At 44.4% G+C, this 288,358-nt stretch overlaps 1 protein-coding gene across 3 annotated transcripts; it reads left to right on the top strand.

The window, feature by feature from the left end:
- The first annotated feature begins 89,268 nt into the window (after window positions 1–89,268).
- ANKRD55 (ankyrin repeat domain 55) lies at window positions 89,269–226,163 on the top strand. Of its 3 annotated transcripts, none has more exons than XM_075589242.1 (11): window positions 89,269–89,600; window positions 128,585–128,707; window positions 141,148–141,278; window positions 146,592–146,701; window positions 165,026–165,086; window positions 165,553–165,681; window positions 169,254–169,438; window positions 172,397–172,564; window positions 185,415–186,073; window positions 201,013–201,114; window positions 225,326–226,163. In XM_075589242.1, the coding sequence occupies exons 1-11, from the start codon at window positions 89,561–89,563 to the stop codon at window positions 225,583–225,585; spliced, it is 1,968 nt and encodes a 655-aa protein (XP_075445357.1). In that variant the 5' UTR covers window positions 89,269–89,560; the 3' UTR covers window positions 225,586–226,163. The 3 variants fall into 3 exon arrangements, with proteins under 3 accessions (XP_075445357.1, XP_075445365.1, XP_075445373.1); XM_075589250.1 differs by having other exon boundaries at window positions 89,270–89,600; window positions 185,418–186,073; window positions 225,326–226,162; XM_075589258.1 differs by lacking the exons at window positions 89,269–89,600; window positions 141,148–141,278 and having other exon boundaries at window positions 128,641–128,707; window positions 225,326–226,162.
- The last annotated feature ends 62,195 nt before the right edge of the window (window positions 226,164–288,358 follow it).

Genomic DNA, 288,358 nt, shown 5'->3' with positions numbered 1-288,358 from the left:
ATCAATGTAGGCAAGAATCGTATAATAAAAATGCTCAAATGAACATAAAGCAAAAGGCAAGGGTAGATAAAAGGTACCACAATAGTAACAAAAACAATAATATTAATCCTACGCGTTTCGAAGCTGAAAAAATGCTTCTTCATCAGGGATAAATTCACTGCTACTACCTCAGAGCTTAATATACATGAGGCTAAATGTTAATTGGTCAGACAATCAGACCAGAGCCAATCAGATAGAAGTGCTCAAATTCGAGGGCGTGACAGTGACTTTAGTTCATACATAGTATAATTTGCACACATTGTTCATGGACTTAAATGACCACAAATAGCAAAAATTAGTTAACCCTTCGCATTCAGATAAATGGCAACTAACAAAAATGACCCTGAAATCTTAATAAAGGGCCCAAATGTCCAAGTCTTCATTTAACCCTTTAGGGGCCATTCAATCCAATTTATGGATCCAAAAGGATTCCTCACTAGAAAGAGCTTTTATTCTATCACCCCCTCTCCTATTGGTTGGTACATGTTTAATGCCTATAAAGGTTAGGGAGGAGGGGTCTCTCTGATGATAAGTCAAAAAATGTCTTGAAACGCTATGTTTTTCATAGCCATTTTTAATGTTACGAACATGTTCCTGTATTCGGACTTTCAAATTGCGTTTAGTCCTCCCCACATAGTGTAACCCACACGCGCACTCAAGTAGGTACACTATGTAGGTTGAATCACAAGTGATAAAATCATCCACCTGAAAAATCTCCTTTGTTTTCTTAGAGATGAAAGTCTTGCGATTGGGGTGTATAAACTTACAGGCAGAGCACCTAGAAAGCAACAACCATGTATGAGCTCCAAGAGCAAAGGTAATTGGTGCCAAGCAGGGCAACAGCAATAATTAATGAATAATAAACGGAGTTGACACCGGGATAACAGATAACTGGTTGAAGGACTGCAATGATGAAACAAAGGCTCGATAACGGGTAAAGCAGGAGAGGGCTAATATGATAGGGAACACGAGGTACTCACTCAGTCCCTAGCCCTGGCCAGATCCTGCCCGGTGTGGAGTCCACGCGACTCACAGGAGATCACTGCTCTGCTCTTCCTCCTTCCAGCTCCAGTCCTGACGCTGTGACCGTAGAAGCATCTCCCTCTGTATCTGCGGCTGCATCCGCATCCGGTGGTGAACGCTGATCCTTGCACGTGACAGCAGAGAAGGGGAAGGATCGGTGGTCCATCCGCTCCAGAATTTTCTGGAGCGGATGGACCACCGATCCTTCCCCTTCTCTGCAGGCAGAGTACCTAGCACAGTTAAAATTACCCGTCGGCTAAGTACCATGCCAGGTTTTACTGTTATTCACATTTGTCGTCAGCCCAATGTCACTGGGTGCTAAAATATTTTTTAAATTAGAAGCCTTCCTGTAAATAAACCTCGGCTTTTTGGTCAGATGTTCACATAGAATTGGATCATGACTTAAGATATCCCAGTGTTTAATGAATAACTTCTCAATGCTCTTGTGGGCTGAGTTGAAGTTAGTTATAAATGCCACATCTGCTTTCTTCATATCCTTTTTGCCTGATTTCTTTCCCTGAATCAACAGTTCATTACGGTCTATAAGTCGGACCCTTTCGAGTTCTCTTTTAAGATATTCAGAATTGTATCCTCTCTCAATAAAGCGACTATACAGTCTCTCTGCTTGTGTGTTAAAAGTGTCATTATTACTGCAGTTTCTTTTTAGTCTTGTAAACTGGCCCCCCGGGATATTCTTAATCCAGGTATCCTTGTGATTGCTTGTTGCCATTAAAAGATTATTTGTGTCGACATCTTTAAAGAATGTTTCAGTCAACACTTTTCCTTCACATTTGGATAACAATTTAAGGTCTAGATAATTAATCACTCAATCAACTCTGTTGTGTAAAGACCAAATTATAGTCATTTTTATTAATGAAAGACATGAATTGGTTGACTGATTCAAGGTCCCCATCCCAAACCACCAGGACATCATCTATGTACAGTAGCGTCGCCACATGATGATATTTTTGATGAAGGGATTTTCTGTCCAAATATATTTGTTTTCCCAATCTCCCACATACAGGTTCGCGAAGCTAGGGGCAAAACGAGTGCCCATAGCTGTACCGCAAACCTGTATGTAGAACTGGGTGAGAAACATAAAATAATTATGCTTCAGTATGAATTCTATCAATTTCAAAATGAACTCCCTATTTAGGGGATGTAATTGGGGGTCCTGTATCAAACAAGATTCAATGGTCTCAAGACCTTAAGTGTGAGGAATGTGGGTATACAAAGCTTTAATATCACAAGTCAGCCATCTATAGCTGTCTTGCCATTCGAAAGACTGGAATAATTTCAAAACTGCAGTAGAGTCTTTAATGTAGGATGGTAATTTAACTACATATGACTGCAGGAAAAAGTCGACGTACTGGGACGCATTCGAAGTCAAAGACTGAATCCCAGAAACGATAGGTCTCCCTGGGGGATTAACAATACACTTATGAATTTTCGGTAGGTGGTAAAAATAGGTAATCTTGGGAAGGCAGGATAAAGAAAGGAATATTCAACATTGGTGATTACTGACTGGACTGTGGCTTGGGTTAAAAGGGTTTTGAACAGAGACTGAAACTCTAGGGTGGGGTCTTTACTTAGTTTGCGGTAGAAGGCGGTATCATTTAATAGTCTAAACGCTTCGCCTTCATAATCTTTACGGTTTTGTAAAACCACCCCACCCCCTTTATCTGCTTGCCTAATAATTAACTCTTTATTATTTTTAAGCATTTTTAAGGCAAGATTTTCTTTTGCATTGAGGTTCTGTCTAATTTTACCCATATCAAACTCCTGTGTTAAATTAAGTAATTGATTATTCACCACTGTGAAAAATGTGTCAATGTGGTGTCCCTTCGATTGTGCTTGGTAAAATTTGGATTGGCTCTTGAAAGGCGTATGCCTAATAACAGGTGCTAAGTTTTGAGTCTGTTGACTTACTTGTGTATTTTGTAATGGTTCCAAAATTAGAGGACCAGACTCCATCTCGCTCTTCAAAAAGTGTCTTTTGAGTGTTAAGTTACGGGTGAACTTATGGAGGTCCTTGAATAACTGGAAAGAATTAGGACCACATGTTCGTGAGAAAGTCAATCTTCTACTTAGTACTCTGATCTGATCTTGTGTCAGAATACTGGTAGAGAGATTGAATATACCATTATTTACTGTAGAGAGCCTTCTAGAGAGCTCTCTTTTCTTTTGTATGTTGGCACCTCCTCTGGTTCCTCGCCTGACAGAGATCTTTTTCTCTTTCTGGCTGGAGGGAGATCTAATACATTTTCTTTTTTCTTTGTTTCTTGCCCTAATGGGGGTGCCAATCTTGTTTTCACCATTTCTAAAAAAGAAGGAGATGATTGACTTGAAGAACGTGAATATATATTGCGTTTGGGTATAACCTTAGGAGAACGTATATACGGCTCAGTTCTTATTGGAGTATACTCCTTATTACTCTTTTGCTAGTGTTGGTAAGGATTCGAACGGAAATTAGGTTTAAAATCTCTAATATAATTCTTACCCCTATAATTAGGGTTACGGACATGATTATCATATTGGTGGTGGTAATGTTCACTTTTAGTATTATGACCCCCACCATTGGCATGAAAATTCCCACATGATTGATCAGGAGGCTTATAATTTTGGTCATGGGGGTCCCTCTGTCTAGAGCGAGAGGAGTTCGACTTATCCCTTACATTGGGGACATAGGTTTGACCCACTACTCTCCATCTTTCCTCTTTTTTGGCCCAGTCCCTTTGTCTGTTATTAATATAATCTCCTTTATCACGTAGGAATTTCTCATGTTTCACTTTTAGGAGCTCCTCTTCCTCGTTTTCAAGTTCACTCTTGAGATCATGCTCTAATTAGGAACAATCGTTATCGATAACTAAAGGTTCAAGTATTGCTATGGTCTCAAGAATATCTTTTTCAAGGTTTTTTATCGTACGGCTCCTCTCAAAGATAATCAGTCTCATTAAGTCCATTGAACAAGCATCTAAAATGCGGTTCCATTCTTGCATAAAATGCGTATTCTCTTTACCAAAAGTTTTTTTTTTTGAGGACTCGCAAGCCTCTTGGAACTCTTTTGCAGTCCATATAACTTTGTATGGTCCTTTTTTCAAGCCATAACTTATTTTCTTCTAATAACAGTTTCTCTAGAGTTTTAAAATGATCCTTAACCGATGTTGACACAATTGACTTAGAGGATACATTAACAACCTCGTCAGTAATCACCAATGTTGAATATTCCTTTCTTTATCCTGCCTTCCCAAGATTACCTATTTTTACCACCTACCGAAAATTCATAAGTATATTGTTAATCCCCCAGGGAGACCTATCGTTTCTGGGATTCAGTCTTTGACTTCGAATGCGTCCCAGTACGTCGACTTTTTCCTGCAGTCATATGTAGTTAAATTACCATCCTACATTAAAGACTCTACTGCAGTTTTGAAATTATTCCAGTCTTTCGAATGGCAAGACAGCTATAGATGGCTGACTTGTGATATTAAAGCTTTGTATACCCACATTCCTCACACTAAAGGTCTTGAGACCATTGAATCTTGTTTGATACAGGACCCCCAATTACATCCCCTAAATAGGGAGTTCATTTTGAAATTGATAGAATTCATACTGAAGCATAATTATTTTATGTTTCTTACCCAGTTCTACATACAGGTTTGCGGTACAGCTATGGGCACTCGTTTTGCCCCTAGCTTCGCGAACCTGTATGTGGGAGATTGGGAAAACAAATGTATTTGGACAGAAAATCCCTTCACCAAAAATATCATCATGTGGCGACGCTACATAGATGATGTCCTGGTGGTTTGGGATTGGACCTTGAATCAGTCAACCAATTCATGTCTTTCATTAATAAAAATGACTATAATTTGGTCTTTACACAACAGACTGATGAAAGAGTGATTAATTATCTAGACCTTAAATTGTTATCCACATGTGAAGGAAAAGTGTTGACTGAAACATTCTTTAAAGATGTCGACACAAATAATCTTTTAATGGCAACAAGCAATCACAAGGATACCTGGATTAAGAATATCCCGGGGGGCCAGCTTACAAGACTAAAAAGAAACTGCAGTAATAATGACACTTTTAACACACAAGCAGAGAGACTGTATAGTCGCTTTATTGAGAGAGGATACAATTCTGAATATCTTAAAAGAGAACTCGAAAGGGTCCGACTTATAGACCGTAATGAACTGTTGATTCAGGGAAAGAAATCAGGCAAAAAGGATATGAAGAAAGCAGATGTGGCATTTATAACTAACTTCAACTCAGCCCACAAGAGCATTGAGAAGGTATTCATTAAACACTGGGATATCTTAAGTCATGATCCAATTCTATGTGAACATCTGACCAAAAAGCCAAGGTTTATTTACAGGAAGGCTTCTAATTTAAAAAATATTTTAGCACCCAGTGACATTGGGCTGACGACAAATGTGAATAACAGTAAAACCTGGCTTGGTACTAAGCCGACGGGTAATTTTAACTGTGCTAGGAGCTCTGCCTGTAAGTTTATACACCCCAATCGCAAGACTTTCATCTCTAAGAAAACAAAGGAGATTTTTCAGGTGGATGATTTTATCACTTGTGATTCAACCTACATAGTGTACCTACTTGAGTGCGCGTGTGGGTTACACTATGTGGGGAGGACTAAACGCAATTTGAAAGTCCGAATACAGGAACATGTTCGTAACATTAAAAATGGCTATGAAAAACATAGCGTTTCAAGACATTTTTTGACTTATCATCAGGGAGACCCCTCCTCCCTAACCTTTATAGGCATTAAACATGTACCAACCAATAGGCTTAAAAATAATAAGGAGAGGGGGTGATAGAATAAAAGCTCTTTCTAGAGAGGAATCCTTTTGGATCTATAAATTGGATCGTATGGCCCCTAAAGTGTTAAATGAAGACTTGGACGTTTGGGCCCTTTATTAAGATTTTAGGGTCATTTTTGTTAGTTGCCATTTATCTGAATGCGAAGTGTTAACTAATTTTTGCTATGTGTGGTCATTTAAGTCCATTGAACAATGCAGTAATTGATGCATATCACTTAGAATTTTCTCCTAAATTATGGGTTATGCTATATGTATTAAACCTATTCAAGCAATATTGATTGAGTAATTTAGTTTTAAACATGCTGTGTTTTTAATTATGTTTTTTCCTTTCTTTCATCATTTCTTTTGCAGAGAATTAATTGTTATATGAATAAACTTGTGTGCAAATTATACTACAGTATGTATGAACTAAAGTCACTGTCACGCCCTCGAATTTGAGCACTTCTGTCTGATTGGCTCTGGTCTGATTGTCTGACCAATTAACATTTAGCCTCATGTATATTAAGCTCTGAGGTAGTAGCAGTGAATTTATCCCTGATGAAGAAGCATTTTTTCAGCTTCGAAATGCGCAGGATTAATATTATTGTTTTTGTTACTATTGTGGTACCTTTTATAAACCCTTGCCGTTTGCCTTACAGTATATTCATTTGAGCATTTTTATTATACGATTCTTGCCTACATTGATCTGTTCTGGCCCGTGTGAAACTGCATGTCGCGTGTGTGACGTCATCACAGTGCGCTCTCACCGACGGGATACCACTGCTGTGTACCAGCTGCTGAGACCGAAGTACGAGTGCAGCACTGTGCATCCACGCTACCGGATATCAGAGACTCTAATTGTCTGGGCTGAGTGCCTGATTGCGGGACTTATGACCTGGTGATCGAGTGGTTTTGCTGGATGCTGCGGATACCATCTCCATGCTGCTGCCATAGTGAGAGATCGTGGGGGACGCAAGCGACATTTCCAGACCACAGGACCAGACTGCCCAGAGCTACATCCTCCAGATCGATTCATCTGATGTTGGCCGTGTGGTAATATCGTGTGGTTAATCACGTAAATGCGATTATTTCATTACATTGATGTACGCTGAATACTCACCCTTTTTTACCATTAATATATATTTTTGATATACTTCACCATTTGCGTTTTGCGCTGTTTTTTGTGTCTTTATCTTCCAGATGAGTGCAGCCTGGTAGGATTAACCGCAACGGGAGTCCCATTCAGAAGCAGGAATCTGTGCTGTGTTAATCCTGATGGGCCATTAGTCTGGCCACGGTGAATCTGCGAGCAGACAGACAGATGCCTCAGAGGTAGGACTGGGAGCAGTGCTGTCTCAGCAATTTGATGGTGTTGAACACCCCATACTGTTCATCAGCCGGAAGCTGTTCCCAAGGGAAGTGAGGTATTCCGTTATTGAGAAGGAGTGCCTCGCGGTAAAATGGGCAATTGAGGCCTTGAGACATTATGTCGCCGGAGTACACTTCACCCTGGTCACTGACCATGCGCCCTTGAAGTGGTTAAACACCATGAAGGACACAAATCCAAGGTTGACCAGGTGGTATATTGCCCTCCAACCCTTCTCTTTTGATATTCAGCATAGACCTGGAAAGGACCACGGAAATGCTGATTTTTTGTCAAGGGAAGGAGTGGAGGGTCGGGCTTCAGCCATGTGGGACACTAGCCACACACAAACAGGGGAGGTATGTGACAGAGTGAAGTCAACTCCTATCAGTTACGCCTGGGAGACATATGTCTGAGTGCTTCATCCAGCACTCATAAGGGTTAACTCAGGTGGAAGTTAGGAAATCAGAACTCTTTAGCTGACACATGAGAGCCAGCAAGGTAGATAAGGATCATGTGACTGGCAGTAGCTGCCAGAGCCAGAGAGAGAGAGAAGCACACTGCTGCGTGAGCCCTTAGCCAGAGGGATTTCACCACAGACTACTTCAACTAAAGTAAGGATTATTCATTTGTTTACTGACTGCTTAAAGTACCCTTATGGTTTGGTTCTGGTTTAGCCAGCCAGCCTGCTAGATTGGTCTGCTGTGTTATTAGTCAGTTTTTCTCCCAAAGTGGAGCAGGATTTATTTTGTTAAAGGGACAGTGTACCCGCATGTTATGTTACTGTGGAGAAATAAAGCCACTGAACGTTTTTATTTATCCTGAAACTATACGTGTGGACTGTTCCCTGACCTCGGCTACAGGCCGTCCTGCCACAGTTACCTATATAGTTTCATTTTTACTCACTATTTGAGCTTTGCATAAAGCAGTTTCATATGTTATTAGCAAATAAAAGCTACATTTTAATTTCACACTATCAACCATTCACTCCATTCAATTTGTTGGTTTTATTTTCACTATGTGTATTTACAGCAACAATAAATATTCCTTTTTTTTCTTTCACTTTCTTAATATATTTGAAGTACTGCTCCATTGTTTTCAAAGGGATTACTTTCTCTGTGTTTTATATTTAATAAATACAAAATAGATCTACACTTTTTTTTTTACTAGGCAGCACATTGAATAGATGCTCGTATATATTCCCATTATAGCATGCTTGGAATGATGCCTTTGCTGCAATGCTATGTAGAATGGTCCCGAGAGATTAGAGAAGCTAAACAAGGTCATGTCTAGTCAGCATTTAAACAGACAAGCAGGATATTACATTGGTGAACAACAGAATATTTTGAACTTTGTTCTAGACAGAATTATTTTTAGGTCTATATTGTGACTAATACAACATACAACTAGTTTGTTAGTCCAACTAACATAAATCTATTTCTTGAAAAATATTCAAAAGTAACGTTCATCTATATACGGTTGTATGTCTTTTGCTACATTTTATAATCAACTAGCTGAGAGACCCGCATTGCCCGGGATGTAATGCGCGCGCGTGTCAGTGGGTGGGTGTGCGCGCGCGTGTCAGTGGGTGGGTGTGCGCGCGCGTCAGTGGGTGGGTGTGCGCGCGCGTCAGTGGGTGGGTGTGCACGCGTGTTAGTGGGTGGGTGTGCGCGCGCGTCAGTGGGTGGGTGTGCGCGCGTCAGTGGGTGGGTGTGCGCGCGCGTCAGTGGGTGGGTGTGCGCGCGCGTCAGTGGGTGGGTGTGCGTGCGCGTCAGTGGGTGGGTGTGTGTGCGCGCGTCAGTCGGTGGGTGTGTGCATCAGTCGGTGGGTGTGCGCGCGCATCAGTCGGTGGGTGTGCGCGCGCGTCAGCCGGTGGGTGCGTGGGTGGGAGACGGTGGGTGACTTACGTTGACCGGGTGGTGGTTCCTGGCGGCAGACGGTTCCCCTTCTGGCACTGATATCCCCGGTGTTGTTAATGCTGTGTTGCGGCCTCCGGAGGAGCTCCGTGCAGTGGGCGTCGGTGAGGTGAGGAGGAGGAGGGGGGGTGAGGTGAGGAGGAGGGGGGGCGAGGTGAGGAGGAGGGGAGGTGAGGAGAAGGGGGGGCGAGGTGAGGAGGAGGGGAGGTGAGGAGAAGGGGGGGCGAGGTGAGGAGGAGGGGAGGTGAGGAGGAGGGGGGGCAAGGTGAGGAGGATGGGGGGCGAGGTGAGGAGGAGGGGGGGAGGGGGGGCGAGGTGAGGAGGAGGGGGGGCGAGGTGAGGAGGAGGGGGGGCGAGGTGAGGAGGAGGGAGGTGAGGAGGAGGGGAGAGGGAGGTGAGGAGGAGGGGAGAGGGAGGTGAGGAGGAGGGGAGAGGGAGGTGAGGAGGAGGGGAGAGGGAGGTGAGGAGGAGGGGGGGGGGGGTTAATGCTGGGTTGCGGCCTGTGTAGGAGCTCCGTGCAGTGGGCGTCGGCGAGGTGAGGAGCAGCGGGGTTAATGCTGGGTTGCGGCCTGTGGAGGAGCTCCGTGCAGTGGGCGTCGGCGAGGTGAGGACCGGGGGAGGGGGGTTAATGCTGGGTTGCGGGCTCTGGAGGAGATGAGCGGGGGGGGGTTTATGCTGGGTTGCGGCCTGTGTAGGAGCTCCGTGCAGTGGGCGTCGGCGAGGTGAGGAGCGGGGGGGTTAATGCTGTGTTGCGGCCTCCGGAGGAGATGAGCGGGGGGTGGGGGTTTATGGTGTTGCAATGTTGTTTGGGTGGTGGGGGGGGAGTTAATGGTGTGTCAGTAGGCCTGGAGCAGACAGCGATGTGGGCTGGGGGGGGTGGGGGTGGTGTTTTGAAGAGGCGGTGTGTGGATGTGATCGTGCGGTGTATGTTTGCAGTGGTGAAATAAATATTTATGGAGGAAAGAGTCTGTACCTGATTGGTAGCAGGTGTTCAGGGTTGTCTCTGTTGAGAGTTGTGAAGCGTGGTCCCAAAAATGTTTCCAATGTCTCAGAGGTGCAAATGTCTCAGAGCAGTGAGGGTTAGGTGCTGCGATTCCCAAAGCTCAGTGAGGGGTGGGAGAGTGTGTCAGTGGTATAGCTCAGTGAGGGTTGTCACAGTGTGGCAGTGGTGTTGGCCGCAGACCAATGAGAGGTGTGCGGGGGCGGGCATAGTGTGGGGGCGGGCATGGACGACCAATGAGAGGTGTGCGGGGGCGGGCATGGTGCGGGGGGCGGGCATGGCCTGAGGCGGAGTGACAGGCCAAAGGTGCAATGCGATTGTCCCTAGGGACACCGGACATCCAGACATCCAGACATCCAGACAGGCATACAGTGCTTTCAATTATATATAGTAAGATGTATTGAATGTTGCACTTATAAGGCACATGGATAATCATGCTTTTAATTTCATATAACAGAATTCACAATACAGTATATCCCTGTCATTACTGAAATTATCTTTTGCCATCTGTGACAGACAGGAAATATTGTTGTTATTATTATTATTATTATTACCATTTATTTATAATGCACCAACATATTCCGTGGCGAAGTACAAAAAGGTTGGAGGACAAAAAACAATAAAATAACAAACATTAACTTATATTGTTACAGTAGTTAAGGAGGGCCTTGCCCCAAGGTGCTTACAATCTATAAGGAAGGGTAAGTGGAAACGCAAGCTAGAGGGCGATAGGAAGGTTGGTGTGTTTCAGATAGCTGCATGTTATTTGAAGTTAGCATTGGGGTAGAAGTAAGTGGGATTATTCAGAGGTCGAGCTGTGAGAGCAGGTAATGTGTGAAGCTGAAAATGCTTCAATATACATCAGTAATACTTTACCCAAGTAAATAACAGAGCAGCTTTAACAGCAGAAAATGGCTGACGCCCTTTGGCAGCCTTTCGGCTGCGACCAAAGGCTACCTTTGGGACGACTAGGGTGTTATGTCCCAGAGATTCGGTGGTAGAATGAAACCAGCTGCAGAGCACACTGACCCGCAGGTAATAATGTTTTGTATCTATTTTCCTGACTTTTACTGTTGCTGTCCTACTTTGTTATGTTTAGAAGGAAATCACTTACAGATTTTTGTTACTGTGTAACAAATTATTTACCACTTTAAATTGTGTTTATTATTATAAGACATGTTTGATAGTTTTCAGATTTAGCCCTGAAAGACCAACAGTATGTAGATGACAATGTGATCTTGCACATTGACATTTAATACTTGGCAGAAACAGTGTTGCAAAGCTTCATGATTTTTGGGAAAAATTGGTAAAAAAAAATAGGAACATTTTGTCTGGTTTGTGAACTTTAGCTAAAATGTCCCTTATATCTAGTTATGAGTTCAAAATAAAATAACATCTGTGAAGATTTACATGAACTACTAGGGATATTTATAAATTATTTATGTAATTCATTAATGAGAATATTTTTTAAACACATTGCATACTCATGCAAGGTGCTAATCCATGTATGTACGTGGTTATTCAAGGGTGATCGGGCCCTACCGAACTCAAACTCCCATTGACATTAATGTGAGATTTGGGGAAATGGTGTCCAATTGCCGCTTTTGTACTGTAAATAATAAAGCTCCTAAGTCGAGCAGCAACAATGGTAGTACAATAATGGATATTGGCAGAACATACATAACCTATAATGCAGCTTTTGGTGGCCAAGGAATCCTGTAGGTTGTGAGAGCCTAGTATTAAGCAACAATTTCCAGGAAAAAAAACAAAAAATAAGTGATATCACACATTTCCAGGATCAAATTGTGAACACTAGCAGAGTCGGCATATTTACGCATGCGCACGCACTACATGTATAGAGTTGACTTGCCACCTCCACTGATGCTTCTCCAGTACCCTCCCCTGCTCCATCCCCTCCCCAAGCCCTTCCCGGCAATCATAGTGCATGTAAGAGGAGCAGCTGCCAGGTGTCGCTGCTCATATGTGTCACGTGCTGCATTTGCCTCTCACTGAGTGCATGACTGCAGTGCTGGTAAATAAGTTTATTTTATTTATATAAGAGAAGAAATATCAATGTGCAAAATGTATGTAATGTTTCTGTCAATGCTTTTTACCTAGGGCAATTTTTTTATTGACCAGGTTTTTCTGGAAAATATAGCTTTTTGGACCAGGAAATCCAACATTTTAAATTGGAAATACTGCTAAAGAGAGTGTCGAGGAAGTGTAAGTCAGCTGTGTTTCCCCCTCTTTGCACACGCCTGCTCTAGGTAATGTTAGTGTGTAGTTAAGCTTAATTCAATTTATTGCTAGAATCATACACATTCTTTATAATACTGAATAAAAAAAGTGCAAGCTGTTTATAAGGCACCTATAAGCACCTCTTCCCATAGACTCTTTCAATGCTAGAAAAGTAAAAGCACCAGACACAATCTCTGTAAATGATGACAGATTTATTCAAATAAAGCACAAAGGCAGTGTACATATGTATTGAGACTTACTTTCTCAGGATCCATGGTTGAAAAGGTTCAATCCAGTGTCTACCGCAGTTGGGCTGCATGGGGGCAAAGATTCCGGATTAGAGTCCCCACAGCCTTTATCCTCTGGTGCCTGACTGCATCTTGCCCCAGTGCCAAACACAGTCTTCTTTGCTAAATCTGTACATTATTGAATGCTTTATTCAAATATGTATTATTTTATATAAGAACATGAATAACAAAGACTTCAAAAACAAAATCCAATCTTCCACCATTATACCCTAGCTGTCGCTTCTGCATTTCCACCTGTAAGATAATGAACAAGTAGATATATTAATTAAAGACTGTGTTGTTCTGTAGGTACACCGCTGCGCATGCGTGCTCTATGATGCCTACTGAATGGAAATGCATATGCGTTCCATTAAATTATTGCGCATGTATGCTCGATCTAGAATACAAAGAAATACAGAAAAGGCACTTGTTACCTTAATGATACAACACTGATGTTCTGTGTCGCTGGTTGATCCATGAAGAAGGTGTTGAAGGGGAGAACCTGCAAAGTAAGGATGAAAACAATGGCATCAGTACAGCATTGCATGAAAGCCACAATATTACTTACTAAATCAGACACCCAAACAACCCTAATTCTTCATTACAGAGTATAACCCATCAAATAATAAGAACAAAGATATTGCTTTACAATTTAATATTCTTTTCCTTTCAGTCACTGATTATTCCAGGTCACAGTCCTCAGATACCTTAATAGTCCATTTATTGTCTTTGACATTCTTTAATTCTGCAACTGTGTATTTATATTGCTTCCTAAGAGAAGATAGCACCATTCAAATTGCTCTATATAGCCTTCTTACCATGCAAGTCATCAAAATTCACTTTTCTTGCCCAGTTGACATTAAGCTCGAAAGGTACATGATGCTGGAATATCACCTGGGTCAATAAATATATAATAGATTTTAATAAACTGAGGACCAATCTACAAGGAATAAATTAAGAGGATGTTTTTGCAGGGGAAAATGTAGAAAATAAATGGGGAGTCTTTAAAACATTGTTAGAAAAGCACACTTATCAGTGTATACCCTTGGGTAATAAGTATAAAAGAAATAAGTCAAAACCAATGTGGCTAAATAAACAGGTAGGGGAGGAATTGGAAAAGAAGAGGCAGGCATTTAGATTCTTGAAGTCAGAATGGACGGAGGCAGCATATCAGAATTATAAGGAATGTAACAAAAATTGCAAAAGGGTAATTCAATTAACAATAATGGACAATGAAAAAAGGATTGCAATAGAAAGTAAGATCAAACCTAAAAAGTTATTTAAGTACCTTAATAACAAACAAAACAAAAAACAGGAAAGAAAATATAGGACCCTTTTAGTGTGAGATGGGCAGGCAGATTATTGGAGATAAGGAAAAAGCAGAGGTAGTAAACAAATGCTTTGCCTCTGTGTTTACCAGAGAAGAATCAATTTCAATTGTAGTGCAGCAGGAGGAAGCCACAACCTCTATATTAATGAACAATTGGTTAGCTATGGAAGAAGTTCATAGACAGCTTGCTAAAATGTAAGTAAATAAGGCACCAGGCAAAGATGGCATACATCCAAGAGTTCTCAAGGAGTTAAGTTCAGAAATAGCCAAACCATTACATTTAATATTCAAGGACTTAATTTCCACAGGCTCAGTACCGCAAGATTGGTGTAAAGCAGAAGTGGTGCCTGTGACGGGAGCTTTGTGACAGGCTATTAATAATACACACCAAATATATATAACTGGGTTGAACTGGTACGAGACTTAGATATGATAAAATATAATTTATTCCTTGATAAAGGTGAACACACAAAATATACAAATAACAGGCAAAATATGGACACTTACTTAAAGTTGGAAATGATGAAACAGTCACATCTGGACTGGCAGTTCATGCAGCAATCTTCATAATCCCAAGACACGAAAAGCCATGAAAGACCTTGCATGAAGACTTTGCATGAGGACATGAAAGACATTTGAGTAAGGGGTGACTCTGACTTAAATACCATGTCAAACTCATCTCTTAACCCTAGATGCCGAAAAGGCTAGCAAAAGTCTTTGAAGCAGATTTTGGACTTGCGAAGTATCACACTTAAAAATTCAGTTCCTTTGGTCCCTGGGCCCAGCATAAACAATTGGGCAATTTAGCCTTTGATCACCAGGCTATGTAAATTCTAGCAGGATGTCCTTCCTGCTCCTTACCATAACAGAGGGAGTCTGCAGTTCCCAGAACAAAACCAAAATTCCATATACACTGTAAATAACTTCATAACTTCAGTTCAGTAGTACTTACTGGCACGTGAGACATATTAATACATTCCGTCACGCATGACGCTCCCAATGAGACTAAATATTACAGTGTAATATTAAAATTAAGAGAGATATTAATATATGGCTCTTAGTATCTGTTAAACCTCAGGTGTCTGTATTCGTTAGTTGGGGCTTGGTCCCACGAATACACATATGTAACTCTTAGCATGTTCAGCCAAGGACATCTCATAATATTCTTATATTTAATAAGGTCACTCATTCTGATCTCCTAAATCAGAGGCGTTTGTAAGTGTGAGTTATAACGCTCACAACCCACTCCAGCTTCCTGCAAACAGGTATTAACATACTGTGCACCAAAACCCTCATCAATAAATCCTTTGAAGCAGGGACCCCTGGGTAGTGAACATTTGTCACCTGGTGCTATATTTCACACCCAATGCCCCCAGCCTAGGTCTTGCTGTCTCTACCAGCAATATACCCTTGGCCTACAAATTAGGTATTAACATACTGTACACTAAAAACCCCTTCTGCTTTTCACACCCAACTTCAATCAAGCCTTTTGAAGCCCAGATTTTCTGAAAAGACACACCACAGTTGTATTTTCTTAAACTGTAGTTTATTAACCCCTTAAGCCCCAGTGTGTGTGGTACAGACACTGGCCCAGAAACAATACATTTTTTTTTACAGGGGAATAAGCATTTGGATATTGAAGCGAGGTAAAAACACATTACTGGACCTCAGTCCAGTTAACCCCTTGCTTCCCAGGTGAGGGTAGAGGGTGGCCAATTGGGGTGTAACCCCTTTAATCCCGGGCCAAATCCTCCCCATCGTCACAGTGCCTATATTTAAAAAGGGAGATAGATCACAACCAAGGAATTACAGACATGTAAGCCTGACTTCAATAGTGGGGAAGCTACTTGAAGATTTAATAGGGGATAATATTCAAGAATACTAATGGAAAACAAAATCATTAGTAATAGTCAGTATGGATTTATCATAATGCCAAACTAACCTTATTTGTTTCTTTGAAGAGGTAAGTAGGAAATTAGACCAGGGCAATGCAGTTGATTTGGTCTACTTGGATTTTGCAAAGGCTTTTGAAATGCTGTACAAAATAAAGCAAATTGGACTGAAGGATAGACATCAGAGGGTTGTCATAAATGGAACTTTTTCAGGTTTGGCTAAAGTCGTGAGTGGAGTACCTCAGGGATTGGTACTGGACCCCTGCTTTTTAACTTGTTTATTAATGACCTTCAGGTTGATGAACAAGGGGGGAGGAGGTAGGGAAGTGTACTCTGGCAACAGTCCATGGAGAACTGAGTGCTGGGGCTAATAAGAACAAAATCCTATAAGACAATAGGAAAAAAAGGGGAAGGCCCCTATTGTAGCACTCCTAGTTCTAATGTAATGATGAATAAATGAAAAGTAAAACTTTAATGGAAATGTTCTAGATTGTTAACCCTTGGCAGTGTGTAGTTCTCTTTGTAAGCATAAGACTATCTCAGTACATAAGCTTACCAGAATTGACGTTCACAAATGGTGGATCTCGTTCTTTTTACCATGTCTCTAATCCAGTAACAGGTTCATACAAACTTTTTACTCAAACAAAAGTAAGAGTTTTAAAGTACCCGCTCATTTTTGATACTCCATCTGCTATAACCAGTTCAATATACTCTATAGGGTGTGACATAGTCCAAAGATGTTAGGCAGCTTTCTGCCCCATTTTAGAGCAGAAAGTGCAGGAATAGTTACAAATGATCCGTTCCACAGCTTCCCATTAACTCAGGCAGCTGGATGGAAAATCCAGACCACAGATTACCATGGCTCTAGTTCTCCCTCACCTGCTCTTCTAATCACATGCACAGGTATTTAGAGCAGAGAGGTTTTGCATTTCTCGCTCTCTCTCCTTGGAGCCTGGAGGCTGGGGGTATCGCTGCTCCCCTGCATCCAGTATCGGGGTTGACGGCCCCTCCACGTATCACAGTACCAGAGGATTTGCCTGGACACGGGACCGAGTTCCCACCACGAACAGATAAGACCAAACAAATGTTTACTGCTGTTGCTAAAAGACTGTGCTGTATCTAAGTGACCCTAAATGAGAGAGCATTGTTTTAAGCTGGGGAACCAGGTTAGTTGGCCAGCAGCTGTTAGAGAGACTGATTCTATGTGTAGTTAGATCCCTGAAAGGGATAGGATTTTGTTTATATAATTTGGTTTCTTTTTACTTGAAATAACAGTGTGGGAAATACTGTAACAATGAAATGAGTGAACTGCTGAATGAAAGTATCTGAGTACCTCTAACCTACACATGTTAAAGCTGCAGTACCTTACTTGGATGAAAATAAAGCAGGCAGAAGCCTGAGTTAAGCAGCTTAATACTTTGCATGATCCTGTTTTTGTATTAAATAACCCTAGAAGACTGTGTCGGGAAGAACCCAGACAGACGTCAGCACTACAAAAGAGGGGCGTTTGTCACAAGGGGCATTTAATGAAATGTTGTATACAGTATTGCCCTAAGAGGATAATTCTCCTCAGATTACTGGCTATTATCTAAATATAGGCTGTACTCTGATCCTTCACGTATTATTATACCAACGGATCAGACAAGCTTCTCATAGCAGCAATCCCTACTGCTATTCATAGTAGCAATATCCACTGCTAACAATTCATCCAAGAGCACATCAGCACTTTCGCAGGAATATCATCTGAGTGCGGGTGTGTGTTTTGTTGTTTATTTGTTAGTCTGTCCAACTTTATTTTAATTATTAATACTATTAAAGTTTTACTTTAAATGTATTCATCATTACTAGGAGTGCTACAATAGGGGCCTCACCCTTTTTTTCCTATTTTCTTATAGGATTTTGTTCTTGACCTTGAGGTTGGCATCGAGAGCAAAGTCTCCATCTTTGCTGATGACACTACAGATGCAGCCACCAGTATCCGATGACTTGCCTTGGAAAATACTGGGGCAATCTCACAGAAAATGCTGTAAAATTTCTGTGAGATACTGCAGCCAGACTAATGGCCTATCGGAATAACACAGCGGGGGTTCCTGCAGTCCCATTCAGTTTGAATGGGACCTTCAGGGAGCCCCACTGTGTTAATCCGATGGACCATTAGTCTGGCTGCAGAAATCTCACCGAAATTTCGCAGTTTACTGGGAGATTGCCCCAGATTTTCCAAGGCAAGTCATCGGATACTGGTGGCTACATCTGTAAATTGTGTAAGGTAGTAGAATCAGAGTAGGATGTAATTTCTCTCCAGAATGACTTGGAGATACTGGAAACTTGGGCAGGTAAATGACAGATGAGGTTTAATACAGATAAATGTAAGGTTATGCATTGGGGAAGCAAGAATAAATAGGCAACTTACAAATGAAATGGGATAAATTAGGGGAATCCTTAATGGATACAACAAAAGACAGAAATGCCCAATGCTACATCCAATATGACAAAAAATATATATTGTACAATACTTCAATGCTGATATTCTCATGAATAAGGGTTATTTAGTTAAACCCTTTGGCCAAAGCGTTATAAGCCCCCAAGCCACGTCAAGGCATACCTAAATTTGCAGGTCCTAATACTACCTTGTTAAAATTCTCATTTACCTCTGTTGGAGGGAGAATAACCACATTGGGTCTGTCCTAACACTGGAACATGAAAAAGACCTGCTAACTAAGGCTGAGTCCATGCTCCCTGCTTACTCGCTGAGGCGCGCTGAGGCTCATGGAAAGCGGGTGCTTTACTGGCCTTGCGGTTGCTTACCGCACGCGCCGTCAGCGGGCCTGCAGGGGGCGGGCCGGGGGCGGGCGCGTCACTGGCCGGGGGCGGGCCAGTGACGTCACGGAGCTGGTTCGCCCTCATTGGGCGAACCGCTCACGTGACCGGCCTGTCTCGCCGGCAAGCGGGGGAATTTTAAATTCCCCTAAGACCTGCGCTTCCGCAAGCACGCGGAAGCGCAGGTGAGCCCCTACTAAAGCTGCTCTAATTGCAGCTGTAGGGGCTCAGTGCTAAGCGGGAGCGCGCCTCAGCGCGCTTCCACCAGCAAGCAACTAACATGGCCGAGGCCTTAGAAAGTGGGGAGGGGCGAGTTTAAACCTTGGGAGGAGGGGCCACTAACCTCCAAACAACTGATACCAGCTGAAAATTACATTAATAAACAGACAATCCCAGCAAGCTCAAGAAACCCCAAAACCCATCACATATATATATATATATATACAGGTAAACCCCGTTATAGCGCGCCCCGTTATACCGCGAAATCAGTTATAACGCGGTTTTCACGTGGCTCCCGTTTAAAAAAAATTACATTTAAAAATGGTTTTTTTTGCACACTGCACACACACTGCACACACACTGCACACACACTGCACACACACTGCACACACACTGCACACACACTGCACACACACTGCACACACACTGCACACACACTGCACACACTCCCAGCACTCCCAGCACTCATTGCACACACTCTACACTGCTCACACTGCACACACTCTACACTGCACACACTCTACACTGCACTCACTGCACACACTCTACACTGCACACACTGCACACACTCTACACTGCACAAAGCTCACATCACACTGCACACACTCCCAGCACTCACTGCACACACTCTACACTGCACACACTCCCAGCACTCACTGCACACACTCTACACTGCTCACACTGCACACACTGCACACACTCTACACTGCACACTGCTCACAGCACACTGCACACACTCCCAGCACTCACTGCAACACTCTACACTGCACACACTCCCAGCACTCACTGCACACACTCTACACTGCACACACTGCACACACTATACACTGCACACACTGCACACACTCTACACTGCACACTGCTCACAGCACACTGCACACACTCCCAGCACTCACTGCACACACTCTACACTGCACACACTGCACACACTCTACACTGCACACACTGCACACACTCTACACTGCACACTGCTCACAGCACACTGCACACACTCCCAGCACTCACTCTCACTGCACCACTGCACACACTCTCACTGAACACTCTCAAAGCACACACTCTCACACAGCACACAGCTCTCACAGCACACAGTTCACACAGCACTCAGCTCTCACACCACACAGCACTCACAGCACACTCTCACAGCACACTACACCACACCTACCACTCCCCCTCCCTACCTTTGGTGTTGGCTGCTGAGATTGGAGTGGAGCTGGCATCAGGAGGAGGGGGGTGTCGGGAGGAGGGAGGGGTGTCGGGAGGAGGGGGGGTGTCGGGAGGAGGGGGTGTGTCGGGACGAGGGGGGGGTGTCGGGAGGAGGGGGGGTGAGTGAGGAGCAGGCTGTGACTCGGTGGGCTGCGTGGGCTATGCCGCGGAGGGCCGGTAGGTGTGGGGGCCTGGGGGGGGAGGAAATGTGAGAGAGAGGGGGATAGGGACACTGGAAGAGGAGAGATTGTGAGAGCGCCCCCTGGAGGATTGAGGGGGCCTGTTTGAGGCCTGTGGAGGGGGCCTGCCGAGCTGACTGCTTATAGGTGGCCATGGAGGTGCCTGTCGGAAACTTCCCTTCTACCAGTCTGCAGCATGCTGCCTGGACAGGCATCTCAATGGACATCTTCCAACAGGCCAGCTCTGCGGATCAGGACAGATTAGTTTTGCTGACAGGGGTCTGGCACCTTTCCCATTACTCATTCGACCCGGGACAAGAGGCACTGCACACAGGACACACACAAGCAGCATACACACATCTCTATCCCCCCATGCTCTCCCCCCAAGTGTGTCTCTCTTCGCCGTGGTGGGAGGTAAGGAGCAGGTTGCCCAGCCATTGCTAGGGGACGTGTAGGGCTTCCAGCCACCTCATCCTTCCTTCCCTCCTCACTCCCTCCCGATCAGGTGCGCGGCGGCCATTTTTTTAAAAAAATTAGCGTGACCCCGTTACTAACGCGGTGGTCTCGGGGTGGACCCCGAGGACCTCGCTATAACAGGGTTTACCTGTATATATATATATATATATATATATATATATATATATATATATATATATATAAAAGGATTGTAACTGAGCATGGCCAAATGTATACAACGAAAGGCAGAAATGCCCAATGCTACATCCAATATGACAAAAAATACATTAGTACAATACTTCAATGCTGATATTCTCATGAATAAGGGTTATTTAGTTAAACCCTTTGGCCAAAGCGTTATAAGCCTGCAAGCCACGCCAAGGCATAACCAAATTTGCAGATCCTAATCATATTGGATGTAGCCTTGGAGAGGCTAGCAAAACTAGATGTATTTACATTAGAAAAGGGGCATCTAAGATGGGATATGATAACTATATAAAAATATATTTGGGGACAGTAGAAGGAGCTTTCAAAATAACTATTCATCCCAAGGGAAGTACAAAGGACTCAGGGTCATCCCTTAAGGTTAGAGAAAAGGAGATTTCACCAGCAACAACGGAAAGGATTCTTTACAGTAAGGGCAGTTAAAATGTGGAATTCATTACCCATGGAGACTGTGATGACAGATACAATAGATTTGTTCAAAATAAGTTGGACATCTTTTTAGAAAGAAAAAGTATACAGGGATATACCAAATAAGTAAACATGAGAAGGATGTTGATCCAGTGAGTAATCTGATTGGCAATTCTTGGAGTCAGGAAGGAATTTATTTTTCCCCTTATGAGATATCATTGGATGATATGTCACTGGGGTTTTTTGTTTGTCTTCCTCTGGATCAATATATTGTAAGTATAGATATACAGTAAGTATAGATATAGGATAAAGCATCTGTTGTCTAAATTTAGCATAGGTTGAACATGATGGACACATGCCTTGGTTCCCCTTCGTTTTCCCCTTGGTTTTCTGGACAGAGGGAAGTCAGGTAGACGATCCACATTGACAGGGATACGTCTCTGCCTCTGTGTTTCAGTTATCGCAGGTGTTCTTTGGAAAATAGTTACAGATAACAGCTTTGGGCTGCCACTTTCCTGTAGGTTAAGTTCAGGAGGATGTGGGGAGTCAAAGACACAATGTCATCACCACTGAAGGAGCATGATGATCTGTATGGTCTTTCCAGCATCTGGAGATTGCTTTGAGGCACATGGGAAGCAGAGGATGCTCCTTCCAGATATGGTGCTTTCTCTGGCAATAGTTTATCCACAAGCAAATAGAGCCCATCCATGCGTCTCGCAATATGGTCCATGCTCTCTAACATAAGGTCCAGTCTCTGATCCTGCTCAGGTACCTGTGTACAATCAGTGGCATGTTTAGCCATAGGTGTGCAAGTCATGCAATAATTGCAATTGGCAAACAGAAAAGCACTTGACAATGTAATGCTATCCTTGAACAAGGCACCAATAAAACATAGGGGAAAACAATGTTTCAGGTCACATATGGACCTTTCATCAGACCTTTTCCTGTTGAAAGGTCCATATGGAACCTGAAACGTTGTTTTTCCACTGTTCTTGGCTGTCACATTAAATGGAGAACTTCATAATTTTTGATGATCAAACTGGGTTTTCTTTGCCGGCTGAATTCTGCTCACAACTGCTTTTCAGGAAAACCGGTCACCTGACATTATATTCAAGGTTTCTCACCTTCTTAGTGTCTAAGTTGCTGTAACAGGTACTGCCTTGAGAAGTTTCTTGGTCCATAGAAGCAAGGTTTATCCATAGTTGAAGCAGTAAATGGGAAAGAGTGATGAAGCAGAAGAGTTCTGATCTAGATCAATCTTTTCTATTTTGTTGTATGCCACTCCGATTTTTGCATACCTTTTATCCAGCTGATATTGTCATACCAGTACTAGCGATTAAGAATAATATTGGGCGTCTATTGGGAAAAAGTGTTAAAAGTTGATCACTTCTTATTGGCGATTGGGGAATTGGGAATTCCTTATTGGGGAAACTATAATACTAAAAAAGTGTAAATGTAAGGTAGGTCTGAACTGTTGATTGGATGTCTATTGTGGCAAGTTGTAAAATGTAGGACTCTTTCTTCACTACTACAGTACACTGATAATTGTTTAAAACGGGCATTATTACAGCTAAAAATTCCATATAAAGAATATTTGGAATTTAAAAATGACTAAAAACTTTAATAGAAAAACTAGTTGGAAAATAATGCACACGAACAAGGGATTCGCAACCAGGAGAATACTATGGTAGCTGCGTCAAGGGGTATCGAGGTGACCCTCTGTTGCATTAGGTATCATGCTCAAGGGAATACAGAGGTCCATAGAATGATCAGCATGGTCAGAACCGAGTAAGCACACGACAGTATAAAGAGCTCTGTTCTTACTCTCACGAGCCTTTAACAGTTCGGCCTTCGTTCTCTTTATAATCTTCCCATGTTTTGGTTTATTCACAGGGAAGGTACTCAGTTGGTGGCTGAGATAATCCTGGAAAATGATGAAGGATCTGCTGCACATGTTGAGAATATTGTTGAGTTTCTGTGATTCCTGTCTTTTAGGAGTCGTGCCGTTTCACTAATTAGTTACGAATATTCTGCAGCAAAAGCATTGTCTTCTCGTGCTCTTCTGCCTGATCTGAGCTGCCTTAGCTTAGCCTGCACTAACCCCATGAGATACTCAAGCCACTCTCTGAGTTCCAACATGTACTGAACCACCAATGTCCTCACAGTCCTCACAGAACAGATGAAGCGTTACACGTATCCGACGTGCATTCAGAAGCTCAAAAGGGAGCAGCCAGTTGACTCCTGCAGCACCTCTCTATAGGCAAACGGGGTGTTGCAGATGAAACTCCCAGTTCCCTCATCGACTTCAACAAATTCCTGGAACATCTGTTTAGGGTGCAATTGAACCACTCACACAGTTCGTTCATCTGGGGATTTTGAGGGGGCATTGCAAAGTTGCTTAACCCCACACTTAGCCCAGAGACTCTGGAGCATTTTGGACATGAACTGCATTCCCTGATCAATGAGGATCGCACTCTGGAAACCTACCCTAACAAAGATATTTATCAGTTCCTTTGCTACTTTCTGGGCCTTGATCAATGAGAGCGCTATTGCCTCGGGGTACGTTGTGACGAAGTCCATGAAACTCAAGATGTACACCTTCCCAGACTGATTCAGGGTCACCAGGAGCATCACAATATCCACCATCTATTTCACAATCCGCTGGTGGATTGTAAGAATCCAATCCACGGATTCCTGAATCCGCAGATTAGATTCTTTAAATCCACCAGCAGATTGCAGAATCCACGGATTGGATTAGTAAAATCCACCAGCGAATTGTATTCAATGAATAATCTGCACGGATTGAAACGGACACAATCCGTCATTGGATTTTACACCGCAGGACAGATTTTGATTGGAAAGCTCAGGAAATTCTGTGAAACAGATTTAGACCGTTTCACCCATCTCTACTAATTACCTTCATATTGTTTACAAATATACAGCAAAATGACATGTCCAATGCCTGCTTCCAAATATAAATTGTGTGTATTTAAGGACCAGATAAATTATATTATCTGTTTGCAATATACTGTAATATTAGCAGGCAAATAAGCTCAAAAGGCATTGATCATTGATTCTTCTGTCCCTATACCAAGACAAGCATAACACACTGGCAAGATACAGCACCAGATCTACCAAAGAAAAGAAATCCCATAACTATTGACAAATCTGGTGCATTTTTATACCCTGATTTTACCCCAGTTATACACCCACAGAATTTCATAAATAGACCCCATTACATTACTTATTCCAGTGCTCGGGGAGCTTTTGATAATGACTTTAGTTTGTTCTTCAGAGGCTTCAGATTTTCTTACATTTCCACTGGAATATGGCTATTGAAAAAAATCACATTTCTGCAACCCTGCATTTTCCATTATCTCTTAGCATACACTGCTTCCACTGCAGCAAGGGATTCTGGGAAATGACATGCCAATGAGCACAACGTGTCACCATGGCAACTTGCAAAAAAAAGCATTACATGTAAAATGGAGTGTAGAAAACCCATAAAGTATACATTTACAAGCTTCATAGATTGTCTTTAAAGATGTTTCTATAGTCATGCACATACCGTACGAAACAAACGTGAATATTTTCTTCACCACATACTGTTTTGTTGCTGAATATACAGTAGCTGGAGAAGGAGAGAATGGGCACTTTGGATTTTGCAGCAAATTATACTTTATTATGCCATAGCCATAGCTATTGAAATTATGCCATAGTTATAGCTATGGAATAATAAAGAATATTTTGCTACAACATCCTAAGTACCCATTCTCTTCTTCTTCAGTTACAGTATCCTTAAGGACCAAGCAGGAGGCCCCCTCGAAATGAGAGCACCAGTCAGATAAGTCATATCCACCCAAGGAGTTCACTAGAATATTATATTTTTTATATACTTTTTGATGAATGTAGCCATCGTAGTGTATTCAATTATACAAGTTAAATTGACATATGATAATGCATGTGATAAACAAATTTCACCATTTATTAATCTTCAAAATGTATGCAATTAACCTTTTATTTTATTTTTGAGCGATAAATGTAAGGGGTTGCCTTGAAAGTCTCAGCTGACTTTTCTAGCAGTACATACAGTAGTCTATAGTGCAGTGATTTCCAACCTTTTTTGTTTGGAGGAACACTTGAAGTATTTCGAAAAATCTCAGGGAACCCCTATCTGGCAGACACATATTAGGTTCGACAGGGGTCAGTCACAACATTTCATACCTCACGAGCCACCTCTATTTCCCACCCTCTACCCATGTATTTCTCTCCCATCCATCTCACTAACTCTCCCCCCTCCCGCCTCGCATGTATTTATCCCTTGCGTCTTACTCTTACTCCCTCTTTTCCTCACTCCCTCCCTCCTGCCCCCCTCTCTTCTCTCACTCTTGCCCCTACCTTCCGTCAATTACCCCACTCTCACTCAATCCACCCTACAAAATACATACCAAAAAAAAACACCCCCAGGGGGAGCGGGTGGTCTGTGGTCTATAAGAGGAACCCTGAGACTGCTTCAAGGAGCCCCAGGGAACCCTGGTTGGGAATCACTGCTATAGTGTATAGCAGCTTTCACAATGTATTTTACAGTAGCCAGAGAAATGCAAAGTGGATGTCTTGTGCATGGTTGCAATGCTTGGCTATACTGTAAATATTTAGTTCAGTAAATAAGTAAGCTTGCCATGACCCAGAAGAATATCACGCATATAAAAGGGATGTATTTTTTTAATTAAGTTTTCTAACAAACTGTTTCCCCTAACATTGTTAGAGTAGTCTAAGAACTTTTGTCATATTTTAGGCTCATTCTAGGCAGTGTTTCATGGATCCACGATCAATGAATATAACAAGAGAGAAATGAGTTGGAGTAAATGAACATTGGTGCCCCCATGTCTGATTATAGAGAACAAAGGAACAATCCTTTCCTGTCCACTGCAGCATGATCACAGATTACATGTGGATTTAATAATGTAAAAAAAAAAAAAAGTACTTCACTTTTTAGGAATGGGCTAGTATTTCATATACAGTATAAAATGAAGAGAATACCCACAGCACTCCACAATAATGACTAACACACCGTAATGTTCTATCAATAGTGCTCTAATTATGTGTTGTGAAAACACACCAGAAAATATCAACAGATACAGGGTAATGAAGGAAGACAGTGCCCCAAAATTCCCACTTGGATGATGCCACCCAAGAGGCTGGGAAAAGACACCGGGAAACTGGGGACACAAAGACATTCACATAAGAAAAACACATAGGAACATGTAGCATTAGTGTAAGGATTATGGAGACACGCCGTTCACGGCGTGTCTCCCACTTACCTGCTGCCTCGCCTGACATCCCCGTGGCTCGCAGGGACGCCGGAGAGAGGCGCGCGAATTCCTGCATAGTGCGCGCGCGCGCACGTTCTTCTGTCTCTTCTGCCCTCGGATCAGGGCGCAGGGCTGCGCACGCAGCCGCAGGCGCTGCTACACGGAGGCGCGGCCACACGGAGGCGCAACCGCCTCTTAAAGGTACAGTGAAGAAAACTGTTGCTGCTATTGAATGCAGCCAGATTGCTGCCCTTTATGCCTCATCTCCTGGGACTCATAAGGGACCTATTCCTGCTGCAGCTGGCTCCTTCTACACACCCCTTTATGGCTGCAATCCTATTGGACCCTCACTCCTTTATATACCTGCCAAAATCACTGGTTCTTTGGCTGAGCATAGTTCCAGTTGTCCTTACCATTCTCTGCCTCCCTAGTTCTATTTTTTCAGACCTCCTCGTGTACCAAACCGGCTTCCGCTACGTCTTCCTGTACCTCTGGCATCCCGAACTCGGCACACGGCTACTCGACTCTCCGCATCTCTGGCATCCCGATCCTGGCTTACGGTAAACGACAACGTCCCTCTCTCTAACCCTGGATTTGGCAAACGGCACTCTCTACCAACCGTACCTCTCCTGCCCCGATCCGGAATCCCCGACCAATCTACTTTCAAGACGTGCCCTCGTGGCTGTGGGTGGTGTTCCTACCTTTCCACCTCAGCACCGTGGTCCCGTCTCGTTTGTGGTGAGCACATCCTAACATTATGCTCAGCCCAACAAACATGGACCAAGCTGAGGTGGAGCGGACTTTAAATGCCCATTCTGCTCTGTTTACCAGATTAGAGACTTATTTGGAGCAATCCGATAGACGGATGGATACCATACAGCAAAGCCTCCACTCTCTTACTCTTCAGGTCCGAACCCTCACTCGGCAATCTCCACTCGTGGCACCCCCTGCACAGCCTAATCCTTTTTCGTTATCTCCGTTCACTCCGGAACCACGTATTCCGCCACCAAGGCATTATGCGGGGGATCCTCAAGGATGTCGGGGATTCATTAACCAATGTCTTGTACAATTTCGTCTCTCTCCCTCTCGCTTTGTGTCTTCTGTCTCCAGGGTTGGCTACATCTACTCCCTTCTCACCGACCAGGCACTGGCATGGGCCTCTCCCATCTGGGAGCAACAAGGGGCGCTCACACAGGACATCGATCTCTTCGTTGAGGAATTCCGAAGAGTTTTTGATACACCAGCACGGAAGTTAACAGCAGCTTCTGCTCTTCACCACATTAACCAGGGAGACCGTTCGGTTGCTGTATATGCGGTGGAGTTTCGCACTCTTGCTGCTGAGACGGGTTGGAACGATGACGCCCTATCTTCCACGTTCTGGCAAGGATTATCGGAGACCCTAAAGGACGAGCTCGCCGCACGAGATCGTCCTACTAACCTAGAGGACTTAATCGCTCTGGCTATTCGGGTGGATCAACGCCTGCTGGAACGTAAATACGAACGTTCTCATTATCGTTTACGGGTTCCAAGAACTCTTGCTCCCTCCTTCGTGGCTCAGTCACCTTATTCCGGGGACATTCCTGAACCCATGCAGTTGGGGGGCAACAGACTATCTCCGGCTGAGAAGTTACGTAGGCGCACGGCCGGTCTTTGCATGTACTGTGGCAATTCCACTCACGCCGTGTCCCAGTGTCCCCATAGACCGGGAAACGCCAGCTCCCACTGAGATCCGGGAGAGTTTCATTGGGAATACTGACCCCTTCTTCCATCATCCAAAACATCCTTCCCACCAGGATAGTCTTACCTATAATGCTGTCTGGAGAGGGGTTCCACACCCGGGCACGGGCGTTCATTGATTCCGGTTCTGCAGGTAATTTCATTGATGAAACTTTTGCTAGACAGAACAATATCCCTTTTGTCAACAAGGAGACGCCTGTAGGTCTGGAGGCCATCGATGGTCGACCTCTAAAGCCAGGATTGGAGGAGTGTCTACCATATCCGAGAAGATCAACTCCTTACCTTCTGTGTACTGGGATTTCCGTGACGTATTTGACAAAGCACGTTCTGAGGTACTACCGCCGCACCGTCCGTTTGATTGTCCCATTGACTTACTTCCTGGCGCACCTCTTCCCAGGGGAAGATCCTATCCTCTCTCTCTCCCAGAGACAAAGGCTATGAACACCTACATTGCCGAGAACTTGGAGAGGGGTTTCATCAGAAAGTCTTCCTCCCCGGTCGGAGCAGGTTTCTTCTTTGTCAAGAAGAAGGACGGATCTCTCCGTCCATGCATAGACTATCAGGGTTTGAATAATATCACCCGCAAAAATCACTACCCCCTGCCTTTGATTCCAGAATTATTCGACCGCCTCCAGGGAGCAACCATCTTTTCTAAATTGGATCTGAGAGGTGCCTACAATTTAGTAAGGATACGAGAGGGGGACGAGTGGAAGACTGCTTTCAACACCCATTACGGCCACTACGAGTATCTTGTTATGCCTTTCGGGTTGTGCAATGCACCAGCAGTTTTCCAGGATTTTGTCAACGAGATCTTTCGGGACATTCTCAACACTTTTCTTATTGTTTATTTAGATGACATCCTCATCTTTTCTAAGACCGCTCAAGATCATATTAAACACGTTCAACAAGTACTATTATGTTTGCGGGAGAACCATCTTTTTGCGAAATTGGAGAACTGTCAGTTCCACCTTAAATCCGTGGCGTTCTTGGGTTACGTTATCTCGGATTCCGGTTTCAAAATGGATCCGGAGAAACTTAAAGCTATCTTGGAGTGGCCTCTTCCGACTACTCTCAAAGCCGTGCAACGCTTTTTAGGTTTTGCGAATTATTATCGACGGTTCATCCGCAATTTTTCTGATACCGTATCCTCCATAACCGCCCTCACTAAGAAAGGGACAGATCCGTCATCATGGTCAGTGACCGCTAAAGAAGCGTTTGAGAGTCTCAAGAAGGCTTTTGTGTCTGCTCCCATCCTCACCCACCCAGATCCTGGACTCCCGTTCACCTTGGAGGTAGATGCTTCGGACATTGGGGCTGGGGCTGTTCTGTCCCAGAGAACTTCTCCATTAGCCAGACTGCATCCCTGTGCTTTTTTTTCTAAGAAATTCTCTTCCGCCGAACAGAATTATGATGTCGGAAATAGGGAGCTTTTGGCGATCAAATTGGCGTTGGAAGAGTGGAGACATTTCTTAGAGGGTACTGAGACACCCATTACCATCCTTACGGACCATAAGAACCTCCTTTACCTGGAGGGGGCACGTCGGTTGAATGCTCGACAAGCCCGCTGGGCTTTGTTTTTTTCACGATTTAATTTTCTTATTTCTTTTATTCCTGGCTCCAAGAACCTAAAGGCGGACGCTCTATCTCGACAATTTCTTGCGGGTGACAGGTCCGAGGAACAGCTTGAGTCTATTATCCCCTCTAGTTGTATCCTGTCTGCCAACTCCTTTGAGGTCATGAGCAAAATTCAATCGGAACAGTCACAGACTCCGAGGGGACTCAAGGTTCCGGAGGGAAGACTCTACACGGCACCTCTACACCGCAAGAAGGTCCTCGAGTGGTGTCATTCGTCTAAATCGGCAGGACACCCAGGGATACGGAAGACCAACGATCTGGTTCAACGTACCTTCTGGTGGCCAGAGAGGGCTAAAGACGTAGAGGAGTTTGTCAAAGCATGTAGCATTTGCGCTCGTAACAAGGTACCTCGTGTCAGACCCGCTGGGCTACTCCTTCCATTACCCATTCCAGATCGTCCCTGGAGTCATATCTCTATGGATTTCATTGTGGAACTTCCAGAGTCCAAAGGGAAGAATACTATTTTAGTGGTCATCGATCGTTTTTCCAAACAGACGCACTTTGTTCCTTTGAGGGGTCTTCCAAATTCCCCCAGGCTGGCAGATGTGTTTATTCAGGAGATTTTTCGCCTTCACGGAGTCCCTTCTACCATTGTCTCTGACCGGGGCTCGCAATTCGTGTCAAGATTTTGGCGTGCCTTTTCCAAAAGGTTGGGGATCGCTCTTCAGTTCTCCTCAGGATACCATCCACAGACCAATGGGCAAACGGAGAGAGTCAATCAAAGCTTAGAACAATATCTCCGATGTTTCATCACGGATACACAGGAGGACTGGGTGGATCTACTTCCTTGGGCCGAGTTTGCCTTGAACTCTCTCCGCAACGACTCTACCCAGGAATCTCCGTTTTTTATAAATTATGGATTCCATCCTTCCCGGTTACCCTTCTCTTCACTACCATCAGGGGTGCCAGCAGTGGACAAACACGTCTCTCACCTGAAGGTTTTGTGGTCTAATATACAGGAGAACTTGAAGGTAGCTACAGGGAGACAGAAACTCCAAGCAGATCGCCTTCGACGACAAGTGCCGGAGTTCGTTCCAGGGGACACGGTGTGGCTTTCATCTAGGAATATCCGGTTGAAGGTTCCTACCATGAAGCTTGCTCCCAAGTTCCTCGGTCCCTTTCCCGTGGTTAGGAGGATTAACCCTGTGGCTTACGAACTACGCCTTCCACCTTCTATGAAGATTTCACCAGTTTTTCATGTATCTTTACTCAAACCAGTGTTTCGCAGCCCTCGCTTTTCCAAGAAAACTTCTTCTCCACCTCCGATTATGATTTCGGGTCAACAGGAGTACGAGGTCCAGTTTGTCCTGGATTCAAGAATTTCCAGAGGAGGAGTACAATACCTGGTTCACTGGAGGGGGTTCGGTCCAGAGGAACGTTCATGGATTCCTCACCGGGTTCTTCACGCACCTCGGCTTCTACGGGCTTTTCATCGCAAAAACCCTTCCAAGCCTTATCATGGTCGCCCGGAGGTCGCCCCTGAAGGGGGGGGGGGGGTACTGTAAGGATTATGGAGACACGCCGTTCACGGCGTGTCTCCCACTTACCTGCTGCCTCGCCTGACATCCCCATGGCTCGCAGGGACGCCGGAGAGAGGCGCGCGAGTTCCTGCATAGTTCGCGCGCGCGCACGTTCTTCTGTCTCTTCTGCCCTCGGATCAGGGCGCGGGGCCGCGCACGCAGCCGCAGGCGCTGCTACACGGAGGCGCGGCCACACGGAGGCGCAACCGCCTCTTAAAGGTACAGTGAAGAAAACTGTTGCTGCTATTGAATGCAGCCAGATTGCTGCCCTTTATGCCTCATCTCCTGGGACTCATAAGGGACCTATTCCTGCTGCAGCTGGCTCCTTCTACACACCCCTTTATGGCTGCAATCCTATTGGACCCTCACTCCTTTATATACCTGCCAAAATCACTGGTTCTTTGGCTGAGCATAGTTCCAGTTGTCCTTACCATTCTCTGCCTCCCTAGTTCTATTTTTTCAGACCTCCTCGTGTACCAAACCGGCTTCCGCTACGTCTTCCTGTACCTCTGGCATCCCGAACTCGGCACACGGCTACTCGACTCTCCGCATCTCTGGCATCCCGATCCTGGCTTACGGTAAACGACAACGTCCCTCTCTCTAACCCTGGATTTGGCAAACGGCACTCTCTACCAACCGTACCTCTCCTGCCCCGATCCGGAATCCCCGACCAATCTACTTTCAAGACGTGCCCTCGTGGCTGTGGGTGGTGTTCCTACCTTTCCACCTCAGCACCGTGGTCCCGTCTCGTTTGTGGTGAGCACATCCTAACAATTAGTGACTATCGGTGCTACACAAAAACAATAAAGCAATCAGGACAGTTATACAGCTCACAGGAAAAAGTGTCCAAGTACAAGGGAAGCTACGTATCGGGCACTTAGCCTTTCTTCAGGCCCGTTCCCACCTGAGTGGTACTTCCCTTCATGTAAATCCTGTAGCTCATCAGTAGGATCAGTAGATCAAAGTTATACTTAATCTCAGGTAAGTGATGCTCACACGCGCTCGGTGCTTAGGTAAACCAAAAAATTATACTTTCCAGCACGCTCAACTACCCGCAATGTCCCCCCCCCCTCCCCTGCATGTGCGTACATGCAGGATACCCACCAGCGGGACTCAGCCTTAGTTTGCGTTTGACATCACTGCGGGAGTCACGTGACCCGCCGTCGCGTCGGCTTTCCGTGGTAATCATAAATCCATAGTCCCTCCTCCAAGATGCTATGTTCATCACCATGAAAACCCACTGTACCAACTCGTTAGTTGTGATGCCCTGAAGTTATGAGAACAAAAACTGCCCCTCTCCATGGGATATCCTGCAAATCCTCATGAAGCCACAATCAATCAGTCGGCACCATGATCCTTGTGTAAATAACACTCATTCCCTTGAGTATATGTAAGGAGTAGAGACAAAGAAAATATTAATGTGGTACCACTATTACCCGAACCCACTGAGAGACATTTAACCCGCACCCAACACCCAATAATCCCCAAAGTTGAGATGCAGGTAACTGTTCTGCATGTCCTTAAATATTCTATTAAGGATATACCTGGGTAAAGGGAGCAATATCCCAACTATTCTCCTGACCTCTCACATAAAACTATACTAAAATAATACATAATTCATAATCATCCGAAACAGGTACAAAATTCCATATGGAATTTTTCCATAGGGGGAATAATCAAAGCATAAAAACAGTGAGGAGAAACATCCCCTCATCCAAATATCACTGATCCCAACCAATACCACAAATACATATCCAGGGCAAACATTCCTGTTGCTAAAATCTACAGTCATGTACCTGGGGTCCAAGGTAAATACGTGAGGGAGATCACCAACCAGCCAAGACAAAGAATCTATATAGCAACATCCTATAGCAACAAAACTGTGCCCCCCTTCCCACAGAGGAAGAGACAGATCAGATCAAGCTACAGCGGCATCTATGCTGCTCAGTCCCATATGAGTGGCTTATCTCCCTGGACACCTCCGGAGCAGATATTGTCACCATCTCCAGAGACCTCGAACCATACCCCATCCTACGACTTGGAATAGTTCACATCTGAGTTTGAGACTGAGGCTACGCCACCACCCCATGCATTCTGGTCAACAGGCCACAGTGTCCACCGGTGTTTAGCAAAAAACAGCTTAAATCTAGATCTTTATTCCTGCCATCTGGGGCATCTGTACATAATCTGTACATCTGTACATATTTCTCGAATCCAATCTGCCTCTCTCTGGAGTCGTTTCCTCTCTGTTACTGCCCCACCGTAGCTTCAGGATGTGATATATAACTTGAAAACAGAGCTGGCTCACATTGTGTCACAAAGTGATGCGCTACTGGAGTCTCCATATTGCCTTTGTGGATGGCCGACTTTTACAGTTCATAAATGTATCCATTTGATACACTTTCTTAGTGATATTGGGCATAAAGGTGTTACAGTTAGAACTGTAGTTGCATCCAATGCATTCGGAACAAGTAAAGTATTCTTTCAAGTTGTTTAGCCACTTAACTGGCTTTGACATTTTACTACTGATAGGGCAACTAGGAGCCAAAGAGAGCTTAAAACGTTGTGACTTTTTGAAAACTATTTGTGGACGCTGTGGTAAAAAAAAATTTAAGACAGTGTCTCCCTGTAATATGCCCCAATGTTTATTAATAATGCGTTTAATTTTTGGAGCCATAGCATTATGATTAGTGATAAACGGGATAAAATCTTCCTGTTTTGTATCTGGTTCTTATTTCTATTGCACTTGGTCAACTCATCTGTGTTGGTATTTCTAGCCCTAGTGGCAGCAGTTTCAATATCCCTTTTGTTATAACTCCTCTCAAGGAATTTATTTGAAAGATTCTTTGCTTGTTCCTCAAAAGTTTCAATTCTAGAACAATTTCTCTCTAAATTGAGAAATTGTTCTTTTTGTAAATTCCTTATCCATCTCTGATCCTTATGGCTAGTAGCTAAAAGGTAAGTGTTGGCATCCACATGTTTATAAAACGTTTTGGTATGAATAGAATTACTTTCGGTAGAAAGCCATAAATCTATGACTGTCTGTCACTTTTAAATGTGAAATGGATGTTCATGGTGTTGGAATTAAGATTACTCTTAAAACTCTCAAGGTCATCAGAGCTTCCCCCCCCCCCCCAGACAAACAGTACATCATCCATATAATGCAGACAGAAATCCTCATGGAAAAAGTATCCAGGATACTCTTTGAGGAAGCGCTATTTTAGCGTGAAACATGTCAGAGGTACATCCCCTGCGCCACCGTGCTGTGCACCCCCAATAAATAATATTTTTAATTTATCCGCTTCGCCTCGGATTGTTTTCTTCTTTGGACCGGCTGTGCTTCACTTTTTCCACGAGAATTCCTGTCTGCATTGTATACCAGCTGGACGCACACCTCTGGGATGGCATACAAACAACACTCATGTGAGTAAGAACTACATCATTATATCACTGGATATTCATACCTTGCTCTAGGGTTGCTGCCAGATAGAGACCTGAAACTGATGTTCATATACACCGGTTAGTTCAGATTAGGTTTTTGTCACACCATTGGCAGCAGGTAACCTATTAATGAGCTCTGCAATCAAGACACTCCTAGTTGTTTGTGGTTACTTACCTATCCCTGGGTCCGCCTAAGATTGCTTATTCACTTATGACCATCAGATCTAACACTTTGATGCACTTGGTTTGGAGGACATTCCTCCAACAGTTTCTACATCATCCATATAATGCTTCTTGAGCACCAGATCACGCCAAAAGGTTTGCCCGACCAAATATGGTCCTGATCTCAAACGCTCATAAATAGATTGGTGTAACTCAGCACGAACCTGGTCCCATTGCAATCCCGCACGACTGGAGGAAGAACTGAACTGCAAAGCAAAAGTAATTGTGGCTCAGGATAAATTGATTCCCATCTATAAGGAAATTCCTTAGATGTTCATTCATAGTACACTCTTTTGATCGCTGATGAACCTAACTGGTGATCAATCACAGAATACAGAGAGGTCACATCACATGTGTGACGCATGTGTAATGTGATTGCCACTTTAAGTTGCTTATTGTTTCTAATACATGAGTTGTAACTCTCAAATGGGAAGTAGAAAAACGGGGAAGATCCCCACGTGGAAGCTACAAATATGGCAAGTGCTGTATGTTCAAGAAATCACATAGACCGGCATAACTAATAGTAAATAAAGCATGGAGTGTCCCGTGATGAACCCGATGTAATGTGTGGGTCTGTGTGACACCCGCCTCACCTGCGAGACATAGCCGATGGTACCAGCCCCCTGGCTAGGATGGAAACAACCTCCTCACTTGGGACTGCGGTAATGGCTCCCCGGTGTAACAGGACTGGCTGTTGGTAGTAGAGACCTGCAAGCAGAGTCTCCCGCCGCCTTACCGGGTGCACGATGGTGATGCCGCGATGTAACATCCAATGGAGTCTGGGGGGTGGTGGTCACTGCAGGAGAAACGGAGAGCGATTCAGGGCTGTAGCCGTTCGTCCCCGTCAGCTGTAGTCCGTCCTGAGGCAGGTGAGGGATAAGGGTGTAGACCGCACACAGGTTCAGAACGCCGGATCCACTCTGCAGCTCCTGGAGGAAATCCTCTGATGACGACAGCTGATCTGCAACGATTAGAGCCGGGGCGTGCTGCAACACCACTGGAGCAAAAATAGAAAAGAAGAAAAAGCGGAGCACTGCCAGAAAATTGAATAAAGACTGGGGCAAAAAATAAATTAATAAAGATTATTTATTGGGCATATTGGCCAAAAAAAGACAGACACACAAGGTTAAAACTCTGACGCGTTTCCCGCCGTGGAGGCGCTTTATTTGATAAAGCGCCTCCACGGCGGGAAACGCGTCAGAGTTTTAACCTTGTGTGTCTGTCTTTTTTTGGCCAATATGCCCAATAAATAATCTTTATTAATTTATTTTTTGCCCCAGTCTTTATTCAATTTTCTGGCAGTGCTCCGCTTTTTCTTCTTTTCTATTTTTGCTCAAATGGGAAGGTAACTGAACCACATACTTTTGAAGAAAGAAATCTAAAAATTGGGACAGATTAGAAGTGAGTGATTTGATCTCCAAAATATTGGGCCATCCTGGCGACCACCTAAGATCCTTATATATATTAGGGTATTTTTCAAATCTGCAATTACTGTACAAGGTCAGTGAAAGTTTCAATAAAGTTGCCTCTCGCTGCACTTGGGTAAAATGAGGAAGGTCTTTGGAACGATGGACTACTTACAATATGTTCACCAATAGTTGTCGAACTATTTTCTTGAAGTACGGTTCGATTTATTGAATCTCTACTAAAATATTTCTTCAATGTAATTTTTCACACAACTTTATGTACAACAATATACAAATTAAACATGTTAGGTCCACACGTGGGTGCAAAGGATAATCGCTTCCTTAAGACATCTTTTTCTGTGTCTGTAAGTACATGTTTACTGATATTGAAGATATTATTAGCAACTAGTGGCGGTTTTGTCCTTGTTCTGTTTTTTATCCTTCTCTCTCCTCCTCTTCTTCTTCTGAATCTTCTGCCCTTTTCCTACTTACTGACGAGGTTGTTCTTACTGACTTATTGAAGTGGTTGTTGGCGCAAAGGAGGACTTTCTACTTTGTCATGTACTGGTCTTAACAGCCTATCCAAGAATACTGCTGGGTGGAATCGCCCGTAAGGATGCCATAATTCTGGCTATCCCCCAGTTGCCGCATGACTCCTCCTTATAATCCAATTGGTTCAGAATCGCTATTACTCTGCCCTTGCTGGTTGGATTAACTATGAGTGGTTTGTCCTGCTCAATCCCCCTCATCACCTCTTTCTCCTATTTACTGTAGTAAAGTTAGGGGATCTGTGTTGGCGAGGTATCTCTTTCTGTACCTGCTCAATGTCCTTTCTGACTAGAGTGATATATCTCTCAATTGTATGTTGGTGGCTAGGTGGATTAAAGAAACTCTTCACACTAAATTTTTTAGTCATTATATGAAAAGGAGAGTAATTATCCATATTATGTGTCTCAACTCTATTCTCTGGAAATAAGTCCCTCAGCTGCTTAGCCCTAAAAAAAGCGTGCTACATCCATGTCTAATTTGAGAAAGTCTACATCACTGGTGAGGACAAAGGACAACACCCTGTTCAGAACCTCTAACTGTGCAGGGGATAGGACTCTATCTGATATATTTACCACCCACTGCAGGTGTTTTGGGTTCTCGTCTGGACTCCTCTCCTGGGGATCCCTCTGTCACCGTTGTTTGCGCACTGCTCAGCCTATAATATTCTGACCGTGTTGTGGTGTGCAGTTCAAGACTGACCCTCTTCTGAGGACTCGCTCCATCTCCCTCGGGACATCAGGTGTGTGTTTCTCTTTCTTTGTTTTTTCACCATTTCTACTTTGTTGCTCTAGTACGGTTACATTAGTGGTGCTAACTGACCTTCCATTTTTTTTATACAGAGTATGTGCCATAAATTAATAACAAAATAGATATGTTATGTATAAGAAACAAAAGTAAATGTTCTATAGAGAAAGGATTCCCTTCATTTAAATATATTTGAAAATAACAGTTCATTCTCACTTACAAGTAACAAGTATTTTAGCATCTGCAATAAATTAGATTTATATAGCACAACTGGTTTAGTCTCATTGTTACTACAAAATAAACAAACTAAATGTAACTTTACTTAATCTTTCTTTCCTGTAACCATGAGACCCACGATCTGTTTGTTCAAAATTTTAAATAGATATCTGGTTTTGGAGAGTGATTATATGGAATAAGTCATACAAAGTTTGTGAGCTGTTTACTTGACAGAGTAAATAAAGTTGCACCACTGTTACCACTATTTTTCTCCTTATTTTGTGCTTTAAAATGATAAACACACTTTTTTTAATGGAGCTTGATTTAAGCAAATGATCATTATGTAACAGTGTGGATGTTTCTATTTTTGAGCAAATATTTAATTATTGCAGAGAAACACTTTATTATTAGCATTTATTTATAATACACCAACATGATCCACAGTGCAGAATAATCGGTGCAGTGGGGTACAATAATTGCTGCAAACTGGGGACGGGGGGAGAGCTAGGACAACTGTCCTGGACTCAACAGCTGCAGTGCACCTGGCCGGCGCTGCAAGTTGGGCCTGACCAGAGGGCGGCATGTTTTCAGCCGGACCTTAGCTCTCCCCAGCTGTGCTCCCTTAGCTGGTCTGTGTCGTACACCAGCACCGGTGGTGTCCCCTCTCCCAAGGTTTTGTATTCAATTACGGATTTGAATTAATCTGTCTGGATTTTTTAGTATCCAATCTGCAGACTGATTTTAGTGGGCGGGATGGATTTTGTCAAAACAACCCAGGGAATTCCGGGAAACGGACTTGGACTGTCCCGCCCACCCCTACTTATGGTGCCGTGCAAGAAAATGGGGTGTAGCAGGGTATATTTTCTTTGCAATGTCCACTAGACCCCTTCTGTACTGGAAGACATGTTGCAGCCCATTCACGTAAAGGGCCATTTACAATTATCCATGTTTCTGTTTCTCACATCAGGCTTTATCTACGAGTCCTAATCAGCCAGGTGGAGTCTGGTTGATTGCCTGTGTGCAATTAACCAGCACACTGCTGGATTTAGAGGCAGTTTCTCTCAAACAGTGATACGTCCCCGTTACAATGGGTCATCCGTGATTGCCCCCCATCCTCCCTTTACTGGTCATTGATTCACACTTTTTCCATACTCGTTGATATCATTGCTTACCCGCACAGAGCTTATATGGATTCCTGCTGACATATTATCCACACCTAGCAGCTGTTTGATCACAGCGACGATCATTGCTGTATAGTTTTTCTGATGCACCGGACTTCAGGACTGGTTTCCAGCCTACCAATTCATATTTGGATGACGTTGTAGATGCCCAAATATGGATATTCCATACAGAAAACAGCATGGAAGGGAGGGAGAGAAACCGCAGGAAGGGAGTAAAACAGCAGGGCGGTAGGCAGAGATGGGGTGAAATGGAGGGAGAGAGGGGTGAGGAATGAGAGGGGAGATAAATGGCATAGAGGGAGAAAGACACCAGGGAGGCACATAGAGAGACACCATGGAGGGAGTCAGAGAGAAACCAGGGATGGAGGGAAACACCAGTGAGAGAGAGTGACACCAACGAGAGTGATACAGAGGGAGACACGAGCTGCGGCTATAGTGCAAGTTAGTTTCAGTCAGAAGTCTAACACTACGGGGGTCCCATTCAGAAGCAGGCACCAGCGTAACATTAATCCTATGATATTTTTAGGGCCGCGGTGGAGACTCGTGTAGTGGACATTTAAGTTTAGGGATCGTGGCTAAAAAAAGGTTGAGCACCACTGACCGAGTTAATGGATATTGGACAAGCTCAAAAAATAATAGAAGAAAAAACTTTGCAAAAAATACAACCGTATCCTACCCTGTAAATATATTTGCCCAAATTATCACTCAGTGTTGCAGAGTTTCTAGTGACTTTTGAGAAATTTGCAGGGAAAGTTCCCTAACGTAAAAAAAAAAAAAAAACTTTTATTCACCGTGCACTTCCGGCAAATCACCATAATCTGATCGCTCCGGAGCGATTAACATAATTGCTATGCCACCACGATGGGAACGGAAGGGTGTGATCCTCTTCTTCTGATTAGATCTCTTCAGTGCAGATCGCGATCTCCCCTATAAAACAAGCAAGAGTCAGGATGTATGCTATACATCAGAAGGGCCTCCAGGGTGCCAGCACTCAGGACATTCAACGTATAGGGCACGTAAGGGGTTAACGTTGCGTTAAATCACTTGTCATTGTTGAAAGATAAAATAAATATTTAGTTCTCAAATTTTTCTTTTGTTGCTCTTGATAATGACCAAACACAAAAAGTAACCACAACAAAATATAGGGACTGCTCCTGCTACCAAAAGTAACATACTTGGCATTTATACTCCTATCTTCACGCTTATCTTTAGAGATAAGGTTTATATAGCAGACCTTTAGCTAAGGAAGCAGCTGTTTCCTATCAGAGTTAGACAATTTCAGGTCTTTTATCTTAGCAGCTGTGGCAACTGGTTCAACATTCAACACTTAAATGACTCATTCTTGACAGAATAAAGTCTTTCTCTGAGAAAACAGGAGGGGTGACATAAATCTATTTTCAAATAAACATAGAGTTGTAACAGCCCTTTAATGTGAAGAGGATAGATCATACGCTGGAAAGGAGCACCTAAGTACCAGCCAAACCTTAATACAGTGTATATAATCATTTATATTCAGACAGATTTGTTATGATCCTCAAGGTTTTTAGAGTAACATGCATTCTTTTTTGTAGTACAGTAAAAATAGATATGCTTTCCTCATTGTGTATTAGATGATAAATGCCCTATTTGCTTTTTCAAAGTAAGGGTGTACCCCTCACACCTGCATAACCATTGTCTAATGAGAAAATTAAGGTATAAAATGTTGGCACATCATAGATGGGAGTATGACATGTAATTTTCCAGTCATTTATAAGTAGATATAAGTAGATATTTCAATATTGTCCCTCCCTAGCCACATCAAGAATCTCTCGCACATAATTTTCTTTATTTGTAGGTTTACAATGAAATCTTTAACAGCCACATAAAATAGTATTGGAAACTCATCCACAAAGACTTTTGAATGTATGTTGCACAAGTTATATTGAATTGCAAGAAAATTAATAATTGGCAACTGTTATGTCTTATGGTGCCACAGAAGAATATTTTTTTTAACAACATATACTATGTCCTATATTTACTATCTTCTGCCATAGGATACCTTCCAGCGTTTACAGACAGCTGGAGACTATTGTCTTGAATGGGCTGTATGGTGTCTTGTGGCAGAAGACTGCTTAGTATAAAGTATGTATATTTTGTATATACAAATTGAAAGAATATTTACAACACAGATGCCTAGTATATAATATCTGTTTATTGCTAGATGTGGTTTATTTTTTCTAATTCAGCTAGATTTCTTGCATTTTCACAGATATGTTATCCTTTACACAATTTTTTTTAAATACAAACTAATGTGTCAAATGTAATGTTTCCCAATGCTTCTCCAACTTAAATATCATTCCCACAGTTTATTAGCAGTTTTCTCCTGAGAATGATGAAGATTTTGTTTTGATTCTGGGTAGCAGTACTTATGTACTTTGATCTCTGTAGTAGTGTTCTTTTGTGGTTAGCTGTCAATTCTGCTTTTTAATACATACCCTCAAGGGAAGTGTTCCAAGACACAACATTCTGAGTACTCGACTAAAGTTAAATACTGTAAGCCATACTTTCTCATGCTAAGGGCCAGATCCACAAAGGTCAATTAAGGGATTTAATGGGATGTTAACCTAAATTATGCCTTAACATGTATTTTCAAAGCCCAATAATATAAAGTTAAGTCCTGTTTTTGGATGAAAAGAGCATTGTGTTAACTTTTATGACCTTTAGTTATAATTATATGCAAAACAGGCATTCTCCTCTCAAACCCATATTTCAGGGTCTGTATGAAAGTTACGACACCTTTAGGTAAGATATAGTCAACGTTATTGAAAGCTAACGCAATGTTGTGACCTGAAGGAACACCATCTCTGTAGAAAAGAAATAACCGGGAACTGTGGGTCAGGTTCCATGCAGGGACCCGCCGGTACTACGGCTATTCACTTTACGCCACATTCAGTAGCGACCAGGAGACACCACGTCCATAGAGTTCCATAAATATCCCGATGTGCAGCATTTGGCTCAGTGTGTAGGATTCAAACACATTTGATAGTCATTAACAGTTCCAAATAGGAGGGTGGGTTAACTTCTGTAGTTCATTGGAACAGCATTAACTCGATCAATTATCTCCTCTTCTATAGCATTCAATGAGACTGTGGTAAATGACAATGCTGTCTCACCATTTACTGTGTTAATAAAAAATAAATAAAAGTGATACTACAAAGATAAGAATCTGAGTGTAGCGACAGGTACAGTATCACAGAAAACAGCCTAATTTAAAGTCCTCGTTGAGATCATTCTGGGATTGGGTGCCAAGTTTATACATCAACTTTGCCTCCAGCTGCAAAAGGTGATTATCCCTGTCGCCAGCTCTGGGTAGATTTGGATGGGCACGCACATCAGTGCTTTCAGGTTACGGCCCCTAGATTAAGAATGTCATGCAACTGGTTGATTTTTAAAATCAACACCACCATTTTTGCCTTAAAGTGCTTATCTTATGGCAGATCTATACAATCCTTGAGCATTCCACTGATTTTTCCAATGTAATAAAGTCCGCAAAAGCATTTAATAAAATACACCACGTATCTTGTCTTGCAGTTCATGAAGTGTTGCATCTTAATGTTGGTCCCCTTTAGAGGATGTGTGTAGTTGAAGCCAGTAATAAGGAACTGGCAGTTGATGTAGCCATGGCATTTGTAGACGGCTTAAAGTGTACTAGACATTGGTTTTAAGCAATTTATCTATCAATTGGGTCAGATTGGGTCGGTAAATCAGGAGGATTTTTTCCACGATTAAACAAAAAATCTCCAAAAGAAAGGGATACAGCAAACCACATAAAGGTGCATACTAAATCATAGTAATAGATGAATAAATAATTGGAATTAAAAATGAGCTTATAATACATATAAGTAAAAAATATGCTCAAATAACCAGACTTTGACTTATAACTGAATGGAGCAATAAAGGTAGTGTATATACTGCAACAAGTAAATATTCTGATCGCACAGCATTCAGATACTCTTACTGGTACAGCTGCTACATTGTCTGGCTTACCTAATAGGCACTCTATCAATATCAGGAACCATAGCCCTTCTATATTCCTTATAAAAAAAATATATGCATATACTGTATATCATGCCTGACATTTATTATGGTTCCTTCCACACTTTATCTACTGCATTTTTAATATACACTGAGGCAGAAATCGTATAGAGATCACGGCACCGTGAAGCTGGACCTCCTGACGAAGCACGTTGTGCGAAACGCGTAGAGGTCACGACAGGTCATCCTGCGCGTGTTTCCTGACAAGCTGAGACGGAGCCTGCGAGAGGCACAAGCGGTGTGTTCCAGCTTCACGGTGCCATGATCCGGATCTCTATACGGACACCGTGAACCCGCATTTCTGCCTCAGTGTAAGTGTCCGTCTCCCCTTGCCAGTTTTTTTATAATCTATGGCGGTTTTACTTTGAATCGTTAGATGGATTTCTATTTTTTGTTTTACTGATTATATTCATTTTTATTGTGTCTTTTATGTTGTACTGTTTAGGATTTATATATCTCAGAGGTCATATCATATGGTCACTGTGTCTGAGCTGTATAACATTTTTAGCTGAGGTGGGGTTGGATCCCCTCAGTGTTTGTGTATTTTAAATAAATTACCATTATCTAATCCCTGGTGCACATTTGTGCATTTTTCTTACTTTGTTTTTCAGGGTGCCCTCCCCCCTTTTATAGGGGGGGACCACCTTTTAGTTGGAGCCTTTGGGGAGACGCTCCATGCACGTGCAGCAAAGGGATTTTCCACATTCAACAGCTACAGCACGAGCGCTGAATATCCTTCTTTTTCTGCATTTTTAATATAATAAATACTGAGCCTGTTCCTTAACTCTGTGCAATCAGAATATTTACTTATTAGGCCTCGGGCATGGTCAGTGCTTAGGCGCTGACCCGTACTGAGGCGTGCTGCTGCTCGGCACTGAGCCCCTGCAGCCGCAATGAGAGCGGCTTTAGCAGGGGCTCGCGCACGATTCCGCACGCCTGCAGAAGCGTGTGTCTTAACAAATCTTTAGTTTTTTCGCTTGCCGGAGCGTAGGGCCTGTCACTCGAGTGGTTCGCCCAATAAGGGCGAACCAGCTCCGTGACGTCACTGGCCCGCCCCCAGACACGCCCACGGACGGCGTGAGATCTAAGGCCAGGGAAAGCACCGCTTTCCCTGAGCATCGGCACGCTTCTGCACGGGCTCAAGTCTCTATGGACTAAGCCTATATACAATACAGTATCTTTATTGCTCCATCCAGTTATAAATTACTAAGGGGGCTATGCACTAAGCAGTGATAAGTCGTTTTAAGAGCGTAAAGTGCTCTTAGAACGTGAAGTTCCGCTGAGAGCTATTCACTAAGCTGCGCAAACAGGCACTTTGCGCTCTAAAATTGACTTTTTCTTGAAATTTTTTCAAAGTCCAACTTTGTTCGAACGATCAGCTGTTTGCGCTAAATCCTGCACTTCTGCGGGATTCACTAAGCAATGCAAACTGATCGTACATGAAAGTTGCGCTGAATAAAGCTCACCAGCTAAAGGCTGGTGATAAAAAAAGCAGGACTTAGAAAAAAATCTTTTGTTTACCTTTTTGCATGCTCAACACAATACAACAGGCCGGCGGTTGTCCCCGGCTCACCAAGTGGGGGTCCCCGCGGGAGTGCGGGGGTACCCGCGGGCCTGCGGTAAAAATGTTGCGCCTCCAAAAATAATAAACAATATTAATAACTAAATACACCCCCCTAACACATACAATACAGTAATGGGCAAAATTACTATTATCCACATATGGATAATAATACATTTGCCCATTGTAAATACATATAACTTTCAATAAATACAGTCAATATATATTACACTTACCTTTTACAGGCACCCACGATGAAGGCCATCTTCATCCTCATCTTCATCCTGCCCATGCCCCCTCCGATGCTGCAAAACATACACAAGAATAAAAACATCCAATGTAATGTCCCCTAACCCCTTAATCACCATAGCGGTTATTAACCGCTATAAGCATTAAGGGGTTAACCCACCCTCACCCACCACTCGGGAGGCCTACATACCCTCCCCCACTAACTCCCCCACCCCGTGAGGCCTAACCACCCTCACCTACTACCCAGCCGGGAGGCCTACCCACATACCCTTGGGGCCAATACCCCCTCCCCCCACCCCCAGTACCCACAATAAAAACAATACGCAGCCCCACAATAAACATCATTCTATTTATTAAATACATAACCCACCCCCTGTGCCCCCCCATAAATACATGATTTATTCTTTTACATACAGGGTTCATAACCCAGGCCCACGTGAGTCCCCGGTGGGCCTGACGGGTCACCTCACAGTCCTACAGGTTACCAGCAACATGTTTCACACAGGATCTGGAGGCCTGTTGGTGGGTCCCGCCAGGCGCCATGGCCCATCAGGTGGTCTCTCAGGTTACCGTGGGTCACAATTGGGTCCCCACGGTAGGCCCGTGGATGTCTGGGAGCCCTGGGTCAGACCCACAGGTGTCTGAGGGGCATCGGGTGGTTCCCACGGGGGTCTGGGGACCCACGGGTGGGCACTACGGGTCCGCGGTGCCCCCACAGATGTGGGGCCACCAGTTCTTCCCCGCACACTACGGGTCCGCGGTGCCCCCACAGATGTGGGGCCACCGGTTATTCCCCGCAGGTGTCCCCCGTGGACCACGCAGCCTGATACTCGTGAAAAGCCCGAGGATACCTCATGTGGTCTCCAGAGGTCTCTCGCAGAACCAAAAGGAACCAACCCTGAATGTAAAATAAATAAACCTGACCTATACATTCAATACATACATCCACCCCCCCCCCCCCAACACAGTACAATAATGTGCCAAATAACTATTATCCAGATATGGATAATACATTATTTGCCCATTATTAAACACATTAACTAGCATAATAACATAAATAACGTTCTACTGACCTCATCAATAAGAAGCCCCCGTCGCCAGCAAAATCCTTGTCCTCCGTTGCCAACAAAATACATAGCCAATACATTGCAATTACATTCAGATATCAATTAACCCTTAAGCCACCCTGGCCCGATACCCACCATTCACCCATTCCTTTGTACAGTGGCTTCATCATGCAACTACATATATACACATATATATATATATATAGAGATATATATATTATATTATATATATATATATATATATATATATATATATATATATATATATATAAAAATTGCTGCGCTAACTAGGAGGACTGGATAATTAGACGTATACACATAAATAAATAATAATAAACCAATACAACAGTGGATTCAATGTGGGATATAAGTATGCCATATAAGTATAAGTATAAATATGGACAAAACAGGACAACAAAAAACACAACAAGGAAGAGAAAAAAAGGGGAAATGGGCAAAAAGGGGGAGGGAAAAAAGGGAAAACCTCAAAAAGAAAAAATATATAAAATAATAAAAATGTCTGTAGTCAGCTGCTGGGTGTCGCTGCTAGTCTTCAGGATCAACCACTCTCCTCTCAATCTACAAAACGAAAAGAAGACAGCGCGGCTCCCATAGCATAATACTGTACATATATTTTAAGCAGTCTTGTCTGGGTTACTCCTAATTTTGACGGGCAAACAAATATCTGAACCTTCGTATCATCAATATTTGTGTCATGTTTAGTATCATTTAATCCACCTCACTTCACATGTCACAAATATAATTTATAAGCATAACGAATATACATCTGATTGAATTTATCTTGTAGTTAGTAAATCTGTAGGGACAAGGGTAATGCTTTCCTGGCCACAACTAGTTATTCTGTCCTGAGCACTTTGAAGTTACATTAACATGTCCTAGTGACTTATTGGCACACCTGGTTCTCAAAATCCACTGTAAACATATTCTGTTAATTCCTTTACATGCTTTATTGACTAACAAAGTTGGTCCACTAATAATGGCTAGATTTGACCCTGATACCTTCTATGAGACAGAGAAAAACCAGAAACTTTTAAAATATCATATAAACTCCACATGAAGTTAACCTGTTGTGTGCTGGATTTGTTGCATAGATACACAGAAAAAAAGGCATTATAATCACAATTATGCTTATTACAAGGGTGATCTTCAACTAAGAAAAAATATGATCGATATCAGCGCTGCAGATACTAGAACATCACAAAAAAGACCTCCTCCCACATGTTTCGGGCGAGTTCGCTCTTTCTCAACTCGAACTCGCCCGAAACATGTGGGAGGAGGTCTTTTTTGTTATGTTCTAGTATCAGTTTTATGTAGATTTAATAAATTGATTTTATTACCTACCTGGTGAGTCTGTCATCCCAAGGAGCAGCGCTGATATCGATCATATTTTTTCTTTGTTACTTCTGGATCGTGGTCGCGCAGGAAGTGCATCATTACCCTTTCAGGTATCACAAGACCAGGAGACACAGAGGGGACGGACTCTCGTGAGCTGTGTGAGCTCCATCCGTGGGCTGCTGCAATTGCGGCCGCTTGCCCCACATGGGAAGCGGGTCTGCAAGTGGCCCTTACCCTGCATCTTCAAAAGGTCTTTTTTCCTGTTCCGCACTTATATCTTATTTGGCTACTAGCTGTGGGGGTCAACCTTGAGTGGACAGACGGTTCCTTTGGATATCTGATCTTCAACTAAGTTCCAAACAAATGGAAGATAGATATTTTTTTAAAGACTATTGTAAAGGATTGTCATTTACCCTCTGTCATGAGAGCAAATCTTTTCAAGGAGGAAAAAGTGGTAGAGACAAACAAACAGAGAGGAGGCAGGTAAAACAGAATGTACAGTAGTAGAGGGAGACAATAAATAAAATGTAAGGGAGCTCAGTTAAACATATGTAACGGTTCGACCCCTACCCAATCTCATATGGGCCCCTAGGTGGGAAAAGTGCCCCAAGTTACATGTCATGTCGTGTGGTGCACCTGCTGGCTCACAGGACTCCTGAGTCTCCCGCTTGATGGTATTGGGGAATTCACCAGGAATGGCTCGTGAGGGTGTTCTGAGTTCGTACTCACAGTTGGTACAGCGCTTCCATCTCTTCCAGGTCCCCATGACAGCAGGGAGGAGTCTCTGGAAGAGAACCCCTGGGTGCAACTTCTCCCTGAATGACTCCAGGCTCAGACGAGAAGGTTCTTTGAATCATAGCAATCTTTATTAACACCCTCCATGACAGACTGCCCATGATAGCGACCGGTACTTAGCCGCACATGTTCAAGGTTGCCCACCTCAAGGAAGTTCCTTCCTGACTCTGTAATAGAGACAGGGATATCTCTGCCACCTCTCCCCTAAGGGAGGGCCACCATCTGTGCCAGAGCCCTGGCACAGTGTGGGGTCAGCTTTCCACTCTGCAACTACTTGACAGACTTGATCTTGAACTCAGTCTCATAGAACTGACACTTGCACTAGACACTTGACTACTAACTTTAGGAAGTGATGCGTATTATATAGCTCCAGGAGGCACCACCCCTATGTCACTGTAAGTGGACACAGAACATGCTACATAGTACACCTCACAGGGGTTGAGGGCAAACCTCCATGATAACTTCTGGCAAACCTGCCCTCTTAACAGGGATTACTGCACAAAAGGAGAGAGGCATGTAACCCTAAAATTACACAGGGCTACAATCTCCCTCTGGTAAATCCAATGGTCCCCACTTGGTCCTAAATTTGCGGAGCCTTCCTTCAAACGGGCAACTGCAAAAATACACAAAAACAACAATATCATTACAGGAATACATTGCACACACTATACATAATCACTGTACCCAGAACTTATACTTTATAGATTACTCCCTAGGAGAATCTAAACCTCAGTAATAATGTCTAGGGTAAGGCTTCTTTACCTCCCGCCCATTAGCATCAATCACCGTTATGCTATAGGATCTAGGCGGTCCATTTTCTGGTCTTTATTCCATCCTATTCATATAAATGTTGCGCCCAAACACTCCAAATCCTCATTAAGTAACAGATTCTAGACTCTGTTCTGTGTTCAGCGTAGCTTATTTATTTATTTATTTATTTATAAAATATTTTACCAGGAAGTAATACATTGAGAGTTACCTCTCGTTTTCAAGTATGTCCTGGGCACAGAGTTAGGACAAATAATACATGGTTACAAATACAGTTACATAAATGAACAGGGTATACATTATATACAAGACATTGCATGCACAGTTAAAGAAAATATATATTATGGGCGAATGAAACAGTTACAGACTGTCAGGACGAGCTCACTACAAACGAGGCGGGACCGCGGTGCTGAGGTGGGATAGGATATAACGCCACTCACAGCCACGAGTGCACGTCTTGAGAGTAGAGTGGTCTGGGAGTCAGAGCCGGGGCAGGAGAGGTACGGAGGGTAGAGGGTGCTGTTCGCCAAATCCAGGGTTAGAGAGAGGGACGTAATCGTTTACCGTTTGCCGGGTTCGGGGTGCCAGAGGTGCGGAGAGTCGTATTGCCGTATGCCAAGTTCGGGATGCCAGAGATGCGGATAGTCGTAGAGGAAGCCGGTTCGGTACAGGAGGAAGACTGCAAAACAAGCTATTTTTTTTTGTTTGTTCTCTCCTAAGAAAATGTGGATTTGCATATGTTCTCATCACTCCTAGGGAGGCAGAGAGTGATGAGAACAACTGGTTCTATGCTCAGCCGACGAGTTAATGAAGCTGCAGGGTATATATAGGCAAGAGGGTCCAATGGCAGAGTAGCAAGGTGGAGGGTGTGAATGGGCCAGGCTACGGCAGGGATAGGTCCAGCATGAGTCCCAGGGGAGGAGCCATAAAGCCCAGTAGTACGGTTGTATTTAGCAGCAGCAATAGTTTGAGGTACTGTGCCTTTAAGGGGCTGGTGTGCCTCCGTGTGGCCGCGCCTCCGTGTAGCAGCGCTTGCAGGCGCATGACCGGGCATACCCGCAGGACCAACCCTTGAAGAGGAGCATTGGCGTGCGCGCGCGCGCCCACGTGGAGCTGCGATCGGCGTCTTGTAGGAAGGCTGCCTGTTTGCCGCGGGAGGACCCGGCGGAGCTGCAGGTAAGTGGGGAGCAGACTCCCGAATCCTTACACAGACCAGATTAAAATGTGAGACAGCCTTAGATTTGAAAGAACTTAAACTGGTGGTGGATGTGAGAGTCTCTGGTAGGTTGTTCCAGTTTTGGGGTGCACGGTAAGAGAAGGAGGAACGGCCGGATACTTTGTTGAGCCTTGAGACCATGAACAGTCTTTTGGAGTCTGATCTCACGTGATAAGTGCTGCATGTGGTAGGGGTGAGGCGCTTGTTCAGATAGCTGGGTAGCTTGCCCATAAAGAATTTAAAGGCAAGACAGGAAAGGTGAACTTTGAGCCTAGACTCTAGTGATGACCAATCTAGTTCTTTGAGCATTTCACAGTGATGTGTGTTGTAGTTGCATTGGAGAAAAAAACGACAAATTGAATTGTAGAGGGTGTAAAGTTTGCCAAGGTGGGTTTGAGGTGCCGTGCCATATACTATGTCTCCATAGTCAATAATTGGCATTAGCATCTGCTGTGTGATACGCTTTCTGACCAGGAGACTTAGGGAGGATTTGTTCCTGTAAAGTACCCCTAGTTTGGCATAGGTCTTGGTTGTCAGGGTATCAATGTGCATCCCGAATGTTAAGTGGGAGTCAAACCATAAGCCCGGGTATTTAAAACTAGTGACAGGGGTTAGGGTGGTGTTAGCGTTGGTTCTAATCTGGAGCTCAGTCGCTGGAAGCTTTAAAAATGTAGTCTTGGTCCCAAATACCATTGTTACAGTCTTGTCAGTGTTTAAAAACAGTTTGTTTTGGGAAATCCAGTTTTCGAGTAGCTAGACTTGGACTTGATGTACTGTAGTCCTCCACTGCCTCCCTTAGCTAGGTATCTCTATTGTCTTCTATTTCTTGCATCAGAGGTTCAGGAACATAGGGATATTCCAGACCATGCGACTGCTTATAGCAGTTCTACTATGGCTCTCTCAGCCCTGCTGATCCTTATCAATTTCTTATTTCCTGCCCTGCATGGCAGTACCCAAGACAGGGGCTCTTCAGGGGCAATGACATCATACAGGATAGATGATCCCTTGGGGTGACTATTCCCTTCTGTATCTCATACCACCGTCTTTCTAATTCTTCCTGGCGTTCCTCAGCTGTGTACTCGCCCACTTCCCACCAGTGTTCAACCACATCTCCCCTCATTAGCACAAATCGGATGCGGTCTAACCATTCCGAATATCCCTCATACATTGGAGCCCACCATTTAGTGCTATGCTCCAAGGACTGCTCCTTCACTGACAATGCAGTCTCACTCTCCTCAGTCTATCCCCCAGAAGAGACACCTGAAGTATTATTTGAACGTGTGGCCGACCCATATTGTTTAGGCTTTCCCCGCACAATATGGTTATAGGTAGTGGGGTTCATTTTTGGGGATGTCTAGCAGGAATCATTTCCCTCCCCGACCCCTCATCAGATGTAAATCATTCACCCCAGTCGATAGCCGACCCAGGCCTTTCTTCAGACGTGTCCCGTGACTCCCCAGACCACCCTTGGCTCGATTGGGACCCCGAGGACAGGGGCAGGGACAGGGGCAGTGGCCTTGGGCAAAGGGAAGGGGGAAGTGTCCTTACGCTGCGGAATCATGATCAGCAGCTTGGCTATGCTGCGGCCCGTGGCAACATTGGGCAGATCAGGCTCACCCGTCTTCTTGCTCCCCCCGACTCTTCACTGCTTGCCGGTATCTGTCCATATCTTCCTTGGACAGACTGGTGCTGATCATCGGTGGTGACGGTTGCTTCCGGTCGGCTCCGCTGTGGCTACCGGAAGTGACGTCATCATTCTCGCGGGATGAGGCGTCATCTTGGGTGGGGTCACCCACCTGAACTTCTTCCTCCATTTCGACATCCAGCGCCGGATACACTAGGTCGCTCCTCAGCTCCGCTTGGGCCTTGGTCAGGCCTTTTTCCTCGGCCGCCTCCATTGGAGCCTGTGGGAGGTAAGAGGGTATCTCACCTTTCTGCTGGCTTGCGATGAGGTCCTCTTCTCCCGACACGCTGGGAGTCGACTCGGCCGTGGGATTCTTCCGCTGCTCCGGCCGCACCAGCGCATGCTGTCGGGGAATCTCGATGATCGGCTCCTCGAGACCACCGGTTAGTCGCTTGTCTTTATTTTCAGCGCCGCTGTAGTGGCCCGCCGGTAGGTGCATCACCACCGACGTAGGACTTCCCTGCTTGTCGTCCGACGAGGCAGACGCCGATAACGGTAAGGGTACCTCCGCAGGGGACCCACAGCGAGGTTCCAGGTTCTCGCTGCGGTTGCAGGCCTCTGCGCCATCCGTTTTAGGCACAATCATCAGTAGCAATCCCCATTCTCCAGGATCGACCTTCTCTCTCTTTATTCTTGGCGAGGCTCCAGCCGTCAGCATGGCTGTATCTCCTCCCACCTCCGCGGCGAGCCCAGGCACAATCGGCTCCACGGCCCACAAATAATGGATACCACATTGGGGGCATCTCGCAGTGATGCTGGCTTCTCCGCCCGGTAACCGGCACTGTATACACAGGCACCACAGTACTTCTCTTCCACCTGTCTTCACCACCAGGAAGCCTCCTGGCAGTTGATAAGGGTGTATAGCAATGTCCATCATGACACAATTAGTAGTGGTGTTTGGCAAGGGAGAAACACAGCACAGCAGTCTCTCTTGCTCACCAGCTCTTCGCAACTGAGGGACAGGAAGCGCACATCCAGCTCCTCCCTCAGTCAGCTCCGTCTTCCATTGGCAGATGCAAGGACCCCTCCCTCTGGTGGAGATTAGAAGAGGGTTCCACAACTTCACGTCATGACCCAGAATCGGCTCTGAGCCTGTCACAGTCCAAGAGGGCGCAGCCACGGCTTTCGCGGCACTGCCCCCATCAGGGTGGGGTTCTCTCTTTCGCGCCTCTCCCGGGCCAAGTTTTTGCAAAAGTCTCTTCTGCACACAGCCCACGCAGGGAAGCGGGAGCCGCTATTTTGGATCACGCTGCAATCCACATTAGCAGCAGCGGTAATTTGGGTAGTGATCACCGTCTGGCAATCAGATACACTCTCTGCATTCTCGCAAGTAATTACAATGTCCTCACAGCTATCTTCCAGGGTGGCACCCTGGGAATTTAGGCAGGACAAGAACGGCGCGGCCACAGCTTTCGCGCTACTTCACAACACACTGGCGAAAGTCATTTCTGTATTTTGTTCCTCCGTGGTAAACATATCACGTGCGCTTTCCCCATCAGGCGTGAGCCGCCATCTTGGACTCTGCACCGCGCGGGACATCCTTGCGGGTCGCCATCTTTACACTTCTGTTGCAATCGCACATGGTGCTCCTCTGCTGGGCAGTCACTATTTTGATGCAATAAAGTATGCCAGTGCACCTCTACATGTATCTCATGTGTGTCTCTCTCAGATGTATGCACTACCTCAGGCTAGGCTAACTCTCTCTTTGTATGCTGTACACGATATCCTCCAGTATGTGCTCTGTGGTTAGTAGTCTGGTGTCACGATGACACCAACTTTTATCAACACATTTATATTTCTGGGTACTTGATTGAACAGAACAAGTTGCAAAATAAATTGTGATTTATTTCCTTAATAGACAAATACACGACATCTGCAGAATACACTGAAAACAACACTCACTGGGATAAGGGAACAAAATAAATTGTCCTTGGAACGAAAGAAATTATCTTTTGCTTGCAAGCGCCAGAAATGCAACCTTGGTTTTAAAAGTCCTGTGGTTATGTTGTTATTAACCCCTTCACTCTTGGACTGGTTGCTGCTGTGCTGGAACAAAGTCTTGCATCTTTACATCATGGATCAAAATTCAGGAATCACACTGGGGATACCTGGGGAGCCACAGTTATAGACTGCCCAAAGCTATCTTTAACATGTGGATCCAATCCCCTCGTGGGAACAAAAAAACCCACGAATAGCCAAGTTACCCACAGTTCATAAGACCGGTCAAAAGGGCTGTCCGGTGGGCAGGGCGCATGGGTCAGGTTGACGCCCATGCCACTTAGCATACCTGGGCTACACCCATAACTTGGTGCCGCTCCGTCTGATTTTTGACCAATAAATGTCACTAGCCTGACATCTGCTGTGCATCAGTATGCCAGTATTGTATACATTATGGGTCTCTGGGTCTTTTCATAACTGACACTCTTTTAGACAGGGGGACTCTAAATCTGTGAGAGCCTTTTGAGGCTCTGTCATAAAAATAACTACAGCCCATTGAGGGCCCTTTGAGGCTTGGTCATAAAAATAGCTCCAGCTCATTCACCCATATCACAGCTGGATGTCCAAGTAATTCCTGCTTGGACTTACAAAAAATACCTCCTGCCTTACATTTAAGATCTGCCATCATGTGTCGGTTAGAGGGTATGGCAAGCAATGCATCTTGTCTTTTACCCTTGCAGGTAGGAAATGGCCTGCAAATGGGGGATAAAAATGGCTGGGACTGGGCAAACACAGTAATGCATAGAAAATAAGTTTAACCCCTTCCTTCCCCGTCACATCTGGTTACTGGCTAAAGTACTCTGGCTTCTCCATGCAGTACTTAGAGTGTCAACTACTGTTGGCTACACCTAGCGCAGACCCTCCCAGGAGTTCCTGACCCGCGTTAACCAGGCTACACCATGAGCATGGCGTCCTATGACTAGCTGCCTCAAGGTGACTAGAACAGCAATAGCCCTGTCTTCAGATCTACCTTACTCCATATCAAGCCCTAGGGTGTGCTTTGCGAGTGACCATGGTACTCTTGACTACCCCTAGGCTTCCTTCCATTCTGCAGCACATTACTGGTAGCATACATATCCTTTTCTTACATTAGCACAAAGCCTGCCCTAATGAATCTCAGTAGCGCCTCCAAAAATGAAACGGTTCGACCCCTACCCAATCTCATATGGGCCCCTAGGTGGGAAAACTGCCCCCAGTTACATGTCATGTCGTGTGGTGCACCTGCTGGCTCACAGGACTCCTGAGTCTCCCACTTGATGGTATTGGGGAATTCACCAGGAATGGTTCGTGAGGTAGTGCTGAGTTCGTACTCACAGTTGGTACAGCGCTTCCATCTCTTCCAGGTCCCCACGACAGCAGGGAGGAGTCTCTGGAAGAGAACCCCTGGGTGCAACTTCTCCCTGAATGACTCCAGGCTCAGACGAGAAGGTTCTTTGAATCATGGGCATCTTTATTAACAACCTCCATGACAGACTGCCCATCATAGCGACTTAGCCGCACATGTTCAAGGTTGCCCACCTCAAGGAAGTTCCTTCCTGACTCTGTAATAGAGACAGGGATATCTCTGCCACCTCTCCCCTAAGGGAGGGCCACCATCTGTGCCAGAGCCCTGGCACAGTGTGGGATCAGCTTGTCACTCTGCAACTACTTGACAGACTTGATCTTGAACTCCAGTCTCACAGAACTGACACTTGCACTAGACACTTGACTACTAACTTTAGGAAGTGATGCGTATTATATAGCTCCAGGAGGCACCACCCCTATGTCACTGTAAGTGGACACAGAGCATGCTGTCACTTCCTTTGCTACATAGTACACCTCACAGGGGTTGAGGGCAAACCTCCATGATAACTTCTGGCAAACCTGCCCTCTTAACAGGGATTACTGCACAGAAGGAGAGAGGCATGTAACCCTAAAATTACACAGGGCTTCACATAATGGAAATCTGTTTAATGCATTGAGACTGGCCGCTCTATATAGGGCACACAGCCTATTTATGTGGCCCCTGTCATTTCTATTAAACGTTCAACACGGTAGACAAAAAACACACCATAGATTAAAATATATATATTTGTTTTTTTACATTTACTTTATAATAAGATATATTTGTCAAATACTGTATATAATGGTAATGTCGCAGTCTTTCAAGCAAAGAAATCCAGTGAAAATCGCAAAGTAAACTGCCTGTAACTTTAGTCAAATTATTGTATCTCTCAGAGTGTATGAGACACATAATATTACATTATAAGCTGTACGTGCCTGAACATGTGTATGCACAGCACTGCTTAAACGGAAACTCTTAAAAGAAAAATATATTATTACATATCAGTATCTGTCTCTACTGATGCACTCTTCACTAGTTGCCCATTTCAGATTTTCTAAATTGTGTTTGCAAGTGTACAAAACATTTAATCAGAGATGCAGTCCTATCCAGGGACATTATGTCGTGTATTTTTATTTGATTAGTTTGTAATGTAACACTACTTGTACCCTGGTTATTATCAGCATCTTTCACTTAGTGCTGGTCCAGAGAAAACGCCATAAATGTCAATTCCTCTATCTAAAATGCCCAGGTTTTTTCTAGAGCCTCAGAATTAATGAGCCAATTTTGTTTTTGAATTATGTCTAAAGCAACAGTCCATGAAAGTCAGTAAATAACTCTTAAGCACTTCAAATCTCAGGTTTCCAATAGTGATAAGGGTGCATTTATTTCCAGAGTCTAACATAAAATTCCACTTTTTAAGTGTAGTTTTAGAGTTTTATCAAATATGTTTGGTTTTTCTTTCTTTAACTGCAATAACAAGGTATATTATGTATGTGGCTCATGTAAGGACAAGGAGCTGTATTCTATAAACTGTGATAGTGCCGATCCAGCGCACTGTCAGTAGCGTAGCTAGACATGTGAGGGCCCCCGGGCAAAAAAAATTTCAGGGCCCCATTATAAATGAACATATTCCGTAGATTTAAGAGTTTACATCCCCCCCCCCCCCTCCCAGTGTGTTTGTGGCCCTGCGAGCCCCCCTCCCCCCCCCCCCGCTCTTTTACACCTCCTCACTCTCCTCTATTCACCCCTCTCTCCTCATGTATTTCTCTCCACCCTCTTACACTCCCTCCCTCACTCTTCCTCACTACCCCTTTATTCCTCTTACTCCCTCCCCCCCTCCCTCTGCTATCACTCAGTAACCCCCCCCCCCCTCCACAATCTAGCTCCCTCAATCCTCCCCTCCTCAAATTTATTTCCCCCTCTGCCCCCTGACCTCACAAACACACACACAAATTCCCCACAAGCACATACAATTACCCCCTACAAACAATACATTACACCCCCCCCACACACACATACACACACACACACACACACAATACACAAATTAGAATACCCACCTACACGCACACTACAATAACCCCACCACCCCTCCCTACACACAAGTGCAGGGAAGCCTGGTTGAAAAATACTTGTGTACAGTATACTGCACAGTATCCGCTTCTTTTAATACAGTTAATTACTGTTAACAACTGTGTAAAGAATGACACAAACTAATTTAAAAATGCCCTATTAAAAAGATTGTTATCATGTGTTACCTCAATTGCGTGTTAAAATTATGAACTTTTGCTACATAAATGTATGCAATATGAACAATGCAGAATCTGCCTTTTTGCATTGTGCTAGTTCTTCATAAATCTTCCTTTCGTTCCAATGAATAGATCTATGATTTTTAGATTTGTAAAGCGATATCAGTCGTTATCATTTAATGCAGTGATTCTTCCCAATCTATTCATTAAACAAATCGGTAGCAGTTTATAGCTGTAGAGTGGCTCATTTCTCAGTATCCTGGCTACAAACCCGGGAGCTGATTAAGAGCTAATGACAGTGGAGTCGTATCGTTACCTTATTGCGTGGGCGCAATTGGAGGTTTCCGACTCGTAAAACTAAGAACTCAATTTTAAATGGACAAAAATGGACGCAAATTACATTTTGCGCCAGGGGTCGGAAAATTACAATCGACAAGCGTAGTGGCTATTTCTAATTTATATAAAATTATCTGAATGTGGGTGTACATACGATAAATAGCACCTGCATTTGCATTACATTTAGAGTAATTTCAACGGCTGTTCTCCACTCAAGAAGGCATCTTAATTGTGTCCTTTTATGGACCACATAGAAATCCTACTACACTATCAGAACACATACATTTCACCATGGATTTACATGTACCAAAGCTGCTTCTGCCGCTCTTTAATGCACAGATGCTACCAGGCACAGGCTTTACTGGACAATAAACCAAGAGGCAGAAGATGGGAATGAATTTCTTAATCTATTATAGTTGCAGACAAAGGTCACAACCATAAGAGTTTCATTTTAAATGACGTCTGATAATGTAAATATGCGTAAACGCGGGGGAGTAACTTGGTGTTTTTGCACCCGGGGCAAGTTTCACCAACTGCGCCCCCCCCCCCCCAGCACACTGCCTGACACTGAGGCACACACAGCACACTGCCTGACACTGAGGCACACTGACAGACGCTGAGGCACACACAGCACACTGACAGACACTGAGGCACACACAGCACACTGACAGACACTGAGGCACACACAGCACACTGACAGACGTTGAGGCACACACAGCACACTGACTGACACTGAGGCACACACAGCACACTGCCTGACACAGAGGCACACTGACAGACGCTGAAGCACACACAGCACACTGACAGACACTGAGGCACACACAGCACACTGACAGACACTGAGGCACACACAGCACAATGACAGACAGTGAGGCACACACAGCACACTGACAGACACTGAGGCACACACAGCACACTGACAGACACTGAGGCACACACAGCACACTGACAGACACTGAGGCACACACAGCACACTGACAGATACTGAGGCACACACAGCACACTGACAGACACTGAGGCACACACAGCACACTGACAGACACTGAGGCACACACAGCACACTGACAGACACCGAGGCACACACAGCACACTGACAGACACTGAGGCACACACAGCACACTGACAGACACTGAGGCACACACAGCACACTGACAGACACTGAGGCACACACAGCACACTGACAGACACTGAGGCACACACAGCACACTGAGGCACACACAGCACACTGACAGACCAAACTGTAACTGACAATTTACACACAAACACACACAGCATATTGACACACTGAAGCACACTGACAGATTGAAACACACATCCAATTGACACACAAACACATGCACAACAGCATATTGACACACTGAAGCACACTGACAGATTGAAACACACATCCAATTGACACACAAACACATGCACAACAAACTGACACACAAACACACTTACTGCAAATTGACACACACAGCAAACTGACACACAAATACACACAGCATACCTTCCCACAGCAGCACATAGTAACTCCTCCCCCTGATGTCATGGAGAGCAGGAAAAGCAGGGTTCTGCAGCTCTCTGCCTCAGTTCTGCTCCCAGCCTCTGCTGCCTGGTTTCTGCTCAAATGTCCCAGTTCTCCCCTCCTGTCATCTGCCCTAAACGGGCCCCCCAAGAGTGCGGGCCCCCGGGATTTTCCACGGCTATAGCTGTGCCCTTGGCTACTGCACAGATAGCCCTGATCAAGTCAATCTGGCTGGTACAGGTTATTGCACACATTCCAGCGTTAACTCCCATTGACTTGACTTGAATGTGAGTTCACGCTGGAATGGGTGCGATAACCTGTACCGGTACTTTTTGCATGTTCCCCATAGATTGATATAAAGCAAATTCCCTTTGACTGTGTAGTATTCTCTGAAATGATACCAATCCTAATATAGGTAAATTCACACTCAGGGCCGCCAACAGAAATCTTGGGGCACAGGATAAAAGATAGGAGCAGGCCTCCCTCTGTAAACACCCCTCCCCCCCAGTACAGTGCACTGGGGATCCTTGATGGGAGGGGTTGTATGGGCCAGAGGAGGGGGATATAGGCCATGGATAGGGAGAAGGAGATATGAGCCATGGTATTTGAGGAGATATGGGCTGGGAGGGGAGAAGGAGATATACAGTAGGTCAGGGGGAGAAGGCGATAAGGACTGGGGAAGGAATAGGGTTCTCTCAGAGTCCCTGAGAAGAGCATTAGATCGGATAGGGAACTGCTGTCAAGGCTGCCTGAAGTTCCCGGGCAGCCGCTACTGGAAGCTACACCAACCAGCATCCCACAGCTGACTCCATCGGTGTCGTGGAAGAGGTGAGATCGCCGCCACACAAAGAAACCTTATTTTATTACTGTTATTCACCTAAAAGAATGGCTTTCTTGTAAGTACGCATTCTATAGGCTTCTGTTTAATATATTTTTATAAAGATTGTTCTATATATTGTATTTTTCTTCTCTCTTCTGAGATACCCCACATCCGTCCACCATCTATCTCCATTTGCCACCAATTGTGATATGCCCATTAATACTCTCTGGAATATGAATATACAGTAAACATTGGAGGTTAATTTTAATTAGAATTCACAGAAGTTCTGACATTACAACTCTATGGGCTATTTTTGTTTCCATATCATAATCGATGTCCCCCTCATCTCCCTGGAATGACTTCATATGAGAAACTGGAGAAATTTTTTACTTTGTCATAGAACTCATCACATTGTATTCACGGTTTGGATATATGCACTGCGTCTACACCGTTTTCCATATGATTTGTATGCACAATAATATTTTAAGTTTAATAATTAAAAATACTGGTTTTAGAGCACCATTCTTGTCATCTGTATCCATATTCCAGGGTGTCTAGTTTGCCAAGGTGACTTTGGGGTACCGTACCATATACTAGGTTTCTATAGTCTATAATTGGCATTAGCATATGCTGCGCGTAGTGCTTTCTGACCAGCTGACTTAGGGAGGATTTGTTCCGATAAACTACACGTAGTTTGGCATAGGTTTTGAATATCAGGGTATTAATATGCAACACAAATGTTAAATGGGAGCTCTAAAATCTGGCATCCGCACTGCTCAGTCCACTGAAACAGCCCTCACTAAAATAACTAATGACCTCCATGCTGCCAAAGACAGAGGTCATTACATGCCACTCATATTACTCGTCCTCTTTGCAGCATTTGATACTGTGGACCACCTCATCTCTTTCACATTCTCCATACTCTGGTATTTGGAACAAAGCTGTATCCTGGATCTACTCTGACCTCTACCACGTACTTTCAGTGTCCCTTTTGCTAACACCTCCTCCTGTTCTATCAATCTCTCTGTCCTGGGGCCTCTTCTCTTTTCTCTTTACACACTCTCTCAAGGTGACCTAATCACATCTCTCAGGTTCAAATATCACCTTTATGCTGATGATAGACAAATTACTTTTCAACCCCTGACCTAACACCTGCAGTATAGACAAAAGTTTCTGATTGTCTCTCTGTGATATCATCCTGAATGGCCCTGCGCCAACTTAAACTTAACATGGCAAAAACAGAGCTCCTCATACTTCCTCCCAAACCTGGCCCTACTACCTTCTTCCATATTACTGTTGGAGGAACTATCATTTACCCAGTAGCCCGAGCATGCTGTGTAAGGGTCACACTCGGCTCCTCTCTCACATTTTCCTCTCACATTCAAAACGTATCTAAAACTTGTTGCTTTATCCTCTGCAATATTACAAGGCTACGCTTTTTCCTCTGTTGCTCGACTGCTAAAACTCTGACACAGACCTTCATTCTCTCCCGTCTCGATTACTGTAACCTCCTGCTGTCTGAACTTCCTGCCTCTCACCTGTCTCCCCTACAATCTATCCTGAATGCTGCTGCCAAAATCACTCTACTCTTTCCGAAATCTGTCTCAGCGTCTCCCCTGCTGAAATTCCTCTCCTGCCTTCCTATCAAATTCCGCATCTCACACTCAATTCTCCTCTTTACTTGCAAAACGTTACACTCTTCTGCTCCTCCGTACATCTTAGCCCTAATTTCTCGCCGTACACCATCCCGACTCTTGCGTTCTGCTCAAGGATGTCTTCCCTCTACCGCTTTTGTATCTAAAGCCCTCTCCCACCTTAAACCTTTCTCACTAACTGCCCTACACCTCTGGAATGCCCTTCCCCTCAATATCCGACCAACACCCTCTCTATCCACTTTTAAGACCCACCTTAAAACACACCTGCTTAAGGAAGCATATGAGTAGCTCGATGGCTGATAATTAACACCTCATACATTAACCTTGGCCTCTTGCAGACGCACTTAAAAGAACGCCCTCCTACTGTCTCTGTACGTTCTTCCTACCAACCAATTTAAGATCTTCGGAGCAGGGACTCCTTTTCCTAAATGTTACTTTTATATCTGAAGCACTTCTTCCCTTTGTGTGTTAGTTGTATTATTTGTTATTTATATGATTGTCACGTGTATTACTGCTGTGAAGCGCTATGTACATTAATGGCGCTATATAAATAAAGACATACATACATAAATACATACAAATGGGAGTCAAGCCATAACCCCTGATATTTAAAAGTAGTGACTGGGGCTTGGATGGTATTGGAGTTGGTTCTGATCTGTAGCTCCATCATTGGTAGCTTTAGAAATGTAGCCTTGATCCAAATACCATTATTACAGTCTTGTCAGTTTCTTTTGGTAAATCCAGTTTTCAAGTCTCGAAAAATCAGATTGAAGTACGTGCCCAAGTTCAGAGAGGGTAGGGCTGTAAGCATATAAGATTGTGTCATTCGCATACATGTGCATTGAAGCTCCCCTACAAGCTGTAGATAGATCATTGATGAAGACTCAAAAGACATGGAGACGCTGACAGCAATCTTAAATAGCTCTATTACAAAAACACTTTTACATTTGTCTTAATAATAATAATAATAATAATAGCATGTTCTTCCATGGATAGAGGCTTTTCTAGAAGACTATCCTTCAATATGGCAATTAGCACACTAGGGATTAGTTGAGAACTGGTTCATCTGGAGTTGGGTTATACTGTAGAATGTCAAAAATATGGTCTTTACGTTTCTGATACAAGTCATGTTATGGAGGGCTGACGCTATTCAAAAAGTTGTTTAGGCCTCTGATTCACTGTATGGCTTTTTTGTTGCTGTTATTATATTGTGTACGTTGAACACTTTTCTTGTCACCCTCATTCCCTGCCGCTTTTTTTAAGTTCTGTATCCTTTCCCGAACTTTATTTTGAATATTTTTTTTATATTATATGTATATACTGTAGAGATATACAGCTATATAGTTATATTGCATATAGAGATATACATATAATATATATATTCATATTTGTTTCAGCCATTGACATCTATACACATTTATCATATATTATTATATATATATATATATATATATATAATTATTTTGCTCGTTATTGTGTGCATATTAAAATACCTTTATTAGAAATGAGTAATAAGTATTTTCCTTGTCAGTATTGTGTTATATACTTTTTATTTTAATGTTAACACTAATTAACACCCAATGTACAAAGTGATTTGTAGGTCTCTTATGTTTCATTTAAATGGATTCACACACAGGGTAATAATTAGGATTGCTTGCGGACACACTACAGTACATTCCTACAATCAATAAAGGTAAGATTGCATTAACAAAGTGCAGGATAAATTATGGACAAGCGCTGTGATTAAGCTATTTAAGTAAAAACCATGTATCAGCATGTTATGTGTGAATGCTGCAAAGTTAAGTAAATAGCCCCATGGTGTCTCCTGGCCTAAAAGCGTTTTGTGGAATAGCATTGCTTTGTAAACATGGAGCCTCATCACCATACTTATTGTAAACTCAACAGAAACTACTTTCCTTTTTAATATTTTATAATGCAGCTCCACTTCATACGATTCGGGTAGTGTCTCAGTACTAAGATGAAATGGTAATTACTTAAATAAGGCGGATAATCATTCTCATAAAATGACAAGGGTCGTTTTGCTTGCAGGAGTTTGACAAGGTCACATTCTGTTCTGTCTTTCACTACATCTCCCTGATAATACTGAAGCTAGTTACATTTAAAACAAAAAGTGATCAAAAAGCACCATCTGGTGGGTAGTTGATACAACTGCCCAATTTGTGAAGAACAAAGTGTAAGGACGTGTTTATTTTTAAAGCATGAGATAAGGTCAGGGACAATATTTGTTTATACCATTTAAAGGTACAAAAATAGAATATCCTGCTCCACTTAACTGTATTGTGTTGTAATGTGCGGGTGGTGCTAGCAAGGACTGATAAATGCAAAAAAAAACGGAACACAAGAAAAAATAAGTCATTTGTGTTGCACTCTTAGAAACCCCAGCTCAGAGTAAAATGGAATAAAATGTAACCTTTAATCGGCATATATTAAAACAATGTATTCTAAGTAGACATAACCTGATATCTAAATGATAAAATCAAGTTGGTTGATATGAGGGTAAAGTGGGCGGCAGGCATTATATGATCTCCTGGTGTCATAAGTATTTGTTACAGTATTGACTCTTTCATTGCTGTTTGTCCATATGATATGTGGGTATAACAGCTGTGGTGTATAGTTGTGTGTTGTTGCTTCATGGGATTACTTCATTTAGACTTTTTGGCTGTGAGTCATAAAAGAGCGATCCGCACTCACTTCCGAATCAGCGATATCTGCTGATATCTAAAGTCAATGGCGGATATCGTGAATTCAGGACCAATAGCGCGGATCGCGGATCGCGGATCGCTGATCGCAGTTTGATGCCTCCCAGCCAAAAAGTCCAAATTATGTAATCCCATGAAGCATATACACACAACTATACACCACAGATACTGTACCCACATATCATATGGGCAATCTTAGTCACTGACTGATTTCAGGGACACTGGCGATCTGTACAAAGTACCCCTTATATAGTGTGGCTTCAGATGATTCAATGATACCCCAATATTTTTTAGTTAATTTTAATCTTTAGCTCTCCCAAGTACAACTTGAACTTTCTTTCTCCACCTGCTCTGTTCAGATTATATATTTATGAATAGTATTTTTGTTTGTATTGACATAATACAGTATATCTGTTCTTGATTAGCTAAGGTGTTGTTTACATTACAATAATATGACACCTGCGCTTCATCCATGTAAGGAGCATGCAGCTAGGCGAAAAAATTGGCCATACAATAGAGAAAAACGGAAAGTGAATCCCTGCGCTTCTGCCTAATGGGTTAACAATATATGTGAAATAAATATATATACATGATGTGCAAAACTATGAGATAAAGGAGACTTTTAGTTACATCCTTTGATCAAATAATGCCCAAGCCTGCCACCAAACGCCAAGGTAAGTCTCATAAGCAGGTCCCTACACTGACTGCAACTAGTGATATGTGACAATGCCCCAAATGGGGTTAAAATGTCCAAGCATGTGCTTATATATCTAGTGCAGTTAAAAACTGGTTAATAAAAGTGAGAACACTTACATGTGAAGTGAATGGTGGTAATCCAGGAACCATACTGAGAGAATACCTAGAAAAGGGAGGGGTTAGTCTCCCACAAATTGCTTATATATTTACATTACGTTGCTGAGCAAAAATGGGAATCTTGCCCGCCCTTCCAAGTGTTACCCTATGTGTTTGAGGTCCATAACCCTGATGAGGGTCCCATATTGGACCGAAACGACTGGAACTACAATATACTTAGCTTTACTCAACATACCTCATTGCACCCTGTCATTCTTCAAAACTGCTGGTTTGAATAGTGTATTTTCCTATATATTTAAGCACATTATTATATTATATACATACCTACAGTATTACATCCCTTGGAATCCAGTCCACTGCCATTTTAATTTCTTACCCCTTGTTATGATGTCAAAGAATTTTATTTGCTTTCAGACCCATTCATTCTTTCTATTGTCTCTTTCAGTAATACCGAGCATACATCTCTCCATAGTTCTTTGAGTTGTCTGAAGCTTCTGAAATGTCTTTGCAGTTAGGGTTCAAGTTTCACATCCATATATTAGCACAGGCAGGATACACTGGTCAAACACTTTTCTTTTCAGGCCCAGTGTAATTTTCCCTTGCAAAATTGCTTCCAAATGCACAACAGTCTATCTTAATGTCTTAACAGTCTATCAAAAGGTTCCAATCCATTGATACATGTTGGCCAAGATAGACATAGTCTTCGACTAGTCCTATTCCATTTTCTGCGATCTTTGTAGAGTTGGCACATTTGTTGAACATCACTTTGCTCTTGCTAAGATTAATATGGATGCCCAACTTCTTACTTGATTTAGCGAGTTCTACAATTGTTTCCTGGAGGTCTTCTGGACGAAAAATAACTATTTTATCTGCAATCCATAGGTGACTCAAGTATTCATTTTTGATTTTGATACCTTTGTTTATGAAAAGTTCTGGTGACAAATGCTTCTTCATAATCTACGACTCCTAAAATTAGTGGTAGATCGTATTCATTATGTTGGGATGTCACTTTATGTACAACTTGGATGTGGTGTACTGTGTTTTATCCACTGCAAAATCCTGCTTATTCTCTAGGCTGGGCAAAGTCCAAAGTAATACAGCAGATTAGTGAGTATCTTTGTAAAAATCTTATCAACTATTGGAAGTAGACTGACTGGTTTATAGTTCTTGGGGTCTTCTTTGCCTCCTTTTTTTGGATGATAACTATGGCATTGGTCCATTTTTTATGGAATTTTCCTGGTTCTTCAAGCAGCATGTAAAGCGTTTTGCAAGGATTTCTCTACTTCTTCCCCAGCTTCTTTCAATATTTCACTAGTTGTAATTCCACGCCGATATCCTCCCATGCTTCATAGATTTTCTACCTTCTTCTGGAAGGACCCATGGTTCATCATTGGTAGTTTCTTTTAGTTTTTCGTCTGCTAGATTATGTCCTGTGTGATCTGTTTTCTTGGATAATTTAATCTAGAAGTCCTAAATTCACTTGATAATAAGTGCAGTCTTGTTTGATTGCAATGATTTGCTTCTCCCTAATCGCAAGTTGCCGTTTTGTCTTTTTTAGGCTTTTGTTATCTTTGATAGTCAGCATTTCACAAATACATTTCTTCCGTTATACGCTTGCATATAGTCTTGCAAAGCTCTGTATATTCAATCCTTGTTCTTGCATCTTGGGGTTGCTTAATTTTTTATAATTTTGTCAGTAACTGCTTTGCACATCTGATATTTTTATATCCTATTCTTTATCATTGTTTGTTAAAGTGTTCACATGCATTTCGAGCATGCTGAAGTGTATTTTGAGTTGTAATTAAAACTCTCTGCCATTATTCTTGAGGTTCTTGAAGTTTTTGTATTCTTTTTAATCAGTTTTCTCCTTTTCATCTTCACATTCAAGTGTACAGTTAATTGCAGCGTACCAATCGATGATCTCTCCTTGTGTCAAAATGGTCAAGGACTGTGTAGTCTTCAATCACGTGTTTCTTGTTAGTTAGGATATAATCAATTTCATTCTTCACTTTATTGGGTCCAACATGCCCATTTTCTATTTTGATTCTTCTTGAAGAATGAATTCATATTGTAGAAGTTTTCACATTCTGAAAATTCTACCAATCTGTCTTCATGTTCATTCCTGTTGCCGTCACAAAACTTACCATCTGATACTTCATCTTTCTGCTTGGTACAAATCTTTATATTGAAATCTCACATAATGATCTTGAGGAGACCATTTATATTGTTAAGTTTGTTTTAATTGTACACTTCTTTCACTTAAAAATCTGGGTTTCTTGATGTTGGGGCCTACACTGGGATTATTTGAAGTCTTTATCTCTGTCACCCGAATGACGATTCTGGCTGCTCTTTGCGATGAGCTGTCATACTCCATTATGTTATGACTCCATCTTTTGTTAACGATGGAGCCTACTCCACTGAATCTTCCATTTTCTGTAATATAATAGGTACCTGCTTTTGAGCTCAATGAGGCCTTCATCTTTTCTTCTTACGTCACTACGGCCCAAAAATATCCCATTTCATATTTTCAAGCTTGTCTTCCAGTTCTTGCAGTGCTGCTTCAGTGAAAAGAGTCCGGCAGTTGTAGGCAGACAGATGGAGGTTTGAATTACCGTTTTTATTACCGCCGCCATTTTTAAATCGTCCACGTCACGTGACCGGGGGTTTTAAATACCAGGGCCCGTAACTCGGGAAGCAGGGGGTTCCTAAGGCTAAAATCAATGTGGTTCATCTCAGGAGACCGCTGTGTCCAAGAAGAGAGCGTGCAGGCTTGTAGAATGAGGCAAAAATATGACGGTGGCTGGATCAGTATAAAAATAACAGCTTTATTGAAGATCAGACATCACAGGACACACATATCACTGTGAGAAGTACTCTGACACGTCTCGGGCTCCCTGCCCTTTGTCAGAGAGTATAATACCTCTCACTAAATGCCGGTATATGTAGGGAGTCCCCCGCCGCAGACCCCACCCCCACTGTGACGTCACAGAGACAACCGCCAATGAGACCCACTGGGAGGCGTATACCAAAACTACCGAGCAGCCCTACGGCAGGGAAGTACCCACATACGAGCAGCACCACAGAAAAATAAACAAGAGACATGATACCAACTGACTGGCAAGACATCTGAAAACGGAAGTCTCTGTGTATATATATATCAGAGCTGTCCCTACCAAAAGCAGTTAATATATAGAGTGTTACAGCTCTTGACACTAGTAATGTGTATACAGTCAGTCACATATGTATATCTTAAATGATACCTATAGCACAAAAATATTAAAAAAACAGCAGCATGTGAATAATAAAAAAACAATGAAACAACAATGAAAAATTGCATCAACATATAAATTCCATATATCCCATCATTATCAGACAAAAATTATGTCACTTGGAGAACTTGGGAAATATCTTCTAATTGGAGGTCTTCCATATATAATATATACTGTAATAGATAATTGTATCTCAATAATAATATCCCTATTAATAATGAACAGACCTTCACTATGAAGAGGAAATAACAAAAAGAAATGGAAAAAAGAAGAAAAAAGAAGAAAAGGAGGAAAAGGGACAGGGGGGAAAGGGGAGGGAGGGGAAGTGGGACGTGGTGGTAGGGGGAGATGGGAGGAGGGGGGTAAAGGGGAGGGAGGGGGAGTGGGATGGGGGAAAGGGGAGGGAGGGGGAGTGGGATGGGGGGAGGGGGAGGAGAGGGTGTGGACCAGAGAAGCCAATCCACACATGAAAACTGAGTCTGGACATATAATAATTGTCACCATATTATATACATTAATGGCACAAAACTAAGAACATATATACTGGATGTAACCAGGTCCCCCTTGCCATACTGACCCCCCATCTTCCGCTGCGCAGGGCCGCCGAGTACGAGGGAGTGAGGGGCACTGGTGCGCGAGCCGCACGTTAACTAGAGCTGCAGTCGGTTGTCAGGGACGCGATCGGGCCGGTTGCCGGGGACGCGATCGGGCCGTTGTTAAGGCCGCGGTCGCGTTGCTGCGGCCCCGGCGGCTCGCGGAGTAGGGCGCCGCCATTGTTAGATGCGTTGCACATGCGCAGGGACTAGGAGCGCCGGGATGACTCCAGGGAGTTCGCGCATGCGCAGGGAAGAGCCAGAAAAGCCTGCGAAGCCCTGGCCAATCAGAGGAGGGCTCTGTAAGGGGACTTCAAGTCCCATGAGCCTCTGTAGCGGCCCCATGATGCCAGGGAGCCAATAGGGCTGCAGGAGTTCTGCTGGCAACAAAGTAATACATTTCGCGGGTTTGGAGCACGCTGGTGAGTTGGTGAGAGGAGCAGCTAGGGGAAGGAGGTAGGGTGCAGGAGTCAGTGACTCCCTGCACTAGGCCAGTACTCCCCTAGGCCCCAGATAACCCTGAGTCATCCTAGCTGAGTGTTGTAGGGACAAGCCCTAGGTTAGGGATTCTGCCCCATTATCTAGTTATTAGTAGTGAACCAAGACTATTGATCGATTACTGAAAGAGAGCTGGACTATCTTCACGGAGGCCAAGCAAGCAGTGGCTGCGGCCTGCGGGTAGCATACAGATCCTCGCCAAGGCACAGACGGTGTGGAGCTGCGGTGATATTATCCACGCCGGAATTCACCCCCCGCGTAGGAGGATATCACGACGATCCAACCCCGGTGGTATAGCAGCACCCTTGGCTGGAGCCCGGGCAGGTAACCCACTACCTCACGTGCACCAACCAGGCCTATCACCAGACATAGTGGCTGCGCAGTCACGCACACACACTTGTATGTGATTTGGGAGTGCGAGACATTGGGTTGGGTTTACTGGACACGGGGTGGGATCACTCTGTGGAGGTGTTAGCGTCCGCCGTGACGCATAAAGGTTAGCGTCCGCCGTGACGCCTAAAGGTTAGCGTCCGCCGTGGCGCCTAAGAGGTTAGCGTCCGCCGTGACGTATAAAGTGTGGGCACCCGCCGTGGTGTAAGTTAGCGTTAGCATCCTGTGAGACGCCGTAGTCAGGTTGTCCTTAGCGAGGGACACTTGTTGCTATGTGTTGATGTTACTGTCTCTATGCACGTTAGTAAAGTCACCAGTTATTATCCAATCTGTTGTACGTGGTTATTGTGTATTGTCCTGCGAGGAACCACTCCCCCTCTGGTGGGAGCCATCGCAGGTGGAGGCGCTGAATTGAGTAAGTGGTTACCCCATATATAGATTGCCCCAGGTTCCCCGTGGCGGAAGCTCAGCCCTCCTGTGAGCCAACAGGTAATGCACCACACCTATGGTAACAGTGTATGTTTCTCCGCTCCCACAGTATAATCTGCGATTGGGGGGGGGGAAACCCGTTACATGCACATATGAACAATCTCAAGGTGAAAAGAAAACAACAAGAGGGGACGGAAAGGAAGGAATTTTTTTTTTATTGTAATGTTAATAATACTGTATTGTAGCAGAGGGTCTCCGGAGCAGAATCTTGTTGATTTCAGGTCAAGGGACCCCCTGCTTCTCGAGATACAAGCTCCGTTATGGGGTGCCGGAATCTCCTATGCATTTAATTCCCACACGAGACATTTAAATGCATAGGAGATACCGGCACCCCATAACGGGCCTGAATCTTGGGAAGCAGGGGGTCCCTGGACCTCAAATCAACGTGGTTCTGCTCCGGAGACCCCTTGCTCATCTACACTAGTATTACATTTTATATTTACACGTAAAGAGAACACCCGCACAGCTGAGTAGTAAACCACAGTGAGGTGCTAACTAGGTAGGGACATGAATGTATACAAGAGAAAAGAAAACCTAGTGTATAAGCACTCTATCACAACTGAATGTATAGTTATATTAGTAAAATACTTTATTGATGAACAATGAATAAAAAAAGGGGGGTTAAAATAAAATATATATCAAACAGCACGTGATCATTTGTAACATAACTATGGGTAGTTAGGTTGATTGTACATAAGGAGATCCCTGATAGATATTCAGGATCTTATGCTATACATATAGCTGCCTATAGATATAGGAAAGGGGCCATAGTGGGACCACTATGTAGATGAAGTCTCGTCCCAATATAAATGTATCAGAGCGTATATTTATAGACGCGCTGTAAATATAGACTTTGTATGGTATGTACAGTATGTTAATACATCCGGGCATACAATGCGGAGATAGAACTTATGTGTGTGACTACCTGTGTTGTGTGGTTAAGTATTAGGCTGGAGGGAAACCTCGGTCATACTGCTAGGCAAGATGTCAATCTGTGAGGGTAACCCCAGAGTGGAACACTGACTAGAATACTGCCCCTTAAGCCGTTTAGCCACAATAGATGACAGAGTATGCACAGTGAAATAAGTGATGTAGACACCTTCAATAGGGTAATCATACCCTACTCAGTTACACAAAAACTGAGCCCGGCTGATTCCCAAGGTAAAAGGCAAGTGTCGTGTGGTGCAGCCAATATATGATATATATGTAGCCCCGAGGTAAAATTTGAATCCCTGGCCCCTCTCCGCGAGTGCCGTGAGGTAGCGGGTGCCGCCGGAGGCTGCGACGGACCCGCCGGCACTTCGCGAGGGTGGGGGCCATTGCAGAGAGCGGTGCAGGCTGGTTGCCGGGGACGCGATCGGGCCGTCGCTAGGGCCGCGATCGCGTTGCCACCGGCTCGGCGGCTAGGAGAGAGTGCGCCGCCATTGCGCGTTAGCTCGCGCATGCGCAGTAGGACAAAAGCGCGCGATGGGTTCCCTAGAGCAGGAAGAGATCGCGCGAGAGTAGGGAAGAGGATAGGAAGGTTGAGGCGGCCATTAGGGGTTCGCGCATGCGCAAGGGAAGCGCGCACGCGGCCCCAATGCTTTAGGCAGCCCCTGGGAACTACAACTCCCAGGAGGCTTAGGGAGGCAGAGGTCAGGTGCTCCCTAGTGGCCAATAGGGCTGAAGGAAGCTCAGCCCGGGAAAAGAGATACATTTCCCGGGCTTTGCAACAGCAGTCAGGAAGAAGCAGAGGAAGGAGTAGGAAGGGTGCAGGGAGCTCGTGGCTCCTGCATCAGGTAAGGGTTCTCCCTAGATCCCCAGGCAGGCCCCAATTCCCGGGTAAGGGTAGGGGGTAACTGAAGAGGGACGCCTTAGACTGAGGAGGGACGCCTTAGCTAGGGAGGTGACCCTTGAGTGTGGGAAGTGCTGGTTGGTAGTGCCACAGCGGAGAGTGCTGTGGGCACTGTCAAAGAGGCACGGTGTGCTAGCAGTGGGATTGCTGCGGGATCCGGGTGGCTGTGTGTGATTGCAGCTGTCTGGGTGTGTGTCGCTGCATGTGCTGTGCGCAGTGCGTGCAGTGTGTGTGCACGGTGTGAATCCCTGCAGGCTGACAGTGTAAGCTGAATGTTGGCTGCAGGTGTGTTAGGCTGCTAGGATTAGCAGATATAGTTGAGACTGGGTAGCTAGGGGAAGGGGGGCGGTTATTGTCCCAGGCCCTAGGAGTTTTCCCCAAGCCATCCCAGGTTGCGGTTCCTCAGGGACAGGCCCTAGGTTAGGGTTGCTGTCACTCTAGCAGAGGTTAGTGATAGGGATAGCGGCGGTTGCTGTTCCCACGCGGTTGGTGTTGCCGTGGTCCGGTTGCAGTTCCCGTTGAGCGGTGGGACCCTCGTTGGGGTCCACCGGCAGAGTACCTGGAATAGGATCAGACGGACGTCTGACCCTTTTAGAAGAAAGTGTGTTGCGGTCCCGAGCATCGGAGTGCTCGGAAGGTATCTTCCATATTCTAAGTGCACCAACTGGGCCCTAGCTTAAATAGTGACTGCGCAGTCACCCATGACCTTTCGTAGGAGGACGAGACATTGGGTGTGGGGTGATCACAGGACACTGGGTGGGGTACACCAGACATTGGGTTGATGTGATGCGGGTAGAGCATCTGGTTATGGTTATGTTATGTAATGTGTTATATGTGTGTTAAGTAAAGAGTTAGTATTGTTTATCTATAAGTGTTATTGTATTTCTTACTCAGGGCTATCTTTCCTCACGGGGGATCCTGGGTAAGTGGAGGCGCTGCACCAAGTAAGGGTAAGGGTTTCCCCAGGCTCCCAGCTAGCGGAGGCTCAGATCTCCTGGAGCCACACAGGTTATGCAGTACCAGTAGTCCTTTAGAGCAGGTGTGTTGCAGGGAAGGGACCGGTTAGACCACGAGGGGCCAATGTGGGATTGGGTGGGTCAGCCGGTTCACAAAAAGGGCTACATATAGATATCCGCCTGAGTGAATAATTGTGTACAGTGGTGCGTCCAGATGGGACCACTATCTACATTTCCAGAAGTGTTTAGTGGGTGTCTGTGGATCACGGATCTATATTGTCCGCACCGCACGACACTTGCTCACGTATTGCCTATTATGCACTACATGCAGCATTCAAGTATTGCGGAGGTTCTCTTTAGTGCTTCGTTTATGCCTATTATTTTCTATTTTTAGCCTCCCAATGTTCACACTGCACCTATCTGCCCTACCATCCCTTTGTGAGAGCTGTGAGGGTTGACACCATATACCTATTACCTCCCAATTGGAGATATAGGATTAATTGCTTATACCATCCCTGAGGATCTGTCACTACCCTCCGCATTTGTCTGACAGCCCAGCCACAGTATACATCAACTAACTTTAGATGTTGGCACTATATGTATGATTACCCTATTGAAGGTGTCTACATCACTTATTACTGAGCATACTCTGTCATCTACAGTGTTCCACTCTGGGGTTACCCTCACAGATTGACATCTTGCCTAGCAGTATGACCGAGGTTTCCCTCCAGCCTAATACTTAACCACACAACACAGGTAGTCACACACATAAGTTCTATCTCCGCATTGTATGCCCGGATGTATTAACATACATACCATACAAAGTCTATATTTACAGCCCGTCTATAAATATACGCTCTGATACATTTATATTAGGACGAGACTTCATCTACATAGTGGTCCCACTATGGCCCCTTTCCTATATCTATAGGCAGCTATATGTATAGCATAAGATCCTGAATATCTATCAGGGATCTCCTTATGTACAATCAACCTAACTACCCATAGTTATGTTACAAATGACACAGTTATGTGCTGTTTGATATATATTTTATTTTAACCCACCTTTTTTTATTCATTGGTCATCAATAAAGTATTTTACTAATATAATTATACATCCAGTTGTGATAGAGTGCTTATACACTAGGTTTTCTTTTCTCTTGTATACTTACATTTTATATTAAAACATTTTGATTGCTGGCAAGATTTGCGGCTCTCTCTGAGCAGCTCTCTCTGCAGCAGAAAGGAATCGCCGGGTAAGGCTAAGGCCCCGCTGCCTCAGACCACACGCCCGTACTGCAGACAGGCGGCGCGTGGAGAGGCACTTGACCGCTATCTGCAGTCTGTAGGGAGCAGGAGCGGGCTGCGTGGCCAAAACGGATCGGGTGGGCACGGCAATAACGTCAGGGGGCGGGGCCATCACACTGTGTGCCAGGGGTTCCCTCCCCCGCTTCCCCTCTCCCCGAAGCCTCCCTGCTCCCCTCCCTGCTCCCCGAAGCCTTCCTGCTCCCCTCCTCCTCTTCTCATTGCCAGGGGTTCCGACCCCCCCGTGCATCTGCTGACACTGCAGACTATGAGGAAAGAGTCTGTGGGGGGGTGCAGGGGGGCTCCCTTTGTGCTGCAGCTGCTTTCCCTCTCCTCCCCATTCCCCGAAGCCTCTCCTCCTCTTCTCCTCATTGGCTCACAGCCACACCACGTGACGCGTCGCCGCTTGGGATTACAATTCTCTTGCATCCCCTGGCGGCTGACGCGTCACAGTGTGTAGTGAGCCGTGCAGGGAGGAGGGACTGGGACCTGCTGGGGAGGACACCATCACATCGCAGCAGGACCAAAGCCTAAGCTCTTTTCAGAGAGGCGATCATCACACCGCTGGCTACTCACCAGTTTTGCACATTTTGCTATCAGGTATTCGGGCTTTCTGAATACTGTGATAGCAACGCTGTAAAAATTGGCGGTGTAAACGGCACAGCGATTTTTTTTTATCGGGGCTTATAGCATAGACCCCACAGTTTGTTATCTGCATCAATTACCTACATTTACTGTATATATTATAATACATTATTAGTTGGAACTTCTAATTTTTACTGACAGAAATTATTCAGCCATTTATCTTATCTACAGTATACATTTTCTTAATAAATGTTTATTCCTATTAGAAAGCTCTTTAGTCAATTCACCAATTTACAATTTAAAATGCCTTCTTAGGAAAATAAAGGCAGACTAAAATAATTTTGCATAATTAGTTTAATCCATGTTGCCCCTATTTCTTGTTAAAACGTACGTAACCCCTCCTTACCCAGCTCATAAATGAGTCACATCAAAGTGTAATTATTTATGTGCAGGGGGTGTGCAGTTTCTCTCTTTACCTTCTCAGGACATCCGTGCAGGCTGGTGTAGTGAGCATTGAGGTACAATGAAGGATGCCAGGAACTTTTGGTAGTGCAAACAGAGAACTTTATCGGTTCAATTAAGTTTGATCTACATGCAAGAACAGCTTCACATAGACATTAACTGGCAGGGTCTGGCTGGCAAATTTTAGCCCGGGGAGCAGGCCCAACCAACTGGCCCAGGAACCAGGCAGTCCACACCCCAACCATAGATTCACGCTACACACACCCTACACACATGTGTACACCGTACAATAATCAATCTCCATATGCATGCAAATGCACAATAACCAAACACACCAGGTATACATACAATATACATGTAGCCAGGGTCCCTCCGGTCCCACTGTCTCCCGGTTACTTTCCCCCTTGCGTGTGTTTTGCTGCGGGAGGTGAGCGCATAGGCGGAGGCTCCCGGCGTCGTCGGTTGCAGGGCGATGCCATTTTGGATGTGCTTGCGCATGCGCAGAGGCGATCCGGCGGCCATGCTGTGGTTGGCACGAGGTTCGCGCAATGCGCAGAGGTTGGCAAGGGTAGCGGTGGCCATTAAAAGTGTGCAGGAGCTTGTGGAAGTTGTGCAGGCGCAGTAAAGCATAGCGGCGGCCATTACAGCTTTGCATATGCACAATAGAGATCGCGCACGCGGCCCCAATGTTAAAGAAGTCCTGAGTTGACTACATCTCCCAGCAGCCTCTGGGGACTGCCCTTTCACCCAGATCACATGCAGCCAGATAGCCACTAAGTTTTACAGATTCTCATGCTGCATGTGGATACATTGTTGTGTGCTGACTGATTAAGCAGACAGTGAAGCACATGAGTCAGTCAGACTAAGGAAACAGTGAGGGAAGGAAGGGGGCAGAGAGCTGCGAGCTTCTGCCCTAGGCCAGAAGTACCCCGGGCTACAGTTGAGGCCCTGACTCCCCACTAGTGAGGGTGGGTGTTCATAGAGACAGGCCCTTAGGTAAGGACCCTGTGCCCCTTCAGCTGTGTGCTAGGCAGGGACTTAGTGATAGGCCCTGCTGCAGTTCCTTAAGGCAGGGACCCAAGTAAAAGTGTTGCTGCATGTTCCTGTATGCTGTGCTGCTGATTCAGAGACTGTCCTTACGGTGGGAAGTCCGGCTGGGTCCCATCCCACGCGGAGGTACAGATCAGCGCTGGACCAAGCGGATCCTGGGCAGGTATTTACACAACTTCCACACGTGCACCAACTTTACCTCGCTCCTCACATGTGACAGGCCTGTTCACACACTTGGGTGGGCTTGGACTCTCTGGACACGGAGTTGGGAAGGGGGTGTAAAGGTACAGCCCAGTTAGGGCAAGGGTATAGCCGCCAGCTTAGTGGCAGAAGGTGGCCTATATATATATTGTTGTGTATGCTGACGTGTATTGTGTTATGTTTGATTCTTCATATAGTAAACTGTTATACTTATACTCTTGTGTATGTGGTTACTATATGTGGGTCCTGTGTGGGGAACAGTCTACACTCCTAGAATCCTGCACAGGTGGAGGCGCTTTAAGTAAGATCGTTCCAGAGGATTCACCCCAGGCTCTCACTGGCGGAGGCTCAGACCTCCTATGAGCCTAACAGGTATATTGCACCACACCTGGTAACATATAGGTTCCCCCTCACATACACTCTATATGTGATTGGGTGGGGGAATAACCCTTACATACAGTACATATGTACACACATCAGAAACACATAACACATGATAACAGGCCAAATACACACATCCGATGTGCGCAGCATGCAGGGCCGCCAACAGGGGGGGACAAAGGGTACTGGCATCCCGGGCCCCGTGGCCGGGCGGCAGTTAATTAAAAAAAAAAACGCTGGACTTGGTGCCGGGTCTCCCTGTTGGCAGCGCCGGAAGTAGGTTGGGTTAAGCTTCCGGCGCGCCGGCGTGAGGGAGGCCCGGCGCGAGCAGCATCAGGAGACAGGTGTCTGCAGCGGGGCCGGCGGCAACTGCTGTGACCAGCCGCCAGGCCCCAGCAGCACCCCCCCCCCCCACCCCCTCATGTATATTGGGGGTGTTGGGGTATTTTTTATATGTATTGGGGTATTTTTTTTATATGTATTGATGGTGTTGGTGTATTTTTTATATGTATTGATGGTGTTGGTGTATTTTTTATATGTATTGGGGGTGTTGGGGTATTTTCCTATATGTATTGGGAGTGTTGGGGTATTTTTTATATGTATTGGGGGTGTTGGGGTATTTTTTATATGTATTGGGGGTATTTTGTATGTATTGAGGGTGTTGGGGTATTTTCTATATGTATTGGGGGTGTTGGGGTATTTTTATATGTATTTGGGGTGTTGGCGTATTTTTGTAATATGTATTTGGGTATTTTTTATATGTATTGGGGTGTTGGGGTATTTTTTATATGTATTGGATATATATATATATATATATATATATATATATATATATATCCAATACATATAAATTTCGTTAGCCACAGAACGGTATCATCTATTTATTTTTTGATTATATATATATATATATAATCAAAAAATAAATAGATGATACCGTTCTGTGGCTAACGAAATGCTTTTATTTGTGCGAGCTTTCGAGATACACTGATCTCTTCTTCCGGCGATGTTACAATGAATGAAGCAAGGATAACTTAAAAACAGTGTCTCTTGGAATGTTATCTGTGCTTGTCCTTCCCCCGGTGTGGATGTGTTTTATGGCTAGAGGTGTCAAAGGGTAACTGAAAGCAAGTGAAGAAAGAGTGTGTATGTGTATGTGTATTTTTAAGTTATCCTTGCTTCATTCATTGTAACATCGCCGGAAGAAGAGATTAGTGTATCTCGAAAGCGCGCACAAATAAAAGCATTTCGTTAGCCACAGAACGGTATCATCTATTTATTTTTTGATTATTGAAGCTCGGCTAACATGGTACTGATACCTCTATATATATATATGTATCAGCATACAGCACTTTCACTGCAGCAAGGGATTCTGGGAAATGACATGCAAATGAGCACACAGTGTCACTTTTTGCCTCAATAACCATTTTTAACATGGTTCCCTATAGGCTTAAGCTTGCTGCATGGTCACAGCTTTGAGCACAGCCAGGGTTAAGGTGCATACCCAGAAAACCACCCACAGACAGCTGTTTCGACCTTGATGGGTCTCATCAGTGTGGGGTTGATTTTACTGGGAATGCAAGAGAGGCTTATGGGATAGGCCAAACCATAATACTGAGTTAAGTTATGGTGAGTAAAAAAAGTGACAAAAACCCTCCACAGGAAAGCAAATATGCAAATATAGCTGTATGCTCATCTGCATGTCTTAGGCAGGTCTGCAACCCCGCCTTTCCCCATTATCACCCAGCATACAGCACTTCCACTGCAGCAAGGGATTCTGGGAAATGACATGCAAATGAGCACACAGTGTCACTTTTTGCCTCAATAACCATTTTTAACATGGTTCCCTATAGGCTTAAGCTTGCTGCATGGTCACTGCTTTGAGCACAGCCAGGGTTAAGGTGCATACCCAGAAAACCACCCACAGACAGCTGTTTCGACCTTGATGGGTCTCATCAGTGTGGGGTTGATTTTACTGAGAATGCAAGAGAGGCTTATGGGATAGGCCAAACCATAATACTGAGTTAAGTTATGGTGAGTAAAAAAAGTGACAAAAACCCTCCACAGGAAAGCAAATATGCAAATATAGCTGTATGCTCATCTGCATGTCTTAGGCAGGTCTGCAACCCCGCCTTTCCCCATTATCACCCAGCATACAGCACTTCCACTGCAGCAAGGGATTCTGGGAAATGACATGCAAATGAGCACACAGTGTCACTTTTTGCCTCAATAACCATTTTTAACATGGTTCCCTATAGGCTTAAGCTTGCTGCATGGTCACAGCTTTGAGCACAGCCAGGGTTAAGGTGCATACCCAGAAAACCACCCACAGACAGGTTTTTTTTTTTTTCCCTCCCGAGAGGGTACACCCTCTCGCTCATCGGATCCCAGTCCACTTCAGTGGATAGGGAGCTTGCCCTTGGACTGTCCAACCGAAGTCAGACCCACCCTCAGTGCACAGTTTCCCTGAAGGTTTCAAGGGACATTGATGCCTTCCTCCGTTAGGATTCAGGACATCCGTCTCTTCCTCCCTCTGGCCCGAGGCCCGCAAGGGAGTTCGCATCGTCTCCCCTCTTTTGAGGGTTGTTCGAATGCCATCCCCCCTTAGCCCGAAGGCTCAGGGGTTCTGTGGTCCGGGGCCTGGACACCACCTCTCAACGAGCTAGAGGGCCAAATGCTTGCCACAGACCTTTCCTACTGAAGCCCCAGATAGGATAGTACTGCATTTGGTCATAGCTGTGCAGGCCGAGAGGAGCACTCATATCGCCTTGATCTAAGCCAAAGGGCCAAGGCACCCACAGACAGCTGTTTTGACCTTGATGGGTCTCATCAGTGTGGGGTTGATTTTACTGGGAATGCAGGAGAGGCTTATGGGATAGGCCAAACCATAATACTGAGTTAAGTTATGGTGAGTAAAAAAAGTGACAAAAACCCTCCACAGGAAAGCAAATATGCAAATATAGCTGTATGCTCATCTGCATGTCTTAGGCAGGTCTGCAACCCCGCCTTTCCCCATTATCACCCAGCATACAGCACATACAGGAAAGGCGGGGTTGCAGACCTGCCTAAGACATGCAGATGAGCATACAGCTATATTTGCATATTTGCTTTCCTGTGGAGGGTTTTAGTCACTTTTTTTACTCACCATAACTTAACTCAGTATTATGGTTTGGCCTATCCCATAAGCCTCTCTTGCATTCCCAGTAAAATCAACCCCACACTGATGAGACCCATCAAGGTCGAAACAGCTGTCTGTGGGTGGTTTTCTGGGTATGCACCTTAACCCTGGCTGTGCTCAAAGCTGTGACCATGCAGCAAGCTTAAGCCTATAGGGAACCATGTTAAAAATGGTTATTGAGGCAAAAAGTGACACTGTGTGCTCATTTGCATGTCATTTCCCAGAATCCCTTGCTGCAGTGGAAGTGCTGGGTGATAATGGGGAAAGGCGGGGTTGCAGACCTGCCTAAGACATGCAGATGAGCATACAGCTATATTTGCATATTTGCTTTCCTGTGGAGGGTTTTTGTCACTTTTTTTACTCACCATAACTTAACTCAGTATTATGGTTTGGCCTATCCCATAAGCCTCTCTTGCATTCCCACTTGATGAGACCCATCAAGGTCGAAACAGCTGTCTGTGGGTGGTTTTCTGGGTATGCACTTTAACCCTGGCTGTGCTCAAAGCTGTGACCATGCAGCAAGCTTATATATATATATATATATATATATATATATATATATATATATATATATATATATATATATATATATATATAGAGTATCACAGAGACAGTCAGCACACTGATGTAGAGCATAAGGCAGATGCTATTCCCATAGGAGAACACACAGCATAATTACTAGTCCAAGAACTGGTCAAGGAGGCAGCATGCAACAGGGAGTAATCCAAAAAGCACTTGTATTAAAAACAAACCGTTACACGAAAGCCAACGTTTCGGTCCCACAGGGAGACCTTCCTTAGGGAATTACCGCCGACACGGGGAGGGGGGCCCTGCTTAAAATGTTTGTCCCGGGCCCCACGATTTCTGTTGGCGGCCCTGGCAGCATGCATTAACAAATACTATATAAATACATGCACACCACATACACACACACACACTGCATTCAATACATATATGCTCGCACAGCGGCGGGGGCGAGTCCCTTTTTTATTGTCGAGTAGCCATTTTTAATAATTTGTCAAGCCCTGCACATACATATACACACAACCACACGCATACAGGTATGAATCATACTGTATATGCACACACCCCATACACATGTATTATATACACAAGCATACCATACACACACACACACACACACACACACACACACACACACACACACACAAACAGGGTCTCCAACAGGTTTCATGGGGCTCAGGACTAGAGTTTAGACCGGGCCCCCCTCCCCACATGTCGGCAGCCTTACGAGAGCCCCCGCCGTTCACACCCTCGTGAGCCACCTCCTCTATTCTCCCCTCTCCACGTGTATTTCTCTCACTCTCAGCTATCACTTAATTACACCCCTTTCATTCAATCCCGCTCCCTCAATCTCCCCCACAATTATTACCCCCACTCCCACACACACAAAATGCCACACACACAAAATGCAACACACACACACAAAATGAAACACACACACAAAATGCAACACACACACACAAAATGCAACACACACACACATAAAATGTAACACACATAAAATGCAACACACACACATCAAATTTAACACACCCCCTTGTACCTGACATCACCTTCCCCCCTTGTACCCAGGGCCGCCAACAGCGGGGGAGAAAAGGCACTGGCGTCCCAGGCCCCACGGGTTAGGGGGGCCGGCCGCCGGCCGCCGGCCCCCTGCGCGGCCGGGCCCCAGTTAATAAAAAAAAAAAAAAAGGCTGCAAAAAAAAAATCGCCGGGTCTCCCTTTTGGCAGCGCCGGAAGTAGGATGGGCTATGCTTCCGGCACGCGGGTGGGAAAGGGAGGCCCGGCGCGCGCGGGAGCAGCATGCAGGAGACATGTGCAGCGGGGCCAGCGGAAACTGCTGTGCCCAGCCGCCGGGCCCCTCGCAGCACCGCCACCAAACATCTCCCCCCCCCCGCTGCACCGCCAACCCCACAGTACAGGTCCAACCCGCGCTGCCCCCGGACACCCCCCCCGCTGCCGCCGGACACCCCCCTGCTGCCGCCGGACAACCCCCTGCGGCCGCCGGACAACCCCCTGCTGCCGCCGGACACCCCCGTATCGCCGCCCCACTGCAACATCGCCAATCCCCGCAGCATCGGTACCCCCAGCACCGCGGGTAAGTCTGATTTTTATATACTGTATATATTCATTATATATATATATATATATTTGGGGTATTTTTATATGTATTGGGGGGAGTTGGGGTATTTTTTATATGGATTGGGGGGTTGGGGTATTTTTTATATAGAGTGGGGGGGTTGGGGTATTTTTTATATGGATTGGGGGGTTGGGGTATTTTTTATATAGAGTGGGGGGGTTGGGGTATTTTTTATATGGATTGGGGTATTTTTTATATGGATTGGGATATTTTTTATATGGATTGGGGGGTTGGGATATTTTTTATATGGATTTGGGTATTTTTTATATGGATTGGGGTATTTTTTATATGGATTGGGGGGTTGGGGTATTTTTTTTATATATTGGTGTATTTTTTATATGGATTGGGGGGTTGGGGTATTTTTTTTATATGGATTGGATATATATATATATATATACACACACATATATACACATATACACATACATACATATATATACACATACACACACACATATATATATATTACACACATTCCCAGTAAGATATACATATCTCTATCTATCTTTGGCTGTGCCTATAGTGCCACCGATGGCGACACGGCGGGTGACATCACCCGTCGCCACCGGCGAAAGTTATGTTTCGCCGGGTGGCGGCGGCGCGGGATTCCGGCCATTTGATTGGTTCAAGGGCCGTCACGTGGTGCGACGGCCCTTGAAAAATCAAATTTTACCGGCTTCAAGTTTTCGCGACGGCTCCGTCGCTTTGTCGCCGTCGCGATAAGCGGCGGCGGCGGCAATGCTTTTGTTTCTGGTCGACGTAACCGGCACTATAAGCATGGCCTTACTGGGAGTATGTGTGTGTATATGTATGTATTGGGTAGGTGGAATTTTTGTATGCATTTGGGGGGGGAGGTTGTATATATTTGGGGGTTGGAAGTTTTTGGGTATATATCTTGTGGGGGGAATTGTGTGTGTGGAAGGGGGCGGAATGAGTGAGCATGGGGTAATTGACGGAGGGAGAGGAGAGAGGGGGTGAGTGAGGAAAAGAGGGAGTAAAAGTGAGAAGCAGGGGAGAGAAATATATGCGAGGCGGGAGAGTGAGATGGGGTGAGACGGAAGGGAGAGAAATACATAGGATGGGGGGGGGAAGAGAGGGGGCTTGTGACGTGTGAAATAGGGGGCTTGGTGGGCAATACCGCCGACACGGGGGTGGGGCTTCTTAAAATGTTTGTCCCGGGCCCCACGATTTCTGTTGGTGGCCCTGCTTGTATTGCATCCCTGCACCCCTGGCTAGTCCATCCCAGTTAACTGCTGAAAAATAATATAGTCGCATTAGATATTCTTCCCCAGACAGCTCTCACCACTATTCTAGGGAGGTTCTTAACTTGGTACCCTTAGTACTTGATCTGCATGGTATTCTCTGTCCCTGCATTTGGATTTGCCTCCGTCCCACCAGGATCTGTGGTAGAGATACTTCCACTGTCCGGGATACATATCCCATCACTCTGAAGAGTACCCACCTTATCCCACGGCCTCAGAAGGGGTTGACATTTAGAACGGATGGTGTAGGCCAATCCTGCGGTGCTCCTAAACCCTCTATTTAAAAGGATTCCCCCCAGAGTGCCATGCATCCTCCTCTTTCAGAGCAGATGAATAACCTTAGACCTTTACTATAGGCTCTGACTAGTAGGGTCACTTTCCCTAAATAAAAAATAATAAAGGTGACTGTAACAGGGAATAAACCCTGTCACAATGAGGCTTCATTAGAAAGCCTCAGTGGTCTGAGGAATTCAGCAGGGAGTTGTTTAATTGCAGCTAAAAACAATTAACCAGTCTCCACCTGGTTAATCAGACCAGTGTAGAAGCCTCCTGCTGTGAACTAACCAGGAGACTCTTGAGCACACAGGATTACTGTGTGCTGATTTCAAAACACCAAAGGAACAGACCCCTCTTCCAGGAAAGTGTATGGAGAATGTGAACGAGAAGAGGGTGGTCCACAGTATCAGAGGCTGGAGAGGTCGAGTAATATAAGCAGGGTGTATTGTATTGTATGTCTTTATTTATATGGCACCATAAATGTACATAGCGCTTCACAGTAGTAATACATATCATATAAATAACAAATAATATAAATAACAGGTCATGGGAATAAGTGCTTCAGACATAAAAGTAACATTAAGGAAGAGGAGTCCCTGCTCCGAGGAGCTTACAATCTAATTGGTAGGTAGGGAGAACGTACAGAGACAGTAGGAGGGAATGCTAGTAAGTGCGTCTGCAGGGGGCCAAGCTTTATGTATCATGTGTCCAGGATTATCCAGTGCTATTCATATGCTTCTTTAAGCAGATGTGTCTTAAGGTGGGTCTTAAAGGTGGATAGAGAGGGTGCTAGTCGGGTATTGAGGGGAAGGGCATTCCAGAGGTGCGGGGCAATAAGTCAGAAAGGTTTAAGGCGGGAGAGAGCTTTAGATACAAAGGGGGTAGAAAGAAGACATTCTTGAGAAGAACACAAGAGTCGGGATGGTGCATAGCGAGAAATTAGGGCTGAGATGTAAGGAGGGGCAGAAGAGTGTAAAGCTTTAAAAGTGAGGAGGAGAATTGAGTGTGAGATGCGGGATTTGATCGGAAGCCAGGAGTGCGATTTCAGGATTGGAGATGCGGAGACAGAGTGATTCTGGCAGCAGCGTTTAGGATAGATTGTAGGGGAGACAGGTGAGAGGCAGGAAGGCCGGTGTTACGCCGGTGCTGCCCGCAGACCAGACTCGTCCCTTATACTGAGGTGGGGACGTATATGTGCACACACCCGCAGCAGAAGAAGCGTGTCCGGAGTGTGGTGTTTTGGCGTTGCCAGACCAGGTGTGAACAGGTGTAGCAATACTTGCCGGTACCGGTACTGAAGAGGCAAAGTGCTGTTTTCTTTTTATCGGTGAGTTTGCTGTACCTCACCATGGTGAGCATATCTGAGCACCCATGGCAGAATACCGATGGAATTGCGAGTGCACCTTTTTCGTCTACATATATATGTGAGAGTGACAGGATTCCCTTCTCTGGCACATGCAGCCAGTGAAGAATTAATATTTTACTTATTCAACTTTGACATTCTGTATTGCATTTTACAAAAGGTTTTGTAAACATTAAATGAAGGTATTGTGTTTACCAATAGAAATATGGGGAACTAAACTCAGTGGCTTCAGAACATTTTCTTAGCAATATGAAAAAAAGCACCAATGTACTGTACAGTAGCAGTGCATGTATTTTTTGAATTATGAAACTACCAACACATCATTTCAAAGAGTAATACAATAACAAACTAGTAAAACAAAGTGGTTGACAAGTTCTTGTTTTTTTTTAATGATTTTATGAAGCATAAGATAACAATTTCTCAGGGCTACAGGCCTACCAAAATACTGTAAATGCAAATACATTTCTCAGCAGGGGATATAGCACATTTCAGAAATATCAGAATCTATTTGCGGCTCACACAGGGACGGCAAATTGTATTTTTTTTTTAACATAGGAGAAATCTTTTAGCCCTTTTCAAGTAACTCCTTATATTTACAATTTATAGTGATATAAGTGACCATTTTTCTATTCTTTTCATGTTGTTGTATTTACTACAACAAGAAGTGTTCAATTGAGGCAACAAGATACAAAACTCCAGTTTCCCCTTTATTCTCCTACATTTCTTTCATCTTTTTTTAATTGAATCTAGAAAAACCTTCCACAGACTTTCACACCAAATTATTATATGATGTATTATTATTACAATCAAACTAAAGTGAATAAGCCCTATGACTGCCTTCTTTATTGCTCTGTGTATGAATTTATATTTGTGTATCCATAACACTAGTACTAATTCTACATATCACATACTTGTATGTTACCCTCTCTAAAGGGTTACTAGAATGGTTAGTGCATACTGGGCCCTGTAATGGGAACATTACATCACAGAGGGGAAAGTTTGAGAAGGTTAGGTTCCAGGAGGACAAGAGGAGATGAGCCTCGGGGAGAGTAGATAAGTAATGTTTATAAAGTAATAGCACAGACCAGGCCCCCATGTTTATCATATTGTAGATAGGGACAGTACCGTTTAAGTAAGGATCCCCCAAAAGAAGGAATGGAGTTCTGAATATTACAGGAAAGGGCATACAGCACGCCATAGAGGGCCTCAGGAAAGAGGACTCCCGAGTGTTGGCGGATCAACTCTAACTGCGGATCAGCACTAATATTCTTCATCAATCTATATGGAAGAGGCATTTCCCAAAGAGGCCAAAGGTATTGGGTCAAGAAAGAAAGTCCCGCCACGACTCCCGTAGGGGCCTAGTGAAATAGGATTAATACCGATGATATCCTGAAGCAACAAGGAAGGCGGGTCCAACATCTACGTAAAGCAACTCCTACGTAGAGCCTCCATTCGAGTGTTAAGAGTGAGCACTAATTGAAGAAACATATTTATATATGTCTGATATAAAATACAGTGCAATGTCGTCAAAATGTGTATGACCGATCCCTGTTCTCGGGGACATGAATAAATGACAATTGTACTACAAAAGTTCCTGGCACCCATTGTTCTACAACCTTACTACCTCATCCCTCAGCTGCCTGAATCCAGCCCCTGCGTCAAGGTAACCCATGCAGAGTAGCCATACATTCCACACCGATGTAATCTCCCTAGAAGCCGGGCAGGGGGGCTTACATGTAACAAATCCAGATTTTAAGAAGGGGTTGGCCAATCTCGGTTTAAGATCCTAGTTATTAGCATTGTGGAATTTGCAGTATTACTTTTCTAAATACAAGGAGCATATCTTCAAATCCCAGAATGCCAAAGGATGTGAGTTCAAAGAACAAAAAATGAAGTTTGTTGACACATAGGGTAACATAGCTTATTTAACACACCGTTCAAAGTTAATCTGTTTATAGTAGAAATCAAACTCCAAAGTCCACTAGTGGACAAATTATGCAAAACAATAGATTGTATGTATAAAACAAGCTCAAACATATGCATTTATGTACAGAGAATATTGCAGGCACAATGAGCCCCTACCCTGAATATCTTACAATCTAATTGTTGCTGCCCGAGGCAAAGGGAGATAAAGGGACTTTCCCAAGGTCAGAAAGAGAGTTAATACTGGGATTTGAACCAGATTCACCTGCTTCAAATACAGTGACCTTATCACGCACTACTACTACTGTTTCAGCCCATAACACAAATTGTAACCTGTCATGATAAGACCACTCAAATATTCATTGTTATAGTAATCTGGCACACAAAAGGTTAATTTGGGTTACAAGTTGTATCTTAAAAATATATGGTATTGTTTTATGGCGAGTCAGGCCAATGACCTGTTTTTCTGTGTTTGTCTAAAAGTGGGGTTATCTAAGCGCGATCTGCTCTAGAATTATAGAGTGATTAAGCCATAACCCAAACAATCATTTATAGTAAATTGTCATAGTATACACAGAAATAGGACAGATATATTCTTGTTACGCAGCTGCAGGTGGGTAGACTCTTAATAGGTGAATAATAGAGTAAGGATAAATGACAAGCTGGAATCTGACCTTGACTTTGTATCCATCACAACCCTTGCAAATGTACATAGATGTGAATGTCAGTTATTTCTTCTTAGCACAGTATTTTAAAACATGACCCGACTTATTTGTAAAACAATATACAGTACAAGGAACCATATCTACTTTAAATCAAAGTTATGTTTAAAAGGATAATCACTTTATCACATATTGTATGACACCATTGCAATCATTTTAATAACAGAAATTGTGGCATTAAACATATAATGCAGCCTAAGTTCTTTTCTGGAGGAGTAATTTAGTGGGTGTTGGCCTAAGAGCAAAAGTCTGCATTGATCATCATTTTTTTGCATATTTTTTATCTGTAAAGGTCCCTTTTTGTCCTTTCCAATGCTGTTTTTATTTTTTAAATCAGATCCTTCGTTCAGGAGATATAAGTGTTTTAAATATTGAGTGTCAGAGGAGGTTAAAAAGCAGCTCTTCCCCAGAGCAGTCTCAAGGTTACTCTGATAACCTTAGAAGCTAGAGACTAAGAACATCAACACTAAAAAAAACTTTTTTTTTTTTTTTTTTAATTGAGCAGGATATGCTCATGGGGCAAGATACTAACATTATACGCAGTAAACTCCCCAATCTCTTGGTTCAAGCTCTGTCCTGCACTTGCACTCTTTGTCTAATCACTATGTCCATACGTCTTCCAAGAAATAAGAGAATAAGATGTATATCTTTATTTTATTTTTTAAATCATTCAGTCACAATGCTGACGTTATGAACGCTAATGTACTTGAAATCTGTAGTGAGCACATTCGTATCAGAACTGCATAGGATGCTTTGCACATGCTCTGTCTGGTGCATTGTGGCTCCCGTAATCATTCATCCATTGAGATCTCTATTTGCCTAAAGCAGCATTCCTGCTGCTGGAGTCTGGAGATCTGCAGTGCCTCGATTCCAGATCTAACGAAACATGATTCACTTACTAGTACGCCTTCAACCTGTATATCTGCAAATAAGCTTTGTGATGACTGTAACAAGCAAGGAGCGAATCATTTTTATTCTCATATGAGAAGACTCCGCTTTCAGCGCATGTATTCTTTACTGTAGAATATCAGACCCTTCTCTTGAAAGCAAGGAGATGATATTTACTTGGTCTTATTGTAAATGACGAGATAGACCACAATGGATTTCAGCAACTCATCTGTGTTTGATCAACATAAAGGTAAGTCCACCATTCATTTCAACGTATATCTACAGTTTCTGTTGAGTGGAGATGTGTTTTCTTCATAATAATCAGGTATGTTTATACATTAACATAGTGTCTGATTTTGAAAAACAACATGTCATTTTTATAGCATGAACATGAGACATGTTAACCTACTACCTAAAAGAAACTGATATAATATGAGGCAAAGTACGTAAAATGCACTTGCAATTGTAGAATGACATTGCATGATAGATATAGTTTCAGTTTTACAGCATAATGCCAGACCAGTGCGTTAAAAGATTCCAAATTATCACTAAAACCGATGATTCTGTGTGATGTCCGTTTACTTCTAAAAACTGCACATATCATATATATACAGTATTGTATCATGTATGTATTTTATGTTGTCACTACTTTTTTACAATTAATGTTTATTTTATTGCCCATCACTTTGTTAATACCCTTTGAGAATAAAATAAAAACACTTAAAGAGGTAGAGTAAAGGGATATTTATGATTTTCAACAATTATAATAATTAACGTTCTGCATTAGGGACTCAGCACTGCCCCGTTTTACTATGATGTTTAACTACAATTATTACATTTGCATAATGTAATGGGTTTCATTAGATTGTTGCAAAACAACAATGTTTGAGTTTATATGAGAAACAATGGACCTCCCATTTCCTTATTGTATGAAATATATTGTGTGTTCATAGTGGCTTCTACCAGAATAAACACTAGGGGAACCAATTTGACATGTACAGGTTGCTATGGAAATCCAGATGGAGCAAAGCTGCCTTTTGCAGTGAAAGGTTTGAAAGCATGTCTTACTATGGTGACAGAATACAGCAATGTGTTGCAGGGCCATTGGGAGAGCGAATGTGCCAAGTTCTGTCATGTTATGGTCTTCCTGAGGAAACTGGTTAACCCCTTAATTGTGTAATGCATTTAGATCAGTCGGTCAGTTTATAAGAGACGCACATATATAATTACAGCTCAACCCCGTTATAGCGCGATCCGTTACAACGCAAATCCGCTTATAACGCGATGCAAGCGTGGCTCCCAATTTTCTTATTTATGAATACTTTACAACACGATTATTCATATCTTAAATACTTTATTGTACAATGCATACAATTGCACATTATTTCTAACGCGGTCCGCTTATAACGCAATGTGATTCTTTGGACCCCAAGCATAGCGCTATAAGGGGGTTGAGCTTGTAGTTAACAATGCGAATAATGTCAACACGTAGGCATAGTAATACCTGTATCCCATCTCATGCTGCTTGTAGGAGGCACGTGCATGTGGGTTGTGATTACAAACGTCACAGTGTGTAACAGTCACAGGCATGTCTGTCCCTTTCACTTAACATTGCTCCTGAGGTTATTGGCTCTTTGTATTATTATACTGTAACTACAGATGTAGTAAGCCTAACTGTCTCCTGTGCTGCTGCCATGCGTGGGTGAGACACCAAAGGATTATCGCTGCGGGTGGTCCCATTCAGAAGCACGGACCCCCCGCAGCTCCATCACGGCAGACACTGTCCCCCGCGCCGCAGACATTTGCTTGTTCGTGCGTGGCGCTGGGGGCAGTGAGACTTGCTACATCTATCGTTAATGTAACTACTGCAAACCTGATTTAAAGGTTGGGATGTGAGTTAGTCATTAAACAGTAGGGATGTGCCAATGTGCTCACATTTTCTGTGCTACAGTTTTTGTGTTTTATTTTCTTACATTTTACATAAATGGCAGTATATAGAGAGCCATGTGACCTGGCATATTGGCTTTAATGCATAGTGACTTTTGTTTGGCAAAGCTTGGCCTGTTTGAAAAAAATTTGCATAGAAAACCCTGGCAAATTTAAACAACAAAAAGTTCATATTTCTACGAAACAATAATAGCCCTTAGAGTTTGTTAGGAGTATTTAACGGACTGCCCGTTAACAAACTGATCTTGAAGTTTCATGAATAACCTCCCAAGCATACACAAAAACATGCTTCCAGTAAATTGACACTATAATAGGTACATGGATGGAATACATTTTAGTATGGGATGCATCAATACATGCATCTCAGTCTGCCATGTTTCTCCTTTTCTCTTACTCCCAAGTATTGATTTGACCTTAACTTATCAGGCTATGTGATCAAGCAGAAGGAACTTGATTAAAGGTGCAGTGACCCAAATGAGATTTGTTTGTTTCTTTTACAAATTGTGATGGGGCGTTCCATAGAGGAGTCTCCTATAACACAATGAAGCCCTAGTTTTTTGTTTTTTTTTTACACCCCCCTGTATCATGACCACCTGACTACTTCAGCTTTTGTGCACCTCGGGGAATATCATAGTATTGGAAATAGAGGTGTTCAGGGAGCCAATGTAAAATGAATGAAGTCGCCAGTTGTCATGGTGTTCTAGCCCATGTAACTTTGGAGACAATTGTTAAAGCTTTGAAGCATTATATGCAAAGCTGTATTTCAGTATTTTAGAGGGGTAGTGGAGTGTCACTGGAGACCAGGACTTTTAACACTTTTATACCGGGATCATTCACTAGGCAAAACACAGTAGTGGAATAAAATGTCGTTTATTTGGGTAAACCCGCGTACACACAATGAATACACAAAATACAGACGAAAAACACACTTACAGGGGCTCTGGGGTGAAAACTAGGCTAAAATAGGTGCAGGGCGCCTGCTTCGGAAAGGCTTACCCTGACCGAGAAATCCACCCAGGCTTCCTGATCCTCTTTTCGGCTAGAAGCTCTAGCCGTGAATGCTACATTCTAAAATGAGAACTTGGACCTCGCGTATGACTTAGCCTCAGCTAGGAAGACTTTCTTAGCTCCAAAAATGAAGCCGGTTGCTCTGCTATTCGTAACAGAGCAACTTTGAAAAGCTCGCCTTCCCATCACCGGCCCAAGTCACAGGATCGTCTGGTTCTCTGACTAGGGTTTCTCCTTACATACCTTCTGCAGTTCTAGGTTCAGCATGGAAGTAGGAGGAGCGACCAATCAGAGCGTGGGAATTCCTCCCCGCCAGCCAATAGGAATAGGGTCTCATCCTTTGGCTGACGTCAGAGGAGGGGGCATGCCAAGCCGGCTAGGGATGCCTTGTGGGCGGAACATATAAATTGACCAATGGGAAACGCGCCGACATTCTGCCACTTCCCCCAGTCAACCCATTGCCATCTACTAGGCAGGCTCCACTGAGTCTGGCAGACCAGAGGGTCCTCCCCGCAGGGGGTCTCTGTTGTCCGGACCCAGTACTCCGCCCTGCCCCAGCCACTTAGCACCCCGACACCTCTCAACATCCCATCTCCACTTTGAACTGCAATGTCTATCCAGACTTTCCGGCACCGATAGGGATGTCCGAGCTAACTGAATAGACATTTATAGTAAATGCACCATTTATTATAAAACATTTTAATACATGTTATAACTTGGGGAGACCCATATCTATGCGGGACATAGGACTGGGATATCTGGGCTCGAAAACCAGGCGTCGGGGGAACACTGGGCAGCCCTGGTGTTATTCAACTCGCATACTGACAAATTATGCCTGCACGCCGGGGATAATTAGGGGACTACCGGTATGTTTGGCCTCTGAATGGCTGCAAACAAAACAACGGCTTTTCGACCCAAATATCCCACCTAAAACTTACACACAGAAAGTTTCATGAGTCTGGGGCAAAGGGAAACGAAAAGTGGAAAAGCAGGGGACAAGTTCATTTTGCATGCTATATTACCTGGCCCCTGGCTTATAGTGCTATGTAGCTGCCAGTGACTCCACGGTTTCAGGGGTAACCAGGTGGTCTACAGAGCTTTCAAACCTCACAAATCAGATCTTCATGGCAACACACAAAAAAGATATCTAATTTCATCTAAGAAATACGCTCATATTGATCCAGTAAAAGGAATCATAAGATAATCCACAAAGTAATGTGCACCTCTCCAAGAATTTTGATCAACATTAACAGTCATAGCCCAATGATACTTTTAGCAGCAAGAGTTGGTTAAAAATGTTAGTTGTGTGTGCTAAAAAGTGTTCTGCTCACACATACAAATTAAGGATGGGCAGATTCACAGGCTCAAAATCCAAAGAGCCCCATACCCAGTAGATCTTATTGAACACAGCTCAGATCTATGGACCCGAATCCGATGCAGAAACAAACCAAAACCTTGTTTTTGCCTTGATTCAGGTTCAGGTCCCCCCTTCTGCTCCTTCAAAAATGACCCCAAAGATGTCCACTCTGTATGTCCCTATCTCCTCTAGTGCAGCTTTAGGGTTCTCAGGTGTTAACCGCAGACAGCAAGCTTCATGTCTCTTGCTGGACCCTAGCACCGCGGTACAATCATATTATCAGAAAAGGTGGGACCCCCAAAAGAGAATTCACTTGCGATTTTTCACAGAAATGTTCATTAAATATTCATGGAAAATTGTGCTAATGGGTTTTCTAAGTAAAACCACAGTGATATCTGGTGAAGTTTCATATCTGCACTAGAAACAGTGTAATAATTTATGATTTAGTTCACTAAATTGTTAAAACTGAAATGTTATTCTATTACATGGCATGTCTACTTCAAATGGATTTACATTTAACTTTATAAGGAAACCTGCAGAATTTTGTTACATCAGAGTTAAATACAATTAAAGAGCTGTGAAATGGATTTCAACTGAAATTTGTAAAAATTCACAACTGCTAAGAATTTAGAAATATAGATTTTCATGTAGGTTGTGATACCTTTTAGGGGAATAACATTACAGTTCTTTATATATGAAATATAGCGTACAGTGCTTTTGAAACTTCCCATGTCTGTTCTCCAAGGATTTTTGGAGTCATTTAAATTAAATCACATTTGTGTTTTTGGTTTTTTTACCAGGCACATGCAGAAACATTGATTTTGCATCCAGAAAGCAATTCCATTACAATTTCTGTAGTCATATAGGTACAACGTTGTGCAAATCCTTACTGTGCCGTGACTTCAATTCCTTTAACTCAATTTCTTGCATTCAATAGATACGCCAAGATAGAATTGCATATGAACCAATAAAATCATTGTAATTATGCAAAAAAAGTTAAGGAATCTGCCTACAGTCTGGTCAATTTCACTGTCAAAGAGGCACTTGTCCAATGTCCATGACCTTGACAGAGATCAAGAACAAGGGCTAGATCAGCAACCAGCACAGTGAACGTATAAAAGTAACAGGATCAAGGCAAGTGTGATTCAATAAGTTAAGACATGTCTGTACTTAGCTGGAATCCCCATTGAACAGTTAGTTTGCTAAAATGTCCTTTTGTGGAACCCAGTTAATAGCCTAATTTGATGCATTTACACCAGGACTGTCTGAGATTTGCAATTTCAAGACTTTCTCACAAAGCCCACATCATCCATATTTACCTGCAATCTAGTGTGACAGGAGAAGTCGCACGGCTACCCTAAAAAATATATAAAATCCAACCTGCTGCTGCCTCACCGTCCCCATAAAGCACTGATATTTTCTTGGTGAAATATAATAAACGTTTTAGTGATTGTAGTCTTTTTTTATAACTTTGATTTTTACTGGTTTTCAATGTAGAACAAGTGCATAACATACATACATTGTTTACAGTTCATTTACATACCAATATTGAACGTGTTTGTTTTAATTCCAAAAAGGAAAAAATATGTGTATCTAGAACAAAAAGTAATAATTGGGAGAGGGGGGGTGTGGGGGGAGGGTAAGGGGGTTGGGGTGGGTCCGCTCCCCAATCAAAGCTCCGTGCTGCCATTGGACTCGCCCAGCCCAGTCTCATGATTGCCACTAGACCTTGCTTAGGCTCCTTTCCTACTACACACCCGTGATTACTGCAACCTCATCTGTAACCTTCACTCCGGCATTACTGTCAAACGAGAGCGCATTTGCATCTATTAAAGCCAGATTGAGGTTTTCTCTACCCCTGGGATGTCTGTCTGAGCCAACCAGGGCGTTTGTGATACCTTAACACTAGAACCGATCACCTCTCTATACATTCGCGATGTAAGTCCCTGGGTATCAGTCTCAATAAGACAGAGCTTTTTGAAATTAGTCAATGGGGGATGAAGGGTAGAATTATTATAGAATGCTCTGATCTGGAGGTATCTAAAGAATTCTGACTGATGGATATTTTTATCTGATCTAATTTGCTCAAAAGTTTTAATCTTATTATTCCCCTCCAGATCTCTGAGTCTAATCAGACCTTTTTGTTTCCAAATTGAGATGTCCATTCCATGCACACCTGGAGCAAACTCTGGGTTGCCCCAGATAGGGGTCATCAAGGAGTTCCTGTTGGTTAGAGCACATTTAAATTTGGAACTCTCCCAGATTAATAGCTAGTTGGTCATAGAGGATAACAGCGGTTTTAAAGCTTTCCGCACTGATTTTGGGATCCAGATTAGGTTTTTCAACTCCAATGGGGAGCAAACCTATTTCTCCAATGCTACCCATCTTTTCAATGCAGGGTCTGTCTGCCATTGGGATATTTGGCATAATTGCGCCGCTTTATAATATGATAACAGGCAAGGTACTGCAAGTCCCCCTTCTGATGTTTGCTTCATAAGGGTCTGTTTCCTAATTCTTGCTTTCTTACCTCCCCAAATGAATTTGTATATCTCAGATTGCAGAGTCTATATTTTTCAGTCTCAGTGGCACTGGTAGAGTCTGAAACACATATAGTATCCGCGGAAGGACATTCATTTTGACACTATAAATTTTTCCAATCCACGAGATGTCCATGTTTTTAGATCCTTTCTTAGGGACTGTATGAGTTTTAGGAAATTTGCCCCGTAAATGGACCCGTAATTTTTGGTGATATGGATATCTAAATACTTTATGGCATTGCGTTGCCAATTAAAATTGAAATTTATCTCGATTAGTTTCTCTATTGGTTTTGGTAAATTTATATTTATTGCCTCTGATTTAGATTGATTAATTTTAAACCCCGATATTTTGGTAAATTTCCATAAAAGGCTGAATACGTTTGGGAGAGAAGTGAGTGGGTTAGACAGCACCATGAGGACATCGTCCACGTATAGGGCGACCTTATGTGTTTGATTTCTCGTGTCGATTCCAGTGATATCTGGGCAATAACAAATCTGAGCCGCAAAAGGCTCCATGCACAGGGCAAATAACAGCGGATAGAGGGGGCATCCCTGTCTCGTGCCGCTTTGATCCTGAAGGGATCAGAGTTAAAGCCCTGGTGAATAACTCTAGTGGCAGGGTTTGAGTACATTGACATGATAGCATTTGTCAGCTTTTTCCCGAAACCAAACACCCCAAGCGTCTCTCTTAGATATGTCCAGTCTATCCTGTCAAACGCCTTTCCTGCATCCATAACCTGTATTTTTTTTGTATTGGCTATTTCTATCAGATCAATAATTCATCGTGTGTTGTCAGCCGCTTGTCTATCTCTAATAAATCCAACTTGATCTGGGTGCCGAAAGAAGAGATCAGTGTATCTCGAAAGCTCGCACAAATAAAAGCATTTCGTTAGCCACAGAGCGGTATCATCTATTGGTTTTACTTAAAAACAGTGTCTCTGTGCTTATCCCTCCCCCGTGTGAAGATGCGATTTATGACTAGGTGTTAAATAGTCCCTGAATGTTAGTGATGTAAGTGTGTGTGTGTGTGTGTGTGTGTGTGTGTGTGTGTGTGTGTGTGTGTGTGTGTGTGTGTGTGTGTGTGTATGTAAATATAAATGAATGAAGAGCCCACAGTGTATACAGTGCTTTACAAAAGGTGTGTGTGTAGTGGGAGTGTATATCAATGGTGTGGGTAGGTGTGGAAATGTGAGAGAGTGTTGCATTACTAAAAGTGTGCGCATATACTATGTGGTCCCCATTGGTATATAGGGATGGAATTATTCAAGCTTGGCTAACACGGTACAGATACCTCTACATCTATATACTGTATACATATATATATATACGTGATAAGAAGCAGCTGGTCGTGACCTGTTGGCATATGAGGCGCAGTGGTCAGTGGTTAGAGTTGAGGCGCTGGCCAACCCCGAGGTGGTTCCGGCCCTTCCGGACTACAGGAATCACCCGCCAACTCTGGTGATGAGTTGGTGAAGGTTCTGACGGGGCAGCCTGCTGTGGGCATGGGCATGCCAGCGGACATCTGACGTGTGCTGGAAGATCTTTGCTGTTGGGCTACTACTGCTGAATGAGTCGCCATGCTCACGCACCCATCCAGTCGAGGTCCCGATCGTCCACTGGAAGTCGGAGGTCCCGGGCCAGTTGGGCAACCCAACTCACGTATGGCAGCTTTGCCATGTTCTGCAGGGACATGGGTGACCGATGGATATCTGCGGTCCTTTGTGAAGTATTGCGAAATACATGACTACCTGAGGAGGACTGGGTCAAATACCTGGTCCCTCAGATGTATGGCAAAGCAGACATGGCACACCGAAAGATGGACCGGAAGGATGCAAAGGACTACCCAGTTGTGAAGGAGGTTCTCCTGGAATGTTATGTCATTACCCCGGAGACCTAGCGGACCTAGTTAAGAGCCCTGAACAAAGAGTCCCAGGATACGCACCTTGAGTTCATGTCCCGGCTAAAGCACCAATGTAAACAATGGATCCCCTGGTGTGAGGTGACCCTTGGGGACTGGAGGACCGCCAGTATGCTGGATTCCAGCGCTGCTGTTACTCTGGTTCAGCCTGATATTTTCAGGCCAGAGCACCATTTACCTGGGGAGGGGATGAGGGTGACCCTGGCAGATTGGGGATGCAAATCCCTCCAAGTAGCACGTGTGTTCCTGGACTGGGGCATGGCCAAGGCATCCGCAATGTTGGCTTTCTTCCCAGCTTAGATGCTGCTGTACAGTTGGGCAATGACTGGGTCAACTCCGATGCAGCTCTGAGGAGGACGATGCCATAGCTGTGGCCGCGTTGACTCGGAGCCAGGATCTCTTACTGGAGATGTTTGGTTTTTGGTCTCAATAAATCTTTCTCTTATGAATATTATGTCCAGCACTTTCTTTTACTGGTTTCCGCAGTGCACCGCTTTATTTTGCTAATTTTTCTGCATCATCTACAACAAGCAGGGGCACGCCAACAACGGGACAGGATTTCGCTGCTATTCCAGACTACATCAGAGACTCTAAGACAGTGAGTTTGTATTATATTTTACTTTTGTGTTGCTCTTTAGGCTGTGTGTGTGATAGCAGGGGGATTTACAATGGGGTGTGGTTTGGTTGTGATCAGTGCTGGTGGACACACTTCAAGGTGGGTTCGTCTGCCGCTTGTGTATCCTCCCTCCCTTCATTCACACCTATACAATTAATTTTGTTTATGAATACCAACACAGCATTTATAACTCCTGTTGACTTTGATGAAAGACTTTATTTCAAATATATGTCCTGGATGCCATTTTTATTTCTCCGTGTTTTGGTAGCACCGGATTTTGGACAGGTTGCCATACTTCGTTGTCTAATGTGTATTCATTTGAATTTGAAACATACTCATGGGTGTGCTATTAGGCCACGCAAATGCATAACGCATCACAAACTCATGCGCGCTAATAAGACTTTTTACCAATGCGCATGAGCAGTGTATTGTTTAATACGTCTCAGGCATATGAGCGTCCACTTTCAGAAAGGTAACGGTTTTGCTAATGGACGTTATTTTTGCATCTCATTAGCTTTGAGGCTAACTATTACTATTAAGAAAAATAATGTCCATTCCCGATTTCGGGAACAATCGTTATTAGCACAAAAGGGACGGCCTTGAATGGATCCACCCCCATGAGTGGAAAGTAGGGTTACGATATCAATAAGTAACCAATCCGACTGAAGCAGGAAGGAAAGACACAGCACATACAGGGTTAATGAAAAAATATATATGAATTCAAAAACATAAATCCATAGACCAATTGGAATGTCCCTTGTTTGCCATTGAGCCTAATACTGTAAATTAGTAAACAAAACAGATACAGATATGCATCACAACTTTATAATATTTTGTAATAAGTAATAGTACTGTAAATCTATATTGTTGTTTACCCGCTGGACTATTTGCTTGCAATGGATGACTAATTAGGGGGCCAATTCAGAAGAGAAATGAATCTTCCTGCTGCTTTTCAATGTAATTAACTAATTATCTTACAAGGATATTGGTATTAGGGAACCGATTCATCTTTTTGCTGCTAGCAAAACAGTGGTATACAGTAATTAGCACTTTCACTTGGTATTGAACGCGACATCTTAGTCAAAGCTTAGTGGAGATACAGTAAAGTCAAAGCATTCAGTCATGTAACACCTTCTGTACTATTTTTTAATGCATTACCAGGGAGAGGGGCGGAACATAGAACACAAAAGGAGTTTGGAGGGGTGCAAATTTTTTTTTAACATCTTTGCAGCAAATTCTATTCTACATATATAGATACTATTCTTTACTATGACAGTAACAACGAGGTGGGTGTTTTAAATTTTTTTTTACAATATGTGTATAGTTCTTGTAATATGTGATATAATAACCACAGCAAATGATAAGGAAATCATTGGTCTCACTGAGTTTTCTGTAATGTGCCTTTAAGAGAATGCGAGGTTCTGTACTACTTTTTCAAATTTGTTTCTTAATATTTATATGTAGAGACGCATGTCAAATTTAAGTAACAAAAATTGTGCACAATAAGTTATAAAAATGAGAATTCAAAAAGCCCACTATTTTTCCGAGGCTAATTAGTGGCCTACACATAACTCATGTTACAGCATTTCCAAAGTTATTGTACAAAGAAAAGAAAATCTGAATCACTCCCGTTGTTAGTACAGTATATGAAAAAATGATTTAAATCCCTCCTGCTCCACATAAAAAATGTTTTTTTAGTATTCACCATGAAAATCAGGAATTGTATGCAATTTGTACTAGTGTACATATATTTTTCATTCAGTAAGTGGAGCCGCGCCTTCTGCTTGAATATTCCTTTATTTACTAGTGGTAACATTCATCTTGTTAACACAGTGGTAGTGTTAAAGCAGTCTTTAGGCATATTTAGCTACAGTATAATAGTAGATAACAATACTAAGCACTAATTAAAATGTTTTGCTTTCCTTTGCTCCTGGTGTTATGGAGTTACTTAGTTACAGCATAACTGCTAGTAGTTGTCTAATTAACCCTGGCCTATGCATAATTGTAATCCTTTTTACCATATCATTGCATCGTTTTGATTTCATCCACCCTTGCATTACTTCTGTGCTAAACTGGCAAATGGTGTTGGAGAAGTGTAAATAAGTAAATTCCCTGTTTCTTCCTATGATAATAATTACAATATAGCAGACACTTGTAAAGTGTAAAGGATTATGTTGAGTTGAGTACATAAAATGCGATGTATGATAGAAGAAGGTCTGTTTAAGTAATCCCAGGCCATCTGTGTCTGTGTGAGTCTGGAGACCCAATTTGAATTGTACAAGGAGGCCCTTGGAATACTCCACATGGAAAAAGATCAGCATTTGCTGCTTGATATCTACGATTGAATACTTCTGAATAAAGTCTTCCTGGGAATCAAAAAATAATGTTATATATTTAGCTTTTTCTTTGCAATGGAGACTGACGGTCTTAATTTAGATATTCTCCAGCTTCAATATTAGGATATACCTAATCCAGACGAAAAGGAAGAACTGTACCAGCACACTCTTCACTAGGATCTAGGATTCTATTCATTAGGATGAACTTTTATTTTCTATCAATTCAATAAATGGTTGGATGAATGCATTTACTGTAGTTAATAGTAGCTGTCTTTGCACACATTTTTTTCAGACATTCAGTCGTCATCATCATGCATCACTGACTGTAAGCGTTAGGATTAATATCTAACATATTTATTTTACATCCATTCTCTCTACTGTTACTGGATATAGGTAATGGACATATTATATATATAATATCTCGCAATACTACCTATGGGTAATGAAGAGACAGCACTCAAGGACAATGAATTGAAACAAAGTATTGATGAAACATATACACATAACCAACATTGCGGTCCCAAAGCGGGACCTTCCTCATGGAAGTGTAGACAAACAATAGTGAAGGGACCCATGACCCTTCATACCCTAGTAGGGATTCTCTACCACTGCACCATAGGATTGGTTTGATGTCATTTACTCTATTATGGTACACATTACTGAAAGGCAGTTCTGTGCAGTACAAGTTATGTTTGATAATAGAGACAACTGACATCATACCAATCCTATGGTGCAGTGGTAGAGAATCCCTACCAGCGTATAAAGGGTCATGGGTTAAATTCCTGCATGGTATGCTATAATTTATATATTAGTAATTTATCATTTATAAAATTAAATAATAATTTTACCATACCATGCAGGAATCAAACCCATGAGCCGATATAAAGGTGACACATTGGGGCCGATTCACTAAGCTCCGTTTGTAGAGGGAGAGGGGGATTGGCCTGGTATTAAAGGGTTGCCCCCCATATGGCCACCCCCAGACCTCACCAGGGAGGCAAAGGGTTAACTGGACTGCGGTCCAGGACACTGGTTTTTACCTTGCTGCAACATCCAAATGTGTATTGTCACCGTTCCAGTGTCTGCATCCACACACACACTGGGATCCGTTCGGGAGGAGAAGGGTTAATAGTTAGGCAGTGATTATAGCCCTTTGTTCAATGTTCCCGCCTTTTCAGGCTCCATTTTGCAGTTTCCCATAGGTCGCCATTGCAGCTCCATTCAATCCTATGGCGAATCCGGCGGTTTGGGCCCGTTTCCATAGAAGACCAGCAGGTGGCGTCCGAGAGGAGGAGCGGCGGTTCCCCATTTTAAGTCAATGGAGCCATTCACTTCCATGGGGATTCCTCGACGCCGACCTCCAGGAACGGGTTGGCAGCCATCCAATCCGCAGACCGCAGAAGCGGATACAATGTCTGAAAAAGCTTTTATCACACTAGTTCAAGGTCAAACAAAATTATTTTTGCCCCTAGCTCCTAGGAACCCCCACACTCGACCACCACCGAGTCTGAGGATTAAGGACCCCCGTAAAGGGTCGTGCTCGCCAAGAGGGTCTCGCCATTGACTCCAAAGGCGGAGGGAAGAGCAGCGCGAGAAAACGGCTAAGTCCGAAAGGGTCAAAAGTGTAAGCCCATATCTCCGGTTTTGGGAGGACCAGAGGGCTGGGATTTGGGTTGCATGTAGTCACTGTTCCGGCATGACTGCATGGCCATTTCCAGCCCTCCCCGACCAACCAGACGGAGTATGGGCAACTGTAAAGAATTGTGGTTTCCCTATAGACTTCAATGGCGGAGTTGCCCCATTGAAAGCCGATAGCGGCGGAGCCTGTTGATTTCAATGGGAGAAGTGAAAAGCAGAGATTTATTTTTAGAGCGGAGAATCCTGCATTAAAGTAATAAGGGTTTTAAACTGTATTTGTGTTTCTCCGGCCCGGAAGGTCGCAGCGAGCTGAAACTTGGCCACCATGGAGAGTCACCTCCGGCATGAGGGACAGGCAAGTTTCAGCCCGCTCGGCCCAACCGAACGGATTATTTTAATATGTCTTGATATTAAAAACTATCTTGTGTTGCGAAGCAGGGATAAAAGCCTGCAAAGGTTTCTGAATCTGGTTAATGTAAATGCTCAGGGGGGCGACCCATTGTTTACAATAGACCCCCTGATCAAAGGCTCAGCCACTCTGGCTGTATACATTAGGGCGGAAAAACGCAGGGCTTGAGTGGTCTGTAAGTGCTATAATCCACACCTACAGACAAAGGGTTTCCTGACCAGATCCAGGTCTGGTAGACATGTAGGCGCCCGGACTTTTGTGTGGGGCTAAAGAAATGAGACCCCCAGGGTGACATGGTATGGTAAGCGCTCTGATTGGCGCTTACGTGCACGCGCACGTTCGAAACAAAGTATTTAAAGTTAATATCGGTTGTCAGGGTAGCAGCTACCCTGTCGCTGAAGTACGGAGTTGAAGCTTGTTGTTGTTTTTTCAAGCTGCAGCAGCGTCACTGGCACTTTGGCAGCCAATCAAATCATTCTTAAGAATGATTTCAACAGTGCAACATCCATCCCTAAGCTGAGGTCTGTCGCCCCGCCTCCTGAAAACTTGAAAAGATCTGCTGGGGATGATGTGCACACATCACCCAGCAGACTGACGCGCGTAGGCGCAGACGTGCGCCCTCCACCTCCTGTCTCTGTCACCCTGAACGAGGCCCAAGTCACAGGAGTTATAGGAGGCTGAAGCTGCAGACTATATTCCTCCACATACAATCTGTTTCATACAAATAAAGAGTACTTTGTGTCAAATCCTAAAATCCCAATGACACAGTATAGAGTTACTCTGTGCCCAAAAACTATACAATCCGTAGCCTATACCCCCTAAGTTACATGCGTTACAGCTGCAACTGCAGGTTGTAGACCACTTGCCTTGAGAATTCTGCACTAAAACCCATCCAATGCTGCGAGATTTCTGCAGCCAGACTAATGGCCATCGGATTAACACAGCGGGGTTCCTGCATTTGAATGGGGCTCATACTGTGTGAATCCTACCGGGCTGCCAGTCCCATTCAAATGCAGGGACCCCGCTGTGTTAATCCAATGGGCCATTACAGCCTTCTGTGGACTATCTCACGGGTTACTGCGAGATGGTCACAGATTTTCCTTAGCAAGTGGTCTAAAACTGGCAGTTGTATCTGTATGTGACTCTTTGGAAAAGCACCCCAGAGGCGGGAAACGCGTCGGAGGACCCATTTTTTCTGTCTGTAAGTCTTTTGGCTACCATGCCGTAATAAATGTTTCATTTATAAACGTTTTGCCTTCAGCCAAGTCCTTAAGATGTGTGCAGCCCTACCTTTTTCTTTTTTTGACTTAATGAGCCTTAATGTGCAGAGTGACATGTAATATAACTATACAAAGACCAAGTTCATTTGTGCAAAGAATACCATTTTCCTTTTCAACTCTTTAATACTCCTGAAGTCCCACTCACTCAGTGCAAAATTGCCGTTATTTTCCCTTTTCTATTCTGATAACATTCTACATTATGCAATCCTGCATTTTGAGATATACTGTATTGATGTGGGGACACTGTTGTGATTTAAAACAACATGCTGCATAACTCAGCATGATTACTGCATTTAAAGTAAACTGTTCGTGTTGTATATTCTATGGTACATGCGACTGTAATTTTTGCAGTTAGGCTTTCAGGATTACAGTTGAAATAAATGTTAAAAATGTACAGATTGGGTTACTGTGCATTCAGTTTAGCTCAGCTCCAGTCTGCGAGGAACAGGTACACTAAAGGTGTAATGTGTGGTAACTGACCAGAAAACAATATTTTGTAAAGAATTTAACACTCTAATTGACTTCCTCACACCATTTGTAATGCAAAGATTTAGCTGCTTCTCTTTGGAAATTAAGCACACATTCATTTTCTTTGGGGCCTCTGGGTGGGGAAGTGTTTGCTAATCACAGAGCCAATAAAGAGGATGGGAGATTTAGAGAGGTTTTTCCAGTGAAAACTCGTTGAACAAAGTGAACACACTGAAAATAAATGTTCCAAGTATGTGAAAATGCAGATTCTTTGTCCCAATAAATTGGTTCGATGCAGGTTTCTTGCCGTTCCAAATGATTTATTCTTCTTGGACTATTTATTTCTGTTATGTTCTGGCACATCTATTCTCAAACAGGATTCATATAGTAATTCCTAACTACTAATTGAACCTATATATACTTGTTAGCATTAAACAATAATACAAATACAGTCCTTGGAAAAGTCTGGGCACAAAGCCTATAGTCTTATCTTTTGCCTTGGACAAACTTCATCTTGTACTAGAAACAATTCACTTGTTCTAACTTTCCTACAAATCAATTGTTTCCCTTATATTACACAATCTTTCTCAGTTCAGTCTGGGGAAACAAAATGGATTCTAACAGACAACATGGATTCCGAATCATTTGAATTCCATTTACAAATCCCCCCCTAAAAAATAGAAGATTTTTCTGGGACACGTGACTTGGTAATTATGATTTTGGTTATGAAAATGTTAGTAATATAAGGCTAAACATATACACAGCATTAATACAAATAGCAATATAATACAATATATAATAAAATGGAACTAGTCCCATCATTTTGTCATTTTGTCTGATAGATAACAGTTCTTTAGTGTTATACTCTAAAACCACCCTGTCCTCTCCTAATTACATATTTCTGTTCTTGTTCACCTCCTTCAGATTTGTGTCGACTAGATTAATACATTTCTTTCCAAAATCCTAAATGTGCAATCCATTCCTTGTGTGTACAATTGTGTGCGCTATTGGAGCCCATACGGTGAGTTTAATTTAGAGTGCACCATAAAACAAGGATTATCAATTTAACTATGGTGCAATTATGGGTATGCATCTCTATTGATCCATACTGTATATTGATATCAACATAATTTCCCTGGTCCTAAATATATTTCACAATAGATTTGTACATATAGAGTTAATTATTTCAGATACTAATTGGTTGTTTTTAATTGTCTGCTCTGTGTCTGATAAAAACAAAACATTCCCATTGACGTTCTCCACTCTGCTAACATCACTATTTCTTATTTAACTTTCCACTCGTACATTTTGTAACAGTGGGCATGATAGAGTGTAGTGTAAGCGCTTCTGCAACTAGAAAAGTAGTTGTACTGTGATTGAAACAAACGTTTTCCCCCCTCTCATGTAACAATAATGATGTTAACCTTAAAATTAGCCTGGTGGCACTTCTTAGTGGAGTCTTAACAGAAGATTTTTCTGGGATACCATTATACCATTGTGATACCAGGTAAATCCTTAATGATATTCTCAGTAGCATAAAAACTTTATATGGTCTCCCTCCATATAGATAATGAACATTGTGGAATTCACTTTCCCAAACTTCCTAGTACCTGAGGACCCAGAAACATTTAATTCGTTTTTACAGACACTGCTACTTGCAAGCATGTTCCATCATCCTTGGTACTTGCTATTAGGTGCAATGTGAGTATGCATAAAGCTGTGAAAAACCATATATCTCTTGTATCCATTAAATCTGTCATAGTCATTAAAGAGGAGGCATTGTCTGTCTGGTATCACAGGTTCAACCTCGCTTCATACCGGTTAGTGTTGCAGTCCAGACTTTTGCTTGAACCACGATGGTTTCTTTGGTAGGCTTTTTGTCTGGTCTTGCATGTTTGCTCACAGAGTGGTCCTTTCATCTTTACAAAAAGTGGTTGCCGTTCCTGTGGCATAGCTTCTCCTGGTTTCTGGACATTTGCTCCAAAGAATCTCTGATACCATGGATCTGTAAAATATATGAGTGAGAGAGTGAGAGAGTGAGAGAGTGAGAGAGTGAGAGAGAGAGTGTGTGTGTGTTCTGGGGGTTCAAATAGGAGTCTCTTCCAGGATCCACCGTCACCTGGGGAGATAAACATCAATGTGCAATATCTGTCCTTAGCAGTGATATCTGTTTGCTCACCCCTCCCTCTACCTCTGTATAATTGACATTATACTGTACTGTGTACTGTAATTGTAATTCATTTCTTTGGCTTTCTTGGCCTAGAATTCTGTGTTACAAGTTTCTGAACTATAATAATGGTATTACTGAATTTCTCTAAAATTTCTAAAGGACCTTCCCAATTTTCCTGCATGGGCCCTCCTTTCTGAATTTACCATTGCTAATCCCTACACAATACATTTGTCTGCGGCATCGTATTCATGTGCCACAGGTTTAGCCAAATTTGTTACAGCAAAATGCAGGGTGTCCTGCACCAGAGTTTGCAGCTGCTGTAACCACTGATCTTTTGTAATTCCAGCTTTCTGGTAAATTTATTAGGAAAATTAAAAGGCATCTTCCTCCCTGTCATGAGTTCATATGGAGTAAATGTTGTGGCTTGTGAGTCTGTAGCCCAAATACTCATCAGAACTGAAGGTATGTTGTAGACCAATCCTGTCCATGTGTAATAAACATCTTCTTCAGTCTGTTTAAGTGTGCGATTCATTCTTTCCACAATGTCATCAGACTGTGGGTGTTAAGGGACGTGAAATTTATGTTGAATCCCTAAAAGTCCACACATTGCTTTCATAACCTGGCCATTGAAGTGAGATTCACTATAACTTTCAATCACTTTTGGAAAACCCCAATGACTAAAGATCTGTGTCCTGGCTGTGGAGAACGCAGTGCCGTTTCTGAGAGGTATTACCTCTGGCCATTTGGAAAACACATCTACCACTACTAATCCATACTCTAGGTATACTCGCTCTTGGCTTTTGGTAGGGGACCTATAAAATCAATCTGTATTGATGTTCAGGGTCCATCAGATATGGCCTTTGGGTCTTGGGTTTATCTGTGCACAGACAAGATACTCATTGACTATCTTGTCACAAGTGGCATTGAGAGTGGGACTATAGTATTTACTGTGTATCACCTTTTTCAGTAAAAACGTACCTATGTGTCCCAAAATCTCATGATTGTACTTAACCAGACTCTGCTCTAGCTTTGTAGGCAGGATATAGAAAAATGTGACTTCTGTCAAGATACCCACGATACCATTCTGTCTAGACACTCCCTCTGGCAGGGTGTCTTTTTCAATGAGTGCCTTCAACTGAGGTTCTCTTAGCTGTTCCTCAGCATATGAAGGGTCTGTGTTAGTTACTTCTGTCGTAGATAAGGTGCTAACCTCTAGTATCTGATCTGCCAGATAAAACTCTTTTCCCTCTGTAGCTGATTTTTTTACCTAATACATCTGCTTCTATGTTCCCTATAGCTATGGAATCAACACTTAGTGGCTGGTGTTCTATTACATTCAGGAGGGCTACCCATCCGGGTGTGCACTCATTTGTAAAGCTGTGTAAGGATCCCACTGTGCAAGCAAGCTTGACCCTACCTGTATTTCCAACTATAGACCTGTCTCCCTCCTGTCTTTGGCCTCTAAACTCCTTGAACATCTTGGATTCTCTCGCTTGCTCCACTTTCTCAATACCCATTCTCTCCTAGACCCTCTACAATCTGGCTTCCACACTGCTCACTCGACTGAAACAGCCCTCACTAAAATAACTAATGACCTCCATGCTGCCAAAGACAGAGGTCGTTACACTCTGCTCATATTACTCGACCTCTCAGCAGCATTTCTCACAGTGGACCACCCTCTTCTCCTCCACATTCTCCATACTCTAGGTATTCGGAACAAAGCTCTATCCTGGATCTCATCCTACCTCTCCCATCGTACTTTTAGTGTCTCTTCTGCTAACACCTCCTCCTCTATCGAATTGTCTGTGGGAGTACCCCAGGGCCCTGTCTTGGGACCTCTTCTCTTTTCTCTGAACACACTTTCTCTAGGTGACCTAATCACATCTCTCGGGTTTAAATATCAGCTCTATGCTGATGACACTCAAATTTACTTTTCAACCCCTGACCTTACACCTGCTGTACAAACCAAAGTTTCTGAATGTCTCTCTGCAATATCATCCTGGATGGCCCTACGCCGACTTAAACTTAACATGGCAAAAACAGAGCTCCTCCAAAACCTGGCAATACTACCTCCTTCCACATTACTGTTGGAAGTACTATCATTCACCCAGTAGCCCAAGCACACTGCCTAGGGGTCACACTCGACTCCTCTCTCACATTCTCCTCTCACATTCAAAACGTTTCTAAAACCTGACGCTTTTTCCTCCGTAATATTACAAAGATACGCCCTTTCCTCTGTTGGTCGCCTGCTAAAACTCTGACTCAGTCCCTCATTCTCTTCCATTTTGATTACTGTAACCTCCCGCTGTCCAGCCTTCCTGTCTCTCACCTGTCTCCCCTACAATCTATCCTAAATACTGCTGCCAGAATCACTCTACACTTTCCTAAATCTGTCTCAGTGTGTCCCCTGCTCAAATCACTCTCCTGGCTTACGATCAAATCCTGTATCTCGCACTCAATTCTCCTCCTCACTTTTAAAGCTTTACACTCTTCTGCCCCTATTTACATATCATCCCTAATTTCTCGCTATGCACCATCCCGACTCTTGCGTTCTGCTCAAGGATGTCTTCTCTCTACCCCCTTTGTATCTAAAGCGCTCTCCCGCCTTAAACTTTTCTCACTGACTGCCCCACACCTCTGGAATGCCCTTCCCCTCAATACCCGACTAGCACCTATCCACATTTAAGACCCACCTTAAGACACACTTGCTTAAAGAAGCATATGAATAGCACCGTGGATAATACTGGACACATGATGCATAAAGCTTGGCCCCCTGCAGACGCACTTACCAGAACGCCCTCCTTCTGTCTCTGTGCGTTCTTCCTACCTACCAACTAGATTTTAAACTCCTCGGAGCAGGAACTCCTCTTCCAAAATGTTACTTATGTCTGAAGCACTTATTCCCATGACCTGTTATTTGTATTATTTGTTATTTATATGATTGTCACGTGTATTACTACTGTGATGCGCTATGTACACTAGTGGCACTACTGTATATAAATAAAGACATACATCCACACTGTGCAGCAGTGGTTTATTGGCAGCATTTACCATACCTCGTTTAGCCATTGGTCAGAGATCTCATTACGTAAGAGGTATCACTGTAAATGTTTACATTTCCTACAACATTTTGTATTACTCATTTCACAGCTTCTAATTCTGCTCTTTGTGCTGAGAAGGAAGCTGGAATTTTGGAACAGCAAAGCCAGTCCAAAAACCACCTTCATTCTAAAATCTTGCTCCGTCTACAAAAACCAGGTTCCTGCCATGGTTCGTACTTTAGGAATGGGGACGCTTTTTCATTGCCACCATTTCAATACAAATATGAGTTTCTCCCTCCATACTGCATTATCTGAGGCATTTGTCTTGTAACCAGTGAGCATATCTTTGATTTGAAACTCCCTTCACCTGTCCTAATATTAACCAAATAATGAAATTTGATCATAAGTTAAAAAACAAAAACGCTTATAATTTACATCTTGGTTGAGAATGTGGGCAAGGATCCCACTACATCTCGCTCTAAAATAAAACAACAAATAATTAATTTAAAAAAAAAATTCATTCTTAGGGGCCTATTCAGGTAGGTTTGATAAAATCACTCCCATATCGAACGGTTTGGCATGATCTACCGCAGCGTTTCCCAAATGGTGGGTCGCGACCCGGCACCGGGCCACGGCACCAACATTGCCGGGTCGCAGCGAGGCTGGCCGCGCGGTGTCTCCCCCGAAACCCCCCACCCCCCGCTCAAGTTAAAAGAAAATGGCGGCGATTCCCCCCGCTGTCCCGCGCGCTTGCGCAGGGTCCGCTCCCTTCCTCCCCCCCCCGCTCCCAACGTGGGACGGAGGAGGAAGTACCAGCTCCTCTGCGGCCCGCACGTTACATGGGGCAGGGAGGAAGTACTAGCTCCTACTGCGGCCCGCATCCCCCCGCGGCCATCTTCCCCCCGCGGCCAGCTTCCCGAGCTCACCTCCCGTGGCACCCCCTCCCGAGCCCACCTCCCGTCCCGGGCAGCAGGGGATATCGGGGGCAGCAGGGGAAAGCGTCCGGTGGCAAGGTAAGTCACCCCACCCAGTCACTGCCTCCCACCCAAGTGTCCCTGGCCCCCTAAGTGTCCCTGGCCCCCTAAAGTGTCCCTGGCCCCCTCCCACCCACCCAAGTGTCCCTGGCCCCCTCCCACCCACCCACCCAAGTGTCCCTGGCCCCCAGTGTCCCTGGCCCCCTATCACCCACCCACCCAAGTGTCCTTGGCCCCCTCCCACCCACCCAAGTGTCCCTGGCCCCCTCCCACCCACCCAAGTGTCCCTGGCCCCCTCCCACCCACCCAAGTGTCCCTGGCCCCCTCCCACCCACCCAAGTGTCCCTGGCCCCCTCCCTCCCACCCACCCAAGTGTCCCTGGCCCCCTAAGTGTCCCTGGCCCCCAAAAGTGTCCCTGGCCCCCTCCCTCCCACCCAAGTGTCCCTGGCCCCCTAAAGTGTCCCTGGCCCCCTCCCACCCACCCAAGTGTCCCTGGCACCCTCCCACCCACCCAAGTGTCCCTGGCCCCCTCCCTCCCACCCACCCAAGTGTCCCTGGCCCCCTCCCACCCACCCACCCAAGTGTCCCTGGCCCCCTCCCTTCCACCCACCCAAGTGTCCCTGGCCCCTTCCACCACCCAAGTGTCCCTGGCCCCCTCCCACCCACCCAAGTGTCCCTGGCCCCCTCCCTCCCACCCACCCAAGTGTCCCTGGCCCCCTAAGTGTCCCTGGCCCCCTCCCCCCCACCCAAGTGTCCCTGGCCCCCTCCCTCCCACCCACCCAAGTGTCCCTGGCCCCCTCCCTCCCACCCACCCAAGTGTCCCTGGCCCCCTCCCTCCCACCCACCCAAGTGTCCCTAGTGTCCCTGCCCACCCACCAAAGTGTCCATGCCCCCCAAAGTGTCCCTGCCCCCCTCCCTCCCACCCAAGTGTCCCTGCCCAAACCCAAGTGTCCCTGGCCCCCGACCTCCCACCCACCCAAGTGTCCCTGGCCCCCATAGTGTCCCTGGCCCCCTCCCGCCCACCCAAGTGTCCCTGGCCCCTTCCTTCCCACCCACCCAAGTGTCCCTGGCCCCCTCCCTCCCACCCACCCAAGTGTCCCTGGCCCCCTACCTCCCACCCACCCAAGTGTCCCTGGCCCCCTCCCTCCCACCCACCCAAGTGTCCCTGGCCCCCTCCCTCCCACCCACCCAAGTGTCCCTGGCCCACTCTTCCAGTCACTCACATCTGTCGTTGCCTGTGATTCACTGTTTGTGTCTGTGTGCGTATAGGGGAGAGCGAGTGTGTGTATGTGTGTATCAGTGTCTCTGTGTGTGTGTGTGTATCAGTGTGTGTGTGTGTCTGTGTGTGAATCAGTGTCTGTGTGTATCAGTATCAGTGTCTGTGTGTGTGTATCAGTGTCTGTGTGTGTGTGTGTATCAGTGTTTGTGTGTGTGTGTGTGTGTGTGTGTGTGTGTGTGTGTGTGTGTGTGTGTGTGTGTGTGTGTGTGTGTGTGTAGTAGTGTCTGTGTGTGTAGCAGTGTCTGTGTGTGTAGCAGTGTCTGTGTGTGTAGCAGTGTCTCTGTGTGTGTATCAGTGTGTGTGTGTATCAGTTTGTGTGTGTGTGTGTGTGTGTGTAGCAGTGTCTGTGTGGCTGCGTGTGTGTCAGTGGCTGCGTGTGTGTGTATCAGTGGCTGCGTGTGTGTGTATCAGTGGCTGTGTGTGTGTGTATCAGTGGCTCTGTGTGTGTATCAGTGTGTGTGTCAGTGGCTGTGTGTGTATCAGCGGGTGTGTGTGTGTGTGTATATCAGTGGCTGTGTGTGTGTCTGTGCAGGCCCTATGGGCCAGTATAGGCGATAAAACTTTTAGTGGGTCACGAAAAAGAAGTTAAAAAATAACCGGGTCACGGAAAAAAAAGTTTGGGAAACCCTGATCTACCGAACAGTCTGACGTTTGTTTTATCACAGTATTCAGAAAGAGTTATCACAAGTCAGATACCGTTCGGTAGGAAAATGCCAATACTGCTCAGGATAGCAGTGTCTTTAGCTTTGTCTTTTTTTAAGTTCTGCCCCTGCGATCTGCCTGCAGTCTGTAAGAGCTGCACAGAGAAAGCTGCATCTCCCTGCACAGCTCTTACAAGCATTTTTTTAAATTATTTTAATAACACAGTATTGAAGCAGGGGGTCTCTGGAGCTGAACCGCATTCAATTAAGCCCCAGGAACCCCCTGATTTCAAAAATACAGGCCCCGGTATGCTAGTCTCCAAATATTAAAAGTGTGCTTTCATATTAGTGCAGCTAAATTCAAATAGAAGTACAGCCTGCAAGTTTACAAGCAGTCTTCATTATATACAAGTCAAAATCGCCCGTGGCGAGTTGATATTACCAGCTGGCAAGTAGCTGTTTCCATTAACATGGTGCAAAAAAGAGGATTAGTGTACAAGTGAGAGAGATTAAAGATAATATATGTAAATGTGGAAAACCCAAATACTGTATTCACAAATAAATAAGTGATGGGCGGCTGCCTGAAAAAAATATATACCTGTATAAGTGGCACACCAATGCTTGTAAGTATAAATATTATAAATGTTTTTCCTCCTTGGTGCTCGCCCTCTGTTGACCCCGGCGTCTCAAGGCTGGATCCACTTACATATAGTAGATATTGGAAATAGAGGTAGCACACAGGAGACTTTAAATGGAGTTCAAACACTTCTGCTGTATTTAGTATGTAAGGGGGTCACTCTCGGTTTCCCTGATTTTCCTTTGCCCCCTGTCTTACCCCTGTAGCAGTGGGGGAAGGGGACGGGGATGGCGACTTCTCCCTTTGGCGCCGCCATCTGGGCCGGCACCGTCGGGGTCCTGATGGTCGCGCATGCGCAGATAGCCGCGGCGGCCATGTTGTGGTTGGCGCGAGGTTCGCGCAATGCGAAGAGGTTGGCATGCGTAGCGGCGGCCATTACAGCTTCGCACATGCGCAGTAGACATCGTGCACGCAGTCCCCATAGGAAAGAGGTCCTGAGTGGACTACATCTCCCAGCAGCCTCTGGGGAATGCCCTATGATCAATGTCACCTGCAGCCAGCCAGCCACTGAGACTTGCAGATTCTCTGCAGCAGGGAATTGGTTACATTGTTGTGTGCAGAGTCAGACTGTGAAGCACATGAGTCAGTCAGGCTAAGGCTACAGAGGGGGAAAGAAGGGGGGCGGAGAGCTGCGAGCTTCTGCCCTAGACCAGAAATCCCCAGGCTAGAGCTGAGGCCCTGACTCCCCACTAGTGAGGGTGGGTGGTCATAGGGACAGGCCCTTAGAGAGAGATCCTGTGCAGTCCTTTAGTGCAGGGAGAGAGAGACGACCGGGAAGGGGAAGAAGAAGGAGCTCTGCGTGTAGAGAGGCAAGTAGCCTCTACACTAGGCCTCATACCCCTGGCCCAGTTATTATCTTGCCCCAGTTGTTGGTTGCTTCAGGGACAGGCCTTAAGGAAGGAGATCTGCCCCTTTAGCTGTTTGGTTAGTTAAGGAAGCACTCAGTGGCGCACAGCCTGATTCCTGGGTCTGGGATCAGACCCTCAGTTATATAGAGACTATCTTTATGGAGGCCACGCCAAGTAGTGACTGCGGCCTGCCGGCTGCAGACGACACCCTGCAAGGTATAGACGGTACAGTGCGAGTAGGTGATATTATCCACGCCGGAATTCACCCCACGCGTAGGAGGACATCACGTCGGATCAGGCGGATCCAATCCAGTTGTATTGCGGCACCCGTGGCTGGAGCCCGGGCAGGTATCTATAAGTAGTGCACCAACACGTCAAGGGATAGCGCTATCTCCAACACACATGGCTGGGTTTGGACATAAGGTACTTTGGGAATATCTATGGTGATGTGTGCATGCTGTGCATTTCCATGTGTGTGTGTATATGCATCCTGCTGTGTGGTACAGGGTACCAAAGTTATGAGTAGTTACAATAGTAAAACAGTTGTTAGCATACACTGTGTGCGGGTCTTATTATTGTGGTTCCTGTAAGAGGACCATCCCACTCAGGTGGGAACCTTTACAGGTGGAGGCGCTGTGTGCGAATGATCAGGTAACCCCAGGCTCCCAGTGGCGGAGGTTCAGGTCTTCTGTGAGCCTATCAGGTAATGCACCACACCCGGTAACACAAGTGTATTTCCCCACATGGTCCATATCTGCGATTGGGGGGGGGAAAGGTGTTACAAGTACATCAGAGCAAATACAAAGTAGTGACGTTTCAGACCAGACACCTTACAAATGATTAGCACAAACAACTATAAATACCCCTAAGGGTTGAACAAAATCACCTTACCCCCAACACCGGTGAACCAAAGCTGAGCAGCCACTGCAGCTTAATTACTTCCTGGTACAGCGTCTGACATCATCGCGCATCGTAGCGTCATATGACGCTGCTGAAGTCACAACGCGCCGTCTATATCAACAAAGCATAGAAAAAACACACAGAACATTTTAAACAGCACAGCATTGCAACTGTGCAGCATACTATCCAAGACTTGGGATCCATAGCACATAAGTGCTACGAATAGGTCAATATCCATAGACCAGGATTTTAATGGAGAACCCTGTAGAACTCTTCTTGACTTTCTGTCTTTTCTGAGGCCCAGTAATAGTGCTGTTAAAGCTGTAGGAAAAATGATTAATAAACCCAATTAGGTCAATAACAGTGAGCAATATTAGCAACCTTAACATAATACTCTAAGTTTTGGATACCAAGGCAAACAGCCCTTTTGAGGAGGTATACTAAGATAAATAACCTCTTACAAGTATGGGTAATCAAAATGGTGGCTAGTGTAGTGACCGTAGTTCTAAGTGATAGATAAGGCACAGCATTACTGATAAGACCAAGGACAATAATTCTAATATGGACACCTGTATATAATTAATTGTGTAAAGATCCTTGCAGTCATCGACCAAAAGGACAGGGAATTAAACCTAGTCCTTAATGTAACCACCCGCATGTTAATAGGTAGTCAGCTTCCAATATAGACCCACGTCAGAGGGTTACTGTGCAAAAGAAAGAAAATATAATCGTCGCCTGATAACAAAGTCCTGGTACAGTATAGTCTTGGCTATACTGTACCGGGACTTTATTATCAGGTGCCGGTTATATTTGTTTTGGTTCCATTAACATACCACGGGAGCGAGAAGGGCAGCAGAGGAGGAATATGGCGGGCGGAGGCAGAAGAGAAGGACTTTGGACGATGGGAGCGGAGCAGGGCAGCAGAGGAGGAAGACAGTGGGCTGCGGGAGAAGAGGACCATGTGAGCAGAGCAGTAGCGGCACAAGAGGACGGCTGGGGAAAGCGTGCCCCAGCGATCCGACTCAGAAGTCTTTACTGACTTCCGGTATCTGCTGCTGCTATAGCACAGCTCCTCCCTGGCCATCCTCCTGTGAAGCTCTGCTCCGCTCACATGGTCCGCAGTCCTCTTCTCCTGCCGCCCTCTGTCTTCCTCCTCTACTCCGCTCCTGTGGTCCTCAGTCGTCTTCCGCCGCCGTCCACTGAGGCTAGATAGGGGATACGGGGTGAAGGAGGGGGTGAGAAAGAGAAGGCAGGGGGGGAGCAGAAGGAGGAGAGTGAGAAGAGGAGGGGTGTGAAACAGGAAGAGGAGAAGGAGGGGGTAGAGAGAGGCAGCGCACGCTCAGTCGCGTTTTCGCCATTATACAATGCCACTAAAAAACACTTTTTTTGCATTTATCAAGCTCTGAGCCCTGTATATATATATATTATATATATATATATATATATATTTATTTAGTGCCTTTTACCCACTAAGGCCCTACTCTAGGTATACCTCATGCGTCACAATGTTCTCCAGCATGTGACAGGGCCTCGGAGAAGTCACAGGTTCAGTTTCTTCAAGTGGCTCTCAGAAATCCTGTTCATTTCAGAACTACATTATGCTTCATCAGGGAAATATCTCAATAGGTGCACTCAGATCGTTTATATGTCAAGAGATGTATACTAGGCAGCAGACATAGCAACTGATAATAAACAATACAACATGTAAAAAAGAGAAATCGCCCTAAAACAAAAAAACACTGTAACAGTGTTTCCCCCACCCTGTGGCAGATTTGGCCATTACTGGTCATGTGGTGCATGATACCTGCTGGTAACAGGAGGGCTGAGTCATCCGCTGGTGGTAGTGGGGACCCAGGACTAGGCTTCTGGGGTTCATACCCAACATATCTCTTTAGCAGTGCAGCGCCTGCATCTGCCATAGGCTCCAGGAGCTGAAGGTGATCTCCCACAGTAGAACTTATTACCTCTCCAACCATTATGGTCACGCACCAGGCAGGAGGTATAACAACAGGAACGGGTTTATTACTCTTCTGTACAGTTACAGGAACAAGGCAGGTTTTGCCAGATGCAGTACTCTTAGCTATTCACTCAAGGATGGTCCCTGGACAGTCACTACAGGCCAAGGGCACCCGCAGCCATCCCAGCTCTTCTCCACTTCTCTAGCAGAGGCATGGTCCAGACTCACTCTCCCCCGAAGGGAAGAGGACTGGAGAAGGCCCAATCTTAGCCTTTCCACTGTGCGACATACCTTCCTCAGTGGGGAACGACAACCTACAAATTTAGGGCGGTCCTGCCTTTAAGTACTGCCAGGAGGAGGACACCAGGTCTGGCTCATGATTGGTCATGCCCAGACCTGATATCACACCTCCCGCTGTCACTCAAATGCAGCTCCAAGGAGGGGGGAAACCCCATATCAACTACTGGCAACCTGATTGTACCAGGGTTTACTTCCAGCCCAAGGGCAGAATAGTAGTCATCAGGTGACCTGGCTACATTTTGTTTTGTTTTTATTAGTCTGATTTAGGTTGCTTTCTCTTCTTTCTTTTGTTTGCAATTAAGTATTATTGCTTATGGGACACATGACTAGAAACAACTATTCATAACTCTTGCACAATTCATTCTTGTACACCGAGGGAAACAAACTGCAACAAAAGACTAATTGAATTCAAACACCAGCTGTCTCAGAAAATCACCATTGACAACGGATGATAAAATGTTCCTGGAAAGAGGTAACAACATCAAATTTGCATTACTAGAAATACAGCACAGCATGCAAACCTAAGATAACCTCGGATGTGGTCATCTGATATCTAATACTATTGGTGAGAAATGTTCATGCTTCCACATATATATATAATATTATATATCTTTCTCATACCACCAGCATGACATGTGAATAGATGAACAGCCAGTAAACAGCACGGACATGACCTAATGTTTGCGGGACACTGGCAAATATAAAATTGTTTTACCGAAATACTAAGAAGATGACAAGTACAGAAATAACAAAAAAGTCCACTGTAGCAGGGAGGTCAAAATAATATTTTAGCTAAAAGTACTGCTCTATTAAAATGGTACTGTATTACTAATAAATTTTAAAAAAGGGTGTGTGACGAACACGCGCATTTTAAGTGAAACGTCTTTGTCTTTTGTCAGTTTCTACGCATGCGCACTTAACGTACGTTTATATGCATGCGCAGACATCTCTGGGCTTATGTGCGCATGTGCAGATGGTTTTTCTATGAGCAGTAGTTGTGCTAATGAATGCTCACAGATAACAGCTCTTCTATATGTAACGGTGTTTCCCCCACCCAATTGCAGATAGGGGCAATTACAGGGTGTATGGTGCATATACCTGCTGGCAACAGGAGGGCTGAGTCATCCGCGATGACTTGGGGACACAGGAACAGGCTTCTGGGGTTCATACCCCACATGATACTTAGCAGTGCAGCGCCTCCATCTGCCATAGGCTCCAGGAAAATGGAGATGATCTCCCACGGTAGAACTGATTCCTCTCCCCCCGATAGATCACACACCAGGCCGGAGATATAATGCAAACAGGAACGGTTTATTACTACTCTTCTGCAGTAACAGTTACTCAGCAGTCTTCTGCCAGATACAGTCCGTCAGCTCAGCTATCACTGAAGATGATCCCAGGACCGCCACTACAGGCCAAGGGCACCCGCAGCCGTCCTAGCTCTTCCCCACCTCCCTAGCGGAGGCAGAGGTATGGTTCACACTCACTCTCCCCCGCAGGGAAGAGCACGTGGGTATGTCCCAATCTCAGGCTCCCAATGTGTGACCTTCCTTCCTCAAGTGGGAAGGAACAACACCACAACATTAGGGTGGTCCTGCCCTTAAGTACAGCCAGAAGGCGGGCACCCCATTGTCCCAGTTACAACAGGATGTACCCTGCTGTCACTCAAGTGCAGTACCAAAAGGGAGGGGGAAAACCCCATACAAACTACTGGTAACTGTGTGCGAGTGGGAGAGAGATGAGAACTGTATGTGGGGAGGAGGTTGAGAACTGTGTGTATGGAGGGGGAGAGATGAGAACTGCGTGTGGGGTGGGGAGAGATGAGAACAACGTGTGGGGAGGGGGAGAGATGATAACTGTATGTGGGGAGGGAGAGATGAGAACTGTTTGTGGGGTCTGCAACCCCGCCTTTCACCATTATCACCCAGCACATATATATATATATGTAGCCAGGTCCCCTCTGTCTCCCTGGTTTCCCCTTTCTCCCTCACTCACCCTCTCCCGGGAAGGGGATGCTGCGGGGGCAAGTGCGTCGCCGGGGGCTTCCGGCGACATCAGTGATAGGGCGTCGCCATCTTGTGCACGTTCACGCATGCGCAGAAGGTGTCCGGCGGCCATGTTGTGGTTGGCGCGAGGTTCCCGCATGCGCGGTGCGTGTTTGCAGTCGCGGCAGCCATTACACATAGTGCAGGAAAGTGTAGAGAAGCAGGAAGGCCCCCTAGATGTTGCGCATGCGCAGGAAAGTGGCGGGGCGGCCACTAGTCTAGCGCAGGCGCATATAGAAAAGGTAGGCAGCCATTAGAGAGGCGCCCATGCGGTCCTCATAAGAAAGAGCCTCACAGGGAACTACAATTGCCAGCAGGCCTAGAGGTTGGCAGGTCAGGTGGCCCTAGTCAGCCAATAGGGCTTGCAGCTTCCCCTGCTAGAGAAGATACATTGTTGCGCACAGACCATGCGAGTCAGTTGGTGCTGGGATAAGGTAGGCGGAAGCAGTGTGTAGGGAGCAGTGCTCCTACACTAGGCCAGGTTACCCCCTAGGCCCCAGCTAGGCCGAACACACCTTCAGTTTGTGCTGCTGTAGGAACGGCCCCTTAGGTAGGGACCCTGCCCGTAGCAGAGTGTAAGTTTAGTCAGGGACACAGCTGCAGTGCTGCATGCTCTGACAAGAAGGGTCAGTGTTGCAGTGAATCATTCTCTGCAGAGACAGAGACAGTCTGAGCGGTGAGCTTGCTCAGAAGGAGACCATTCACCAGGAGGAGGACGCCATCGCTGAGGCTTCGGCGCTGCACACAGATAGGTCCTCTTCTAATGTTCTGCGGTACCCGGGTGCAGGAACACCGGGCTGGTACTATCCAAAAAGTCATCAAGTGCACCACCTATGCACCTCATCTTAGTGGGCAGCGCTGTTCCACACATGGATGGGGTTGTGGGACTCTTGGGACTTTTGGGTACAAGGTGTTTGGGAATTGAGATGTGGGGTACAAAGCCCTGCGAGGTGACCGTGTAGTTGTGCCTATGAGTGTCATAGAAGGACACTGTCAAGGTCATATTGTTGATGTATGTTGTGTTATGTTACTTGCCCATATAGTAAACCTGTTTTATATATACCCCGGTGTATTGGTTATTATATGTGGGTCCTGTGTAAAGGGTCATTGTACACCTACAATCCTACACAGGTGGAGGTGCTGTTATGTAAGATCGTTCCAGAGGATACACCATAGGCTCTTACTGGCGGAGGTTCAGGCCTCCTGTGAACCTGACAGGTAAAAGCAACACACACCTGGTAACATACATATAGGTTCTCCTTCACATGCACTCACTCTATCTGCGATTGGGGGGGGGGGGAGAATATGTGTTACATACATATATACATATAAATATATATACAACAGACGACAGAGAAGCCCAATGCTACATCCAACATGACAGAAATACACAGTAAAATACTTATATATTCTCTTGAAATAGGGTCATTTAGTTTAACCCTTTGGCCAAAGCGTTGTAAGCTTGCGAGCCACGTCAAGGCAGACACCTGTTCGCAAGTCCTAACACTACCAGATAAAATACTAATATACCTCTATTAGGATTACAATTCTCATTTACCTCTATTAGGAGGGAGAAAGACCACAGTGGGTCTATATCCAGCAGAATGAGGCACGTGTATATATATGCACGTACTGCATGTTACATGCTGGCTAGGGTGAGTGACACTCACTGTACTGCATGTTACATGCTGACAAGGGCTAGGCTGAATGTGTACTGCATGTTACATGCTGACAAGGGCTATAAAACCTTAGTACTTTATGTACAGTACTAATGTAAATCTGAAGAAAGAATATAAACAAAACCTATTAATGTACTAAAGGATTTGTTCAAGTTGGATGTAGTAGTGTGGCCCTTTTATCTCTTGTTGTATACAGTAGGTCACAAATCCAATAGCACTCCAAATGTCTCAAATATCTACAAACAATATAGTGGTTTGAGGTTACTAAGACTGTGTATGTTGAATTAAAAGTGTACCTACACTTCCACAATAGGTAGTATTTATTCTCATGATTTGCATCAGAATACATTATTCAAACCACCCCAAAGAGGTGTGATCTTCTTCTATAAACCATGGGCTGCTACAGTATTTACGTTTAAAGTTCACGAGTTCCTAGAATTATCAAATTATTCTGTTTTGCTACCGACACCTGTGAAAACTGGGTAGAGGTTTAGGAAGTGGGTTTAGCTCATTACTTACAAGTAAAGTGTGTGATGTTCTACATATAGTTTATTATATATTTAATATATATTAACTCCTTCACTCTTAAGGTTAACTTCATGCCCAAAGTATACAGCAGATTTTAAAATGAATCCTCAATGTAACAAATACGCATATATTCATCTAAAGATGGCAAACAGCATTTATTATAAACATATACAGTATTTTTATTTTTTCCTTGAATGTCATGAGAAACCTGTCTAGCACACTACCAGCTAAGGCAAACATTCACAAATGAATGGGAGTTAGGACATGATACAGCTTAGCTCCCTTTACTGAATATAGACCGTTGGGGGCTATTCATCGAGCTCAGTTACGAGTTAATGCACCCAAACATTAATTGCATTAATGGCATTAATTCCCATTCAAGTTGGGTGAGTTGACCCGTAGCAGAGCACGATGCGTCTGGGGGTAAGAAGGTGATTATATACAGCAATAAAAGCAATATTTCATGTGTTATATATCATATAATCATCTAAGTAATATGTTTAATCTTGGTCATATCAATTACATAATTGAAGTCCTTTTTTTAATAATAGTCTACATGAAATCCGAAGACATTCTTTCTTAGCACTTTTTATTAATGTTAATAGGTTTCATAATGTATTAGTGCAGTGTTACAAAAGCATGTTACAATATAGAACAGTTCATATACATATCAAAAAACATTCTTAATGTATATCAGTGAATGAACAATGGACTAGATGCATATCTAAATCTACTAAATGTAAGTCTATGAAGGGCAGTGACATCCTATAAAGGATCATAGTTTTATGCATCTAATATAATGCTTGAAACATGTAATGGTTTAAAATCTATAATTATAATAACAACATTATCTTTTTGTAAATGTGAGTGGGAACAGGGAGCTTGTTTTAGTAGACAAGTTGGATTAAAGCCTTCAGCTAGGTTTTTGATTTGTTGTTTTAAAAAATAACATGTAAGACTAAAAACCTTAGTAATAGCAAAAAATAATTCAATGGAATCTATGTCTGATGGTAAACCTGCTGCAATGCAGAAATAACAAGTTTTATGAAACATATAAAAAAAACATCCTATTGTGTTTAATTAGATTTTTTAAATACATCTGGTGACGTATAATGTTTCTAATGTGGCCAATCATGTATAATAGCCAATTTCAGGTGCATCTTGTCCGAGAAGCAACGTGACATTGTCCTGTTTCAAATAGTAGTAAATAACTTTATAAATATGTATATTTTCAAATAGCCTGTGTTAACCCCTTCACTGCCAGAGGGCCTGCTTTGAAATATGTTGCATGCCCTTCTGCCAACAAAGGAGTTATAACCATGTATTTCCTCACAGCAAGAAGCAAAAACGAAAATCTTTCACGCAGCAATTGTCAACCGTATCAAGGAAAATGTTAACATGTTGTTTAATCTTGTGCCTTGAAGAGATAAAAAAGTGCAAACAATATTGTTCACAATTATTCAGACACATATTGTTTGCAAAATGAGAACAATTTCAAAAACATCAGAAGAAACATCATTTATATTTTTACAGAGGCATTTTCAACAATCAACTCTTGGCATCAATATATATATAGGTGTTTTCCACTTGTGTGAAGAGTGATTTTAAATAGTAATGGGAGGCGGTAGGTAGATCATAGAGAGAGTTACATTTCACATATAATGTAATGCAGGGGTGCGCAAACTGGGGGCGTGAGTGTCATGGGAGAGGGGGTTTGGTCTGGCATTAAAGGGGTTACACCCCATTTGGCCACCCCCTGCTCTCACTTGGGAAGCAAGAGGTTAACTGGACTGTTGTTCAGTAATGTGTTTTTAACTTGCTTCAGCATCCAACTGTATATTCCTCTGAAAAAATGTATTGTTCTCATCCCAGTGTTTGCACCAACACATACACTGGGGTTGATGCGGGAGGGAAGGGGTTAATGTTAATTCAGTGATTATAGCCCTTTGTTCCCTTTTCCCGCCTTTTCAGGCTCCATTTTGCAGCCTTGCATAGGTCGCCATTGCAGCTCCATTGATTCCAATGGCAGATCTGGCGGTTTTGGACCTGTTTCCAGCGGAGACCAACAGGGGGCGTCCGAGAGGAGGAGCGGTGGTTTCCCATTGTAAGTCAATGGGGCCATTGACTTCAATGGGGATTCCTTGATGCCAATCTCCAGGAACAGGTTGGCAGCCATCCAAACCGCAGACCGCAAAGCGGATACCTTGTCTTTGAAGAGAGCTTTATCACTGAGTTCAAGTTCACCGACAATTGGCGTGGGAACCTTAGGTTCTAGGGCACCTAGAAATAAAAAAAATTGCCCCTAGCCCCTAGGCCTCCCCACACTCGACCACCACCGGGTCCGAGAATCCAGGACCCCCGTGAAGGGTCGAGCTCAACAAGAGGGTCGCGCCATTGACTTCAATGGCGGAGCGGAGGTCCCATTGAATCCTATGGCGGCGCTCGCCCATGCATTTCCTATGGCGGCGCCGGCCATTGATTCCAATGGGAGAAAACCGCGTGGCGTGAAAACGGCAAAGTCCGAAACAGTAAAAAGTGTAAGTCCATATCTCCGGTTCTGGGAGGACCAGAGTGCTGGGGTTTGGGTCACATGTAGCCAAGGTTCTGGCATGAATGCATGGCCATTCCCAGCCCTCTCCGAACAACCAGACGGAGTGTGGGCAAAGAGAAAGATTGGTGAGTTTCCCCATAGCCGTCAATGGTGGCGTTTCCCCATTGAAAGGCTATGGCGGAGAAGTCCCATATACGTCAATGGCGGAGTTGCCCCATTGAAAGTCTATGGCGGTGGAAACCATTGACTTCAACCGCGGAGTTGCTCCATTGAATGCCTATGAGCCCGTTGATTTCAATGGGGAAAGAGTGAAAAGCAGAGATTCATTTTTAAAAGGAAGAATCCTGTATTAAAAAAGGAAGTAAGCCCCCTGTTTAGAATATTACCCACCCAGTGGGCGGGTGTTAAGGTGCCCCTCAGATGAGGTGGCAAGGAGAGATTGGGTGCAGGTAATTGTTCTCCAATAGCCTGCACTCAATAATAAGGTATAGACTGGAGATTGCATATAAACCAGTATCCAGCCTATCCTCAGTGTTGCTCGTGTTCTTTGTGTATCTTCGTGATGCCTGATGAAATGCTAATCCTGTTTTCTGTTTACTTCATCATCCCCATTCCATTCCTAAGTAAGTGTATATATTTTGCCTGTTATTTGTATATCTTGTGTGTTCACCTTCTTTAAGGAATAAAACTCTAATTGATCATATCTAAGTCGTGTTCAATTCAACCCAGTTATATTTTTGGTGTGTATATTATAACCTTGGATAACTATAGGTAGAAACCTCGCTCGAAAACCCCTTGTTGGTAGGTGCGTGCTGCCTAGGGAATGGATATGGACAGAGAAGAGTATATCTAGAGAGGTACACAGAATAGAGTCCCTTTGTAGGCGCACCGCAGACCGTTATGGAATAAATGTGGTCAGGGGGAAAGATATTTAGCAAAATAATAAATATTTTAATCAAATTTGTGATTGTGCAGTAAAAATAGCAAATAATGAAAAACTAGTATTTACTATATTAAAAGACACTAGTTATGTCACAACGGTAGGTCCAGAGGGACTACTCTGGGCCCATCAGCAGGTGTAGCTTATGTCAATTCACTGCGGTGCCTTGGACGTTCAGCATACCTCAAAAGTATATCAAGGTATATCAAAGTATATCCTGAAATGGATGTTAGCCACTCAGACGTGACATCTGGTGGTGCTGAGATGTATTACACCCTATGCCTTGAGCTTAATTCTTCTATGCCTCTGTGTTTTTCTGTTACCACTAGCAGTGTGTGGTCCTGCGGGTAGATGCACCGTTAGAATCGGCCATGCATATAGATATAGTAGATGGAGGGTCCCTAGCTGTTCAGTGTGGCTGGCTGGGTGAGTATTACTCTGGTGCGGATGTAGATATATCCTGATGGTATGTTGCTACCTCGCTACAATCATATGTATAGTATTTCAGCAGTGGTGGGGTTAATACCCACTATACATATGGAGATGTTGCTCTGCGCGTTTTAGTTGGGCGCGCAGGAGCGCTGTAATTACTTGTTTGTAAGTTTGAAAGTGTCTGCGTTCAATTCAGTTGAAAACTTTCAGTATCGCCCCTTGCGCCCCTTAATTTTTGCCCCGTGGACCCCGTGTATATATACTTGAATGTCGGGGAGTACACAGATGGCGTAATTGTATCCTGCGCTCTTCTGAATGTGCCTACAGTGTATGTATCTAGTTCCACAGAGTATTTCTCTGTTTACTTAGCAGACCTGAAAGTTTATTATCAGTGTTGTCATTCTTGTATTGATATGACAAAACTCTCAGTCTCCGCATTTGTATGCTCTGTATTATTTTATTCAGATCAGTGATTCCTGCAGAGACACGTAGTAGCGGGAGGGAGTCCCACACTGTGATGGCTTATCAGGTCATTTTGTTACACATTCTGAGATCCGAGGTACATTGAGGCTCAAATTTGGGCAGATATTCAGTTAGTGATTTAAGTGAGTGTATATAGGTTAGTAGCACAGCCCTGCTAAACACAGAGCTAAACACCTCTTTAACTGGGTGTATCAAAACAGAGGTCCATAAAGTGAATTGAAGGCTGGTAGTAAAGCGTTGTAATGAGACAGTGAAGACATAGAGCTATGTTCTTTACTGCTGTAGAAATATTTTAATCAATAAATATCGGCAGAGACCCGACATGCTGCATGTTTCGTCGCTTACTTGCGACTTCTTCCGGGGTACATTTATTCCATAACGGTCTGCGGTGCGCCTACAAAGGGACTCTATTCTGTGTACCTCTCTAGATACACTCTTCTCTATATTATAACCTTGTCATAAGTTACCGTGACAGTGAGAATTTCAGGGGGGTGGGTGGGCTCGGTGCATACAGAGGCACCGAGCTCTTCCCCAAAGCATTTAAATGGGACCGTGTGAGGCCTCTGTCAGTTCCCTTACATAGTCTCCGACGGCTTCGGGCAACGCATCACCATGGCAATGCGCCGACAAATGACCGCACTTCGTCATTTGACGCCGGAGACGGTGAAAGGGCGTGCGCGAGCAGGGGGGAGAGCAGGCAGGGGGCACAGGGAGGAAAGAGTTTGCGCACCCCTGATGTAATGGATCAAATGATGTACCATCAGGGCCAGGGACAGTGGGGACTGCCGGACCTGGCCAGTTACCGGCGATTCTAGAGTTTATTGTCTGCACCAGCACAGGCAAGAAGAGCCTTCCCCTTCCCCAGGCTCCACCTGCTGGCTGATGGAAGGGGCTATTCCCCAAGCTCTCATTATGCCGGCCTCCAGGCCCATTCGATGGCCCCATGTAAACAACCTATGCTCTACCCCCAATACCCCATTTTATTCCCCAGACCCAGTAATGCCTTATACTCACCTCCCTTGGCCCAGTACCCCCTTATACCTCCCTCTCCAGGCCCAGTACCCCCTTATACTCCCCTTGCAAGGCTTATAACCACTTACATCCCCCCTCCCTAATCTCAGTACCCACTTACCTTGTGTCCAGGTCCTCCTTATACTCTCCCCGAGGACCTCCTTAGACCCTATCCCCCATATCCATTACATCATTATATCCCCCACCCCAGTCCGTTACCTTCTTATATCCTCTCCCACCGTTCCATTACTTTCTTTTATCCCCCCCCCCAGTCAATTACCTTCCCATATTCCCCCACTGTCATTACCTTCTTATAATATTCCCCTGTCCAAATCCATTACCTTCTTATAATATCCCCCCCGTGGCTCATTACTATCTTATATACCCCACGGGACCACCATTACCTTATTATATCTTCCCCCCCCATTACCTTCTTGTATTCCTCCACTGTCAATTACCTCCTTATAACACCCCCAATCTATTACCTCCATATAATCCCCCCATATTACCTTCTTATATCCCCCCCCCCCGGTCCATTACCTTCTCATATTCCTCCCCCCCCCCCCTGTCCATTACCTCCTTATATCCTCCCCCCCTCCCCCACCAGTCCATTACCTCTTTATATCCCCCCCGGTCCATTATGGCCTTATAACACACCCAGTTCATTACCTCCATATAACCCCACCCCCTATCCATTACCTCCTTATATCCCCCTCAGTCCATTACCTCCTTATATCCCCCAGTACATTACCTCCTTATAACACCCCCAGTTCATTACTTCCACATAACTCCCACCCCTAGGTCCATTACCTCCTTATAATCCCCTCCTCCTTCCCTCAGGTCCATTACCTCTGTATAAACCACCCCCCCCCCCCCACCCCAAGTCCATTACTTCTTTATAATCCCTCCCCCCCAGGTCCATTACCTCTTTATAATCCCTCCCCCCAGGTCCTTTACCTCTTTATAACCCTCTCCCCCCCCCCGTCCATTACCTCCTTAAAATCCTCCCCCCCCTCCCCCCCCAGGTCCAATTTCTGTTGTCAGCCATCTGTATTATGGGAATTGCTCTCCTATCTCTCCATCCAATGTAAAGATAATCTTTACAAGATGTACAGTATGCATGTTTATATTCACTTCCATGTGAGCTTGAACGACAGTGTGGTAAAGCCCTCAGCACAGCCTGTATAACAAAGGAAAGCAGCATTATTTCCCGGATATTTACAGATTCTGTAACAAGCAATAGACAATTGCAAACATCTGTTGTATAGTATGTGTTTTAAACAGGTTTGTCCTTGTTCTTCAAGGTGATTCAGCAGAAGAGATTGACTTGACTGTGGTTTATCAAGCAGCAGCTAATGGCGATGTCAACACACTGACTGCAGTAATCCGTGAAGATCCTTCAATATTAGAATACTGTGACAATGAAGGTAAGATAACAATGTCCCTCTTCATGTTAAAGTTTGTTTTTGATGACGGGGCTGAAATGTCAAAGTGTGGAGTTATTTTATTTTATCAGTTTTAAGTAGAATGTTTCCATATTTTTGGTTAAGTAGAAAACATTATATTATTTTTGTATTCTCTTATGGATACTAATACCTTAGAATGTACCAATGTGATAGGTTTTTGTAGATTTAATTTATTGCAATTTGTTTTGATAAACTTTTCAACGTTTTTGCAAATAAAAATATCACTTGTGAGCACATTCACTTGTCTCAGACAGCTCTGCAACCCTGCTTTTCAGCACTACCTCCCAGCATACAATGCTCCCATTGCAGTGATGGTTTCTGGGTAATGACATGCAAATGAGAAGTCTGTCACCTTTTAGCTTCATGTCCATTTTTAAATTGTTTGCAAAATATTTGTTTGCTCTGGTATTCAAAGAAATGAATACAAAGAGAGCATAGAGCACTCACGTAAACTTAACGAGTCTGTCATGGGCTGTCTAGGACATTTGGTCATGTCCATTTTGCTGTGACCAACTTGCTGTCGGCGTTTAGCAGCCACTCACCCCATTGCCAGGACTTTCTGTTGGCCACTTCTCCCCCTTGGTAAAACATCAACCTTACCGTTTACCCTAAAACCCCCTAATCCTAACCCCTAATACTAACGCTACCACTACCCTAAAAATCTTAACACCATACCCTAAAACACCTTACCCTAAAAACACCTTACCCTAAAAACACCTTACCCTAAAAACATCTTACCCTAAAAACACCTTACCCTAAAACACATTACCCTAAAACACCATACACTAATCTCCTAATCTAAGAACCGTAACCATTTACCCTAATCCCCTACCCTAGAAACCTTAACCCCTCACCCTGAAATCCATATTCCCCTACCCACTAAAACCCCTTAAATTAACTTACCTTATTGTCAAAACGGCTAGATGCCGAGTGTCCAGTAGCGGAGTGGCCGATGCCAATGTAGTTGCGAAAAAACGACTGTGACCAAACGTCCGATTCTGTGCCATGGTGCTGGCTGGGGCTAGGACTGAAAAATCCTATGGTAGCTGTATATGTTATGAAGAAAAGAAAGAAAGCGCTCACATGGAGTTTTGCTGGTGATTTATTAAGGCATGGAGCATGCTTTATTAAATCACCAACAAAAGTGCCTGTGAGTGCTCTCTCTCCCACGGAAAATTACAGTAGACAAAAAAAATTGCTACATTTTTCAATCGAAAGTTTTGCATAGCTCTATTCCTAAAGCTACGACCCAAGTCACTGCGTGCACGCGCGTCGGAGCGCCTGGCGGCACGTGCACCAGTTTCAGCCGTGACCTGTGGTCTGTGGTTGAGTGTCAGGAGAAGAGCAGGATATCGCGACGGGGGGGAGAGGGTGAGGGGGAGTGGCGGGGCACGGCCATGACATCACGCGGCTGATTCGCCCTCAATGGCTGAACCACCGCCATGACGTAGCAAACGCTCGTCCGCCGCGCCAAAAGACAAAAATCTTGTATTTTGGCAAAGGCGGTCGCACTTCGCGCTTTCTGCAGGCGCGCGGCAGCAGTGACTGGGGTCGGCCCCTTAGAGGGCCGTATCTTGTTTGCACCGCGCACGCCATAGCGTGCGCAGCCGTGAGCAGTGGGGACGAGGCCTAAGATGTTTCTATAAGATGATATTGAAGAAAACATGTATACTTATATTTTTTTGGGGGGGGAGGGGGTTAGCTATGATAAGTACTAAAGGAATCAATCAAGAGTAGATTATCATAAATTAGCAGAGATTAGACATTTCAGGAGATTAGTCACAATGATAAGAAGAGCAAGGGTGTTATAAGAGTACACACTGTACGGGTGAAAACTGTCATGTATATAAATAACGTCACCGGATATATTGGCAGGTTAACCACATGCTTAATGTGCTGCTTCAGTTTTGTTGTTTATCATCACAATAATGGTTGTGGTTTCTGCACTTATTTCTGCCAGCCTTGCATTTCCTGTGCTTGGTGTGGCTCCCTCCCCTATGCCCTTCTTCCCTTGTGAAATTACAGTTTGCTCTTGGTAAGAAGATGCATATTAGATACTTCTTAACAAGATAAAATAGATTACTTGTCATCTTAGAAATTGACTTCCGAAGGTGTTGCCCTAAAAAAATAAGCAGCCAGTTCAATGCTTATTTATAACGAGAAAATAATCAAGACCATAGCCATTCACAGGCATGTGCAGCAGCAGCAGCAGCAGCAGCAGCATTGCCCCACTCAAATGCTACCTTTGTTAAGAGAATTTGGGGGGCCTATGTACAGATGTAGCAGACGTTATTGCTCCTACTGGCACATTGTAGCAGGACACACACAACGCTTCAGGGGGAGAAGACACCATAGTGTTTGAATAAGGCTTGTGCAAAAGGGGCAGAGCTAATGCGTTATTGCACCCGCTGGCACATGCCTATGTGTGCAGTAACGCCTGCTACATCTGTACTAAGATTGTATTTAACATTTTTGTGCTACAAAATTTCAGTGCTAAAATGTAATACAATCTTCATAAAATGTGCCTGCTATGTATGATGACATAATAAATATAATAACTTTATTTTTATATTGTTTTGAAATTATTATTATAGGCGTATCGGGTCATGTTGAATACTGTAACTGATTGATACAATTTTAATAAATTAAAATGTATTTTTTTTTTAATTTGAAACTAGCTTTAGTTAATATTAATAATTAGTGTAATATTATTTATTATAGTCCAAATTAGGTGCACTCATGACACCAGGTAACAAATCGCCACGGGTGCACCGCAACAGTGATCCCGCTGGATGCGGATACACGGGTAGATCAGAAATTAAAGAAGAGGCACTCTACTGGTCTTCCAAGGATTATAACATTTACTGCACAAGCATCGACGTTTATTATAGCCATACTTGCTCACCTTGTCCTAAGACCACTGTGACACGTTTCTGCAGGCATAATCTTATGATAGTGAAGAGTGAATGAAATAAGAAGCACAGTAGCTGTAATTTCTTTACTATTCCTTTTTTTCTGCTGTCAGATGCATATTCTACAAAGAAAGGCCTCGACACTTCAGCACGCTTCATTCAGCAACATGATGTACACAGATTCAATTGTAACATTTAAGTAGCAATTACTGTAGTGTAATAAGAGTAGGAGAAAAAAAATCCAAATAAAACCCCAAATTAGCTAATTTAGTTATCTTTTGATGCAGACAGTTATCAGCACACATCTGTTCAGCACCTTTCTGCTGTGAGATTTATTGAGCAGCAATGTTTTAATCACTCATTGTGATATTATATCTGTGATTTCAAGGAGTATATTAACTAAAGTGCAATATATTAACTAAAGTGCAGTATATTAACTAAAAATTATATAGCTGTAACACCTTTTTTTAATATCATGCTCATTATTAACCTTTTCAGTTTCCTCAGTTTAAAACATATATCCTCGAAGAAGCATTTACTGTAATTAGTCTGACAACCAATGTTCTAATTCTGAGTTACACACGGTGCATGCTCTTCTTCTGTCACTCACACTTATGAATTTACATTACACCTTTGTGCCTTTATTTGCCTATATCTATTTACACTGTTAAATCAAAAGTAGAGATGCGTTAACTGGCTGCATTCTGGGTCGATATTTTTTCAACATTTTGCAATTTTGTGAAATGTCCCGTACAGCACACCATTAAGGACTTGTGTATGTGACAAGAGTTAATAATCTTTCTGACCCACTTTTCACCTTCCGCAAAGGTTTCTCAAATGACTTACTGTATATAATGTATACCCTCAATATATACCCTCAATATATACCCTCAATCCATCCCAATATACAATCTGTCACGAATGTCACACTTGTGAGCACGTAACTTATATATGTTGGGTTATTACACACAGCTAACTAGCTGACTTACCTTCACCTGCGCACAGGTCCCTTGAATGAATAATGTCTGCCCTCACTCTGTCACAATACCTATTTTTAATCCAGCGCCGCCACCCCCACAGAAATATAAAAATATTAATTTACAGAGTCTCTGGTCCCTGTTTATTATTAAAACTATGTACTTAACACACAAAAATCTGTTGTAGCAAAATGTGTCTGAAAATGTAAATTGCTCTCTGCAAAAAGTGCAACAGTTCAATCAGAGCCCAAAGTATTACTGATTAGAGTTTAGTTTTAATATACAAAAAGTACAGTGATTAGTTTACAGAATAAGATTATTACAAGAAACATACATATAAAATGCAGACAGTTTCTTAAAATAGAAAAGATAAACAAAGAATTCCTATACGTTACCACAGAACATGTAACAGGTTCTTCCCAGAGAGGTCACTAGAGAATGAAAGATGATAATTCACATGTCTGATCCCAAAACACAGCTGTTGAAGTCTAATTCATAATTCAAATGCATGACTTAAAGTATATACATAAATCCTTTTAATTGAAAAAACATATGCCCCCCCCCCCCTCCCTTTGGGTGTTTTCTCAACCCACCCCTTTTCATCAATCAGTCCCATGATAGTTTTACAACTACATTTTTTTAAATACTTTCCTTTTGACATTTAAACTTTGCATTGATATATAAAAGACTTCATAACTTTGTTTCTATAGTACTTAGACAAAACCATCTTCACTGCTGTATTTGGGTTCTTAATATTCACACATGAATATGAAATATGCATAAACAAATAGAATGAACTAGCACTCTCCCTGTCTAACACAATTCAGCTAGAGGTGCTATGATCCTGCATCCACACCGCAAGATGCATACAACTATACAAAAAACAACTGGATCAGCACTCAAAAATAATAATAAAGTACTTACGTTTTGCTTTTGGTCTCACTATGTTTCTTCTTTAATGTATCAAAAAAGCAGCAATACAGAAAAAATCAGTACACACAGGGAAAGAAAATGTTAGCAGACACACACTGTTATATGTGCATAATGGAGCAACGTTTCAAGGCCTCCTAGCCCCTTCATCAGGCTTAATGATAATGTCCATCCAAGGAGGTTTAAATTGTCATGTGCCCCTGATCAGAGTCTCTCTAAACTGTGCAGCCATTAGAGTGACTCACAAGTGACGTCACATAGAAAGTGCAGGCTGATCCAGCAACAGCTATCAGTACATATAACACACATATAAGAGTGTCTGCTAACATTTCCTTTCCGCGTGTGTGCTGATTTTTTCTGTATTGCTGATTTTTTGATACATTAAAGCAGCAGTCCAATCTGTGGTTTAAAAAAAAATTCCCCTTTTCAATACGATCCACAGAACGATAAGTAATTAGCTAAGTTGCTGATCGATCTGTTCTCCTGTGTAATTGATTGGTGAAGATTCAGCTCAGAGGCTCACTAAATGACTGCAGAGGAGTATTCTGCAGTCAGTGTGACTTTGTAAATAGTTGCTATAGAAACAAAAAAGGCATGTTACATTATAATACATTAAAAATGTAATTCAGAGCTATTTTAAAAAAAACAAATACTGCAAGCATTTTCTCATAGTACAGAACTGATTTATAAAAAAAAAAAAACACATGTAAGATATTGCTTGGTCTGCAGCTTTAAAGAAGAAACTTGGTGAGTCCAAAAGCAAAACGTAAGTCCTTCATTATTATTTTTGAATGCTGATACAGTTTAGTTTTTGAATATGAAATAGGACCACATAACTTCTATTTTTGTATGAGAAACAGATATCAGAAATTATACATAGAAAACCCTGTTTTTTGTATAATTTGATTCGTGTAGTCGCAACAGTTACACATAACTATTTGTTGTTCCTGTGAATTTCTGTCAGGTCCAAGATTTCATATTTAATAACTTTACACACTTTTTGGAATACCTTCTTGGCCCACCCTCTGATGTTTGCAGATCCCCTGCAGGAATCTCTTTCAAAATACAAAAAAGAGGGGTTTTGTTTATTTCTGTCAGAAATAATTTACAACACCAGATTCTTGAAACTCAGGTTTTGACTTGAGAGAACTTCAGTCGTATAAAACACACAAAACTAAGCCTGGTCAGTGGTTTGACCAGCCAGAAAAACAATCCTTGTATTTTTTTAAGACAATTTGCAAGTTGAGGTTAACCTCCCGTGTGCCAGATCAATTAAACTACTTAATACTTTCTAACATATTCATTTCATAACATTTTCACGGTTTTCTTTTCAATAATATTTTTGCAACTTCTATTCAAAACGGATTGAAAATGGCAAAATGCCATAATTTTCACCAAATTTAAAAATAAAACTGAGCTTAAAATAATCAAGGTCACAGAAGGAGCGGCTCAGTGAGTAAAGACACTGACTCTGGCACTGAAGGGCCTTGGGCAAGTCACTTTATCTCCCTGTGCCTCAGGCACCAAAAACATAGATTGTAAGCTCTATGGGGCAGGGACTGTGTCTGCAAAATGTCTCTGTAAAGCGCTATGTAAAAAAAATAGTAGCGCTATACAAGAACATGCTATTATTATTATTATATTATTATTATGACCAAATTTCTTTTAGCATTAGATTGCTATTTGTTTTCCAAAAAAAGCTAGCAGATTTCAACGTGTTTACGAACTATTGCAAACCTCTAATTTAAAGCATTTATTGCTAATGTATTAATGTATCTCTTCCAAGGTCAGTCACTTACAATATTTCTATACTTCCGTCCACACCTCTCTATGTAAACTCTACACCAGGGGTGCGCAAAGTTTCTCTCATGCGCCCCCCTGGTTGCCATAGAGACGTGTTGCTGGAACTCCAGGTAAGTGAAAAGTTACAGAGACCTGAAAGTTTACTGAAGGTGTCTAGGTTCTCAAATAAATTAGGTAGTGAAATTAAGGGCTGAGTGAGGGACAATATTACATCATCTGCAAATAGTGCAAATTTATATTACTGAAAATTGACATGAATTCCTGAAATGTTGGGATTATTTCTGATTAAATCTTATAATGGTTCAATAGATATGTCAAAGAGGAGAGGGGATAGGGGACACCCTTGACAACATCCATTCTTTATAGGAAATAGGGAGGGTTAACTGCATTGGCCTTGACTGTGGCTGAGGGGGAGTTATGGAGAATTTTGATGCTGAATCTTTATGCCCTTTTTAATTAGTTGGAGGGAGAAGGGAGAAGGGGGCGGAAAAAAAACAGGCCACGCACTCCTATGCAAGAAAAGGTGAAAATGTGTTCTCAATGTTTCGGCGCCCAATTAAGCCTATATCAAGAGCGCCAACACAGCAACAAAAATGAACCAATATATACCCTAACCTACACCCAGTGACCCCATAAAATAAAAGTGAACCCCTGGTGACGTCAGATGATTGACAGAAAAGTCAACAGTGGCTCCCAACACAAAGGAATACAGAGAGAGGAGGGTGGGCTGGGGCTGAAATGAATACTGGTACATGAAGATAACTCTGGGGATCGCTAGACCTTAATTCTTAATCACAATGCAATAAAAAATCTATATATATATAGCCGCATCTGTAATAGCTCAGTGGCAACAGTAACAATATAGCAACATCAGTGGCACACATCAGCAACATCTACAGTAAAAGACATTTAAATGTATCAGCAAATTGCAATAGAAAAGCAAGTCCACAGAAAAACCCAATGTCCAAAGCATAACACAAGTAGCAGAGTGTCAGGACAAACCAGAATCTTAAATCATCCTCCCAAGAGAGGAATCAGGGGCAGTACAATCACAGTAAGTGAATCCCTAATGTTGAAGGCAGTAGGTCAAGGAGTCCTACTAAGATATTACATATAGAGATATACAGTAAAAGGTCACAACTCACACATCCAGTACTGGCCACATGATCGTTGACATCCCAATCTATCGCCACGATGTCCTGCAGATGGCATCCTGCTGGTGTAATATATGTTAGTACCAATCAGGCAATCCATTGGTATCCTGATCTTAGCATGTCTTCGTGAACTCCTAAGGAGGAGTAGTCAGCAGCATCTGATTGAACTCGAAGGATCTGGGTGAAAACGGTCAATTAGGCAGTAACCACAATGTTTATTGTCATTCTAGGGGTGTTTTTAGAGTGACGCCCACCCATGGACTGGAGCACATATCCTATATCAAAGGTGTCACAATAAAGCTGTACCATAAAAACACTCAGTAGCCAAGGTACAGGCGGTCCTCGGTTATCCGACGCAATGCGTTACTCAAAATGGCGTCGGATAGCGAAGCGTCGTAAAGCGAAACCCGTTTTCCCATAGGAACACTGTTTAAATCAAACGTTCCGTTCCTGAAGGCATTTTTAATGCTAAAATACACAGAAAATGTTACTCAAGCAATAAGATATGCAGCACACACATAGATTATGATGGAAACATTATATTTATTGATTCCAGAACTGTAAAATAAAACTATAAAAATAAAACTATGCTGTATTCTGTACAGAAATGTACATGAGCAAAAAAAAACACATCAATTATTGGAGGAAGATGATTGGGGGGGGGGTCTTCAACAGACAACGGACATTTTGGAGGTGATGTAGGTGGAGTTGAAGGTTTCGGCCTCTTGAAGAATCTCTTCATTGAAGTCTGGACAGATCCTTTCCTTTTCTGCGTGTAGATCTCTCTATAGCAGCTGATTTGGTTAGACACCCCACGACTGACTGTTGAACTCTGTTCAATGTTAGGGTAATTGTCCTCAAATATGGCCAGTGCGCTATCAATGTGCTTGAATGCCGCAGCCAACATTTTGCTTGACAATGATTTACGTGGCTGTGCAACATCAGCAGATTGGTGGGCCTCCTCTTCAGCAATTTTTTGCTCTTCTAATTGCATGAGGTCTTCATTGCTCAACTCGTTAGAATGTGAGGCGAGCAACTCCTCAATATCCTCGGTTTCCACCTCCAAGTTGAGATCTCTGGTCATTTGCAAAACAGTTTCTGTAACTTCTGCAACAGTCTCTGTAAGGCCTTGGACATCAGACACAAAATCAGGGCACAAATTACGCCAAACTCCATTTAAATTGGATTGTTTCACCTCATTCCATGCCTCTCCGATGTTTCTCACTGCATGGAGAATGTTGTAACCCTTCCAAAATTCTTTTAAGGTTGGACCACCTTCCACATCGGTTGCTCTGATGGCCTGGGCAAATGTTCACCTAAGATAGTAGGCCTTGAAGGAAGCGATAACCCCCTGGTCCATCGGCTGTATCAATGAGGTGGTGTTGGGGGGCAGGAACACCACCATGACGTTTGGATGATGGTCATCCAGGTACACGGGATGGCCAGGAGCATTGTCCAGGAGCAGCAATGCTTTGAAATCGAGGTTCTGGTTCATGCAATATAATTGCACAGCTGGAATAAATTGATGCTGGAACCAGTCCTCAAAAAGGCTCCCTGTTACCCATGCCTTACGGTTGGACTTCCAAATCACTGGAAGTGTGCTCTTTGCATAACCCTTGAATGCCCTAGGGTTTTCTGCATGATAAACAAGCAAAGGTTTTAGCTTGAAATCACCTGCAGCATTTGATCCAAGCAGAAGAGTCAGCCTGTCCTTTGCAACTTTAAACCCGGGCATAGATTTTTCCTCTTTTGCAATGTAGCTTCTACTGGGCATTTTCTTCCAGTAGAGCCCAGTCTCATCAACATTGAACACTTGACGTGCGCAATAGCCACCGTCCTCTATAATTTTGGCCAATGTAACAGGGAAGGTTTTAGCTGCCTCCTCATCCGCACTAGCAGCTTCCCCGGTCACTTTAATGTTATGCAAGTTTGCCCTCTCTTTAAACCGCATAAACCAGCCCTTACTTGCAGTGAACGTTTCCTCAGTGGTCCCTTCTCCATGCTGTTGCTTAATGTCCTCATACAGACTCAAAGCCTTGGCCTGAATTAAGGCTAAACTAATGGGCACATGACGCTGGGATTGATCTTCCAGCCATATGATGAGGAGTTTTTCTACCTCAGCAATATGCCCAACACGTTGCCTTATTGTTGTACCTTGCATAGGTGCTGAGCCCTTGATCTGTTCCAAGATTCTTGCCTTGTCTTTGATTATTGTCACAATAGTTGTGCGAGGTATATCCAAGGCACGTCCAATTTCTGTGTTCGTCTCTCCTTTCTCAGAGCGCTTTATTATGTTTTGCTTGGTCTCCAAAGTTATAGATTTTCTATTCCTTTTTGGAGTAACAGTACTTTGCTTTTTGCTTTGATCAGCCATGGTTTAGGGCCTAAAATACACCACCAAACCTTCACACAGACTGTTCAGAATGATTTCCCTAACCTACAGCCATCTGGTTGTTCATTTGTAGCAATTTTTTAAAGCGTCGTAAGAGCGTCGGATAAGCCGTTCGGGCGTCGCAAAACGGGCCATAGGGATGCATTGACAAGCGTCGGATAAGCCGTTCGTCGTAAAACGAAACGTCGTAAAACGAAGACCGCCTGTATACATATTGGCATCTGTACCCAAATAAAACTACAGAAATATAAAAGTACCAGATTGATACATACATATAATCAAGAATATTAATATGTAATAAATATACATATAAATCAATAAAAATAAGTCCAGGATTGTATATAGTGAAAAGCATTATCAATAAGGCACGTAGCCAATGGTCCCGTGAGTGCATATGAACAGTAGAATATTTTATGACCTGGTTTTAAGAAAACTGGACAGAGGCCGGCTGGTATTCAGTCCTCTTGGAAACACACTATTGAGTTTGTGGATCCAAAATCCTTTCCGTTGGAATAGTAGCTGGTCCAGGTTACCCACCCTCACTGGTCTAATGACTTGGTCAAAGGGCGTGCATCGCAATATAGCCGGTTGGTGACCATGTGTCAGAAAATGTTTGGCTATGGGTTGGTTTGATTTCTCAGTGCATAGGGCTGGCATAATACTAGACCTGTGTATGGCCATACACTCTTTGAATTGTATCTGAGTCTTTCCAACGTAATGTAGTAAAGCCCACAAGGGCATTTGAATAAGTCAACTACATAGATGGAGGTGTATGTAAAGCGATATTTGATTTTGCATGATGCTCCTCCTTAGGAGTTCACGGAGACAGGCAATTATCAAGATACCATGGATTGCCTGATTAGTACTAACAAACATTACACCAGCAGGATGCCATCTGCAGGACATCGCACAGACTAATTAAGGATGCGATACTAGCAATTGTGTGACCTGCTCGAAGGGAGTCAGGTCCCTCCAGACTCGTGATGAAACCCAAAAGCGGTTACAGAGGCCCACGCTCTTCCCCACAGCAATTAAACTGATTGGCCGGGGAGAGCGCGGTGCATCTGTAAAAGCAGCACTCCTCCATCTACATTGCGAAGTCATTACAACGTGCCATCACGTGACGCAGCGATGATGCGGGATGAGGGCCAGCAGGTAAGTGAAATGCAAGGGAGGCCTTACGCTGTAGTTACGTCACTGATCCCAAGGATTATTTTCATGTAATATTATTAATTTCACCATAAGCCAGCATACCCCCCCCCCCTCCAGCCCCGCCCTCTGTATTCCTTTGGTTTTTCGGCCCTGTTGGCCCAACTAAGTACAGTATTTCTGTCAACCATCTGACGTCCCCAGGGGTTCACTTTGCTTGATTTTTTAGCCATTTTGGGGGGTAACTAGGTGTAGGCTAAGGCAGCAGTGCGCAAACTGGGGGATGCGACCCCCAGGGGGGGCATGAGACTGCCGACGGGGGGGCCCGGGTTTTACAGAGGCCCTGCGCGCTTTCCGAAGGCACTTAAATTAAGTGCCGGGGGAGCTGCAGGGCTCTGTAAACCTTTACTTACCTAGGCTCTGGTGGCTTCCTTCCTGCGTCGCCATGGCAATGCGGCGTCAAAATGACGCCGCGAGGTCATGTGACGTCACGTTGCTATGGCAACGTGATGTCATGACGCCAGAGCGCAGGTAAGTGGGGGTTAGGGGGGGCGCGGGAGTGAGGGGACCGCCGGCAGGGGGCGCAGGGGTTTGCGCCCCCCTGGGCTAAGGTATATCTTGGTTCATTTTTGTTACTGTATTGGTGCTCTTGATAAAGGCTTAATTTGGGAGCCGAAACGTTGAGATTACATTTTCACTTGTTTGTGCATTGTGACACATGGACGATATGCACCCGGACTGTAATGTCGGGCCTGTGGGCAATTTGGATGCAATTGAATAATCTTTTGCCCTATGGTTGCATCCATACTGTAGCCTCGCATGCTGAGGCACGCTTACACTGTGAAGAGTTATCACTAGGAAAACATGTGATCGTAGGTACTATTGCTACATCTGCTATGAGGAGAGTCTAATTCTGTTGACGAAAGCTGTTTGGATGTATAAGATCAGAAACCTTTTTCCTGTAAGCCCTTTTTTCTTAAAAAGGAAATGTGAAGATTTGTAAACAATAAGTGATAGTGCTTTGAGCCTCTTCCCGATGTTGCATTCCATGTTTTTTGTTCATTTTATATTGATTTTGTTCAAGGTTGCACACCCTTGATGCACGCGGTTTCGGGACGCCAAGTTGATACAGTGAAGTTGTTACTGAAGATGGGAGCTAATATAAACACTCAAGATGCTTGTGGACGAACTAGTTTATCTCTAGCAACATATCTGGTAGGAGGGTTTTTTATTGGCTACATCAAATAATTTGGTACAGTGAATAGACGGGAGAGGATAATGTAAGAGAGATCTCCATAAAGTGTATGCTTGTATATATGTATATCTTTATGTTTGAATAGCGCCATACATGTACATAGCGCTTCACAGCAGTAATACATGTGACAAAATAATATAAGACATAATGGGAATAAGCGCTATAGACATAAAAGTAAATATTGGGAAAAGGAGGTGGAAGAGGAACCACCCGGGATGAGTTAACGGAGACACATTCAGAGACTTCAGTCTGGACAGCAGGTCAGGGGATGAAAAGTACATTTGTGTGTTGCCAGCATTGAGGGGATATTTGAATCCAGAAGATGTGATAAGGTCGCCTTGAGAAAGTATGTAGAGAGAAAAGACAAGAGTTCCTAGGACAGATGCCTGATTACACCCACAGAGAGATTGACAAAGGAGGAGGTGGTGTAAGTAAACGACACTGAAAGCACAATGGAAGAGGTAAGAGGGAATCCAGGATAGAGTATTACGGATACTGAGAGTATAAAGAATGTGAAGATGGTCCATATGGATAGGAGTGGTAAATAAGCACACATGCCATATTATATCTACAGCTCAACCCCATTATAGCGCGATCCGTTACAACGCTGATCCGCTTATAACGCGATGCAAGCGTGGCTCCCAATTTTCATATTTATGAATACTTTACAACACGATTATTGGTATCTTAAATACTTTATTGTACAATGTTTTACAATTGTACATTATTTCTAACGAGATCCGCTTATAGAGCAATGTGATTCTTTGGACCCCAAGCACAGCGTTATAAGATGGTTGAGCTGTATATATCTCTATATTATTTTTTTTTATTGTGGTGATAATTAGTAGCTCATTATTATTTATTTATAGGTGCAAAAGAGCTGCCACTTTTTTCTAGTTCTGTTTGGCCTCTTTCCTGATTTATGTAATGTACTTCAATGGGATACTAGAATGGGAAAACAGGAAAGATAAGGCTGGATTAGATATGAGAAGCTTGTAACTCAAGGTCAAGATGGGTAATATATTTTGATTAGACCTAAAAATGAGGAGACACAGTAGAATAACAGACCAATTATATTGTAACAGGAAAAAGCCAGCTTGACACAAGATACCAGGAGTGAACTCTAAGAAACCATTACAAATCTTCATAATGATTAGAGGATGTGGCCTACAGTACATGCATAATATGACTCGAATCACATAGTAATGAATAGTGTATAAGTTCTCTTGTTTTTATACATTTCTTTGTAACAGTTTTCATCCTGCTGTAATAAAGTTTTAAACTGAGAAAAAACCTACTTGGATTTTTTTATCGTCGAGCCTTTACCCAGACGCCATTTAATTTCTTCTACTAAACCCCTAGTGGACTGGGTGTGTCAGCATCATGATTAGCAATTGACTGTTGTATTGCTAATAGGCAAGGATTCATCTCCAACAGTCCACGCTAACAAAAGCTGCAGAGAGGTCGAGTAATATTAGATGGGGTGGGAGTCTGAATTATAACAAAAGCATTATGTGTTGTTTATTTTGTGATATGCGCTATTGTACATTTTAAAGTGAGGCTTCTGGTGGCTGGGACTCAAACATATCTTTATCAAACATTGCTGCTTAAAACCATTATCTCTTCTGCTTTTCCTAGTGCTAGTGTAGGGATGGCAACTCCAGTCCTCTAGGGCCACCAACACTTCAGGGTTTAAGGATATCCCTGATTCAGCACAGGTGTCTCACTCAATGACTTAGCTACTGATTTAGCCACCTGTGCTGAAGCAGGGATATCCTTAAAACCTGACCTGTTGGTGGCCCTTAGGGACTGGCTATTTAAACCTCCCACCCATGTGCCCCCGCCACACCCCTGCACTTGGTTTGAGCGAAGGTGTGTCCCAGAAAGACATGTGACAATACTCCCCTGCAGTGCATTCTGCACCAGGAAACCTCCTTTGTACTGTGGCACTACTTACTGTATATGTGCATTATTTTATGCCTACTTATTTTATTTTGCTCTGTAGACATGAGAAGGATTTCAGTCAAAATATTTTGCCACAATTCCAATCCTTTAATCTATTGTATTTCATCCTTTGAAATCACTGTGGGTAGCATTACGATTTGAACAGTTCTACAAACACTTTTACATGACACTCTTGCAAATCTCTGCTCTTTCATCCTAGACAATAAAGCTCAGGTATAAGACTGTACCTTCTCTATAATGTGAAAATGTTGTAGCAGCATTAATTCCTGCCTCACCTTATATGAACTATTCCTAACTGAAAAAAAGCATTTATTACCTTTTCCTCTCCTCTGGGTTATCTGCTACTGTTATTTCCCTGCGTGGGTTCTGGGTTTATTAAAAACAACGGGGGTAATTCATTAAAGGTGCAATCCCACATAGTCGGCCACTTGTATTTCTTAGTGGCCTATGAATGGGGAAGTGTTTGTCAATCAAGTGTTTTCTTTACTCTTATCTCACCCTGTCCTTATCAGAGAACCAATAAAGTTAAGGGGAGGAGGGGATGGGGGACTCTGTACAAGCACTTGCTGAACACTTTTAGGTGTCATATTTGTGCAAATAAATGTATCAATTACCCATTCGAGACCCCTAAACACTAAATAGACGGCATACACAGAAAGAACCTCCTTGAATACAAACAGAAACAGGAAGAAAACCGGGTACCCTTAGCTGTTACCTACAATCTCCAACTGGAACCCCTGCACCAGTAGCTAAAGATCTACAATCAACCCTCCATAAAGATAACAGATTTAAATAAATCTTTCCAGAGCCAGCCCAACTCTCCTACAGACAACCACCAGACCTGAGACAACTTATCGTAAGAAGCTCCTTATCAGAGCCAACGAATCACATCACATTCCCCAGTCAACGCAAACGATGTGAGACCTCCACACACATTCTAACCTCAGACAGGATACCTATACCAAACACACATCAGGAGTATAACATTCTAGAATCCTTCACCTAGTCCACATTCAACGTTGTATACCTGATAAAATGCACACAATGTCCTAATGGTGGATTTCATATGTGTGAAACAGGACAAAACAATCAGAAAAAGAATGCACACCATTAATCATTAAAAAAAAAAAACAGATACACCGGTGGGGGAACACTTTTGCAGCCCCAATCACAATATCAAGAACATGTAAGCTACAATCAAGGGGAGTTTTAGAACTCAGAGAGAGAGAATAACACGTGAATATAAACTCATGCAAACTTTTGATACATTGAATATAGAACTCAATTGGTATAAAGGATTTATGTCTCATTATGGAATATAAATATGTAATTAGGTAATCAGGTATTAATACAGACAGCCTTCTCTCTACAACTCTGCACTTTCACTTCTTTTATGCATGCCTGTGTTACACTAACCATCTGCCTTTGCACCTCACACCCTGACCATTTTACATTTGCTTTTTTTGCACTTCCATGTTACTTTGTGTATCACACTCACTAACATCTGCATATCCAGAATTACTAGGATGCAATTCCTGTATAAATACGACATGCTTCATTTGCTTCTTTTTAACCACAGGTTAGCCATTAAAGGTATCACTTGTACAGTACTTTACTTTTGTTTGCATTCTATGGGCTAACACTGTGCCATCCTCTATTTGTGGCAATACTATACCCTCTTTATACATCTCAGCAGTGTCCGAGCATGCCTCCTGACTATTCCACAGGTCTCTTAATGTCAGAAAGCAATCCCTTGTGCTCCATTTCATCACATAGCCCACAACTCACTACCCCTATGTTCAAAATTAATTAAATATATTGATGGTCAAAGAAGCCTGTCAATAAACTTCCCACAGTGCTACACTAACCTCTCCTAGCACATATTGTGTACTTCATTTTGCTACAGTACACTTATAAATGTAAACTTACACATTTGTAATCATATTACATACTGTATTTGTTTGTCTTCCCCTTCACCCTTTTTCTTTTAGTGTTCCATTGAATTATATTGCACTTAGCTTTATGTTAACATTGTATACTCTTTTCTAACCTGTGTTGTATTTCGGCATTATTATTTATCCTATGTGACACTGTATGCTAATATGTTTGTTTAAGAATATCAAAACAGTTGTTTTCGGTATCAGATTTTGAAATTGAGGTACAGTGGGACACATTAAATGTACAGTAATTGCATGTTATCATATGTTTTTCATGCAGCTCTTGTTTTTTAGTTTTGTAGTTCTAGACCTGAATATAATGATGACATGGAAGTTGTCTGGGCATATTGTAGATTTTATGGTCTACGATACCTACCAATTAAGTGATATTTTCCTTAATACTTCGGTATCTATACTGTATATCAATGCACAGAAAGCGTTGTTTGAACGCACTTAAAAAAGTCTACAAGTTGCATCATATGTAACAATGTTGTTGTCAATATTTTTTTATATCAGCTGCAGATGGCTTTTAAGCAACCTTATATAACTATATGTGCATCATGTAACTGATGCAGATGGGGCAAACAGCAGAGCAATGACCTTAATACAAAAATGACAAATATCCTCTTTGTATCTGTTTTGCTCCAAGACTGCCCTAATACACTCTATATACTCCATTGCCTGGACCCACAGTATTTTATACAAGATTTATAATTCCTACTGCTTGATTCAGTAACCGCTCACTTGAAAGGCATTTGCAGGAGTTCTAATGCCAGTTAGTACATTTATCTCAGTCTGGGCCATGTAGATGTCACACATACAGTACTCATATTCTCTTTAATTTCTCTAGTTTTTAAATGACAAAGTCTTATCCACAATAATTTGTTCTAATAATTACGTCTTATTAAAGGGTAGAATATTCAGAAACAATTTTCCAGATTTGTCTAAATTCTGGGCATTAGCAAACTTGACTTACATGAAAATTAAAACCATTCGAAATGAATTTAGCAATGCTCATTCAGTGATTTTAATAACATTATACTATAAAAAGAATAAAACGGCTCGGTTATGTAGCAAATATATCAGCATTATACTGTATATTAAGGTTCTCCGGCACAAGTCCCTGTACTATAGAACATTTTAGCACCTAAAAGCCAGGAGATAAAGTGACTTGTCCATTGTAACAAGGATCAGAGAACGAGATTCAAATGGAGTTTACCCATTTCCATGGCAGTGACACTGCCACTGTACCATACTGGTAATATCCAGATTATGGGCAAGGACGTGCAAACTAGCAGCTTCAGACAGTACTGAATTTTAAAAAGGCAGAAACACATGTGCAAGCAGTTCATTTGGTTTTTATACTTACAGGGATGGCTAGAAGGCTGTGTAAGTTTGCTCAGGAATGGTGCCAAGCAGAACATACCCGATAAAAATGGGAGGCTTCCTTTGCATGCAGCCACTGCTGAAGCTGATGTGAGGTACATACTATATGTTTTAATGTATATATTTTATAATGCATGCATTGCTCTGCATGAAAACACAATTGACAATGGACAGAAGGATTTCCCAAAACTGTATAGCTTGTGTGTTCTCAGTCTCTTCATTTTATTGTCACATCTTCGGTTGGACAGTAACTCTAAAACCTTCCTACATCCAGAAACACAATGTGTTGTCTTTGTGCAACACAAAACACAACTAACTGCACAAAAGACAGACCAAAAGTGTAGTCACCGGTGCACCAAACAGAACAAGGCATACTATATAAAAAAAACAGTGGCATGCAATAAGTATGGCACAACAAGCGTTCTGAAAAAAATGATGCACTCAATATGCAAATTTATGATATATATATATATATAGAGACAGAAAAAGAGAGAGAGCGCACGCCCCATAGCATAATATTGCATAAAATTTATTAAAAAGGGGGAGGGGGGTAGGGGGTGGGGGGGGGTAGGAATCGCACTCACAGGATGCAAATAGTTAAAAGGCAGTTTGTGAATATATCACCACCATCCGGTTCTGGATACTGGAACACGTCTCCGTGGACTCCCTCAGGGCTGCCAGACACGATCACCAGGAACCAGATGTATAAGGCTCCGTTCGCTGTCTGTGTATAGTCCAAACTCCAGCTCTCACTTCCAATGGCCGCCGATTGTATTCCCGCGCTTGGTGTAGGCTTCTGCGCGTGCGCGGCGTCGTCGTGATGACGTAATCGCGCTCTCAGTACCCTGACGCGTTTCGTCACCTGACCGGTAACTTTCTCAAAGGGCTGATGCTGAATGGAATCAAGTCCTGCCCTTTTATAACCAGTCCGTTGCCAGGCTACAAATCTACAAATCTGTGGAACGGCTATGGGCACGAGGTTCGCTCCTAGCTACGCAAATCTCTTCAAGGGTTTTTGGGAGGAGAGATTTGTGTGGCAAAATCAACAACTTGGAGCGGGCCTCGTGTACTATGGCCGTTTCATAGATGATATGATTTTTATATGGGACGGAGAGGAGACAGAACTACAGGATATTCTTAAATCATTTGATGAAAACCCTTTAGGATTAAAATTCACATTTAATATAGATGCTACTTCTATAGTCTTTTTGGATTTATTACTCACATTTGATGATAATTTAGATATTATTACAGCCACACATTTCAAAGAAGTCTCAGTTAACAACTATGTACATGCGTCCAGCAACCATCACAAACAGTGGCTACACAATATTCCTCTTGGACAGTTTCACCGAATCAGGAGAAACTGTTCAAGAGATATTGATTTTGTTCAGCAGTCAGGAGAACTCAGTTTGAAATTTAAACAGAAGGGTTATGATAACCAACTAATTAATGAGTCCTTTAAGAAAGTCAGCTCCATGGATAGATCCACTATGTTAAAAACATCTAATAATAGACAGGTCACTTCTCGTCTGAGTTATAACTCACCAGTGATTAGAGACAAAACTGCTACATCTAGTGTAAGGTTTATCACCACCTACAATCAGTCTCATAAAGCAATTCAAAAAATTATGAGCAATCACTGGGGAGTTCTCAGATGTGAGCCCCATTTGAAAGGCATTCTTCCGGATCGTGCATCAATTGTCTACAGGAAGGCCAGAAGCATGAAGAGTATTATAGCTCCATCTAAATTAAAAACAGTAAATAACTCTGAAAAAACAACTTTAAAAGGCCCCCTAGGAAATCATAAATGTGGACGAGGCAGGTGTATCACCTGTAGGCACTTGAAAGCCCGGTCCGATTTCAGCTCCTCCAACAGAGATATTATCTATCAGGTTAGGAATCACATCAATTGTCTTAGTTCATTCGTGGTGTACTGCATCCAGTGTGGTTGCGGTCTACGTTATGTGCACCCGTTTCCTAGAGCACAGAAGGAGTGTCATTAAGGGACTAAACACCAATAGTATTTCCCGACATTACAAAATTACACACAACCAGGACCCAAAATGTATGTCAATCATGGGCCTGGAATTTATTTCTCCCTGTGCTCTGGGGGGCGATCGGTATAAGATCTTGTGCAGACAGGAGACTTATTGGATCCACCAGTTGGGGACTCTTACCCCCGGTGGACTCAATAAGTGTCTGGATGCTAGTACACTGGTCTGATCTCCTGGCCTCTTGGACTCTCTTCGCTCTCCTCAAGGGAACTTATGAAATAGTTCTCGTCTGCGGTCCTCTTTTTTCCATACTCCCTCATTTAGTACATCTTCCCTCCCTCCTCTCCCATCCCAAAATTCCCCTTCCTGTAGTTTCCCCTTCTTTCCCACCTCCCCATCCATCCCCCATTCCCCCATTCCCAGATTTTTCCCTCCATTTCATCCCTACCTATCCCATATATACCTCCTACAATATTTGAAGAGGTGTTTATTATTCTTTTTCTATTTTGGTTCTTTTATATAACATTATAAATTCAAATAATTTTTATTTAGAAATTTCTTTTATTGTAGGCCCTACTATGTATAAGTCACGTCCAAAACCATTATGATTCTATACCTTGCCCTTCCTCTCTTCTTTTCTCTCTTAACCCATTGTATTAATACAGGGGTATGAGTGTGACTATTATAGGTCATTCTTTTCTTGTTTCTGTGGTAATAAGTGAATTCAATTCCTATGTCTTATAGTATTTGAGATATAAAGTGTAATAAATTGAACATCGAGGAAAATATATATAATTTGTATGTATTTGCAGTATACAGAGATATTGAGAAGATATACAGATACAATCTATTAACCCAAAAGGGGATTTATTAACTTCTCAATATACATCTTTTTCTCTGTGTACACTCATGCTTTATATTGACTATGGGTCCTAAATCTTTCTCTATGTATATATGGATATGGCATTGGAATTTATGGGTAATATTGTTCTATCTATGATTGAGATCTGTTGTTTTAGATCTGAATTCATTGTTTTAATTAATGTGATCTTGCTTTTATGTGGTGATCATGTAGTGCAATGTATGGTATAGTTATCCACACTTATGGAGAGTGTGAAAATAAAATTTGTATATATCTTGTACGATTAACTTATCTTGCGGATTTTCCTATTGGGAAATCATTAAATACAGTTTGAGAATAGTGTTTGAAATTATACATTGCAGTACAATGATTGATGAATTTATATAGTGTCAAATTGCTTGAATTTTATTGCTAGTGTTAGTATTAATGTTATGATATCCTTCTTGTTCCCATATTATTGTCCATAAGGATTTTCAATTATATATCTACTTTATGTTCATTCCTTAAGTGCACTAGTCCAAATCAGCCCTTAGAAAACTAGTCCTCAATGTGATTAGCATCTGTGACATGTATTAGCCCCATTAGTGCCATTCAGGTTTATTCAATCACCCGATCACGGGTTGCCTGGCAACGGACTGGTTATAAAAGGGCAGGACTTGATTCCATTCAGCATCAGCCCTTTGAGAAAGTTACCGGTCAGGTGATGAAACGCGTCAGGGTACTGAGAGCGCGATTACGTCATCACGACGACGCCGCGCACGCGCAGAAGCCTACACCAAGCGCGGGAATACAATCGGCGGCCATTGGAAGTGAGAGCTGGAGTTTGGACTATACACAGACAGCGAACGGAGCCTTATACATCTGGTTCCTGGTGATCGTGTCTGGCAGCCCTGAGGGAGTCCACGGAGACGTGTTCCAGTATCCAGAACCGGATGGTGGTGATATATTCACAAACTGCCTTTTAACTATTTGCATCCTGTGAGTGCGATTCCTACCCCCCACCCCCTACCCCTTCCCCCTTTTTAATAAATTTTATGCAATATTATGCTATGGGGCGTGCGCTCTCTCTCTTTTTCTGTCTGTAGATATCTGTGGAGTTGGTTTACCCCGTGTGAGAGCAGCCCAAAGACCCCTTTATCAACATCGGAAACCTCATCATTATGGACTAATTATTGAAGGACTGGTTGGATTTTTTATTGATTTTTCTGTTTCTTTTTTTTTTTTAGCACGTTTATGCACTGTTATGATAATTTTTATTGGTTGTGTTATAATAGAATTTAAAAAGGTTACACTAGTTTAAGAGATACACACAATTTCAAACATTATACACTTTACACAATTCTTTATTTATTAATTATAGTTCTATAAATTTATTCATATCACAGTATTATTTTTTGGCGCCACACTTTTTTGTTTTTTTATATATATATATATATATATATATATATATATATATATAGGTAACAGAGCAGATGGCACACAAATACAGATGAAGACAGGTGCTTAGTCCCATATGAATGAATATAATCAAAGGCTCCTTACCAGGCAGACCAGAGAATCCAGGGAATCCAAAGTAGGCACAGCAAGGAAGAGACAGCACACTTATTTGCAAAAAGAATTGTATTAGTAAAGCAGGCACAAAACACCAACGTTTCGGTCCTAAAAGCACTCCCTTGATAAAGGTCCTGTTTTTAGGACCGAAACGTTGGTGTTTTGTGCCTGCTTTACTAATACAATTCTTTTTGCAAATAAGTGTACTGTCTCTTCCTTGCTGTGCCTACTTTGGATTCCCTGGATTCTCTGGTCTGCCTGGTAAGGAGCCTTTGATTTTATATATATATATATATATATATATATATATATATATATATATATATATGAAAAAAATCACACTCAGTTGGCACACTGTAAACAAATGAAAAATGCTGATGCTTGTCCCATATGCACATGTAAAAAATAGATTTTACCAGATTGGAGTCCGGAAAAAACGAGACAGCACACAGTCCAGTAGTGGACTGTGTGCTGTCTCGTTTTTTCCGGACTCCAATCTGGTAAAATCTATTTTTATATATATATATATATATATATATATATATATAAAACACACAGAGAAAGAGACAAAGACAGTCCCCTGAGCTAGCACTCTAAATGAACTACAAAAATTATACTAATGAGAGTTTGCCAAACAAGACCTGAATGCGCCTTCAGTACAAAAAAATGAACAAGATTTTATTAAAGCAGCAAGACACACTGACTTAAAAACATGAACAAACAAATGGCAGCTAGTGAAAATATATAGGCTATGCAATAACAAAAGTGAATGCTGATAATTGAACCAAAAAGCTATGATGCGTCTAACTTATATAAGTAATAATATGATGAGGCAATCAAAAAACAAAATTGGAACAAAAATAATTAAACCAAAAATAGAAATTCTAACTGGTTAAACCCTATAGCTATAATAAACAAAAAATATATTCAAGGCATATGGAAAAGTATGTAATCAATAATACTATGTGCAAAAACATGAACATAGATAAAAAATATACCTTAAAACCAAGGGAAAACACAGGGGAGGGAAAAGAAAAAAATAATTCAAATCAACTCATACCCTGATCAGCAAATACAAAAATGAATGAAACACTCTGCAGCATGAAGGTATAAAGTGACCATGGTCATAGCACATAGAAAGGTGGAAACAAAGTTAAGTACTGTTGTTCAAAAACATGTGCTAGAGAAAGATGCAAAAATGCAGATTGACAGGAACCATAATAGACAGTATCACCAGACAGCAGAGGGGATTATACTCAGCTGTCGCCAAATTGCGCATGAGTACCGTCCACTGTGGTAGAGTTATCTCTGTCTTCAAAAAGATTCAAGAAAAGTCCATGGTTTCTATGCTGCAGGAGTCACGCAAAAAAAATCACATAAAGCTGCCAAACGAATACACTCTACGCGTTTCGCCCGTCGGTGGGCTTCATCCCGGAGTGATAAATTAAAAGTGGAGGCAGGCTAGTCTATATAGAGAATCAGTTAAGTGCACAGAGTTACTCCCATATCTCTAAACCAATAGCTAATGCGGTATTCAATAAATGACATCATCAACCCTATTGCAAACACTCAGTTAATCAAGGACAATCCCCCTGAGGCATTAATCCTAACAGCTGTTAGACTTCGCTGGTTGCGCATGCGCAATACTTATGTGCATACCCAGTAAAGTGCATATACACACACGGCATTATACATGGTTTAAGAATCATGAGTTGCATAATACAGACGTCCTGTTTGCAATAATAGTATTCAAGCCTTATTTGCGCCCTCCTCAGCGCTCAGTAAGGTATCATAATAATTGCTCTCCGAGGCTCAGGCGCAAGGTATGCTGGTCCATGTAGTTTAAAGGCTTCTAACGCCTAGTTACAGCTTCCTCAGATCACATTGAAATATCGCGACACTTGATGTTAAGAGCCGCAGGTGCAAGGTATGCCGGTCCTTGTAGTCTCCACACAATGAGTGGTAGTATCGAGGATTCAATGTGATATATCAAAGGATGGCTTGTGTGCTGCGGAATTTTTTCTTAAAATGTCACAATTTAGTCCTAACCTCACTGATTTTCTTTTACAGCTTTTGTCCTTTATTTTATATCATAATTTTTTTGTTTTTAAAAGCAGATTTTATTTACAGACCAGAGGGACGGCCATGGGGGCAACCTGTGCACCGTCATATGCAAATTTATTTTTGGGATGGTGGGAGAGGGAGGTTGTGTTTTGTGAGGATAGTCTTCATTTGACCTCATGTTTTGTTTTGGTTGAGATACATCGACGACATTCTTATTCTCTGGCAGGGATCTGCCGTGTGTGTATATGCACTTTACTGGGTATGCACATAAGTATTGCGCATGCGCAACCAGCGAAGTCTAACAGCTGTTAGGATTAATGCCTCAGGGGGATTGCCCTTGATTAACTGAGTGTTTGCAATAGGGTTGATGATGTCATTTATTGAATACCGCATTAGCTATTGGTTTAGAGATATGGGAGTAACTCTGTGCACTTAACTGATTCTCTATATAGACTAGCCTGCCTCCACTTTTAATTTATCACTCCGGGATGAAGCCCACCGACGGTCGAAACGCGTAGAGTGTATTCGTTTGGCAGCTTTATGTGATTTTTTTTTGCGTGACTCCTGCAGCATAGAAACCATGGACTTTTCTTGAATCTTTTTGAAGACAGAGATAACTCTACCACAGTGGACGGTACCCATGCGCAATTTGGCGACAGCTGAGTATAATCCCCTCTGCTGTCTGGTGATACTGTCTATTATGGTTCCTGTCAATCTGCATTTTTGCTACTTTCTCTAGCACATGTTTTTGTACAACAGTACTTAACTTTGTTTCCACCTTTCTATGTGCTATGACCATGGTCACTTTATACCTTCATGCTGCAGAGTGTTTCATTCATTTTTATATTTGCTGATCAGGGTATGAGTTGATTTGAATTATTTTTTTCTTTTCCCTCCCCTGTGTTTTCCCTTGGTTTTAAGGTATATTTTTATCTATGTTCATGTTTTTGCACATAGTATTATTGATTACATACTTTTCCATATGCCTTGAATATATTTTTTGTTTATTATAGCTATAGGGTTTAACCAGTTAGAATTTCTATTTTTGGTTTAATTATTTTTGTTCCAATTTTGTTTTTTGATTGCCTCATCATATTATTACTTATATAAGTTAGACGCATCATAGCTTTTTGGTTCAATTATCAGCATTCACTTTTGTTATTGCATAGCCTATATATTTTTACTAGCTGCCATTTGTTTGTTCATGTTTTTAAGTCAGTGTGTCTTGCTGCTTTAATAAAATCTTGTTCATTTTTTTGTACTGAAGGCGCATTCGGGTCTTGTTTGCCAAACTCTCATTAGTATAATTTTTGTAGTTCATTTAGAGTGCTAGCTCAGGGGACTGTCTTTGTCTCTTTCTCTGTGTGTTTTTTATATTTGTTACTTTCCCCTAGCACCATCAGTTTACCCTTTTATATTTATTCATTTTTCTGCCTCCTTGGGTATATATACTTTCTATGTACCCTAGTAGGTAGTATTAATTTGGGGGTCTGACATAACTACCTATATACAGTGTTGAGCAACATACTTTTTTGTGTGTTTGATATATATATATATATATATATATATTGAAATAAAAATCATTATAGCCTAAGACAATCTAAAATACACTGAATAGTGATATATACAACAAGATCATGGAACTCACATGTGTGACCTGCATAAAGATGAGTGGCAGAATATATACAAAAAAAGACCCTAATTTAACACCCAGAGATACAATTTTAAAAGAGAAGAAAAATCCAAACGTGGAGAAAAAAAGTAGAGCACTGTGTTGCAAGAAACTGGGGCTAAGCAAATCCAATCTTAAAAATAGCTTGATTGAAGGGGCGACAACATGGAGGTAAAGCAGGTTTAACACAAAACTATTTGAAATAAACCAGAGAAGAGTAGATGGTATAATGTCAGTATAGCCATTGGCACCAAAAATCACATCTGTGAGGAAATAACACATCAGCTGTGTTCATAGAGTATAATCTGGTCTTGAAAGCCTTGTTTGAGTATCAGATCTAAATTCATCATAAATTCTATAGTGGGATTGATAAACAGGTTTTTTTGTAGCAGCCAGGGAATCATAGTTGACCATTGGCCTCCATATCATCTAAATCCTTAGATTAAATCACAACATTGCCTCCCTTGTCAGAGTTTTTAGTACAACTTCGTCTCATTTTTGTATCTCCCCAAGTGCCACGTTCTAAATGGGTGAGATTATAAATCATAGGTGAACCTTTTTTTTTATTTTTAATGTCCTTCATAACTATTTGCAAAAAGGTGTGAATTTGTGAAAATAAACTTATCAAAGTTGTAAAGGTACACTTGAGGATAAAAGTAAACAGTTTAGACCCAACTATCATATTTTCTTCATTCTCATTAGAGGAGTTCCTCCAAAGTCTGTAGATATTCTCTATCTTTCATGGATAATTAACAGATATTAGCTTCATCTCTATAATGAAAAAAATTATGTAAAAGAAGCTTCCTACAAAAAAAAATCAGGTCTTTGACCCACTCAAAATGATCAAAATACTTTGCTGGAGAGAAGGTAAGCCCCTTTCTTAACACAGAAATGTGTGACTCAGTAAGGATATGTGTAGACAAATTGACAATCTGTAGATCAGTTCCTATTTCAACCGATGTTTGCGGCCTCTGTCCAATCATTTTCTCGATCTCAGTTGATATCCTCAATGTTTTCGATTTCCTGGACCTCTTAGACCTTCCCCATCACGTGTCTGTGTTCCTTGGCGGTCTCTCTTCAATGTTCCGACTCTACTGGCCAAATGTCTTGGTCTCTGCAATGCCCTAAAAAATACTTATCTCTAAGAAAAGACAATGAACCTGAGTTTCCCGCATCAGAATCTGAGATCTCTATTTCGGTAGTACAGTATTGAAAGTGTCCTGGACTAACCGAAAGAGGAACATTTTTAGTAGATCCATTTTTACGTCTGGTAAAATATCCATTTTACGTCTGGTAAGCCTAATGAAGGTGTGGTGAAACACGCGCATCAGGCTGTTTGTACGTGTGACCTCAGGGAAAAACATGACAGCACAGACCTGCTTGGCCCCATGTGGTCCAGCATGGACCCCTTTGCTTGAAACAGAGCCGGCACTGATTTCTAGATGGAAGATGAATCTTTCTTTGCTAAACGTCTATGTCGCCATCTTGGAAAGGAAAGCAAACCTGAAGAGACTCACAAATATCTTTTAATTTTGAATTCTTCCTGCATATCATTGACCTTTGCTTTGAGACTTATCTTTCTGAACCCTAATTGCAACGGAATATACGAGGATGCCTAACAGTTTTCATCACCGGAATCACGCAAATGTTTTCCAAAAGATCTGTCTATGACTTATAGAGTCTGCGTCAACCTGTTTTTTTGCTGTACAGGCCATTGCAGGTTATTATATATATTCCACACTCTTTTTCATGGGAGTGTTGCCCCAGTTTTACAGTTCAGAGACTTTAGTAAATAGAACCAATTGTGTTACTTCACCAGTAACAAAAATATTGCTTAAAAAAATTTTCTTTCATGAATCTGGTTAAATGTTTTTGGGAATGAGGAAAAATATTGAGAAAAGACCCGCAGGGCTCAGATATTTTTTTCTAGTTTTCACTCATTTCTATCTTCACTACCAAAGATGCCAGGTGTATATAGTCACAGTGATCATTAAGGCATGCCATCATATCTGCTATTGTAATTGAAGGATTAAGGCCATTATGACATAAAAGGGGTTAACACTTCCCCCTCCTCCCTATGGGGGCCCGTATCACCCACCTCCACCTCCTCTAGCCCAACCCACCTAAGCCCCCTCTGTCTAACAGTGTTTACGGGCCTATTAGCTAAACATGGCAAATTGGTCTGTATGTTATTGCAATAAATATTAAAAACAAATGTAAAAATAAAAACATATATGCTCATCTTCTTTAGCCTTGTCAATCCACTGCTGGATGTAGCCCTCCCCGGTGGTTTTCCAGGTACTGTCGTGGCAAGCCTCTCTTCCTGTTGGTTCAACATATTTCTAATTTCATTTTGTTTTTTTTGATATCCCTTGTAATCCAGTACAATATAGTACAATATTTGTGAATGGATGGTCGTTTCTTTGTGCAATACCGTATATCTGTCCCACTGCCATTTTAATTTCTTCACCATTTTGTTTGCTTCTGAAGCCATCTATTCTATCCTGTCTTTTGTGTTAATACCCAGCATACATCTCTCCATACTTTTTTGAATTGGCTGAAGCTTCTGAATGGTCCAAGTACCACATCCAAATGTGAGCACAGGCAAAATACACTAGTGAAATAATTTCCTCTTCAAGCACAGTGGAACTTTCTATTGTAAGACTGTCTTGTTTATTGTATCCCAACTTCATTCTCCTATTGATTTAATTCAAAAGGTTCTGATCCATTGATACTTGCTGGCCAAGGTACAATGTACATTTTCTAGTTCCGCCTATCTGAACAAACTCCTCACCCCTACCACGCACAGCACTTATCACCTGAAATCTGACTTCAAAAGACAGTTCACAGTCCCAAGGTTGAAAAAGGAATCCGGTCGCTCCTCCTTCTGTTACCGTGCACCTCACGACTGGAACATCTACCAAAGACTCTCAAAACCGCTTCCAGTTTAAGTAATTTGAAGACTGCAGATGTCTCAAATTTTAATCATGTATGTTACAAATGCCCATAATCATATATTATCTCTAACTGTCCATGAAATGTCTGTAAATTATATGTACTGTAAAACCTCTGTTCATTTAATGTAACCATATATTGTTATCCTAACTGTCCTATTGTTATCCAGGACAGACTTGAAAACGAGAGATAACTCTCAATATATTATTTCCTAGTAAAAGCTTTTATAAATAAAAAATAAAATAAATAATAAGTAAGTGATTTTTGTAGAGTTGACACATTTGTTAAACATCACTTTGGTATTGGTGATATGGAAGCCCACCACATTACTTGCTTTGGTTAGTTCTATGATTTGTTTCTGATGGTTTTTCGGACTTGTGGGGGAAAAAAAACAATGTCTGCAAATTATAGGTGACTAAAGTATTCACTGATTTTGACTTTTTTTTCTTCCCAATTAAATGTCTTGAACAACCCTTAAAGTGTTGCTGTGAAGAGCTTTGGTGAAATGGTGTCTCCCTGTGCACTCCTTTGATATCCTTATCTTGCTTGTGTCTTCATGTAATCTAATGATTGATGTGGCATTCTTGTCATTGTTCCTTACAATGTCAGTGGGTCTATTCACTAAAGTCTCCCGGCAGCAAAATTAGGGCAAAACTAGTTTTAAAAAATTAGAGTAATTTTCTTCAAAGAAAATGAATCCCATTTAAAGCAATGGGAGTTTTTCCTTTGATAAATCTGGTGTAGTTCACCAGTAGCACAGACGTTGCCCCAGTTTTGCAGCCGGGAGATTTTAGTAAATAACCCCCTTTGTCTTCTTAATGTATTTCAAATTGACAACATGTAGACAAAATCAAATGCTTTTTCGGAATCTATGAATCCTAAACTGAATTGTAGATCGTTGGGAAATAACTTCATGGATGTGGTCCATTGTATTTTATCCACTGCAAAATCCCAAATATTCTCTCGGTTGGGCAAAGTCCAGGGTCTGTTGTAAAAAATATTGTAAGTGATTGGAAGTAGACTGGTTTGTAATTCTTGAGGTCTTCTTTGACTCTTTTCTTGTGAATGATGATAACTATTACATTTCTCCATTGTTCTAGTATTTTCTGTTCTTCAAGCAGCATGTAAAGACTTTTGCAAGGATTTTGTCTACTTCTTCCCCAGCTTCCTCCAAGATTTCAGGGCCTTCCCATTCTTCATGGATTTTATTGCCACTTCTTCAGGCAGCATGCATGATACATCATTGATGGTTTCTTCTCGCTTTTCTTCAGCTAGATTATGCCTGTGTTATCTGTGTCCTTGTTTCATTTATTGCAGGAGTCCTCAACACTCTTAATGATAAGTGCACAGTCTTTTATTGTTGATTCATCATTCTGTGTGAGTACAGCGATGTGCTTATTCCCAATCATAAGTGGTTGCCTTATCTTCTTTAAACTTTTGTTATATTCAATATTCTCTTCCACTATATCATAGTTAAAGCTTCCTATATCTTCACCTATACGCTTGCGTATTGTTTTAACAGCTCTATTTATAAAATTTTTGTTCTTGCATCATGGGATTGCTTCATTTGTTGTAATTTCCTCAGTAACTGCTTTGTCTCATATTTGTCTGATATTTTCCGGTTTGTTTGTTAGCGATTCATCCAGTTTTTTCTGTGCTTTTATCTAGTTTTCTTAGGTTTTTCATATTTGTTAAATTATCCCCATGCAAGATGAAGCAATTTTTCAGTTGAAATTCTCTGCTGTTATTTGTGTCTTATTTTTAATCAGTTTTCTTCTTTCCAGTGTTACATACGTACATACTACACAAAAACAGGTGATTAGAACAGAGCCAACTGTACCCTGCTTAGCTAATAACCTTGTAGGATTAGTATATACATATATATACACCCATGAAGAAGGTCCTTCTGGGGACTGAAACATCGGGATACTTGCTGCTCTATGGAATAAATAAACCTACCTAATTATTTTCCAACAAGTTTTGTATATATATATATTTTTTTTTTTTTTTCAATATATATATATATACTGTATATTTAAAATACTAAATAAAGTGGTTGTTAAAAATTTGAGTGTCAGGGAGACTACCTAGGCCACCTCAAGGAGAGTCTAGGTAATCTCATTGGTACTCAAGGCATTAATAAAAAAAATAAAACCACTTACAGTACCCGATCCGCAAAGAGGTCTTTCCCAGATCTTCAAAGTCAATGACCCCCCAGGAACTACTACAATGTGTTAATATAATACAACGGTCCAACCTCCAAGCATAAAAAATCTCCCCCAAAACTCACCGAAATTATTTTTAAAAAAATAATCCACCACGTCTTCACCACCAGTTTTCACCACTTGACACAAATCAAAATGTGGCACAAATAATAAAACCAAAGGCCTTAGATGAGAGCTAATCCAGGGCCCATCTATCCAAATCCATCCATGTCCCATGACGAACTGATTCTTAACCTTAACTGAAGCCCACAAGCCTCTGTTGTTTGAGGGATAATCCTGTTTGGAAATTAGTTGAAAATTAAAAACAATTCTTCTCTATCTTCATAGTGGACATCCACCCACACTCTCTCAGTTGATGGCGTAAAGGTGTTATATGAGGGCCAAGTGTCAATGCCTTAAATCAACCAATGCCCAATCAGACACCGTTGGGAAGTTGTTTCCCACATATTCCTTTTCAATGACAGAGAAAACATATGATTGATCTGGATTCTTTGCATATTATTGTCTACTGTGTGTGTGAATGGAAGCGATTCAGCATGTGTGGATAGTGTGTAGAGGTGACTCAGTGTATGTGTGTGATTCATGGCTCATCAAAGTATTTGGATCTCAGTGAATGTCATTCAGTATGTATTGAATAACAAAGGACTTTTTTGCACTGATATCCCATACAATAAATAAACATATTGTATATAATATAATGTACAGAATATTTCCTAAACAAATGTAAAAAACCCCATTATCATTCAGGTGTGTTGAAGTTAATGTAATTTTATCCTTTTTATTGTATCCGCACAAGTGACAAAAGACCTACAGTATGTGGTCTTCAATGTTCTACATATAAATCGTTTGCTTGTTCAGTGACGTACCGCGCAGTATAGAAAACTCTGCATGTATCTTAAGCACAAACAACTGTATATTTCTATTGCCATTTCCAATTAATGTGATGTTAAATATATTAGAGCAGGCCCGTCAAACTCAGAATAGCTTAGGGGCCAAATCTTAAGTTTGACTTCAAGAATCGGGCCACACCAGAATTTATTTTATAAACAGTCACTATAACCTATGCAAAAAAAGAAAGAAACTGCACACCAATTGAGTTTAAAAGTGACAACAATAATTATTTTCTAAATGTGGAGTTACTCAACATAGAGTATAAATGAGAAAGATCTTGATTGGAAGAGTCTATCTCTAAATAAGTGCACCTGTGTTGAAAACACTGAAAACACAAATGTGTTACTAATGTGATAATAAGATAAATTGTGTCCTACAGTATACTGATACAATTTAAATACATACATTGAACTTCAACATAAATAGGAGTCTGCTGCTTGTCGAAGTGGATGGCTCAGCATCACACAGATGAACATGAAAAAGAAAGAAAGACACAGCGCACGACTTTCAGAGTGTGAGTAAGTAATTATAATGCAACAAAAATTGTGGTAATAGATGCACGTACAGAAATATCAGTTAAATATGCAGGGCATGTTTAGGGTACATGTAACTGCTCGTGAATACAGATGACTTCATCGTGGACAGCCGCTGCGACCATCAACCAACGGTCCGGGTGAAAACGTCCTTACATCCAGAAACTTGAATAAGACAGAGGATCCTTCGCTCGGTCAAAAAGTCCCCGGTTAGGTACCCAGATAGCGGCACACGGCTGGAACAAATACTTCCCTCACTGTCAGCTCTAAGGCTCGCTTTGCCCAAGCTGTATGCCTGTAGCTTTGGTGCCTCAATGCGGAGCCACTGACGTCACTGGGGCGTGCCGCAATTAAGCGATGACCACCACTAGATCAGTGGATATTCAACAGGTGGCCGATTAAAACTTTAGTATAGTGATAATGGGAACAAAATCTCACAGCAGACAATATACACTAATCCTACGAGTTTCGTAGATTCACATCAGTTCCCTGATGAAGTAGATGTGAATCTAAGAAACGCGTAGAATTAGTGTATATTGTCTGCTGTGAGACTTTGTTCCCGTGATCACTATACTAAAACTTTAATCGGCCGCCTGCAGGATATCCACTGATCTAGTGCTGGTCGTCGCTTAATTGCGGCACGCCCCAATGACGTCAGTGGCGCCACATTAAGGCACCAAAGCTACAGGCATACAGCTTGGGCTAAGCGAGCCTTAGAGCCCACAGTGAGGGAAGTATTTGTTCCCGTCGTATACCGCTATCTGGGTATCTTACCGTGGACTTTTTGACCAAGTGAAGGATCCTCTGTCTTATTCAAGTTTCTGGATGTAAGGACGTTTCCATCCGGACCGTTGGTTGATGGTCGCAGCGGCTGTCCACGATGAAGTCATCTGTATTCATGAGCGGTAACATGTACCCTAAACATGCCCTGCATATTTAACTGATATTTCTGTACGTGCATCTATTACCACAATTTTTGTTGCATTATAATTACTTACTCACACTATGAGAGTCGTGCGCTGTCTTTCTTTCTTTTTCACTATAACCTATGTGCACACTTTTTTCTTGCATTTTCCTTATTAAGAATACATATAATCGCCAGTATCGCTCTCCCTCTCCCCATCCCCTAACCCCATCCCCATCCCATCCCACTTCTCCCTCTCTGCACCCATCCCTTCTCTCTATCTGCCCCACCGATCCCTTCACTCTCTCTCATCCATTCTCTCTCCCCCCATCCCTTCTCTTTCCTCCCCCATCCCTTCTCTCTCCCCCCATCCCTTCTCTCTCTCCTACTTCCCTTCTCTCTCTCCCACTTCCCTAATCTCTCTCTCCCCAATCCCTTCTTTCTCTCTTCGCATCCATCACCCCTCTCACTCTTGCTATCTCCCCCACTTCTTGCTCTCCCCCACCACACACAATACCCCCACCCCCACAATGCACACTCTATACCGCCCCCCACAATACACACACAATATCCCCCCAGCCCCACAATACACACAATATCCCCCGCCCCACAATACACACACACACACACAATACCCCCTGCCCCACAATACACACATGCACACAATACCCTCCTGCTGCACAATATACACACACACACATACAATACCCCCATTCCCCACAGACACACACACAATACTCCCCTGTCCCACAATACACACACACACAATAGTCCCACCTCCCAACAATAGCCCCAGAATACCCCCCTGACCCACATGAGCTCCCTTGCCTCACATAAGCCCCAAACATGCCCCTCTCCCCCACAATAGCCCCACACCTTACATCGAGGGAGCTCCCGGTGCTACGCGGCTTTCTTCTGGAGCGCACGAACGGGGGAGGAAGTAGCAGCCCAGCAGCAACTTCCTGAGTTCGCCGGGCCCCCCGTAGTTACCAGGCATCGGCTCACAGGCACACGGCCCACAGGTTTTACAGCATGTACTAGAGCAGCGGTGCGCAAACTGTGGGGCGCGACCCCCAGGGGGGGCGCGACACTGCCGACGGGGGGCGCGGGGTTTACAGAGGCCCCGCGCGCTTCCCGAAGGCACTTAAATTAAGTGCCGGGGGAGCTGCAGGGCCTCTGTAAACCTAACTTACCGTGGCTCCGGCGGCTTCCTCCCCGCGGCGCCATGGCAACGCAGCATCAAAATGACGCTGCGAGGTCATGTGACGTCACGTTGCTATGGCAACGTGACGTCATTACGCCGGAGCGCGGGTAAGTTGGGGTTGGGGGGGGCGCGGGAGCGAGGGGACAGCCGTCAGGGGGGCGCAGGGAAAAAAGTTTGCGCCCCCCTGTACTAGAGCATATTCAAACATGAACCTTGTCTTAGAGGGGGATTATGTTTTACTTATCTTTTGCTTAATGTATATGACAGAAATATTGTGCTTTGTGCCATATTGTGAATAGGTTGTCATGACAATTAGAAGCTACTGAAGCTAACCTTATTTCCTAACAAATACAAAATATGGATTACAAGATGTTCCTATATACTGTACAAGTTCTATGGCATAGTCCTTGCAAGGATAGGTTAGTTAACAGTACCATATTTAATGGGATGTGTTTTTATTTGCAGAAGACACAATAACCCTTTTAGCCATAAAAATGGGACATTATTCTTTTCAGAGATGTTTGGTAGGTTACAGAAAGGGATTCGATGATTCAATATAGTAAGAGGTGGGGTAATGCACAGTTATTAATGTATTAACTTCAATTCCCTGGAGAGAGGGAATGAAGAGGGGAAGCAAGTTTATTTATCATTAACCATGTGACGCTCCTCATTTCTCCATATTGAAAAGGCCTATATTCTTGCATACTTTATAAAATGCTTAGATAACAAACAAAAAATAATAATTGTGTGGGGAAATTATATTTAGCCACAACGCCACCGACGGCTTTCCTGTTGAGCAAGGAGGCTAGGGGTGTGAGTGTTGCTGACAAATTGTGCAGCTGGGGAGGGGGTCCATGCCTTAACTATTGACCGGGATTAGCCAGACCCTTACTGTTGACTGGGGAAAGTCTGTTCCCCCATCAGTGGCTTTGTGAGTAATCTCTCTTATACTCCCCCTCTCTATCACTGCCCCTCTCTCTTCCACACTCTCTTTCTCACTCTCTCCCACTCTTCTTCCTCTCTTACCCCACCCCCTCTTTCTCACCCTTCTCTTACTCCCTCTCGCTTCCTCTTCTTTCTCACACTCCCCTCGTCTCTCTCTTTCTCCCTGTCTCTCATTCCCCCATCTCTCCCTTCTTTTCACCCCCTTCTGCATCTCTTCGTTCTCTATCCCCCTTTCTCACTCCCCCTCTCTCTCATCCCGTTGTATTTCCCCCCCCCCCCCCTCTCTTCCCCTAGGCCCTAACTGTTTAGTGGTGTAGTGGTGGGTCCATTCCCTACCTGGTGGTGAGGTAGAGGCCGACCCAGACGGGGTCTAACTTTCCAGTTCGGGTGCCGGGGTGGGCGCCCTCCACCATAGGGCCCTGTTTTGCCATACACAGAGATGTTTGTAGCACGCCGGTATTATATATATTGTTTGCTCCTGGATCAACATTTACTAATGCTTCGTGTTCTTTTGCTTTCCATATTACTATGAGCTTTTTACAGAACAGTATGATAAATCAACTGTCTACAAAAATGTATTTTTTTATAGTCAAAACGTACCTTTGTTCCCTTTTAGACTTTTAGCTGTACTACTGCAACAGTCAACTCTAAATGAGATTAACCATCAGGACAATGAGGTGAGTGGTTAGAAGTGACTGTTCTGCTGTTTCTTATTATGAATACAGTTCCAGCTGTATTGTATAAGTGAAAGCTCTGTGTATTTGAGAAGGAAAGTCTAAAGAGATTACTTATTTTCTGTTGCTAAAAAGGTACACCTTTTTTTCAGAACCCTAATGGAATGTGGCAGCTAAACAAACCAAAGCCTTTGATTCGCTTCTCACTGTGTGACCGACTAAATAATTATATGACTAAGTAAAGGTGTTATTTTGTATAAATCCCTGACTTAAGGTTTCAATTGATTTATTTCCACAAGATAAACACCATGCAGCAGTTCCAACATTACTGTAGCAACAACAGTATAAATACCAGTTACAAGGAACCAATTTTCTTGTGATAAACTATCAATCTGAGATAATTTTTGTTCTGTTTCCGTGTAAAGTCTTACATTTAGCTTGAACGTTTTTGTTCTGATCTTCGTGGTAGGGAATGACTTCACTTCATTGGGCTGCATTCCATAATCGACCTCAGCATGCGCAAACCTTGTTGCAGAAGGGAGCAGATCCTACTCAGGTGGACAAAGACTTTAAAACGACTCTTCACTGGGCAGTTCAGGTAAGTAAAATGGGCTTGTACAGTATGATTCTCACAATGCAAGGTAACAACAACAATTCAATTTGTGAATAGAATCCACATTTGTTAAACCTCTGCCTACCAGGTGACATTAATCTAAAGTCAAGGTGAAATTAGCTGACACTCATCAGCCATGCCCCCCCCCCCCCAGCACATTGTGATGTACTGTAGTGGCTATAAAATAAAAGGTGTGTTTGGAGACCTACTATACTGTATATAAGTCACTTGTTACTCTGGTAAAATCTCTCTCCATCTCCTGTAATTTATTTTTTATTTATAAAATATTTTACCAGGAAATAATACATTGAGAGTTACCTCTCGTTTTCAAGTATGTCCTGGGCATAGAGTTAAATGACAAATAATACATGGTTACCAATACAGTTACATAAGTGAACAGGGTATACATTATATACAAGACATTGCATGCACAGTTAAGATAATATATATTATGGGCGTATGTAACAGTTGCAGACCAGATTAAAATGTGAGACAGCTTTGGTTTTCAGACAGGCTCTGGTTGGTTGTTCCAGTTTTGAGGTGCACGGTAAGAGAAAGAGGAGAGGCCGGATACTTTGTTGAACCTTGGGACCATGAACAGTCTTTTGGAGTCAGATCTCAGATGATAAGTGCTGCATGTGGTCGGGGTGAGGAGCTTGTTCAGATAGACGGGTAGCTTGCCCAGAAAGTATTTGAAGGCAATGGCCCTCTGTGAGCTTTTCCAGACATGGATTCCATTTTCACATTGTTTCCATTAGTGCTGTAGCACTATTCCTTATACTGGCAGTGTGTTTAACAATATTACGTCCCATAATGTGAAGCACTGTGTATATAGTCAGTCATTTGTAAGAATAAATGCTACTAGACAGATACTAAAGGAATTTTAAAAAGTATTGACTCAGAAAAAATCCTAAAGATTAAATAGGTTAAAATATTTACCTATTTTAATAGAAATGTTATCACTGTGGGTATTATTTTCTAAACAATCTATTGGAAATGTACATTTGTAAATACAATAAAAAGTGCTCTCTCACCTTAACCCCTACATAGATTGTCTCTTCAGTTGACTCGCACCAAATGCCTGAACACTTATTACCAGGTACAATTATAAATCCCCAGAAAAAGGACCACATTTATTTTATTTATAAAATGTGTTACCAGGAGATAATACAGTACATTGAGAGTTACTGTCTCATTTTCAAGTATGTCCTGGGCACAGAGTTATGATGACAATACATGGTTACATTAAATGAACAGATGTTATGCATTCAATTTACAGACATTTCATGGAAGGTTAGAGATAATATTTGTCAAGGGAGTATGTAACTGTTACAGACAATATTAAAATGTGAGACAGAGCTTAAACTAGAGGCGGTTTTGATTACGTACAGAACTTCCTGCTATTTTATTTCATTAGTTACAGGCTGGCAACTATGCAATTACACATTGCTGTTCTGGTGCTCCCTTCAGTTTACCTTTTAGGTGGTGGGCAATTATCAGGCTGTTTCAAGGACCTTTCTAGTACTGTATATACCCATCCTTGATTGATGATACAGTGAATGCCGCAGAATAGCTCTCAGTTTCCTTATTAAGCACAGCAGGGATGGTTGGGATGGATGATTCTCTGATGATATTTGTTTACAATGAGGAACTAAAACTAGTACTAAAGCTTTTGAGATCAGTGTGTGTCTAAATTGAATTGTGTCGATATGCTGGTTAGAAGGCGTAGAAACCTCTGAAACTCTCTTTTGCGCTTATCCCTTAAATCACAAATATTATTATTATTATTATCATTATTATTATTATTTTTAACAACCATTTAATTGTAACGTTATGTTGTAGTCTGTAATTGTAGTTGTAATTGTAAAGTCCTGTTCTCAGCAAGACTACCTTATTTAAATACTTTCTTCACATTTATGTTTCACATATAGTGTCGCAGAATATCCCATGTTATACAATACATAGAATTTTTTCCGTTCCTGCCCTGTAAAGCTTACAATCTAATTCCTGGTGACTGGGTCACAATGATATGAACTTATCTGGAATAAGATCACGGTATCAAGAAAATGAATTTATTGACCTTAAATAAGATGAACAATTTACTGCCAGACTGAACTTTTTGGAATAAGAATGAGCAATTAAGTAACATTTAATATTTTTTTTTAGGAAATTATAAAGTGTTGTGATATTCTGTACCAAGTGTAGTAAAACGTCATCTGGTGGAGTAAATATTACTTTAATTCAAATTATTAGCATATCTCTAAGCAGTGTTCACATTTCAACAGCTTATAAAATGCAAATAACTAATTTTTGCTACTGTTTTGTGAATGTGAACTTACCTGGACCAGGGCACATTCAGTTTTTTTTTTAGGAGGATGACTTTCAGTGGAGGTCCAGCGATGTACCCCTAAAAGCTCCTCATATTTTTAAGCACTGGAAAAGTAAAGAACGGTTTATTATGATAGCAATTTATGTGATTATTGTGTAAAGAGCACAGTGCAGAGAAACCCGATAGTGACCAGTTAAGATGTTGCTCAACTATTGTTCCTCAATCCATGTTTAATCCAAAATGTGAACAAATAAAAACTAATGGATGGTTTTACAATGAAGTCTGTGGACAGGCTGAAAGGGGTAAAATACTGGTAATTTATACAGTACAAAGGATATTTCTCTTAAATACTGCTTCTGAAAAGAGAACGATTCTGTACCATGATAATTATTCATCCATCCAATAATTTGGTTTCAAACACTATGATTTTGATTTCAGACACTACCCACGGGAAACAAAGACCATCAATAGCACCAAAACAGTGATGTGTATAAAAGTTATGTATAAGTGTATTAAACTCTATTGTTTTTTTGGGAGCTGAATCAGTTCAACTGTGTACTTATACGCATATTATAACCCATATAAGCTAAACAGGCTTCTGTCATAAGACAACTTCCAGCATTGGAAGAAACCTTTCAGCATATTGACTGTTTAGTAAGTTTGGCCCTTAATGTTTAGCTTTCACATTAGGACAGCAGTTCATAGCTCTTATAGCTGTATTGGTCCTGGAGAAAAGCAAATTAATTGTACTGTAGGTTATGTTGGCGTTCAGCGACCGACATTAGAGTTCTTAATGGGTGAAATTATAGTGCACAGCGTTTTCGAGACATAGGTATCCTCCATAGTATACTTGAAGAAGAAACCTATGAGGTTTCAAAAAACTCTGAACACTATAATGTCATCTATGAAGAACTCTGATGTTGGTCTGCTAAAAGGTATCATAACCTAATCAAATCTACATTAGGGCAGCTACTGTAAATCCCTTGTATATATCAGCCCTATAGATGACCTGAACAAAAGTTATAGCAGAACTGATTTAGGTTACATCATTAGAGCAATGTTCTGTTAGGGTTTAGCGTACTAATGGATGCTATATATGTCAGCAATCGTTGACAAATTGTGTGTGGGGACCATGGAAAGGGAATGTAAATACCCTAACATGGTACTGCTGTAACGGATCTCACAAATATCACCATCATCCAAGGGTTTATTTCTGCTGTGATTTCAGAGTGGAAACAGAATGTTGTGTTCAATAATTCTGGATCATCACCAGGGTCAGTCCACAATCAACTATGATGACGAGAATGGGAAAACGTGTATGCACATAGCTGCTGCTGCAGGTTACAGTGACATTATCTATGAGCTTGCCAGAGTCCCAGAATGCAATTTGCAGGCTCTTGACGTTGATGACAGGTAACCTTGGATATAAGTTATGATGCATATCACTGCTTAATTAAAAAGATTTTATTTATGACTGTCATTTAGTTTATGTCCCTGTTTCCATGAATATGCTTCCCTGAGCACCAACAGAACACGCTAGCACCAAATTCAGTGAATTATCTTACAGAAAAACCCTATTTGCTCTGACAATAATAACAATGCCAATCATGATAATCATTTATTTTCATGTATTATACCACAGTTTACGGGTCTGCTGTGGTAACAATAGATAGGCAGACTGTTGATAATTTGTTTCTTTGCTGTTGATTTATTAACTGAAAGTATTTGCTATAGAACACAAAAAAATATATACAGAGCGCCACCAAAAAAGGCAGCTTGATGTAAACACAATCAAAATATATCCAGCTGTGCCTTGCTTTACACACTGTCGTTTTATAAGCCTGGTAATATTAGTTCACCGTTAAATGTACAGTAGAGGCAACTCTTATTCGAACAAAAACCAGTGGCAATTCCCCAAAAAACCCAGGAAACACCCAGGTACATTCTGAATACATGCCTTAAACTTTCCTTAAACTAGCCCCAGCATTTCTGCATTGATTAATGGCCTATCAGATTAACAGCGGGGGTCCCTGGCAGTCCCATTCAAACTGAATTGGACTGCCAGGGATCCCTGATGTGTTAATCCTATGGGTCGTTAGTCAATGCAGAAATGCCTTAAACGTGCCTCAAACTAGCCCAGAACATACCCAGCACATACCCAGAATGTAACCCGGCTAGTTTACGGCAAATGTTAGAATAAACGTTGCCTCTACTGTATTCTCATTCACTTCCTCGTTTCTGTTTTGAGCTGCAAACTATACAGTCTAGTAGAGCTAAAAGCAGTTCATGGAAAACAATACATTGATCCATATACAGTATAACTTCTAGAAAATTCATTGGCTTTAAACAACAATGGCTTTATTACTTATGAGAGGTGTATATGTCAAGATATCCCATTGCCAACTCACTGAACATATCTGTCCCCTGTAGTACACAACATTTTCACTACTGCATGTATAAAAGCACTTTTTTTTTTTACACAGGATTGAAGCAAGAGGTCTCCGGAGCTGGAACCCTTTAATTTCAGCTCTGAGGACCCTCTGCTTCAGGAGATACAGACCTCCGTAGGTGGTGCCGGTAGCCGTTCCGCTACCAGGGTTCCTATAATTTATTTAATTATATTTATTTATAAAAATGTTTTACCAGGAAGTAATACATTGAGAGTTACCTCTCGTTTTCAAGTATGTCCTGGGCACAGAGTTATAACAATACACGGTTACATTAAATGAACAAAGTTATACAGTCAATTCACAGACATTTCATGGACAGATAGAGTTGGAAAATTGGGAAAATTGGGTACAGGGGATAAAAGGGCTGGTGAGTTCAGATTTAAATATAGAAGCTTTAACATCACTTTAACATCACCAAACATCAGTGAATGGCAGCAAATGGCTCACACCCTTTGGCTGCCCTTCAGCTGCACCATAGGCTATCCGCCTTTGGGGCGGCGCATATGTACACTGATGGTGTTCAGATTAAATGCAGCTGTGAATACAAAGTTCTTTGTGTCCACTTGGCTCATTAACATTCCAGTGGGTGGGTTTGACGTTCCACAAAGTACAAGCAAATGTTAACCCTTAACACACTGGTCCTGTGCAGAGGGGAACAGCTGTTGGGGAGCCCCATCAGGTGTCCGCCTTTGGGGCGACACAGATGTACACTGAAGGGGTTCAGATTAAATGCAGCTGCTAATACAAAGTTCTTTGTATATAATGGTGGTGTGTCAAAGCTACGGTTGCCAGGTGTCCGGTATTGAACCGGACAGGCCGGTATCTGGTACCCCTGTCCATAAAATATGAGAGATAATACCGGACATGGGATAGAGCAAGGCTGCTGCTGCTGCTGCTGCTGCTGCTGCTAGGGGGCTGGGCAGCTTCTGATTGGTTGCTGCTCTGTAATTCAGCCAATCAGGAGGTGGCAGGAGCCTGGGGAGTGGGGCCAAAGAGCGGAGGAAAGCATGCAGCAGAGAGGTGAGGCTGTGTCTCAGTGTGTCTCAGTGTGTGTCTGTCTATCTGTCTATCTGTGTCCTGTCTGTGTGTGTGTCTCAGTGTGTCTGTCTATCTGTCTATCTGTGTCCTGTCTGTGTGTGTGTCTCAGTGTGTGTGTGTGTGTGTGTGTGTGTCTCAGTGTGTGTCTGTGTGTGTTTCAGTGTCCTGCCTGTGTGTGTGTGTCTCAGTGTCCTGCCTGTGTGTGTGTGTCTCCGTGTCCTGCCTGTGTGTGTGTGTCTGTGTCCTGCCTGTGTGTGTGTCTCAGTGTCCTGCCTGTGTGTGTGTCCTGTGTCCACTCCTGCCTGTATATGTGTGTGAGTGTGAGTGTGTGAATGTCTCAGTGTGTATGTGTATCTCAGTGTGAGTGTGTGTCGCACCTTTCACCATTGTGTCCAGTATTTTTGGACAAGCCACCTGGCAACCCTAGTAAAAGCTCCCGCACCCTGCGGGGCAATAGGAAGCTGTGACATCAACAGATTCGGCTTCCTATTGGCCCGCGTGATGCGGGAGCTCTAAACTTTGCTAAGATATCAGCACCCCCATAGACTCGTGACGCAGTTCACACCTGTACATGAAATAAAATTATGTTTTTAGACATCAGGGAAACTTTGCTTTTATACAGTAGATCTGGTGCAGTACCAATCCCCCCACCCCCACCACCCAGTTTTGCAGCCAGAAGACCTTGACACTGTAAATAGCCACTTTTGACCGGCAGAAGGCTCACAATGCACATATGCCTACTAAAGACCATTCCGACAGCAAAAAGCTGAATTTTCTAATATTTATACATTTGCTTTGCTTACATGTAAATATAAGTGTGTGCCAAAGGGGAGATTAATTTTGTAAGGGATGGATCCACTTAAATGCATTTGTGGTTTTCTAGGACTCCCCTGCACTGGGCTGCAGCCGCAGGAAAAGAAGATTGTGTTCAGACACTCCTCAAGCTAGGTGTAGATATTACCCCAAGGGACATCAATGAGAATACTCCCCTGACATATGCTATGTACTGTGGGCACGCGGAATGCATCAAACTACTTTCCCAGGAGAACAGGTACTGTACAACAAATCAATTAAAGCAGTAACGCTTCCTGCTTTAAACACTATATGGGTTCTATGAACTAAGCGTCGCAAATGGCTTTTTTGGCACAAAATTGGTAGCCACAAATCTCATTTTTAACTGTACTTGTGTGCACCTATGTATAGTACAAACCTGAAATCTCACCAGCTGTGCCATCAGCGTCAAACTTTTTTTTTGTGTGTGTGGGGGACGCAGAATGACTGCACTAGGCGTACAGGTGTTAAAAAGGCAATCCAGGCTGGGTTTTTTTCCCTTCATTTTTTAAATACATAATTGAAGGAGGGGGTCTCCGGAGCTGAACTTCATTAATTTCAGCTCTGGGGACCCGCTACTTCCGGCGATACTTACCCCCATAGTGCATGCTGGTTGCCACTCCAGGCTTCACTACTGTATATGTCTGCAATTCAAAGCTCCCGGGCTCTGTGGGCCAATAGGGAGCCGTTACATCATCAGGTGCGGCTTCCTATTGGCTCATGTGACGAGGAAGCTGAAAACTGCAGAAGATACCGGAACCCCCTTCGGAGGTAAGTATCTCCGGAAACAGGAGGTCCCCGGAGCTGAAATTAATGCGGTTCAGCTCCGAAGATCCCCTGCTTCAAACCTGTATTAAAAAATGAAGAAGAAAAAACAAATACTCCTTTAATAGTACAGTACGTACTAAAAAAGAACATTTCTGTGCACAAAAAAAGGGAGCTAGTGTGTCTAAATCGTCCGCCAAGTGCCACCTGACACGAAACCCTAAAAAGTCTGTTAATAGTGTTAGTGCAGAATTAATTTTGTATAAATAACCCAAAAATTATTTGACACTGAAGAGATTATTAATTATATAGGTTAACAAAATGTATTACTTTCACGATATGGCTATTTTAAATATTACACAAATAATTTATATTTACTACTGTAGTTACAATTAAAAATATACATAATTCTGTTTTACTCAAAATCACATCCATCGTGTATTCAATCATTTAAAACAACAAATTATATGTCCTATGTATGTATTTTTTATACATGGAATGCACAATTTATGAAGGTTTGTATGACATTTTAGCACTGAAATTTTGACACAAAAAAAGGATTACTACTTAAAAGCCGCAGTCCCTGCTCATCATTGTTTGCTTTCTATATTCTCTGTTCTTGCCCTTTCCAACACTGCTTTTTACATTTATTTTATTCTTTAGCTATGGGGCCTCTGTAGTAACGCACAGGAAAACTTATTTTGATGCACTGCACCAATTTTTGCTCCAACTTGTGTCATACAGTACGTACCAAGCTTATTGTTACATCTAGCGCAGATTTCTAACACAAAAAAGTTACGCCACATCGGATCTGGTGGTATTTTTCAATGGAACAAAAAGCGAGACAGAGGTGCACAATGTGATACATTTCATTAAAATCGCTGCGTCATGTAACTTCTCTTTTTGACACTCCCCTAGTCACAAGCTGATGCAAATAGCGCAAAAACTGGAGCAAAGTCCTAGATACATGAACGCTATAAGAATCAACAGATAAATGACACATTGCGTCTATTCAGCAAAGTCTCTTGACTGCAATACAGGGGTAAAGAATTACACGGGTTTAACAAAGGACAAACTAATTGCTTTCAATTGGATTACTTTCTTTGATAAATCTGTTGCATTGTTTTTTACCTTGAGATGTTGCTAAATAATTTGCTATGACCTATATATCAAGACAAAAGTGGTGCATGTATGGGGCAATACAATTATGTCGTATTATTTATTATTATTATTATTATTATTGTATGTATCAATTGAAAAACTCCTATTAAAATGAATAGGATTTTTTCTTTGATATTTAAGGTCCTATGTACTAACATTTGTGTTGCATCAGAAATCTCAGTGGTATAAAGTAATATAATTCTTTAAAAAAGTGTGCATCCTATGTTTGAAGACTTCATACGTATTTTATGATTTGCTGTTGTTTTTTACACATCCCTCATGTTGAATATCTGATTGTGTCATGGAACAGGTATACCCCTGTCTGCACTTCTGTTTCACCTTCCCCCCGCCTCTTTTCTTGCAGCCCTGCTTGCCAGCTTATTAGTGCCAGCTGTATGTGTTTGGTTCTGCACACAAACACAGTGCTTGTGTGATAAATACAGTGTCATTTCCCCTCTCCCAGCAGCTTGCTGTATTAGAGATGCAACATTATTGCTACATGTTGTAGCTCCCCCAGACACTCCTGTGAGTTGCCATAGCAGCCCCAGCCTTTCTCTCAAATGGGCTAGTCTGCTTTCTCCCCCTCTGCTCTGCCCACAGATGGTCTGTCCCCAGACTATCTTACTACCCAGCATACATTGCCTTTTCCTTTCCACCACACCACCGGACTAGTGAGTACCTTGCTGTAACCCCTGTAATGGTGCTGCAGGATTATCTTTTCACCTCCCTTTACTACTAAGCACACACAGAGATATTTAGACCTACACCTCTACACAAGAGACTGCTTTTCCCTGCTTTCTCCAAAATAAAGTAAGAAAAGAAACAGACCTTGTCGTGCTTGGAAAAGAGGGCAGAGTTGACACTATCTGAGCTAAGTCATCACCACGTGACCCTCTGGCTTCCAGAATAGTGAAAAGATATTGTGTGCCTTACAGACACTTACAGGAGCTGCTACTCCAGACTCCATGATAAATAGGGCAGTCTCTGCAGACAAAGGAAGCACCAAGTAGCTCAAACTGCACACAGCCTGCAGCCTTAACAGACAAGCAGCAGCCTACACTGCACAGCAGCTTTGCAACAAACAGTGCTTCTCACACAAAACCTAACTGCCTTTTTCTCTGTCTGAGTTCACCCTCTGCACAGCCCCATAGTAAGGAGCCACCACCTCACCTACCCCTGCGCACGTTCCCACGGCCAGCGCAATCAAGGGCCATGCCACCGGACACCCGCCAGGACACGGGTCAGAGCCACCGGACACCTGTGAGTACAGCTACCCCTACGCTGCACGCTGCAGGACACTGCTCGGCATCATCTGAGACAGACGCCCATCGCTGACAAGGTAAAAGACCGCATGCCACACGCACTGGCAAAAGGCCTACACACACCTACAGCATGGCAGAACTCAGAGCCTCACCAGACATCACGCAGGAAAGCGATCACTCAGACACAGAGACCGCTGCGCAACTGCAACAGGCGCAGGCAGACGCAAGGCCCAAACGGACAGTCACTGACACAAATGGCCCGCGAAAAATATGAGACTGACATTGAAGCACACCGTGAAAAGTTAGAGAAGGCCTGGGAGGACACTGGTCATGAAATATGTAACGTTGCAAGTACTAGTGATCAGGAGAAACAAATTAGGCAAGCTATAGCCCAATTGAGGTCAAGTCACAAACGCTACCAAATGCTGTCACAAACATATCTCGCCTACCTAAAAAGAATTAACACAGAGGAAAGCCTCAGCGAACGTGACCAGCAGGAGGCAACTGACCTGGAGCGTGACGGCTTCGTGCAGACCACTATCACTGAGGCCGAAGACCAGAGAAAGGACCTTTTGCTGGAAACTGCATCACAGCGCTCCAGCGCTTCCAGACACTCATCAAGGTGAGCAAGATCAGCGCAATCTCACGTGTCTAGCGCAAGCACAAACGCCACCAAGGCACGAGCCACCGCAGAGGCCGCACGTGCCAGGGCCGCATACGCTCAGAAAGAGGCAGTCATGAAACTAAAAAGGGCAGAGGTGGACGTCAACCTAGAGGCCCTAAACCAAAGAGAAGGAAGCCGCTGCCGCCATAGCCCAAGCCGAAGTCCTAGAAGCAGCTGCGAGACAGGACGGCGGGGAGCTACCGTACAGACGGATAGCCTCAGAGGATCCAGCCCAACGCACTGAAGACTACGTAAGGAGCCTCTTCAGTGTAAACACCAGCGCACCATCTCAACACGGAGGGAGTGACATCACAGACACCGAAGTCTTGCTAGGTCCACGAGGAGAAGACGCTGCTCCGTCAATGGCACATGCTGCCTGGGATAGCCACAGCCGCAACAGTGATCCGCACGCCAGCGCGCACACGGATGCACTACAACGGGCTCGCCATCCAGGTACACCCACACGGGGAAACACAGCCCCTCACACCGACCAGCAGTCATCATACGTCCACGCCAAGGAAGAGGCTACCGCACGGACCCTCCCAACAACTACCTCAGAACGGGACAAACATGCCGACGCCTCAGGCCTGACAGACATAGCCAAGTATATGATCCGGCGCGACCTGGTGCAAGCAGGGCTCATCTGCTTCGACGACCGCCCTGAGAACTACCGGACGTGGAAGTTCACGTTCAATTACGCAATCAACAGCTTGGACTTCTCAGCAAGGGAAAAGCTCAACCTGCTATTCAAGTTCCTGGGAAACGAATCCAGATAGTACGCGAATAGACTGCGGGCGGCAAACGCGCATCAACCACAAGTAGGTCTTGACCTAGTGTGGGAAAGGCTAGAAGAGTCCTACGGCAGCCCCGAAGCAGTCGAGGATTCGCTCTTCAAAAGAGTCGACAGCTTCCCCAAGATCACAACTAAAGACTACTCGAAGTTACGAGATCTTGGAGACCTGCTGCAAGTACTGGAGTTCGCAAGGAAAGACCATTCCTTAATAGGTCTCAACGTCCTAGACTCAGCTCGTGGAGTGAGACCCATCCTGGAGAAGCTACCCTTCAACCTCCAAGAAAAATGGATCTCACAAGGCTCCAAATACAAAAGGGAGAAGCAAGTTGTCTACCCCCCATTCTCAGTTTTCTTGAGCTTCATTCGCGAAGCAGCAAGGACGAAGAACGACCCCAGCTTCTTCTTAGGTGCGCAAACCACATACAGTGCAAGCAGCCTGAGGAACGAGAGACCAGCGACGAGATATGGTAACCCCCAAACACCCATCTCGACCCACAGGACGGACATGCCTCCCACGACCCAAACTACTCCCGATCAGTCGGTCGCCGGAGACAAGGAACCAAGGGACCCAAACGGGGAATGTCCCATACACAAGAAACCACACCCACTCAACAAGTGCTTTGGGTTCAGGATGAAGTCCCTAGAGGAACGCAAGAGGTTACTTGGAGAATTCGGAGTTTGCTTCAGGTGCTGCGGTTCCACGACTCACCTAGCCAGGGACTGTAAAGAAGAGATAAAATGCACAGTGTGCGAAAGTGACAAGCACGTGACGGCGTTACACCCAGAGGCGCTGACACTCCACCAACTCAAGAACCCATCCTCCGTACCGGAGCACGGCGGGGAGAAAGAAGAAGGAGAGCCAACATCCGTCACATCTCAGCGCACTGAGGTATGCAGAAAAGAAGGTGACAAAATGTCCTGCTCTAAAATATGCCTTGTCGCAGTGCACCCCCAGGGACAACCTGAGAAGGCTATTCGGATGTACGCAATCCTCGACGACCAGAGCAACTGATCGCTGGTCAGGTCAGAGTTCTTCGACATGTTTAACATACAAGACATTGCTTCTCCTTACACTCTCAGAACGTGCGCAGGGCGAATGGAGACCACAGGGAGAAGAGTGAATGGCTACACCATATGCTCAATAGACGGCAAAGTGAACATGCCCCTTCCCACACTCATCGAGTGCAACCACATGGCCACAAATAGGGACGAGATTCCCACACCAGACGTGGCACTCCATTACCCCCACCTCAAAGGAATAGCCAACCACATCCGGCCGGTAGAACAAGGCACCAAGATCCTGCTGCTGCTCGGTAGGGACATCATGAGGGTACATAAAGTCCGTAAACAGCATAACGGACCCCACAACGCGCCATACGCCCAAAGACTTGACCTAGGATGGGTGATAGTGGGCAACGCGTGCACCAACAAAGAGCACGGGCAAGACTACGTTGATGCCCGCAGAACGGTGGTGACAGAATGTGGACACACATCTCTCTCTGAACCATGTCTTGGCCATCTCCAAGTGACCGAAGGGCCAAGTGAAGAGAAAAGACAAGGTCATACCTCTGAGATCAACAAAGACATCCTCACGTCGAGGGGATGCGACAATGGCCTAGGATGCTCAGCAGTCCAGACAGCTAATTATGACGAGTCGATTCCACCGAAGGAAGAAAGTAACCTCCCAAAGGTGACCGACAAAGGGATCGTCCAAACGACAATAAACGATCAAACAGTCCTCTCGCGAGCAATGGCACGACTAAGATGTACAGTTGTTCCTCTCCATAGAGTATCAAGCGACAAAGCAACCAGCTGCCACGGCTGGCATAGCCGTAAAAGATTGCGCCCCACAGGTGAAGCCACAGTGTCAAAAAGACTGTCCTCTCCTACGTCTAAAAACAGACGGCCACAGAGACATTTCACAAAGGGATTTACTAGGACAAAAGAGACTGTTCTTCGTTACGTCCAGGGAGACAATAACCTCCCGATGGCAGTCAACAGAGAGACACAGAAGTGTTTCACCAAACGACGTGGAGATGTTCCCATACAAGAAAAATGCACCGATGTCCTACGGTGCACAGCGTTCCAAACAACAAGGGACGGCAAACGAACACCATCAAGGGAAGATAGAGGATTCCGGAGGCTAATTATCGAGGAGCTCTCTAAAGACGGACTAGGCAGTTGGGTGACTCTGCTACCATCCCATTCACCAAAAGGACGCTTCCCAAACAATGGAGAACATGCCATCTCTAGGTTCACTTCGCACCTCCGCGACCTAAAAAGGGAACCAGAGACCAAAAACAACTTTGTGGCCTTCATCCAGAAGATAGTCTTTACCGGCCACGCAAAGCCAGCACCTCTAATGGAGGAAGGTGAAGAATGTCGGTACCTCTAATCACCTGGGGCCGACCACCCTCAGGAACCCGATCAAATCCGGGTAATGTTCAACCCCAGCACTCAGCTTCAGGGAGCCTCTCTGAGAGACGCCCTCTTTACTGGACTAGATTCGACAACCAGTCTTCCAGAAGTGTTGATCCGCTTCCGCAAGGAACCAAAAGTCATCTCCTTCTGCCAAACGCCAGGTGATAGGGCGATAAGATACCACGACTGGCACACTTACAAGGGGATGTACTCTGTGGATAAAACTACAGAGACAAAAGGACTGTTTTCTCACAAGGCTAAAAGGAAACAGTGCCAGAGACTCTTACAAAAGACATTGTGGTGCATCAAGCTAACCAAGAGCTGTGCACCCACCTGGCTTCCCTTACTGGAAGGTTGGCCAAAGGACTTTGATGCCAGTGGTACCGGCCGGTATCACCTTGCTATGAGAATATGGACCTTTGCATTGTTATATTATGTTTGCATTGCACATATGTTCCACATAGCCTGTTATATAGTGGTATCTACAGATACCAGACGAGGAGTGTAATGGAACAGGTATACCCCTGTCTGCACTTCTGTTTCACCCCCCCTCTTTTCTTGCAGCCCTGCTTGCCAGCTTATTAGTGCCAGCTGTATGTGTTTGGTTCTGCACACAAACACAGTGCTTGTGTGATAAATACAGTGCCATTTCCCCTCTCCCAGCAGCTTGCTGTATTAGAGATGCAACATTATTGCTACATGTTGTAGCTCCCCCAGACACTCCTGTGAGTTGCCATAGCAGCCCCAGCCTTTCTCTCAAATGGGCTAGTCTGCTTTCTCCCCCTCTGCTCTGCCCACAGATGGTCTGTCCCCAGACTATCTTACTACCCAGCATACATTACCTTTTCCTTTCTACCACACCACTGGACTAGTGAGTACCTTGCTGTAACCCCTGTAATGGTGCTGCAGGATTATCTTTTCACCTCCCTTTACTACTAAGCACACACAGAGATATTTAGACCTACACCTCTACACAAGAGACTGCTTTTCCCTGCTTTCTCCAAAATAAAGTAAGAAAAGAAACAGACCTTGTCGTGCTTGGAAAAGAGGGCCGAGTTGACACTATCTGAGCTAAGTCATCACCACGTGACCCTCTGGCTTCCAGAATAGATTGATACAATTAAAACAGAATAGTGTATTTGTTTTTATTTCTAACTAGCATTAGTAAATATCAATTATCAGTGTAATTATATTTATACTAGCCATACTATGATTCTAAAAAATAAAATCTTTTAGTAATGTCTAAGTATAAATGTATATGTATATATATATTTATATATACATATATATGTAAACTATAGGTATACACAGACAACAGTGATTTTAATACACATAGCTTTTACAGTTATTAACAGTAACCCTCCCATTAGTAATAGTTTATAAAGAACAAGCATCACAGCATTAGCATGTGCAACCAGGAACAAGCAGGCACCTCACTTTCAGCTCCGGTTGACACCGCAGCCAACATAGCTCCCTCAAAGTGAGTGTGCAGTGCTATAGGGATATCATGTCTACTACCATGCAGTTCTAACAGACTAGCTTAGCAGTGACCTCTCTTCCCCCTTCCCCCCTTCGCATGATGTTATGACGGCTTATTTTAGACATATGAGAATTTTATGTGGTGCTTACTTAGAGTTGGATTCATTACACCAACCCTGTGGTGTAGCAGCTAGAGAATTGCACTAGCATATGAAAGGTCATGGGTTCGATTCCTGTATGTGTATTATATAAAATGTATTCATGGGTTCAATTCCCACATGGTGTAGGAGGGAGGGATGTGTGTATGTGTGCATCCATTAGCAATAAAGCATTGAATGTTATATTTAAAATAAAAAAACCTTGGAGATGTTTTTAAATCGGGAGCCACGCTGAGACCACATTATAAGCGGATCCATGTTGTAGCAGATCGCGCTATAACTGGGTTGAGCTGTACCTTGTATCTATTTTACTTTGGCATTTATTTTATACTTTATCAATTAAAAGTTAATTTTCATCCTAGTTTCACTACACTAGATGTTGACTGAGTGCAGCAAACAGTGCGTTCTTCTTCAGTTCGTTATATATTACTGTAGCCCCCTTTCCCCCATGTCTAGAAAAACTACCTGCACTGCCGTTACCTGAGTGGCTAACAGGAGAACTGATCCTCCGCTGAAGGGCGTCAGGGGTGATTATGATCTATCTGTGACATCGCCTCCACCTGGGAGGGATCCAAGTGCAGCTGGAAAACCCCTTCCCAGGAACCAACACAGTAAAGAATAAATATACACACACGGTGGTATAACAACTTATCTTTACTGACAACCCATAACTCAATTCCATACGGCCCCACAAAATATATCCACATCACAACGTCACCCTTGTGGTACCCGCATAGTCCCGGCCCACCCAAATAGTGTTCGTGTGGAGTAGCGCTACCCACTGTGTGTATGGCCATTGGTGGACATGTAGCTGCGATACCTCTGTGGTCTTAGTCCGGACCATGCCGCAATGGCTGATGGTTCCGCCGGTCAGGGACGCCTCTGGAGGGATCTCCCGCTGGATTGTATCCCTGTAATATGTCTCTTATAGTGGATATGCCTGGGTTTTATCCCAGACTGCAGGCCGCAGTCACCGCTTGGCGTCTGTCACTTGCGTGCTGTACTCTCACAATACGCAGCTACTGGGGGAAGTGTCCCTAGCTATGGGCCTTCCCTGCAGCAGCCACAACCTGATGGGAGTTGGGGCCTAGCTGGGACCTAGGGGGGGGAGATCTGGCCTAGTTTTAGGGCCACTGGCACCTGAGACACTACCTCTCTTTCTGGTATCCTGCTCCCGACTGACTTGTGGTGCTTTGCGCGCCAAATGTATCCGTCTCTCACTTGCTCCTGCCTCTGCAGCCCTATTGACTGTTCTACAGCAGGTGGTTGCAGCCCGTGGGGCTGCTGGGACATGTAGTCCCTTGCGGAGCCTGCCTAATAGCCACCGCATCTAATGAGGCACTGTGCATGCTCATATGCTCTATTGCACATGCGCGAGTATTGGCAAGATGGCGGCGCCCTGTCCGGACGTCCGCTGCAGAGCTCTGACAACCTGGTCACCCCACTGACCGCCCTCAGCCCCTAGCAGACCCACATGCCGCACCGGCGGCACCCGATCGCTCCCGCAGCCGTCCCCCTCCCGCAGACCAAGAGGTAAGAGGGGGACCTGGCTATATCACTATTCCTGTTTGCCCCGTTACACATCCACTAGTCTTCCTACTGATACATAGCTGAGCCGAGGAGTGTTTCTCGCATGTATCACGAGATGGATCAACAGAAAGAAAGTGCGAATAGAAGTTTGTTTTGGCACATTGCTCCATTTTCTGTTTCCTTTTGCGCCAAATGTAAGAAAGTGTTTACTACATTGTGTGCCAGAAATTGTACGCCCCCTCTGAGCAGGCGGATTGTTCTGACAACAATGTAAGATAAGAAAGTGACACACCAAGACGTAGAGCAGGGGTGCTCGACTCCAGCCCCCAAGACCCCCAACAGGTCAGATTTTGAGGATATCCCAGCTTCAGCGCAGGTGACTCAATCAGAGGCTCATTCGAAGACAAAGACTGAGTCGAAAACTGAGCCGCTGATTGAGCCACCTGCGCTGAAGCAGGGACTGATTGAGCCACCTGTGCTGAAACAGGGACTGATTGAGCCACCTGTGCTGAAGCAGGGACTGATTGAGCCATGTGGGCTGAAGCAGGGACTGATTGAGCCACCTGTGCTGAAGCATGGACTGATTGTGCCACCTGTGATGAACTGGGATATCCTGAAAACCTGACCTGTTGACCTGACGTTTTGGGACTGAAGTTGAGCACCACTGATGTAGAGCTTAATACATCTCATTATAATCTGTGCATCATGTAACCCCTCCTATTGACACTGCCCGAATCACAAACGGACTCTCACAACACGAAATTTGGACAAAGTCCTTGACCATTTTGTTCAGAGGTGTGAGGTTAAAATGACACCATTTGCATAAATTTTGCTCCTGATTTGCCATGATACATTACCCCAAACTGTTCTTTCCCTCAAGTATACATTATATTTCATAATCTTCACATACGTTTTTAGATACTTACCTATATCTGTGTATTTGCAGGTTAGCAACTTCATAAAATAATTCCTCTTTTCTGTAAAGCCTTTACAAGATGCAACTGTGCACTATTCCCTTTTGTGAAAATGAGTAGGATGGGTTTCTGTTTGAATAAGCTTCTGACTGTGACTCATTCAGGCATTTTATATTTTCATTTCAATTAACATGATAGTATTTCCTATTCAGTAACCAAGCTTCCGACTAATGTGTTGTTCACTGGTTCTTCTAATGCCCACATAATTATAAGTATTGTGCTTTTACAGCCAGTAACTCAAAAGAGATCTCCTTAATTAGCATTCACAAATACATGTTTGTGCTAAACAGATGGGCCATTACTGGTGCTGCAGTTCCAGTGCGTGTCATGTCAACAAATACCCATTTGTTTTGACATTTTCAGTTAAATTCATAAGCCAGACTGCTAGCGGTGTACCGAGTACCCGGAATTACCCGGTACCCGGCGTTACCCGGCACATTTCCAGCTACCCGGACATTACCCGGACCCGGCAACTGAGAAGTGGGCTCGGCGCCGGGTAATGTCAGAGCAGCTGGAAATAATCTAATTACTGTACTTACCTTTCCGACGACATCTAGGACCAGCAGCAGCAGTCCCGTGACGTTGGCAGCATCGGAGGTGTCTTCAGCCGGCGGGGAAACTGCAGGAATCACTTCCACAGCACTGGAGCAGGTAAACAGTGTCTGTGTGAGCCGCCGGGGAACCACGTGACCGGAGCAGGAGATGGAGCGTTCCTATTGGATAGACGGCTGTCCAATAGGAATGCTCCGTCTCCTGCTCCGGTCACGTGGTTCCCCGGCGGCTCACACAGACACTGTTTACCTGCTCCGGTGCTGTGGAAGTGATTCCTGCAGCTCCCCCGCCGGCTAAAGACACCTCCGATGCTGCCACCGCCTCAGGGCTGCTGCTGCTGGTCCTAGATGTCGCCACCACCCTGCAGGTAAGTGCCAAACCGGGAAACCGGGTACCCGACTGGGTAGAACCTTTCATTTTGGCCGGGTACCCGATGCCCGTTTTTTTTTTAAAATGAGGACCCGGTCCAATACTACTGACTGCAATATGCACATGACAGAAAGTGGGGGACCGCTGTGTTCAACTTGTCTCTATCACCCAGGTCAGTAAAAGTGCAGACCCATCTTCGCATAAAGTGAACTGTTGGCTTTGAAATGTTGAATGGGTAAAACCCACATCAGTGATGAGTATAAGTGTTTTGATATAATGTTTTCTGCTTTTAATATATAACCAGATTTATTTTTTTTAAATAATCTTTATCTTATCTCTTTCATTTTCACAGTTTCTCTCATCTTGTCTCCAGCCCGCAAAGCGATGCTACTCCCACATCCCTTTGTTATTCTTTTGGAAGTAATTACAAAGCCATTTTCAGCCAAATGGAAAATATTCATTGAACTGTGATAGGGGCTATCGGTTCACTATACCATTGAGATCAATTGGAGTTTCTGTATCATGGTGCCAAATCAGCACTAAGGCAGTTTAATAAATAACCTCCATTCTCCTAGTTATACAGAGTTATTCACTGAACTGCGATAGTGCTGATTGGGACATAATCGCACAGAAACTCACATTGAAGTCACTGTCACAGTTTATTGAATAACCACCTATCAATAAGATAATTAAATGCAGTGTTTCAACTAAAAATATATATATTTAAATCATTCCATTTTAGAGTAAACCTGGAAGCATGATTTTAAATCATTCTATGCAAGCCAATTTTATTGATTAGTTTATATCTGGCTGCTAAGTGGGATCACTTCCCTTTTACTGTCCATGTGCTTTCTGATATGTGCAATCAGATAATGGAAAATGTAAAAGTTGCTAAAAAAATATTTTGCTTTCTTTAACACTTATACACTATATTTTCTTCAGTAGACCTGACCCACTCCAGCCATTTGCATCACCGAGCATTAAAGTCATGAGGAAAGAGGGACGTCTCACTGTGCTAAATCAGATATTTTCTTGCAAGAAGAAAAAAGTGGATCAGAAAGCACATCAGAAGGATAAACTCAGGTACCATGGAGAAGAAACCTCAGAGGTTGATGACATCATCACCACTTTTGACTGCATTCTGGACACAAACTGTAAAGATCCAGCAGATGAGAGAGGGATCTCCGTCAATTGCAAAAAGAGAACTGTGGAATCACAAAAGTACCTATTACCAGAAAACAAGCAGAACTGCAAAGGTCTTCCACCAATAAGAACGCAGAGTCTCCCTCCCATTACTCTTGGACATACTTTCTTAACAGCATCACAGAGTATGACATCAAATGTCCCACAGAGCAATGCTTTTCATTTTGCACACAGATCTCAGAAGAGTAAAAGTGAGCATGATTTATTTGACCACAGAATTAGTTGCCAAACTTTACAAGCCAATCCTTGGAATATAGCTGCTAACCAAATACTGTCTCATAAAGCATGGACTTCCCCTTCTCCAGACAAGCTCATGGAACGTGTTTTGCCTCAAGAAACAAACCATATGGAGCTTTTATGTCCTCCACGCCTTCCTCACATGCAGAATACATTTCCAGGTAAAGTATGAAAGGAATGAATAGTACACAAGAGACTGATACAATAGATTGATGTACAAATAAGCATTTCCATAATAGCTTTCAATCTAAGGGAATGGATGATAAAACTGGTGTTGAAGACTGATATTACAATGAGCATACTGTATAAACAAGTATTTTTTGCCAAATCACTAATTCACATGCTTTTTAATTAGAAGGTTTTAGTGGTATAAGCGCTCAAGCGCCGGATCCTCAGAGTAATATATAAACAAAATAGCACATAAGCCAGGGCACAGGACACCAGGCTAGTGGCATATGAGAGAATATATAGATCTCTAGTGTAATGTTCTGAAAAGGGACAACAAAGCCCTGAAGGAAAAGAGTAATGGCTCAGCCCACTTCTGAAACCCTCATAGGGATAGTTCCAGAACTTCTATAGCAACACATGTAAGCAATCATAATATACTCACAGATATATGAATTCCCCTGTCCTGTGTCCCTGGTAAGGTGTGCTGCTGATGGTGAATGAAGATATACAAAAATAGAGAGTACAGCGCACAGCCAAGAGACTGGGTCCAAAATAGATATAAAAATATTATTTTATTAGGTCCATTAAAAATAGAGATATAACAGACCTCCTACGCGTTTCGTACGTCAGCACGCGAGTGGAGGCTGCCCTGACGCTGCAATGTCACCACGTTTTTGTGGGAAACAGGACATTTCTGTATGTGTATATAAGGTATGTGATTTGGTTTACTTATTGATTCCTTAATAAAGTGCAACGCGCACGAAACGTGTAGGAGGTCTGTTATAACTCTATTATTAATGGACCTAATAAAATAATATTTTTATATCTATTTTGGACCCACTCTCTTGGCTGTGCACTGTACTCTCTATTTTTTCTTTTCAATTAAACCTGGATGACATTAGCAAAAAGGCCTATTTAGTTATCTACATACCATGGTTACAGATAACCAAGTAAGCCCTACCACCGCCTGGATTATGTAAAAAAAAAAAAAGTAAAGCAAACACACGATACTTACTATGTGTAAATGATTATCCTCCTATTGACTACATCGGTCATAAAAGCACTCATAATACATGCCTTGATAACCTCCATCGGACAGCAAACAATAATACTATAGGTTATAACTTGCTACTAATAAAATATATACATATTCAGTGCATGAAAAACAACATGCTTAGAAACAAGAAAACAAACATCTGGTCAACAATAGAGAATTTAGATTTTTCTTTAATATGAAAACAAGGTTTATTTGTTATTTCCCCCTATAAACAGGAACCTTTGTTTCTTGACTTTTTGGTAAAGTGAGTGGAGATCTTTGCTGTTAAAAAAAGCAATTGCGCAAGCAGAAGACAACATGTGTCAAATACATACAGTTTTAACAGCAAAGATCTCCACTCACTTTACCAAAAAGTCAAGAAACAAAGTGAGACAGTTGTCAATAATCACTCCGTGTCACCCTTAACAGGGTTTCTCTATAGAGACCTTTTTAGACACAGCTTTACTCTTAATATAACTCTCCAATGTAACGGAACAATCAGATATGATATATATGAAAGAAAGAACTATCAGACAATTATAATGTATACTTATGACACTCTGCCTTTGATAACTGGATTCACACATTACAATATGATTATTACTAAATTGGATTTCTTACAGCACTCCAGAGGGCTTTTGAAAAAATGGGATGTAACTTTATTCAGAGGATCGACATTTCGATCTTCACAAGGACCTTTGTTAATTAAATCCTAACCATCAGATTTCCATGGCTCTTGTGGTTTTATTGGTACCATGTATCTGTCTGGACTCTGCTGGCTTGGTTACTGTTAGGGATTCCGCTTTTCGGTGTTCATTGTTTCGTGAAATCTGTGTTTATTTTCGTTTTATTGTTTTCATTTTATTTAAAAAAAAAAAATCTGTTTTATCAGTGTTAACGACTGACAAATATTGACACATTTGAATTTGACTTTTGTCGGTGCACTTTGTTTTAGTTTCCATACTTCCTTTGGGTTTCCTTTGTTTCCTATCTGTGGCAGGATTGCTACAAGAGGTCTAATTCAATAAGAAATGATGCTTCATTCCATGTTTTTATCGGTTTTAACTGGAACTGCAAGATTATCAGTCAATGTTGTTTTTTGTGTGTATTTCTGTTAAAACCAACTGACCAGCTAGAGGGTGGTCATGATAATACAGTATCTCAAAATTGTACCACTTATTGCCTGTGGCACATACAGTACACCTTGTATTCAATGAGACGACTTAGGGGATCTATTGCGTTAATATACTGTAGGACACAGAATTTTGGAAACTTGTTAGCCACCTTTTGAGCTTCTAAAGACCCAATTTATGTAAGTAGAAGTCTTATGTATTGTTCTTGCCTTTGTAGATATCTTAAATGAGAATTAAAATGTAACTACAGTTATTAAGCTCTGGGACTGAGTTTAAAACTCTATTACTGTAGAGGAGGGCAATATCAGAGTTGGTTCCTCTGCAATCTATATTACATTGCAAGAGAGTGAATCTAGAACCACATTCTTTTTGCCCGGTCTATGGACGATTTCAAAATCTCAAATTCTTGTTGATGTAAACTTCATTTGGCAGGAGGGCATCCTGAAGGATCGGAGGGGGAGTTCATGAGTCGTTTGGAAATATGGTGTTCAGTCACCACAGTGAAAAGTCCTACTTAATTCTCCTGATAGCGTACTTTCATTCTAACTTGCACAATGTACGACTGGCATAGACCCCAACAACATTACATTTGTGATCATTCTGTTGCATCAGTATTCTCCAATCCCTTCGTCACACAAATCTGTATCTACAGTGAAAGGTCTTTTCACAGTTTGCCAAGATTAGTCCAGGTGCTGATATTCAACTGTTTTTCAGCTGTCGTAGTCATCTGTCCATTGGGAGTTGACATCATGAGGCCAAAACAGTATCTGATTCACATTTTTTCGATTGGGGACATTTGGAAACTACTTCAATTATTTTTTGCATACGGCTTTATACCCGACCACAAAACCCAGGAAAGTGATGTATTTTTTGGCAAAAGTGACACTTGGCAAGTTTTTTGGTAAGATCATCTTCTGAAAGTCTTTGTAAAACTAATTGATGGTCTTCGAGATGTTGCTGAAATGTGGGCGATGCCACCGCAATGTAATGGAAATATACCATACTTGAGTGTTACACTAACCCTGCTAAAACAGTATTAATGGGATGCTGGAATGTTGCAGGGGATAATCCAAATGTTATCACTCTGAACTGGTTTAGGTCACAATGTAGCTTTGACTTCTGTTTTTTTTTGTGTACATTGCCAAATTGATAGTCTTTGCTCTGGCCCCTGCAACTACCACCTGCCAATGACATCAGGCTAGATCTAATGTTGATATGTAGCGAGCATGTGCAAGAAAATCTAAAATGGCAATGAAGATGAGTCGCATTGTTCCACTATTCAAATTCTGTAGTCCACACAGAACCTGGTGTCTGCTCCTGGCTTTAAAATGAATAACGATGTCTTCCAGGTAAGGGGAGCGTGGGGAATTCACAACGTAGATGCGTAAAATAAAAATATAATAGTGTAACCAATTTTACAACAAGTAAGACCTTGAAGACATCGCTACCATATATAGACCTCGGAACGGTCTAAAAATGGTTTGTGAGCTGCTTTACACTATATTATCACACATTATTTACACCTTATGGGTGGTTGTTTAAACTTTGCATGCTTTTTCAGTGATTTCACAGTTGTGTCATAATATATATTCACTTCTAACACTCTTTGTTTTCTTGGAATCACTAGCCCCTGTATTAAGTTTTGCACTAGCACTTTGTCACAAATATTCACACATTCCAATCAGGAGCGCCCAGTTACACATCTCCTAGCATCCTTTAAAATGAATAAATCAGTGGAAGTCTATGGGTCTCCATATGGAGTCAAGCTGTTCCTTTATAATCCGTCGTTTATCAGGTGAAACTCGATTTTGGAATACTGCAGAAGCATTCACCGTGTCAATGCTGTGTAACAAAACATTGATCATACCAACCTTGCTACTTAATAAATGTTCAAAGCTCTGTACTGTTTTATGGAGTTGCTCACATTTCTGCAGGCTAAGGTTAAAAGACAGCACTTTTTTCTTGTATTGACAACTCTGGCTGAACAAATCTGAAAAACTTCTGCTGTGTCTTAAATTGGATAGACCCCCCCCCCCCCCCCACATACAATATCCTGGAACTGTCATCAATAACAACCTTAACTCTTTCTACAAAGTCCATCCCAAATATCACTTTGGCGTACTGTTCTGGTATAATTACGACTGCCTGATTACATTTACGCCCTCCAACAAGCAGCTAAACCAGGGGTGGGGAACGTCCGACACGGCCCGCGAAGTCATTTGGTCCGGCCCCCGGGAAGCCTGCAAGAATCGTTTAAAAAAAAAAAAAAAAAAAAAAATTTTAAACTCCTTCTTTCCTGATTGGCTGCCCGTGCTGTCACTCTGCCAAGATTGGTTTTTTTTGGCCCGCCTCTTCCCTCAGCACTGCCCCCCTTCCTTCTCTCCTCCAGTATTGCCGGGCTCCTTAGGCTCCGCCCCCCTGTCCCTCCCTTTAGGCTCCGCGGCCTGCCAGTCTCTCAGCTGCACTAGCCATGCTGCTCCAGCAGCCCATCCACGGGCCCCAGGTAACCCACATACCCCCTCCCAGACACCTTACCCACCCCAAGGCGGGAGAGGCCTTATTATTGTGTGTGTTTACAGAGGTGGGCTTATTGTGTGTGTGTGTGTGTGTGTGTCACTGTGTGTGTATCTGTCACTGTGTGTGTGTGTGTGTGTGTGTCAATGTCACTGTGTGTGTGTGTGTGTGTGTGTGTGTGTGTGTGTGTGTGTGTGTGTGTGTCAATGTCACTGTGTGTGTGTGTGACTGGCACTGTGTGTCTCTGTGTGTGTGTCACTGTCACTGTGTGTGTCACTGTCACTGTGTGTGTCACTGTCACTGTGTGTGTGTGTGTGTGTGTGTGTGTCACTGTCACTGTGTGTGTGTGTGTCACTCTCACTGTGTGTGTGTGTGTCACTCTCACTGTGTGTGTGCGTGTGTGTCACTCTCACTGTGTGTGTCACTGTCACTGTGTGTGTGTGTCACTCTCACTGTGTGTGTGTGTGTGTGTCACTCTCACTGTGTGTGTGTGTGTGTGTGTGTGTGTGTGTGTGTGTGTGTGTGTGTGTGTGTGTGTCACTCTCACTGTGTGTGTGTGTGTGTGTGTGTGTGTCACTCTCACTGTGTGTGTGTGTGTGTGTGTGTGTGTGTCACTCTCACTGTGTGTGTGTGTGTGTCACTCTCACTGTGTGTGTGTGTGAGTCACTGTCTGTGTCACGGTCACTGTGTTTGTGTGGCAGCAGCCGCCTGAGGTGATTAAGGACCTGAGTATCACCAGGGCGGCGCGGGTACGCAGCGCTCCAGGGGGGAGAGGGTATAAGACGAGTGGGGGATGGGGGGGAAGGGGTATAAGAGGAGTGGGGGATGAGGGGGGAGGGGGTATAAGAGGCTTGGGGGATAGAAGAACGAGTCTGCGGTGAGAGAGACACCTCACTATCGCCTCTCCTCCTCCCCACACCGGGTAGCAGTTGTGGAGGAGGGCACCTGCTCCAAACCCCCCTGCTCAGATTCCCCCCCCCCCCCCCCCCCCCTTGCACACTTACACGGTCCTCCTCCCCACACCGAGAAGCAGTTGCGGAGGGCACCTGCTCCGATCCCCCCCAATCAGATTTCCCTCCCCCTGTGTGTGTCAGAGAGAGTGTGTGTGTGCGTCTGAGAGTGTGTCTGAGCGAGTGTGTGTGTGTGTGTCTGAGCGAGTTTGTGTGTGTGTCTGAGCGAGTGTGTGTGTGTCTGAGCGTGTGTGTGTGTGTCTGAGCGAGTGTGTGTGTCTGAGCGAGTGTGTGTGTGTGTCTGAGCGAGTGTGTGTGTGTGTGTCTGAGCGAGTGTGTGTGTGTGTGTCTGAGCGAGTGTGTGTGTGTCTGAGAGAGAGAGAGGGAGAGTGTGTGTCTGAGAGGGAGAGTGTGTGTCTGAGAGAGAGAGGGAGAGTGTGTGTCAGAGAGAGAGGGAGAGTGTGTGTCTGAGAGAGAGAGGGAGAGTGTGTGTCTGAGAGAGAGGGAGAGTGTGTGTCTGAGAGAGAGAGGGAGAGTGTGTGTCTGAGAGAGAGAGGGAGAGTGTGTGTCTGAGAGAGAGAGGGAGAGTGTGTGTCTGAGAGAGAGAGGGAGAGTGTGTGTCTGAGAGAGAGAGGGAGAGTGTGTCTGAGAGAGAGAGGGAGAGTGTGTGTGAGAGAGAGAGGGAGAGTGTGTGTGAGAGAGAGAGGGAGAGTGTGTGTCTGAGAGAGAGAGGGAGAGTGTGTGTCTGAGAGAGAGAGGGAGAGTGTGTGTCTGAGAGAGAGAGGGAGAGTGTGTGTCTGAGAGAGAGAGGGAGCGTGTGTCTGAGAGGGAGAGGGAGAGTGTGTGTCTGAGAGGAAGAGGGATAGTGTGTGTCTGAGAGAGAGAGAGAGAGAGAGAGTGTATGAGAGAGAGCGTCTGAGAGAGAGTGTCTGAGAGAGAGAGATAGAGAGAGAGAGAGAGAGAGAGAGAGAGAGAGAGAGAGAGAATGTGTCAGAGAGAGAGGGTCTGACAGTCAGAGTGGGTCTGACATAGTGGGTCTGACAGTCTGAGAGTGGGTCTGACAGTCTGAGAGTGGGTCTGACAGTCTGAGTGAAAGTGGGTCTGAGAGTGAGAGTGGGTCTGAGAGTGAGAGTGGGTCTGAGAGTGAGAGTGGGTCTGAGAGTGAGAGTGGGTCTGAGAGTGAGTGAGTGGGTCTGAGAGTGAGTGAGTGGGTCTGAGAGTGTGTGAGTGGGTCTGAGAGTGTGTGAGTGGGTCTGAGAGTGTGTGAGTGGGTCTGAGAGTCTGCGAGTGGGTCTGAGAGTCTGCGAGTGGGTCTGAGAGTCTGCGAGGTGGGTCTGAGAGCCTGAGCGAGAGAGTGGGTCTGAGAGAGAGTGGGTCTTAGAGAGAGTGGGTCTGAGAGTCTGAGCGAGAGAGTGGGTCTGAGAGTCTGAGAGAGAGAGTGGGTCTGAGAGTCTGAGAGAGAGAGTGGGTCTGAGAGTCTGAGAGAGAGAGTGGGTCTGAGAGAGAGAGTGGGTCTGAGAGTCTGATTTCCCTACCCCCTGCCCGATTTCTGTGTGTGTGTGCATGTGTGTGTGCACGTGTGCATTTGCGTGTGCACAGACACCAACCCACAGTCAGTCAGTCACCTAAAGAGAAGCAGTTCCAGCCATCACATTAGTGGTGAGTTCATTAAATGTTTCACCAAATATAGCAGGCTAATTTTTAAGTTGATAATTTTGGATGGCCCTCGAATGATTTTATAAATATCAAAATGGCCCTTGGCAGAAAAAAGGTTCCCCACCCCTGAGCTAAACTATTTCTTCTGTCTGACATACTGTAGTCGGCAAGCTGAGGAGAATGGCCAAGCAGTGGGTTCATTTGTTTTGTTTTTTAACAATTTCACATATACTGTATGCAGAACCTCAGGTGTACTGCTGAGATCGATGCTCCTGTGTTCACGGTGCTTCCAGAGCCTTTGTTTATTATGCTGACCGTGAAAGTCAGGGGTGAACAGAATGCTGCAGGTATATCCAAGTCTCTATAATTTGGCTCATCACTAGTACCTGATGATGATCCCTAGTACCTGATGATGATCCCTAGCTGGAGGTTGTTGTGTGTAGAGATGGGCGAATTTTCCACCTAAATCTGAATCCAACGCATATTGGCCAGTTCCTTTCAACCATGAATATCCACGGATTAGTCTTGAGAAGGCAGATTCCTTTTTGAATCCGAGTTCGGATTCTTAAAAGATCAGAAGTGTGGGATGGGACTCGTTTAAATATACTTTGCATATTCATTAGCATACGTCCCAGGGTACCTCAGGTGTGTTCCTTTTTCAGCACAAGCTTCTCTCCCTAACTTATTTAGAGGGAGGTTTGAGGGGACATACATGCATGCAATTAAATTGATCTCGGCAACCTCCTCCTGGAAAAAGTAAATGATTCTCACAAAGGAATGACGTCCCTGTTGTGACCAGTTTAATATTTATTTTGCTGATGGTAAAATAAATTCAGTGATTATTATTGTAGGAGACATATATAGTGCCACCTTGTACTTGCCATCTGCATGTTGTCTAATGATTTATATCTGTTCAGTTTCTGATGGAGGATTTTGTCATTTTCTGTTGCTTCTCCGTTATGTTTTTAGGAATCTTCCCCTGATTATCTACAATTATAGGCTAAAGCAGTAAAATTCCGGGCATTATTAAAAACACTGCTCTCTGATTGGATAATGCCCGGAATTTTAACCAATCAGTAATGCCCGGAATTTTAGCAGCTTGCAAAGTGTAATTTTCAATCGGTTTATTTCCAGCCACTCAGCTTTCACAACAGCTGAGACAGGGCAGGGGATTGGTCAGAATGAAGTAACAGCTCTGAGACAGGGCAGAGGATGGGTTGACTCCTCCCCCTCTTGAGCTGACTGAAATTTTCTGAGCAGATTCAGTTGAATTGGGGGGGGGGGGGGTTGGGGAGTGGGGAGAGTCTGCAAAGTTTAGTAAGTGGCTGCATTTTTTATTGTGTGTGTGTGTCAGTAGCAGTGTTTATGGGTATAGCAGCAGCAGTGTGTGTGTGTGTGTGTGTGTGTGTGTGTGTGTGTGTGTGTGTGTGTGTGTGTGTGTGTGTGTGTGTGTGTGTGTGTGTGTAGAGCTGCTGTGTGTGTATAGAGGTGCTGTGTTGTATGTGTGTAGAGCTCCAGTGTGTGTGTGTGTGTGTGTGTGTGTGTGTGTGTGTGTGTGTGTGTGTGTGTGTGTGTGTGTGTGTGTGTGTGTGTTGTGTTGTGTGTGTGTGTGGATATAGATATCTGCAGTGTAAGAATATATAGAGGTGGATTCATGTATTTACCATTTTATTTTAATTAAAAAATCTATATAACTATACAAAAGTGTCTATAATTTATGAAACAAGTCTACATTTAGCCTATAATAGTAATAATCCCCTAAGAACAGGGCATTACTGGCCAATAATGCTCTGGCTGGGTTAAAGTCCCTCGGCTTCGCCTCGGGCCTTCAACACTTCCAGTCAGGGCATTATTGGCCAGTAATGCCCTGTTCTTAGGGGATTATTACTTAAATATCTTCAAATACTTCCACAGAATTTACACTGACTAAACCACTTTTTGGGTTCTTTATTTATTTTTATTTTTTTAAACACTCATAGAATATTGCATAGATTGCTCCTTCTTAAATCACATATTTAATGCAGTGTTCAGTATTGCCCTGACTGATGAATTCTAGTCCTGTCCAGAATGTGACTGTCCTTTATTCTCTTTATTCCTCTTTTATCAACTTCTATTTATCCAGTTAGGTCCAGAGTTCAGATTGGTTCGGGCAAAAGATCTGAGGGTTTCTCCTGGAGGGAGGGCAGTATCTATAAGTATAAGGCCCAGATCTACAGAGCTCCATTTACTATGAAGCTCAATGGAGCTCTGTAGATCTGGGCCTTATACTTATAGATACTGCCCTCCCATCCATGTGTAACCCTTATTCGCCCCCCCACCCCCCAGACTCATCGGTGGTGTCTAGGGTGCGTGAGGGCAGATTACATGCGTAGTGGTGGTGCATACCTGCGTGGAACAGGAGGGCCTGAACTTCCCACGTTGTTATTGGGGAGACAGGACCAGGCTTCTGGGGTGGTAGCCTCCATGCTTTCTTAGTGGTGCAGCGCCTCCATCTTCTATAATCCCAGGAATATGGGATAGGACCTGTATAGAAGAACCTCCCTGGTCATGGGGTTGAATGCTCCAAACTCACAACACAGTCTCTGTATAAAAGTATAGTCTCTTTATTGGTCAGATCAGCGACTCCAAATGTAGTGGCGACCAGCAGCCACAACAACAACAGCAACGCTCCGGTATTCCCTCTCCTCTTCTCCTCTCCTCCAAGTCTCTCCTCCGACAGGATGGGCTGGGCTGGGGCATCAATACCCCACAGCCCACCTCAAAGGTTAGCCTCTGGGTGGAGACTGGATTCTCCCCATCACCCCCAGCCGCGGGGTGAGGGGCATTGGTCCACCGGGTCTATTGTGCTATCAGCTCTACTCAAAGTGGCTGAGTCTCTCCGCTCCTCTCTCTGCTCCTGCACGACTCGCAGGTGAGACCGCACTGTCTCCTCCAACTCCTCGGACAGCACCGGACTCGAACTCGCCCAGGACTAACAGAACTGTCACTTACAGGAGCGGCTGCTAAATATAGTGTCAGCCCCACCCCTCATGATGTCAGCAGAGCCTCCCCTCTGTCTCGTGCCTGAAGCAGAGTCAGGGGCCTGCGTCTACCACTCAGGGCAGGGCTAGGAAGGGGGAGAACCCATGATAACTACTGGTGCCTGCCCTTAACAGGACTTACCACAGTAGGAGGAAGATAGGTATAGCCCGTGCTGTTTACAGGGGGCTACACATGCAAGGCGCTAACTTAAGTAACACCTCATTAAACGTTGACGCGTATCTTCAAAGCTCAATAACGCAGTGTTATGGTGTTTTCGCCGTTGCGTTAGCTTTAACAGATGCTAGTGTTAATAATATGCAAAGGGGGTGTTCACCCCATAACGATGCATATCCACAACAGTCCGTTAAAGGTAATGCAGAGATTTAATGTGACGTTAGTTGTCCTACAGTAGCTAAACTTGGCGTTACTCACTTCCAGATGCTTAATGCCATGTTATTTTAAGTTAGAAGGTAGTGCTAACTTAACGTTAAGCTAAGGAATTAAACAAGGGCTGTTGTTTTTGAGTATAATTAGCTTTGTGGATATCAATTAACCTCAGGGAAAATAAGAGCCGTTATTGATTTTGATGATGGTATTTTATTAGCACTGGATAAACAAACCTTTGTGGATTTTGGCCTTTATTGTGTCCCTCGCAAATATACAGGACACCTGGGAACTGGGGTGCTTTTCTTTATTTTCTGCTCAGACATCTGTCCATGCAGTGCAACATGCAGGTCTCTTCCAACCTTCTTGCTATTAACACTGAAAAATACACAATCCTACTTCTATCCTTATCTCCAAGCCACAAGGTTTGCCCAACCACCAACTCCAGGGCACCCACCTTCCAACCTCCACACTATTTCCGTCGAGCTCCAACCGCCACTCCCTATCATTTCCTGCAAGCCATAACTAATAGACCTAAAGGTTTAAAGAAATACCCCATTACAATATACATGCAATAGATCAAGGTAATATTGAAATGTAGCATTAACACCTTTAATGCCATTGACGCTTTCTGGGCCCTTTTATGGAGGGGCTATGAAGTTGTAAGTGTAAATATTTGGAGTGGGCCTTGCCTATGTGGGAAGCACAATCCAAATGGTCCTCTAATCACAGAGATAGCAGTTAAAGTCATTAAATAAAATAAATTGGAGTTAAATACGATTTATGGCAATATTTTCATCATTTCGTGCCTAAAGCAGTGATAACGGACTTGTGACAGGGTGAATTGACTATCCCAACACTATGTCTAGGAGACTTATGTATACGTCTGGAGTCCAGCAGTGACCTGGTTAATCCCACCTGGAGAAAAGGCTTGGTTAATTAACTATGTCCCATCTGCCTCGTTAAGGGGCTATAAGAACCCAGGGCTCCCAGTGGTCCCGGGTTCCTGTCTGAGTCAGGGAAGCTTATTCTGAAACTCTGGAGGGAGACAAGCCTGCAGCAAGGTATCTTACAGGGAGACACTTACCCTTGATCTTTGTGCTTTTCTTGGACTTGAACTGCCCATTCTGGGAAAAGGGTAAAGCCCTGTTATGGACTATTTAGTGAGACTTTTCTAAGATGGGGGGTTTTCTTTGGGGTTCCATGTTTTTGTGGCTGAATAAACAAGCCTACAGAAAAAGATCCAAAGATCCTAAGCAGCACCCATCATTTTCACTCCTAAACCACTGTCCCAGTGAGCAAGACACTTTATAACTGGACACTTCTTTGAATAAACAAACCTATTCAGATAACCACGTGTTGTTGTGTTGTCCCTGCAACAGGGCTTTGTACCGGTTTGATATATAGTGCTATTTTTAACAGTGGTGTATACAAATGAGCATACACATTTAGGATTAACGGTTAGTCACTTCATGTGCTATTATTACCTTGTAATATTGGGCCACCAACAATAAAATCTCCTATTTATTTTTTTCACCAACCACAGCTTGGCATGAGGCCTATCGTGCCTATGTATATAATTGTCTACTATAGACATAAGTAAAATAAGAATAGCCAACCTAAAATAGATCATAGAAATAACTAATATTAACAATGTTGAACTTAATATATTAACCACTTAGAAGCCAGCGTAACACGCTAAACATGGTTAACCCATGATTAGCTTGCCGCATGGTCTACTCTACTAAAGGTTTAATATTTGCACATATTGATTTTCTGCTTTTTTCATTTTATATGTCGGGTGTTTATGTTGTGCAGTATGTTAACCCATTTAGTGTCTGAAGGCAGTCCTTTGCAATACATCAGTACATTTGGGCATCAAAAGGGTAAATCATTGTGACGGTGAGGGAGTAACCAGGCTCAATAATAAAGGTTAAGCCCACATGGTTACCTCTGATTGGTGTGTAACGGCCATAGAGTGTCAGCTCTTGGACCCAACTGTCGTATATGCATCACTGAGACTGTGTGTAAATGATGCAACAATTCAGTATTTTTGCCTTCCCAGGGGTGCTGGCCAGCGGAGCTTGCGAGGCTGGGAGTTTGAGGGTGGATTTTGTGGGGACACTTCTATCAGATTGTGGCTATGTAGCGGGGTTCGCGAGTTATGGGATACCCCAAAGATGTACTCGGGAATCAGGTAAGATTCTCGGGCACATTGAAGCACAGTGCTCCGGCAAAATCCTACCCTGGGAACGTTCTTGCGACTCACCACCAGGGTTCCTTGCTTCAGCACAAACAGGAAACGTAAAAAGGGCAAGGGGGATCAAGGTAACCCCAGAATGGTCCCTGGGTCCCGAGCATAAGGGTGGATGCCCAGTTTATGCCCAAGTCACCCTGAACCTGGTATAAGGGTTCAGTGGGTGCTTCAGCTATGTCCTAAAACTGCAAGGTTTTTATTGTGTGAAAGGTAAAGTCAGGGTTGTGCAGTGTGCCAGGGATAAGGCTGGTAAGAGTAGGGAACATATATTCTTATTCTATCCTTGACACCAGACCAGAAGACTTAGACCCGTTAATACACAAGACACATAAGCAAAGAGAATTTTATTAAAGGTTTTATTTAATAAATGTTATGCTTGTACCAATGTGTATGTGACTGTGGGATTTCTAAGTCTGCGGTTCCGAGAGACCAGATGGCTACCAAGTTTGGCGCCACTGAGTCTGCTCGGGACCCGGAGTTGAAAGCCTCAAGGATGCCAAGGTGTTAGAACAGGAGGAGTACTGTAGTTATACTGGAGTACCTCCGTCCTGGGCTAACAACCATTTGCCCTGCCCCAGACTCTGCGGATCCTGGACAGCGGGTGGGCTCGATATGCTAAGAGGCAGAGATGCCAGGGTGGCGCATGCCCCTTAGCAGAATCCTCCACCTCCCACAGTTACATCACTAGCACTGAGTAATGCAGATTTCTATGAGTTAACTGAAAACGAAGAAAAGCGCTTGCTCTGATAGTGCGATCAAATTATATTGGAATTGATCTCTAAGTTCATAGTGCAACAAGAACACTCAAATGTTAACTGTATCAGGGTTAAAACAAATAATGCATTCAATGACGTACAGTAAATGAATAGTTTTTGCCCTCACTATATGTTGCTAGATCAGCAGCATTATGTAGTGGTGTCGGTGGGGACGAACTTTACGCATTACGCTGTTGACGCAGACACGCCCCCATGACACACGAGGTAAAGGCGGTAGCCCAGGATCACACCGGAGGAACAACTGGGAGATGCCACCGGGGACGGGCTAACAGACACTGCTTCATAAAATGCTGTTGATCTAGCGACATATTGTAAGGGCAAAACCTATTAATTTGCCGTTGAATTTGTTATTTGTTTTAACCCTGATACACGTCTAACATTTGAGTGCTCCTTGCTGCACCATGATCTTGGAGATTAATCCCAACACAACTTGTTCGCACTATGGGAGCATGCGCTTCTCTTCTTCGTGTTCAGATTTTTCTACCATGGATATTGGGAACCATCCTATGAAGCAGCAGCCGACCCCGGCTAACTAGTTTGGCGATCTAGTTGGTCAATATGGACATCTGATCCATCAGGAATAAAGTCACAAATCGCTTTCGTAACTACTGCATATGTGTTTTTGATATTTTTCATTGACTCTGAACTGAGACTCTATTTAGTGTGGCTATAGTATTCACTTTTTTGGTCTATACTGAACCCATGGAGTGATTAATCCACAGCTGAACTGTGTTGTTAACCCAACTTGTATATTGTTTTGGTAACAATTGGACACTTGTATCTGTGTCACATCACATTATTCACCTTTTAATATTTATTTCTTTATACTGCTTTTCACCTATAAAGCTTCACATTTTCTGGACCTATTTCACAAATCACATAACCTAGTTACTTGGGTAGCGCAGATTGTTTTTTCTTGTGTGTAAACGCTTATTTTTATCACTAGCATTATTTAACACTTTGTTAATGCAATTTTCAGATATGTAAATAAGGATTGTTATCACAAACCTATTTATGAATAAATAATTCTTAGTAAATACCAAGTCTAAAAAAATAAAACAGCAATATTGACCTTGAGTGGATCTAGTCCAATGGACCATATTTACTAAGAGGTGTTATGCCGTAGCATAGCATCACCGTGTAAGAATTTGTAAATCATTAGATATTATCAAGTGTCTTACAATAATATTTCTCTGTATTCACAGGTCATCGTTCACAACAGTTCTCCAAGGAAAATCCAAAAATGAAAGCATTTCACCTAGCCCGGAATAACTTGGCTCCGATACCGGATCACTGTGTTAAGACAAGTAAGTAATGCTAATAGTATAAACATTTAGGATTTAGGTGCCAACTGCACAACATGTTTTGAGATGGTTTTTGCACATACCATCTTCTAAACTGATACTGAAGACAGATTGGACATTATATGGCCCCAAAAGTGTTCACAACTAGAGGTAGACGATGAACACGAATTTTTAGTTATGGTTTTTATTTTGGTATCAAACAATTTGTTGGTTTGGTTTTCCCTGAATTAAATGGGTTTTTTATTTTGGCATTATGTGGACTATATGAAAATAGAAATAATTCCTAAAATAAAAACTGGTGTTTTGCTTCCCAATTCAATTAATTATGTAATTGATCATGTATATTCAGCACCAGTTAGCCAATCAGCAGTCGGATGTATTAGGTAGGAGAGTTATATGGAGGAGGCTTCACCTTGGGGGCCTTGGGCAACCATGTTGATTGTAGCAGGAAAGTCAAACTGAAAGATACAGATAGTGACTGACAGAGACGGCGAGTGTGACAGAGACGGCGAGTGTGTGTTTGTATGTGTGCCACAGTGAGTGTGTATGATAGTGTGTGACACAGCGAGTATTTGTGTGTGTGTGTGTGTGTGTGACACAGCGAGTGTGTCTTTGTGTGTGTGTGACACAGTGAGTGTGTGTTTGTGTGTGTGACACAGCGAGTGTGTGTGTGTGTGTGTGTGTGTGTGTGTGTGTGTGTGTGTGTGTGTGTGTGTGTGTGTGTGTGTGTGTGTGTGTGTGTGTGTGTGTGTGTGTGTGTGTGTGTGTGTGTGACAGACACAGAGAGTGTGAATAAACTGTTATCTTTACAGCTGCTTCTAAAATTAGAGAATCACCTTATTTTCGGGGTCGCCCTATAATCTGGCAAATACAATAATTATGCATACAGATGCCTGTATAAATGGGAAACAGTACAAACATATTCACATTACTAGACATCCTTAGTGATGAAGAAAGGGGGGGGGGGTCTCACATGGAAAATTAGAACACATTTGTAACAAGTCATAATAAAATATTGTTGGTATATTTATAGGTTCTGATGTAAAATATACACATAGTAGTAATCAACTAAAATGATCTGCCAAATCAAACAATACCGTACATTATTTACAGTTATCTTAACGATACACACAGTCAAACAATTACCAACAGATTAAAGGAAACCATGAACAGCTACACTAAATTCAAATAACCAACAAAGCAAACAAAGCATACATATGCCCCCTAAAATAGTATCACGATCACAAGGAGATAATGCCCCTATTCCACAATACAGGGTCCCCCACCCTGTGGCGGATTTCCCATCTGGCCTGATAGGCCCAGGCCTATGGTGGCAAATTTCCTCCTTTTTTTTGCCCCATATATAGAGGCCCCGCTCTCTTCTCCACTGATTGCCGGGGGGGAGTGTGGGGCCTCTGTAAAGTTCTTACCTTCTCTTTCATGCCACCCTCCTCCTCCTTCAGCGTCGCAGCTTGAAATGAAGCTGTGACGTCGCATGGCGTGGCGGACCTCACATGGGTCACGTTGCCATGGCAACGTGCCGTCGCGGCATCAATTGGTGCCACTTCATCACATTATCATGACAATGTGACACCATGTGATGTCCCATTGCCATAGAAATGTGACGACGCAGCGTCATTTGACGCCGCAATGCTGAAAGAGTTTGGTGGCATGAAGGAGGAGGCGGCCTGGGCGGCACCAAGGTAAGTGCCTATGGGCGGCAGATTTGTAAACCCGCCACTTCCCTTAGCAAGTGCTAGGAATGGAACTAAAATCTTCTCCAACCTGGGAAGCAGCTGAACAGCATATCGTTTATAAAAAGGATTAGTCTTTTCTGCACACCTCAAGCTGTAAAAAAAAAGAGGGGTGAGCGACTTCATACATTACACAGTGCAGTGCACAGCAGAAGAAAAGAATGGCTTCTAGTAACAGATGCGCAGTAATTTCTTATTAGCCAGAGGAAAACTGAAAGTTTTGTTTTGGTCTGTTATCTTGGGCGCGCGGTATTTAGATGCGGTTCAGATTTCTCTGAGCCACAGAGGTTTGTAAAAACCCAGATGTTGTACTATGCCTATTGTTATGGGAAAGTTTTGTAGTATAAATAGCAAAAATAATGACCTATAAGGAAAAAGAACAGGGGGTTACCACTTTTCTATACTGCAGACCACTTTGTGGGATAGAAAAGTTTAAATTGAGTTGTTCCAATCTTCAAAAGTGGGGACAAAAACACTGTCTCAAACTACAGGCCGATCTCTATAGGGAAGCATGCTTTAAACTGGTTTAATTCCTACCTATCAGGTAGATCCCAACATGTGTCTATCTCAGGCTCTAACTCCAACCCCTTGGATATCACTTGGCGTCCCGCAAGGCTCTGTTCTGGGGCCTTTACTCTTCTCAGTGTTCATCAATGATCTTCCCACAGCTTGTAGGAAGCTTCAATACACATGTATGCAGATGACACAATCCTATATGCACACAGCCATAGCTTCTCCGACTTTGAACACATACTTCAATCTGACTTTTTGAGACTTGAAAATTGGATTTCCCAAAACAAACTGTTTTTAAACACTGACAAGACTGTAACAATAGTATTTGGGACCAAGGTTACATTTTTAAAGCTTCCAGTGACTGAGCTCCAGATCAGAACTAACACTAATACCACCTTAACTCTTGTTACTAGTTTTAAATACTTGGGCATATGGTTTGACTCCCATTTAACATTTGGGATGCACATTGATACCCTGACATCCAAAACCTATGCTAAACTAGGTGTACTATACAAAAACAAATCCTCCCTAAGACATCTGGTCAGAAAGCGTATCGCACAGCAGATGCTAATGCCAATTATCGACTATGGGGACATAGTATATGGCTCGGCACCCCAAACCTACCTTAGCAAACTTGATACCCTCTTCAATTCAATATGCCGTTTTGTTCTCCAATGCAACTACAGTATCTATTACATATCTTATATTTAAGTTTTATGTACAATTATTTTAACAGGACGCACATATACAATAAAGAAAACGTGTGCACCAAATGTAAAAACATAACTAATAACATATAGGCCGGTATTGATTTTAGGTGAATAAATAACTATTTTATGCAATAGACACTTTTCATTTATTTCTAAAACAGAACAGGTACATAGCCCCGATATCTTATCTCTTCTGGGCCTATGTGGGTATACCTGAAGCAACAATTATTGGATGTGGTAATGTCAAAATTGAAATAGGAAATATTAGAAAAAATAAACCAATTGCAACAAGATATTTGCAGTGCACTAAAAAAACACAAAAATTAAACAAAAAGTAAAGAAATACACAACATTGAATACCCCCACTTGTTTTTTCCATTCTCTAGTCTTCCTGTTTATGTACAGACCATTTGATCTTGGTTTTCCTCTAGCTTTTCCCCCAGCAATATTAATTAATTAAGCCTACTGTATTTGACACTGCATGCTCTGCTAGACGCTATTCCTAACATTCATTAGCATTCCAGTATTGTCCTACATTTCTCTTGAGTCTACCCTTTGTTCTTTGCAGCAAGCTAAATGTCTTGTTAACAACAATATAATGATATTCCCTCTTCAGTAACAATGATTATGACAGTTTAATTTTAATAATCACAATTAGCAGTTATTCATTAATAGTATATGTAGCCCTCTTTCCCCTGACCTAAGGGACTACGCATGCTGCTGTGCCTGAGTGGCAAACAGGAGGCCTGATCCTCTGCCACTGGGAGCCTGGGTGATCACGTTCGCTAGCACACAGCACCTCCACCTGAGAGAGATTCTAACGCAGTAGGATAACCTCTCACAGGAACCCACCAGTAACAGATAAGAATACGCACACACAGTATGGCTAACTTATATTTGCTAGCATATAATGTATAACGTAGATAATAACAAGGCCATACAAGGACGCACCCACACAGTACTCCACCCCACAGTAACACCATCCTTGTGGAACCCCCAAAGTATGCAGGTGCCTGGGCAATTAACCCTTTAGTGTCCACAGACAGGCCCACCAAAAGTGTGTGTGTGTGTTTGTAGTAACGCTACCCACAGTGTGTATGGGCGTTGGTGCACGTGGTACAGTACCTCTCCTGGTGTCAGTCCAGACCAGGACAACCACAAGCCGCAAGTCACCGCACAGCGTCTGTCACTGTGTCCCTGACACTATGCAGTACTGGGGAAGCGTCCCTACCTATGGGCCTTCCCTGCAGAACACACAACCTACAGGGAGTCGGGACTAGCTTGGACCTGGGGGGAACTCTGGTCTAATCCAGCGGAGCACTGCACCCTGGACACTACCTTCTTCCTCTACATCCTGTTCCCGACTGGCGTGGTGTGCTGAGCGAGCCAAATGTATCTCTTGGCTCCCCGAGATTCCAGGGGTCCTAACGGCCATTCGCGCCTGTTTGACCTGCAGCCCCTGAGGTTGCTGGGACTTGTACTGAGGCACTGCGCATGCGCAAAGGCTCAAACGCACATGCGCGAACATCTACAAGATGGTGGCGCCCTTTGATCAGTACCGCCGCGGAACTCCAGCGACCCGGTTGCCCCTCTGACTGCCCACAGCTCCCTGTACTCGCCGGGCCCCCACACGCCTCGCCGGTGGCCCCCGCACGCCTCTGCAGCCAGCCGCAGACTCCCCCTTTCCCCGCATCGAGGTATGGGGAACCAACGGGGACCTGGCTACATATAATTAAAATTAACAACATATTTTGTTCCTCAAAAGTCTATGCATTTTGTTTTTAATTCTTGTGATGAACTGTGTTAGATTTATTAACATTTGCTGTATAGATTATGTACTATGGCACTATATGATATGTTGGTTTTAAGGATCAGACCCAATAAAAAAAAAATGCTTAGGAATATTTGTCAAATGCCAGGCTAATAATATCTTTAAATAATTATTATATGAGAAAACTTGCATTTGCAGAGAAGAGCCACTAAATTAATAATGAGGATGAACAATCTAATTTATGAGGAGAGGCTAGCTAAATTAGATTTATTTACATTAGAAAAGAGGCGTCTAAGAGGGGAAAGGATAACTACGGTATATAAATATATGTGGGGGCAGTACAAGGATCTTTCAATAAAACTATTCATCCCACGGGCAGTACAAAGGACTCAGGGTTATCCCTTAAGGTTGGAGGAAAGGAGATTTCACCAGCAGCAAAGAAAAGGGTTCTTTACAGCAAGGGCAGTTAAATATGGAATGCATTACCCATGGAGACTGTGATGGCAGATACAATAGATTTGTTCAAAAAAAGGTTGGCAATAGACAAACAAAATTGGGGGTGGCTGTAAAAGACACAGCAAACCCCCTAGAACCCCTTTTGGTGCACCTTATGAAAAATTGATGAATTGAAGAATATTTACCCCTGACTTTGTGTTTACTGTATGTACAGTGTCTTTGTCATTTATATGCCGGTATACCCCATTTCTTTTATTAATGTCAGTATATAAAATAAAGTGTTTTATTTCATCAAATTTTCACTGCTGTTTATAAGAGGTTCTCACATAAGAACCATTTAGTCCCATTTACCAGTCACATTTTCATTGTGTCAGATTGAGTGACACTTATATAGGAGAGTGCACCAAAAGGGGTTCTAGGGGGTTTGCTGTGTCTTTTGCAGCCAACCCCAATTTTGTTTGTCTATTGTCTACCCTAACCCTTGTGCACGCCTAACATTACAAACGTTTTGGTCTCTTTCTTTCCTGGTACCAGAAAAAGGTTGGACATCTTTTTAGAAAGGAAAGGTATATAGGGATATACCAAATAAGTATACATGTGAAGAATGTTGATCCAGAGAGTAATCCAATTCTTGGAGTCAGGAAGGAATTTATTTTTCCATTTATGAGATATCATTGGATGATATGTCACTGGGGCTTTTTGTTTGCCTTCCTCTGGATCAATATACTGTAAGTACTGATATAGCAGGGGTGGGCAACCTATTTTTCAATGTAGCCACAGGTGTGGCAAATGAGAAGTGAAAATAGCAACACCTTGTAAAAATTGAGGGATTATGTTGCGCATTCGAAAATGTAAAACACACTGTTTGAACAAGTTTATTCAAAACATGAACACTTTGATTACTCAGTTACAACTGAGTCAGACGCAAACAATGAAAATGGTTCAAATTGAAAAAGACCATCATCATCTCCCCATCATCATATCATCTCATTTCCCCCCTCCTCCTCATCATCTCATTTCCCCCCCACCCCAACTCCTCCCCACCCTCATCCTCATCTCATTCCCCCCATCATCTCCTCACTACCCTCATCATCATAATCTCTTTCCCCCATCATCATCATCTCATTCCCCCCCCCCTCATCATCATATCATCTCATTTGACCCCCCTCATCATCATCTCATTCCCCCACTCATCGTCATCATCTTCACACCACCCTCATCATCTCCTTTCCCCCATCATCATCATGGCATCTCACCCCCCCTCGTCATCATCATCATGGCATTTCCCATCATCACCCCCATCCCATCATCACCCCCAATCCCATCATCACCCTCCCAACCCATCACCACCCTCCTCCCCATCATCACCCCCCCATCATCATCATCCATCCCCCCAATATCATGATCATCTCTTGAGCCAGCTTTGTATTGCTTCTTACCTTGCCAGACAACACCGGAACAGGAGTCTGTGGAGCGGTCGCCACTGGGGTGTGTGTTCCACCCCCACCGTGCACTCATTGGTTCTCTCTCCTCCACTCGCCTCCCGGCTACTGTCCGGGTGCATCCCCTCAGCAGTACTGCTGCAATCGGGCGCCGCTGCTGCTGCCGCCGCACTCGTGCATGGCACCACGCTCGTTTCCCATTACTTCCCAAATACAATTCGACAAACTCTGGTTGCCAATTCGCCACAAGTGGCGAATGGCGACAGGGTTTCCCACCTCGGAGATATAAGATAATGTATCTGTCGTCTAAATTTAGCATAGGTTGAACTTGGGAAAAAGAGCCAGTGAGTAAAGACACCGACTGGCACTGAGTTTGATTTGAAGCAAGGGAACCTGCTTGAAACCCCTGGCGTCGGCTCCTTGTTATCTTGGGCAAGTCACTTTATTTCCCTATGCCTCAGGCACCAAAAAACATAGATTGTTAGCTCTATGGGGCAGGGACTATGTCTGAAAAAATGTCTGTAAAGCGCTACGTAAGACTAGCAGCGTTATACAAGAGCAAACTATATTATTATTTATAACTTGATGGACACATGTAACTGTAACTATGCATTTGGAAAATGTGATAATTTAATGGCATGGGAACAAAAATAGATATACTGTAACTAAAAAATCTCTTATAGTTTAAATGGATGTTTAATTGTATGCTATAACTTAATCTAACATGGTCTTCAGAAAATCCCAGAGAGTCTAATGTTTAGCAGATATACAAATGGGAGTCAGATTGTGGCAGAACGGCCTCGCAGCAAGGTCAGTAAAGAATCCACACGCTGTACTTGTGCTGTAACTATCCGTTTCGGGGTTTATTTTCCACACAAGTAACCAGAAATATTAGGCACACCGTCCCTTTAAGGCAAAATAAAACCATGAACCAAAAAGCCTACTCCACTTTAGGGAGACTGACTAAAACATAACAGCTCTTGACTAGCCGAGTGGTTAGCTAAGCTAATTACCAGTTCAAACCGAACATAGCATAATACAGAACATCTATAATTAAAAAATTCTTATCTGAGGTCCGGTAATCCATCCCAGAAATTTCCAGGCAATCCCTCTGGGAACTGTTATGCCTTGCAGATTGGTCTGCCTGCATCCTCAGCAGACTGTGAAACCCTCGTTACTGGCAGACAAGCTCTGCATCCTCACCAGCTTGTTCAGATCAGATATAGTGAAAAAGTACATTTATCCTAAATGCACACAGGCCTGATGTTTCAATCCTTAGGAGGACCTTCTTCAGGGGTCACATACCTGCTAGGGACCACACAATAAATAGGCTAAAAAGCATGGTCAAACGGGAAAGGGGGTGGGGCAGTGTTGTGATCTAATCTGATCTATATTATATACATAGTTTGTTCCTTTGTTGTTAAGTTGGTTGATTTCATGGTAGAAGTCTACCACTTCATTGTCTGCTTGACTTGATGTTGGGGCATACAGTACACTTGGATTTGCATGTTGGCAAGTACCCACTTTAGCCGGGTATATTGTTCAAGCTTTCATAGTACGGTTAATCCTACCAGCACAAGTGTCGCTCCACCTCTTCCTGAACACTGATTGCCACCTTCCCAGCACTTTGTTGCAGTGAGATAAGGATTTGAGGGAAGGAAATATCTATTTATTGACACCATATAAATAGCACTATATACGCAGCACTTTAGCGAAAAGAGATGGCATTACAGGGAGTTGCAATACAACACCTACCTCAAACTTAAAAGCTCACGATAAGAAAATAAATCCCTAGTTTACAATCTCTGAGATATTTGAGTCCATAACATTATGGACATAGTGGAAAAGGGTAAGAGTGCAGTGGACAAGTGCCTAGCCAAGGTGGTTTGTAAGTGCAAATTTGTATGAGGGAAACAGAGAATCAAAAAGCTTTTACTGCACACACTGTTCTCAGGAATACATCAATAACATACATCTACACTGCTGCTCAAACCTTCCTCATCAGAGCTACTGAACATGCAGCGAATCTGTACTGCAGCCAGACAAGTGGGTGGAAGGTAGCACACAACACAACATAGAGCCTGGTGTTTAAGGTTACATTTATTCACAAAGTTTCATATCATGAGATAGGCAGAAAGTTCTATCTTTATCCTGATAAGAGACATTGTGAATAGATATTATTGAGTGGTGCTAAGCTTGGAGCCATAAGCCGCCAGTTCAAGTCAATGGATTTAAGGAGCCTTACATCTTAGCACTGCTTAGTAAATATGGCCGAAGTGTCATTGGTTCATTTATGAGTCACACGCTTCAACCGCTCCTTCACACGCTTCACCGCTCCCCGCAATGTATGTATTATGTCTTTATTTATATAGCGCCATTAATATACATAGCGCTTCACATTCGTAATACACGTGACAATCATATAATAAACAAATAATACAAATAACAAACATAGGAATAAGTGCTTCAGACATAAAAATTAACATTTAAGAAGATGATTCCCTGCTCTGAAGATCTTACAACCTAATTGGTAGGTAGGAATAACGTACAGAGACAGTAGGAGGGAATTCTGGTAAGTGCGTCTGCAGGGGGTTAAGGTTAATGTATCAGGTGTTAATTATCAGCCATGGAGCTACTCGTATGGTTCATTAAGCAGGTGTGTTTAAGGTGGATAGAGAGGGTGCTAGTCGGGTATTGAGGGGAAGGGCATTCCAGACGTGTGGAGCAGTCAGTGAGAAAGGTTTAAGGCGGGAGAAGGCTTTAGATACAAAGGGGTAGAAAGAAGACATCCTTGAGCGGAATGCAAAAGAGTCGGGATGGTGCATAGCGAGAAAGTAGGGTTGAAATGTTAGGCCTGGGACATAGTGCCCCAAACAGTGCTGAGGCACGCTGAGGCTCAGGGAAAGCGGTGCTTTCCCTGTCCTTACACAGCGCGCCGTCAGGGGGCGGGCCAGTGACCTCACGGAGCTGGTTCGCCCTATTGGGCGAACCGCTCACGTGACTGGACTTGCGCTCCGGCAAGCAAGAAAATCTCAAGACTCCGTCAGACACACGCTTCCCCAAGCGTGCTGACTCGTGTGCGAGCCACTGCTAAAGCCGCTCTCATTGCGGCTGCAAGGGCTCAGTGCCGAGCAGCAGCATGGCTCAGTACGGGTGAGCGCATAAGCGCTGATCATGCCCGAGGCCTTAGGAGGGGCAGAAGAGTGTAAAGCTTTAAAAGTGAGAAGGAGAATTGAATGTGAGATGCGGGATTTGATCGGAAGCCAGGAGAGGGATTTCAGCAGGGAAGACGCTGAAGCAGATTTTGGAAAGAGTAGAGTGATTCTGGCAGCAGTTTTTAGGATAGATTGTAGGGGAGACAGGTGAGAGGCAGGAAGGCCGGACAGCAGGAGGTTACAGTAATCAAGACGGGAGAGAATGAGGGCCTGAGTAAGAGTTTTAGCAGTGGAGCAACAGAGGAAAGGGCGTATCTTTGTAATATTGCAGAGGAAACAGCAACAGGTTTTAGATACTTTTGAATGTGAAAGGAGAGTGTGACTCCTAGGCAGCGTGCTTGCACTACTAGGTGTATGACAGAACTTCCAACAGTAATGTGGAAGGAGGTAATGGGGCCAGGTTTGGGAGGAAATATGAGGAGCTGTTTTTGACATGTTGAGTTTAAGTCGGCGGAGGGCCATCCAGGATGATATCGCAGAGAGAGATTCAGAAACTTTGGTCTGTACACCAGGTGTAAGGTCAGGGGTTGAGAAAAAAATGTATGTGTCATCAGCATAGAGGTGATATTTGAACCCCAGAGATGTGGTTAGGTCACCTAGAGAGAGTGTGTACAGAGAATAGATAAGAGATCCCAGGACAGAACCCTGGGATACCCCCACAGAGAGATCAATAGAGGAGGAGGAGGAGGAGGTGTTGCAGAAGAGACACTGAAAGTACAATGGGAGAGGTAAGAGGAGATCCACGATAGAGCTTTGTTACGAATACCAAGAGTTTGGAGAATGTGAAGGAGGAGAGGGTGGTCCACGGTATCAAGTGCTGCAGAGAGATCGAGTAAAATGAGCAGAGTGTAATGACCTTTGTCTTTGGCAGCATGGAGGTCATTAGTTATTTTAGTGAGGGCTGTTTCATTGGAGCGAGCAGTGCGGAAGCCAGATTGTAGAGGGTCTAGGAGAGAATAGGTGGTGAGAAAATGGATCAGCCTAGAGAATACAAGACATTCAAGGAGTTTAGAGGCAAAAGGCAGGAGAGAGACAAGTCAATAGTTAGAAACAGGCAGGGTCACACTTGCTGTTTTTGAGTAATGGTATGACTTTTGCATGTTTGGAGGAGGAGGGAAAGGTACTTGAGTAGAGGGAGGAGTTAAAAAATCTCTATGAGAGTAGGTATTATAGAAGGAGCAAGAGGTCTTAGGAGATGAGAGGGAATTAAGTCAAGAGGGTAGGTGGTAGATGGAGAAGAGGAGATCAAAAGTGACACATCCTCCTCTGTGACAGCGGAAAAAGTGTCAAGGAATGCAGGAGGAGAGTTAGGAAGCTCGTAGGGTGGGAGGAGGAAACAGAGGGGATGTTCTAATGTATGGATTACACATTTCCTTGAAATAGTCAGCAAAGTCCTGAGGTGAGATGGAGGAAGGAGAAGAGGCAGCTTAATAAATCCGTTCTGTACTATGAGAAAATACTTGTAGCATTTAAAAAAAAAAAGAATGTTTTAAAGACATTTTTAATGTTTCTAATGTAGAAAGCATTTCCAAAGTGACAGCCCCTTTCCCTTCTGACAGGCTCTGGCTCTTGAGCCCCGCCCTCTCTCTCTAGCAGGGCACCAATTGTATCTAGTAACTGCCCAGTCAATCATATTTCAGGACTACATTGCCAGAATGCTTTGCAAGAACTGAATTAAATAACCCTGAGCAAGTGATCTATTACAGTCGATTACAGGAGAACGGATCGATGTGCAGTTTAGCTAATCACTTGTCAGTGTGCCGATTGTATTGATGCACATATTGAATGAACATTTTTGAGCCTCTAATAATATTTAAAAAGTATTTTTAATAAATCAATATAAAACAGTCTAATAGACCACACATAAACACATGGTACTACACAAATGACAAAAGATAAAATATATATATACTGCTGTCCTATACTAGGAGCAAGCACTCACACAAATACCATATGAACAGATACCCTGAGGTACCACACAGACCCTTAATGCAATACTGAGCTGCACAATATATACAGACTCAGACTCCGGACAGCCCCAGCCGGGGAGATGATACAAACAGTCCGCACTTCCTGGTGTGCAGCTACCGCCTCAGCCAATCAGCGCAGCGCGTGAGAGTGACCTCTCGTGACCTCCACAGCTGGGGCTGTCCGAACGCCTTTGCTCCTGCTTGTGGTTCAGTTTGCGCTACCCTGGTGAGTGCCTGCCTCCCCCATTGCAGTTTTTTGGCCCAGCGTCTGAGTCTGTATATATTGTGCAGCTCAGTATTGCATTAAGTGTCTGTGTGTTACCTCAGGGTATCTATACATATGGTATTTGTATGAATGCTTGCTCCTAGTATAGGGAAGCAGTATATATATTTTTATCTTTTGTCATTTGTTTAGTAACGTGTTTATGTGTGGTCTATTAGACTGTTTTATATTGATTTATTAAAAGTACTTTTTTAATATTATTAGAGGCTCATTTAAATTTTTGTGTTTATTATTTGTTATGTTTGGTAACTAATCCCCGGTGCGTTGAACCTGGTTCAAATACTGTATTAATGTCTATTCCTTGTGACTTTGGGCCTATGGGGTAGGAACTGTTCATGTAAAATAATATATACAGTACTGAATACTGCAGGCTATATTATACTGTAATTGTGAAGTGCGTTGAGTCTCATTTTTTTTTTTCAATACAAAAACATGAGCAAAAAGATATCCTTCTATGAATAAATGAGAGTGCTCTAGCCCAGGCCGGCCCAACTCCAGTCCTCGAGGGCCCCAAACAGGCCAGGTTTTCAGGATATCCCTACTTCAGCACAGCTGGCTCAATTAGTGGCTCAGTATGACCGAGCCACTAATTGAGTCAGCTGTGCTGAAGTAGGGATATCCTGAAAACCTGGCCTGTTTGCAGCCCTTGAGGACTGGAGTTGTGCAGGCCTGCTCTAGCCTAAGGCTGAGTCCATGGTCACTCAGCCCGTGCGGAGGCGCACTGAGGCTGAGGGAAAGCGAGTGCTTTCCCTGGCCTTAGTCCAAGCGCTATCCGGGGGCGTGTCGGGGGGGGGAGGGAGCCTGTGACGTCACGGAGCTGGTTCGCCCTCATTGGGCGACCCGCTCACGTGACCGGCCCTGCGCGCCGGCGAGCACCAAAACCAACATTTTTTCTAAGACACACGCTTCCGCACGCCTGCGGAAGCGTGCGCGAGCCCCTGCTAAAGCCGCTCTCATTACGGCTGCAGGGGCTCAGTGCCGAGCAGCACCTAATCGCTGACCATGCCCGAGGCCTAATTCTGCTACATTGACTGATCTGCAAAACTGATATACACCATTCTGGCTTTGCTAGTGTGACGGGAGAGGGTAACCAGGCTCTCTAATAAAGGTCAAGCCCGTTTTGGTTGATCCGTGTTCAAGGGTCTCAGAGAGTCAGCTTGTAACATTGTATCACTGTGTTATACTGTATGTATTAAAAGTATTTTTTGTGTTTCTCCCTTTCCGGCATGCAAGCAGGGATTGCTGGGGTATGAGTTTCAAGGGGGGGTTTGTGGAGGACCCGTTGACAGAATGTGCCTAGGAGGTTGGGGTCTGGAGTTGTCAGTTCCCCCGGTTATAAATGTACCCGGCAATCATGCCTTTTTCTTGGATACATGTAGGCACATTATCCCGGCAATACCTCCACTTGAAAACGCAAGCTTGACTCACCACTAAGGTACCCTGCTTCAGCACAGCCCAGAAAGGAGAATGAGGCACAGGGATAAAACATGTATTCCTGTAGCCGAGGGAATTCCTAGGTTAAGGGGGTTTCCCCAGCTAGTGTCAAGGTGACCCATAACCAGTATAAGGTTTGTGGGGTCCTCAACCGTATATAAGGTTGAGGGAGGACTCTGAGAGTCCAAACTGAGTCCAAGGGAAAGTGTGTAGCGCAGTGGTTCCCAAACTTTTTCGGTTCAAGGCTCCCTAAGGTGATCAGGATTTTTCCGCGGCGCCCAAAGTGAAAACAAAGTTGTATATACATACCTAACAGTTGCAGTGCGCAGTTGGTATGTCTCTCACGCAGACTCTGGCTCTCTCAGACACGCTCACGCAGACTCTCTCTCTCACACACGCAGACTCTCACACACGCAGACTCACACACGCTCACTCTCACACACGCTCACTCTCACACACGCTTTCACTCTCACACACGCTCTCACTCTCACATGCTCTCTCTCACTCTCTCTCTCACACACTCTCTCTCTCACACACACTCTCTTTCACACTCTCTCTCTCACACTCTGTCTCTCACACTCACTCTCTCTCACGCACTCTCTCTCACACAATCTCTCTCTCTCACACTCTCTCTCACACGCTCTCTCTCTCACACTCTCTCTCTCTCACCCTCCCGCCTCGCATGTATTTCTCTCCCCTGCTTCTTACTCTTACTCCCTCTTTTCCTCACTCACCCCCTCTCTCCTCTCCCTCCGTCAATTACCCCACGCTTACTCATTCCGTCTCCCCCCCCACAATTCCCCCCACAAGATATATACCTAAAAACTTCCCACCCCCGAATACATACAAAAAAATCCCCACCCCCCAAATATATACAACCTCCCCCCAAATGCATACAAAAAAACCCACCTAATTTGTTATTTATATATATATATATATATATATATATATATACACATATACACACAATCACACACACCCCCAATACATATAAAAATTACCCCAATACCCCCAATACATATACAAATTACCCCAACACACCCAATACATATAAACATTACCCCAAGACCCCCAATACATATACAAATTACCCCAACACATAAAAATTACCCCAACACCCCCAATACATATATTTACCTTGGGGATGATGGTCAGACTGGTGGCTTGCGGGGGGGGGGGGAGGGAGGAGTGGCGTGCCGGTGATGCGTGGAGCCGATGCTGCGCGGGGGGGGGTGGGGAGTGTATGGCTGAACTGCCCGGTCCCTGCACTGGGGAGGTCAGTGCTGCGGGGGCCTGTGCCACGTGGGGGGAAGGCCGGTGTGCTGCGGTGGGAGGGCCGTGTGCTGCTGGGAGACATCTGTGTCCCGGTGCTGCTCCTCCAGCGTGCGCGCCGGGCCTCCCTCTCTCTTACTTCCGGCGCTGCCAGGGAGACCCGGCGCCAGCTTCAGAGGTTTTTTTTCAGAGGTTTTTTTTTTTTTTTTTAATTAACTAGCAGCCCTTGTTCCCCGCTGCTGGCGGCCCTGATCGCGGCGCCCCTCTAGCCAAGCCGCGGCGCACCAGGGCGCCGGGGCGCAGCAGAGAGATCGAGTAAAATGAGCAGAGTGTAATGACCTTTGTCTTTGGCAGCATGGAGGTCATTAGTTATTTTAGTGAGGGCTGTTTCATTGGAGCGAGCAGTGCGGAAGCCAGATTGTAGAGGGTCTAGGAGAGAATAGGTGGTGAGAAAATGGATCAGCCTAGAGAATACAAGACATTCAAGGAGTTTAGAGGCAAAAGGCAGGAGAGAGACAAGTCAATAGTTAGAAACAGGCAGGGTCACACTTGCTGTTTTTGAGTAATGGTATGACTTTTGCATGTTTGGAGGAGGAGGGAAAGGTACTTGAGTAGAGGGAGGAGTTAAAAAATCTCTATGAGAGTAGGTATTATAGAAGGAGCAAGAGGTCTTAGGAGATGAGAGGGAATTAAGTCAAGAGGGTAGGTGGTAGATGGAGAAGAGGAGATCAAAAGTGACACATCCTCCTCTGTGACAGCGGAAAAAGTGTCAAGGAATGCAGGAGGAGAGTTAGGAAGCTCGTAGGGTGGGAGGAGGAAACAGAGGGGATGTTCTAATGTATGGATTACACATTTCCTTGAAATAGTCAGCAAAGTCCTGAGGTGAGATGGAGGAAGGAGAAGAGGCAGCTTAATAAATCCGTTCTGTACTATGAGAAAATACTTGTAGCATTTTAAAAAAAAAAGAATGTTTTAAAGACATTTTTAATGTTTCTAATGTAGAAAGCATTTCCAAAGTGACAGCCCCTTTCCCTTCTGACAGGCTCTGGCTCTTGAGCCCCGCCCTCTCTCTCTAGCAGGGCACCAATTGTATCTAGTAACTGCCCAGTCAATCATATTTCAGGACTACATTGCCAGAATGCTTTGCAAGAACTGAATTAAATAACCCTGAGCAAGTGATCTATTACAGTCGATTACAGGAGAACGGATCGATGTGCAGTTTAGCTAATCACTTGTCAGTGTGCCGATTGTATTGATGCACATATTGAATGAACATTTTTGAGCCTCTAATAATATTTAAAAAGTATTTTTAATAAATCAATATAAAACAGTCTAATAGACCACACATAAACACATGGTACTACACAAATGACAAAAGATAAAATATATATATACTGCTGTCCTATACTAGGAGCAAGCACTCACACAAATACCATATGAACAGATACCCTGAGGTACCACACAGACCCTTAATGCAATACTGAGCTGCACAATATATACAGACTCAGACTCCGGACAGCCCCAGCCGGGGAGATGATACAAACAGTCCGCACTTCCTGGTGTGCAGCTACCGCCTCAGCCAATCAGCGCAGCGCGTGAGAGTGACCTCTCGTGACCTCCACAGCTGGGGCTGTCCGAACGCCTTTGCTCCTGCTTGTGGTTCAGTTTGCGCTACCCTGGTGAGTGCCTGCCTCCCCCATTGCAGTTTTTTGGCCCAGCGTCTGAGTCTGTATATATTGTGCAGCTCAGTATTGCATTAAGTGTCTGTGTGTTACCTCAGGGTATCTATACATATGGTATTTGTATGAATGCTTGCTCCTAGTATAGGGAAGCAGTATATATATTTTTATCTTTTGTCATTTGTTTAGTAACGTGTTTATGTGTGGTCTATTAGACTGTTTTATATTGATTTATTAAAAGTACTTTTTTAATATTATTAGAGGCTCATTTAAATTTTTGTGTTTATTATTTGTTATGTTTGGTAACTAATCCCCGGTGCGTTGAACCTGGTTCAAATACTGTATTAATGTCTATTCCTTGTGACTTTGGGCCTATGGGGTAGGAACTGTTCATGTAAAATAATATATACAGTACTGAATACTGCAGGCTATATTATACTGTAATTGTGAAGTGCGTTGAGTCTCATTTTTTTTTTTCAATACAAAAACATGAGCAAAAAGATATCCTTCTATGAATAAATGAGAGTGCTCTAGCCCAGGCCGGCCCAACTCCAGTCCTCGAGGGCCCCAAACAGGCCAGGTTTTCAGGATATCCCTACTTCAGCACAGCTGGCTCAATTAGTGGCTCAGTATGACCGAGCCACTAATTGAGTCGGCTGTGCTGAAGTAGGGATATCCTGAAAACCTGGCCTGTTTGCAGCCCTTGAGGACTGGAGTTGTGCAGGCCTGCTCTAGCCTAAGGCTGAGTCCATGGTCACTCAGCCCGTGCGGAGGCGCACTGAGGCTGAGGGAAAGCGAGTGCTTTCCCTGGCCTTAGTCCAAGCGCTATCCGGGGGCGTGTCGGGGGGGGGAGGGAGCCTGTGACGTCACGGAGCTGGTTCGCCCTCATTGGGCGACCCGCTCACGTGACCGGCCCTGCGCGCCGGCGAGCACCAAAACCAACATTTTTTCTAAGACACACGCTTCCGCACGCCTGCGGAAGCGTGCGCGAGCCCCTGCTAAAGCCGCTCTCATTACGGCTGCAGGGGCTCAGTGCCGAGCAGCACCTAATCGCTGACCATGCCCGAGGCCTAATTCTGCTACATTGACTGATCTGCAAAACTGATATACACCATTCTGGCTTTGCTAGTGTGACGGGAGAGGGTAACCAGGCTCTCTAATAAAGGTCAAGCCCGTTTTGGTTGATCCGTGTTCAAGGGTCTCAGAGAGTCAGCTTGTAACATTGTATCACTGTGTTATACTGTATGTATTAAAAGTATTTTTTGTGTTTCTCCCTTTCCGGCATGCAAGCAGGGATTGCTGGGGTATGAGTTTCAAGGGGGGGTTTGTGGAGGACCCGTTGACAGAATGTGCCTAGGAGGTTGGGGTCTGGAGTTGTCAGTTCCCCCGGTTATAAATGTACCCGGCAATCATGCCTTTTTCTTGGATACATGTAGGCACATTATCCCGGCAATACCTCCACTTGAAAACGCAAGCTTGACTCACCACTAAGGTACCCTGCTTCAGCACAGCCCAGAAAGGAGAATGAGGCACAGGGATAAAACATGTATTCCTGTAGCCGAGGGAATTCCTAGGTTAAGGGGGTTTCCCCAGCTAGTGTCAAGGTGACCCATAACCAGTATAAGGTTTGTGGGGTCCTCAACCGTATATAAGGTTGAGGGAGGACTCTGAGAGTCCAAACTGAGTCCAAGGGAAAGTGTGTAGCGCAGTGGTTCCCAAACTTTTTCGGTTCAAGGCTCCCTAAGGTGATCAGGATTTTTCCGCGGCGCCCAAAGTGAAAACAAAGTTGTATATACATACCTAACAGTTGCAGTGCGCAGTTGGTATGTCTCTCACGCAGACTCTGGCTCTCTCAGACACGCTCACGCAGACTCTCTCTCTCACACACGCAGACTCTCACACACGCAGACTCACACACGCTCACTCTCACACACGCTCACTCTCACACACGCTTTCACTCTCACACACGCTCTCACTCTCACATGCTCTCTCTCACTCTCTCTCTCACACACTCTCTCTCTCACACACACTCTCTTTCACACTCTCTCTCTCACACTCTGTCTCTCACACTCACTCTCTCTCACGCACTCTCTCTCACACAATCTCTCTCTCACACGCTCTCTCTCTCACACTCTCTCTCTCTCACCCTCCCGCCTCGCATGTATTTCTCTCCCCTGCTTCTTACTCTTACTCCCTCTTTTCCTCACTCACCCCCTCTCTCCTCTCCCTCCGTCAATTACCCCACGCTTACTCATTCCGTCTCCCCCCCCACAATTCCCCCCACAAGATATATACCTAAAAACTTCCCACCCCCGAATACATACAAAAAAATCCCCACCCCCCAAATATATACAACCTCCCCCCAAATGCATACAAAAAAACCCACCTAATTTGTTATTTATATATATATATATATATATATATATATATACACATATACACACAATCACACACACCCCCAATACATATAAAAATTACCCCAATACCCCCAATACATATACAAATTACCCCAACACACCCAATACATATAAACATTACCCCAAGACCCCCAATACATATACAAATTACCCCAACACATAAAAATTACCCCAACACCCCCAATACATATATTTACCTTGGGGATGATGGTCAGACTGGTGGCTTGCGGGGGGGGGGGGAGGGAGGAGTGGCGTGCCGGTGATGCGTGGAGCCGATGCTGCGCGGGGGGGGGTGGGGAGTGTATGGCTGAACTGCCCGGTCCCTGCACTGGGGAGGTCAGTGCTGCGGGGGCCTGTGCCACGTGGGGGGAAGGCCGGTGTGCTGCGGTGGGAGGGCCGTGTGCTGCTGGGAGACATCTGTGTCCCGGTGCTGCTCCTCCAGCGTGCGCGCCGGGCCTCCCTCTCTCTTACTTCCGGCGCTGCCAGGGAGACCCGGCGCCAGCTTCAGAGGTTTTTTTTCAGAGGTTTTTTTTTTTTTTTTTAATTAACTAGCAGCCCTTGTTCCCCGCTGCTGGCGGCCCTGATCGCGGCGCCCCTCTAGCCAAGCCGCGGCGCACCAGGGCGCCGGGGCGCACACTTTGGGAAACACTGGTGTAGAGAATAAGGCAGATATAAATAAAACTACAATATTTTCCCTGTTCTGTCCCCTGTACCCAGGGACTCAGAAGTGTATTAAAATATACTTTAATGTAATGTAATGTGTTTTTTACATTCGGTACCGATGTCCAAACAGGCTGCCGAGCTAACCCATAGGCGCCGGTAAGTCTTCTGGACATCGGAGTTCAAAGCAGCCAGAGGAAGCCCAGATTTGTTAATAGCATTTGGTCAGCGGGGAAAGGTGGAGTACCAGGTCCGGAGATCAATGGCAGTCCTACGGGATGCCACTTGCCCTGCCAGACCTGGTGGAGCCTGCTCAGCGCATGGCATTCAGATAGCCAGGGAGAGAGGTGGCAGGCTTGCGCATGTCTCTTGGCTTTTTCGGATTTCCCGTTGACCCAGCTTTTCTAGCCGACTTGGCTCTGATTGGTTGCCTGGGAAAGTTCCCAAGTGTTGATTTGCTGTTCAGTTTTGTGTGTATAAAATACTATAAAAATCGATGAGCCAATCAGATTCGCAGTCTCCGATAGTAAGAGTGCGGACGGGCTTTTCAAAGTTGCTTCTGTGTAAATAGCAGAGCAACCAGCTTCAATTTTGAGCCTGAAAAGCCTGCCCACCAGAGTCTAAGTCCCGACTTTTACGCCCAAGTTCTCAGAAACGATCGTAGCGGATGCGGCTGGGATTTTATGCCAATTTGAATTCCAGGAGATTTGGACTAACTCGCGGTCAGGAAGAACCAAGTTCTCAGAAGGGAACGTAGCGGTGGCGTATGGAATTTTATGCCATTTGGTTTCCAGAGATTTGGTTTGGAGATCCCGGGCTAAGTCCCCGTCAGGGTAAAACTCTCCCATAGAGTTCCCTGCACCTAGGAAAGTCTCGTTTTCGACACCAGTCCCAACGTAAGTGTGTCTTTTTGTCTGTATTTTGTGTATCATTGTGTGTAAGCGAATTTATGCAGAATAAACTAAAATGTATTTCATTACCTTGTTTTTCTCAATGAATGATCCCGGTAAAAAGGTGTAAATAACCTTGTCTCTTGTGAAAGCTTATTTACTGGTAGCAGCGGTGGGATCATTGAGCTTTAAGCTATAAAGTCCTGCAGGGATTTATAACATAAAGAGGAACTCGTAAGATTGTGAGTTCCCAAAACAAGTAGTGACTTACCAGTACTCACGTTTCACAAAGCAGATAAAGCGCAGGTTCTCTCGTCACTTTAAGCTTAGTGTCACCAGGACGGTACCGGACCTGGGACCATTCCAGAATCATAACTCGGTGTGAGGGATATGGAGGACCGACCGCCCGTCGGGCAAAGACTCAGCTGGAGGAGGATCTCGAGCGCCATGAAGCGGGCATAGCTTCACCTGCTGATGCAGGGGCAACCACCCAGCCAGGGTCCAGGAGGATCTTCCAGCCCTGGAGGTAGTGGAGGTGGAGGAGGAGAACAGGGAAGAAAAGGACCCAGATTGTGAGCGTGAACCAGGGAGTGCAGCCCCAATTGCTTCCGTTCTCCCTACCACAGAACTTACTTCTCTCATCGCCGTTTGGGGAGAAGGGGTCACATTCAAGCAAAGGTTGCAGTTGATTGCAGCTTCTCAAGGTGTGCAGCCCCCAAGACCCCGACGGGACACTGACCAACCTCCACTGCCAAAGGTGTCACGCTACAGCTTCAGCAAGTTTGTAGATGGTATGGACGACATTGACGGATTTCTCAAGGGTTTGAGGATCAGTGTTTCCGGTCCCGTGTGAAAAGTTTTACATTTTTTTACTTTGATTGTAATTATGTATACAGGTGTGAATTTGTGAATCTGTCCGTGATTGGTTGAGCATTACACCCTGAACGGCCAATCATTTGCATTATTAGGGTATAAATATCATCTGTATTTGTGCAGTTAATTATCCCTGTATAAGTAGACTAGCTCTACGAAATGCGTAGGCGGTTATTGTATTGAGCAACAATTGCTTTTTTATCCCAATTCACTGTGTTCTGCTTTTAACAGAGCCTGCGGTAAGCCATTCTGAGTCAGTGCTAGTTGGTCGCATTTATGCGGCAGGATTCTGGTGACGTGAGCAGCTCCGCCTTAGTGCTCCGTAAGCGAACGACTAACATTGTGGGTACTGAGCCTCAGAGCCAACAGTGAGGGATTATAACTGTTCTATTATATTCAACTGAACATTGTGGGTTCCCTGCTGAGCAAGTCATCACCGCGCTTGGAGCGGGTACAGCTGTGGGTGCGAGCCTGGACATCAGAGCGCCCAGATACAAGGACACCATCACCTACCAGGCAGGGACTGGAGCGACAACGGCGGAAGCTTGCAGAACTGAGACCAGTTGTATGCTTCAGTGGTAACATGTGCCCCAAACATGCCCTATTTTAACCTTTGGAATTTCTGTACGTACATATAATACCACCTTTTTATTTATCACATTAAATTTACATTATTACTGTACGCTATGAGAGTTGTGCGCTGTCTTTTTCCTTTTCACACGAATGTAACCCCTCTACTTTTAGCTCTCAGACTTATAACTATTGCTGAGGCTTGAGAGCCTTGTCACTTATTGGGCCCCACGTGTCCTCCGATCAGACGGAAGGAATAATACAAACACAATATGGGTAATTCACTTTGTTTACTATACACTCATAAACTCAGGCACCTTGTGATCCTCAGCAGAGGATCACTACACACTGTACACACATACACACACACACAACACAATCCCCAATTAGCACTGCGCAGATGTGAATCAGTGTCAGTGGTGTAGTAGCCACCCAATCGTGGGCATGTTGGCTTATGGTGGTTCCAGCACACCGTGGGAGCTCGTGTTGAACGGAACCTGTTGCAGGCCTGTTTTTCAAAAAGGTGCTCCGGTACCACTGTGTCTTTATAGCCGTTGAGGATCCCCACCAGTGGCACGTGATCTCTTTTCCACTCTAGAACTGAAGAGCTCAGCTTCCGTCACCACTTGCACTCTCTCTGTAGACCTCAAAAAGCATGCTGTGCTCAGGTCTGCCCCCTCTTAAAAACTCCTCTCCCTCTCGGTTCCTCCTCCTTCACCAGCCTCTCTACTGGCTCATTATAGTCACATGTCCAATAGAGAGGAACCCTCTTGGGGGGCAGTGTGCATGCGTTGCTTGCCATACACTGGGGGCTACACACACCATACATCCACTATATATTGCCACACCTGTTATACATGCACCATATACAGTACTCAGACCATACATGCTATACATTATATATATTACACACACCACCATACATGTACCATATACATGTATACTATACACGCACCATATACTGTAAAGCACAGATGTGTACCATATACAAACTCAACATATATGCATCACATACATACTCACACTTACATGCACTACGTACAAACACTACGTATACACTATGTTCATAGACAGAACCCACACATATATACTGTATTCATACATAAACAGAAATATACAGTAGAAATATACACAGTAGAAAGTTGTTGGGAGGTCTAGGAAGGAGTGTCTAAGGAGGGCTCAGGAGCACCATCTGCTGTCCGGATGCTGCAATGTTGAAGCAGCCTGGCAAGTGTCCCCTATCCTGCAAGCCAGTCAGTTCCCAACTCAAGTATAGTAAGGGTAAAACATTCTTTCTTTTTTAGAAAATATCCGAATCAAAGATTTTACATGTGCATTTTATTTTCACAGGTTTTGTTTTAATATATAAAATATTCTACAAATTATCCATATTTCAGCTGCTAAACAAAAGCACAAGGGGGACTGCAGCTTTAAAGTGTTGTTCTAAGCTCAAACTGCCAAGTCAGAGCAGGTGCACCAGGAGAAGTCTGAAGGGTCTGGTGGTGTGGCTACCACTGCTTCCTAAATATGGATTGAATATAAAACTCTATTTATGAGCTCATAATCCCATAGAAAACCACACTGGGTTACATTTGCAAAGCTACTCCACGAGACCTACACGTATGACTGGGTAAATGTCAAGTGAATGGGCTGTATAGTGCCATTCACCACTGGGAGGTGTCTTCTGGAATAGCACTGCTTAGTAAATATGGCCCTTGAATGGGCTGTAAAGTAACTTGTGGCATATTATAATTCCTCTTAGTAAATATGGCACATTGTGTACATTGGCTACAGTATAAATGTCTTCCGGAGCATGTTTCTTGGACACCTAGCATGTCTCAAAATTGCAATAGAATGTCTTCCAGTTCTTCATTTAATATTTTGGCAGCCATAACATAATACCATAGAGTAAATCGGCCATTTATTTCTTATGTTGATCCAATTAAAGGTATCCCATCTATATATAATATATGCTTCTTCATAACCTTTGTGGCTTGTAGAACTCTATCTGTTGTTCACATTATACCAGATTTCGTGGAATGCTACGATAGTTTATAGTATAGTAATATTGTTCATAATATATATTCATAATATAGTATTATAGTTCATAATTTAGTGCATGAAATACATTATGCAGAAATCCAAGAGATGGTTAAAAAAAAATCTTTCAAACTCTTGGTGAATCCCAAGTTCAATTGCTTGCGTACTAATCACATCAAAAATGCCTCACATATACATTTTAATATTCTGCATTATAACTTTTTCTGAAACAAATCTGAATGTATTTACTTTTTTTTTTTTTCAGTCCAGTTGCCATCTGGTCCAGGCTGTCAGGGTGTCAAGAAGTCAATGTCTCTGCCTGTAAACTCCTTAAGGACTGGACCCTCTCTGTCACCAGTGATTATCTCTAAAACCCAGAGCCACTCATTGTATTCTTTCCTACCTGTTCTAAGAAGAGAACCTCTAAGGACCACTCGTGTACTCCCTGCCATCCCAAGTCAGAAGGGACACAGTACAACAGAAAGCCTTATGAAATCTCCAAACAAATCAGATACAAATGATTAGTCATACATTGCTGGTCAGAGATACAGAGATTTATGCAGTGTGTTTTATGTACTGTATGTTGCTGTGTGAGAAGTATACATGTGAACATTTTGTATTTAAGTTCCTAATACTGATTAAGAGCATAATATAGGTTTTGCTATTTTTTGAAAAGCTATTCATTTTTCTAAGTTATTATTTTGTGATCTTCCATGCCAAAAATATGAGCAACAAATGCAAATAATGCTTTCAAAGATATGGGGTAATTTAATTTCATTTTTTTTAAAAACTCAATCATTTATTTTAATTGTGTACAATAAAAAGGAAAGGAGAACAAAGGTGAATATCATTTCTTCTTCCTACATTTAATTGAAAATATCAGAAATATAAAACTGGTATATTGTAACCAGGATGTCACTCTTCAATACGTATGTTTTAATATTTAGTGGTCATGTTTTTGAAAATAGCTGTGAAAATCCAGGTCATCAGAGCCAAAATGTCTTTCTTAAATAGGTTATGTTCAGAATTTCACCATCTTTCACCATCTATTAGGGAACACACAAGCTCTGAGTAACAGCATCTCATTGTACTGGGACTAATTAAATTGCAGTATCCAAATTGTGAATTGTCATTGAAACAATCTGCTATTCAAAAAAAAACTCACAAACCTACTCTACACAATCCCTTACTTTAAAAAGGCTCCTAAAAATGTGCCTTATTATGCTCAGATCCTCAAGCTACCATAATTTGCAGTTGTACAGAATGCAAAAAATCAGGTAAGTAGGTTATTCTGCTAACAGCCAGTCCAACATATTCTATTCTATATTCAATTTCTTCTGGCATAGAAGGTGCCTTAATACTACAAGGTAATGATTATCTGTATGTGCGAGGGTGAGGGAATGTGAAAGCTTTATGTAATGGTGTTTCCCCCTATCGGAGATTCCCGTTACCAGGTGTATGAAGCATGCTACCTGTTGGCTCGCAATGTTTGTGGGGACTGCAGAACAGGCATCTGGGGTACATACCCGACATTTACTCCATGGTACTCAGCGCCTCCTTCTGCTGTAGGCTCCAGACGTATGAAGGTAATCTCCCACAGTAGAACAGACTCCTCTCCCCCAGGAAAGATTACAAACCAGGCAGGAGGTATATGTAACAGGAACTGTTTTATTCTTCTGCTCAGCACATTCTCAAGGCAATTCTGCCCAATGCAGTCACTACTCCGGTCTCTCAAACTTCAGTTGGAGCCTGGACCTGCACTACGGGTCAAGGGTCCCAGCAGCAGTCCTAGCTCTTCCCTGGTCATCTTGCAGAACCAGGGGAATAGGTAATCACACTCTCCCCTGAAGTGAAGTAACCTGGGCCTCTCACGGTAGAGACCCAACTCACAATTTGGAGATGCAACCCCCTTGAGTACAGTAGGGGGTGAGTACCAAGCCTGAACCCAGGATTGGGTAGAACAGAGACCTGATCCCACCTCTTCCCCTGTCACTCAGGGGTACTGCCTGAGTGGGGAAAATCCATGATTGGTCCTAACACTGCCTGCTGTTACCAGGACTAACATGTCAGGACAGGGCAGAATAGTAGCCAAACATGACATGACTACATTTAAAAAAAAAATAATAATAATAATACTCCAATGGAAAAAATACCCTGTGGTGCTAGGAAGATAAGAAAAGAAAAACAAAACCTAGTGTAATCTGTGTGTGAACAGACACCTCCACTGTTTTAAAAAACATTTCTTTAAAACAGAATTGAAAATGGTGTCAGCATCTGGTGAAGACCTCCTTCTGGAATTGGAGATGGGCGTATATGTATTTCTTTGGGGTCCCTTTCTCCACACACCTCACTGGTCAGGGTAGAGACTGTAGCTGGTATGGTGTGTATCAACAAATGGGGAGCGGAAATACAGCGCACATACTATAGTGTGATAAAATGTAATCACCAAATGGAAAATGGTAAAAATATGCAGTGCCTTTACAAATTTAAAAAGATAAAATCACAATTGAGTACAACAGACTCAGAGTGTAGCTGCTGGTATCTCTCCGCCGTAGCGTTTGATTCAGTCCACTTCCACGTCAAGTGGTCTAATGATCACGTCTTGCGGTACTGGTCTCCGTCTCAACTCGGCATAGCCCTTGGTCTGATTCCTCTATTGCTCACTGTACGCGTTTCGCTCTCGCTTTGCAAACACCACACAAGCTACAGTCTCTACCCTGGCCCGTGAGAGGTGTGGAGAAGGGGATCCCAAATAAAATTATCTCCAATTCCAGAAGGAGGTCCTCACCAGAGGCTGACGCCATATTCAATGCTGTTTTAAAGAACATTTCTTGTAAATTCAATAATTTAGTGAGGAGGTGTCTGCACACACACTATGTTTTGTTTTTCTCTTTTTGTCTTTCCAGCGCTATAAGGTATTTTGTTCGATTGGAATATCTTTGTTCTTTGGGTGAGAGAGTCGTACCCAAGCTGCAGGGACAGATAGTTAAGTAGGATGTATCACATTTTGTCATTATTTGTTTTTATGCAGGACACTAGTCTCTTAATAATTGAATGGCACTTTTCATTATCTTTTCACTGTGATTATAGTGTGTCTTATAGTAATTTTTTGCAAAAAAAAATAATAGAACTGCAATTAAGGATTGGACCTGTAGCGCAAAGCCAATTCTAGGATAAAGTGGAGCAAGGTTGATCCCAGGCTGAATCAGAACAAGAGAGAATCTTAATTGAGGTGCAACAAGGTTCATATCAGGATAAGGATACGAGAAAGGCACTGTTGTGTGAAATAATTAGTGGTTCAATACACTTAGGGCCAGATGGTCCATTCAAGTTAATGGGCTAGTCTATGAGGGGCTTTACGATTTAGTACAACTTCGTAACTGCAGTGGGGTAGAAGAGCAAAAAACACACCACTCTATGGTGCAGATAAATGTATTGATACCGTATAAAAAAATAATAATGAATCTCACTCAAAAGTAAGGTGCTTGCACTCAAGCACAATGATGTGGCATGCAGGTCAATGTAGGAATGCTCCCTCAATAGGCAAATGTCTTTGTGGTTCAGTCTCTACCTTTTCTCCCTCTGGAACGCTAAGAACCGTTGCGTACTGTTCATATCTGGTGATGACGTCACGTAGTCATGGAGATGCCTCTGCATTTCTGAATCTCCAACTAGGTCCTGCCTTCTCCTCAAGACGAGCCCTACACATTTCGCAGAGCAGCTGTCCGCTTCCTCAGAGGCATATGAGTCTTACATTAGATGGACAAAGCTCAGTTATTGACTTAAGGAGGATCTTCAAAGTTCACTAAAATGTCCTTTTCAGCCATAACCAGCCTTTGCGTTACTAGAACAGACATTAGTGCTAATAATATGCAAAAGAGGTGTTCCCTCTAACAATGCCTATCCACAGAACTTCGTTATAGGGAACACAGGGCTTTAACAATGTGTTGGAGAAGTCATTATTTAATAGAGTCCCAAAGTGCTCTATATAAATATATATATATACGTCAGGGACGTCCCTGAGGAAGGTCACTCTTTGATGACCGAAACGTTGGATGTGGTGCCATGCAATAATTGAATACAGTACTTCTGGATTTCCTTGGCTGTGTGCTGTCTTGTTTTTTCCCGGACTCCCATCTGGTAAAATCTATCTGTGTATATGTGCATAAGGGACAAGCATCAGCATATGTTCTGTTTACAGTGTGCCAACTGAGTTTCATTTGTTTCATATATATATATATATATAAAATAAAAAAATAAATAGATGATACCGTTCTGTAGCTAACTAAATGCTTTTATTTGTGCGAGCTTTCGAGATACACTGATCTCTTCCGGCGATGTTACAATGAATGAAGCAGGCAAAAGGTATACTTAAAAACAGTGTCTCTTGGAATGTTATCTGTGCTAGTCCTTCCCCCGGTGTGGATGTGTTTTATGGCTAGAGGTGTCAAAAGGTTCCTGAAAGCAAGTGATGTAAGAGTGTGTGTGTGTATCTGTGTGAATATAAATGAATGGAGAGCCCACAGTATATACAGTGCTTAACAAAAGGTGTGTGTGGAGTGGGTGTGGATATAAATGGTGTGGGTAGGTGTGGAAATGTGAGAGATTGTAGCACAACTAAAAGTGTGTGTGGATACTATGTGGTCCCTATAGGTGTATAGGGACGGAAAAACATTTATATTCACACAGATACACACACACACTCTTACATCACTTGCTTTCAGGAACCTTTTGACACCTCTAGCCATAAAACACATCCACACCGGGGGAAGGACTAGCACAGATAACATTCCAAGAGACACAGTTTTTAAGTATACCTTTTGCTTGCTTCATTCATTGTAACATCGCCGGAAGAAGAGATCAGTGTATCTCAAAAGCTCGCACAAATAAAAGCATTTCGTTCGCCACAGAACGGTATCAACTATTTATTTTTTGATTATTGAAGCTCGGCTAACACGGTACTGATACCTCTACATATACATATACATATATATATATATATATATATATGTAACGGTTTTTGTGAACCGGCCTGACCCACCCAATCTCACATTGGCCCCTGTGGTCTAACCGGCCCCCATTACAGTGTGGTAGTGTCTGGTGGTGCACCTGTTGGCAACAGGACTCCTGAGTCTCCCGCATGATGGTGTGTGGGGAGGACCCGTCCAGACAGGCAGCTGAGGTAGTGTGCTGAGTCTCACCTAGTTCCAGTGCAGCGCCTCCACCTCATCAGGGTCCCTGCGTCCGCAAGGGGATGATCCTGTTGAGGAACTCCTCCGTGGTGCTCCTCTCTGTACATTCACTCCACACATGTACACGAGAGGGTTTGTGAATGAGAACATCTTTATTGGGTGATGTGGGCTAGCTGCCCCTCGCAGTATATTCTTAGCCACTCATTCTGCAGTCAGTGCCTCCCTTTAAAAGGTGTATCTCTCCTTAGATAGGGATTCCCTATCCCCGCAGGGATCACTGCCCTGTGCCAGGTCCCTGGACACAGTCTCCTCTATGGTTACTATAACATAACTTTCAGAACTCCTCCTCTTGGCAGAGCTGAACGTAGATCTGTGCAGAACTGGCAGAACTCCTGCAGAACTAACTTTAGGCTCAGTGCTGTGCCTTATGTATACTCTGGAAGCTGACACACCTCTGACATCACTAACCATGGAGTCAGAGCATGTGACTACTCCCGTCCATACACAGGGCACTCCACCAGGGTGTGAGGGCAAACCTCCATAATTACTGCTGGCATGCCCACAACTTACCAGGCCTTACTGTCAGCAGGAGAGATGACTGTAGCCATTTTACATGTCCGCTACATATATATCCCCTAAAACCAACATTAAACAACACGGGAGAGACACCTTTGTTCAAAAAGAACTGACCCGTTAATATCAAAAAGGTTACAAATCAGTAAATGGTATCAATGCAAGAACATCAGTGTGAATTTTAGAAATTCACTTAATAAGACTCTGTAAATAGATTATTGATAACAGAGTGTGTGTGAGTAATCATCTGATCGAAAGGCTATTGTCCACCAAGTGTTAACAACATGAAATAACATCATAGGGTCACTAGTTTAATGTAGGACTACCTCTCGCATTTCTATATAAAGCAGCATCACTCTTAGACTGATTTAGCAATACATTAAAGAAAGTCTGTTGATCATACCATTTAAAGATGGAGTTTGATTCATATATTTTAATGAATGTTTCAAAATGGTTATTAGCATTATTGTTTCTTCTTTTAAAAACAATGCATCACATTTTTTTTTAAAAACGATTGATTAAAAACTATATTTGTTCATGTATATGTGTAATTTAATTTGGTGTTAAATGCAATTACGGGTTCTATATTTTTCTTTGTGTGGTTTAGTTAATAATCTGCCCTTCATTGCACATACCATAGTATATCACCGGGTTTCCCTTTAAATGTATGTCTGTTTAACATTGCGTTACACCTACTCTGTTGAGCTATACGGCTAATGTTTTTGCATATAATTAGTTTTGTGGATTGGCGTTAACCTCAGGGAAAATAACGTCCATTCAGATCAATAGAAATGACCAACACTGCCCAACCTAATACACAATATAAAATAGATAGAATAGTAATAAGATACTTAGTTTAGGGTGCAAATAGGAATAACGCGTAATACTGGGGTCTTACCAGAAAATACCATCCATTACTGATTTTGATAACATGACATTATGATCCCTGACGTAACGGGGGATTGTGCATCTGGCCCTTAGTGCTTTCATACTTATCCCGCTAGTGACTCAATGTTTCCATCAGGGTTTTAGAGAACTCAGAAAAGCTCTGCCTGCTTTTGTGTACCGTGTCCATGATTCCAGTTTGAAATAGAACAGAAAAGGGTTAGATTCTAGTGGAGCAAATTTAAATGTGAATTGGCAACAACCATGTGAAACAGGGAATATCAGGCACTGATTAGTTAGGGATTTCTAACTTTGAGCACGTCAGGAACATCTAGACTCCAATATATTGGGAGAACAAAAAGATTCTTGAGAGTAAGAATTCTGGAGCATGTAAGAAACATAAAAATAGGATATGAGAAACACAGTGTGCCAAGACACTTTAAAAACCATCATCAGAAAAATCTTCTTGGAATGAGGTATAAAGGAATACAAACTGTTTCTATGAATAGAAGGGGGGGCAACATTAAAAATGTAATCAAAATGAGAGTTATTGGATTCATAAACTATGAACCTTAGCTCCTCCTGGACGTAATGACGAGATTAATATTTGGTCTCTTTATTAAGTCTTTGGTCAATAATTATTTCTTCATGTACTTGTCAATTTCTATTATCTATGCAGTTCATTGGTGCCTCACTGCTTTATACTCCAGTCCTTTATGATTGGCCATCAAGTGGTTAAATCCACCTGGTTTATATAGCTATTCTCAAGTGTTTTCCTCCTAGTTTCATGATAATCCGATGTTATTTATCATTTTCCAGCATTTATGTAGGTTTGATTTTTTTCATGATCTCTTGGTCAGTGTGTTGTTTTAGCATAATATATTTATCATTTGTTTTTCTAGTGCTCTAAACTTTTTCTTTTGTTTCAACGATTCTGTATTATTATGTGGTCATTTTTTAACTGTAATATCTATTGTTGATATTGTTTTTATTAGTGTCTATTTTATAATAATGTTGTCATTCAATATTTGTATAGTGCTTTTATTATGAGTAACCTGAGGCAGCTTCGCTGGTTTAGCTTGGTTGCCTTTGGTTGGTTCACACACACAAACACACCCTTTTTTCAGCCAATCAGAAGGGGTTCAAATACCGGCATATTCATTAGACACTTTATTCACTGATGAAGTAGAAGTTCTTGAACGAAACGCGTTGGACTATTTATGTACTTTAGAGCTCACAGACTCTCTCTGCTATACAGCTAAATCTGTGCCAGCGGTGATTTTGAGGCTTCCCAATGTCTCACCATACTGTTGCACCTGCAACACTTCGATGACATCACTGCTCGCCATTCACTACGGCTCACAGTTGATTTTCCCTGCGAGAGGATCATAACTACTACACCGGCAGTGCTACACCTCAGGATCCGTGACGCTGGACACTGGAGATCGTGGTTATACCACATCGCAGCACCATTGAGCTGAAGAAGCTCTCTCCAAAGGGTCCCTCAACAACCGGATGCCAAGGCTGGCGATGTTGACAACGCTGTCTTCCCAAAAAGTACATATGGAACCGTTGCGGTAACTCATATCAATGTTACATGACATGCCTAAAAGATCTTTCTTGTATGTGTGATGCTGTAGTTACCGTTCGCCATTTTTTAACATTATACTTTTTATACTACACTATGAGTCGTGCACTTGTTTTTTCTTTATCTTCCTAGTTCCTTGAGATGAGGACCCATATATTCTGAAAGAAGCAGACTCCACTACATTTAATCCTTGATACAAGGTCTTGTATGTTTTGATACACTCAGTATCCCCTTTACTTTTCACATGGAATCCTACTTTATAATAGCATACACTGTTCACTAAGTTAATTATTATTATTTATATCAATTGGTGCACTGCATATCCTTCACTTTTCTCTATATAATTAGCGCCTATAGTAATGGCCCAAGATTTTTCCCATGCAGGAAGAGAAGTGTAGAGGGAGAAAGGGAGTGGCCCGATATTAAAGGGGTTGCACCCCATATGGCCATCCCCTGACCCCACCAGAGAGACAAGGGGTTAACTGGACTGCGGTCCAGGGATGAGGTTTGCACCTTGTTGTACCTTGAAAATGTATGTTCCCCTGTTCCCATGTTTCATTATAAGCATGTATTTTAATGTTTTTAAGTGCATTTCTGTATCTCCAGTTCTGGAGGTCGCAGAGAGTTCATATTTGGCCAATATGTGGAGTCACTGTAGGCATTAAAAACTGGCAAAGGTCGACCCACTGAGCCCACCAGAATGAAACTTATTAATATGTGTAGATATTAAAGTATATGTATTTTATTTTGGATCTGTTCTGAAAATGCAGACGCCATTTGCTAGGCTAATAGGTCATGAAGGGCAGACGGCTAAGTAGCCTAAGCACGGTGATCAAAAAGTAACTGCCTTGATTGTTACCCAATGTCTAGGGATTAAGTATTAGTCAATCAACAAACTCTACCAGTCTAATTGTTACCTGAGGGCATGGGTTAGTCTGTTAGTCTGTGTCTCCACATTAGAGAGTGGATACAGATAATTGTTCACCAATAGGCTGTGTTCAATGTTAAGAATAGGGTTGCACAGGTATATAAACTGTGTCAACCCTACAGTTTTTAGTTGTGCTTCTGATTCCATCTTGAATGTCACTGGACTGCTGGAGAATTTCTAGCGGATACTTCTCCATCCCCCAACCCTAAGTAAGTGTTATCTTGCCGGTTAATTGTACTATATTGCTGTGTTCACCTTATTTAAGGAATAAATTATATTTTATTATATCTAAGCCTCGTTCAGTTCAACCCAGATATTTGGTGTTCATTATATCTTGTCATAAGCTACCGTGACAAGCTCTATAATTAACTGGTGGCAGCGGTGGGATTGAACTGAACCTGTATTACAGTGTACAGTAATTACCCTGTAATATAGTGGGAACTCGAAGGAATTGCGAGTTCCTGGGACTAAAGCTATTGAACACACAGTAATGCAACAGTTAACACAAGTTGTAACACCACCTCACTGCTGTGACTGAACCATGAGCGAGGCTGAAGACTCATCCAACATGAGGACCCGAGCTCAGCTGAAGGACAAGTGCCGTGAATATGGACTGCCCTATGAGAACCAGGAGGTCGCAGACATGGTTGACGCAATCGGTGACTATGAAGCCCGGCTTGCAGAGCCTCAGGATACGGCTCAGCTTGCCCTTTTACAGCCACCCGGAGATCAGGGAAGGAACCCAGTGCCGGGGCAGCGGAATCTCGGGGAGGGAACGAGTGCACCTCCCGGGAGCAGTGCAACAGGAGGGGTACTAGTTGCTGCGGCTACCAGTCCGTTCACCCCTGAAATGTTGGCACTGATTACTGCATGGGGAGACAGAGGGACACCGGAGGAGCGGCTGCAGTTTATCACTATGGCAGTGAACAGACCTGCTTATTGCCCCCCTGTCCAACCCAACACAGATGAACTCAAGCTGGACCAGCACAGTCTCACCAAGTTCGTGGAAGGCACTGACCAGATTGACAGTTTCTTAAAGAACTTTGAAACGCAGTGCCGGTGGTACAAAGTGCTTCCCCAGCATAGGGTTGCACGTTTGGACCCCTTACTGTCCGACTTGGCTAAGCAGACGATGATGGCGCTTCCAGATGAGTATGCTGATGACTACGAACACCTGAAAGAACTGTTATTGTTTCAGTATGGTTTTACCCCTGAAGCCTACCGGGGTAAATTCCGGCAGGAGGAGAGGCAGCCCCAGGAGTCCTATGTTACCTACGTGACCCGCATGGCTTTGTACGGGATACGCTGGGTGGAGGGCTATGAGGCACGGACTTACCAACACCTGCTGGACCTCATCTCTCAGTAGCAGCTCATGGAGCAGTGCCCGCCGGCGGTGAGGGCTTGGGTGTACGACAAGAAGCCCAAGACTTAACAGGAGGCAGTGAGGCTTGCAGGTGACTATGTGGCCAGCCGAGCCCTGATGACCACCAAAACAGTAGCCAAGGCGGAGGTGGCGGCGGCACCAGCCAGAAAGTCTGCCAATACCCCCCAATGGACTCAGAGGCCGCCTGCGGGCAGCAGTCCACCGAAGGCGGGGGAGCTCCGGCACGAGCGCCGGTGCTACAACTGCATCCGCCCTGGTCACATCAGACCAGATTGCCCGGAACCCGTGCGTTCCGGCGGACCCCATCAGGGGCAACGCACCCCAGCTGCGAAGCCGGTAGCCCGTGTGCGGGTGGCTTCCACCACAGACTCCGGACCGGTCATAGAACCAACTCCCAGCGAGACGTCCCATGCAGCACCTGTCCCGGTTTCATCGGTGCCTACAGCCAGGAGCGGAGAACATCTCAGCGCGGACCTGCAGCAGACGGACGGCCGGAGAAGACATCTCACCCCGGTCACAATCGGTGACCGGCAACCAGTCGGCTTGCTGGATTCAGGAGCTGCAGTGACCCTGGTCCGACCTGATATGGTCCGGCCAGAGGAATTGATCCCAGGTCCTGGGATACAGATCACTGTGGCCGACGGAGAGCCACGTTTCCTGCAAGTGGCCAGAATCTTCTTGGATTGGGGGAGGGCCAGGGTGTGCGGGAGGTGGGGGTTTTACCCGGTTTGGATGCCTATGTTCTTCTTGGCAACGATCTGGGACCAAAGACCTGCACCTATGACCGAGTGCCCAAACCCGCTGCAGTGGCGGCGGTTACCCGAAACAAGACAGCGGCAATGGCTGCGGCGCCAGTCCCCCAGCCTTTGGGACCAACGTTAGGATCAGTTAGGATCAGTTGCAACCACAGACTGACTTACTGTTTCCCCTCACCCTACCCCATTCTCTGGACAATGACTTGACTGAGGGGTGGCCAGAATTAGGAGCCCAGTTTAGGGAGGCAGTGAAGACAGACCCTACCCTGGCCGGCGTGAGACTTCGGGTGTCCGAATCTCAGTCAGGGGAAGGCACTGAGCACTGCCTATGGTATAAGGGACTCCTGTTATAGAGAAGAAGGGAACCCAGGGATAGAGGAGGGATTGACCGGTAAGCGACAGCTAGTAGTGCCCCAGGGGTACCGACAGCAACTGTTACGGGTAGCTCACTCTATTCTGTTAGCGGGACATCAGGGGGTCAACAGAACGCGAGCCCGGTTATTACAGCGTTACTACTGGCCGGGGGCATCTCGAGATGTGGGCACTTTCTGCCGCTCTTGTGATGCCTGCCAGCAAGTGGGTAAGGCGGGCGACCTTGTGAAGGCACCCCTGAAACCCCTACCGATAATAGGAGAACCCTTCCAGAAAGTAGCGATGGATCTTGTAGGACCCCTTATGATTCCTAGCAGGTCAGGGAAGCGCTACATCCTCACGGTGGTGGATTTTGCCACCCGGTACCCTGAGGCAGTAGCGCTGGGCACCATAAGTGCCAAGACAGAGGCAGCAGCTTTGCTGAACATTTTTTCTAGGGTAGGTTTCCCTAGTGAGATCCTAACCGATCAGGGGTCGCAGTTCATGAGTGAACTGTTATATTGTCTCTGGGATGCATGCGGTGTACGGCACCGGTGCACTACCCCTTACCATCCCCAGACAAACGGATTATGTGAGAGGTTTAACGGTACCCTGAAGCAGATGCTTCGGACCTTTATAGAGGCAGAGGCGAAAGACTGGGAGATTCATTTACAGCACTTGCTGTTTGCCTACCGAGAGGTACCCCAGGAATCTACAGGCTTCTCCCCCTTCGAGCTACTATATGGCCGCAGGGTACGTGGACCTCTGGACCTATTCCATGAGGGATGGGAAGGGGATGCTACTGCTACTGATGCTTCAGTGATCCAGTATGTAGTAGATCTCCGAGACCGGTTAGAGATGCTCATGGGGCTGGCCCAGGACCACCTCAGGGCCGCTCAGACCAAGCAAAAGCAATGGTATGACCGGAATGCCCGTAGCAGAGAATTCATCCCAGGACAGCAGGTGCTGGTTCTCAAACCCACTCGGGAGAACAAGTTGATGGCTGCCTGGTCGGGACCGTACCCGGTCATCCGAAAGGTGAATGAGTGCAACTATGTTGTACAGTTAGAGCCTGAGAGGCATAAGACATATCACATGTTGAAAGAGTACAGAGCACCGAGTATGGGAGCAGTAATAGCCATTTGTAGCCCACTGCTGGAGGATCTGGCGAGCAATGCTCTGCCTGATCTCCTAGGGGAGGCTAGGCAGGGAAACACTGTGGAGCAGGTGGAGATAGGGGCACAGTTGAGTGCTAGCAGAAGGGAGAAGCCAGGGACATGCTAGCTAAGTATGGGGCCCTCTTCACTGACATGCCAGGGACCACACATCTCACAAAACACCCAGTGCACACAGGGGATCTGCAGCCTCTGCATAAGCACGCTTATAGAGTGTCAGCAGAGGTCAAGACCAGTATGGAGAGGGAGATAGAGGAGATGCTGACCCTAGGGGTAATTACTCCGTCCCAGAGTCCTTGGGCAAGCCCGGTAGTCCTAGTTCCTAAGAAGGACAAGACCACCCGGTTTTGTGTGGACTACCGCTTGCTCAACGCTTGGACGGTGTCAGATGCCTATCCCATGCCCCGCATGGATGAGTTACTGGATGAACTTGCGGGGTCAAAGTATCTGACCACTATGGATTTGAGCAAGGGCTATTGGCAAATCCCCATGACCCTGGAGGCTAGAGAGAAGTCAGCATTCATCACTCCAAGTGGCCTCTATGAGTTTTTAGTGATGACATTTGGGATGAAGAATGCCCCGGCTACCTTCCAACGCCTGGTCAATAGGTTACTGGAAGGGATGCAGAGCTATGCCAGGGCTTACTTAGATGACATTGCTGTCTTTAGTAATTCCTGGGACTCCCATTTAGGACATGTAGCTGCAGTGCTAGATAGGATCAGGGAGGCTGGGCTTACCTTGAAACCCACTAAGTGTATGGTAGGGATGGCAGAGGTCCTGTACTTAGGGCACAGGGTGGGTGGAGGGCACCCCAAACCAGAGCCAGCCAAGGTAGAAGCCATAGTTCAGTGGCCTGTTCCAAAAACCAAGAAACAGGTCATGGCATTTTTGGGCACCGCAGGGTACTATAGGAAGTTTGTCCCACAGTACAGCACCGTGGCCAAACCCCTGACTGATTTGACTAAGAAGCAACTACCTGTGCTTATCACGTGGACTCCTGCCTGTGAAACTGCTTTCCAGGCACTGAAAACTGCGCTAGCTGGGGCCCCCATACTGGCGGCCCCAGACTATACCAAACATTTCCTCATACAGACTGATGCCTCGGACTATGGCATTGGGGCTGTGTTGAGCCAAGTGGGGGATTACGGTAGAGAGCACCCTGTGCTGTACCTCAGCCGAAAACTACTTCACAGAGAGGTGGCCTATGTCACCATTGAGAAAGAGTGCTTGGCCATTGTGTGGGCACTCAAAAAACTCCAGCCCTATGTGTATGGAAGGGCTTTCCCGGTCCTCACAGACCACAACCCCCTGAGTTGGCTGCAGAGGGCATCAGGGGAGAATGCCAAGTTGCTAAGGTGGAGCTTGGCCTTGCAAGAGTTTTAGTTTACTATTAAGCACAAAAAGGGTAGTGAAAACAGCAATGCTGATGGACTTTCACGTCAGGACTATCCCTCTGAGTTCGTTAAGGGTGCCAGCAGTGCCCCACTCCCCATTAGGGCCAGTGGGCCATAGGTCACCCATTAAGAAGGGGAGGTGTAGAGGGAGAAAGGGGTTGGCCCGATATTAAAGGGGTTGCACCCCATATGGCCATCCCCTGACCCCACCAGAGAGACAAGGGGTTAACTGGACTGCGGTCCAGGGATGAGGTTTGCACCTTGTTGTACCTTGAAAATGTATGTTCCCCTGTTCCCATGTTTCATTATAAGCATGTATTTTAATTTTTTTAAGTGCATTTCTGTATCTCCAGTTCTGGAGGTCGCAGAGAGTTCATATTTGGCCAATATGTGGAGTCACTGTAGGCATTAAAAACTGGCAAAGGTCGACCCACTGAGCCCACCAGAATGGAACTTATTAGTATGTGTATATATTAAAGTGTATATGTATTTTATTTTGGATCTGTTCTGAAAATGCAGACGCCATTTGCTAGGCTAATAGGTCATGAAGGGCAGACGGCTGAGTAGCCTAAGCACGGTGATCAAAAAGTAACTGCCTTGATTGTTACCCAATGTCTAGTGATTAAGTATTAATCAATCAACAAAACTCTGCCAGTCTAATTGTTACCTGAGGGCATGGGTTAGTCTGTTAGTCTGTGTCTCCACATTAGAGAGTGGATACAGATAATTGTTCACCAATAGGCTGTGTTCAATGTTAAGAATAGGGTTGCACAGGTATATAAACTGTGTCAACCCTACAGTTTTTAGTTGTGCTTCTGATACCATCTTGAATGTCACTGGATTGCTGGAGTTGTGCTTCTGATTCCATCTTGAATGTCACTGGACAGCTGGAGAATTGCTAGCGGATACTTCTCCATCCCCTAACCCTAAGTAAGTGTTATCTTCTTGCCTGTTAATTGTACTATATTGCTGTGTTCACCTTATTTAAGGAATAAATTATATTTTATTATATCTAAGCCTCGTTCAGTTCAACCCAGATATTTGGTGTTCATTATATCTTGTCATAAGCTACTGTGACAAGAAGTAAGGATGTTCTTATCAGGGGTTCTCAGAGTAGTAACTCCAGAGCATAATTAAGCCGGCTCCACCAGAAGGTCCTTAGTGAACTCCCAATCAAATATGCATGGACAATGTATGCAGTACACAGTAATGGGATACTGATCCCAGAGAGGAGAGCGTATTCCCAACGGGGGCCCACTTAAGATGTTTGCAACATTGACACTATGCAGAAAATTGCCAATCTAACCAATACTAAGGGAAACAAACATAAGTACCTCCCTAGCGTAGGAGTGAGAGCTACCAGGGGAAGAAGCACAGAGTTATGATTTGCCACCAGTTAACATATCTAGTGTGAAGCCTGCCATTGTATGGCGAGCATTATGAACGACCATTAAATAAAGCTCTTTTTGCACTTAAAAAATTCCTGCATCCATCCTTATTGTATCTGCATTTCAATGACCAGCCTGCACCAACCCGGCACTCTGAATATATATGAGAGACTGAGCACTGCCATGTATATAGTCAATTTGATGTACACTCCTTTAGAACCAGGCAAGGAGGATTACACTCACAAAATGATAGCTGTTCCACATGAGGTTTTAGAAAACTATCTATAAAATTGCAAACCGGGTAACATAAACTTTCTGATACTATAGGTCGGCCTGGCTGTGTATTAACATTTTTATGGAATTTTGGCACCAGATAATAAGTTGCAACTTTAAAATTGGCCACAGTTAAATAATCAAATTCTTAATTGGAAATGAAGCCCTCAGTTGGTCCAAGATCTAAAATCTTGAATAGTTGTTTTTTTAAATTTGATACAAGGCTTAAACTGCAATGATGGCAATATTATATTAACCTCCAAGATTTCTTTTTTAGAAAGCAACCTTCTTCGTTTTTCTCTGTGACATCCATTTGAATATGAATTTGAATAAAGGTATCCCGGTGGGACCATGTTTACGCTTAAAGTGTAATTGCTCTAATAATGCAGTCTTCCAGAAAAGAGCTAGTGAATTAACTGAAATGTTTTTACAGGGGGATATAATAATTGCTGTATTAATAAGGTATATTAAAGAGCGTGTAGAACTAAGCGGGAAAATGTGTTAATACCTAAAACTTCGAGTAAGCATGACACACGGACTGAGCAATTAATTTCTTTTATTACTATGTAAAATGCACAGTGGCATGATATTAGAGGTGTGTTACAAAAACAGTGGCACGGTTTGTATACTGATCCAGATCTGAAGCCTTTTTTGTAGTCCAGGATTAATATGACAGCAAGAAGATCTACTAACCTTCAGGATTTATTAGTTCACAGCCATTTTATCGGGGGGAAATGAAATCTGGCATCAAGGGCTCATATAGTTGGAACAAGACGGATTGCAGGACTCATGACCATATTAACTGCCTCACTCAAAATGTAATTTATGGATTTAAATTTCTTTGTGTTACGCGCTGTATTGGTATGACATCAATGGAACTTATGAGATGAATCTTGGAGCATGTTGGAAGTATTTGAAATGCATCTAGGAATAAAGAAAAAGGAAACAAATTAACACGTTTTGCCACACACTTTTTAGAGTCACATAATGGCAAAATGATTGGTTTGCATGCATTAGGGATTGAGAAGTTTCTTTAGACAAAAAAGATGGCAATGTTGAGAAAACTATCCTCTAAGGAGGAGAGCCATTGGATCTATTTGCTGAATACTGTTAGACCAGCAGGATGAAAAGAGGAATTGGTATTTACAGGATTTTTACTTGTTATCTTAAAGTATTCTGTTTTTATTTCTGGGTCTATGATGTCTTCACGTTGCGAGCTATTTCTGTGACAGCACATATACTACAATAATATATTAATTATAACAATTGAATGAAAATTGTGACTACGTCACAAGGTCATTCACAGAAAGTACATTGGTGGTGCACACCACACTAATTTTGTTTAATTTGTATGTGAATATATACAGTGAAAAAACCGTGATGATATCGTGAAAAAGTTAAATATATAATAAAAACTAACACGTGGTGCTGTGTGCTCTGATTACTGCTGCCCTGAAATATAACAATGGCTTTCAATACTTCCTAGCTGTTGGATATACACACTAATGTGCCGTAATACTGATGATATTATGCCCTCCTGCTTGCTCTTACAAATTGGGTTCAGATGTAAAATTATATCCACAGATGTAGGTAATGAAGTTTTATAACCATAGAACGCATCTATAGATGCCACTGCTAATCACATAGCCAAAATACAGTTCAAATGGCAATAAATCGCTTCAGAATATCAAATTGAACCATAGCCATTAGAAAACAACATACAGGTAAACCCCGTTATAGCGTGGTCCTCGGGGGCCACCAGATCCAACCGTGCTAGACCCGGGGTCGCGCTAATTTAAAATAAAAAAAATGGCCGCCACGCGCCTGATCGGGAGGGAGGGAGGGAGTGAGGAGGGAAGGAAGGAAGAGGTGGCCGGAAGCCCTACATGTCCCCTAGCAATGGCGAGTCCAGCCGCAACCTGCTCCTTACCTCCCACCACCGGCATCCATTTTCTCCCCCCCATACCCCCACACCTACCGGCCCTCTGCGGCATAGCCCACGTGGTCCTCCGAGTCCCAGCCTGCTCCTCACTCACCTCCCATCCTTGGCATAGCCCACGCGGCCCTCCGAGTCCCAGCCTGCTCCTAACTCACCCCCCCCCTCCTCAGCATAGCCCACGCAGCCCTCCGAGTCCCAGCCAGCTCCTCACTCATCCCCCTCCTCCCGACACCCCCCCTCCTCCCGACACCCCCCTCTCCTCCTGATGCCAGCTCCGCAAAGATCTCAGCAGCCGACACCAAAGGTAGGGAGGGGGAGTGGGAGGTGTGGTGTAGTGTGCTGTGAGAGTGTGTTGTGAGTGCTGTGAGAGTGTGCTGTGTGCTGTGAGAGTGTGCTGTGTGCTGTGAGAGTGTGCTGTGAGTGCTGTGAGAGTGCTGTGTGCTGTGAGAGTGTGCTGTGAGTGCTGTGAGCTGTGAGAGTGTGCTGTGAGAGTGTGCTGTGAGTGCTGTGTGCTGAGTGCTGTGAGAGTGTGCTGTGAGAGCTGAGTGCTGTGAGAGTGTGTGCAGTGAGCAGTGTGTGCAGTGAGCAGTGTGTGCTGGGAGAGTGTGTGCAGTGTGTGCTGGGAGAGTGTGTTCAGTGAGCAGTGTGTGCAGTGAGCAGTGTGTGCAGTGAGCAGTGTGTGCTGTGAGCAGTGTTTGCAGTGAGCAGTGTGTGTGTGTGCTGGGAGGGTGTGTGCAGTGTGTGCAGTGAGCAGTGTGTGCAGTGAGCAGTGTGTGCAGTGAGCAGTGTGTGCAGTGTGCAGTGTGTGCAGTGAACAGTGTGTGCTGGGAGAGTGTGAGCAGTGTGTGCAGTGAGCAGTGTGTGCAGTGTGCAAAAAAAATTCAATTTTTTTTTTAAACGGGAGCCACGTGAAAACCGCGTTATAACGGGTCGCGCTATAACGGGGTTTACCTGTATATATATATATACCAGCATTGGTATGGGTTAAAGCTACCCTCTGTTTAATAACAGTAATTATGTTGATGATAGGTGTTTGCACAGAGGTGTTGTTGCAAGGAAATTGCTATGCAGCTAAGCTCACATATGAACGCTGTTTGCTATAAAACAGCACAGCTCCAACATCGCTGTCAAGTTTTACTTGGAACTGCCTCTCTCTAGATAACTATAGTAACATATTAGAATACTTTTGCACAAGGATGGTTCTGTAGTTACTATGGGAACCCCTGATACAGTATATGTTTTCATTCCAGTCCTTATTTTCTCCGGTCTCATTGCTTTTTTCCAATATATTATGTATTTTCTGTAAACACAGGAGAAAAGAAAACCCTGAGTTGCTTCACACACGGGTGCCAACAAACTTTTTGTTTGTGACAGCACGCTTCTTCATGCGTGACCCAGGACGCAGGAAGGAACATGTTGCCACATGCGAAATGATCGTTGGCACTTTAAATCATTGACTTCATATGTCAGCGACTGGCTTGGAGCACAGAGCAAGCAGAGACTTGAGAGAGACGAATGCATGGTGCACTTCCGGCGTCTTCCACTGCTCGCTGTATTGTGCTTCACAGAGAGAGGTAATAGATTATACTTATGTAGCCCTCTTACCCCCACCCTAAGTGAGATTGAGGTGGGTAGGTGTATCTGACTACTTATCAGTGTGGTGCGGTACCTGTTTGGCAACCAGGAGAGCTGAGCTTCCGCCACGGGGAACCTGGGTTATGTACTTACACTCGGTGCAGCGCCTCCACTGATGAGGGATCCCAACGGGGTGGGAGTGTGCCCTCACCAGAACAACCATACAGTAAATACACACCGTGTGAATAAACAGTATTTACTGAACATGAACTGTAACTTCAATAACACTCTCTTTGCATAACATCAAAACAATATATCAATAACAGTGCATCACTCTGAAAGCATACGATCCCCTCACCCACATGGCCATCATCACATTCCCCTCAGTCTCTTGAGTGTCCACAACAGTAAAGAAAGTGTGAGTGTGAGGGATAGCGCTTCCCTGTGTTGGGGCCGGTGGTGCACTTAATGTATACTACCTCCCTGACCAGTCCTGGTCAGTAAAATCCTTGGAACTCAGCAACACCGCACAATGATCCCACTGCGTGCTGCGCTGTTCTCTGCAGGAATGGATGCACACGCTGACTCCACAGGGAAAATAATCTCCAGCCGGAATGATCCTTGAACACAGTCTCTGATACATGCTGTACTGACAGTCAGGTACTGTCAGACAGAAATCCTCTTGCTCTCTAAATATGGTGAAGGAGTCCCTGTCCTAAGGCCGACTCTATACCATACAGCTTCCTCTGGTGTTATAGGGGACTAACTGGGCCCTGGGGTATACCTCTACCCTAGTCCCTGCACGCAGAAGAACTCTCCCTGTAGCTTCTGTCTGATCCCAGACTCTAGCAGCTCACCACATGCAACTGGCACTGGTGATATAACACGCACTGAACAACTAGAAAGCCACCCCCCTTCTTCCTATGAGGAGCCTCTCACTAACACAGCCAAATCTAACTGCTGTGGCTGCACTTAAGGCCACACTGTATCTTCTAATCAGAGCACACAGCACGGCAGCTGTGTCACTGAAAAGACTTACACTCACCTAAGGGCAGGGTCCCTATCTAAGGGGCCTTCCCTAAGAACTTACCCACTATCCTACTGGGGAGTGAGACCTACCTGGGACCTGGGGGTAACCTGGCCTAGTGTAAGAGCCTTGCTCCTTACACACTTCCTCCCCCTTCCTGCTACCAGCTCCAACTGCCAAACGTGGTCCCTGCAACATTGTAGCCTTCCTCCACAGGAAAAGCTACAAAACCCTATTGGCTGTCTGGCTGCACGTGATGTGGGTGAAAGGGCAATCCCCAGAGGCTGCTGGGAATTGTAGTCCACTCAGGACCTCTGTAGCATTGGGACCGTGTGTGCTATCCTTACTGCGCCTGTGCAAAGCTGTAATGGTCGCCGCTATGCTTAACTGCGCCTGCGTGACCTCTAGAGAGCCTTCCTGCCTCTCTGCCTTATCACAGGTGAACCGGGGAGCCAAAGGGGACGTGGCTACATTCTCCCCCTGGTGGAAATACCAACGACCCCACTTGGAGGACAGCGTCACACACCACAGAGTTATATAATAAACATGCAGGGCATAGTATATACAACTTATCACAGGTGCTTTACCATCAACAGTGCATAACTTAATCATAACCGTTATACCCGAGGCCAGCTAAGTGATTGCTGTTTGCTGAGATCAATTGTGGGGTGCCCCTAACTGATAATGTGGGGGTACCTCACTTTGACTTTCGTGAGCCTCCGCAAACTCATGGTCAGGTGCAACAGTCACTGGTTCCATACTGCTTCCTCCCCCTGGTGGAAGGAATAGCACAATGTCTCTTGGCCAGACCTTTACCCAGCCATCCGCATCGCATATGCGGTTTACAGGGAGGCCCTGACCTTTTCCTCTGTCCACCACATGATGAATAAAGCGCTCCATGTTGCGCATGAAGAAGGCAACAGTTACCAGAGTGGTCACAGCACAGTCTTTGTTGGCTCCATCAGTCACTTCTGGGGCAGGTCACTCACTTTCTGGGAGCTCGGGAGCGTTGGATCCCAGTCCTGGGACAATTTGGGTTGGAGCGCACGGGCTCATACTCAGGTCAAGAGCCTTAGTTAGGGCCTTTTCCACGGCCGTCTCCATCGGAGCCTGTGGGGAGTAAGGAGGTTCCTCACCGCTCCATTGGCTTGCGATGGGTTCCTCTTCCTCCGGTCCCGTCTCCAGATGTCCCTCCGACACACTGGAAGTCGCCACGGCCGGGGGACTCTTCCACGGCTCTGGCCGCACCAGCGCTTTCTGCCAAGGGATGTCGATGCGCAACGGGTCCACAGCAGGCGAGGCAAACGGCTCTTTGTCCTCAGCTTCACTTGTCATCTGTGGTTCCATCTGTGGTTCCATCTGTGGTTCCGGCATTGGAACCGAATCTGGGACCGCAGTTAGGGCGCACGGGCCCTCTCTAGTTGAGGTAGGTTGGTTAGCCACATCTTCCTCTGTGGGTTCCGTAGCACAGAGCAGCACTGGCTTCAGGAACTGTGCTCCGCAGCAGGCACACTTGGGTCCCCAGCTCAATTTGCCATCTGGAAAAGCACACTTGGGGCATAGGCACCGGACGTACCTTTTTCCTTCCACTTTCACTACCTGAACCCCTTTTGGTCGCTGATAGGTCGCTGCATCCTGTACTGTCCTTAGTGGAGATAGCAGTTACTGATTGAGAATCGCTGTGCTTGCTCCCCCTGGTGGACTCCAGAGGAGGAGCACCCTCTTTCAAGGAGTGGTTCTGACTCTGTGCTGAGCTACTCACAGTGCAGAGGCAGGGCTCTGGTTTTCGCGCCAAACCCGGACAATACTCTGCAACAATTTCTTGCACAGTCCTGGTGCTCTCCCGACTTGACGGGAGCCGCCACCTTAGGTGTGATTCCCTGCTTGAGGGAGCCTCCATTTTAATCACAGTCTCATCAATTACACTATGACTCTCTGCATAGATAGGGGGGTAGCCTTCTGGTGGGGCCTCTGGTTTTCCTGGCATTTCAGGGTAGATAATAGGACACCATACTTTAGTGAGGGTTCCATGGAGCAATATTTTGGATAGGCCTCCTTCTCTTATTAAATCTTGTTCGGCCCTCACCAACACTGAGCACCACACTCCGTCGGCATCTACGCAGCGGCCTAAGACTTTTGCACCCCATAAGCCTGGGTACTGACCCAATATTAAGCAAATATCACTGGAGGGAGTGTCAGCAGGAACTCGTCCTACAGCAAGGGTTTGTGAGGGCGGGACTTGCCCCTTTAATGCCCATTCGTACACTTCTTGGCAGGATGGCAATGATAATGAGAACAACATAATTTACTGAGTACGGGCACCCCAGGTCTGGATCTCAGCAGCGCCTCCAAATGTAGCCCTCTTACACCCACCCTAAGTGAGATTGAGGTGGGTAGGTGTATCTGACTACTTATCAGTGTGGTGCAGTACCTGTTTGGCAAACAGGAGAGCTGAGCTTCCACCACGGGGAACCTGGGGTATGTACTTACACTCTGTGCAGCGCCTCCACTGATGAGGGATCCCAACGGGGTGGGAGTGTGCCCTCACCAGAACAACCATACAGTAAATACACACCGTGTGAATAAACAGTATTTACTGAACATGAACTGTAACTTCAATAACACTCTCTTTGCATAACATCAAAACAATATATCAATAACAGTGCATCACTCTGAAAGCATACAATCCCCTCACCCACATGTCCATCATCACATTCCCCTCAGTCTCTTGAGCGTCCACAACAGTAAAGAAAGTGTGAGTGTGAGGGATAGCGCTGCTGGGAATTGTAGTCCACTCAGAACCTCTGTAGCATTGGGACCAGGTGCGCTATCCTTACTGCGCCTGTGCAAAGCTGTAATGGTCACCGCTATGCTTAACTGTGCCTGCGCGACCTCTAGAGAGCCTTCCTGCCTCTCTGCCTTATCACAGGTGAATCGGGGAGCCAAAGGGGACCTGGCTACACTTATAATCAGGGTACTACGTATAGGTACTACCTTCACCATTTTTCTAGTCTTGATATATTCCTCTCTATCTATATATTTATCTATCATAGGGATCAGTGGATAGTCTAGCCTTAGTAACTACATTTGTATCTGCCGTCACTGTGTCTCAGCGGCCATACTGTATCACTTCAATCCAGTTAGAGCTTTGTTTAAAAAAAATTGTCTACTAACATTATTGCAACAGACTGCCTGCTAACTGCTCCACAAGCCTGGGTCTATTTTAGAAAATAATTATTTTCATAATTAATATTGTTTGTATTTAATACCATTCTCTAACCCAGGGATGCCCACATTTTTCAGTTCATGCACGCCTGTCTGCACTTCCCCCCACCCCCCTTCTTTCCTTACCTGCTCTCGGGCTTAGGCGCATCAGGTAAGGGAAGTTACAGAGGCCTAACGTCTCCCCCGGTATTTAATTTAAATGCCTTGGGGAAGAGCCCAGGGCCTCTGCAACAGCCCGTGCCCCCCCCCTAGAAAATCACGTGTGCCCCCTGGGGGTTGCATCCCCCAGTTTGCGCACCCCTGCTCTAAACTATTGTGGTATGCAACCATTTTTTCCCACTTGGTGTGGCAGGGACTTGTTCGTTTAAAAAGGCAGCACTCATAAAGCCTGTCTGTTGCTGAGGAGTCTAGCAGGGAGCTGGTTAATTGTAGCCAGAGGCAATTCGGCAGTCTCCACCTTGTTCATCAAGCAGGTTTAAAAGTGTGCTGCACAAACTGCATGGGTTCTCTAGCACTGAGTAAGTTGTCTTCAGCACAGAAGGACTGTGCTACCAGCAACACTCCAAAGAACCAGACACTCTACATCCAGGGCACAGCAGTCACTGGAACCCGCCAGAGCGTGCACCCCATGGACACCAACCCAGTCCCGGTGACTGATATAAGAGACACCTCCTTACAGGTAGCTCTTTGGACTTTGGGGTCTGAGGTTGGCAAGAGGCCTGTCATCCCAGCCCTGCAAATAGGGACTGGGAAGTGTGATTCAGCCCTTTCAAATGCATAGACTGTTTTGTTTATTTGTGTGATGCTTTAGCTGTGTTGTTTTTGGAAGATACGGGATAAATAAATGCCATTGTTTATTTCCCCAATCTACAGTATGTCTCCCTGGTTGTACCTCTGCACTCGTCTCCAACAATGGGACTATACTAAATACTGCTTATCTCTAGCAATTTCACTTTTGAGATGGTAATAATACGCTGTTTGTTGTATGTGTACCCTTGTCATGCTGACACCATTTTTTAAGAATGTATTTATAATAAAAGTTCTATTTTAAGACTAATACCATTATTTCTACTATACAGCTTTTCTTTATTTAGTGTGCAACAACACGGGTTTTCTCTTTTCTCTCCTCTGTTTACTCCAAAATGTTCATGGTCCCAAGGCTCAACAAAGTATCCGGACGTTCCTCCTTCTCCTACCGTGCACCCCAAAACTGGAACAACCTACCAGAGACTCTCACATCCACCACCAGTTTAAGTTCTTTCAAATCTAAGGCTGTCTCACATTTTAACCTGGTCTGTAACTGTTTCATGCGCTCATAATATATATTTTCTTTAACTGTGCACGCAATGTCTTGTATATAATGTATACCCTGTTCATTTATGTAACTGTACTTGTAACCATGTATTATTTGTTTTACTCTGTGCCCAGGACATACAGTACTTGAAAACGAGAGGTAACTCTCAATGTATTACTTCCTGGTAAAATATTTTATAAATAAATAAATAAATAATGGTCAGTGGGCGCGCTGATGCAACAAGATGGGATCCACCTCTACGGTGGGTGGGTCCCGTGAGTATGGTACCACCTTTGATATTCTTCGTAGCAGATGGATGATCTGGTCCCAGATCACCTTGGACCAGGATTCAGCCGTGTCCTGCCTGTGTCTCTCACTCAGGTACTACAGGGGCAGTGTCCCTATCTATGGGCCTTTCCCTGCAGCAGCTACAAACTGAGGGGAGTCGGGGCCTAGCTGGGTCCTAATGGGGGTCTCTGGCCTAGTGCAGGTGCCACAGACACCTGCACACACACCCTACCCTGATGGCATTCCAGCTGCGACTGGCATGGTCTGCAGCATGCAAAGAGTATCTATCTGCAGAGCAGGAGGATCCAGGAGCCCTATTGGCTGATACACACTATGTCACTCTGTCCCAGAGGCTCATGGGCCTCAGCGCGCCTCCGCCCGCAAGCACTATCCATGGACGCGGCCTTATACTGATGTATTGCCAATCTGCATTACCTTATTTTTAGCTATGGTTCTGATGGTTGGAGCAAATGAAATGAAAGCGTGCATATAGAAATCCCATTTTACATTATTATTTGTTCAAGTCAACCTTTTACTGCAAAGAGGTGCAAATAAAAGTATAATATCAACTCATTTCCTTTCTTCTGTGTTTGTAAAATTCCCTTGGCTGTAACTGTAATAGGTGAGTCACTCACTAATGCTGGGAATTGTTTGCTCCATGTACACAGTAGGAACAAACAAGAGAACAGGGTGATAGAATATGAGTTTAAGGCAAGCATAAGTAAAATACAATACTAAGTAGTTACATGATTTATTGCAGATTGTACCATTTACTCCTTACATTGGGTGGTGAATATATGGTGCTCAAGTACAGGGACCTATAATCTTGACCATAAGGGGAGAGAGGTGGTACTGGGAAATTCATAAATGGAGGTACTAACCTATAATTGGGCTCCAGTTACCCTGAAGGTGGGGGTAGATGCACGGAGACACCCCCCCCCCCCCCTTACCTCATTGGGCTGGCCCCAGGTAAATGTACTCACAGCTCTATTTGTCTCCAGTCACTCTCTCCATCGGCGTGCTGCTGTATCCAGCCAGGGAAAGTCCAATATAGTGTATGTGTGCAGCACACAGTCAAAAAGGGTAAGAGCAGGTCTGGCAAAAAAATCTTTATTAAGAGGCCATAAAAATAAAGGGCTGCAACCTTCTACGCGTTTCGTGCAACAAGGTGCACTTTATCAAGAAGTGTCTTAACATGGTACACAAAACATTTTATATAGCATATAAATCGGCGGACAGTTGCTATATAAATGTTTTGTGTACCATGTTGAGACACTTCTTGATAAAGTGCACCTTATTGCACGAAACGCGTAGAAGGTTGCAGCCCTCTATTTTTATGGCCTCTTAATAAAGATTTTTTTGCCAGACCTGCTCTTACCCTTTTTGACTGTGTGCTGCACACATACACTATATTGGACTACTCCTTACATTGGTCCTGCTTACTGTAAACTCAAATTGGAGTTTCTTTTAACCACTGTATTCAACGTTCATAGAGTTATTTTTGTTTGCCTGTCCGTGCATTTGTTCATTCATTAGTAGTATTTAAAGTATCTGGCTGATAAAGCCATTGCCTAATTAATGAAGACAAACTTCCTCATGTTTCCCTTCTGGTTAGCTCAAATATCATGAGCAGTTATTTTAAGCAAAGCCTTTGACTTGTGTAGCCAGGTCCCCTTTGGCTCCCCGGTTCCCCGTTACTTTTCCCCTTGCCTTCACCAGTGAGAAGGCAGTTGCGGGGGCGAGCGCGTCTCCCGGTGGCGTTGGAGGCAGGGCGCCGCCATCTTTGTTATGTCCACGCGGGCGCGGAAGCTCGCGCATGCGCAGACGCGACACGGCGGCCATTTTAGTGTGGGAGAACTGGCACAAGAGGCGCTCCGTAGTGCAGGGACCCCTAGAAGACGTGCATGCGCAGTTAGGGCGATGCTGCAGTCATTACAGGGTTGCACAGGCTCCGTGGAGAGTAGTGGTGGCCATTACAGCTTCGCCCATGCGCAGTAAAGATCGCGCATGCGGTCCCCATAGGAAAGAGCTGTACCAAGGACTACAATTCCCAGCAGCCTCTGGGGATTGCACTTTCACCTTGGTCACAGGCAGCCAGACAGCCAATAGAGCTTGCAGCTTCTCCTGTTGGAGAAGGATACATTGTTGTGTGCAGAATCAGGAAGCAGACTGTGAAGCACGAGTCAGTTAGGCTAAGGAGACAGTGGGGGAAGGAAGGGGGGCAGAGAGCTGCGAGCTTCTGCCCTAGGCCAGAAATCCCCCGGGCTAGAGTTGAGGCCCTGACTCCCCACTAGTGAGGGTGGGTGGTCATAGGGACAGGCCCTTCGGTAAGGACCCTGTGTCCCTTCAGCTGTGTGCTAGGCAGGAACTTAGTGATAGGCCCTGCTGCAGTTCCTAAAGGCATGGAGAGAGACCCTGTGCAGTTCCTTAGTGCAGGGAGAGAGAGAGAGACCCTGTGCAGTTCCTTAGTGTATGGAGAGGGAGAGACTCTGTGCAGTTCTTTAGTGCAGGGATCCCGTGATAGTGTTGCTGCATGTTCCTGTATGCTGTGTTGCTGATCCAGAGACTGTCCTTACGGTGGGATGTCCGGTTGGACCCCATCCCACGCGGAGGTACAGATCAGCGCTGGACCAAGCGGCGCCGGTAGACCCTTTGCGAAGACACCCAGGTGCAGGGACACCTGGGCAGGTATTTACAACCTTCCACACGTGCACCAATTTTACCTTGCTCCTCACATGTGACAGGCCTGTTCACACACTTGGGCGGGCTTGGACTATTTGGACACGGGGTTGGGAAGGGGCTAAGAAGGTATAACCCAGTTAGGGGCAGGGTTATAGCTGCCAGCTAGTGGCAGAGGGTGGCATATATATTGTTGTGTATACTGATGATGTTGCACTGTTATAGTATGATACTCTGTGTTGTGTTGCTCCTTCAGTAAACCTTTTAGCCATAACCCTGGTGTATGTGGTTTCTGGGTGGGTTCCTGTGTGGGGTACTTTCTACACTCCTAGAATCCTACATAGGTGGAGGCGCTGACCGATGAGAGAAAGTTCCAGAGAAGCACCTCAGGTTCCCATCAGCGGAGGCTCAGGCCTCCTGTGAACCTGCAGGTATACGCACCACACCGGTAACATATAGATACCCCCTCACATGCACTCTATATGCGATTGGGGTAGGGGGAATACCCGTTACACTTTTTTGAAAAATAAGAAATACATTGGAGACAAGCTTCCAACAAGGAGCTATCTGCCATTGTTCACTTATCAATAGGATAGTGAATCATGGTCTCTGTTACGTAAGCATTGATATAACTTGTAGCATGGTTGGTCCAGACTGCCTCTCTACCCCCTGTCATGTAAGCCCTTAGGTCAGGTCCCCGCTGGCTACTGAAGCGCCCGCTGTGGCGGACGCTGCAGGGACAAGAGCTCTCCCCTCAATGGGGCTGGGCCCGCTGTGAGGGGGAGCCGCCGCGCGCAGAGTTTTTCAGGAACACCTGAAAATGGAGATGGCCACGGGCGACGGAGCACTAGGCCACGCCCCCCAGCGGTTCAGCCAATGAGGGTGAACCTGCCGGGTGACATCATGGCCGTGCCCCCATCACTCCCCCGTTACGCCCTCCCCTCCCGTCTTTCCCCCTGCAGCTCCCTGCAGACCGAGGAATTCAGCTGCACGTGCCGCCAGCCTCATGGGCACGCGTGCAGCAGAGGCACTGGGGCCGCAGCCTTAGGAGCTCTAGGCTGTGACAGGTTATCCTGCGGGTATTGACCCCCCCACCCCCTCATGCTGACTCTGAGTGACAGAAGAGGTGGTGTCACAAGAGTCTGTGTCTATCCAATCATGGTACAGACCTTGTGCCCTCCCCTTCTGGAGTCTCAGAGAGGAAGTGTCAAATTATAGTTAGTTCAGCTCCCACCTCCCTGAGGTGTGGAAGCAAGCAATTCAGCTCCTGCCTTCCGAGGCAAGGAGTGAGTAAGATCATGCTGAACCAAGACCTCAAGACTACCAGAGAGCCCAGCACCATCCAAAAGCCTGGTATCCTCTATGGCCTATCTGCATCCGCTGTGTAACAGTTGCAGTCACTGCTAAATAGAGCATCCCTTTTCATATACCCCTGCCTGAGCTCTCAGTCTATTGGGAGGGGGTATGGATGAAATCTGCCTGACTCCTGGTGGACTGACTCTGGAAATCCTGGAGCCCATGTGAGCTGGAGGCGCTGACACCCTGATCTGAAGATCACCAAAAGCCTGTCCTATTCCCCACATCATCGCGGACCACTCAGTTCTCCTGGACCCTAACAGGTATGACCACACCACAAACAGCAGTAACCAGTAGCAACATCTTCCAGAGAGAGGGGGGAATCTATGTTACAAACGTTATGGTTATTATTGAGGTGATATACCTGCAATGTTATTTTCTTTATATATATGTAGCCATGCATAATAATGGACTGCAGACATCTTCCCTGTTGGCAGTAAGCCCTGGTAAGTACAGGCCTGCCAGCAGTAGTTATGGAGGTTTTCCCTCGCCCCCTGGTGAGGTGCCCTGTGTATGGATGGGAGTGGCTACATGCTCTGAGTCCCTGGATAGTGACATCAGAGATATGCCTGCCCCCTGAGGTATAAAGGGCACAACACTGTCAGTTAGTGTTGTTGTTGCACCATAGTTGAAAGTGGTTGACAAGTAGTTATTGAGAACGCAAGATAGTTTGTGACCCTAGTGCTGTAACTAGTGGCACGAATATTCTAATCAAGCCTGTCTAGGCCACCCTGTGTCCAGGGACCTGGCACAGGGGTGATCTCCAAGAAGAGAGAGGGGATCCCACTCCAATTGAGGAGGGCAGTACCTAGCAAAGGGACAGCACAGAGTAATGAGCGGCTGAAGCTGAGAGCTGCATGGGGCAGTCTACTATAAGCAGTTCGTCAATAAAGATGCCCTTGTTAAAGAAACCCCCACTGTGTGAGTGTGAGATTACTCTACAGTGGATGGCACCACCAGAAAGGAGTTCCTCACCAGGACCATCTCCCTGCGGAAGCATAGACCCTGATGAGGTGGAGGCGCTGCACATGATGTAAGTTGGACTCGCACCCACTACCTCAGCTACCTGTCCTGATGACATCCAATAATACCACCAAGCGGGAGACTCAGGAGTCCTGTTACTTGCAGGTGCACCACCACACATGACCTTGTAATGGGGACCGGTTAGACTACACGGGCCAATGTGAGATTGGGTGGGTCAGACAAGGGGGGTCCACCCGTTACAATTGGAGGCGCTGCTGAGATACTGTTAACAGGACAGGCTTTTGCTAGGCACACAATAGGAAACAGGGAGAGTGTCTACTGCCACTTTGTGCTGCGTGGGACGGAACCAGGGGTAGTCGGGGAGCTGCAGGCCGCACAGACGCCTTGGGATCCTGCTAGGGGTTAGTAGATCTGGAGCGGGAGGCTATTGCTGTTCTAGTCACCTTGAGGTAGCGCTAGCGGGGGACGCCTGAAGGGGTAAACTGGTAACTTAGGGCAGGAATTCTGGAAGGGTCCGCACTAGGCTAGCCAACAGTAGGTAGACGCCCAAAGTACTGCATGGAAGAGCCAGAGTACTCTAGTCTCCATTCCAGATCACTTGACCAAGGAGCACAGACTGGAGGAAAGCGTTACAGTAGACACAGAAAGAGTGAGCCTAGCCTGAGGTAGTGCAAACACGAGTCAGACTTAAGTTAGGTACACAAGGTGGTGCACAAGGCATGTTTATTGTACTGATGTGGTAGCTGCCCCGCAGAGCGGAGCTCCATGTACAAAAACCCTGTGTTCGACGATCAAGAGAGACCCGTCAGAATGGAGGATCTGCACAGAGTAGAAGGTCCAGGATGGCAGGGAGAGAGAACCGCGAGAATGGAGGATCTGCATAGAGCAGAAGGTCCAGGATGGCGGTCAGAGGAAGAACTGTGCGTGGATGAAGAACAAGTTACAGAAGAGACTTTTGTGAGCTTGTTATGGAATGGCGTGAAAGCCGTGGCTGCGCCGTGTTTGTCCTGTCTATGCTCTCGGGAAAGTAACCTCGAGGCTAGTGAGGACGACAGTGTTGCTAGGTGGGAGGAACGAAATGGAATTTGTTATAATCCAATATACAAACAGCCAAACGCTACCTCAAATGTGACGCAGAAAGATTGTACTCACCAAAATGGCGGTTCCCGCATTCCCGGGACACCGCGTGGGCGAGCTGCAGAAAGTCTTGCATCTTTGCAGTTTGCTAATTGTTGGCCAGGATTGGCGCCAACGAGAAAACCCCACCCTGTTGGGGAGTTTGGCGCGAAAGCTGGAGCCGCGCCCTCATGGACTATGACTCACTCTGCACCTGTGCTGGGTCAGCCTACAAGTCTACGAGACATCCCCCTAGTTTCAACCAGGGGGAGTGGTTTGCGGTTTCACCGGATGCCGAAGGAGAAAGTAGGAGGAGGGGTGGCCACACCAGCCCCTGCACTCCAGTTGCGAAGAGCCATTGACCAGTACAGACCTCTGAAACGAGTACCTCCTCTGGTAAATATGGCTGGGGTCTCTGCGAAAATGGAACAGAGTCCCTTGATCACTACACATCCCTACTCGGCTCCAGGAGGCTTCCTGGTCCTCCGGGTAGAGGGTGTGGAGACGGTGATGTGTCTCTACCTGCAGTGCAGACTGCTGGGTGGAGCTGTGGGCACTGCAGCCCGATGCCCCCACTGTGGACTGCAGTTCTTGTGGCCCATGCCGTCTTTCGTGCCGGTGCAAGCCGCGGAAGCTAAGGAGGATATTCCTATGCTGGCAGCGGAGCTTCCGGGTGCATTGTGGAAGGAAGATACCGGTCCCGAAGAACAGGGACCCGGACTGGTTCTCAAAAAGGAGAAAACCAGTCATCGGAGGGGTGACCGAAAAGGAGCCCATCACCGGTCTCCTACTGGGATACCCCGCCCGAACGCCAAGCTGGAGTCCTCGGACGAGGAGTGTGCCCGGCTGGCGGAGATGCAGGAAATGTTGACGGAGTGCCATGCCAGTGGTACACCTTGGCGAGATGCTATCCCTCATGGTGCGGAGACAAGGAGTCGAGTGTCTCCCATACCGCGACGACCCGAGCAGCGGAGTCCCACGGCCGTGGTGACTAGTGGATCGGAAGGAGGTCGTTCTACACCAACCCTGCGCAGTGCTACTCCAAAGATGGGATTGTCGCAGGCTCCGGTGGTGATTAAAGAGGAGCGGAACCAGGCCCAGATGGGATCGCACCGAGGCAGGGCGTTGCCGGATGTCCTGGTGGAGGAAGAGGTCTCGATTGGGGACCCAAACCAAGATGGCGGTGAGGCACGTGTCTACACGGAGATGAGTTCCGGTGACCCGAGTGGGGTCGACTGGGAAATGCTGGTGCCTCTGCGGTCGAGCAGCGGGAGCCGATCACCTCCGACCAGGCGAGATGAAAGATCGAGTCGGAAGATGAAGAGTTCGTCTACTGGTAAAGAGGAGAGACTTTGTGGTAGAGCGAAGGCAGGTATTGCCATGGAGCAGGCCGTAACCCTGTCGATATCTACGGTCCGGCCCTATTCCCAAACCCCGTCCAAACCCAGAGTTAGCCCCAAGGCCCTAGATAAAGTCCCTGCCCCAATAGCTATCACGTTTGGGTCAACATCTAGCCTAGGGATGTCAGGGGATTCCCGGGGTCCTTCCGAGGAACGGACTGAAAGCCTGGACTGGGGGACAACATCCGATGATGGATCGGTGGGAGAGGGGATATGTTCCCGACAAGTGTCGGTGTCTAGTGATTGCCCTAGTGAGTTGCGGGTAACCATTGGGGATAAGTCGCAGCGCCGGGGAATCAATGCACCATCTGAGGGTACTTCAGGGGTATCTTCGGGTGGGCCTGAAGAGGAAGAGCCACTAGAATCCAGACAGGAAGAGGTACGGGAGACTAGATGGTGGGCGCCCCTATACGAGGGGTATGTAGCGTGGATGGATCGCACCCGTTTCATTCTGGAAAGGGATGGGGTAGTGGATCACTGGTGGGCGAAAGGGGAGTTCTATGAAGCAGCTTCTATTACCCAGCTGAGCCTGAGATGACAGGATATTAGGCAATGGATAATTACGCCCAAGGGTTCTGCGGGGTTAGAGGATCCCGTAGAAGCAGACGAGCCCCTATCATGGGTGTTGCCGGGGAGGGCAGGATACACTAGATTGACTAGGGCGTGTCGCGCAGAGCGAACCATAATAGCCACTTATAAGAGGTCTCATGGGCTTGAGTACCCTTATGTCCCTGAGCCTCTGATGAGGGAGATAGAAGACAACCGGGAAAGGTGGCTCCGGAATGACATTGAATACTATGTCGTAAATAAGGGAGGTGCCATTACGGGAGATCGGGCCGAGCAGCGGATTGCGCAGTTAATGCGGGTCTGGGACATTGGGCGAAGTGTCCGAATGCATAAGGTAGTGTACTGCAGTGAGCGATGCCTGCCCCGCGAGTATAGTGTGACAGTTACCGATGCAGCGGGACGGAGGTGAAGAAACCAGACCCTAGGCACTATTACTAGGTCCTGAGATAGAGTGGTCTGCCTTTTCTTTAGCGCTCCCTGCTTATAGCATTATTATGTGAATGTAATGATGTTTGACAATTATTTGTGTGTTCTTTTGCAGTGTTTCCTGGCGCAAGGTACACCAAATTTAGGTCCCAGCCGGGACGGTGGGGATTAACCAGGGGGAGTATGTAGCCATGCATAATAATGGACTGCAGACATCTTCCCTGTTGGCAGTAAGCCCTGGTAAGTACAGGCCTGCCAGCAGTAGTTATGGAGGTTTTCCCTCACACCCTGGTGAGGTGCCCTGTGTATGGATGGGAGTGGCTACATGCTCTGAGTCCCTGGATAGTGACATCAGAGATGTGCCTGCCCCCTGAGGTATAAAGGGCACAACACTGTCAGTTAGTGTTGTTGTTGCACCGTAGTTGCAAGTGGTTGACAAGTAGTTATTGAGAACGCAAGATAGTTTGTGACCCTAGTGCTGTAACTAGTAGCACGAATATTCTAATCAAGCCTGTCTAGGCCACCCTGTGTCCAGGGACCTGGCACAGGGGTGATATCCAAGAAGAGAGAGGGGATCCCACTCCAATTGAGGAGGGCAGTACCTAGCAAAGGGACAGCACAGAGTAATGAGCGGCTGAAGCTGAGAGCTGCATGGGGCAGTCTACTATAAGCAATTAGTCAATAAAGATGCCCTTGTTAAAGAAACCCCCATTGTGTGAGTGCGAGATTACTCTACAGTGGATGGCACCACCAGAAAGGAGTTCCTCACCAGGACCATCTCCCTGCGGAAGTATAGACCCTGATGAGGTGGAGGTGCTGCACATGATGTAAGTTGGACTCGCACCCACTACCTCAGCTACCTGTCCTGATGACATCCCCTAATACCACCAAGCGGGAGACTCAGGAGTCCTGTTACTTGCAGGTGCACCACCACACACGACCTTGTAATGGGGACCGGTTAGACCACACGGGCCAATGTGAGATTGGGTGGGTCAGACAAGGGGTGTCCACCCGTTACATATATACTAATGTATAATACAATTAGAATCTATTTCATATGATTCACAGGAACAGAAATGTAAAGTACAATTTTCTAATACGCTGGTGTGGCGTGTCATTAAGTATTAAAAAAGTTTAAAAAATGTTAATCACATACTGTGGGGCCTATTCTAGAAGCCTTGATAATCCACTTAACGAGGCGTTTGAGCAGTTATCGCAGCTATTCAGAATGCCTCAATAAGTGGGGGGCGAAAGCATTGTATCTCCAATTTTGGCTCTCGTCCAAACACACCGTGCGGTGAGCGCGTTAAGCCCCAAATCACAATTTTTGGAAAATCGTGCAATTTTAGTAGCCTCGATTATCTCATCGGGGCTTTAGAATTGCGATTTTATACCAAATGCTTCTTGCCATAAAAAGTTGGCGTGAAGCTGGTGAGAAGGGCTGCAAGAGACGGACTTAGAAAATAAAATGTATTTTTTCTGCATCAGATTGAAGCCGGGGGTGTCTCCGGAGCTGATACCCATTAATATCAGCACCAGAGACCCCCGGCATCAATCCCATGCAATAAAAATGCATTTACAGGCAACTTCATTACCTTGAATAACATAGTGGTTGAAACATAACATGATATTGGTGTGCCTCTATGGCAATGAATGGGCAAGCTACAAAAAAATAAGCAGCAAATAAAATACATTACATTTCAATTTAAAAAAAAATGCCAATAAACCAATTTATTGGCAAAGTGGTACACCATGCCCTAGAGCAGGGGAGTGCAATCTTTTTCCCCGGCGCCCCCCTGCTGGCTTTCCCCCACTCCTCGTGACCCCCCCTCTTACCTTGATTCAGACGTCCTGGTGTCATGATGTCACATTGTCATGGCAACGTGACTCACATGACCCCGCGGCATCATTTGACGCTGCGTTCCCATGTCGACGTAAGGTTTTCAGAGGCCCTGCGGCTCATCAGACATTAATTTAAATACATGCAGGGGCCTCTTACCCTGGGGAAACTACACAACTACACAAATGTTGGAATAATTTATAAAAGAGGATCAGTTAGCAATTACAAATAGTACTGCACCATTACTAAGAGTCTGTATAGCTTTATGGTCAAATTGATCATGTCAACACACCCAGATCTGTGTTTTGGGGAAGTAAAAAATTGAGATCAGTGGAACAAAGCAATATGCTATTTTTGTAATATGCAGATACTTTTACTGAGCATGTTCCTCATTTTATTTTGATAAGAAAGCTGCACTTCTTCTTGTATCAGGATGGATATGTTTGTAAATAGATACAAGACTAGTTGTCAGTAAAAAAGCGGAATGTTACCAGCATTGTTCCTGTGTGGAAACCTTTGCTTGTTGTGTTTCTTTAACTTACACTAAACTAGCTTCACTGAAGTTCTTTGATGCTTGGTTCACGTTACAAAGCTCGTGTTTTCTGGGCTCTAGAGTCTAGACAATGGATCGAGTTACAGCTCTAAGTTTGAGTCTTTGATTGATATAATTTGCAGGCCAACTTTCTGGGTAGTCACACTTTTACTGTTACTCTCACTTGCAAAAACCACATGGTCCGTAGCACTCTGTAAGAGGCCGAAACGTTATTATACACAGTATACCCTCAGCCCTTGTGTCCTCTCTTCATGTGATAGTTCGAATCTCAGAGCTGTGTTTTAACTAAAGTCACCGTTAGAGGCTTACAGTCATTTAGTGAATCTGCCTCAAATATAAGTGCATAATCAATGAGTTCATCTTCATATAACACTTTAAACTGTCCAGTCTTCTTACCACATTGACCACATTTACAGCTCCCTCAAAGTTGATACAAACTCATAATTTGTGTATTTACGAAATTCAGCTAAAGACCTCCTTTGTAGCTATGATGACACAGTTTTGACCATTATCATGTTTACTAAATGTAATTGCCCACTGAAAAGTGGGAGCAAGCCGGAGTGTGGTATGGCGTTGCTGGGCCTGTTGGAAGAGTTGTTAGTTTATAATTGCAACGCTTGGGGATGTCCGTAAGAGTAGTCGTGTCCGTGTGCCAATGTTCAGGAGTCCAGAGGTTAGAATCGTCAGAGTATAAGCCAGGTCCTAGGAAGCCAGAGGTAAGCGAAGTAGTATGCGTAGCAGGGTTCAAAGGGATACCAGAGAGCAGAGTAGTCCAGGACAAGCAGGGGTCAAAGCCAGGGAAATCCAAGATAACACAGGAGCAGGAAACCACAGGAACACAAAGGGAGCACAGCATAGGTCAGGTACACACAGGGAAACAGGAACTATGCAGAGCGAGGAAGAAGTGGACAGACAGGGGTTATAAAGGAGGGTATACCAACAGGAGAGAGGGGAGGAGTAGAGAGAGAAGTGGGAGATGACAGGAATAGGACAGGGAGAGAAGAGGAGGAGACAGAAGGGACAGACAGGGGAATAGTTTGGAGGGCTTGAGAGGCAGAGACTTGGGGAACAGGATAAGAAGAGCATGTGCGCGCACCCTCTGTAAGCTGTTGATGCGCGCGCACATGTTGCAACACAGAGAGGGACCGCACGGAGCAAGGGAAGGACGCAGGAGGAGCACGAAGCCCAGAGAAGGGGAACGCGCGCGTGACCTGCGACCGCGAGACGGCATGCAGAGGCAGAGAGGAGGGAGCAGGTGGGTCAGGGAGACCAGCGGAGGAGCGTGTGCGCGTGCCCTCCGTGGGCTGAGGGAGCGCACGCACCGGACGCGTCACCAGGCGTGCGGAGCGCCGCGGGCACTACGCAGGGAGGAGGTAACGGGACAGGTGTCACCACAGGGGAAGGTAATGCGGGCACCGCGGGAGAGGGAGCGGGGAGGATCATAGGAGGGACTCAGGGACCGCGTGGGTATGTGAGACCTGCGGGGAACGCGCTGCGGCAAGGGGAGAGAGGTGGAAGACAAAGGAGAGGAGTGGGAAGGAGTAGAAGGGGCAACAGGAGATGGGAGAGAGGGACCAGGAGGGGGGGGAATCTCCTGAGTCGTCACAGCCTATTATTTTTTCATTTTATTATACACTTTTCTCTTTTTGTGCTACTTGCACACACATACTGTTCTGTCCTGTGGTCTATAGGATGTTATGAGTAATATGAGCACTTTGTCTATGTGGCATTTTGCTCATACAGTAATAAGTTCTTAGTACTGGTTGTCTTCTATTTGTGTACACCATTGCTTTATGCAGTGTTCTACCTGGCAGGATACTACTCCTATGTGTGTGTATCAAGTTCCCTTGTTGTATCATGGGAAGATTTTATGTTGTCTAAATATTAATTCATGTTTTATTTATTGTGTTTTTTTCTCTCAACAGAGTTGAGTTGCTATTTGTCACTGAGCGCTGAGTATCACTCTCATTGGGTAGTCATCACTTGGTGTAGCCACTCCCCCCCCCCCCTTTGTTGCCTATCCGCAACTCCATAGTTTAGAGCCTGCCTTTCGTTATTCACTATCTGCAGAGGAGAAGGCTTTGGAGCGCCCTGATTGGTTAAAAGTAACCATGGTGTCAAAATACCTCACATACGCTTACGACGAGTCCTCTGAAAGAATTAAAGAAATACTCAGTGTATGTATTGTATTGTATGTCTTTATTTATATAGCGCCAAAAGTGTACTCAGCGCTTCACAAAGAATACAGTACAGGGAATTATAATTATACAATAAGTGCAGCAAAATCAGACAATAGGAAAGGAAATCCCTGACCCGAAGAGCTTACAATCTAAGAGTACCAGTGTACCTCTGGGTCGGACGCAGCTCCGTCATGACGACGATGTCATGACACTATCAGGAAGTAACCTGTATCGGTTGGCTTTTTTTAGTTGGATTAACGCCAGATTGGACCAGCTGAACATGTGGCGACAGCCTCTGAAAAATCAAATTCGCATCGCTCTGTCGCATCATGCTTACTATAAATGCACGTGATGGCGGCAATACATTTGTTTTGCCGCAACGTCGCATCGCCGGCACTATAAGCGCAGCCTTAGGCAGCGTGCTTGGGCTACTGGGTGAATGAGAGTACTTCCAACAGTAATGTGGAAGGAGGTCAGGCCAGGTTTGGGGGAAGTATGAGGAGCCCTGTTTTGCCATGTTAAGTTTAAGTCGACGGAGGGTCACCCAGGATGATATCGCAGAGAGAAATTCAGAAACTTTGGTATGTACAGCAGGAGTGAGGTCAAGGGTTGAAAAGTAAATTTGTGTGTTGTCAGCATAGCGGTGATATTTAAACCCAAGAGATGTGATTCGGTCACATAGAGAAAGTGCGTACAGAGAAAAGAGAAGAGGTCCCAGGACAGAGCACTGGGGTACCCCCACAGAGAGATTGATAGAGGAGGAGGAGGTGCAAGTAGAAGAGACACTGAAAGTACGATGGGAGAGGTAAGAGGAGATCCCGGATAGAGCTTTGTTATGAATACCAAGAGTATGGTGAATGTGAAGGAGAAGAGGGTGGTCCAAGGTGTCAAATGCTGCAGAGAGGTCAAGTAATATGAGCAGAGTGTAATGACCTCTGCATGTTTGAAGGAGGAGGGAAAGGTACCAGAGTAGAGGGAGGAGTTAAAAATCTGTGTGAGCGTAGGGATTAAAGTAGGAGCAAGGGGTTTTAGGAGATGGGAGGTAATAGGATCAAGAGGGCAAGTGGTAGAGGGAGAAGAGGAGATCAGCAGTGACACATCCTCCTCTGAGACAGCAGAAAAAGTCAAGTTAGGCAGGAGGAGAGTTAGGAGGAGAGTAATGAATGGGGTTAACTCCTCCCGCAGTCCTCCCGGTAGGCATAAACACTCACCATGGGCCAAATACCACCTTCACCCATCCCCTCTACCCACAAACAAATGGGCACTGGTATTTAACCGCTTCATTACCTTAGCGGTTAGCCACTAAGGTAATTAAGCTGCCTGTAAATTTATTTTTATTACATAGGATTGACGCAGGGGGTCTCCGGAGCTGGTATTAATGTGTCAGCTCTGGAGACTCCAGCTTCAGTCTGATGCAGTAAAAATAATTTTTTTCTTCCAAGTCATGCCGCAAATCCCATCTCACCACCGTTGAGGTGGCGAGATGAGTCCTGCGAGTTTCTTGCTAGTTGCAGCCTCGATGAGTGTCGGAGTTTCTAGTGTAGCCCCCTATCCCTATGCTTAAGGGAAACATGTGGGACTACACGTGCTGCTGTACCGGTATGCTCACAGGAGGCCTGAGCCTCTGCTTCTTGGAGCCTGGAGTGAGCTCTATCTCCGTGCGTGCAGTGCCTCCACCTATGAGGGATCCCAGCATTCGCGGGATAACCCCTCACAGGAACCAATACAACAGTATGAAGCAATAACACCACACAATGTATATAACTGGTCTTTACTGTACACAATATGAAACACATATAACACACAATACCAGGTAACAACAGTATAGTGCAGTGACCCCAAACACTGAGTGCTTCCCCCAAAGAGACAGAGAGAGAGAGAGAGAGTCAGAGAGAGAGAGAGAGTCAGAGAGAGAAAGAGAGACAGAGAGAGAGAGTCAGAGAGAGAGTCGAGAGAGAGAGACAGACAGAGAGTCAGAGAGAGAGACAGACAGAGAGAGAGTCAGAGAGAGAGCGAGAGAGTCAGAGAGAGAGAGAGAGTCAGAGAGAGAGTCAGAGAGAGAGAGAGAGAGAGTCAGAGAGAGAGAGAGAGTCAGAGAGAGAGAGACAGAGAGACAGAGAGAGAGTCAGAAACAGAGAGAGTCAGAGAGAGAGAGACAGAGAGTGAGAGAGAGAGACAGAAACAGAGAGAGAGTCAGAGAGAGAGAGAGTCAGAGAGACAGAGACAGTCAGAGACAGAGTCAGAGACAAAGAGAGTCAGAAACAGAGAGAGAGAGACAGAGAGAGAGAGACAGAGAGAGAGAGAGAGAGAGAGACAGAGAGAGAGACAGAATGAGAGAGAGAGACAGAGTGAGAGAGAGAGATAGAGAGTGAGAGAGAGACAGAGTGAGAGAGAGAGACAGAGAATGAGAGAGAGAGACAGAGAGTGAGAGAGGCAGAGAGTGAGAGAGATGCAGAGAGTGAGAGAGAGACAGAGAGAGTGAGAGCGAGAGACAGAGTGAGACAGAGACACACACACAGAGTGTGAGAGAGAGAGTGAGAGAGACACACAGAGTGTGAGAGAGAGTGGGTGAGAGGGTGATTGACTGACTGACACTTGGGTGGGTGGGTAACTGACTGACACGTGGGTGGGTGACTGACTCTTGGGTGGGTGACTGACTCTTGGGTGGGTGCCCTAACTCACCGGCGCCCCCCTGTCCCCATTCTCTCTCTACTCCCTCCCCCCATTCTCTCCCCCCCTATTCTCTCTCTCCCCCCTCCATTCTCTCTGACCTGCACAGACGCACACAGTCACTGACCTACAGACACTCACACACACTGATACACACACACACTGATACATACCCACACACTGATACACACCCACAATGATACACACACACACACACTGATACACACACACACACTGATACACACACACACTCTGATACACACACACACTCTGATACACACACACTCTGATACACACACACACTCTGATACACACACACACTCTGATACACACACACTCTGATACACACACACGCTGATACACACACACACACAGATAAACACAAAGTGGAGTACAGACAGAGGCAGCCACGAGCAGGCGGTTCTCCGCCTCCCCCTGCACCCACCCCCGTGCCCATCTCCCACACCAAGGGGACGGGGGGGGGAAGGGAGCACCAGGACAGGAGGGAAAGGTGGAGGCAAAGGAACAAAAACCCACCTCCTATCACCCCGGGCGGGCAGAGGGGGGGAGACACCGCGCAGCCGACAGAGGAGCCAGGAGCGGGAAGAGAAACACACACCACGTGCGCTCTGCAGAAGGAAGCAGAAGCCCCGCCCCTGGCACCCTCTGACCTGCAGCCAATCCCCTGCGGCCCGGCCGGCATTCTAAGTCCCGACCCCCGGCATCCATTCATTCATTCAACATAGAAATAAAACTTACCTGCTCTCGCACAGCATCCTCCTCACCGCTGCCTCGCCGCATACCGGGACCAGGGCCAAAACCCGGGACATTTCCGGGACGGACAGGGAACCGGGACAGGACACAAAAAAACGGGACTGTTCCGGCAAAACCGGGACAAATGGTCACCCTAGGTGAGGTGGAGCTGAGGCTAGCCCCAGAGGCCTCAAGCCTCTGGGTGACTAAATCAGGGAAATATGCTGTGTCTAGCCCGGGGAGGTGATATGCCCCTGGGAGAGAGAAGGATGTGAGAGAAGAAGAGAGTTCTGAGTGCAGAGAGGAGCCAGGGCTCTGGCTGCTCTGCCTTTCCCCTTAGGAGTAGAAAACATGCTGCGGGGCGGTGCACTGATAACCAAAAAGCGATCCAAACGCAATTGTTGAAAAATGCATTATTTAATGATCAAAAAGTTCTACTAACATTGCAGAAGCGCACTCTGATGCTATTCGTTCCGATAGGAACTTTGTCAAAGAGTATATGGCTAAGCACTAATGTGATCCTATAAATAGCTCTCACCACTCTCTGATAGGTCCAGAGCAATACAGGTTTATCTTGTATAATACACACCTCAAGGTTAATAAAACTGGCATGAACTTAAATTGCTCAAAAGTAAAGACAACCTATTCAATGTTAGGATCACATGGGTGCCACAAAAACATGTAAAAAGTAACATACAAATATACACAGAAATGTAGATATAACACAATGGGGCCGATGCACAAAGCAGTGATAAGTGGTTTTAAGTGTAATAAATGCCTTTATAGTGCGATACTGCCTGCTGAGCAATTCACAAAGCAGTGATAACAGTGCAGTATCGCGCTACAAATGATTTTTATCGCCAAAAAACTGTCAGTGAAAAAAAAGTCGCACGATAGGCCAAAAATGGCAAACACACCGTTTTTTTGCCAGTAAGTGCCATTCACAAAGCCGTGATAACTGAATCATACTGCCAAAGCTCACCATATTTTATCACCAGCTAAAGGCTGGCGCAAAAGAGATTGAGCCATGCATAAAAGCATTTTTTTTTTTTTGCACAGCATTCAGATTGGGGATATACATCTCACAATCTTATTGGCTGAAGTAACATGTGACGGAAGCCGTGTTGACCTCATCTTAAAGGGAAAGGAAGCACAGCCATTCTGATTGTCTGGCTTCACTCCCTTTACATGACGTCACATCCACAAAAAACATGGGCACATGATTATCCCAGCCAATCAGATGGCGTGGGAACCATTTGCCACTAAAAGTGATGTCTCAGGCCGTATATACAGTGTTCGACAAATCACCCAAAAATCTACTCGCCCAACCAAAAAATCTACTCGCCACCTAGTCCCGCCCCTAGTCCCGCCCCCAACCCGCTTTAAAATAAAATACATTTAATAAATTCCTAGTCAGAACAACATTCGTTCTTGACATAAATGTATTTATTGTATTACATTATACTACAATTAGTCCTTGTTACGTGTGTGTGTGTGTGTGTGTGTGTGTGTGTGTGTGTGTGTGTGTGTGTGTGTGTGTGTGTGTGTAAATGTCGGATCTAGAAATAAAAGCCAGGTGTGAATGACTAGTTTCCTGAACCCCTTAACCAGTGTCTGGACGTCCCCGCTTCACAATATCTAAAGCAGCAATCCCGCCTGGGATCTTACCTGATCCGCAGTCCCTCTATGTCCAGGTACCCTCATTCCCGCAATGTTATACATTGGAGGGGAGGTGTTCCCTATCTGTCTTCTGGGTTAAGGGGGGTTCCGATGTCTTCCGTGTGAAGCTTGAGTCAGATCTGGAAGAAAGCAGTATAGGTTATTTCAGTGTAGTATAGGACAGTTAAGATATATAGGGTAAGTAAGATATCCAGATCCAGAGTGTGAGACAGACACAGAGAGAGGGTGAGAGGGTGAGAGAGAGAGAGAGAGAGAGAGAGAGAGAGAGAGAGAGAGAGAGAGGAGGTGAGAGAGAGAGGGGGGGTGAGAGAGAGAGAGAGGGGGTGAGAGAGAGAGGGTGAGAGAGGGTGAGAGAGAGAGGGGGTGAGAGAGAGAGAGAGGGGGTGAGAGAGAGAGGGGGTGAGAGAGAGATGGGGTGAGGGAGAGAGGGGGTGAGAGAGAGGGGGGGTGAGAGAGAGGGGGGGTGAGAGAGAGAGAGGGGGTGAGAGAGAGGGGGTGAGAGAGAGAGGGGGCGAGAGAGAGAGGGGGCAAGAGAGAGAGGGGGCGAGAGAGAGAGAGGGGGCGAGAGAGAGAGAGGGGGGCGAGAGAGAGAGGGGGCGAGAGAGGGGGTGAGAGAGAGGGGGCGAGAGAGAGAGGTGGCGAGAGAGAGAGGTGGCGAGAGAGCGAGAGAGAGAGGGGGGGCGAGAGAGAGATGGGGGCGAGAGACAGAGGGCGAGAGAGACAGAGGGCGAGAGAGACAGAGGGCGAGAGAGACAGAGGGCTTGATTGGGTGGGTTGACGGGGTGATTGGGTGGGGTGACGGGGTGACAGGGTGATTGGGTGGGGTGACGGGGTGATTGGGTGGGGTGACGGGGTGATTGGGTGGGGTGACGGGGTGATTGGGTGGGGTGACAGGGTGATTGGGTGGGGTGACGGGTGGTGGGGTGAAGGGGTGATTGGGTGGGGTGACGGGGTGATTGGGTGGGGTGATGGGGTGATTGGGTGGGGTGACGGGGTGACTGGGTGGGGTGACGGGGTGACTGGGTGGGGTGATTGGGTGACTGGGTGGGGTGACGGGGTGATTGGGTGGAGGGTGGGGTGATTGGGGGGTGATTGGGTGGGGTGATTGGGTTGGGTGATTGGGTTGGGTGATTGGGGGGTGGGGTTATTGGGTGGGGTGATTGGGGGTGGGGTTATTGGGGGGGTGATTGGGGGGTTATTGGGGTGATTGGGGGGTGGGGTTATTGGGGTGATTGGGGGGTGGGGTTATTGGGGTGATTGGGGGGGTGATGATGGGGTGGGGTGATGTGACACTTCTGGTATCCTACACAGACACACACACACACACACACACACACACACACACGCACACACACACACGCACACACACTCCCATGCACACTCCCATGCACACACACACTCCCATGCACACACACACCCCCAACTCTCTCTCTCCCCCCCCTACACACACACACACACATACTCTCTCTCTCCCCCCCCCCCTACACACCTTCGGATCACTGTGGTCTCCGTGACACCCGAGGAAGCGGCGGGGCCCTGCCGCACCGGGAAACCGGTAGTGCACGTCTCCCCCTGCAGGTCACCGGGTGTCAGACACGCCGGGACATGGGGGCGGCGGCAGCCTCAGCTCAGTGGCTGTCGGTGGAGGAGACCTTCCGGGTCACCGACCTGGCGGAGCTGCCACGCGAGATCGGGAGTGAGTGGGGAGATTTGGGGTGTCGGGGGGAGATTGTGGTGAGGGGGGGGTCACGGAGGCCGGGAAAGATTGTGGTGAGGGGGGGTCATGGAGGCCGGGAGAGATTGGGGTGGGGGGGGGTGGCGGATGGCCCGATGGGAGGGGGTGGGGGGTGGCCCGATGGGAGGGGTCGGGGGGTGGCCCGATGGGAGGAGGGGGGGCGGATGGCCCGATGGGAGGGGGGAGGGGGGGCGACAGATGGCCCTGCAGGGGCCTGTGGCAGACAGAGGCGCGGAAGGGGCTGGCTGCCGGAAGGGGGAGGAGTGAAAGCGCTGAGGAGGGAAAGTATTGCTGAGAGGCGGGGGAGGAGCGAAGGCACTGCTCAGAGAGCCAGAGGCGGGGTAATCTCCCCCAACAACATGAACCCGCCTCCGGCTTTTTTTTTTTCTCTCCAGCGCGAGCGGGGGGAAAAACAGCAGCGCGAGCAGGGAAAATTTAAAAAAAACAAACACGTGTGCTGCTTAGGCCAATATTAACTCGCCCGGAGGTTAAATCCACTCGCCCCAGGCGTGTAAATGTATAGCATTGTCGAACACTGCGTATATATCGCACCGCTACTATAGAGGAGAAACCCACCTCCTTCCCTGGGGAGTGACTAGTAAGCCGGCCTACATACTGTCATAGACCCCCTACTATAACAGGCTAATCCTGAACTTTATTGAACATACACACAGTGAACAGTGTAACAGGCCCTGCAAGGATGACTTCTTTTTTTTGTTTTTTTAGCATGTTCTTGTATAGCGCTGCTCTTTTTACGTTGTGCTTTACAGAGACATTTTTGCAGGCACAGGTCCCTGCCCTGTGGAGCTTACAATCTATGTTTATGGTGCCTGAGGCACAGGGAGATAAAGTGACTTGCCCAAGGTCACGACACCAGAAATTGAACCAGCTTCAAACTCAGTGCCAGTCAGTGTCTTTACTCACTGAGCCGCTCCATCTCCCAACTCTTAACACTGCCCACTCCTTACTGGGACTTACAGTGTTAGAGGGGCCAGAGAATCAGTAGTCCAAGGGGACTTGGCTACACTAATATAAATGAATGGATACAAATCAACGAAACACATAAAACAGTGATAGAATGAGACCTAGAGCAAACAAGAAAAATGAATAGTATATTAATATATCTAAACATACAAAAATGAATGAATATAAAAGTGCAGACCTCCATAAATAAGCATGTACATAGCCAACATGGATAATTGATTCAAAGGAACAATGTATCCTAATATTAAAATATTAAATAATAATAACAAAATAAAATAATACAATAAAGTAAACATTCAAAAAACGTATAGCAATGAACATACACATCCATTGGAGCTTTCCTGACAAAGACATTATAATTAATCAAAAACATAAAAAATTGTCTAAATAAAGAGACTGGCCTAGACATGTATTGAAACACATAACAGTAAACATGATGTATAAACACTACAATCCCTATACATAATATGTACCTTATAAAACAGAGGGAAATGAGTTAGAGGTGCATACACCCCAAAAATACCTGAGATGGGACATTCAATCTGTTAGAAAGTGCTTAAGTTCCCAATATATATTAATACCCAAGGGACGTAGGGTCCTGGATTTTTGCCCTCAAAACCCAGAGTCCATTGGGACTTGAGAAAGGACCATGGGTCCAAAATGTACGTTTCTCTAGGTTATGTTGGTTGCCCTATGTTTCAATAAATTTCTTTTTTTCATCTGGAGAATGCTGCGGACCCTTCCTTGGATTCGCAGCAATTTGGACCTGCTCACATATTGTTACCCCACTGAGGGATTTCAGGGTGCATTATGGATGCCTATTTGCCCAGCTTACAGGCTTTTGGGAACATTTACTTTGCACTCTGTCACCTTGTCTTTATACTAGCTGTGGTGCTTTCTTTAAATATCTTGTTGCCCTTAGGGTTTATCTGTGTCATCGGCCATCGCACAGGCCTGATATTATATAGTTGGCTTTACTTTAGTGGAACTACACCCATTTTATATCTGTGTGTTGCTCTTGAGTGAGGTTTTATTTGAGGGTCTCAAGGGAAGTACTGTACCACAGACATGGGCCAGAAGACGTTGCCCCTCTTTATTTTCTCTGCACTCCACTCCTTTGCTTCCCTCCTATCCTCCCTCTCCCTTCCTCCCCCCTTTATTCATTGATATTAGTGTAGCTTTCCCATGTTGTGTATGATGTTCCCATTCACACTCCTCTATTGTGCTTTGTAATCTACATCCTTCTCTATTTTGTATATACTGTGTTTTTGCATTCACAGTGTATTTTTCAGTGCTCTTTGCTACAGATTTATTAGCCAGTTCTGTGTACATACACTGTTCTTGTTCGTTCACGTTGCATTTCCTAATGTCCTCTATCATGACTTTATAACATAGTAAAAATTTGTTTTGGCATACCCAGTGACATTTATTCTTTATTTTCTTTTTATTGTCCTGGGAACCCAGTTGGAGTTTTGTGTAGCTATTTTGGAGGGTTTAGGGTCCCCTTCTTGTTCCCGCTGCACCATTTTCATGATATTGCTTAGACCTGATTCTCGTTAGAGTGCTGCATATACTTTTTACTTTTTGTATACTCCACCAGGTGTACCAGGTTGATGAAAAAAAGAATTAGAACAAGATCTAGTGTAATTAATTAATACAAATAAATAAAAAACAATATGTCAAGATGGTCAAGCATTCCAGATTAATTTATTAACAACTCCTACTCTCAGGTACTTTTTCAAGATACAAATATAGCATGCAATTTTTCCACATGGCATTAGTCTGATGAAGCGTGGGAACATTAAGTAGCACAGTCAGTTGCATGACATGCTGGTCAGTAAAGTGAAACCAAATCAACAGATTTTTGCATTGTCGCCAAGTTAATATTGTGCAGTGCTCATCTTCTTTTTACCACAGCAATTATAAATAGGAAGGTTATTCCACCCATTTTGAAGTTTACTGTATTCCCGGAAGAGGTTTGTATAGCTAAATGACACTAGAAGCAGGGGGTAGTATGAGACCTCAGCTAGAATTATTACCAAGAGTCATAAAAGGTCATATTTACTAAGCAATGCTATTCCATAAGACTACTTCCTGCGCCGCAAGACATTTTATGATCCTTTTAGGTGAATTATCGATAAGCGATAAGGTGTCTTTCATTACCGAAGGGTGCCTTATGGTAGTATTAGTAAACATGGGCCACAGTGTTGTGTATTTGTTTCCCAAAGCGATACTCAATTTTGTTTTATAGGGAAGTCTCGAAATTTCCAGGATGGGGCAGGAGGATGCTAAACATAAGTGTTGCTCTATTTCAGTACATATGCCTCTACCCATAATGTTAGGAGGAATGCTGGTGGGTTGCCTGGTTCTATGGAATTTATTTATTTATAAAATATTTTACCAGGAAGTAATACATTGAGAGTTACCTCTCGTTTTCAAGTATGTCCTGGGCACAGAGTAAGACAAATAATACATGGTTACAAATACAGTTACATAAATGAACAGGGTATACATTATATACAAGACATTGTGTGCACAGTTAAAGAAATATATATTATGGGCGTATGAAACAGTTACAGACAAGATTAAAGTGTGAGACAGGCTTAGATTTGAAAGAACTTAAACTGGTGGTGGATGTGAGAGTCTCTGGTAGGTTGTTCCAGTTATGGGGTGCTTGGTAGGAGAAGGAGGAACGGCCGGATACTTTGTTGAGCCTTGGGACCATGAACAGTCTTTTGGAGTCTGATCTCAGGTGATGAGTGCTGCAAGTGGTAGGGGTGAGGAGCTTGTTCAGGTAGCTGGGTAGCTTGCCCATGAAGAATTTAAAGGCAAGACAGGAAAGGTGAACTTTGCGCCTAGACTCTAGTGATGACCAATCTAGTTCTTTGAGCATTTCGCAGTGATGTGTATTGTAGTTGCATTGGAGAACAAAACGACAAATTGAATTGTAGAGGGTGTCAAGTTTGCTATGGTGGGTTTGAGGTGCCGAGCCATATATTACGTCTCCATAGTCAATAATTGGCATTAGCAATGGGTTTGCAGAGTTGTGCTGCAGGGACTGAAAGTTTCTGGAGCATGTGCGGTTGCACGGCTAGTAAGAAGAGGGGTAAGCGCACTCAATCTGGTGCTTCTGGCACAAAGGGTGATGCTGGGAGTCGTGGCACAAGCCTCAAGGGAGAGAGGGATTTATATAGCCCCACTACCAGGGAAACAGGTGCATGCAGCGCACGCATGCTATAATAGAATGGCTATAATAGAATGCAAAGAACATTCAAAAGAAAGTAACAGTTTGGGTCAGCCGGGGAACCAACATTTTGAGACAGAAGAGGACAGACTACCTGTAGAGCCGGCTAGTTAACAAATAAATTAAAGGGAGTAAAATAAATCATAGAATATTGTACATAAAAGACATAGTAAAAAAGCCGACAGGAGAGTATGGCTGAAAAGGTGAATGTGTGTGTGAGAGAGAGAGAAAGAGAGAAAGAGAGAAAGAGAGAAGAGAGAGAGAGAGAGAGAGAGAGAGAGAGAGAGAGAGAGAGAGAGAGAGAGAGAGAGAGAGAGAGAGAGAGAGAGAGAGAGAGAGAGAGAGAGAGAGAGAGAGAGAGAGAGAGAGAGAGAGAGAGAGAGAGAGAGAGAGCATAAAACAGTTTCTAAATGAAGGAGAAAAAGGGAGAGTAAAAAGAAAGAGAATAGATATATAAAAATAAAAAGGGTAGAAGTTAAAAAATAGATCAATTAAAAGGGAATCATTTAATTCGACAAGGTAAGGTAGGACACATAATTGTAGACAGATAGTGTGACACATATATAGATATAAAGAGATATATATATATATATATATATATATATATATAGTAGCTGTACCCGGCGTAACATACGCTGATCTAGGAGATCTGAAAGGTTATTAAACATGACTCTGTTTTCACCCCTCCCTGTAACGCCTTGCTGTCTCTTGTACCTCTTCCCTACCTTACTCTCTCCTCCATCATGCCCTGCTCCTGTTTGCACTCTCTTCTCCCCTCTTTGCACTCCCTGCCATAATGTGTCTGCTCCTCTCTGTGCACACTACACTCCCTCCTCTCCTACTCATCTCACCTGTCTCCTCCTCTCCTTGCTGTCTCCTTGCTGCGCAGGCACAGGGAGAAGAGAGTAGGCGGCCATTGGGAGGTGCCCTCGCGGTCTCCATAGGCAAGAGCCTCTTTAGGAACTTCAGTTCCCAGGAGGCATAGCTGCAGGCTGTCAGGTGCTTTAGCTTAGCCAATAGGGCTGAGGAATCCTCCTATTTAGGGGAGGATCTAGTTAGGGATATTAGCAGGCTTGCGGGAAGGAAGTCACTCGGGGATGGGAGGCAGACAGGGGTGGAGGTAGGTGTGCAGGGGTCAGTGACCAATGCACTAGGCCAGAGTACCCTCCCCAGGCCCCCAGATAGCCCTGAGTCATCAGTGAGTTGCTGCAGCTAGGGACAGACCCAAGATAGGGATGCTGCCACCTTAGCTGAGCAGGATAGCTAAGCTGCGACAGTGTTGCTTTGCAGTGTAGCCACAGTAGTTAGCTTTGGCTGCTTCAAGACAGGCCCTTCAGTGCAAGGGGGGGTGCTTTCTATAGTACACACAGTGTTATGTGATATCACCGGTGCCCGTTGCACGCGGTGATTGCGGCCTGAGTCTGGGCTCAGACAGACTCTACAGTAAGAGACATTCTGCAGGTGAGACGTTCCACGAGGGGGATACCTCACACGGAGGTGGGACACCGCAGAGGCGGATTCCTGTTCCTGCGTCAGACCCTTTTCGAAGATCTTTACATCCGGGCGCGGACTTGTGCCTTGGCAGGGTTCTATAAGTAGAAAAAAGGGTGGTGTGAATAGCGCTAAAAGACTAAAGTAAAATGCATATAGAATGATATAACAATAAACAATATAGAGGGTGTGTAATAATGCACCCAAATCTATTAAATATAGGGCAAGGCTGCCAGATATAACTAACCCAAAACACAGTTAGTGCAAGAACAAAAAACAACAATACAAACCGGCGCCTTAAAGTCCAGTATAGGAACAAATGTGGAGTCCAAGAATTGTGACAATGTCCAATAGAGGAGAGTCCAATCTTTAACTTCAGGCTCCACAGCAGGGATTTACATACGTGATGCAAAAGAGAAAAGAAAAACAATCATAGTGCAACAATGTTAAATGCAAACAAATAGGACTTACAAGACAAGACAAACATAAAACAATGACAAGTAGGCTGACAAATAATAAAGGAGTATATTTAATGAACAACTAAAATACGCCTGGAGCAGATATCGGATCCGGTTTGTAAAACCGGAATCCTACTTACAAGACATCCAATATAAACAAGCAAATTCGTGGAGACAATATGAATATACAAGAGAAAACAGCATTACAGCAATTGGTAGACAATAAATCGATTGTAATAAAACCTGCTGATAAAGGGGGGGGGGGTATAGTGGTGATGGATACTCAATACTATTTACAAGAATCGATTAGATTACTTGGAGATACAGCCACTTACCTCCCCCTTGCCACTAATCCTTTAGGTCGGTTTGAAAACGAACTTAAAACTCTATTAAGGGTCTTGATGAGGGAGCAATATCACAGCAAGAATTAGAGTTTTTGTACATCAAGTTTTCACGTACACCTATTTTTTACTTTATCCCTAAAATACATAAGAATATTACACAGCCCCCCGGTAGACCGATCATTTCAGGTATCACATCACTCACCTCTAATTTGTCATTATTTATAGATCACCACCTTCAAACTCTGGTCAGTCAGTCTTACCTGCGTGACACAACGCACATTCTCCAAATATTGAGAGATTTGGAATGGCAGCCTGAGTATACATGGGTAACTGCAGATGTTACATCTCTATATACCAATATACTAAATGATTTGCCTAGGCGCCACAGTTTCCTATTAATTACACAGTTTAGTAAAAAGTAAATAGCTGATGTTACCCAACAGGATACTTCTCAAACCTTCCAGGGAAATATGCTCGGATTTCCCACAAGTACAGCCGTGGTTTGTTGTGGAAAGTGAGCGACCCCGTCAGGAAAACAACATGTAAATAAAAAACATACAAAACAATAATTGTGCAGTATTGTGATTGAATATTGACTTGTTTGCAAATCTTGGCTCTGGGGGAGAACCTACTTACAGCAACAATAAGTGAAATTCGCGTTTGCCTGACTCTGTCAGATAGTAGAGTAAAGATGAGGTTTCTTTAAGTGGTGCTTCTATTCCCTCTCGGTCATCTCATGTGAGGATTAGTTCAGAAATGGTGAGACTCGATATCCCATATAGTATATGTGGACAGAGAGCAGAAAAAACAGGCCGATGGTGTAGCTTGCAAAAACAGGATTTATAGATAATAATACTTTAGGACAGGTACTCACACTCTATACATTGATTTTGGGCACACAAAGGTATCTTTTGCGCTTGATGCGCCCGCTGTAGTGTCTCCCCGTCCTCCTCTATCCTCAGGGCTGCCGTCGGCAATGGCGTCTGACGTCACTTCCTCTTGGTGTCAGACCGCATCCAATGGCAATGGACTGCAGCGCGCTGAGAGGGGAACTGCGGGAGAATCCGAACGTCTGGAGTCTTCTCTTCCAGTCAGCTGCAGCTTGACTGAGTTGGCTCTGGCTCTACGCGTTTCGCTGTAGACGCTCCTGACGAAGCTGTATGCTACAGCGAAACGCGTAGAGCCAGAGCCAACTCAGTCAAGCTGCAGCTGACTGGAAGAGAAGACTCCAGACGTTCGGATTCTCCCGCAGTTCCCCTCTCAGCGCGCTGCAGTCCATTGCCATTGGATGCGGTCTGACACCAAGAGGAAGTGACGTCAGACGCCATTGCCGACGGCAGCCCTGAGGATAGAGGAGGACGGGGAGACACTACAGCGGGCGCATCAAGCGCAAAAGATACCTTTGTGTGCCCAAAATCAATGTATAGAGTGTGAGTACCTGTCCTAAAGTATTATTATCTATAAATCCTGTTTTTGCAAGCTACACCATCGGCCTGTTTTTTCTGCTCTCTGTCCACATATACTATATGGGATATCGAGTCTCACCATTTCTGAACTAATCCTCACATGAGATGACCGAGAGGGAATAGAAGCACCACTTAAAGAAACCTCATCTTTACTCTACTATCTGACAGAGTCAGGCAAACGCGAATTTCACTTATTGTTGCTGTAAGTAGGTTCTCCCCCAGAGCCAAGATTTGCAAACAAGTCAATATTCAATCACAATACTGCACAATTATTGTTTTGTATGTTTTTTATTTACATGTTGTTTTCCTGACGGGGTCGCTCACTTTCCACAACAAACCACGACATCTCTATATACCACCATCAATCATGGAAAGGGATGTGAGGCTGTGTCACGCAAGTTAGAATCAGATTCCACCACTTCACCCGCACTTAAATCATTTTTATTAGATAGCATTAAGTTTATTTTAACACACAATTATTTTCAATTCAATTCACAATTTTTCCTACAGATCTGTGGAACGGCGATGGGCACCAGGTTTGCCCCTAGTTATGCGAATCTTTATATGGACAGTTGGGAAGAAGATTTCATTTGGAACAACTGTCCTCTTGGGGCACACCTGGTGCTCTGGCACCGTTTCATAGATGATATCATATTTGTTTGGTCGGGCAGCCAGGAACAGCTAGATTCGTTTTTTACCTATTTAAATTCTAACGATAGGGATCTTTCATTTACTTTTAATCATCACAAAGATCACATAGAATTCCTTGACCTAAGTATATATATAAGCAACAATCAAATTCAAACTAAGACGTATTTCAAATCAGTTCAGGCCAACAACTACATAAGGGCGGACAGCCAACACAACCCTGGTTGGATTCGCAATATTCCTAAGGGACAACTCATCCGCCTGAAGCGCAACTGCTCAAATCCAGAGAAGTTTGCTATTCAGGCGGATGAGCTTAAAGAAAAATTTTGTGACAGAAAATATCCAGAGAACATACTAGTAGAAGCGTCCCTCAAAGTAGACGAGATTGAGAGGGATACCCTTTTGGAATATAAAAATAAAAATAATAATTCAATTAAGATTCCACATAAGGGGAAAGAACAGAATAGTGGTGTGGCCTTTGTTACTCAATACAACGAAATGGCACCGAAGATTCGCCAGATTTTAAATAAGCATTGGCCAATCCTTCTATGTGACAATACATTAGCACAATGTCTCCCAGATAGACCTAACATCATCTTTACCAAAGCCTCAAACATTAAAACTCGACTGGCACCGAGTTGTCCACTTGACCATTCTAAATTCAAAGTAGCCAATACCAACAAGGGCTTTTTTAAATGTACCAATTGCACAGCTTGCACATTCAGCTCCAACACAAAAACTTTTACATCAAATGTCACCTCAAAAATATATACCATTAAAACATCTATTAATTGTCATACTACCTTTGTGATATATTTACTACAGTGCCCCTGCGGCCTACAATATGTAGGCAGGACAGGTAGGTGCTACCAAAGAAGGGTATACGACCATATTTATAATATTAAACGAGGTCTAACGACACATAGCGTCTCACATCATTTTAGCATCCACCATAACAAAAGTCCAATTGGACTAAGATGCCAGGCTATAGAGACCGTGCCAGCTAGTTGGAGGGGGGGCAATCAACTCCATCAGATCAGTAGGCGTGAAGCCTACTGGATCTATGAGTTGAAGACCCTCTCCCCCAACGGTCTTAATATTGATTTTGAACTAGGTGTCTTTTTAAAATAATTTTTTTTAAATATATTAATAAATTGATAAATTATTTTTATTATATCCTTTTTTTTTTTATATTTATATTTTTTAACTCCCACAAGCATTTTTAAATGAGACTTACACCTAGAATGTCATTATATTTCTATCCCTCCACTTGTGTGCGTATCTATGTACATTATATATACAATATGGAATGTTTCGCTGTTATACTTTATGATAGGTTTTAGCATTTGAGCATTGTATGATTTCATTGCATATCCTATTGAGAGTCAAATAGTGCATTTTTTGTTTGTTAAATGTGTTAGTGTTTGTATCACTGTTTTTGTATTGTGTGTTAGGTAGGCTGTGTGTTTCACACAGTACATGACTGACAGAGGTTTAGACCAATCAAGGAAGATACAGCGTCATTCGATTGGCTTTTATTTAGTATATTTTTTAACCAATGGTGTCTATCCTGTTAGTATTTAATGATTTCATGTGCTGTGTCCAATCTTCCCCTGATGAAGTGCGCATGCGCACGAAACGCGTTGGGCAGTTGGAAGAGAGTGATTGCATTGGAGCAGAGCACAGCAGGAGCGTGTTCAGATACACAAGCGGGAGAAGGGAGTTTCGGACATTTGTCCCGCCCCCAGTGACGTACTTCAGGTAACGGAGCGGCAGCTGGCACCAGGAGAACCGGAGACCAACCTATGGTAACGCACATCCGTACGCAGAACCTAGGAAGTGATCGGAGTTTCCCCTGACTGCCACGAGTCTATCAGCAACTGCTGCCGGAGTTCAATCACCGTGTACCCCTGCTTGTTTATATTGGATGTCTTGTAAGTAGGATTCCGGTTTTACAAACCGGATCCGATATCTGCTCCAGGCGTTTTTAGTTGTTCATTAAATATACTCCTTTATTATTTGTCAGCCTACTTGTCATTGTTTTATGTTTGTCTTGTCTTGTAAGTCCTATTTGTTTGCATTTAACATTGTTGCACTATGATTGTTTTTCTTTTCTCTTTTGCATCACGTATGTAAATCCCTGCTGTGGAGCCTGAAGTTAAAGATTGGACTCTCCTCTATTGGACATTGTCACAATTCTTGGACTCCACATTTGTTCCTATACTGGACTTTAAGGCGCCGGTTTGTATTGTTGTTTTTAGGTATCTATAAGTGCACCAACCATACACACGTGGGCAGCGCTGCCACACATTTGGGGAGGGAACGGGCCAGGACACTGGGACGCTGGTGCCGAGCACCCAATTATCGTGGGCACTGTGTGGTTAGGTTACTTTGGGGGCAGAAAGGCCAAGGGCCTGTACAAGGGGATATCGGTGCCCCTTGCACCCAACGTATGTTATGTATAGCGCTGTTAGTACTCTGTATTATGTTATTGTGATGTATTGGGTGAGCTGCCCATTCTATGGATAAGTGTTATAGACACTATTACCCTTAGTAAATACAGTTACATATACTTGGTGTGCGTGTTTACTTATGGTGTATTCCCGGGGGGGCTATCCCACGAACTGTGCAGATCCCTTCTGGGTCGAGGCGCTGTTGCATCATCTACACACCCCAGGCTCCCAGTGGCGGAGGCTCAGGCCTCCTGGTTGCCAACAGGTAAAGAAGCAGTACTGGTAGTTACGGAGTATACTCCAACCTCACTTGGTGGGGGAGGGATACAAGGGCTACAGCTGTTTCTCACTGTCTCTTCCTCTCCTTGCTGTCTGTCGCCTCATCTCCTTGCTGTCTCTCCTTCCATCCATCATGCCCTGCTCTTCTTTGCACTCTTTCCTCTCTCTTTGCACTCTCTGTCTTACTGTGTCTGCTCCTGTCTGTGCACACTACACTCCCTCCTACTCCTCATCTCATCTGTCTCCTCCTCTCCTTGCTGTCTCTCTGCTGCCTCCTGCAACTCACCTTGATGTCTCTTCTCCCCTCTCTATGCACTCCCTTCTGCCCCATGTGCACACTGTTCTCCCCCGAACTGGTCTGTAGACCTTGATTAAAGCTGTTAACCACCTTGAGTGGGCCATCCAGTATGCCCCCCCCCTCCCGCCCCAAGTAAGTCCCTTTGAAATTCAGAGCAGACCAAAGAAACCATTTCAGTAAAAATTAAATACACAGTGGTGATTCAAGGTATCATTAATTATATTGGAATCTATACACTGATATATGCTTTTTCCCACATATCTACAATCTGCAAAACGGCATACTGTTTCAGAGGACCAGCGCCAAGAAGGACTGTTTTCTTATCAACTATCAGGAAGGACTTTTAGACAATCGAGGGGTGATCCAGGCTGCAGGAATTCTGTAATTTGAGGTGGTATCATTGTAAACATTTAGAGAATTAATGTCACTAATTATTCTGGCCGGTTTTGGACTTAGCGCTGAGGTTGTGTATTTCCTCCATTACGTTCTCCAATACAATACACATGTCCATTGGTAAAAATTCTTGTTAGCGCACGCCAATTTGTGACGCATTACACATTAGCGTGGGCTATCAGGACACCCATGAGCATGTTTCAAATTCAAATAAATAAACATTACAAACTGAGTAACTCAGCCATTTCATTTAAACTGCAAAACAGTTGACATCAAAAAAGTTGGAGGAACTCCACAACAGAGCGTCTACTGTAGACACAATGCATGCATTACCGACTTGAGAAGTAGGTGGTCGCCGGAGCTTAACTGCGTTCATTTCCACTCCAGGGCCCCCTGTTTACCAAGATAACTACTGGAGAAGGGGCTGCCCGTTCTTCATGGAGACACCTATCTAGCGAAGCAAGGAGCCCCCGGAGCTGACCCCCTACTTCCTAGATGTAACCCAGTTCCCCTTCCGTTGCGGACCCCCCCTCCGAGCACTCACTGCGGCCGGTTGCTGGGGATGCGTGCGGGCGGTTGCCAAGGACGCGACCACGTTGCGAGGCTCCCGGCGGTTCCCGAAGCAGGGCACCGCCATTGCGCATTGCCTCGCGCATGGGCGGTAAGACCCAGACGACGGGAGGCATACAGGCAGCTCGCGCATGCGCAGGAGACGCGCGCGAGACACTAGCCTACCAGGGACAGGCTCTTGGAAGGGACTACAAGTCCCATGAGCCTCAGGAGCGCCCCACATGACGCCAGGGAGCCAATAGGGCTGTAGTATCTCCCTGCTGAGGGATAGATACATTTCGCGGGCTTGGAGCACGCTAGTCAGTTGGCGCCAGGAGCAGCTAGGGGAAGGAGGTAGGGTGCAGGAGTCAGTGACTCCCTGCACTAGGCCAGCAGACCCCTAGGCCCCACATAGCCCCGAGTCACCAGTAGTTGAGTGTTGTAGGGACAGGCCCCAGGTTAGGGACCCTGCCCCTTACTACACAGAGTCAGTTAGGGACACAGCGGACACTGCGCGTCCATCCAGAGGTTTGGGCTCAGACCTCCGCTACCGCTGCAGTAGCCATCCGGGTGGGATCGCCCCAGACGGTAGTTCCTGGATTCGTCAGCCTTCCGATCCTTTGTGAAGCTCCTTGGCAGGCCCGGGCACTGGAGTGCTCGGCAGGTAACCATCAACAAGTGCACCAACGATCCTACATATATTATTGTTACGGGACTAGTGGCTGCGCAGTCACACATATCCCCTCCCTTTAAGGGTGCGGGACATATTGTGTGGGCTTATTGGACACGGGGTGGGATCACCCGGTGGGAGCGTCCTGCGAGACGCAGTAGTCAGTGTCTCCTCTAGAGAGGGACACCTGTTGATTTATGAAAAGTACATGCTATGCAGTAAAGCCAGTTCTGTTTTACAACTGTTTGCTTAATGTGATTGTTTCCTGTGAGGGCCTCCTCCCACTCCATTGGGATCCCTCCCAGGTGGAGGCGTTGCACCACGAGATTGTATTATATGTGTGTACCCCAGGCTCCCCAAGCAGAGGCTTAGGCTCCTGAGAGCCACACAGATTACACAGCAGGTAGTAGCGTCTGTATTCACAGAGAATACCCATTACATTTGGAGGCGCTGCTGAGATAAGTCCTGGGGTGCCCTACTCAGTAGTTAACGTATTATCCCGTCAGTCAGCATGTCTGCGCTCACGCCCAAACAAGTGGCCAACTGGGCCGAAAAGCTAGGAGAGCTCCTGCGACACGTAGTCGCCGTAGACGGGGTACCTGCTGATGTATCCATGTTTACTGTCTGCAGCGCAGTAAAGAATTACCTGGTCTGGCGAGCGCCCGCCTCATCAGCAAGCACTACAACATTGACCGGCAAGAGAACACCCTATTGCTGGCCACCGAACAAGCTATACCCCCTGATAGAGGCCCATGAGTAGTGTATCTACCAGAGACTTTACCGCAAGGGTGCCCTCTAATTTACCCTGGAACCGTTTCCAGTCACGTAACTTCCTTTACCAGACATGAGGGTTGGGAAGACAAAGATATGGCCACCAGTACACCCATCAGATCAGACATATCTCTACCCCGAGTGACTTTCTCTTCTGATGCTAGGCAAGGGGCCACCAGCTGGGCCGGTAGCCCGCCAACATCACTGGTCCCTAACCGGTTAGTGAACAGCTTCACCCCAACCCCTAACAGTCAGGGAGCAGGGATCGCAAGTTCCTCGGACAGTGGCGGTTCCATGCTAGAGTGACATTCCCGCAGCTTGTGGAAGCGATAACTACATCTGCCCAAGCTCAAAATTACAGGAAGTTGAAGGCGTTTTCAGGAATGGTTCCTGTCCCCGCAGGCGAGGAAAGCATCGAGTCTTGGAAGGAACACACCCTCAAGGTGATCGATGAATGGCCCTGCTCTGAAACGGTCAGACGTCAGAGAATCCTGGAAAGCCTCCGACCCCCAGCAGCCACCATGGTCAGTGCACAGCGCGACCAAGACCCCGATCTCTCTGCTCATCAGATGGTAGACTTGTTAGTCCAGATCTATGGCAAAGATGAAGAGGAGAGTGAGCTGTGGTTCAAATATTACGGTCTCCGACAGAAGAAGGAAGACCTGTCAGACTTCCTTCAACGAATCCAGCTGGTCCTGTGGAAATTGCGAACTTGCGGCCTCATCCTAGCCTCAGAGATGGACGAATACCGGCACAAGCAGTTCCCCCGAGGGGCCATTCCCACTCATCACATAGTGATCATGATCAGGTGCTCACTAATGGAGGGGCCTCCCCTTACCGTCATGGACATTTTGGGGATCGTCAAGGGGCAGGAAGCCTATACGAAGCTGCATACAGGCACCAAGGTCAAAGATCCCCCTGTGAATGACATCCTGGGAGTCTCCACTCGCCGGATCAAGAAACCTGTCAAAGAGGAAGAGGAGCCACCCAAGTCGCCCTCAACGAAAGGCCGGACTTCGGGGAGGTCCTCCCCCACTTACCCAAGACGACTGGATCCTAAATATATCGTCTGCTATGGCTGTGGACAGAAAGGCCATTTCTCCAGAGAGTGCCCTGATGGAGTCACCCAAAAAAAGAAAACGCCCAGTAAAGGAAGCTCGGTTAGGTCTATGATCTGTCGAATACAGACCACAGAAGCCAAGACAACCGAGGCCACCCCTGCGCCTCCCGAAGCTCCTACTGACCTGAGCCCAGACGATGGAACTCCGGTCGGGGATGGTTACTGTCAGGTAGGCCCCTCTGCCATCGTGCGTGTGGTAGTAGAAGGAGTCTATGCCTCTGCTTTACTGGACACCGGGTCCCAAGTGACCATAATATACAGACAATTCTACGACCAACACCTTAAGCACTGTCCCCTGCGGTCGGCGGAACATATGAAGGTGAGGGGGTTGAGCAATGAAGATTACCCCATCGATGGGATTGTGAGAGTTCAACTGGAGATACTTCAATTGAATACCGGCAAGAAACATCCCATGCATGTGGAGGCAATGGTATGCCCGAAGCCTCAAGGACAGTGTCAGTACCCGGTCATCTTGGGAACAAATACGGATATAGTGCGAGCCGTAATCAGAGCCTACCTGATGGAGACCAATGAATTGCCGATGGCCAATCCACTCCTTGACCCTGTACTGAGAGAGGAATGCAACAGAGTATATGTCTTAGAGCGTCACGGGGACCTCTACAATCGTCAACGCGGACTGATGACCATTTTACCAGGGGGAGTGCAACGCCTGGCCGTTTGGTGCCGTTATCCGGATCGAGATGAGACCGATCATCTGTTCTCTCTGGAGAGTGCCCCTGAGGAAGAAATCCAGAGAGGGTATACAGAGGCGGCACATTTTATTTGAGTGCGGCTAGCTCCGCAAGCCTGGGGATGCCCCGGCATGCTAGCCACACTCCCTCGGCGTGCCGCGCGTCATCGACGCGCGGTCACGCGTCATCGGGTGCCTGCGCCCCCTGCACGCGCGTCCAGGGCTCCCCGAGGGAGCCCTGGTGTCCCGCAATGTGGGGGACGGCGGCAAGGGGTTCCGGGGGACCCGGCGGACCCGGCAGCGGGAGGGAGAAAGCCCCGATCGGAGGGCGCTCCTCCATGGCACCCTCTGGCGCGCGCCAGGTTACTGCTGCGGCCGAGAACGGGCAAATGCTCGAATAAACTCGGCCGCAGCAGTAGGGTAATACCCGAAGTGAGAGAGTGGACGACCCGAATTCCTCTACGAACCTACGTGTATGTTCAATATCTCTCTCCATTTCTGATGGACATTGATGTAGGACAAAGTCTGGGCAGCATATATCCCGTCAGCCCGGTAGAAACAGTGCCTCAGGTGAACGCCGCTGCAGTGGGTGAACAGTTAGTCGATCTGGACTTCAACTTCAGAGACTCGACGTTGCCAACTGAGTGGAAGGATCGACTGACGGCCAAGCTGAATGAAAGAAGGACGGTATTTTCCACCAGCGAGATGGATGTGGGTCGCAGTCGCAGCGCCCAACACACCATTAGGTTGAGGGACGCCACTCCGTTCCGTGAACGCTCTCGTCGCATCGCCCCCAGGGATATGGACGATGTAAGGAACGTCCTGAAGGAAATGGAGACCGCTGGGATATTGACGGCGTCTCTGAGTCCTTATGCATCACCTATAGTGGTGGTAAGGAAGAAGAATGGATCTGTAAGATTGTGCGTCGATTATCGAACTCTGAATAATCGTACGGTACCCGATCAATACAACCTTCCTCGCATTGAAGAAATCCTGAATGCTCTAACCGGGAGCCAATGGTTTAGTGTGCTCGACTTGCGATCTGGGTACTACCAGGTACCTATGAGTGAAGAGGACCAGGAAAAGACAGTCTTCGTCTGCCCCCTGGGCTTCTACCAATTTACGCGTATGCCCCAAGGTATATGTGGAGCTCCTGCTACCTTCCAGCGATTGATGGAGAAAACAATTGGGGACATGAACCCTAGGGAGTGTCTTGTCTACCTGGACGACATCATTGTCTTTGGGAAGACCCTGGAAGTGCACGAAGAGAGGCTGCTGAAGGTGATAGACCATCTTGGAAAAGAAGGATTGAAGTTATCCCTTGACAAGTGTCGGTTTTGTCACACCTCAGTGACCTACGTGGGACACATAGTGTCTGCTCAAGGAATTGCTACCGATCCAGCCAAAGTAGAAGCGGTAGTGAACTGGCCGCGTCCCGAGAATGTCACGGAACTGCGATCATTCCTCGGTTTCTGTGGGTATTACCGTCGCTTCGTGGAAGGGTACTCTAGTCGAGCTAAACCCCTGAACAATCTGCTGAAGATATACCCTGAAGATACCGGATGGAAGGCCACGTCGGCCAGTCAACCGTTTGGCGATAAGTGGACGCCCGAGTGTGAACGGGCCTTCTTGAACTTGAAGAAAAGCCTGACTGAAGCACCAGTGCTTGCATATGCTGATCCAGAACAACCATACGTTCTGCATGTGGATGCCAGTCTCAATGGACTGGGCGCTGTCCTGCATCAGAAGCACCCCGAGGGTCTTCGGCCTGTAGCCTACATCAGCCGCAGTCTGACACCCAGTGAACAGAAATACCCTGTACACAAGCTAGAGTTCCTGGCTCTCAAATGGCCGATCACAGAGAAACTTCATGATTACCTCTATGGTGTTACGTTTGAGGTAAGGACGGATAACAACCCCTCACGTATATCAATACTTCCGCCAAGTTGGATGCAGCAGGGCACCGATGGCTGGCAACCCTATGTAACTACAGATTCTCTCTGAAGTACAAGCCGGGGCCTTTGAACATTGGAGCTGACGCTCTATCACGACGACCAGGATTAAGTGCTACTCCCGATGATGATGAATGGGAAGAGATCCCCGGGCCTGGGATGCGAGCAATGTTTAGCATAGCGGCCGTCATCAATGATCAAGTGGCCTTCTCCGAACTACGGGTTGCAGATTCGTTAGGATGCCAGTCGCAGGCTATTCCCGCCGCTTACTGCGATCCCAAGGGAATGAACATAACTCATGACAAAGTCATAAG

This window comes from Ascaphus truei, chromosome 1, assembly GCF_040206685.1.
Source record: "Ascaphus truei isolate aAscTru1 chromosome 1, aAscTru1.hap1, whole genome shotgun sequence".
NCBI lineage: Eukaryota > Metazoa > Chordata > Amphibia > Anura > Ascaphidae > Ascaphus > Ascaphus truei.
This window is presented reverse-complemented; position numbering and strand designations above follow the sequence as displayed.

What these genes read in the sequence shown, in the direction of transcription:
- ANKRD55 (XM_075589242.1), top strand. Translation starts at nt 89,561, where the DNA reads ATGGATTTCAGCAACTCATCTGTGTTTGATCAACATAAAG. An exon ending in GCTCTTGACGTTGATGACAG is followed by an intron (nt 169,439 to 172,396) that starts GTAACCTTGGAT and finishes GTGGTTTTCTAG; the next exon opens with GACTCCCCTGCACTGGGCTG. An exon ending in CTACTTTCCCAGGAGAACAG is followed by an intron (nt 172,565 to 185,414) that starts GTACTGTACAAC and finishes TATTTTCTTCAG; the next exon opens with TAGACCTGACCCACTCCAGC.